Consider the following 243,793-nt stretch of genomic DNA (forward strand, 5'->3'; position numbering starts at 1 on the left):
TCCCGTGTGACCTGTAAAGCATGTAGAAGAGAAGGGCTGGGCATCGTCTCTTTAAAATAACATTGTCTAGCACATCACATACAGTTTGTTTGAAAATCTGGATTACCATGGCTACTTGCATTTCCCCTTCATCAATATTTTATACACCCAGATAGGGGAGAGGAAAAACCAAGGCATTACTGGCTAATATTTTATGCAAATTGTATATTTTTTTTGTTGTGGTTTCATGAATAGTGGGATGAATAATTCTGCTCTTAGTACATTCTGGAAATGTGAGCATCACAGATGATATTACTGTTTTCAGCACGATCCTTCAGGAAGATGGCTACATATATTTGGAAAGCTGAGATAACAAATATTTTCAAAAAATTAAATGTGACTGGGAAGTTTTTCAGGGACTTGCTGGTTTTCAAGTAAACACAAGTGTCAAGGTTCCTTCCCCACTCTGAACTCTAGGGTACAGATGTGGGGACCAGCATGAAAGACCCCCTAAGCTTATTTGTACCAGCTTAGGTTAAAAACTTCCCCAAGGTACAAACTTTGCCTTGTCCTTGAACAGTACGCTGCCACCACCAAGCGTTTTAAACAAAGAACAGGGAAAGAGCCGACTTGGAGACATCTTCCACAAAAATATCCCCCCCCCCAAGCCCTACACCCCCTTTCCTGGGGAAGGCTTGATGATAATATCTTCACCAAGTGGTACAGGTGAACACAGACCCAAACCCTTGGATCTTAAGAACAATGAAAAAGCAATTAGGTTCTTAAATAGTGAGAAGTGTAAGGTTATGTATTTAGGGATTAATAACAAGAATTTTAGTTATAAGCTGGGGAAACATCAATTAGAAGTAACAGAGGAGAAGGAACTTGGAATACTGGTTGATCATAAGATGACTATGAGCCACCAATGTGATATGGCCGTGAAAAAAGCTAATGCAGTCTTGGGATGCATCAGGAGAGGTATTTCCAATAGAGATAAGGAGATGTTAGTACCGTTATACAAGGCACTGGTGAGACCTCATTTGGAATACTGTGTGCAGTTCTGGTCTCCCAAGTTTAAGAAGGATGAATTCAAACTGCAACAGGTACAGAGAAGAGCTACTAGGATGATCCGAGGAATGGAAAACCTATCTTATGAAAGGAGACTCAAGGAGCTTGGCTTGTTTAGCTTAACTAAAAGAAGGTTGAGGGGAGATATGATTGCTCTCTGTAAATATATCCAAGGGATAAATACCGGAGAAGGAGAGGAATTATTTAAGCTCAATACCAATGTGGACACAAGAACAAATGGATATAAACTAGTCACTGGGAAGTTTAGACTTGAAATTTGACAAAGGTTTCTAACCATCAGAGGAATGAAGTTTTGGAATAGCCTTCCAAGGGAAGCCGTGGGGGAAAAGGGTCTATCTGGCTTTAAGATTAAACTCGATAAGTTTATGGAGGAGATGGTATGATGGGATAACATGATTTTTGGTAATTAATTGATCTTTCAATATTCATGGTAAATAGGACTAATGGCCTGTGATGGGATGTTAGATGGGGTGGGATCTGAGTTACCCAGGAAAGAATTTTCTGTAGTACCTGGCTGGTGAATCTTGCCCGTATGCTCAGGGTTTAGCAGATTGCCATATTTGGGGTCGGGAAGGAATTTTCCTCCAGGGCGACTGGAAGAGGCCCTAGAGGTTTTTCACCTTCCTCTGTAGCATGGGGCACTGGTCACTTGCTGGAGGATTCTCTGCTCCTTTAAGTGTTTAAATCACGATTTGAGGACTTCAATAGCTCAGACACAGGTGAGAGGTTTTTTGCAGGAGTGGGTGGGTGAGATTCTGTGGCCTGCGTTGTGCAGGAGGTCAGACTAGATGATCATAATGGTCCCTTCTGACCTTAGTATCTATGAATTTTATTTAAAGAAAAGGTAAAAGAATCACCTCTGTAAAATCAGGATGGTAAATACTTTACAGGGTAATCAGATTCAAAACATAGAGAATCCCTCTAGGCAAAACCTTAAGTTACAAAAAGACACAAAAAACGGAATATACATTCCCTCCAGCACAGCTTATTTTACAAGCCATTAAACAAAAGAAAATCTAACACATTTTCTAGCTAGATTACTTACTAACTTTACAGGAGTTGTAAGGCTTGTATTCCTGATCTGTTTCCGGCAAAAGCGTCACGCAGACAGACAAAACCCTTTGTTTCCCCCATCCCCCTCCAGATTTGAAAGTATCTTGTCCCCTCATTGGTTGTTTTGGGTCAGATGCCAGTGAGGTTACCTTAGCTTCTTAACCCTTTACAGGTGAAAGGGTTTTGCCTCTGGCCAGGAGTGATTTTATAGCACTGTATACAGAAAGGTGGTTACCTTTCCCTTTATATTTATGACAACAAGTTCAGTATCTCACTGTGGCAACAGGGTTTAATCCTAATTGCTAAGAATATAAAGGTGTCTGACTTTTGAAGGCCTTCTGGGTGAAATCCTGGCTCTTATTGAAGTCAATGGCAAAAATCTCATTGACTTCACTGGGGTTAGGATTTCACTTGCTGACTTTATGGACCTGATCTTGCATTCCTTGAACACTTAATACTTCTAATGAAGCCAGTTTGGGATTCATGAGAAATCCAGGATCTGTCCATAATGGATATGATGCACTCACTAGTAAACTCAGCATAGCTTACTTACCCTTCCTACAGCAAAGAATCACAATGATAAATTATATTCAGACATTATCTTTCATTAAAAGTTCCCAATGTACTCAGCAAACTGCACAGAGCCATGTAAATACTTAGCATATATTTACACTAGAGCTAAACAGTGTAATTTCCAGCTCAAGTAGACATAACCACACTAAATCTGATCAAGCTAGCGCAAATGTACTGAAAATAGAAGTGTAGCTACAGCCATGTGAGCAGCAGGTGGGGCTAGCCGCCCCAAGTGTGAGCCCATCTGAAACTCCAGGTACATCCTTGGATTGGCTAACCACTCCCTTTGTTAGTGTGAATGTGGCCACACTTCTATTTTTAGTGCATTAGCTTGATCAGAGCTAGCATGGGTATGTCGTCTTGAGCTGGGAATTACATCTTCCAACTCCAGTGTAGATGCACCCTTAGATACGTTTGCACATCTAGGGAGACACAATGTAATTACCTGGCCTTTAGCCAAGGCTCTATTGTTACCTACCTTACTTTTTTTCTTTCTAAACCCATTTAAAAAAAGAAAAATGCAGGGAAGGTTATGTAACACAGCCTACATAACAACCACACAGGAAACAGCAGCCTGTTAAAGAATATTGGCCAAAACCATCAGACCTTGAGGCCTAAAGTTAGGCATCTAAATGCTTATTTAAGCACTAGTTCTGTCCACAGTGTAAGTTAGAGCAGCTCAAAGGCTGTTTTAAGTTGTGTCTAGCTGCCCATAGCCCCATGCAGCCATTCTGACAACCAGGAATAGCCAGAGCAGAGACATTCTGGCCTCACTCCTATTTTTCCATCCCTTACACCAGCTCCATGTCACCTCAGGATTCCTCCTACATGGAGGGAATTCTGAGATAACTGATTGAGCTGGCTTTCTGTCTGCTTTGCACTGCTAGAGCAGGGACCAGAATCTGTGCCCAGAATCCCTTTTTTCTTTATGGCTACACTGACAATCATTGATTACACCAGTGTGAACTTTTCTGTTGTGTGAAGAAATAAAGCTTGTGGGCCATATTCTGCTCTCAATTACATGGTTTCAATTTCCATTGATTTATGCAATAGGAGCTGCATCCATGTAACTAAGAGAAGAACTTGGCACTGGTAATGTGTGTCATTGCATCCAGATGGCTCAGTGTGGCTCAGCAACAGTTTTCTGTTTTTAGGAACATTCTCTGATTATGGATAAGAAGGGAGTTTCCTGTCCTTAGCAGAAAGAAAGCTGCTTTTGCCAAAGAATAACCCTCTTCTCCTAACATGCAAACCTGCTTCTCCCCTTTAAATCATTTTTAGATTCTGTCGTTGGTACCAAAGTGTTAGCCCAATTTACCTATGTGGGCAGAGAGTTGTTTTCCTAAGGACAACATGCAAGTCACATTGTTCTCAACCTCTGTTGGTGGCCCATGTTGTGTTTCTATCATAGTTCTTAGACAAATAGTCCCTGACCATAAAGATAAAATAAAGCAGTCCCTGACCTGCAAAGAGAAACCCTCAGAACAGACTAGTTTAAGAGGAAGGATTATATTTGTTTGTTGTTTAAAGAGAAACCCTGAGAAGGTGGTAAGTGTGGCCAATATCCAGTGGTGTGATATGAGGAATAGAGTGGCAGAGCCATCTGCTTACAAGATATTTGTACAGTAGTATCTGAATGCCTTCATTAGCATTTAAGACACTGAGTTATATACACATGCATCATCATCATCCCAGGCAAAAACAGATTGCACTATGAATACTTTGAAGCATATGTGAATGTACCAAACTTTACATACATACAAGGTATTATCACCACCTGAGGACATTAGTACCTACAAATTGTGAATTTTTGTCTGCAGTCAGAAGACTGAATTATACGCTTGTTAATGGAATGTGTCATCCATTGAGCACATTTCCATTAAAGGTAAACATTTTCTTTGAGAACAGCCAGTCACAGTGCGTGTTTCACAAAAGTCAGATAGATAAAATGCCCATAAGCCTGAAAAGAACAAATCAATCTAATCTAGTTCTGCAAAGGCAGATCCTGTTTTTAGGATATTTAGCAAAGAAACAGCATAAGGCTGGGCCACTGGGAAGTGGGGGAAAGACTTTCCCACCTAATGCAATCGCCTGTTTGATATTTGTACAGGCTACGTGTTTGGGTCTCGCTGCAATTCAAGGCATTCATTATACTTTCCAAAACCAATTACTTGAAAGAACACTTCTCTCCATTTATTCCATCACAGCAATTAAGATTCTAGATTTTTAAAGCCAGTATGATCTAGTCTGACCTCCTGTCCTCACAGTCCAAAAGAATCTCACCCAGCAACATCTGGGTAAGTAATCGGAGTATGTTCAATTAGGGTATCCTTGTGATCCCCACCTGCATGGAGCTTGCCCAGAAATCCTTCAGATGCACTGTAAACCTGGGATCATCTGTATGTAAGTCCTGTGCCTCTGTTGCAGCTCTGTGTCCCTGGTGGCCTCCCCACACTTATTACTACCAGCTTGGCTTCATTGGGGCTGCAGTACCAGGGCTGCTTATTGGTTGGGTCATCACCATCCAAGGTCCTCTTACTGTGGAGGGGATGCTATAGGAAAAAACCAGGGAATCTCCATGGAGTTGGAGGGGTAAGAGTATGTATTGATCTGCCCTGCCCCTCCACTAGGTGTGGAGAGACAGTGTCACAGAGAGAACTGAGCTCCTTTTCTGCACAGGAAGGCATAAAAAGACGGTTCTTGCTCCTGTGTGATATCCCCTTAGGAATGATTGGTGTGGTGGTTGATGGGATATAGCTGGCAAGGTCATGACTTTGCATGTGTGAAATTACAGTGGAACCCAGATGTCCAAGAGTAAAATCATCAAGGAAAGGCTGATACAGCTGGTGTGAGACAGATTTTCACTGTTGTATGAAAACCCATGATGTATTTTAAGCGACACATGCTGTGTAATTTAATTATCTGGCACAATGGAAATATTAGTCCTGGCAGAGTATATTTCTAAGCCCTTTGTGCTATGAAGGGATAGTGGATTAATTTTAGGTGGGGGCCAACATAATGAGCTAACACTCCTGCTGTTCTCTGCTTTCTCCCAAATGCAATTTTCACCCTACTTCAAAACAGAAGAAGGAGCAGGGCAGCAGCACTATGCCTCGTTTGTATCTTTTCAGTCTTATATCTCACATTTGTGATTTGCCTTATCTGGTTATACGTTAAATTTGAACTATGGTGAAATCCTCAGCTGGTATGAATGGGTGCAGACCAGGATCTGGTCCTCTGTACTCAATTTGGCTTGTATAAGAGGAATACAAAAATAGTATTTAAGTATTTTGTTGGATTGGAGGGCATTTAAATCAATATTTTTGGACTATTTACGTATCAGATGACTTTCCTCATGATGTTCCATTCCATTCTTTTTCTTTAATGATGGAACTACAGACCAGTCAGCCTCACCTCAGCCCCTCGAAAAATCATGGAGCAGATCCTCAAGGAATCCATTTTGAAGCACTTGAAGAAGAAGGTGATCGGAACAGGCAACATAGATTCACCAAGGGCAAGTCATGCCTGACCAACCTGATTGCCTTCTATGATGAGATAACTGGCTCTGTGGATATGGGGAAAGTGGTGGATGTGATATTCCTTGACTTTAGCAAAGCTTTTGATATGGTCTCCCACAGTATTCACGCCCGCAAGTTAAAGAAGTCTGGACTGGATGAATGGACTATAAGGTGGACAGAAAGCTGGCTAGATCGTCGGGCTCAATGGGTAGTGGTCAATGGCTTGATGTCTAAATGGCAGCCAGTATCAAGCAGAGTGCCCTGGGGGATTGGTCCTGGGGCCAGTTTTGTTCAATATCTTCATTAATGATCTGGATGATGGGATGGATTGCACCCTCAGCAAGTTCGCGGATGACACTAAGCTGTGGGGAAGTAGGGATGGGACCAGAGTGACCTAGAAAAATTGGAGGATTGGGCCAAAAGAAATCTGAGGTTCAGCAAGGACAAGTGCAGAGTCCTGCATTTAGGACGGAAGAATCCATGCACTGCTACAGACTAGGGCCCGACTGGATAAGCAGCAGTTTTGCAGAAAAGGATGTGGGGATTACAGTGGACGAGAAGCTGGATATGAGGCAGCAGTGTGCCCTTGTTGCCAAGAAGGCTAACGGCATATTGGGTTGCATTAGTAGGAGCATTGCCAGCAGATTGGGAGAAGTGATTATTTCCCCCTATTCGGCACTGGTGAGGCTACATCTGGAGTATTGTGTCCAGTTTTGGGGCCCCCCACTACAGAAAGGATGTGGACAAATTGGAGAGAGTCCAGCAGAGGGCAATGAAAATGATTAGGGGGCTGGGGCACAAGACTTATGAGCAGAGGCTGCGGGAACTGGGCTTATTTAGTCTGCAGAAGAGAAGAATGAGGGGGGATTTGATAGCAGCCTTCAACTACCTGAGGAGGGTTCCAAAGAGGGTGGAGCTCGGCTGTTCTCAGTGGTGGCAGATGACAGAACAAGGAGCAATGGTCTCAATTTGCAGTGGGGGAGGTTTGGGTTGCATATTAGGAAAAACTATTTCACTAGGAGGATGGTGGTAGAATCTCCATCCTTAGAGATTAAGGCCTGGCTTGAGAAAGCTCTGGCTGGGATGATTTAGTTGGAGTTGGCCCTACTTTGAGCAGGGGGTTAGACTCTATGACCTCCTGAGGTTTCTTCCAACCCTAATTTTCTAAGATTCTTTGATGATAATAGTATGCTGCCTTTATTCAGTACCTTTCATTCAAGGATCTCCGAGTACTTTACAAATACTAGTTAAACTTCATAACCCCAGTGAGGTGGATACACAATTGCTTATCTTATCTCCTTTCCCAGCTTTCAGTCTTATTTCCCTCTGAGAATGAGAAACCCAGCTACCATCCAATCTGTGGCAATTAAAGGGGAAACAAACACCATATATTTTAATGGAATAATTATTTTTCCTTTTATTCTTCAATGTATTTCACTATATGTCCTCCCAAACTGGAAACTCAGCCATGGGTACTTTGTTTCAGTTGCTTGCTGCTATACGTTCCCTTGTTTTTAATTGCTTCCTTGTAAGCCTCCAGTTTGTCTGGTTCCATTCATGCCCCAGGAAGAGGTTCCAAGTTTTTAAAAGTTCATTTCAGAAAGGTTTCATAATAAGAACAAGGGAAAATAACATAATCTTGTTTTAAAACATTTCCTTCCTCTGTTTTGCTGATAGAATCTAACAATTCACTACCATCTGGCTGGCAACTGGTACAGATTTTGTTTTAAAGGTATTTGTTTCTTTGGTTAAAAGGCGTAAGAACAACATAAAAACAGCCATATTGGGTCAGACCCAAGGTCCATCTAGCCATCTTCTGACAGTGGCCAGTGCCAGGTGCCCCAGAGGGAATGAACAGAACAGGTAATCATCAAGTGATCCATCCCCTGTCACCCATTCCCAGCGTCTGGCAAACAGAGGCTAGGAATATCATCTCTGCCCATCCTGGTTAATAGGTCCATTGATGGACCTATCCTCCATGAATTTATCTAGTTCTTTTTTGAACCCTATTTGTCTTGGCCTTCAGAACATCCTGTGGCAAAGAGTTCCACAGGTTGACTCTGCGTTGTGAAGAAATACTTCTTTTTGTTTTAAACCTGCTGCCTATTAATTTCATGGTGACACCTAGTTCTTGTTCTTAGAAGGAGTAAATAACACTTCCTTATTTACTTTCTCCACATCAGTCATGATTTTATAGACTGCTATCATATCCCCCCTTAGTTGTCTCTTTTCCAAGCTGAAAAGTCCCAGTCTTATTAATCTCTCCTCATACAGAAGCTGTTCCATACCCCTCATCATTTTTGTTGCCCTTTTTTGAGCCTTTTCCGATTCCAATATATCTTTTTTGAGATGGGGTGATCACATCTGTATGTAGTACTCAAGATGTGGGCATACCATGGATTTATATAGCAGCAATATGATATTTTCTGTCTTATCTATCCCTTTCTTAATGATTCCCAACATTCTGTTACCTTTTTTGACTGCTTGCAGCTGCATATCGAGTGGATGTTTTCAGAGAACTATCCACAATGACCCCAAGATCTTTCTTGAGTGTTAACAGCTAATTTAGACTCCACTTTATAATCCCAGCTATACATATGTTTTCCAATGTGCATTACTCTGCATTTATCAACATGGAATTTCATCTGCCATTTTGTTGCCCAGTCACCCACTTTTGTGAGATCCTTTTGTAGCTCTTAAGTCTGCCTGGGCCTTAACTATCTTGAGTAGTTTTGTATCATCTGCAAATTTTACCACCTCACTGTTTACCCCTTTTTCCAGATAATTTATGAATATGTTGAATGGGACTGGTCCCAGTACAGACCCTTGGGGGACACCACTATTTACCTCTCTCCATTCTGAAAACTGACCATTTATTCCTACTGTTTGTTGCCTATCTTTTAACCAGTTACCAATCCATGAGAGGACCTTCCATCTTACCCCATGACTGCTTACTTCGCTTAAAAGCCTTTGGTGAGGGACCTTGTCAAAGGTGTTCTGAAAATCTAAGTACACTATATCCACTGGATCCCCCTTGGCCACATGCTTATTGGCCCCCTCATAGAATTCTAGTCGATTGGTGAGGCATTATTTCCCTTTACAAAAACTATGTTGACTCTTCCCCAACAAATTATGTTAATTTATGTGTCTGACAATTTTGTTCTTTATTATAGAGCACCTACTATAAAGAATGTTCCTCTGATCAGACAGGTCCAGATCACAACCCCAGATCAAAACATTCCCCCACTTTTTGAGAGGGTTAAAAATGGTCTCTGTAAATGGCCTGTACCTTTATAATGGGCCCAAGTGAAACGTTAGATCCAAGCTGCTGCAGACATGTGGGTGGTTGTAAAATCCAGATCTGACCCTTTTGCAGCTTGAACCAGACTCTAAAACTAGATAAAACCCTGAACTGGAATCTGAAATCCAACTAACTACTCCTCAGTGAACTTTATAGGGACTGATTGGACTTGAAAACCACCTCTTTGGCTCGTGGGTTGAATCCAAAACCAGAAGGGACTTATTTTCTGGATCTGGTTTTTGTGACTCAAGGTGGTGGGAAACCTCACAATAACAGATCAAGAACTTTTGATGCTGTCAGACCTGGCTGGTTAGCCTCCGTCGCAAACTCTGATCTATAGCCTAAACCCAGACCTGTTCTAAATCTGAACATGCAATCCTTGGCCTGCTTCCTAATTTGTAATTTCAGGCACGGAGATTGGCAGAACTGTAGGTTAGTATCACTGGCTCAAATTCAATCTGGCTTTAAGAAGGTTCAATTCCACTGCAGTCATGCTCACTTACAGTGAGGCTAAATTTGACTCATTGGGTCAACAGAAATTACAGTGAAAATGAAGGATCAGTCAAAATAATCTCTAATTGTTTAGATTCCCCTATAGCCCTTGACTCCAATTTTTCTAAAAGTAAATGCTATGCTTGTAAAGTTATCCATCAACTAGGGATGGTAGTCCACCATCTAGCCATCAAGCAAGCAAGCACAGCACAGCAGTGGCAGTGCAAGCCTCCACCAACTGCCCCACCAGCATAAAGCTGGAAGCACCGGTCTAGTTTCGATGCCCATTCAATCCACAACATTGCTCAGAGACCTCTGCTTATGTTCTATGATGCAGGCACTTGTTTAGTGACCACCAGCTCATTTCGTATAGTCCACAGACAGGTGGAAACAAACCTGGGTCAGATTCAAATTCATCTATTCTCAGTCCCACAAGCCATCACAGTCCTCAGGGATCGGCACTTTAAAGAAAACTCTGTCCTGTACTCAATATGTGGCCTTTCCCTGCATACTGCACTGTTTTTATATATTCTCATATCATTTCATGATTAACTACGGTGTGTATTCTTTTTTCAACCCAGTATTCTTTTAATTTTTACATGGAATTATTTCAAATGCAACATAACATAATTAGCTTCCATGTAATCTCTTCTCATTATGATCCCATACTTGACAGTGTTTGCAAAGAAGCTTACTTGAGTCTTAAGTGCGCAACTTTAAATCATGCTGACGAATGAGAGAATGACCCTGTTACAAAAGCTGTTGATGCAAAGGACACAGCCCTGTGAGTTTCCCAGGTTAAACAGGCAATTCCAGTGGCTTTGTCATACAGGTCTGTTTAGAGACAGCCTTCATATGCTGGGCACATAATTTTTTTAAGTCCTGCTCAAAACCTATGACAAGTTGATTCAGTCTCTCTCACCATCCGTCTCTCCCCAGAATCAACAATAACCCTTATTAATTTTTGCTTCTAACAGAGTTCCCAAAGAGATGGTATAGTTTCTATTAAGGTGTCAACTCTCAAGATAAACTGCATTTTGGAAGCATTCTCAAACAGCCATCACATTCCTGGTAGTATATTAAAAGAGATTATGTGTTGCCTGAGACAGTCAGCCTTGTCAGGTCAGGGCAAAACAACATTTCAAGCCGATTGGCTCATATATCTCAAGGTATGTGTGCCCTTGCACAAATTCACTTTCCCCCCCCCCGGTATTTAAGAAAATCGATGCTTCCTGTTCTTGATTGATCTGAAATGCAGTCAGATTGAACCCTGAATATATTTTCAGCTTGGGAAAGGGGGGGGGGGGAAGAGCATGGCAGTGATAATAGTAAATTACTATGATAAATAGGAATCTAGGATGACTGAAAACTCTATTATTTGGTGTCTTGGCTTTCACAAAACTCCTGATTTGCTTAATGACTTTTGTGAGGTGATAAACAATGTTTATATCCCACAGGTGGGTAGGCCAGTATCTCTCCTTTGCTAAGGTAGCTTTGTGATGCTCCAATGCTGCAAAGCTGCCTTTGTGGTCAGATGTAGGGGAATCCTCTGGTGGTGTACTGCTACTGTAATGGCTACGATTCCAGTTCCACCCTGTAGCATAGGGGGTATAGTCAGGTCTTCCATTTTCCCTGGCAAGTTATGCTGAGGTAATGGCCTGTTAGGGAACCTTAAGGCTGCTTTATCTTGCACTGGGGACTGGTCTAATATACAATGTCCCATGACAGGGGGAAGATGTGTTTTAAAGCCACATTTGTACCTCCACCCTGTGTTTTGGCTGAGCATGCCTCAGCTGAACATGACTATCAGGGCTGCAGATGTATAAATTACAATTTTATAGTGAATTCTGTTTGCATCACTTATGTTTGAACAGAAGACTTGAATAATTTCCAATACTATTCTGTGGTAATTTTTAAAAAGGTAGCTTTGGTGTACATTTTATTTAGAAATATGCAAACAGAAGAGTCAGGGAAAAGACTGTGAACATCATACTCTTGAACAAATGTATTCTGATATCCCACAAGGAGCTCTACCTGAGTGAACTGAATATGTTCCTTATCCATCAGAATCCATTACACTTCTCTATATGCCTGTCTGCTTGTCTCAGCAGCAAATGGAAAAGATACTGAAGATTAACTTTTGCACTATATTAGACATGTAATTACAGCTTTTGCATTAACAAACACTATAGCTCCGTGTACCTACAATTTTCCATTATAGTCTCCTGTTTTCATTTGTTTGTAACTTTATGGGAAATTCTTTCCTGGCATTGAAACTTGCCATTCTTGCTGTCAGCCCAGAGATGAATTTTTCTGCTAAATATGAGGAAAATAATTTCAGTCATTTTTTGAGCAGTGGATGAATGGCATAAATTAACTTTAGCTTTAAGTGTAGTTGTGTTCTGAAAAGTGACTCCATAAAAATGGCATCCTTATATTCCAGATTTATTGTCTCATAATGGCTCCCTATCAGATCTGCACAGTTTACAAAAACACACCTTTTCCAATTGCAAGCCTTGAAAACACACATGGGAATGCAAAACTCTAAGCTGGCATCTTCCCTTGTTCTGCATCATCACCAATAACCCTCTGCTTTATCTTAGTACAACTTAATTGGTTTCTTTCCTGTTCTATCACATCCCCTTCTCCTTATGGTGTAAATTACACCATCTGATTATGTCCTCTTTTTCTCTCCATGATCGCCTCCCTGCTCATTTTGCTTTGGGAACAGGATCAGGCCAGGTAATTCTAAACTGATACCCCAATTCAGGAAAACATCCTGATTCAGGACAGCACTTAAGCATCAGCACATCATAAAACACATGCGTAAGGGCTTTCCTGAATTAGGCTCTTGGCCTTTTCTACACATCCAGGTATAGCTGCCTGTTCTATATAGAGTCATGGAGAAAGCTCTAGTGTAGCATCCGTGCTTGCAGTTTCCATTTGCTGACAGGTAATGTATTTTTTAGTATCTGTGTAGCTTTTAATTTCTCAGAAAGGCAAAGGGGTACAACAGAAATTCTTTAAAAAGTGGTGTTGTGTTGTATCCATTTATTCAATTTTTCTGTGTAAACACTTTTTATCAACCCTGCGAATGTACTGAGGGCTCAATCAAAATTAAATAAGTAGAGAAAGGGACAAAGAAACAAAGAGGATATGAAACAGAGATAACAGAGGGGAGACAGAGACAGGAAGAGGTTAACGGAGAAAGGCAAGAAAATGGGAGAGGAGACAGAAAATATGAGAGAAGAGAGGGAGGCAGAGAGATGCAGAAAATTTGTCTTGACAGAAACAGCCCATTTGATCAGGCAGTGACAGGATGCACTACATACATTCAAAACCGATTAGGAAGACAGCAGCCAGCAGGAGCGGAGGCCTCAATCAACTGAGCTAAACCTAAGAAAACAAAAGAAGTCAGCTGACAATGGAACTATATGAGGCCAAATGAACAATGGGAACCAAAGAGAACAGAAAATAAGATTTAGGCAGCCAGAAAAATGAGAGGACTGCAATTCAGTACTAAAGCCTGAATGGAGTAAAGGGCAAACACTCCTACTCAGATTCCTAGTTCCATCCCTTCCCACAACACACTTTTGCTCTGCTGCAATCTGCCCCCACTAATTATTTTCAATAACAGGCACTATTTTAAAGTTGAGTACATTTAACTTTACATAATATTGACATGCATTATTGCATGACACTGGAATAGCTGCCTGGCCCATACTGTTCCTACTGCTTTAATGATTTCATATCAAATCACATTTCAAAAATATCCTTTACAATGGTTAGTGTAGTTTTTAAAATTGACAAGCCTCCAAGACTGAACGGTGAGTTTTGATTTTAAGGCTAAAGCTTATATTTATTCAGATACTTGCAGGTTCTCGGGCTGCATGACCATGCAATAATCAGTTTACACTTCAAGTGACACAGACTAAAACACCAAATCAGACACCTTAAAAGTGATCTGCAAGAAAAAAGGGAAACCCCACATGCTACACAAGAATGTGCTGAATTTCCGCACACTAACCAGGCTAAGATGAGTATGCAGCACAAAACCAAAGCAAACCAAAACCTTTTAAAATTTGTTTGAAGTCCAACAAATTCCTACTGGCTCTGCTATCATTTGAAGCCCCAGAATGCATCATTCTGTAATGTCACAGCTATGCTTTTCAGGGCCTGGAACGTGTCTTTGTCTGGGTTTGTACAGTGCCTAGCATAATGGACTTGCTCAGTGGGATAGGCTGCTACAAGCACATTACTACCATGCTCTGATACTACTGCTTGGCTTCCAGTCTGCTATTGCTACCAATTTGAAGACTTGGTCCCGATTTTCAACGCCATTAGTGGGGTGGAACCTAACTACCGCAGCGATTCCATTTATACTGTGACCCACAAAGACAGCTGATAAAGCCCAGGATACAACGCCTAAGACTTTGAAATAAGATGTACCTGGTTCAAAGAGTTCACCTGTGAAATGAGCTAGTGAAGGAGATGAGGCTCATTCAAAGTCTGATCATCCTCAAGACACAATGGAAGACCCTCCATTTAATGCCACCATAAACAGAATAGCAGGGACACACAAATTATACCCCCAAGCAGAGCCTCTAATAACTATGGAAGGGAGAAGACGACACTGTGAAGCCCCCACAATATCAATCCAGTTTACCTGGGAAGATCGTAGATACTACAGTGAAAGGCTCTATAGAAAATTTGCTGTTAGTCAAGGTTACAACAATAAGATGTCATGGTTCCGTTGGATGGTTCTGCACACATGTTGAAGGTTTCACAAATGTTTTAAAAATACTGTGTTACTGAAAAGAGTGATAGGTTTTAAAGACTCCATGGAAGGACAAAAATAAAGGGCAAATCATACTGAGAAATAGTTGCCTAGAAGATCATACAGTCCTTATATTATGAACTTTGACATTTGTCTTGCATCTGGTAGAAAGAAATAGATTTAGGGTTACCAACTTTCTGATTGCAGAAAACCGAACACCCTAACCCTGCCCCCTGCTCACTCCATCCCCCTCCCTCTGTTGCTCACTCTCCCCAACCCTTGCTCACTTGTTCATTGTCACCGGGCTGGGCAGGGGGTTGGGAGTGTAGGAATCATAGAACATCAGGGTTGGAAGGGACCTCAGGAGGTCATCTAGTCCAACCCCCTGCTCAAAAGCAGGACCCATACCCAATTAAATCATCCCAGCCAGGGCTTTGTCAAGCCTGACCTTAAAAACTTCTAAGGAAGGAGATTCCACCACCTCCCTAGGCAACCCATTCCAGGGTTTCACCACCCTCCTAGTGAAAAAGTTTTTCCTAATATCCAACCTAAACCTCCCCCACTGCAACTTGAGACCATTACTCCTTGTCCTGTCCTCTTCCACCACTGAGAATAGTCTAGAACCATCCTCTCTGGAACTACCTCTCAGGTAGTTGAAAGCAGCTATCAAATCCCCCCTCATTCTTCTCTTCCGCAGACTAAACAATCCCAGTTCCCTCAGCCTCTCCTCATAACTCATGTGTTCCAGACCCCTAATCATTTTTGTTGCCCTTCGCTGGACTCTCTCCAATTTATCCACATCCTTCTTGTAGTGTGGGGCCCAAAACTGGACACAGTACTCCAGATGAGGCCTCACCAATGTCGAATAGAGGGGGACGATCACGTCCCTCAATCTGCTCGCTATGCCCCTACTTATACATCCCAAAATGCCATTGGCCTTCTTGGCAACAAGGGCACACTGCTGGCTCATATCCAGCTTCTCGTCCACTGTCACCCCTAGGTCCTTTTCCGCAGAACTGCTGCCTAGTCATTCGGTCCCTAGTCTGTAGCTGTGCATTGGGTTCTTCCATCCTAAGTGCAGGACCCTGCACTTATCCTTATTGAACCTCATCAGATTTCTTTTGGCCCAATCCTCCAATTTGTCTAGGTCCCTCTGTATCCTATCCCTGCCCTCCAGCGTATCTACCACTCCTCCCAGTTTAGTATCATCTGCAAATTTGCTGAGAGTGCAATCCACACCATCCTCCAGATCATTTATGAAGATACTAAACAAAACCGGCCCCAGGACCGACCCCTGGGGCACTCCACTTGACACCGGCTGCCAACTAGACATGGAGCCATTGATCACTACCCGTTGAGCCCGACAATCTAGCCAACTTTCTACCCACCTTATAGTGCATTCATCCAGCCCATACTTCCTTAACTTGCTGACAAGAATACTGTGGGAGGCCGTGTCAAAAGCTTTGCTAAAGTCAAGATACAATACATCCACTGCTTTCCCTTCATCCACAGAACCAGTAATCTCACCATAGAAGGCAATTAGATTAGTCAGGCATGACCTTCCCTTGGTGAATCCATGCTGACTGTTCCTGATCACTTTCCTCTCATGTAAGTGCTTCAGGATTGATTCTTTGAGGACCTGCTCCATGATTTTTCCAGGGACTGAGGTGAGGCTGACTGGCCTGTAGTTCCCAGGATCCTCCTTCTTCCCTTTTTTAAAGATTGGCACTACATTAGCCTTTTTCCAGTCATCTGGGACTTCCCCCGTTCGCCACGGGTTTTCAAAGATAATGGCCAATGGCTCTGCAATCACAGCCGCCAGTTCCTTTAGCACTCTCAGATGCAACTCATCCGGCCCCATGGACTTGTGCACGTCCAGCTTTTCTAAATAGTCCCTAACCACCCCTTTCTCCACAGAGGGCTGGCCATCTATTCCCCATGTTGTGATGCCCAGCACAGCAGTCTGGGAGCTGACCTTGTTCGGGAAGACAGAGGCAAAAAAAGCATTGAGTACATTAGCTTTTTCCACATCCTCTGTCACTAGGTTGCCTCCCTCATTCATTAAGGGGCCCACACTTTCCTTGGCTTTCTTCTTGTTGCCAACATACCTGAAGAAACCCTTCTTGTTACTCTTAAAGAGGGGGTGAGGACTCCGGCTAGGGGGTGAAGGCTCTGGGGTGGGGCCAGGGATGAGGGGTTTGGAGTGTGGGATGGGCTCCAGGCTGGGGCAGGGCGTTGAGAGGGGGTGTGGGCTCTGGGGTGGGGATGGGGATGAGAGGTTTGGGGTCCAGGAGGGGGCTCTGGGCAGGGACGCAGACTCCTGGAGGGGGTTCTGAGCTGGAGCAGGGGGTTGGGGCACTGGAGGAGATTCGGGGTGTGCGCTCCAGGCAGCACTGATCTCAGGCAGCTCCTGGGAAGCGGCAACATGTCTCTCTGGCTCCTAGGTGCAGGCGCGACCATGGGGGCTCTGTGCACTGCTCGCAGGCGCTGCCCCTGCAGATCCCATTGGCCGTGGTCCCCAGCCAATGGGAGATTTGGAGTGGACACTCGGGGTGGTGCCTGCATTGCGGTAGGGAAAGCGTGCGGAGCCCCCCTGGCTTCCCCTCCGCCTAGGAGCCAGAAGGACATGCCAGCTGCTTCCGGGAGCTGGCAACTGTGGCTAACTGGACTTTTAGCGGCCCGGTCAGATGTGCTGAGTGGAGCCACCAGGGGCCCTTTTTGACCAGGTATTCTGGTAAAAAACCAGGTGCCTGGTAACCCTAAACTGGTTACTTTATTATAGAGAGACTTTAGCCTGATGTGTTGGTCTTTTGAGTATAGTGTGTTTTTAATTATCACAGCACAGTAATATCAGAATTCAGCCCCTTGCAGTACTGGGTCCTAAATAAAGGCATAAAAAGATGAAGTGCTGACCTTCAGAGGGCTCAGTGCCTTCACTTAGTTGGCATGCAGTGTGCCCAGAACACTGTAAGATCTCGGACTGTGTCAGCAATAAGGGCCTGTAGCTGCGCCTGACCAGTCAGTCAATCAATGTGTGCAGCTTGGCCACAGCAAAACCACCTGATTGGCTAAGGCAGTGGTTCCCAAACTTTTTACATCTAGCCGACCCCCCCATCTGCACTTCTTCCCCTCTGGGAGCCATGGTCAGGAGCTGTGGCTGGGAGCGGGGCCGCAGTCAGGGCCCGAGTTGCATCCAGGCTGGGGACCAGAGGCCGAGGCCAGGGCCACGGTTGGGGGTGGGTCTGGGGCCAGGCCTGGAGCTGTGTTTGGGGCTGGAGACCAAGGATGGGGCCACGACTGGGGTCCAAGGCTTGGGGTGGGGCCGGGGCCATGGCTGAGTGTTGAGCTGTGGCCGGGCTGGGGGCTGCGGCACAGCTGGAGGCAGAGTGGGGCTAGGTGGCCATGCCCCCCATAATGTTCCTCTGTGCCCCCCCAAGGGTCATGCCCCACAGTTTGGGGACCACTGGGCTAAGGTATTCAGATGGCTTGCTCTTAAGCCAAGCGGCTTCAGTAGATCAGTGGCTGCTCAATGAACATACCTGTGGATTCTCTGCCTCCCTGTGCTTGTCTCACTCCAAGCCCTGCATCCAGTCTTGCTTCTGCCTTGCAACTGCTCCTTGGTTCCCTGACTCCAGATAATCAGTTCTTTGACCATCAGCACTAATTCCTAGGTCTGGCTCTGTCTTGACCCTGGGCTCAGGCATTCGGACTCTGATCCTTGGCCCTGGTTCTGACTCTCTGTCTTGATCTTTGGTTCTGGCATTCAGACTCTAACTTTAGTTCTGACCTTCAGCTCCAGTCCCCAGCTCTGACTGTGCCTTGACCTTGGGCTCTCGCATTTGGACTCTGTCATTTGGACTCTGTCTAGTAGGCCTGACTCCTGCTCTGACCATGAGGACTGCCTAAGACCTGACAGACTGTAACTTTTTAAAAACTAGGATCATGGGCGAGACTCTTCGTTGATGTAAATCAGTACAGCTCCATTGACTTCAGTAAAGACACCAACTGATGAGCTGACCCTGTGTCTCTTATTTGCTTCTAAAGTACCACATATATATTTTTTGATCTGTATAAATAAGACTGATTGTTGCTCTTCTGTCTAAGCACTGCAATAAAAAAGGAGTGCTGGTGGAGACATTACCTGTGAATTGTAGGGTTATTGCTAACACAAGCATGATATCACTGTCAGCCACTCTGAAAATTCCACTTTTAAAACAATTTCACAACCACTGTTGTAACATTACAACAGAAACCAATGATCATGCAGGAAACAGAAAATGATGACATATAGTTTGAATGTGTAGTAAGTGGAGGGCAGATGGGTTAGGTGAGGGAGAGCGCGCTCTTTGGAAGACATTTATCTTAAGTAACTAGCCATTTAGGAAGGGAAAATATCCCCAGCTTGAAGAAAACTAAATGTGTTTATGTATTCGAAGAGCTTCTAAAATCTTGAACAAGACAATTAAGACTTTAAATTGGAAGGAGTAAGAAAAGGCCATTGTAAGTCTCTCCAGCTTTGTGAGGTGCTGACATGCCAGTCAATCACAATTACTTTCTAAAATATTTGAAAGGGTAAATCACTGCCATTTGTGACTTTTCCTCTGAACAGGATGAGAACAGAGGAGACATATAGACGCTACAGATTTGATTCTCCACTGTCTGCACCTTGGAGTTATTTTATCGCTGTACAAAGTCAGTGTGAAATGCTACTACTCTCACATCTGAGCACCCTGATTTGCCAGACTTTTTCTGAGAGGCTGTATCACTGAGATGGGGGATCTGCCATAGTAGAAACCTTGGGTTTTACTTCCAGCTCTGCCAGAAGCAACCCAATGCAACCTGTTATTCTTTCTGTAAAATTGGGAGGGGGCTCGTACTTACCTCCTACTTAGGATAAGCACCTGAGATCTTGCTCAATAATATGCACTGGGCAGAAAATTCTTAACACCAGTTAGTAAAAGAGGTTATCTTTATCAGCCACATTTGAAATCTATTAAAAAAAAAAAAGCTTGTTTGACTAGATCTCCCATTAAGCTATGCTGATAGACATTCAATTATATTATCATCATTTAATTCTTTACTGATTGAATCCCATATGAGGTATTCCATTATTTTGCCTGGGCTTGTTGTCAGGCTAGCCAGTCTGTAATTACTTGGGTCATACGGTTAAATAGTAGCACGACAGTAGATTTTTTTTAGTCTTCTGGAACTTCATCAGTATTCTAAGATTTATTAAAAACAACATCAATGGTCTAGAGAGCACAGCTCATGGATGCAAGTTATCTGGAGCTGCAGATTCTAAAATGTTTAACTTTAGTAGATTCTTTTTAACGTTGTCATTAGTTACTGTTGAACTAGAAAGTATTTAATCATTATAAAATAAATACATTATCCAGCATCTTTCAAAATACAAAACTTCTTATTTAACATTTGTTTTTTCTGCACAATTACTATTTCTGTTTAGTAATGTATCTATATCCTTATCAGGAAAAAAGGAATCCTAATATGTTTTAAAAAAAAATCATACCGTCCTTATCTTCCTAGCTGTATATTCTTCATACTTCTTTTCCTAATCATGTCCTATCTAGTTTCTTAACTTCTAATTTATGTTCATTGCTGTCAACCTTCCTTTTTTCAATGTGTTATATATATATAATTTATTGTTACTGTTTGCTTCCCTCTTGACTACAATTTTTTTTTTTTTTCTAAATCAAAGTAGCTGCCTTTGGTGATTGTGGAACGGAGAGATTTTAGGCATCTAATGAAATGTTTCCAAACAGCTCCAGCTACCTTTCATATTTTTCTGTTTATTTTTCCTTCCCAATTTTGTTCCTAATTATTTTCAACTCTGGTAAACTGGCCCATTTTAAAGCACCAGGCATGTATGTGTATATTATTTGTACACAACTAACAGGACTGCTCACATGTGGGAAGTTACATGTGTGCATATGTAGTTCTAGGATCAGGGGCATAGAAGTCCCTACCCTGACAAGTAAACTTAAGGTTGATGCCACTCTCCACTCTGTAAGGTTCTGCCACTACCTTGCATATCAGCTCTCATATGTTTGATGATCACTATGCAGAGCCTTCAGCAGTTCCTAAATAAGGCATTTAAGTAATTTAGGAAGGTAGTGTTATCTAGGGATAGGATGAGGAGTTAAGAATACTGGATTCTGTTTCTGGGTATGGTTGTTTGCTGGTAGTTTTGTGTGTGACCTAGGTTATGTACTTAGGCCCAGATCCTCAAAGGTATTTAGGCTTCTAAATACCTTTGAGGATCTGTGTCTTATTCTCACTGTGCCTCAGTCTCTATCTATAAAATGGAAATTATATTTACCTATTACAGTAAGTATAGGGTGTGGTGAAGAAGGATTAGTTAGTGAATGTTAACAAGCTATGAGATTAAAGACAAGAACAGAACCCAGAACTACTAATTCCCAGAGCATCTCTTTTCCAAAATGTCTCCATTTATCTGTCATTCCTCTTCTTCAAATCAAATCTCTCCTAACAACTTGTTTCTTAAAGCCAGCCTCTACATAAGCAACTCATTTCTGCAGCTCTTAGCAGCTGCCCGAACTACTGCACTCCCCCTATACACTATTAAAAAAAAATTAAAAAATCAAACTCCCAACCACCATGGCAATGCTGTTAGATCTTGTGATATTTGCTGTTTTGCTTAAGATCCTAGCTCTGAAAGAAATAATGGGAAAATCTGTTTTCTTTCATTTTTTTTAAAGTACATTTCTAATCTTCCTGGTGGTGGAGAAAAGCTCAATCATGTGCTCGTTACACTTCAAAAACAAAATAATAAAAAGCATTTCAAAGGTATTAATTCTTTTTAAATGTCACCATTTTTTTTAAAAAGATCCGATTTTGGGGGCTCAATTGATGCTTTCAGGAGACGAGGGGGTCAGGAGTCTTGTACAACTCAAATGAACACAACCAGAAGTGTCTGTAATACAAAAAGAAAAGTGATCCCCCTGCTGAACTTCCCTTTCCCCTGCCTACTTGTATTGTTACCCCACTAATTCTCCTCCCATCCCATCCCAGTCTCAGTGCTGGCCAGCTTATCTTCGCCTTGTGTCCACATGAGATTGCAAGCGTCTTGGGCCAGGGCCCCTGCCACATTTAATACCTATACAGCACCATGCATGCCTAGCCGCTGTCACAGGGAGCCATGCCCCGTGGATCCAGCGTTACCTGACTCCAGCAAGGGCCAGCCTTCCCTTTGCACAGAGGGAGAACCACCTGCTCCCGCACAGGGCAGCACCTGGGCCCCTCAGCCTCGTTGTGAGCCCAAGATGGCGGCGGCCGCGGGCTCGCCCCGTGTGGCGACACTCGGTCCCCCTCAGCCTCGTTGTGAGCCCAAGATGGCGGCGGCCGTGGGCTCGCCCTATGGGGCGGCGCTGTGGCCGCAGGCGGGGTGGGAGTGGGGTTTCCATAGCTGCAGTGAGTAGGTGTCACACACCGGGGCGCTTCCTGGTTGGAGGCCGCTGGGGCCGGGGCACTGTACGGGGAAGCGCCTGCGGGGAGGAGGCGGACGGAGGCCGAGGCAAGGTAGGGACCGGACCGGACGGGACGGGACGGGACGTCCGGCCACTGCGCTCCGACTTGGGACCGGCGGCCGCCCCGCTCCGTCCTCACGGCCGGTGGGTCATAGGGGAGGCGGACTCCTCCATTCCGAGCCGCGGGGGGTGGCGAGCCGGGCCCCTCCACTCGCGGGTAAGGGGGGGGCCGGACCTTTCTGTTCCGAGGGGTTGAGGAGGCGGACCCCTCCATTCCGAGTGCTACAGGGGTGGAGCGCCGGAGCTCTCCATTGCGGGTGGGGGGAGCCGGACCCCGCCACTCACGGAGGGGGCAGGACCCCTGTCAGCTTCAAACCAGAGAAGGGGCGCAGGCCCCTCTGCTACGCCTGTGTGTGTGTCTCCGCCCTGTTGGGGAGGGGGCCGGGCCTCAGCATGGCGGGAGGGGGCCGGTGAGGACAGTGTCAGGAGGTGGGGAGTTCCGGGGGCTGGCTGGGGAAGCATCATCGCTGTGGGGAGCCTGGGGGGCGGTGCCAGCGGGATGAGGGGGTTTGGGTGATCCAGGGGGAGTCAGATGCCATCGCCGTTGAGGAGATGGGGGAGCTCAGATAAACTGGGGGCTCTTTGGTGTCACTGCCTTTTGAGCCGAGGATGGGCTCTGCGTCAGGGCGATGGGGGGGGGTATTGGATAATTTGTGGGCTCTCTGGTGTTGTTGCTGTTGGGTGTGTGTGTGTGAGAGAGAGACGTCACTCTGCCAGATAACCAGGTCTATGATAACCTCTCTCTGTTGTAATTGCTGTTGGGGATGGGGCTCTGTGTCAAGATGGCTGGGGGCTCTTTGGTGCCATTGCTGTTGGAGAATGGCGGAGTTTGGGATAATTGAGGTCTGGATATTTGAAGTAGCAATGGGAACTTTCTGGCGCTAATAACTATGGACACTATCAAAACTCTGGGTTATTTTCTTGAAGGTGCCAGCTGGCCAAGCCTTGAGACTGAAGTGCGCACGCTTAGTATAGAACAGCCTGACTAAACAGGGTTCCCACATAGCGTGCTGCCGATATACTTCAATCGCCATGGCGTTCTCAGTCCTTGGCATCTACTGAGACTGCCAACAAAAGAGCTGGTTGTCAAAGTATATTGTGGTTTTTGTGGACATCTGTCTGCAGGGAACTGGAATGAAACCAAAGTTATTTCACTGTTGACTGGGGCTGGATTCAGATGAAGACAGAAATGGTCTGCCTCCTTCTACCATCTCACGAACCATTCAGTTGCTCGTGCACACTTAAAGAACAACTTTCTTTGTGTAGTTGCGGTTTGGAATAAGTAGTGGCACAGAAACTCAACTGCTAGGGGCTGACTGGACTTTAGCTCTAATGGTGAATTTTGATGGAATGAAAGTATATTCCTTCTCTACAACAAATAAGTAGCTTTCACGGGGGACCAGTGTTGTATAATATCTTCACAAAAGAGTAACTTTTGTATGATTACTTAATGTGTCACTAAATTTGAGTATTCTATTAGCTTCTAAAGCTGCTATTGCACAGTAGAAACTCAAATTTTGTTAGGCTTACATATACTAAATCCAGGAACCAATTAACATTGCAGAGAGCCAAAAGCAATTTGCTGAACACTTTTTTGTAGTATAAGTACTCCAGCTGTGCTCAAAGAAGAGGGTGTGTCATTGTGCTTATTTGATTTGTGCTTCTACTGTATGCTTCCTCATTTGTGGTTAATCAGTGAGTCAGTTTAGATTATTAAACAGTAGTATGCAGTGTTGTAACTGTGTTGGTCCCAGGATATAGAGCGAGAAAGTGGGTAAGGTAATATCGTTTATTGGAACAGGGCAGAAGAAGAGCTCTGTGTAAACTCGAAAGCTTGTCTCTTTCACCAACAGAAGTTGAGCCAATAAAAGATATTACCTCACCCACCTTGTCTCATTAAACCATACGACAGTTTCATTATTGTGAATTTTATGTTCTCTCTCTCACTTGGGCATAACTAAACACCAGATCAAATTAAGTTCTTAATTTGTTGTAAGTTTCGCTTTAGTGGCACTGCGCTTAGGTGACTGTGCTTGCCTGTTTTTAAACTTTAACAAATCTTTTATATAATGTTACTGATTATAACTTCTTACTTCAGATGCAAACTGAGTGCAGGGTGAAATATTTTTAGATTACTGAAATTGCCTTTAAACCAGCAGTCCCTTTGCTCTCTCATTATGTGTCTTGGAAACTAATAATTTTAGATGTTATATTTTGTTCATTTGCTGCCTGTCAGAATTTCAAATATACCCTTGTGAAAGCTCTGAATCTGTTACCTTTTGAAGGATAATAGCAGTTTAGGCTTCTGGGGAAAGTAAATTACACCAAAATAATTTCTTTGCATTTACGCTCTGTTTTGATCACTTTATCATGATTTTATGTATATAAACTCTGTGGGTATATGACACACACTTGGTAAATCTTCAGGACAAAGATCCTATGGTCTCTCTGCTTCCTGATGACTGGAAATGTACATTCTTTCTTATTTGAAACGTCTGTCCATCTAAGTTAAAATGGTACTAAAATTGAGTATGCACAGAACAGTAATTAGAGCTGAATTTCTAATTATAATTTTAAAGGAATCTCATACTCTTGTGCATTGTAAGATTCTACTTTGGCATTGCATGGATGATGTAAACTGCATAGAACAAGGCTATCATACCCTGTAATTTAGTTACAGCCCTGATTACATTCATGATGGTTTACGTAGAAATTACAGTTTACAAGAGGAAAGTTCAGAGTCAATGCTGATACAATGTTAGGTGGGATATGATGTATTTCGATTTTTTTTTTAAGTAGATGTGAATTTGGTGTTTCCTTCCCGTACCTGAGGTATCTAAATACTCCTTTCAAAGCTAAGAGGTATTGGTAGCTCAGTGACTGTGTAGGCAAACATGTCAGCATTTAAAGCTCAGTAATAACTTGCGTACCCTGGAAGAATATTAGAACCTGCTTTATTCATAGAGGCAATATTGGCCAGGCTTAACTGTTTCGGAAAAGAGTACAGGACATAAGGTATTTATTTTCTACCTGGCTAGCTACCGGAAGGCAGAAAAGACCTTGATTCAACATCTTACATGAAGATAACCTTTCTAAGGGACGCATCTTCACTACAAAAAAAACAATTAACGGTTTTCTGTCTCACTGAGGAGCATGTGTGTTACAATACTTCTTAATGTTGTTGGTATGTAAGAAAACAGTCTGTAACTTTTGCAAAAAAAATCCCCAAACACCTTTGTTAAAAAATAAAAAAGATGCTAAGTGACAATTCTATAGATACTTACTGCATCATTTTAAACATCCCCTCCTTCCCCCCCGCCCCAAATTTTACCACACAGTAATAAATATGCTCTTCTTATCAACTGTAAAATGCATATTTGGTCACAACACAGTAGCCTCCACTCTACCCCCTACCCCCATATTATTCTTTCATCAGTAATCTAAAAATACTAACAACACACAATCTTAAAAGAAAAAAAAAAAAAAAAAGAACTGCATGTACATATTGATCAGCCTCAAATGCAATCCATGTCCACACTTTAACTATAAATTTGACAATGTTACACCTTTTTTAAACTACATATGCAGCATTATTCTTGAGGAACAGAAAGTATACTTCAGCATAAAAATATTTACTGATATGTCTCATTTAACAACATATCTTCAAAGAAAATATTTAGTTAGTGAAATCATTTATCACCGCCCTTCTTACCCTCCTCCCTCCCCCCGATTAGAGTTCAGGTTACAATATAGTGAAATACGCATTTCTTCATACTTAATAAACACACACTTTGTACTTAATATGCGGGCGGTGTAAAATTTATGATCACCTTAACTACTAATTTCCTTAGTTTTTAGGGTGCTTGGATTTTGTAAATGATGTGGTGGATAACTACGTTGTTGTCACTTAGCAACACTGACTGTTTTTCAAAACTAAGGGTTTGCTTTTGTTTATAGAGCTGTGTTTTCCTGTCCACGTCAGCAATAGAAAGTATTGTAATTCAGATATCCCTACTAAAGCAGAGCGCTGTGCTAGTATGCTGTTTTTCCTGTAGCATAGGTGAGACAATATCCTCCTAAAAACACATTTGAGTGCAGGGCTCTGATTCGCCAGTTGACTCCACACATGCAGTCCAATTGCAAGATTGGGGCCCAAATCTGTATAATTCCAGCCATAAGGATACTCTAGTATAATAACTGTAATTAGTGTAGTAAGTGATTAAATGTAGTGAACATTACATTTGCTAATTTTGACATCAGTAATCGAAAGAAAACTGACAGGACTGCAGTTCTAATGATATATTTTAACTAGGCATTTTATTTTTGTTTAAGCTGTGTGTGCTTAGATGTTCAATTTAGCAGTCATTCATGGAGAGAATCAACAGGACTTGAAATGTCAAATTTTTTCTTTAGCAATTGCAGCATCTCACAACTTTGTGTTCTTTTGTTTTTAAATATGGTTACTCAGTGCTTCCATTTTCTTCTCCCTCCTAAGTCTGTCCTTCTCACATTCCCTCCAGTGCACAGGGGCTGGTTGCAATGTTCATTGGTGTTTATAAAGCCACAGCACTGTTGCATTTTTCTTTCTAGCTGTCCCTTTTGCCCATTTTAGCAATTGATCCAGGAGTGGGAGCTGGCTCAACAGTACATGACTATGCTCTTCCCTTTACTCTTTTGGCATTTGCTGCAAATCTGTAAATGTTATGCTCAGTCACACTTTTAAAGAAGTTTGATAATTGTCTCTCCTTGTGTGTATTCTCTTTAGCCTTATGAGATGAAGAGAGTTGAGACTTGAAATCTGAGTCAGCAGAAGGAATTATCTGGTTTGACTAGCACAGGTGGTCAGACTCTGCAAGTTATATTTGGTTCTGGAAAGAAGAAATAGATCATATTAGAGAATATTCCTTAGTTTACAGAAAGTCTATCCTTATGCACGTATTGAAAGAAAACTCTCTTTATAGCCTAATATATAATGGATTTTGCGTTTCTTGTTTTTGGTTTTAAGTTAATTATGAGAGAGTCATCTCAATTTTAACTGTTTTCATACATCTGTATAAAATTGCTCATAGCAGGATGGAGGTTATTTAATAAACCTTCTAAAGCGTACTTTGCTGTGCTTTTACTATTACAAATTAATGTTGCATGTTTAGCTATGGATAAAGCCAAGCATGTATTGTTTAAAAAAAAAAAAATCAACATCTGTCCTACTTAGGTGTCTTGTTTCGGTTTGGATTTTTATATTTGACAGGTATGATGGCTTACACTCACACTAGATGGAGTTGTCACTTTTCAAGACTTGGTTTCTTGGAGGAGCGGGGAAAGTATAGAAGTTAGTGCCAACAGCATATTTACTTACTAAATTATGTGTATGGTCATCTCGTTATAGAGTACTTTTTACTGCATCTTACTGCTAACTGAATGTACTTGGGAGGAAGTATGACTTTTATAATAACGCTACATCTACTAGAAAAAATGTGATCAATCTTGTATTTCATGCCTTATGAACATTTATTACCCATAAGGGAGCAGTTAATGTTTATGAATTAGTCTTTGAAGACCTACTAGAATGACTTTTACAAGAAAGTGAGAATTTTAGAAGATTAAATTTCAAGAATGTTGTTTCATATCATAAAACAATGAAATCCAAGAATTAACAAAGACACTTTTTGGTGTGAGGTTTCTTTCTTTAATTTTTTTTTTTTTTTTAGAAAGGGGATGACAAACTAAGGAAAGTAATTTATTTTGAAAGAATCATTTTTAATTGTTTGGGTATAAGTTTGTGAGAATAATACCCTTTTCTTTCTTTGTTCAGGACATGTATACCTCTGAGAAACCTTTTCTAAGAAGATACCTTGGTTCTATACCTGTCTCGGGCTATATGCAAAGAAGTTTCCAGTCATGAGTGAGTAAATTCCTTTATTTTACCATATCCTCATAATAGAGTTCAAAATAAGGATTTGTAAAACTTGTTTCACAGTTTAAAAGAAACCTATGCTTCTGTGTTAGGTTTTGAAAGTTCCTCTTTCACAAAAAATATTTAGGTAGAATTGACATCTGGAAAGGTTCCTCTTTTATTAAAAAAAAAAAATAAGCCAAGGTGATTCTTAAACCATAGAAAAATTGATTTATTGAGTAGAATTTATTTTATGAACAAGAAAAAAATATGGTTATTTATGTTTTTATAAGAGTTGCTGTGCTGACAAGATTTTGGTATAATTTAGGGAGGAAAGTTCTGAAACAAGTTGATCTTGTTCATTTGAATCAAATATGCCACAGGCTTTGAGCTAGAAAACTTCTTTGTGTTACTAAAGAACTCCAAAATATGTGGGTGTCCACTAAATTAGAATATTTGGTACAAATCCAGCATAAAATGAAGGGATTTCATTTAAGGGAACAGGGAAATATATTAACCAAGTTCCAGTGAAGAGGTGTGAAAGCAAATGTGCTTTGGCTTGTGTTTAGGAATCTGATGATGAGTCTGGCAAAAAATAGAGAAGGAAGGAAGCCAAAAGCTCCAATATCGGGTCTAAGACCATATCTGATTGTGGAGGTTTCTCTTTTGTTCCTTTTCTAGCAAATTGAGGTGGTGTTTGATCTTTTTTTTAAAAAAAAAAAATGTGAGTTGTTTGTTACGGAGTTTCACACTGGTAAGACCGAGTAAAATCCATGACAGCAACACTAACTGGAGTTACATTCCATAGAAACTACAGTGAAACATCTTAATACAGCCCTTTCACAATTACAAGTACTGTATTATGTAGTCAGAAGGCCATATCAAGTTTAGTTCAAGACTTAATCTGCTTCTAAATTGTGAGTTCACTGGTTTATGTCCTGTTTTAAATCTATTACTTCACTTCCCAGTACAAAGAACCACGATGGTATTCCTCTTTCTATCTGTGTTAGCAATAGCTAACTAATAAAACCATGTCCATGACAGTGAAGTCTTCATTAACAACATAGGCATGCACAGAACCTATGGCCTGGATCCCCTGCCTGTTGAAGACATTGGCAAAAGTCCCATTCATTTTTAACATGGCCCTTGCTTAAATAGCTTGCTTTGAGGAAAAACAGATGTTAATTTCAGCGCCATTCAAAACAAGGGAAAACCATTTTTTCTTGTCAATTAGAAAACGGCAAAACTGATAGAGTAAATATTAATCAATCTGCCCCCCCTCCAAAAAAAAAAAAAGACTGCAGCTATCTAAAAAGAACTATCAGGTTAATTTACTGAATGTAAGTGGTATTATTTAGCTGTCACTGTGGTTGGATGCTGTTTCTTTATGTAAAATCAGTAAAATGTTTTTTCCTGCACACAGCAGTTTGCATGGGATCTGGTTCTGTTTAAAACATTTATAATATTGCATAAATAACACCCTTCACTGATGATTCTTATTAAATATACCAAGCATTCTATAAACTCGAATATACCAGTTTGTCAAAGGCTGCTAGTTTAGTCTTCCTTGATCTGATACAGCATCAAGGATGTTGTCAGTGCCTGGTGAAGTGTGGATATTTGTTTTGTCTGATAAATTTAGTTTCCTCTCAGAGCATAGTTGCTATGTCAGTCTGGTTCATAAAATATTCTTGTGATTGTTGTATATAGAGTCATTGCAGGTTTTGTAACAATGAATGATTTCAGTGGAGTTTTGGTTGAGTATGGACTGGAGGATTTGGCCTGATATTGGGAAGCATAAGAAGTCCATTCTGAAAATCAGTTCAGATAAAAGTTAACACTAGCATTGCTAAGGCCAACATTGTCAACCGTGACCACAGATTTGGGGTGCTAGTCTGAGGTACTATAGACCTGATTTTTCAGAAGTGTTGAGTGGGAGCTATGAGCTCGGCACCTTTTGAATATCAGAACTCCAGCATCTCAAGTTGGACATCTGTAATCAGTGTCTGTTTCTGAAAATTGAGCAGTTTTTGTTTGTTGGCATTAATGTTACTCAGTATGTAGTCACCTGTATTCAGGGGAGCAGCATATCTCTCGGTCAGGTGCAGATGCTCCTTTCCATGATAAGTCATGGATTTCAAGGACAGAGTTGTAAAGATGCCTTTTCCTCTAAATGAGATTAGAGGAGAATGTTTATTTACAGATGTTAGCTGTAGAAAGTATTACAACTATACTGGCTGGGGGAAGCATTAGTTAAAGTTTGCTTCCTTAAAAATGTCTTGCAGTAAGAGCTGTTCCCTGTAATATTAGATTATGCTCTTCTAAATGTCTTGTAGACTCAGAGGTATTTCCCATGTCAGGGAAAAGATATTTACTTGTATCTATCTCAACGTATAAATTATGTCATTATTCACCCTTGCATTGAGAAGAGCTAGGGCCTTATCTGCAGTCAGATACCTTAAAGTAGTTTAAGTATGCAGTTCTCGTTTTTCCTAATTTTCAGACCTGGTAGTGAAGTTCCAAATGCACATTTGATGTGTAATATAAAATATTAAAATTTCAATCTCTTTAATGTGCTATGAAGTATTTTAGATTATATTGTCTGTTCTACCATCTGAACAGTGTGATTGAACATAAAAGCTAACATGTAAGGCCTTGGTACTGCAGATGTTTATCAATAACTTTTAAGCATGTGAGTAGTTTCGATTGACTTCATTGGGACTACTCCTGGTCTGAAAGTTAGGCCCCAATCCTGCAAACACTTACAGGTTTAAGCGAAGAATATCTATGGAAAGATAACTTCTGTGTATGATGGATTCTATTGCCCATGGATAATTTTTTTTAATAGATTATCTGACATGTTCAAATGTAAGTGGCTTTTATTGTAGTATTTGTTTCACTGGGTTGATATCTAGTGCTTTTTATAAATGTCTGCTGAGTTTACAGAAAGACAATTAAATCCAGCTGTCAAATCACACATATAGTAAAATTATTTGTACAGTGTGGCAACCAGATGATACATTGAAGACATGGTAAAGATGTGTATTATGTTGTAGTTAACTATTCTGGATTTATTTCATATTTAAAGATAAATTACTTATTGCAAAAATCCTGGCTGTACCTAATCTTGCTAAAATCCCACAAGCAGGAGTTTGTTCAATCTTTTTGTAAAAGTTTTTTCTTCTTAGTGACATTTAGCTGCAGGAAACTTTTACAGGCTGTCATTACAATTTTCCTATGATTACAGGCTCCCTGCTTTTAGTATTTTTTTCTTTTCTTCTTTTTTGTTTTGATTACTCCATTGAAGAAAGAGAAGGTCAACGCAGTGAATTTTATTCTTTGAGCTGCTACATTAACTTGGAATTTAGAAACAATGAAATTTAAATGTTAGTACACACTGTTGTACTAAATACTAACATTCTTGCAACAAGCTGCTAACAGCTTCAGTTTTTTTAAATCAATGGGATGTAGTGCTAAGGCTCTTTCCTCCCTCCCCCCAGATCCCTCCAAATAAATTCTGCTGTCATAGTTATTTGTATAAAATGATTCTGCTTTGACTATGCGTACATCAATTTCCCACACCCCCCAAAAATCTTACAATGCACAAGTTTGGGAAAATAACTTGCCGTTTTGCACGCATCAGTAACATTTCTTACTTTATAGATACATTGGGCTTTATATATATAGGGCAAGAACTCTGACGTCTTTTTTTATTTGGAAAGTGGATGCCACTGCGATCTAAATAATAAATATTGATGCCTTCAGATAAGAACAGACAAGGTGGGACTAGTAATGATGAGATCTGAAGCCTTTTACTTCTTCTAGGCCAGTGTACATTACAGACACTGGTAACATGTTCTGTGGATAAAGTGGACTCAGCTGTCAATCTGACACTTTTTCATGAGAAATAAACTCATACATAGATGACCCCTGCTCCCCCCCGAAAAGGGCCCAAAGAGAATGGAGCAGACAGGCATCATAGAGAAAAGCATTGCGTGTACACATTTTCTCACATGGTTGCAATTGAGAACTGAATATCCTGGACCTCTGTTTTTGTAGGGCTTCCTGGCATTTGCACATATCTTATCCTGTTAAACAAGATCTGAACTTTGGGTTATATGTTCAGTTTTTCTAAGCCAGGTTGTGTTTGGAGTGAACTTGTAGGGCTAAGTTACGGTGTTCTGTAACACAAATGCTGGCAGACACACAGTTCTCTGTGCTATCATGAAGTGTGAGGCTATGTGTTTTGTGTATTCCATATAAAGAGGTTTTTCAAGTAACTCGAAGACTGATTGATTAAAAAGGTTTTTAAAAATACTTTGTTACAGCTGCTGCCAGTGAGTTGCAATAGAACATCAAAAAAGGAAGAGAGACCAAGTGGCTCTCATCCACAAAATAAACTGCATCCCTTGGAAAACGAAAAAGTGAATTTAAATGTACTTATAATGAAGGGTAATAAAAAGCTGCCAAAGAAGATTAAGTTATTGCTTTTTATATGCGATGTATTGTTATTTATACAATCATTTTTAACAACACACAGCTTTATAAATTCTGCCTAAATGTATGTTGTATGAATGTGACTTTTTTCCAAAAGTTGTCCTAACTTCACAGGATAGTATATGTTCTTCCAGTCATTATATTTCTAAAGAATAGGAAGATGGAAAAAATGAAGTTTTTGTTTCTGGCTCTTTATCCCTGCAATTTGAAAACATTAGTCAGATATCAAAAGTTTGGTGATAGAACCATGGGGGATTCTATCCTGGGAAAGAGTGACTCTGAAAAGACTTGAGTGGTCCTGGTGGATAATCAGCTGATCCTGAACTCCCAGTACGATCCTGTGGCCAAAAGGGCTAATGCAATCCTTGGATGTATAAACAGGAGACTCTTGAGTAGAGAGGTTATTTTACTCTGGAATGCTGTGTCCAGTTCAAGAAGGTTTCAGAGTGGTCGCCGTGTTTGTCTGTATCAGCAAAAACAATGAGGAGTCCTTGTGGCACCTTAGAGACTAACACATTTATTTGGGCATAAGCTTTTATGGGCTAGAACCCACTTTGTCAGATGCATGGAGTAGAAAATACAGTAGCAGGTATAAATATACAGCACATGAAAAGATGGGAGTTGCCTTACCAAGTGGGAGGTCAGTCTAAGGAGACAATTCAATTAACAGTAGGATACCAACGGAGGAAAAATCACTTTTGTCGTGGTAATGAGTGGCCCATTTGACAAGAAGGTGTGAGTAATAGTAGGGGGAAATTTACTATGGGGGAAATCAGGTTTTGTAATGACCCAACCACTCCCAGTCTTTATTCAGGCCTAATTTGATGGTGTCCAGTTTGCAAATTAATTCCAGTTCTCCAGTTTCATGTTGGAGTTTTTTTGAAGTTTTTTTTGTTGAAGAATTGCCACTTGTAGGTCTGTTGTTGAGTGACCAGGGAGATATAAGTGTTCTCGTACTGGTTTTTGAATGTTAGAACTCCTGATGTCAGATTTGTGTCCATTTATTCTTTGGCCAAACCGGACACACTCTATGCAAATGTACATGGCAGAGGGACATTGCTGGCACGTGATGGCATATATCACATTGGTAGATATGCAGGTGAACGAGCCCCTGATGGTGTGGCTGATGTGGTTAGATCCTGTGATGGTGTCCCTCAAATAGATATGTGGACAGAGTTGGCGCCGGGGTTTGATGCAGGGTTTGGTTCCTGGGTTGGTGTTTTTATTGTGTGGTGTGTAGTTGCTGGTGAGTATTTGCTTCAGGTTGGGGGGCTGTCTGTAAGTGAGGACTGGCCTGTCTCCTAAGGTCTGGGAGAATGAGGGGTCATCCTTCAGGATAGGTTGTAGATCCTTGATGATGCACTGGAGAGGTTTTAGTTGGGGCTGTAGGTGGTGGTCTGTTACTTTCTTTGTTGAGCCTGGCTTGTAGTAGGTGACTACCACTACAAAAGTGATTTTTTTTCCTCCCTTGGTATCCTACTATTAATTGAATTGTCTTGTTAGACTGACCTCCCACTTGGTAAGGCAACTCCCATCTTTTCATGTGCTGTGTATTTATACCTGCTACTATATTTTCCACTCCATGCATCTGACGAAATGGGTTCTAGCCCATGAAAGCTTATGCCCAAATGAATTCAAGAAGGGTCTTGATAAATTGGAGAGGGTTCAGAGATTTGCCACAAAGAATGATTAAAGGATTAGAAAACATGCTATATACTGATACTTGAGGAGCTCAATCTATTATTTTAACAAAGTTGAAGGGATGACTTAATCATAGTCTATAAGAATCTACATGCAGAACAAATATTAATAATGTGCTCTTCAGTGTAATGGAGAAATGTATAACATAATCCGTTTGAAGCTAGACTAATTCAGACTGGAAATAAGGTGTAAATTTTTAACAGTTCGTGTAATTAATCACTGGAACAATTTACCAAAGGTTGTGGTGGATTCTTCATGAGTAGCTGTTTTAAATGGATTGCATGTTTTTTCTAAAAAAATGCTCTGGGAATTATTTTTGGGAAGATCTATGGCCTGTGTGGTACAGGAGGTCAGACTAGATGATCACAGTGGTCTCTTTTGATCTTGGAATCTATGAAACCATGAACTCGGAATTCGAAAGAGCTGTAGTGCGTACAAAGTCACAAATGCTTAGACTGAAAAACTCAAGATGTATTCACAGTGAAATAGTGGAATATTTTAGTGATCGCTGTTATTTCTGGGTTGTTGGGGTTTTTTAAGTAACGGGAATGAACCAAAATTCACCAGTTAAATATAAGATTAGTAAATTGCTAAGCACTATTGCATCTTAAAACTTGTGTGATTGACAACATTCAATGCAGGGTATTTACAAAGGGAAATATATACTGCATATTGTGATGGATTGTCATCCCTGGGGTGCAATCTGGGTGCCGTGGGAACTGCTGTGCCCCCTAACCAAAAACTGAGTTGGCCCTTCTCACATTGCTCTGCTGGTGATTCAGCCAGCCTTTCCAGGCCCTGTTATCACCCAGCGTGACAGCATGTGGCACCACACACCCAACTGAGCTACCTGAGTGCTTTACCTTAGCCACTCAAAGACAAAGAGCCAGTTTCCCAGCTCCCCAGCCTTGCACCCTTGCTGGAGTATAAACCCAGAAGTATATAGTCTTGCACTGCATGGGGATCTGTACAATGCAAGCTCATTAATATTTGCTTCCCCCTCAGCATGGAAAAGATATGCCACAGCCTTTATTTACAGAGCTGAGAGTTTCCCAGACACTTCAGTCAAAACACACTGGTTAAGATAAAACCTAAAACAAGCTTATTAACTACAGAAAGATTTTAAGTGATTATAAGTGATAGCAAACAGATCAAAGCAGATTACATAACAAATAAAAAGCCACAAACTAAATCTAATATGCTAGATAGATGATATTTGAATTAGCAGTTTCTCACCCTGAAACAAGCAGTTCACCAAGTTTCCATACACAGGCTAGAAATCCCTTTAGCCTTGGACCAGCACTTCCCCCAGTTCAGTCTTTGTTCCTCAGGTGTTTCCAGGAGTTCTCTTGTGTGGGGAGTGGGGCCAAGAGATGATGTCACTTCCCAACTTATATAGTTTTTCCATATGGTGGGAACCCTTTGTTCCAAACTCCTTTCCCAGTTCAGCTTGTGGGAAAAATTCAGGTTCCAAAATGGAGTTCAGTGTCAGGTGGTCTGATCACATTCCCTTGCATGCCTTGCTGAGTCATAGCAACCATTACCATAGGCTGGGTGAAACGTTCACAGGAAAGCTAAGCTCTTCCGCAGTCCATTTTCTTTGTTGATGAGCCGTTAGCATTGTCTAGCTTCTTCGTTGTTGTACCTGAAAGGCTAGTTGTGGGTGTCACCCAGAGTAAGCACATTTGAAATACAGATATATAGTCAATATTCATAATGTCAGATACAAAAATGATGCGTGCACACAAAGAGGATGATCAGATTCAGCAAATCATAACTTTTCCAATGACACCTCACATGACCCATCTTGTACAAAATGCATCATAATTATGCCAAAATCATATCACAATCATATTACTATAATGAATATGGGATGCAGTGTCACACATATCTTGGTTGAAAAGACCTGTGAACTGCCTCTTCCTGAAGCTACACAGCAGAGGAATTTAATAGTAACTTGGTGTGGCATGGCTCTCGGGCCTTAAGGAGAAAAAATAGGATAATCGTGTTAAGCCCAGTCATGGGCATAGTAGAAAGACAGCGTAAGTAGTTAAAAACTTAAATCTGTACTTCTAGTGACCTTTTTCACTTAAACACTTTTACTTTCAGGGGTTAATACTTTCCTCTCTTGCTGTTTTGTTCTTGGCATATCTTGCCTTTTGGTCTACTCTTCTCTTCCTTCGGTCTGCAGTTTTTTACTTTAATCACCTGGCTGGCTTCTCTGCACTTCAGAGATTGCAGTCAGCACTAGAGGGAACAGAGTGGTTACAGCAGTAGCACCATGCTAGAGGCAGGTATCTGGCCTAAATGGAGAATTGGTGTTTAGGTCAGAATTACTAAGTTATGGAAACTTCCTTGCCTTTGAGAAAAGGCCTTGACTGAGCTGTAATTAGGAAGTTCTGGAGAGATCAGAGATTGGACTAAGATACTGTAGCTTAATGTGTAGAGCACTTGAAAGTGGAATTTCTGTCAGCTGATATATAGAAAAATGTACGTTACTATCACTTTTACTCCCATAATCTGTTTTTGGCACATCATAAACTATAAGTTTACTTTTTAATAATACTTGTGGATAAACTTCACTGAGGTCAGTACTAGATACCTCACATAGCTGGATTATACTGCCTTTGTCTAGTGCTGTCTGGTAACTTAATTTCAGTGCTGTGCTTGAAAGTGTGAAGCACTGTCTAAGTGTTAAGTGTCCTTACTACTTTATAGCAAACTGTCAGACAGCTAGTTAGAGGCTGCATTTTGTGTCTGCAAAACAGTGATAACAATATGTCACAATGATGAATTGCTAAAGGGAAGTGGCCTCCACAGACAAGACCCTGTCCACTGATCTATACCTCTGTCAAGGTTCCTCCCCCACTCTGAACTCTAGGGTACAGATGTGGGGACCTGCATGAAAAACCTCCTAAGCTTATCTTTACCAGCTTAGGTCAAAACTTCCCCAAGGTACAAAATATTACCCCCGTTGTCCTTGGATTGGCCGCTACCACCACCAAACTAATACTGGTTACTGGGGAAGAGCTGTTTGGACGCGTCCTTCCCCCCAAAATACTTCCCAAAACCTTGCACCCCACTTCCTGGACAAGGTTTGGTAAAAAGCCTCACCAATTTGCCTAGGTGACTACAGACCCAGACCCTTGGATCTTAAGAACAATGAACAATCCTCCCAACACTTGCACCCCCCCTTTCCTGGGAAATGTTGGATAAAAAGCCTCACCAATTTGCATAGGTGACCACAGACCCAAACCCTTGGATCTGAGAACAATGAAAAAAGCATTCAGTTTTCTTACAAGAAGACTTTTAATAGAGATAGAAGTAAATAGCAGTAAAGAAATCCCCCCTGTAAAATCAGGATGGTAGATACCTTACAGGGTAATTAGATTCAAAAACATAGAGAACCCCTCTAGGCAAAACCTTAAGTTACAAAAAAGATGCACAGACAGAAATAGTTATTCTATTCAGCACAGTTCTTTTCTCAGCCATTTAAAGAAATCATAATCTAATATGTACCTAGCTAGATTACTTACTAAAAGTTCTAAGACTCCATTCCTGGTCTATCCCCGGCAAAGACAGAATATAGACAGACCCACAAACCCTTTGTTTCTCTCCCTCCTCCCAGTTTTTGAAAGTATCTTGTCTCCTCATTGGTCATTTTGGTCAGGTGCCAGCGAGGTTACCTTTAGCTTCTTAACCCTTTACAGGTGAGAGGAGCTTTCCCCTGGCCAGGAGGGATTTCAAAGGGGTTTACCCTTCCCTTTATATTTATGACAACCTCTTAAGTAAAGAGTCCCAGAGCATATTATGTGACTGTGTGAATTTTGTTCAGGTGGATGAGGTGATTCCACATGGACTATATTTCAACATATTTCCCTACATTTAAAGAAAAAAAACAGTGCAAAAATTTGAGGAAATAACTTCTCTTGTGTCGTGATTTTACCCTTGCAGATGATAAAATCCCTTTGCTGCTTGTCAAGCAAGTGGCCCAATAGAAAATGAGCATTTTGGTAATATGCAGAATCTAACTCCAGTTTTCACTCCATAGGACAATTATACTTCATGCCTCTGAGGAAGTGAGCCAAATGGAGGTTTTTTTGAACATGGTGTTTTTTTTCACCCAGCAAGTGCCTGTTTTTGTTAATCACTAGCTTTGTGGAAAGCTATTTTGTTTCCCTTATATGGGTCTTCCTTTAGACTGAAGACATTTTGTTTAGTTCAGTACATTGCCATGTTGTTGTCTTTTCTTGGGAAGAATGGACGTTAGTGCCTGACATACAGTGACGTCCTTCAGGACCCTATAGTCAGGTCTTCCTGTCCCACTTGTCAGAGGATGAAGAAGGAAGAACTGCCACTGTGAAATGGCAGCTCCTTCCTTTTGAATTTATGGGCAGCTAGGCTTCTACAGCCATAGTATCTTTAGCAATACAGCATCAAAGGTAAACTTCTGCAGCCTCTCCCTGGCACAAGGACAGCATGATTCCTCTGAAGAGGAATTGGAGAATGGCAAGTCTCAGTGAATCAAGGCATGCATTTGCTGATAGATCTTTTGTATTAAGCTGAGTCTGTACTAGAGACTTCAGCTGACGTAACTACATCGGTCAGGGGTTTGAACAGGTGCAATACCTGACCACTGTACCTCTTCCGACAGAAGTCCAACTGTAGGCATAGCTATACTGGCAAAGCTGTGCTTTTACTGGTATGGCTTGTTTTGCTCCTGGGGGATGGCTTTACTTTACCAGTACAAAGTGCAGTAATGCTTGGACAGCTGTGTCCACACTAGGAATGCTATGCCAGTATGTATTCCAGTAAAGGTATACCATCAAAGCCTTCCTATTCCTGGGAGTAGGCAATAGTAATACTCTCTTGGTGATGTGAATTATCTTCAAATCCATTCATAGGAGAACATTTCCCACTATATGTGAAGGGTTGGGAGGCTTCAGATGCGTTGAAGGGAGATTTCCAAAAGCAACTGATCCTGAGCAAATAGAAAGCTTTCTAATGTGCGTCATGATGTTCCTCTCCTTTTGTCTGTGCTGTTGATCAAGCAATATACAGCATTGCATTGGAAAGACTGAGCAACCACCATCCACCAGTGGCATAGAATTGTTGATAACACTAAACATTAAGGAACAGCTTTTTAAATGGTTGTTTCTTATTGTTCAGATGTTCTAATTCAGCATATCAATTTGCTGATTTTAAAGATATGCACTTATTTTAAACTACAATGATTGATTTGTGGTTAACCAAAAAGCTACACTACTCTGTGGCATTCCTCTGTTCTTAACATGTTTTCTTATTGGATACAACCTCTTTGATTTGTAGTACAGATGGAAGATGCTGGGGACTGATACCATATGTGGTGTAATGCAAGTAATCCCAGCAGGATTCCACGACTGGTTCTGTTTTTGTTTAAACTTAAGATCTTTTCTTCATTTAAACCATCTAACTTGCTGACTCTTAACTGTTGTTCAAAGGGTGTTTGCAGAAGTTTTGTGCATTAGGTAGCTATGTTGAGGTGCTATTATATCTAGCAGCTGGTGAAAAAGTTGTTTAATCTCTCATTGGAAAAACTATAGTTAAAATCCTTGCCTCAAAATTATACAGAAGAATGGCTAGACTGGATCTGTCCTGTCCCCCCGTCCCCACCCCGCAAGGCTGTTTGCATGCCTGTGCCTTCTCTGCTGGCCAAAATTTTTAAAGTGAGTAGGAAAGTATATACAGTAGAAGCTGTTTTATACAGTACTTCACCAACCAGAAATCTCTATAAACCGGCATTTCTGATCTTCATTGAAATTCTGGTTTATAGTCTGGTTGGCTTGGGGTTGGCAGGGGGTTGCGGCGCGGGAGGCTGTGTGGAGCGCGGGCTCTGGGAGTGAGTTTGGGTGCGGGAGGGGGTTTGGGGCATGGGAGGGGGTGTGGGGTGTCGGATCCGGGGGGCGCTCACCTTGGGTGGCTCCCCACAAGTGGCAACCTGTCACGGCTGCTCCTACACAGAGCCGTGGCGGGCAGCTCCTCACACTTCTCGTGCCCCATGCGCTCACTCCACAGCTCCCATTGGCTGGAACCCTAACTTCTCAGAATAAATTTGGAAATTTTGAATTAAAAAGTCTGTAGTTAAAATATGTTGGTGGTTCCTTTATTTTTTTAACTTCCTCCCTTGGTCTACATAATATATAAGACCAATCTGTAAGGTTAAAACCAGCAGTTCTCAAACTGTGGCTGTGGACCCTTGTACTCTGGAGAGAGCTGGCTGATTACATGATGCTGTATGTTTTCTTGGTTTTCAGTTGTTAAATTGCCTTAAAGGCAGCTACAAATACGTCAAATACTTTCCTGGTGTTACATAGAAATGTAAGTGATTTCTGTAGTTACAAAAAAAGTATTTTTCAATAATAAATGGTAGGGTAGGTAGGCCGCAATGCACTGTTTGTATATTATGGTGATTGGTAAGCTTACAAAAAACTTACGTGCAATTGTTCAGGTGTGTATGTAATCTGCACAAATGTGATTGGAGATGTCTTTTGAGATGTGAACACACACTGAAATAGCTTGAGGACTCCTGGTGTGTACATGGGGAAATAGCTGCATGATCTTGATCATTTTGTTGACCACTATAGATGTGGTCAGCTTGTCGTAGTCAGTTAAAAGTATTCTGTTGTAAAACAGATGTAAAATGATGCTAAATATTAATGTTTTTTTTGGTGAGGGAGGGAAACTTACCACCAATCTGTGAACAGAAACATCTTTTGATTATTATTTTTGCTGTATTTTTATATAGAATTAAGTACAAACAGTACTGAAATTATTCAAACTAATACTAAAACGTAACTCAGATTCTTCTAAACCAAGATCTGAGGAGGTTAGATGGCGTGGAATAAGCACAATCTACTTCCTGAATCAGTCTAAAAATTCCATGTCCTTTCTAGAAAACAAATTGAATGAACGTCTGTACGTTTCCAGCCTCCTTCTCGGCCGTGCATGCACATCCATATGTCTCACAAATACCCCAATGCCTTGTTACATGTGTGTAGAGTGCCTAGCACACGGGAGATGCGCTCTCTCTCTTACATGTTGATGTAATACACTTAGACTTCTGTAAGACATTTGACTTGGTACTCCATGATGTTTTAATTAAAAAAAAAAACTAACTATAATGAGAAAATTAACATGGCACATAATTAAGGCTACGTTTTTGTCACTGATATTTTTAGTAAAAGTCATGGACAGGTCATGGGCAATAAACAAATTCACTGAAGCCCATGACCTGTCCCTGACCTTCACTAAAAATATCCCTGACAAAAGGGGTAGGCGGGTTCAGCACCCACTCCTTCTGGGGCTCCCAGGTCCCCCACCGCTGTGCTGCATGGGAGCTCTGGAGTCCCCCTGCCCATGGGGCTGGGCTGCTGTGGGGTCGCCTTGCCCCTGGGGCAGCTGGGAGCTACAGGGTCTGCTAGCTGCCTGCTGTGGCTGGGCAGCTGTGGGGTCCCCCCACAAGGTGGGGGGCTGGGAGCTGTGTGGGCGGAGCTGGCTTGGAGCTCCAGCCCTGGGGCAGAAAATGTCACAGAGGTCAATGGAAGTCACGGATTCCATGACATAATCATAGCCTTATACATACTAAATAGATTTAAAAAGTGGCTGACTGGTACCAAAATGTAACTGTAAACAGGAATCGTCATCAAGTGGGTGTGTTTCTAGTGAGGCCCCACATGTATTGGTTCTTGGCCCAATATTATTTAACACTTTTTTCAGTGTTCTGGAAGAAAGCAAAATCATCACAGATTAAGTTTCCAGGTGACCTAAAAATTGGGGGACTGGTAAATAATGAAGACAGGTAACTAATACAGAACAATTTGGACCACTTGGTAAGATGGGTACAAGGAAACAATGTGTGTTTTTTAATACAGCCAAATTATTATTATTTGTATTACTGTAGTGCCTACAGGCCCTCGTCATAGACCAGAATCCAATTATGTTAGTTGTTGTACACAACACAAAGATGAAAATGTATATGTATAGGGACAAAGAATGTAGGCCATAGAGTCCCCCATCCTGTAAGTATCTGGAACAGTGATTCTGAAAAAGACTTGGTGGTTAATCAGCTGAACATGAGCTCCCCATATGACTCTTTGGTGAAAAGGGCTAATGTTGTTCTTGAATGTGTAAAAACAGGTATCTTGAGTAAGATCAGAGTGGTTATTTTACCTCTGTATTTGACATTGGTGCGACTGCTACTGAACGACTATGTTTAGTTCAGGTGTCAACAATTCAAGAAGGATGTTGAAAAATTGGAGAGGGTTCAGAGAAGAGCCATGAGAATGATTATAAAAGATTGGAAGACATGCCATATCGTGATAGACTCAAGGAGCTGAATCTATTATCTTAACAAAGAGAAGGTTAAGAGATGACTTGATCACACTTTACAAGTACCTGTGTGGGGAATAAATATTTGATAATGGTCTCTTCAGTCTAGCAGACAAAGCTAATCAGATCCAATGGGTGGAAGCTAGACAAATTAACATTGAAAATAAGCTGAAGCATTTTGACAGTGAGGGTAATGAACCATTGGAATAATTTACCATGGGTTGTGGCAGATTCTCCATCACTGACCATTGTTAAATCAAGATTGAATGGTTTCTTAAAGTAATGTTCTACTTCAAACAGGAATTATTTCAGGGAAGTTCTGTGGCTAGTGTTGTGCAAGAAGTCGGGCTAGATGGTAACAGTGGTCCTTTCTGGTTTTAGAATCCATGAATGTGTTCACTGTACCTAGCACTATGGGGATGACCCTTCTGGCTGGGACATCAAAATGCTTCAACATAATAAGTACCGTATATACTTGTTCATTAGTCCGTTTGTTTACAAGCTGACCCCACCCCCCCCAAGATGGATAGGTTAAAAATAGTAAAAACTGTATGACCCTTTCAGAAGCCAACCCTATATTTCAGGGGTTGGCAAACTTTGGCTCCTGGCCTGTCAAGGTAAGCTGCTGGCAGGTCGGGACGTTTTACCTGGAGTGTTCACAGGCACGGAGCCCCTCAGCTCCCAGTGGCCACAGTTCGCTGTTCTCAGCCACTTCCCGCAGCTCCCATTGGCTGGGAACAGCAGTTCACCGAGGGGCTCCATGCCTGCAGACTATGCAGGTCAAATGGGTGTAGGTAGGATGGAGGTTTGTGAGTTTGTTGTTTATAAAAAAAAAAAAAAAAAATTGCCTAAACCTGGTTGGAACATTGGGCACTGTCAGACTGAGGCTGCAGACCAGACCACTGAGAACAGCAAGTGTACTGCAATCTGCTGCCTGGAAAAACAGGTGATTGTGGAAGTTTTTGTTAGGTCAGGTCCCCATTCTCCTACATTTTGGTTTTATCATCTTTACTTTCAGAAAAGGGAGGCCCTGGCTGCTCCTGTACACCCATTTGACTGTCTTCTAAGTGAGAATTGCTGCATACAGAGGCCTTGTCTACAAGTGCTTTTCCTGCCCTTTGTCAAGCATCAGTGCAATTCCACTAGTGGTAACAAAGGCACACAGAAGTTTTTACCATGTTATTTTATAGATCGAGAAATTGTGATAGAGAGAGGTGCAGTGACTTGTAGATGCGGTGTAATCCTAGAGTTAACCATATCTAGCCAACATGTTTTAAAACGCTGCTTATCCCAGTCTACTCTGAGTGCCAAATTGTATTGTATTTTAACTTGCAAGTTAAAATATGTTAACAACATGTTTTAAAACACAGTGCTTTGTCTGAGTAAAACTAATAGTGCTGGTAAAAAATATGCACAGCAACAAGTACATGTCCTAAAAAGGAAGGTGGAACATTGTGGATTTGCAGGCTCTTAAAATCAATTTTCCAAATTTAAATGTTTTAAATGGTAAAATCTCTGTATTAGCCTCCTTTTACTATTTATTTTAAATTAATAGTTGAGTAAAGAAAGTTTCACTTGTCTGGTGGTGTTAGCTAGATTATTACGAAAAGATAAATAAAATCAAAGTCTAATCAAATATATTTAAACTGAAGGCTTTAAATGATTTAATTGGGGATTGGTCCTGCTTTGAGCAGGGGGTTGGACTAGATGACCTCCTGAGGTCCCCTCCAGCCCTGATATTCTATGATTCTATTTCCCATTGTATATCTTGGCCTTATGGGTAAAGGAAAATTCACACTTTAGTGAGCAGTATTTATTACTGCTGTCTGTTCTATGCAGCTAATGAATCCACATATTTTGCAATGGTTAAATAAGGTATCGTATCTTCTCTGTAGTGGTGGTGGGCAGCTGCATCCTATTATTTCTTGAATTAAATATCAACAAAGGCATGTTTCATTCAGTGAAGAATTTGATCTTGCTAACAAATAGAGACAGATGGAATTGTGTAGTTACCTTGGTGGTGTGTAAGAGGGTAAAATGATCTTGTTAATATTTTTCTCAGCAGAAAATTGAAGAAAGACTGTGTTTAAGGACAAAAATATATTCTTTTTCTCCATTGTCTCTTTGAATTATCTATAGTCTTGTTAGTCTTTAATATAGTTCCTTTTGGCACAATATGTAGATTTTACAGAATCACTTAAAACCACAATAGAGTATTAAAATGCAGTTGTGAATACCATTAAAGTTGTGACACAAAAGCCAGGTTGTACACGGTTGAAGAAACATCTTGCTGTACCTGTTATCATGATATATTAGTAACTTACATTTCTGCTTTGAATATCTTTTTTTGGCTAACTGTTTTATTGCAACAACCTCAACTTCATAAAATATTATTTCTATTTTAATCTTCTAATATGTAAATTTTTCCTTTGTAATCTGTCAATTGTTAATGTACATAATTTATTAAAAAGTGTATTATGGCTCTAACTGTAATATATAGTGTATGAGAAATTGTATACTTTTATTTTTTCCCTACAAATGTACACTAAGATGAGATTTGGTGCCTGGATTCCTATGAAGGTTTCCATTGATTCCATTTCTCTGTCAAGTTTTATTAGATGAAATCTGATCTACAAATGAACTGTTAGGATATAACATTTTAAAAAATAGATCAGTTAAAACGGTATTTATAGTTGTATCATATTTGGCTTTATTTTTTAAAAAAGTGTAGACTTGGTTAATGTGGATTGGTGTCTTGTGAAATATGTTTTGTGGAAGAAGTGGGGTGAAGAATCATTAAGAATCTGTATTCACTGTTTTCATAACATCCAGGTATCTAGGCTGACATGACTGTATTGAAAGGACTTAAGAATAGCTACTAGGGCTGTCGATTAATCGTAGTTAACTCATGCGATTTAACTAAAATAAAATTAATTGTGATTAAAAATTAATCACGATTAATTGCAGTTTTAATCGCAGTGTTAAACAATAGAATACCAATTGAAATGTATTAAATATTTTGAATGTTTTTCTACATTTTCAAATATATTGATTTAAATTACAACACAGAATGCAAAGTGTACAGGGCTCACTTTATTTTTATTACAAATATTTGCACTGTAAAAATGATGAAAAATACTCTTTTAATTCCCCTCATACAAATACTGTAGTGCGATCTCTTTGTCCTGAAAGTGCAACTTACAAATGTAATTTTTTTTTGTTTTGTTACATACCTGCACTCAAAAACAAAACAATGTAAAACTTCAGAGCCTACAAGTACGCTCAGTCCTACATCTTATTCAGCCAATTGCTAAGACAAGCAAGTTTGTTTACATTTACGGGAGATAATGCTGCTGGCTTCTTATTTACAATGTCACCTGAAAGTGAGAACAGCTGTTCACATGGCACTTCTGTAGCTGGGGTTGCAAGGTATTTACATGTCAGATATGCTATATGTTCATATGCCCCTTCATTCTTTGGCCACCATTCCAGAGGACATGCTTTCATACTGATGACGCTTGTTAAAAAATTAATGCATTTAATTAAATTTTGACTGAACTCCTTGGGGGAGAATAGTATGTCTCCTGCTCTGTTTTACCCTCATTCTGCCATGCATTTCATATTATAGCAGTCTCGGATGATCACCTGGCACATGTTCGTTTTAAGAACACTTTCACTGCAGGTTTGACAAAACACAAAGAAGGTACCAATGTGAGATTTCTAAAGATAGCCACAGCACTCGATCCAAGGTTTAAGACTCTGAAGTGCTTCCAAAATCTGAGAGGGACAAGGTGTGGAGTATGCTTTCAGAAGTCTTAAAAGAGCAACACTCTGATGTGGAAACTACAGAACCCAAATCACGAAAAAAAGATATTCAACCTCCTCCTTGTGGTATCTGACCCAGATGATGAAAATGAACATGCATTGGTCCGCACTGCTTTGGATCATTATTGAGCAGAACCCATCATCAGCATGGATGCATGTCCTATGGAATGGTGGTTGAAGGTGAAGGGACATATGAATCTTTAGTGCATCTGGCACATAGTTATCTTGCAACGCTGGCTACAACAGTGCCATGTGAACGCATGTTCTCACTTTCAGGTGACATTGTAAACGAGAAGCGGGCTGCATTATCTCCTGTAAATGTAAACAAACCTGTTTGAGTGATTGGCTGAACAAGAAGTAGGAATGAGTGGACTTGTAGGCTCTAAAGTTTTACAATGTTTTATTTTTGAATGCAGTTTTTTTGGTACATTTGTAAGTTCAACTTTCATAATAAAAAGACTGCATTACAGTACTTCTATTAGGTGAATTGAAAAATACTATTTCATTTGTTTTTTTACAGCACAAATATTTGTAATCAAAAATAAATATAAAGTGAGCACTGTACACTTTGTATTCTGTGTTGTAATTGAAATCAGTATATTTGAAAATGTAGAAAACATATTTAAATGGTATTGTTTAATTGTGTTAATCACAATTAACTTGTTTAATTGCTTAACAGCCCTATTAGCTACAGTACCTTTGCTATTCTTACAGAGTTTAGAGTTACAGCTAAACAGTTCTTTATCAAAGTTTCTCAACAACACAATTGTGAAAAATAAGGCAGGCTACATTTCTCAGATTTCTGGATAGCTACTGTTGCACAATTAGTGTACAGTACAAATGGACTAAGGGCATGACTTCCAGATGTAGAGTGCTTTGAGTTAAACCCACCTTTGGAGAGTGCAGTAGGGAAAGCGCGGCAGTCTGTCCACACTGACAGGAACAAACGCACTGGCGTGGCCACATTTGTGGTATTTGCAGAGGCATTGGGAGTGGTGCATTACGGGCAGCTATCCCACAGAGCACCTCTTCCCATTCTGGTGCTGTGGCTTGTGGGAAGGGGGTGGAGGGTGCAGGGCATTCCAGGTCCTGTCCCAATGCCGCATGATGTATTGGTTTGCATCCCAGCAATCCCTGTGCTTCCGTCCACATTTAGCTCCATCTTTCAATGTTTTTTGTACTGCGCGCTCTGTCTTTCCTTTTGGTCTGCGGGAATGGAACCCGAACTGCTGAGGAGTATGCTGACAGAGTCTCGCGAGCATGTCACGTTTGACAGTCGAGTTATTCCTTATGATCCAAAGTGACAGTGAGGGCTCAGATGATGATGATATCCACTCGAGTAACGCATATGACACGAGTTTGCTTGTACATTCATGGACATGCTCGCCACCGTGGAACGATGCTTTTGGGCTTCAGAAACCAGCACTGAGTGGTGGTATCACATAGTCATGCAAGTCTGGGATGATGAGCAGTGGCTGCATAACTTTCGGATGAGAAAAGCCACTTTCATGGGACTGTGTGAGGAGCTCGCCCCCACCCTGCGAAGAAAGGACACGAGACTGAGAGCTGCCCTGACGGTGGAGAAGAGGGTGGCTATTGCAATCTGGAAGCTGGCAACTCCAGACAGCTACCGATCAGTCGCTAACCAGTTTGGAGTGGGGAAGTTGACCGCTGGAATTGTGTTGATGCAAGTTTGCAGGGCCATTAATTGCATCCTGCTTAGAAGAACTGTGACTCTGGGTAACGTGCATGACATTGTGGATGGCTTTGCATAAATGGGTTTCCCTACCTGCAGAGGGGCGATATGGCACACACATTCCAATTCTGGCACCAGCCCACCTAACCTCTGAGTACGTTAATCGGAAGGGATATTTCTCTGTGGTTCTCCAGGCACTTGTGGATGACCGTGGGCATTTCACTGACATTAACGCAGGCTGCCCTGGAAAGATGAACGATGCATGCATCTTTCGGAACACTGGCCCGTTCAGGAAGCTGCAAGCTGGGACTTTTTTCCCATACCAGAAGATCACTGTAGGGGAAATTGAAATGCCCATTGTGATCCATGGAGACTCTGCTTACCCTTTAATGCTGTGGCTCATGAAACCCTACAGAGGGAGCCTTGACAGGAGCAAGGAGCGGTTCAACAACAGGCTGACCTGGTACAGAATGACTGTGGAGTGTGCTTTTGGGCATTTTAAAGGGCCGCTGGCACTCTGTATTGGAAGCTGGACCTGGTCGATGACAACATCCCCATGTTTCAGAGTAACAGCCGTGTTAGTCTGTATTCGCAAAAAGAAAAGGAGTACTTGTGGCACCTTAGAGACTAACCAATTGATTTGAGCATAAGCTTTCGTGAGCTACAGCTCACTTCATTGGATGCATACGTCGGATGCATCCCCATGGTTATATCCACGTGGTGTACCCTCCGTAACATTTGTGAAGGGAAGAGTGAAAGATTCACTCAGGCATGGAACGCAGAGGTTCAACACCTGGGGGCTGAATTTGAACAGCAGGGCTATTAGAGGGGCCCAGCGCGGAGCTGTGAGGATTAGGGATGCCTTGAGGGAGCAATTTGAGGCTGAAAGCCGCCAGTTATGTTTGGTGCCCTGCACAGGAGCGAAGTTCAGTGGTTCCAATGTTAGTAGGAATCTGTGTTTGTTACACTGACTTGCAGTGCCTGTTTCTTTTCTGGGCTAAGGTATCTTTTACTTTATGCAAGAATAAAGAATGTTTTCAAAGCCAAAAAATCCATTTATTTGAAAAAAAAATTCATGTATTGAAAAGAAACAGAAAGGGCAAAGGGGTGGGGGACGGTACAATCACAGATTTGCGTATGTCCTGTTATCATACTCAGCCTTCCTGTCTGGAGTGCTGTGTAATGAGTGCTGCACTTCAGGATGGCTATACTGCATGGTGATGGGGATTGAGTGCAGTGGGTAAGGGTCGTAGTTTTCAGGGCTGGGTGGTGAAGCTACAGGTGTTGGAGGCAGCTGGTGGCGGTAAGAACCCGGATGTTGGGGAAAGTGGGTTGGAGGTGACATGGGGGCACAAGGGAAAGAGTTTTGGGAGAAGGGCTGCAAGGGGTGTCGGGCACGGCAGTGCTCCGCCTGCATGGCTATGAGTGCCTGGATCGAGTCTGGTTGGCACTCCATTATGCTTATCAGCTGATCCATGCTTTGCTGCCAGAGCACTGCGCTTTTCTGTCGGCGCTCCTCATTCTGCTGGCGGATCCTCCTTTCACTGTCCCGCCACTTCTGCACTTTTCGATTTTCATTACTTGAATGCTGCATTACTTCATGCATCATGTCTTCCTTGCTTCTACATGGCCTCTTTCTGATTCTTTGGAGTCTTTCAGCTGGTGATAACACGGACGGCTGCGAGCTCAAGGTTGCATCTGTAAAGCCAAAATGCAACACTTAACAGAGGCAGCATTGTTCACACCAGACAGAGCAATGATTCTTCCGTATTTAAGGGCAAGCACAGTCTACGCAATAGCATAATTTGCCCGTCCTAAAGTGAGCGCACATAACCCATGGGAGTCCGAAAATGGTGGGTAAGCACAGGGTCAAGCGTGACTGATTGTTTCACGGCTGTACTGTCCTCTGGGGTGAACAAAACATTATTCCACTCGCCGAGGTGGAGTACCAGGAGCGGACCAGCCGCGGAGTCAGTGCACTCTACGTGCCTTGCCAGTAGGGACGGGTAGTGAGCTAGTGCACCTGGGGCTCCTTTAATGCGCTGTAATTCGCAAGTGTAGCCAAGTCCTAAGATTGTTGCAGGTACTTGAACTCATTTATTTACATGCTTAAATTTGATGAAACGTTTTGCATGTGACTGGTTCAGTTACCATAAAACTGTACCCAAAAACTGCACAACTCATGCATTTTGGTGGAAGGGACGATTAGTGTAAAACAGATCCCTGTCAGAAAAAATGCAGGATAGAGTACCCTACAAGATTGCTTTCAAAAGCTGTATCTGTCATTTTTTCTGATGTATATTTTAATATGTGGTTTAAACCTGGCTTCTGAAATTATGCCAAATACAGTCAGTCCTTGGCTGTGCTTGGAGCTAAACTGTGTTCGACTGCACCAGTAGCTGGCATCCATTATCAGCCGGTAGTAGTTTAGGCCCTGATCTTGAAAGATGATCCATCTGGGAGAACCCCATTGACTTCATTGCGTCTCTACAGGGACACAGGAGTTTGTCTAGCCTGGCTCGTAGAATAAGGGTTATAGCTAATGTAGAAAAGGCCTAGGAGGGAAGTGAGGGAGGAATACATGAGTAACGGCAATAATACCACTTGATAGCTATGTGCACAGTTCGATAGTTATTTCAAAGCTTAAAAAAATTATTCATCTACTGCTTAATGTAACCATCCATATTAGCTGGCTTCTTGTATGCTCTCTTCCCGTCCCCGTCATTCTTACGTTCCTGGTTGGAAGTTTGTGTACATTATGGATGACTGCTGGCCCCACTGAAGTCTGTGGCAAAATTCCCATGGACTTAGTGGGGTCAGGATTTCACCTTATGACTTCCTCCAGTTCTGAAATGCAGACATGGCCAGAGTCTTCCAGGAAAAACCAGTAGAGAAGTCTGGAATTTGTAGTGTGTATTTAAAAAAATACACAAAAAAAATCAGACTTTTCTGAAAGAGAATTTTCATGCCCCTGTACATTCTAAATTAGAAAAAGGGGGTGCACACTTTTTTTTTCTGCTTTGCAGGTCTCCTTTTAAAGTGAGAACTAGCAAAAAGAAAAAAAGTATCTATCTTCTGAAAAAAGACTTTATCCAAGAACTGAAACACTGATTCATAGCCCGTTTTTGGTCTTCTGTATTTTTGTAACCTAATAAACTTTATAAAATAAAACTTCCAACCCTTTTGCTTCTGAGCCTAATTTTTCAAAAGTGTTAAGTGATTTTTAGAATCTCAGTTTTTGAGTTTCTAACTTGAGGCACTTTTAAAGGGGGCCTGACTTGCAAAAAGTGCTGAGAACCTAGTCTCTGGAAATTGAGCCCTTTTAAAGTATTTCAATCTATGCCTTGGATTTTAAACTGGAACATTTCACAAGATGCAAGCAGTTTCCTAGCATATGGTACCACAATTGCCGCTATGATCTCTTGAGGAAAGTAGATTCTTTTCCCTTTCATCTCTCTCGTGATCCTCTTCTCCACACAGTTCACTTGCACAGTGCTGCAATAAGTGTCTGAGTCTCATTAGGTTTTGGGGATTTATGGGAGGTATTTGGCAGAATCCTAGTGTTCCATATTAATAACATTCTAGCTATAGTAGACTATTTACATTCATTAAATTTTAAGTGTAGACTTTAGTTCAGAGACTAAAGAATTAATTCAAAATATTAGTGAGAAAGGGTAGATAACCTATTTTACAGATGTTGTTAATATTAACTTAAGTCATGATGTATTGCCTATTTTAGAGGTGCTTTTAGGGCCTATGTGTTTTGAGACTTTTGAAGAATAAATCCGATAGCTGAAGTCAGAGATGACTATTCTGAAACAAAAGTCCCTCACGATACTTCACTTGTTTTTAGTATTTTATTAACTTGGCAAAATTCAGATACTGATACAGTATACTGAACAACTATTTTTGGTGAAGGGAGTTTAATCTTTCTTCCCAAATTACTATGCAGATGCCTCATCAATATCTCACTGTTTGTAAGTCACATATCTACACAGGGCCTGTTCCAAAATCATATGTTTTACTTATGCCTATAAATTAAGAAATGTTTAAAGCCCAAAATGTCAATGGGTGAAAATTTGCCTGCAAGTGGAAGAATAGTTATTTCTGGTTAGAGTTTTGTTTCAATTTCTGAGCAAAAAATTTTCTTACTGGGACTGGTTAGAATCCATGTGGAATTGGCTAGATGCTGTCATGTGTAATTTTATAAATTGTAGCCTTTAGAACCAAATGCTCATTTCAGTCATGAAGGAAGCTAGCCCTAACTGCTACTAATAAAAAGATGCAAGTGGCTAGTCTTCTATGATAAATATATAAACATAAGTCTTGGCACCAACAATTGCAGAACTAACCAAATACTGTAGTACAGACCTTAAAGATATTCTTTGTTACTGTGTCATTTTATCCCTGATCATACTTACCCGCTTCTTTAGGTGGTAATGACAAGACACAGGCTTGATCCATCTGTTACTGATTTCGGTGGCAAGGATTAGACGGCTAGATCAGTGGTTCTCAACCAGAGAACCTGGGGGTAAGCAGAGGTTTTCCAAGGGGTACATCTACTCATCTAGATGTTTGCCTAGTTTTACAACAGGTTACATAAAAAGCAGTCTAGTGAAGTCAGTACAAGCTAAAATTTCATGACAGACAATGACTTGTTTATACAGCTCTATATACTGTACACTGAACTTAAGTACAATATTTTATAATTATATGATAAAAATGAGAAAGTAAGCACTTTTTCGGTAGTAGTGTACTTTGATACTTCTGCATTTTTATGCCTGATTGTGTAAGCAAGTAGTTTTTAAGTGAGGTGAAATTTGGGGGTACGCAAGACAAATTGGACTCCTAAAAGGGGTACAGTAGTCTGGAAAGGTTGAGAGCCACTGCTCTAGTCAGTTTAGACCAGCAGGAGAGTGAGTTTGTGTGTGTATGGGGGTGGGGGGGAAGTGAGAAAACCTGGATCTATGCAGGAAATAGCCCGACTTGATTATGTAAAGAGTTGTCACTTTGGATGGGCTAGCACCAGCAGGAGAGTGAATTTGTGTGGGGGGGTGGAGGGTGAGAAAACCTGGATTTGTGCTGGAAATGGCCCACCTGCTGATCACTTTAGATAAGCTATTACCAGCAGGACAGTGGGGTGGGAGGAGGTATTGTTTCATATTCTCTGTGTGTATATAAAGTCTGCTGCAGTTTCCACGGTACACATCTGATGAAGTGAGCTGTGGCTCACGAAAGCTCATGCTCAAATAAATTGGTTAGTCTCTAAGGTGCCACAAGTACTCCTTTTCTTTTTGCGAATACAGACTAACACGGCTGTTCCTCTGAAACCTGTAGTAGGTATATTCCCCGTATTGCTGTATGTGGTGTTTAACTGTCTCCCTGTCCTTTATGGTTGGTAGCTCTTTTTATATCTTTGGCTTTGTCAGGATGCTAAGGCTGGTTAATTTTGAACATATTTGGACACCACGTTTTGAGTTCTTGTATGTGGCAACAAGGCCATATACAATTCCCATTTTAAGATCTGTATTATGTTGGTTAGGGTGACCAGATAGCAAGTGTAAAAAATCAGGACAGTGGTGGGGGGTAATAGGTACCTATGTAAGAGAGAGCCCCCAAAATCAGGATTGTCCCTTTAAAATCAGGACGTCTTGGTTACCCTAATGTTGGTGAAGAAGTCTGCATAGATATATCTGTGTGCTGAAATTTGTTTGCCACAGAAGAACATGGAATTCACATTTTTACAGAGAATCTTCAGTTTTTACAGTTTGTGGGGGAAAAAAAAACATACAGTGGAACCCCAATTATCCAGTTCAATCAGGACTGGGGCCAGATCAGATAATGAGGAGAATGGGCAGGGCTCCTGCTGTCGGCTTAAAAATTATATATGTAATTTTATAAAATACCAGTAAAATGTGTTCAACTGAAACCTATATATTTTGTGGCTATGGAAACTAAAGTTCAGCATTTCATTTTAATCGTGGAAAAAGATGGATTTTTATTCTTGGAGAATTTTGTTTTTTTTAATCTCTGAAAACTAAGATGGTTGCTCATTACTGAGCTGCCTAGTAGAGTCAGAATGCAGCTCAATTCCTAGGAAGGCTTGATTTATTTAAAATTGGAAACAGAGTGGCTATGATTAAATTACATCTAGAAAATGCGTGGAGTTTTATTGTTCCTTGTTTGCATTCCCTTAAGCATTTTTTCTTTAGTAGCATGTACATCTTCCTTTCTTTAAATGAGGGCACAACAAACTCATGCTTTTTTGGGTAGCTGTAATGCTGGCTGATGCTTGATGGCTTTTTAAAAACCTAGATAGAATGCCATGAGCATTTAAAAAACTTTCCAGACTAAATATTGGAAGGAAAGATAGGGAGAAAACATTGCTGGGATTTCCTCAAACTTAAGAAGCTGACTTTGCAAGCATTTCTGACAGATTTCTATTGAGCCATAGGTTTGAAGAATAGTTTCTTGGCTCCCTTTGTGCTGTAAATGTAATGCCTCCTGGCAGTACATTTCATAAAAAGCTGTTTTCAAAGAACAGCTAATTGTAATTATGTTAAAGGAGGCATTTTTGATCTTGAGTGATGAGAACTGACTAATCAGAATGGAGGTCATTCTTTCTGTTTGGTGAAGGATTGTTAAGAGCTGATCATAGTGATCCATAAAATCCAACATCAGTTAACTTTCTGTATATAACAACTGGTTTCAGAACATTACTACCCTGCACTTAAATCTTCAAGCCTTCTTCATTATTCCATATAAATTGCTATAGTCTACTTTAACAGGTGTATATTCCATAGTCAGCTTGACAGGTATTAGTGCTGATTTCTTACCACACCAAGTTCTATTAAATGCATTAACACTAATTTAAAATTGAGCATGTTTCTTTGAACAGAATCTGTTTGATTTTAAATATTTGTGTGTAGTGGAATTATATAAGGTGCACTTAATTTCCCTTGTGTGTCAATACTGAATCAGTCTTCCATAATGTTCAGAATTCCTGCAAGCTGTTCGTGGCCAGCTGTAGGTGAATCACTGTAGGTAATCTTTTTTTTTTTTTTAAAGATTATATGTCATGAAAAGCCACATCTGTATTGAATGCATATTTCTAAGAAAACTATCAGTGGCCGATGATTTGAAGATGAGAAAACAAACTTAAACTATTGCTCTGTAACCATTCAAGAGTAAAAAGGAGACTGACTACTGTCTCGTTAATTTTGGGGGATGGGGGGAGAGATCAGTAGGACTGACATGAAGCCCAGGGAAACCTGTCTGTTTCTTTAGAAGCTGGAGTCCTTGTGCAACACTTTTTTTTTTTTTTTTTTTTTGACAGGGAAAGTAGCAGCCAGTAAAACTGGTGTCTAATACTGCAATGTGTGAGTGAGTATTCCTAAATTATTCATTACATTGTTTATTATGAATAACAATCTGTCTTTGCTTCCGACTCATGCTGGTTTCGTCACTCTTTTTATGCTTTTGGCAAACAGGATGTTCAGATGAACTTGTTTAGATTCCCAAGGCCACTTTAATACTTAGAATTCTTTACTTTCTACAGTAGAACCTCACTAAGAGTAGGAAGGGGAAACACAATGCAGGTTATTGAATGCCGAAGGAGATCAGTGCAGGTGACCTCGTTCTCCCTGATCCTGAAGTTCTGGTGCATCTTGCTTCAACACTGGGAGCATGCAGCAACTATCTTTGGTTTCACTCCGTGGCATGGCTCGTTGCCACCTGGAGCATTGAGGCAGGGGCTTACTGAAGAACATGGGAATTGGAGAGCAGTCTTTCTAAAGGCTTCCCTCCCCCTCCCTCCCCTCTTGTGTATCTTTTTACATTCCCTTTGTAGCCCCACCAAAACTGCCAGACAACTAAGAGCTTGGTCATTCTGCATTTCTCTGCCTTATTACCAACAGGAAGAGGAAACAGCATCACTCCTACATTTAGTAAAGTTCTATAACCCTTTCCTGGGTGTTACCCCAGAGCCATGGAAGGGCTTGGGGACATTCTCTAGCTTTTTCCCCCGTTGGCACAGGGAGAATATAACTCCTATGAAACTACCTCTTGTACAACAGCAGTTGCTATTCTAAGCATGGAGTGCAGCCTCTTCTTCACCTATTCTGTGAGTTGCTTTTACAAAGGCCACCATACTCTCCTTATTCACACACTCCAAGAACTCACTTTTGTGGAAGTGAGATAGTCCTCTTTAATTAAAAAATTCTTTTAACAGAATCCTCAAGATATGCTCATGCTTAACTGGGTAACAGTGTGGTCTTATTGGAACCCTGATTCTACCTCACTCCTTCCCTACTTTTTCTTTATCCTTACTTGTTATCCCACCTCAAACTTAAGTTGTAAGTTCTTTGGAGAAAATGCTTTTATCTTTTTCTATGAAGAGTCTTGACCTTAGCTTTTGGGCAGTGTAAGAATAATTTATAGCATTCTGTTCTGTGAACAATAAACTTGGAAATCAACTTTTCACTGTGGCTTTGCTTTCCCTGTTCCCGGCCAACGGGAGCCGTGGAGTCGGCACTCGGGGTTGGGGCAACGCACAGAGACACCCTTCCCCCCCTCCCCCATCTCCTCCTAAGAGCCGCTGCTGGACATGCCGGCTGCTTTCAGGAGCAGCACGGAGACAGGGAGGGAGCCTGCCTTAACCCTGCTGCACCGCCGACCGGACTTTTAGCGGCCTAAAATCTCTGATTGGCTTCAGTAGCCTCTGGGAGATGGAGCCCGATTCCAGGAGACTCCCGGTGAAACTTGAAGGGTTGGCAACACTACTAGATAATCTCCCCCTCCCCCGCTTTCAGTCACCTGGGGTCAGTGTCCCCTCATTGTTCTGGTCTGCTGTTGCAGTCGAAAGTAACTCCCTGGCTCTCAAGCCCTTAAAGGGGCACACACCTTTTCCAACAAGCCAGACAATGCCCCCTTGTGAGGTGAGGTCAGTCTAAACAAGTGCTAATAAAAAAAAGCCTCTGTACCACACAGTCATGAATTCAATAGGTTGCTTAATTTAAATTAACTTTCTTAGTAATTAGTCTAGAGTTGTATTTTTGCTCCCCTTTGGAATTATCATTTTCATTTCCTGCCTTACTATCCTGTGTCCAACTGTACAGGCATCTCAGGGATAGAGAAATTACAACAAAATTTTAAAATCCTTTAATTAGAACTAAAATGGCTTTTCTCTACACAGTAAAGTCACTATTATAAACCCAGAAGTCTTAGGGGATGTACCAAGGTTAGAAAGGGGGATTCCTGTTCTTCTAATAGGATAAAGCACATTTTTTGAACAGGAATAAATTGCACAGTAGTGGTTTCTAAACTTCCTATTGATCTAGCACTTGATTATTTATGGTGTAAGGGGAAGAAAGTATTTCTTTGACAAGTTGTCTGACTGAAATTCTTGATTGTGCTTTGTTTAAACCAGGTATGATTCGGAATGCTGTAATTTATGGTGGGGATGGATTAATGGGCAGAATGTAGATGCGTTTAATGTGATAAATGTAGTTTCTCATGCATTGTGTGTGTGTGAGAGAGAGAGAGAGATGCACAGAAATGTGTCAGCATAGTTAAAATCACAGACGTTTTTACTCTGCAGCTAGAAAGTGGAAAGAGCTGACCTACCTCCTCCTCCAAAACTTGAGCCATGCAGTGTGTTCAGGAACAAAAGGTCTAAAGGCCAGAGCACTGGTCTTGCTGTGCCTTGGTTGTAGCCTGTGGTTTGTTTTAATGTTATGGTTTTCCTGGAATATGTAGTTGGCTTCCTGAACTGTTCTCTGTGTGTAGTCCAGGCCACATGATTCTTCATAGGATTTCAGTTTTTAAAAACATTCACGTAGAAAGAGCTGGCTATCAATCATTTTATGCACCTTTTATAAAAATGATTTTCCCTTCACCTTGTGTTAGCTTGTGGATTACTTTGACAGAAAAGATTTCTGAATGATCAGTGTACAGTTTGCAAAACGGTATTAAAAATTAATTGTGCATTTGTTGCAATTCAGCTGTTATCATTGCTTCTGTCAGGTAATTTTAATACTTTAGTTGAAACTCTGTTCTCTGTGCCTCTGGCGGTGAAAGAAAAGAATGTTTGAAATACACCTAGGATTTCTAGTGTGCAGCATAATGTGTAAGAATTATAGTGATATTGTATAATAATGTCAGAGAGGGGTGTGTGTGTGTGTGTTGTGTGTGAAGGAGGGTAGGGAAAGGAACCAAAGGGGTCTTTTTAGCAGGTGCTTGAGAATGTGCTTGATGGTTTTGGCATTGCTGGGAACTTGGAGTTTAGTAAGCTAGATTTTTAGTTTCATTAGTAGATCTGACAACAGATTTCATTTTTCTTCATTACTATATTTTCAGATTTCTTTGAACCAAGAGTTTTCTTTAAATGTTTTGCTAAAAAAAAAATGCACTGAAATATGCTTTTTTGGATGATGTGCCTGAGGGATTATGTTGCATCTGTCAACTTTTGATTTCAAGGAATTTTAGCTGTTTTTTTCCCTTCAGTTTTTTGGAGAAGTATTTTCTTTAAACTTTATTAATTGAAAAGGTTCATACAGCCTTTAATATGTAACTAATTTAAAATGCCTTATGCTAATACAATCGGCGGTCCTTGAGGGACTGATTTTGTCTCCATATGTAGAAGCCACTTTAAATCCCTCTCCTCAGACTGTATAGTTGTCATGCAGAAATTTTTTTTCTGAAAGGTAACAGAATTGCTCCTGCATCAGTTTTGTTTGAGCTCACTGAAGACAGATATGTAATGATCTGCAGTGATGAAACCTGTTGGAAATCTAGAGAAGCAGCTGGTGTCCTTGATCTTGCTAACCAGTAATGATTCAGGTGTTACAGATTGTGAAGGAGCTTGTGTTGCCAGCAAGACGTAGAACAGATGCTGTGAAGAAAGGTAGGAGCAGCATTGAAATATTAATTCTTAGCCCTTTAAGCAGTTTATCAATTAGGATTATCTCCCAGGTTGGTTCTCGTATAATTATTTGAAATGTATAGCCAACCCTTATTAAAGGTTGTATATTGTTGCACTCTGACATTCGTTTATTGTAGTTGGCTTTGAACTACATTAAACCCATTGTTATTTGCAACTGCAGCTGTTCTAAAAAGAATCCTAATCAGATTTATTGTGCTAAAAATGGAGTTTATTTCGGTATTTGTAACTACTACTTTTTCATAAGGACCATTTCCTTCTCTTTCTGTACTAGAAATATTTGCCTTGTGCACATATCTGAGACTGTGAAAAGTTCTGTGTAATCTGATCAGAATCGCTTTTTTGAATTTAAGTATTTTAAATTGGAGTAAGAATAAAAAAAGACTTAATCAATACTGATTGAAATGAGAGAGTAACCCATTTTAAACCCCTAAACAGCAACACAAATATGGAATATTTCTAACTTTAAAATCCTAAATGGCTCTTGCAAACAAATGTTGCCAAACTTTACCTGAAACATTTTGTCACTGTTTAAAATTAATTGATATTAATTGCTTTTGTTAAACTGTTCAGTGTGTCAAATATTTGCTACATTTCTTGGTTAAAGTGATAAATTTTTTTGCAGAAAGTGTTACGTTACACCTGATCAGAAACTTGTTAAAATGCTGGAGTTTTTAAATTAAATTTCCCATTTTTAGTTTAGTTTATTTCAGTTTATTTAAATATTTTTAGAAGAATGTTTGATGACAAATGTGTTGTTTGAAAGGACCCTTAACAATGAAAACTGGGTTTTAAAAAAGCCTTTTATAGAAATTCACTTCCTGAGACTACAGCAGTATTTTTCATAGTGTGTGTAATTTGCCTTAAGGCATTCACTATGTAAACATCTGTGTTTGATTTGTCTGCATGTTTTGTGTGCCTCCTTCTCAAGTAGGCTCTGAGAGGCCAGTGACCTGATTTTAAATCACTCATACCACCAGTATTAATCCAAAGTAACTCCAGAGAAGTCAGTGGAACTACATCATTGTAAAACCAATGTGAGCGCAGAATTGGGCCACCCATTACCCAAAGAGCGCAGGTATTGAATAAAACTGAACTTCCTAAAATTATTTGCGTATCTTATTTGATTTTGTGGCAATTTGGCTAATTTAATCTGATCAATGATATTATACAATAGTTTCTTGGATGGACTCTTCAGTCAGTTTGATTTATCATTTTATGAATACCCATTTATAATTAAAAAAATGATTGAGGAGCAGAGATTCTAGTCTCCCTTTTGATCTCTGTGCTTAGCTTCCATTGATGACAGTGGAATTTATATACATGCACTGATGGGGAAATAGACTGGATTGTTTGATATGAGCATAGCTAGTTGATCAGGCAATTTATGGAGTAGTGTTTGATTTACAGAAGTAGTGGACTAACTGTGTTTAATCCCCCCAGAAGTCCACCCCCCCCCCAAAAAAACAAAAAACACGTGATTATATAAATTTTCACTTTGCATTGAAATCAAGATTTGTTTTGGACTATGTCTGGAAAAAGCTGAGGGAATGCAAATTAATTTTCATAGTTTTGTTTTTCTAGCTCTTGTTAAATGGCTGTGAATTTGTTCTTCCTACATCTTGGTGGTCATATAGCCAAGGCTCACAGGCTGCTAATGACTGACTAGGTTCTAGCTGTTACTTTTTAACTTCATTATACACTTGTATAACACTATTTAAGGTTGAGTTTCTAATATTAGTTTCTAATATTCTGAAGAAATCATCAAAAATGGGAAAATGTTAGGAGCTAAATACACAGCAGTGTGAATAAATATTCAGTTTTATATCACTTGAAGCTGTAATTGAATTCAGCCTTGGACAGTTTGTGTATGTGAAGGACTACATTCTATAGAATGAGTCATTCTTGTTAGTGTATTCAGTAAATCGAAAAATAAATTTTGTAGAGGAAGAGTTGCTTGGAAGCCCAGTGTATTAGAATGTGTGGTGGATTTAGTGAGGCATGATAGATATGTGAAGCTTGTATAGATGTTTTCAAATCACTGTTAAATGGCAAAGGTCAGTCTGGTTCACGGATACTCTTCTCCCATAAATAAAAAGTGCTGGTTTTGTTATGAGCAAAATGATTTGTTACAAAAAAATCTTACTTTTTTTTTTAATTTTAAGATCACATTTCTCAAAATCTGAGACTAAATCCTGTCACGACTCTGCTAGTCCCATATCTGACACTAAGAGCAGGTCTACACTATGGGGTTAAGTCGACCTAAGTTTGCAACTCCAGCTACATGGAAAACGTAGCTGGAGTCGATGTAGCTGCGGTCAACTTAATGTGGTGTCTACACTGTGCTGAGTCGAGGGGAGAAACTCTGAGAGAGAACTGATGTTCAGAATGACAGAGTGGTCTTTGCCAGGTGAGGGCACTCCAGATGTCAGGTGAAAATATGCATCATTTAAATATTCTTTAATTCAGGCCCAGTGAGGGCAGAGGTATTATAAAATGGTATAATACATATATTAATGAATTCACATATTGTATATAGTTCTTTTAAAAAATTCATTACTTTCCCATTGAAATGTACAAGCTAATGACCTATAAATCAGTATTTTTTAAAACTAATTCCCCCCCCCCCCCCCCCAAAAAAAAAAAAGCTTATATCCAGGCTGAGACCTGGAATGGCAAATGTTAGCCAAGAGCACATTTTTACAGCTATAGCTTCAAGACTTGAAAACAGGAGTTTATAGTAAAGCCAATAACAGATCTGTGTATTATTTCCTGGAGGACTCCAGAAAGCTTGCTAAAAGAAAACTTTTATCACCCATACTTAGAATTTTATTGGTTGCACTGTGGATTTAACAGCCTAGTTGAACAATTTGCCAAAGCAGTCTATTCTAACTGCATGTCAAAAAGAGTCTTGAGCTTGTTTTCACCCTAAGATGACCCAGGGAACCAATCAAATTGGATTTAGTTTAGAAGATCTCATGATAATGTGACTGAAGAAATGGACTAACCAATATAGCTCCAAATCCAGCAAACACTTACACATATGAGTAAAAATATTTCCATACATAATTTTTTGCAGGGCTGGAACCATACCTGTGTTTTGTATTTAATATTCACTATTGCTGAATAATAGAGTTCATTGTCCATTTAGCTATTCGTCAAAACAGTATGTACAGTGGATTGTCAAAAATGTAATGCTGATAAACAAAATGACAGTTAATGACCAATAATTTTCATTTGTTTTATAAATTTTAAAAAAAATTCTAGATTTGATTTTTGCTTTAAAGGGCTGCTCTCAGTTTAAATCCAAGCCAAACTAGGTATTGTAAAAAAACAAATTTTATATAATAGAAGTGTTTTCATGACTCTCAAAAATTCCAGTGGAAAGGTTATTGAACTATTCCTTTTGCATTACTGCCATCCCCAAACCATTATGCTAATGGAAGGCCAATTAATATTCTCAGTATCTGGATGAGACAATACAAGTGAAAGGCTAGTTAATTTTCACTGTTCAAACTCAGAGAAATATTAAAGGTAATGATATTTGTAAAAACTTTAAGTTTTTAAAAAATCTTAGGGCTTTTTCTTATCTATTACAGAAATCTTTAAATTCTTTTAATTATTAAAGGGCAGATCTGAAGACATAGAAGTTAATATGCTCCCATTGATTTTAATGGACTCTGGGTCAGTGCCTTTAAGCTAAGACACCCTAGACAAAAATCTCTCAAGAATTATTGGTTTCAGAGTAACAGCCGTGTTAGTCTGTATTCGCAAAAAGAAAAGGAGTACTTGTGGCACCTTTCTTTTTTCAAGAATTATTCTAATTCAAAGCTAGACATTCCTCAACACTTAAATCACCATTCTAAAAGGTGTGTTATGCTTATTTCTGTCAATGATTCCAGCTATGTTGAATGGAGAGTGACTCTGGCCCCTGGCATTTACCTGTTCTCAAAATATATTCACTAGTGGTTTAGGCCTTCTGAAATTGATTTCTGGATTTTCTTCCCAGGGTTTTACTGAAAATCTTGCAGGACTCATTTTCTCGGTGGCTGCTGCTTCAAATGCTTTTGTACTGAAACTTTGATTGGGGCAGAACTTACTTAGAATTTACAGGATGTGATGAGCTGTGGCTTAGGCTTAGGAGCACTGGCATAGATACAGCCATTTAGGAGGTCTGTGTTGTTACAATATCTATTGTTGTATACCTATTCTATAAGAATACTGTGGAAGTATAACATTGTATAAGTATAACGTTGTTTAAGGGGACATGCTGGATACATTGTATATGAGAGGGCATGCCAAAACATGTTACAAAGTATCTGAGGGAGCACACGTAGGGACAGTTAGCTTTTTAATGGAGAAGCAATTAAGATAGAGCCAGCACGTCTAAGAAGCAGGCATCAGAATGGAAGGTGTGAAGGGCAATTAGTTAAGTTAACTGGAAGCTGTTAAAGGAGATTGTTAAGGGTGGCAGGTAATTGAAGATACGTGACTGGTCTCAGAGATCTCGAAGGGTGGTGACTAAAATCTTTTTCTTCTTTTGTCTGTAACTTCTCTGTAACTTGTTCTCCAAAAAACTGTATAAATTAAAAGACACAAGCCCCACTCGGGGGGCTCACTTCTAAATGTATTAGCAGAGCAGCTTTGCTAATAAAACAGAGTGGTCTGATAAATTGTGAGTCTGAGTCAAACTTTGACAATACCTATTGTTGATAAGCATACAGTTGTTTTCCCCAGAATTTAGTAGTTTAGTTGTCTGGGTATAATGAACAGGTGCTGTTAGATAAGAATCTTTTGTTTGGCTGGTGTGTTCATGAATGCGTCTTTCACTCCTGGAGTTAGAGGTTCAACTTATGTCAAAATAAAAAAAATCGTCTTAGCTCTTTTGTTCCTTATCACAGAACAGCCATACAAAATTGTACATTTGGCAGATATATCATCTTAGTGTTAGAATAGCAAGGATATTGGGATGAAACACTGAAATACTTTGGTAGATTAGAAATCACAGGTAATTAAAACCTTGACTCTTAGAATTACAAAGGTGCTTAACATACCAAGGTAATAGATGCCTTAATAGCTAAGAGAAAATTGCTTCTGCCTTCTGATAGATTGTAGTGGGGAACAATAGATTTGGTCACTGTCCATTTAGCAGCACTGGATCATAACTTCAGGGTAATGCTGTTTAGATGAAAATCTACTGTGTATCAGTAGGCAGAGGACTATACCAAAGGCAATGAATTCATGGTAGTGTATGGGAAAGCCCATAAATATCTTCCATTCTAAGGTTAGGGGATTTCCAAAAGCTTGCACCTAGAACAATGGGATATCGGTTGGGCAGGATAACCTGTTTTTGATTTGTCAGTAATATAGGTGATAACTTTTGAAGCTTCTGCCTGAATTTATGCACAAATAGTGTAGGGCCTGGGCTGTGCTCTTCATTGTTGGCCTTGATGATCAATGAGGCAGGAAACTGGCAGCATTTTTTGGTTTATCTTCTTTTGGAGGATATAGAATGGCTTGATTTTTGTTTTTCTCTTGTAAAATGCCATGGGCACTTGCTGTAGGAGTTCTCTTGTTACTTTGAGTGATGGTACAGCAAAGTATCATAATCATAGTCCTTCATGGGAACCAGAAAAACTGCAGAAACTAGTCTTCACAGCATTTCAATCTCTCTATTCAGCCTAGCCTCTTTGATACAAAAGCTACTGAGGGTTTTGCCTTTAACAGGGATTTCAGTGTTAAGTCTTCCCCTTCTTATAAGGAAATCCCTTCATAGTTAAAGTGGAAGAAACTCTTAAGATAGGCTTTTGAAGAAATGGGTCATTTTAAAAATATCTTGATATTACTCTTGCTTTTTTTACTGCTGCTTTTCTTGAGAAAATGTCACTTTCCTCCATTCCCTCCCACTTCTCAGAAAAAACTTTTTGTTGTTGTCTTCGATTTTTATGCTATCTTATATTTGGATGAGACCTTGAAACCTGAGGTTCAGTCTGCTCTGCACTGATACTAGTGATTTTATGACACTGTTAAGGTAGGGATTTTCTCTGTTGCCTTAAATTTTTTCCCCTCTTCCCAAGGAAACTTATGCAAGAAGTGGCTGCCTGTCTGTACTACAGATTGAATCATGTTGTAATTGGATCCTCTGATATGGTTGTACTTGTACTGTATATGTGCCCTTAGCTTAATATGTAGGTTCAAGATGTTGTGGGGAGTTTCACCCCACACTGATATCTCTCGGATAATTAAACAATATGCTTATTAGAGAACAAATGACTTATAATGAGTGTTCTAACTTATTAAGGGGACTTTTATCTAACATGTTCAGTTTTACGCCAAGTAATGTTAGTTTTTGCTACCATTCAGTATCTCTGACTTTCAATACTGCTATCTTGTACAGAATGTAAATGTGCTATTCCTACTGCATTCCTTATCCAAATAATTAATTGCCCTTTAAAAATGGATGGCTTATACATATATCTTTCCTTCTCACTTGTTAGACATCAGATGAAGTGATTAGGAAAGGTTTCAATACTGCTTAGCAATATCTAGTCATTAATGACTAGATGTGTTTGTTTTGGTTTTTTAGTATTAGGTATGGTTATATTATCAACAAAATGCTTGGATGTTATGTCAAGGGATTTATCTGTGGCTTACCAAAATTAGTTCAGATATTTTGAGTTTGATTCGGTTTTAATGAAACTTTAGAGAAGTGAGGTAATGTGAATTTGTATGCAGTAGTGCTGGTCAACTACAGTTTACTCCTGGGGGAATTCTGCGCCAAAAAATTAAGTTCTGTGCACAACATTTAAAAACTGCAAAATTCTGCTTATGCTATTTGTCAGAATAACACAATGTAATCATGCCAGTTCAATTATTTTGGTAATTTTATTTCAAAATACCTGTCAGTAGGTATGTCTTTAAGAGTACAAACAACAAAAAAGATTGAGGAAAAGCTCTTTGACAAATAAATTCCTTACTAGGCATATTAATAGAGAACTTTGAGTAATAATTCGTTTAAGCTACAATACAGAAGCATATTTCCCACACCCCTTAGAAGCAGTGCAAAGGCTTGGGGGAGTCGGGGGTAACGAAGCTGAGGGAGAGGGAAGTAATTGCTGGGAAGGAGCCTGGTAGTGAACCTGGCAGGCTGTTGGGTATGGGTGGGAGAAGTATGGAGCCATGTTTTTTTTGGCAAGGGAGGAGGGATTGTTAGGGAATTGGGGAGCCTCTCCCATGCAGATCCTGGCTGATCCCCAGCCTCTTCCATTCAGTCAGGCACATCTCCCCTGTCCCCATGTGTCCCTTCACTCCCCCATCCCCACGTGGTCCTCCACCCTCTGTTCTGTGGCCCTGCACCCTCCTCTCCTGTCCCCATGCGTCTCTTCGCCCCTACTCAGCCACCCCCCATCCTCATGTGTCCCTGCACCCACTCTCCAGCCCTGGCTCAGTGCTGTCAACCCACTACTCCTGTGCCCCCACCCCAGTCTATGCCCCCTACCAGCCCTTCTGAGCCCCAGTCTGTGACCCACCAGCAGCCCTTTGTGGCCAGCTCTGTTCCCCCCTGCATATCCTGTGCCGCCTCACCTGGCCCCAGGGTCTGTGTGCTGTGAGGAACGCAGCCATTGCCCCCTCCCTAACCATGGCTGGCTACTCCAGCCCGTGAGCAGGCTGCTCTCTGTTCTGGTGCCACAGCAGCCCTTGGTGGGCAAAAGGTGTGACTGCAGTGCCTCTTTGGCAGAATCTATTTTCTACAGGGGTGGGGGGAATCTGCAGGGACATGAATTCTGCACATGCGTGGTGGCACAGAATTCCCCCAGGAGTAACAGTTATTGTCTGAAAAAGAGGGTTGGTTTGTTTTGCGTTGTTTGCCCCTTGGGTCAGCCAACTTCATTACGTTAAAATGTACATCTAACCAATGAAAGCAAAAAAAATTCGGAGAAAAAGAAATAACTGTTTTGTGTGTGAATTTGAGGTCAATGAAAGAAAGCAAATAAACTGGCTTGAGATAGGCATAGCACATGAAGTTGCTCTCTGGGCTTCCTATCACAGCTTGGCACTCAAATGTGTAAAAAATGTAAATGAGTGTCTAAATACACACAAAGAAAAGGAGTACTTGTGGCACCTTAGAGACTAACCAATTTATTTAAGCATGAGCTTTCGTGAGCTACAGCTCACTTCATCGGATGCATCCGATGAAGTGAGCTGTAGCTCACGAAAGCTTATGCTCAGATAAAGTGGTTAGTCTCTAAGGTGCCACAAGTACTCCTTTTCTTTTTGCAAATACAGACTAACACGGCTGTTTCTCTGAAATCTAAATACACACACTAACTTGAGAACTTAATTTAAATTCTTGCTTCTGCAAACACAGTAAAATCTTAATTTTTCTCACTGTCTCTGAGATCATCTTGTTCCCTTCCTCCCTATTTAAAGAATAAAAGAGTTCTGGTATTGTAATTGCTGTGATCTTTGGTAGAGAGAGAGGCATAAGATAGGCACCAGCCAACCCTTTTGGGATGAAAAGTGTGTGTGTGTGATCATATGCTCTTACACTGGAGAATGTGATTTTGGTCCAGTCATTGGAGAAGAATTTTCATGGTACTATGTCACTGAAGCAGATTTAGCAGGAGCAAACTGAACCAAACTGGTGTTTTGTGTAGCATGGATTTCCGTTAGCCCTCTGTGACACAGAGGCCCATTTGTGGTTTACTACTCTGTGTCAGCAACTCCAGTCAGGCCTGACATATTCACTGCACCTCATACATTTTTCATGATATTTATTTAAAAGGTGACACATAATATATAGTTTAAAATCTAATATCTCCCTGGTCATTAATATTCTTGCATTACAGGGTCTGTATTAAGAGTTATGGATAAGAGTTATTTATGTCACTGAAATGTTTGTAACAACTCTGTAGGTGAAATGATGGATACTCTCTGATTCTAAGTCCTGGAGGCTGTGAGCAGGCAAAGGAGACAAAACAGGTTTTTCCCTATATAAAAGGGAAAGAAAGTATTGTGGCAGACACCCTGTCCAGGAAAGAGGGCTCTGACCTGCTGTCTCTGGTCAGCCAGTGGCTAACCTTCCTGCAGCAAAAGAGAGTGGAGGTGTGACCCTAAGAGCATCTCGGTGCCAGAGGGCAAGGGGCTCACTGGTATCAAATAATGAGTTTCAGCTGGCCTGCCCAGTTCAGTGTACCCCAACTCACTAGGGTTATAATCTGTGTCAAGGTTCCTCCCCCACTCTGAACTCTAGGGTACAGATGTGGGGACCTGCATGAAAAACCTCCTAAGCTTATCTTTACCAGCTTAGGTCAAAACTTCCCCAAGGTACAAAATATTACCCCCGTTGTCCTTGGACTGGCCGCTACCACCACCAAACTAATACTGGTTACTGGGGAAGAGCTGTTTGGACGCGTCCTTCCCCCCAAAATACTTCCCAAAACCTTGCACCCCACTTCCTGGACAAGGTTTGGTAAAAAGCCTCACCAATTTGCCTAGGTGACTACAGACCCAGACCCTTGGATCTTAGAACAATGAACAATCCTCCCAACACTTGCACCCCCCCTTTCCTGGGAAATGTTGGATAAAAAGCCTCACCAATTTGCATAGGTGACCACAGACCCAAACCCTTGGATCTGAGAACAATGAAAAAGCATTCAGTTTTTTACAAGAAGACTTTTAATAAAAAATAGAAGTAAATAGAAATAAAGAAATCCCCCCTGTAAAATCAGGATGGTAGATATCTTACAGGGTAATTAGATTCAAAAACATAGAGAACCCCTCTAGGCAAAAACCTTAAGTTACAAAAAAGATACACAGACAGAAATAGTTATTCTATTCAGCACAATTCTTTTCTCAGCCATTTAAAGAAATCATAATCTAACACATACCTAGCTAGATTACTTACTAAAAGTTCTAAGACTCCATTCCTGTTCTGTCCCTGGCAAAAGCAGCATACAGACAGACACAGACCCTTTGTTTCTCTCCCTCCTCCCAGCTTTTGAAAGTATCTTGTCTCCTCATTGGTCATTTTGGTCAGGTGCCAGCGAGGTTACCTTTAGCTTCTTAACCCTTTACAGGTGAGAGGAGCTTTCCCCTGGCCAGGAGGGGTTTCAAAGGGCTTTACCCTTCCCTTTATATTTATGACAATCTGTATCTAAAAGGTGTCCTGTAACGTCATTGGAAAGCCATTAACTCACAAATCATTAATATTCTTGCTTGATATATGTACAGGGTATATATTGGGTTATGGATATATGCGGGAATTAGGACTAAAGTGTGTTTAAGCATGTTGGGGGAGTTGGTAGACAGGTCTATCCTAGACAAAGGAATGTGTTTGCTTCTCTGAGCAGCCCCAGGATTAGGGAGAGACAGTGAAGTTTTGTTTACAAAGCTATCAAACTATAAGTGGGGGAGGAGACAGCATGATGAAAGGATGAGAATGAAGCCTGGTCTGGGTTTTACTTTCTAAAGAATATATTGCAAGGTTTGCTGGTCTGTAAAGACGTGAGGTTGAATCTCAAGTGATAAGCAATTGAATCAACTGATTGTATACAAATATTACTATATTATAAAAGTATATTGAGGGAGCTTTTTTATGAAAGCTTATGACACACTGGTGATATCATCCTGAAATAAGAAAAGGAGTACTTGTGGCACCTTGGAGACTAACCAATTTATTTGAGCATGAGCTTTCGTGAGCTACAGCTCACTTCATTGGATGATGTATGTTTTAACACTCTATGAGGAATTATGAATACTCGCTGCTATTATGCTTTATAGCCTGTGACCTAACAAAGGGAGAAACAGGCTTTCCCCGAAGGCAAAAATGGTAGGTATCTACTTGACTCCAATAAAATTCAGGAAGGTGTGACCAAAAACAATGGAAGCCCCTTTTACATTCAAATCAGCAGGGGGATGAGAAGACCAGAGGAAGGAAAGAACAGCATGAGGTCATCCTCCCTCTTGAAACAAGATAATTCAACTTTGAAAGATATAAGCAAAGACAGAATTTTTGGTATCCACTAGTAGATGGACACAAAGGAACAGAGCTCTTGCAAGCAGACAAAGTGGGTCCTTCAACCAAGGGGGAGTTGAAGTCTCTGGAAAGTGAATATAGATGGAAAAACCTGCTTAGGCAAAGATCTTTCACCTAGGAAGACCAGGGAAACCAGCTGCTTGTTCTTTGTGGAAGATTCTGACTGAGAGAGAGTGAGCTATGGCTGGAAAGAAGAAAGACTGGTGAGATAGCTACCTTGAACAAAGACTACAAGTCTTAGTCACTAAGAAATGTGTTCTGTTTTTACTTGTAACTCTGTCTTCATTCCATATACTTGAACTCACTAAATCCCATGTATATTTTGTTAATAAAATTGGTTTATTTTTACTATAAACCAGCTCAGTTCTGTTTGAAGGGAAGGGTATATTTACCACGGTAAAGTTAAGCTGTAATGTGCTTTTGTCTTTTTAAAGGAGCAACAAACCTTATTATTTCTCTGAGTGATCCCGGTGAGGGCTGGACACTTCAGGGCACATGGTTTTGGGAAAATCTGGGAAAGCAGTGTGTTGGGGGTTACCTTGCTGGTTGTAAACAAGGCTGGTGGAAGCCAGAGTGAGGTTGTGGGGTTGTATATAGGTGGCTGGGGTCAGAGCTGCTGAACCAGGGCTGTCTACTACACAGAGGCTTCGGGTGTTACCTGTTTGTTGGTATGCTGGCTATGATAGTCTCAGGTGGGGAGTTACAGCAGCAAAGCATTTGAGGTACTCAGGACTACAGGTCAGGTGATGATCACTCGTCCTGGATTGCACTCTGGATGCCATGACTGCTGCCTGTTCGTTGGCATTTTAAACAGAGAGAACTCTGAATTCCAGCCTGATGATAGATGTGTGTCGTGTGTCTTTCTATCTCTCTGTTTGTTTAAGATTGTAAGATGTTTAGATCAAGGACTCTTTGTACTATATGGTGCTGAGTGCATTCTTGGTTTTAAACAAATTATATACTTTTTTAAGATATAAGCTTTTGAATGTCTTATGTTTGTACAGCTCCTAGCATATTGTGGTATTAACAGAAATAAATACATGGAGACCGGTAGAGTCACATCTGCTTCCCTGTCTGCATGCCCTGCACATTTACCTATGGCACTAGAAGTGGTGCAGGAGTCACAATATTTCCTGCCTTTTCATATTTGATCTGTTGGAGAAACAGAAATTCGTCTACTTTTGTGGTGCTGGCACTAGTCATTAATACTGCAGTACTTTTACTACCTCAGCTGGCTGGCTAGATCCCTGCAATAGGCAAACTTTTTTTTTTAAATATATAGGCTTCTTTTATCTTTTTGTTTCTTAGAAAAGAAAATAGTTATCAAAATTGAAAATTCCTATTAAAAATCTTTCCATATCAGGTATTGAATTGACTGATTCTTTAACTAACAGATTTCAGAGTAACAGCCGTGTTAGTCTGTATTCGCAAAAAGAAAAGGAGTACTTGTGGCACCTTAGAGACTAACCAATTTATTTGAGCATGAGCTTTCGTGAGCTACAGCTCACTTCATCGGATGCATACCGTGGAAACTGCAGCAGACTTTATATACACACAGAGAATATGAAACAATACCTCCTCCCAGCCCACTGTCCTGCTGGTAATAGCTTATCTAAAGTGAGCATCAGGTTGGGCCATTTCCAGCACAAATCCAGGTTTTCTCACCCTCCACCCCCCCACACAAATTCACTCTCCTGCTGGTGATAGCCCATCCAAAGTGACAACTCTTTACACAATGTGCATGATAATCAAGTTGGGCCATTTCCTGCACAAATCCAGGTTCTCTCCCGGGTGAGAGAACCTGGATTTGTGCTGGAAATGGCCCAACCTGATGATCACTTTAGATAAGCTATTACCAGCAGGATAGTGGGCTGGGAGGAGGTATTGTTTCATATTCTCTGTGTGTATATAAAGTCTGCTGCAGTTTCCACGGTATGCATCCGATGAAGTGAGCTGTAGCTCACGAAAGCTCATGCTCAAATAAATTGGTTAGTCTCTAAGGTGCCACAAGTACTCCTTTTCTTTTAACTAACAGAGTGACGCTAAATAGTCTGCACATCCACCCATCTTTATCCACATTTTCTAAAATGCTGGGAGTGCTAGCCTCCAACCGAGAGCTTGTTTGGCCAAGACCAATATCTCTTAAATAGCCTTTCCTTCAGTCTGCCATAGCAGAGGGAACCTGGCAGTCAGTTACAAAGACCAATCAAAAACAAGGTAGTTTTTGTAAGTACCCTGATTTTTAAGGAGATTCTTGAAAGAGAAGAGGAAAAACAGTTTGTACATGAGGAATTAGTGACTTTTCTAATGCTTACGCTAAATTTTGTCAATTTTTTTTTGAGCCAGAGGCTGTGGGTTGACTCATCATGTAGTTTCTGGTCTTTAGAGATATTATATCTTGATGTGAATTTTGCAACATAGGTACATCTCTACTTTTGGTATAAAGAAATGTCTAGGAAGGGACTTGTAAATTTGACTGCATGTCATCGGATATTAACCCAGTATTTTAGAATTTGTGGCAAAGCAAATCATTTTACTAACTTAATGTAGATGTACTTTCAGGTGAACATTTCATTGATACTTATATTTGGGGAATATGATGAGGATTCTGCAGCTTTTTATGATAGCAAAAATTATTTTGGCACATACACAGGCTTTTTCTTTTGGATCCTCAGTGTTACATTTACAATAAATTATACAATAATATCTATCTTTTATTAGATAATTAAAAGGCCCTCTTTTCCCTAAAGATAAACTTGCAATGTTAATATGATGTATATGCATAAAGCAGTTAGAGCTGACCTAATTTTAAAATTATTGCTTTTATTGTAACCCTTGAGCAATTTTATACTCTCATGCTTATGAAGTTTGGAATTAATATGTTAAATATGAATATTAGCCTCTGGGTTTAGCAATTGTGACATGTACACAGAATTTTTTATTCATTAACTCCTGTGGCGGATGAGGTTTTGTGTTTGTGTTAAAAAATACAGTGTGTGAGAATAAAGAGTAAAAACAGAAAATAACTGGTGTGTGGAAAATAGTATGGTGCAGAATCAAATGCCAGTAAGTGGATTATTTGGTGAATTAGAACCTGGTAAGTCTTCAAAGTGAGACGGTCTCAGCCAGAGAGCCACAACAACAAATGATTATATTAGTCTGTTGGCTCATAATGTCTTGGCCTCTTTCCTGAGTTCACACAGCTTCCAGGATAGTTTGTCTGGCTTCTCCAAAGTGTCTTGTCTTTAGATGCTTTCATGTACCTGTACCTCTTTATGGCTTATAGGCAATCTTGCATCCAGATGCCTTGAACCGAAAAATAGCTTCCACTCCACTAGACCAGAGGCTCTCAAACTCGAGGGTGGGGAGAACATGGAATGTATTCTGGGGAGGCGAGAGAAGCTTTAGGGGAAAAAGACAACCTTACTGTGCACATTCAGAGCTGGGCAGCCAGAGAGCTGGCTGGGTACCCAGCTTTGACGGTAGAGCTGCCACCGTCAGAGCTGGGTACCCAGAGGTGGCATGCTATTGTATTGGTGTAAACTACTACAGACACAAAGAAAGGAGGCGTGTTCAAATATGTATGAGAACCACTGTCCTAGGCAGTAGTTTCCACTGTTAACCAGTTATGTCATAGCAAATCTAAATACTTCTCTCCGACTGGAAGAAGATATTTGTCTCTTCCCAGCTGGCTACAGTAGTTCCATTGTAAGAATTAGAAAACCATTATAGATCAACAAAAGTGTCTTTCAGTAAGTAGTCTCATTGGAAGCCCAAGGAATCTGTCCCTCCCAAAAATTACAAATCAATGTTAGCAGTTAAGGGACCCGGAAAAATGTTAATTCAACCCGAATCTGAAGTTCAAACAGAAAACCTAATTAATGTCAGTTAATTAAATTCTTGGTGGGAATGGGAAAATAAGTAAACAAATGTGCAAATCTCATGCTAATCAGAAGCCAGCAAAAAGCAGTCTCTAACTTCACCTGTGTTACCAGTATTCTGAGCTTATTGAGGCTTCATTATGGGGGAAAGTGCACAGACATCACTCATAGCTGTGGTGAATAGCCTTCTGTCTATAAACATAGGAACTTCATCCATACTTATCTTGCTAAAATTCCTTTGATACTGTTAGTCACCAGACCAAGCTGAATGAATAAAGATCTCAAACAGGTTATTAAGAGAGCCTACAAGGAATAGATGATGTGATGGATCCAGGGCCGGCCCACAACGTTTTGGCACCTGAGCTGGAGAGCTCAAATGACGCCCCCATGCCTCCTCGCTTGGGCCAAAACTTTGGAAGGTCTCAATTCTACCTTCTTCCTGTTCTACTCCTCTTGGTACTGCTCTGCTACCTACCCCAGTAAAGGAGAACTAACAACTTAAAATGCCCTGTTCAAAAATTTTAAGTAACACTCAACTTTCAAACCCCTGAACAGCAAATGTAACTTTTCTTGTCTGCATAGTAAACACTGACATTTGTATCTGTTTGAATAATCAAAGTGGTGCTTTCCGTGCCTTCTTGGTTGCAAAGATTTGAACTGCTTCCTGAAGGTCCACAGTCTGGGCAAGTTTATGCTTTGTTGAGATGGTTGCAAGGCCGACCAGCCTCTCCTGTGTCATTGTGGAGCACAGATGTGTTTTTATTAACTTCAGGTTGGAGAAGCTATGTTCTCCACTGGGAACTGTTACAGGAAGTGTTAGAAGTATGTGCAGAGCAACAAAAGCATTTAGAAAGAGGGTGGTCATCTTATTTGTGCACATATATTCCAGAACGGCCTTTGGAGTTGATCCTGCTGAAATGTATCTTGAAAGGGCTTTCAGTTAATCACCTAACTCACTCGCATCAATGTCACACATGTCGTCATGTGTCAACACTGTCTCTAGTGCCCTGCATTGCTGGTGTAGGTGGTCTTCAGGTATAGTGAGGAATTTTGGAATATCATACAACATCCCTAATATACTTCTGTGTTCCTTGAGCTGCACGAAACGATTAACTAACTATTGCACAATCTATCACCCGATTAAAGAATTCAACTTTGAATTATTGTTTGGGGTCTCTTATGGGATTATCCTGTGCCTCGTAATCAAAATGTCGTCTTCTGTGACTCTTGTATTCCTGAATGGGGGGGAAAATAGTTTCAGTGTGAAGTTCCTCTGCCAACTTTTGTGCACTCTTCAGAACATTTTGAAATCCCTCATCTGACCGATAAGACTGTAGGTATGACTATGCTTTGTCCAGTTGTTCCATTGCTCCAGATATATCAAGGTCAGGACCTTGGAGTCTCTTGCTTACAACATTTATTTCAAACAGTATGTCATGCCACAACACTAAGCCACACAGAAATTTGAAGTTATGTATGTTTCTGGTGATTCCATTTCCCTCTGCCACTGTTCTCCCATGAACAGTTCCTGTCATAGCATTATCCTCCATAATGGCAACTATGGCATCATCTGTCTTCCCAGTTTGGTGTTTGATAGGCTTTATCACCTCCACTTGTCTTTCCCATCATGTGGCACTCAGTGGTTTCAGTGTCAGAGAGGATGTTGCTTCAAAATTTGCCATTGATGAGCTGATGCAGAGAAAAATACATAGATGCTTTGAATTACATCAAAAAATTCAGCAACCTCACTCGAAGCTGATGCTACATCACTGACCACCAAGTTCACTGAATGAGAACTGCATGGGACAAAAAAACCTCGAGGGTTTAACTCTCGGATCCGTGTCTGCACTCCTTTGTTCTTTCCTCTTGTGTTGGCACCATTATCGTAGCCCTGATGTCTCATGTCAGCTACCGCAATTCCCATATCTTCCAGCTTTTTAAGAAGCACATTTGTCATACCAGCTCCTGTAGTATCATCAGTGTCAATAAATTCTAGAAAATGGTCTCTGACAGTCACCATTGCAGGGACATTTTCACTAGGTTCGGTGGTTTTTACAAAATGCACCATTAAAGTTGTTATTTTTTCCATATGGCTGATGTCAGGTGTGCAGTCCAGAATAACAAAGTAATATCTTGCTGACTTCAGATCTGCCACAATCTTCTGTTTGACTTTTGTTGCCAGTAACTGTATAATCTCATTTTGAATTTTTTCCAAGGTAGTGGTGTGTGTACATTTCTTAGGTGTCAGAGGAACAGCCGTGTTAGTCTGTATTCGCAAAAAGAAAAGGAGTACTTGTGGCACCTTAGAGACTAACCAATTTATTTGAGCATGAGCTTTCACGAAAGCTCATGCTCAAATAAATTGGTTAGTCTCTAAGGTGCCACAAGTACTCCTATTTCTTAGGTGGTGACTCTTCTTAGATGCTCCTGGAGTACAGTATCAAACTCGGCCATCAGCGCCACAGTTTTAAGGAAGTTTCCATTGTTTGGCACATACAACTGATCTGAAGTGCCATGCAGTGCTAGGTTTTGGGTAGCAAGCATTCTCACAACGGCAATGAGCCTTTTCAGAACATTTTGCCAGTAAAGAGAGACTGATGCAATCTTCTCTTGTAGCTGATCGTCTATGGTGGCCTTTAACCTTAGTCTCATCTCAAGCTCTTTCCATCTGTGGAATGTTCTCTGGTGATTTGCTGCCTTCTCATGGCCTGCCAGATTTTTCCAGTCCTTTGTTCCTGTAGAACCCAATGTGGCTGGAACATTAGACTGGAAGAGTTCGCAACAAAAACAGTGTGCAGCATTCTGGGTTTTTGAGTACATAAGCCGTGGCCTCTACGCTTTGTCACCATTGGGGATTTCACAACAGTAAGGTGTTGGATGGAAACTTCTATTTTCATTGTCTTTGGGGAACATGAAGTTTTTCACTTGCTGTGGCCCAGGCAGTATGAGAGAGTCCCTCAGGCTGCTGCTCAAGTGGGTCCACAGTCCTGGATCATCTAGACTTAAGGAACTAAACTCAGTAACAGCTGTTTCTTGCGTCTCCACCACACTCTTCTCTGATCTACACTTTTCTTCAGGAATGTGCCTGGTTACATCCATTTGAGATGGAGATATGGATGCTGCAGTAGGTGCCAGGTCACCTGCACTCTGACTAACTGGAAGATCAGGCATCTCCTTACCACTCTCATCCTCACTGGGGCCGGAAGGCTAACTGTGAACTTTTGTGTCTATGTATCTCAGGAGAGCTCCTTCCTACTTAGATAGAATAGCTTCCTTTGCTTTTTCTTTTTCTGAATGCTGCCCAAGAGGGGCGTTTTCTTCTTTCACTCATGACTGCTGTTCTGTGCCAGCTGTAGTGGCTCTCAACACTCAGTTGAAGGGGACAAATAAGCAGGCTGGTAGCAGAGCCTGAGTGAGGGAAGCTATCAGCGTCTTAAGGGCTTAACTGGCTCCTACTACTTCAGTTGACTGCCTGTTCTTCTCAAGTGGGTTCAGGGAAACAGCAGGAAACAGGAAGCTCCCTGAGAAACTGGTGTTAATCAGTCCAGGCTTCTGGGGGTTCTAGAGAGGTACATAAGAGGCTCCTCCTCTCTCTCCCTGCAGCTCCTGCTGCTTTGTTATTCCCTCTCACCTTTTCTCCTGCCTGCCTGTTATCTCTCTTGTGCCCTCGTTCCTCCAGCACAGCACTCCACCATCTCTGTGCATCTAGAGCAGAGAGAATACATATTTACCAGCAGAAGACACAATTTTCTATACTCTGGGTCCTAGTGGCGCCCTCCACAGTCTGGCACCTGAGGCCTCATGGTAAGGCCAGCCCTGAATGGATCAGCAAGGAAAGCTACTTCTCGGAGGTCAGAAAGTATAGGGAAAAAGTGAGCAGAGTTGGACTTCACAAAGGAAATTAAAATCAGTAGTAAAAGGATCTATAGCCATATAAATAAAAAGAAAACAAAGATGAAGCAGGCCCACTAAGCATAGAGGGGAGGTGGATATTAAACATAATCTAGGTGTGGTCCAACATCTAAATGAATACTTAGCCTCAGTTTTTAATAAGGGTGATAAGGAGCATAGGGGCAGTGGCAGGGTGGCTAATGGGAACGAGAATATGGAATAGAAATTACCACGTTTGAGGTGGAAGTGAAACTCAAGCATTTTAATGGGACTAAATTGGGGGGCCTAGATCATTTCATTCCAAGAATACTAAAGGAACTGGCACATGAAATTGCAGACCCAATAGCAAGGTTTTTTAACAAATCTGTAATCTCAGGGCTATGGTTGCCAACTTTCTAATTGCACAAAACCAAACAACCCTGTCCCGTCCCCTTCCCCGCTCGCTCCATCCCCCCTGCATCCATCGCTTGCTCTTCCCCACCCTCGCTCACTTTCACTAGGTTGGAGCAGGTGGTTGAGGGGGGTGTGTGTGTGTGTGGGGGGGGTGAGGACTCTGGCTGGGGGTGCGGACTCTAGGGTGGGGCCAGAAATGAGGGATTCAGGGTGTGGGAGAAGGCTCTGGATTGTGGGGTGGTGAGGGCTCCTGCAGGCTCTGTGATGGGGCTGGGGATGAGGATTTGTGGGGGCAAGAGGGGGTTCTGGGCTGGGGCTGAGGGGTTGGGGTGTGTGTGTGGGCTCTGGGGTGGGGCTGGGAATGAGGGGTTTGAGGTGAAGGAGGGGGCTCCTACAGTCACCTTGCAAATAAGCCTCTGGGCTGGGGTGCGGGAGGGAGTTCGGACTTCTGGCGGCGCTTACTGTGGCTCCCAGGAAGTGGCCGCCAGGTCCTTGCAGCCCCCAGGCACATGGGTCACCAAGGAAGCTTTGTGCACTGCTCCCACACCCACAGGCACTGCTCCAGCAGCTCCCATTGGTTGTGGTTCCTGGCCAGTGGGAACTGTGGAGCCAGCCCTTGGGGTGGCAGCAGTGTGTGGAGCGTCTCTGGCCGCCCATGAGTTTAGGAGCTGTAGGGACCTGGCGGCTGCTTCTGGAAGCAGCACGGAGCTAGGGCAGGCAGGGAGCCTGCCTTAGCCCTGGGCCCTGGCTGTGCTGCCAACTGGACTTTTAACAGCCCAGTTGGCAGTGCAGACCGGAGCCGCCAGGGTCCCTTTTTGTCCGGGTGTTCTTGTCGAAAACTGGACGCCTGGCAACCCTACTCGGGGTGTGTGTGTGTGTGTGTGAGAGAGAGACCCTATGATGGGAGAACTGCTAATATAGCACCTATTTTTAAGAAAGTGAGGAGGGGCAAGTGATCCAGGAAACTACAGGCCTATTATTAGTTTGACTTCAGTTTTACGCAAGGTCTTGGAATAAATTTTGAAAGAGAAAGTAAAGGACATATTGGTGAGTGGTAATTGGCATAAAATACAATGTGGTTTTACACAAGGTAGATCATGCCAGACCAACCTGATCTCCTCCTTTGAGAGGATAACTGATTTTTTTTTTTTTTTTTAGACAAAGGGAATGCAGTAGATCCAATCTACCTGGATTTCAGTAAGGCATTTGATACAGTTACACATGGGAAATGTATTAGATAAATTGGAGACAATGGGGATTAACATGAGAATTGAAAGGTTGATAAGGAACTGGTTAAAGGGGAAACTACAATGGGTCACACTGAAAAATGAACTCTCAGGCTGGAGGGAGGTTACTAGTGGAGTTCCCCAGGGATCAGTCTTGGGACCCATTTTATTTAAAAAAAATTTAATGACCCTGGTACAAAAAGTGGAAGTGTGCTAATACAATTTGTGGATGACACAAAGTTGGGAGGTACTGCCAGTACAGAGGACGACCAGAATATTGTACAAGAAGATCTGGACAACCTTGAAATCTGGAGTAATAGAAATGGAATGAAGTGCAATAGTGTAAAGTGCATGGTAACACATTTAGGGACTAACAATAAGAGATTGGGCTGGGGGTTGGGGCACAGGAGGAGGCTCGGGATAGAGGTTTGGGGTATGGGAGGGGTTTCAGGATGCCGGATCTGGGGGGTGCTCACCTTGGTTGTCTCCCTGCAGGCGCCGACCTGTCCCTGCTGCTCCTACGTGGAGGCACGGCAAGCGGCTCTGCGTTCTGCCCCCACCACGCCCTGAGCACTGGCTCCATGGCTCCTATTGGCTGGGAGCCACAGTCAATGGGAGCTGCAGTGGCGGCACCTGCCACACTTCCACCTAAGAGCAGTAGGGACAGGTCGCTGCTGGCAGGGAGCTGCCCAAGGTGAGCGGCTCCAAGATCCCGAGCCCCCTTCCGTGCCCCAGCCCCGCATTCCCTCCTACGCTCCGAACCCCTTGTGGCCGTTCCTCTGCCTAGGAGCAGCAGGGACATGTCACTGCTTCCGGGGAGCCACTTAGAGCCAGGAAGGGAACCTGCCAGCCCCACGCCAACCGGAGTATAAATCAGACTTTCTGTTTTCTATGAACACATAACTTTCTATGTTATCTGGTTGGTACAGGGCTGGATAACACAGCTTTTACTGTACTAATTTATCTAAGCTCCATTGCTTCTTTCATACCCAGTATAGACAAAGGTTCTCCACTCTATGGACTAATAGTCTGTAAAACTTCTCTAAAACAAAGCTGTATTTGCACTAAAGGTGAGGGAGATGGGAACTGAAATCCTTTCATTACCTTTTGTGTACATTCTTAGATAAAAAATGGTTAACTCAGTGCTTAATAGATATTATGCAGTAATGTCTACATCAGTGGTTCTCAAACTTTTGTACTGGTGACCCCTTTGACATAGCAAGCCTCTGAGTGCGACCCCCCCCATACATTAAAAACATGTTTTTATATATTTAACACCATTATAAATGCTGGAGGCAAAGCGGGGTTTGGGGTGGAGACTGACAGCTCACAACCCCCCATGTAATAATATCGTGACCCCCTGAGGGGTCCTGACCCACAGGTTGAGAACCCCTGGTCTACATGTATTTACTCAAATTACCTGCCTCTCAATAGCTTCTTGCCATACTTATTTCTTTTAAGCTGTAGCTGTGTCTTCCTCTCTATCTCCAGCTGCAAGGTTATTTTCTATATATTTTAGGGACCTGGTGCTCAGATATTATAGTGGTGGATGGCAGTATAAAACCCAAAGACAGGCAGTGTAAAACGAATGTAAGAAAAATATTAGATAGGTCAGTGAAATTTTCTGTGTTGATAGGAAAATTTCTCAGTTCCATGAAAATGATACTAATCTTCTTTGTAAAGTGCTTCGAGATCTGCTATGTAAGGACTGGTTTCAGAGGAACAGCCGTGTTAGTCTGTATTCGCAAAAAGAAAAGGAGTACTTGTGGCACCTTAGTCCACAAGTACTCCTTTTCTTTTTGCGAATACAGACTAACACGGCTGTTCCTCTGAAACCTGTCATTATGCAAGGCACTGCATTTAGCCGTATGGAGTGGAACTCTAAGGTGCCACAAGTACTCCTTTTCTTTTTATGTAAGGACTAGGCATTATTATTATTTTCTGGTATCCACTCTGAAATCTTATAATAGTTTTGGTAAGGCTGTCCTACAGTCACCCTGCAAATAAGCCTCTGCTTACCAGCACCTGAGCAAACACTTGTTAGTCATCAAGAGTGGAATCTGTATGGACAATCACTTGAGGTAAGAATGCTTACTTACCTAACAGTTTCAGAGTAACAGCCGTGTTAGTCTGTATTCGCAAAAAGAAAAGGAGTACTTGTGGCACATTAGAGACTAACCAATTGATTTGAGCATAAGCTTTCGTGAGCTACAGTTGCATCCGATGAAGTGAGCTGTAGCTCACGAAAGCTTATGCTCAAATAAATTGGTTAGTCTCTAAGGTGCCACAAGTACTCCTTTTCTTTTTACCTAACAGTGAATGTGGTACTTTGAGATGTGTTGTCCACACAGATTCCATGACTTGCCCTCCTTTCCTGCTGATCAGAGTCTTGCTTCTTTGGGATTCTTATTGACAAAGGAACTGTGTTTGGGTTGCAGCCACCTCACTCTTTTTGCCTTTGGCTTTGGGGAACACCAAGGTACTCTGGAGCTGGCAGGGCTCCCATGGAACACAGCTACACCTGATGCTGTTCAAAAGAATCTGATCTCATGTGCATGCACCCCTGGAGTGGAATCTGTAACTTCAAAAAGGGAACTAATAAAAAATGGGGAAGCTAGTTAAATGAAAGGATGAAAACCTGTAAAGTGCATAGAGACTATTTAAAAACACCATAATAGTCTCAAACTAAATGTGTATACCCCAAGTAAAAAACAGTGAGGACCAAAAGGGAAAAAAAAAATGCCACCATGGCTAAACAGCAGAGTAAAAGAGATGGTTAACAGCAAAAAGGCATCCTTTAAAAATTGTTTTTGGATGAAAGTCTAAGGAACTGTCCCAGATTAAGGTTTCAGTAGAGGAGGTTTTGGAACAAATTGATCAACAATACTAAGTCACCAGGACTAGATGGTATTCACTCAAGAGTTCTGAAGGAACTCAACTATGAAATTGTAGAGCTACTAACTGTGGTATGTAACCTATCACTTACATCCAGCCATCTAGTATGGAGGCTGATTTAACATCGATTTTTTTAAAAAAGGTTTCAGAGGTGTTCCTGGCAAATGCAGGCCAGTTAGTCTAACTTCAGGCAAATCGGTTGAAACTACATTAAAGAACAGAATTATCGGACAAATAGATGTACCCGATATATTGGGGAAGAGTAAACGCAGCTTTTGTAAGGGGAATTTGTGCCTCATCAATCTATTAAAATTCTTTGGGGGTGTCAGCAAGCATGTGGACAAGAGTGATCTAGTTGATGTAAGGTACTTGGACTTTCAGAAAGCCTTTGATAAGGTCTCACACCAAAAGGTCTTAAGCAAACTAAACAATCTTGGGACATGAGGGAAGGTCCTCTAATGATCAGTAAGCTGTTTAAAAAAAAAAGGGGTGGGGGGCAACAGAGGATAGGAATTAATGGTCAATTTTCAGAATGGAGAGAGGTAAATAGTGGTGTTCCCCCCGGGGTCTGTACTGGAACCAGTTCTCTTCGAAGTGTTCATAAATGATCTGAAAAATGGGGTGAATTGTGAGATGGCAAAATTTGTAGATGATACAAAATTACTTATGATAATTAAGTCCAAAGATGACTGTGAGGAGTTACAAAGGGATCTCACTGAACTGGGTGAATGGGCAGCAAAATGGCAGGTGAAATTCAATGTTAATAAGTGCAAAGTGCACACTAGAAAAAATAATCTCAACTACACATACAAAATGAGGGGGTCTAAATTAGCTGTAACAATCATGAAAGAGATCTTTGAGTCTGATAGTTCTTTAGCATTTGCTCAGAGTGAAGTGGCAGTCAACAAAGCTAACAAAGTTAGAAACCATTAGGAAAGGGATAGATAATAAAACAGAAAATATCACAATGCCATTATATAAACCCATGGTATGCCCATTCCTTGAATACTGCATGCAGTTCTGATCTCCCCATCTGGAAAAAGTACAGAAAAGGGCATATAAGGAGAGAGTAAAAAAACTAGGACTGTTCAGATTAGAAAAGAGGTGACTAGGGTTGGATATGATATAGGTACATAAAATCATGAATGATTTCGAGAATGAATAGGGAAGTGTTTTTTACCCCTTCACATAACACAAAATGGTCGTCTGATAAAATTAATAGGTAGCAGGTTTAAAACAGACATAAGGAAGTACTTCTTCACACAACACACAATCAACCTGTGAACTCATTGCCAAGGGATATTGTTAAGGCCAAAAGTATAATTGGGTTCAAAAAAAGAATTACATAAGTTCATGGAGGATAGGTCCATCAAGAGCTATTTACCAAAATAGTCAATGACTCAGCCCCATGCTTTGGGAGTCCCTAGACCAGTGGTTCTCGATCAGGGGAATGCAGAGGTCTTCCAGGAGTTACATCAACTCATCTAGATATTTGCCTAGTTTTACAACAGGCTACATAAAAAGCACTAGCCAAGTCAGTACGAACTAAAATTTTATACAATTACTTTTTTATATTGCTCTGTATATTATACACTGAAATGTAAGTACAATATTTATATTCCAATTGATTTTTTCATAATTATATGGTAAAAATAAGTAAGCAATTTTTCAGTAATATTGTGACACTTGTATTTTTATATCTGATTTTGTAAGCAAGGATTTTTTAAGTGAGGTGAAACTTATGGATACACATGACAAATCAGACTCTGAAAGGGGTACACTAGTCTGGAAAGGTTGAGAGCCGCTGTCCTAGACCTCCAACTTCCAGAAGCTAGGACTGGATGACAGGATGGATCATGCAGAATTGCCCTCTTCTGTCCATTCCCTCTGGCACAGAATACTGTTGAAATACAGGACACTGGGCTAGATGGACCATTGGTCTGACTCAGTATGGCCATTTGTGTGTTCTTATATAATGTTATGTTCAGTTGTTATGTATGCTGTCATCTGAAGAAATATAACCAGCTGAAAAGGTGGTTGTCCAAATATATAGAGCACTTAGGTGTCATTTTATAAAGAAGTGATTATAATAGAAATTTTTGTTGTTAAATATCTGCTTATATTTTTTGAGGTGTGTATGCTTAGAATGAATTGTTGTCCTGCTTCACTTGCTGTACTTGACCGTTTCCTAAATCTTCTTTAACTGGCAGTTTTAATAATTCTCTTTGCTTCCCAATGAATGGAATGATTGTGGTTAGATTCAGATTGTCCTGTGCAGTAGTTTTCCATGAATACTGAACCATTCTTTGTAGAGGTGAACACATTTTTTTTGTTCAGTGATGAGGTGGTACAACATACATCCATAGAACGTAGTATGGAATGTTTGTTGTATCCTCTAAAAGGATAGTTTTTATTGACATGGGGAAAAGTCAAGTTTCATTTTTTTCTCATTTTACTGCTATTAGGTTGAACTAGTATTAATGTCAAATGTAACTTAAAGTTTGCACTAGCTTTTAAGTTTTGTTTTTGTTAAATCTTACTGAATCCATATGTAAATGTAAACAGTTCAGGTTTGCAATACTACTTAGTTTAGAATGTATGAATGTAGCTTCTTTTAAAATGTGCAGTAGCAGTTCCCCTTAGTGAGTGGTAGAGCTACTGAAGTGCTTGCTGCCCTAGAAAAATATTTGACAGATTGTGGCAATGTTGCAAGAGAAATAAAGACTGCATGATTCAGGAAGCTCTCTTTTTAAAAGAGAGAACTGGATTAAGATTGATGGGAAATACTGTTCGATGTGATTTGTTTGGCAGAGCCTATTTGATATAAATTTTGAACATATTCATGGCTATTAATATACTGTTAGTGGCGAAATTTAGCTTTGATATTTGTCAGCTGTGTCTTGCATTTCTGATGCCTTGAAATTCTAAGTCAAGCCCTCTGCAGTAGTCTGTATAAGCTTCCTCTTCCCCTCTTTCCTTCCTTTTATGTGTTTCATGGCTTTCATCAGTTTGGTTTATTAATTTGTTGGGATGAAAACAGATTTTGAATATAAAGTAAAAAATGTTTTTCAACTTCGGACTTCAAAAGAACTTCTTTTTATGAAAAGATGTCACAAAATTGCTTTAGCAAGCAAAGGATTTCAATTCCCTCTTGTTTTCTTAATGATATCTTTTTCGCAATTAAAAAACTCAGATGAGTTTATTTCCAATGCGTACCTTTTTGTTTGAGACAAATCTGTTGAAAAGTATTCCGGTTAGGTTTGTTCTTAAGTTCTGGATTTCAGCACAGGAGCCTGCACCTGTTCAGTACATCATTTAATCTAGGATTCTGTCTGCGTGAGCCCAGATTAGTAATAGCTGTATGGAAGTTGTCTGTCTAGTTGTCTGCACTGTCTAGAATATAGCATGATGGTGAAGTTGGAAGAGACAATTACATTAAGTTACAGTCATCTTAGATCAACACTCCAAATACTTGGTGAAAGTATGGTGAAATAGGGGTAGGACACATCTGTTGAATAGGTTTCAGAGTAGCGGCCGTGTTAGTCTGTATCCATAAAAAGAAAAGGAGTACTTGTGGCACCTAGGAGACTAACAAATTTGTTAGAGCATAAGCTTTCGTGAGCTACAGCTCACTTCATTGGATGCACTGTTGAATAAATACAGCAGCTTGTGTATACGGCAACTATCTATATCTTCTTAAGATGACTAATTCCAGTAAATCAGTTTTAATAAACACAAACTAGAATGGTCTCCCTTCCAATCCATCTCTCTCTAATCCCTTTTCATGGCTTTTAGGAAATGGCTGGGTTTTCCATCTTTTTAAAGTCTCCATGACAGCAGTAAATTCTTTTTATATTATTCCTTCCCCTACAGCAACCTGCTTTACACAGTGCTTAAATTGTAAGGAAAGAGGTGCCAAGGCTTAAGCAGAGCGCCCTGCATGGAGGACGCCATTATGCATCCCCCCCGCTAACGTGACCTCACACTCATAATGCATGTAAGATGCCATAACAGAAATAGTATGAAAAGAGATGCTGGGGCTGAGCCACTGCAAGCCCCAGGAAAAATTAAGCTGTGGCTTTACAGCTCCCTCTGGTGATGCACGTTTTGGAGCTGCAGACTCATCTCTCCTCAGTGTCTGGACTCAGAGGAAGGAAGTTGCTCTAAGAAGCTTTCCCGAGGCTTTGACTTTTCACTCGATTGCTTTGCATCTGTGCAGATTGGGTATAAAACACTACTATTCTAACTTTTTGGCTGTAAATGACTTAATGGTTGCAAGGCAGTGGAGAATCAGGCCCAATATTTGATATAATTAGTTCTATGAGAAGACAGTAGGATACCAGAACAATTCAATAATACACTGGCCTAAACATCTAATTTGGTGTCTGCTTATTGTCCACTATATATATATTTCAACATATAACTAATGTGTTGAATTATTCTGGTACCTTATTGTCTTGTCACAGTTCTCTTTCTTCACCCTACATGATTTAACTTTTTAAGTTGAAAGCTTATTGTATCAAGCTGTTTCGGTACCTCAGCCGCTCAGGCTTTATTTCCATAATTTTTAACGCTGCTGCTTTTTTTTCTCATTTCCCACATATCTTCTCTGTTTCTTTCATGTGTGGCATTTTTTGGCCACTTACACAGAACTTCTAAATAATCTGTTTTCTGCTTTTCTGAGCTTAGAAAATGCTGCCATTTTACGACAAAGTAATTATATAGGTCATCTACTCCTGCAAAATTTTGTGCATCTGGGTTCATTTTGTAGTATTGGAGCTGAACTATAACACTGAGGTCTGCACAGTGAATACCTCTAAAAGGCAGTTTTGACTTGTATGGCTACATTTATGTTGTGGTAGTTCATAGCTAGCTCATCACAACAGATCTGGATAATTTTATGATAGAGGAACAGTCTTGTTTTACACATTCATCATAGCCTGATATCTATTAGAATCTGATTAGCTTAATTGCAGATCCATGTACTTTAAGTCTTTATTCTTTAATATTTTTACTTTAACAGAACAAAAACAAAATGAATAAAAATGGTTTATTTAAAAAAGAAAAGAAAGCTTTGTTTAGCTGCTTTACAAAACCAGTGGTTCAGTAAAATATCTCCTCTTGCAGACAGAATAACATGTTGGGAGTTGTTTTAATAAAGGCTGTATAACAACATTGCCCAGGAATTGAATCATATTTTTATGGAAACGTCTCAGCATTCAGTTTTGGAGAGGGACTCAGTGTTACATAAGGTATCTGATGTTTTTATTCTTATTACCAGTTATTTATAGCACACATCACCATAGTAAATGAACCTTCGACAGTGCTGTTGTCATAAAGTCAGCCGCTGGGGCTATGTAAACCTGCCATTTGTCTGCAGTTTCTAGTGGTAGCACACTCCCACACAGCTGTGTGTTTGTTTGTGAACTAAGAGCTTTTTGTCACTGACTTTTATAGTTATAGTTATGTAGAATGGCCAAATTCATGGTCCATTCTGGTAAATGTCATGGTCATAGGATTTTTAATATTTGAAATTTCATAGTTTCAGATATTTAAATCTGAAATGTCATGGTGTTGTAACTGTGTGAGGTCCCGACCCAAAAGAGTTGTGGGTGTGTGTCACAAGGCTATTGTAGGAGGGTCACAGTATTGCCACCGTCACTTCTGTGCTGCTTCTGGTGGGTGGCGCTGCCTTCAGAACTGGGTGGCTGGAGAGCAGTGTCTGCTGGCTGGGAGCCCAGCTCGGAAGGCAGTGCTACCAGAAGTAGCAGCACAGAAGTGAGGGTGGCATGGTATGATATTGCCAGTCTTACTTCTGTGCTGCTGGCGGAGGTGGGTCTGACCCAGTCCATGCAGGAGAAGAGGAAGTCCTGTCCCTCTGCAGCCCAGCTGGGATTAGCAGCTAGAGCCTAGTGCACTGTAAGAGCCCCCAGCTGGGGTGCCCCCTACCCTGGCCTTCCCCAGCACTTGGTGGTTAAAGGGACCTTGGGCTGCCTGTGTGTGTGTTGGGTGACCACAGCACACCCTTGACCATGGCACCCTGAGCGGTCGCTCTCATCACCCACTTGTAAGGCCAGCCCTGCCCATATCATGTCACCCTCACTTCTGTGCTGCTGCAGGCAGCGGCACTGCCTTCAGAGTTGGGTGCTTGGCCAGCAGCTATCGATCTCTGGCCTCCCAGTTCTGGAGGCACTGCCCAAGTAAGGGCGGCAATACTGGGACCCCACTACAATCGCCAGATTTCACGGGGGAGGCCAGATTTCACGGTCCTCAATATGTTTTTCAGGTCCATAAATTTTGGTAGGGCCCGATTTATAGTGCATATTTATTTCCTAGCTAGCACATTTTAAAATCCCTCATGGATAGGGGGCAAACTGTAGCTCTGAAATGAAATGAAATGTTGGTAGTTTTCACATGTGTTAGCAGGCCATGTACCTGGTTTTTGAAATTTTTGTTCTGCTTGTGTAAATAAAATGATAGCAAATAACTTTGACGAAAAATTAATTTATTAGATCATCACTGAATTTGTAGCCTTTCAACATCCCATAATTATTGAAATGTTTAGAGTGTTCAACCTTATCGTATCTTTTCCAGGAGCCAGGTATATTTAATATGTGTTTATGAAGTTGAGGGAAGCACTCTTACTGCTTTATAGTTACCTTCTTCAGAGACAAACCTTGTCTATATCATTGAAAAGGATTTCAGGTCAAAGGGAAGACAGCTAAGCTGGGATTTTAGTGTACTGAAGAGAATGTATTCAGTGGTAAGGTTCAAAGAGAACACTCTTTTCAAAGTGAAAAATATTGTAATCCCTCCCACCCTCCCCCCCAGCCTCCCAAATTATGTGGTTGTTTTAGTTTCTGCTAGTGAAGACTGTTGAATGAGTTCTGCTCTTCAGTCTTTTCCCCAGCAATATTGTTAATCTATCCAGCTATGCTCTTAGAACAGAGTCTTCTGCTGGGCTATCTCGGGGCCTCTCCTTCTGTCCCTCCACCCCCAGGAACATGATATAGTTCTGTGGTAACCTAGAATCCTATTTTCGACGTCTCTGACTCAAGGAATATGTCCAACACACCTCTGAACAACATACTAACCCACAAAGATGTTCCTACCAACACTACAAAAAGAAGAATTCTGAGTGGACTCCTCCTGAAGGTCGAAACAACAGACTGGACTTCTACCTTCTACATAGAGTGCTTCCACCGACGTGCATGGGCTGAAATTGTGGAAAAGCAGCCCCATAACCTCAGCCGTGCAGAACACAATGCCATCCACAGCCTCAGAAACAACCTGATGCTCACTTTAGATAAGCTATTACCAGCAGGACAGTGGGGTGGGAGGAGGTATTTTTTCATATTCTCTGTGTGTATATAAAGTCTGCTGCAGTTTCCACGGTATGCATCCGATGAAGTGAGCTGTAGCTCACGAAAGCTCATGCTCAAATAAATTGGTTAGTCTCTAAGGTGCCACAAGTACTCCTTTTCTAGAAACAACTCTGACATCATAATCGAAAAGGCTGACAAAGGAGGTGCTGTCGTCATCATGAATAGATCAGAATATGAACAAGAGGCTGCTAGGCAGCTCTGCAACACCACATTCTACAAGCCATTACCCTCTGATCCCACTGAGGGTTATCAAAAGACACTACACTATCTGCTCAAGAAACTCCCTGAAAAAGCACAAGAACAAATCCGCACAGACACGCCCCTAGAACCCTGACCTGGGGTATTCTATCTGCTAAGTAAGATCCATAAACCTGGAAATCCTGGACGCCCCATCATCTCAGGCATTGGCACCCTGACAGCAGGACTGTCTGGCTATGTAGACTCCCTCCTCAGTCCCTACGCTACCGGCACTCCCAGCTATCTTCAAGACACCACTGACTTCCTGAGGAAACTACAATCCATCGGTGATCTTCCTGAAAACACCATCCTAGCCACTATGGATGTAGAAGCCCTCTACACCAACCTTCCACACAAAGATGGACTACAAGCCGTCAGGAACAGTATCCCCGATTAATGTCACGGCAAACCTGGTGGCTGAACTTTGTGACTTTGTCCTCACCCATAACTATTTCACATTTGGGGACAATGTATACCTTCAAATCAGCAGCACTGCTATGGGTACCTGTATGGCCCCTCAGTATGCCAACATTTTTATGGCTGACTTAGAACAGTGCTACCTCAGCTCTTGTCCCCTAATGCGCAAGTAGAGTAGGGGCTACACTGATGATATCTTCATCATGTGGACCCATGGAAAAGAAGCCCTTGAGGAATTCCACCATGATTTCAACAATTTCCATCCCACCATCAACCTCAGCCTGGACCAATGCACACAAGAGATCCACTTCCTGGACACTACGGTGCTAATAAGCGATGGTCACATAAACACCACCCTATACCGCAACCTACTGACTGCTATTCCTACCTACATGCCTCCAGCTTTCATCCAGACCACACCACATGATCCACTGTCTACAGCCAAGCTCTACGATACAACCACATTTGCTCCAAATCCTCAGACAGAGACAAATACCTACAAGATCTCTATCAAGCATTATTACAACTACAATACCCAGCTGCTGAAGTGAAGAACCAGATTGACAGAGCCAGAAGAGTACCCAGAAGTCGCCTACTACAGGACAGGCCCAACAAAGAAAATAACAGAACGCCACTAGCCATCACCTTCAGCCCCACCCAACTAAAACCTCTCCAACGCATCATCAAGGATCTACAACCTATCCTGAAGGACGCCCCATCACTCTCACAGATCTTGGAAGACAGGCCAGTCCTTGCTTACAGACAACCCCCCAACCTGAAGCAAATACTCACCAGTAACCCCACACCACACAACAAAACCACTAACTCAGGAACCTATCCTTGCAACAAAGCCCGTTGCCAACTGTGTCCACATATCTATTCAGGGGACACCATCATAGGACCTAATCACATCAGCCACACTATCGGAGGCTCGCTCACCTGCACATCTACCAATGTGATATATGCCATCATGTACCAGGAATGCCCTTCTGCCATGTACATTGGCCAGACTTGACAGTCTCTATGTAAAAGAATAAGTGGACACAAATCAGACGTCAAGAACTATAACATCCAAAAACCAGTTGGAGAACACTTCAATGTCTTTGGTCACTCCATTACGGACCTAAAAGTGGCAATCCTTCAACAAAAAAAACTTCAGAAACAGACTCCAACGAGAGACTGCTGAATTGGAATTAATTTGCAAACTGGTGACTTTGACTGGTGCAAAATGGTGTCCATAGAATCATAAAATTCTATGATTCTATGGACACCATTAACTTAGGCTTGAATAAAGACTGGGAGTGGATGGGTCATTACACAAAGTAAAACTATTTCCCCATGTTTATTTCCACCACCTACTGTTCCTCACACGTTCTTGTGAACTGCTGGAAATGGCCCACCTTGATTATCACTACGGAAGCGTTTTGTTTTGTTGTCCCCCCACCCCTCCTGCTGGTAATAGCTCACCTTACCTAATCACTCTTGTTACAGTGTATATGGTAACACCCATTGTCTCATGTTCTCTGTGTATATAAAATCTCCCCACTGTATTTTCTACTGAATGCATCTGATGAAGTGAGCTGTAGCTCACGAAAGCTTATGCTCAAATACATTTGTTAGTCTCTAAGGTGCCACAAGTACTCCTTTTCTTTTTAAGGTTCAGTGTGAGCTTTGTCTTTTGACCTTTCTCTCTGTCTCCTCATGAGCATCCCTTCCAAGTGCCAGGCCTGCTCTTGTATTTCTCTCAAGGTGGAATCATGCAGTTCATCCCCACTCAGTCTGAGTCACCAGATTACAGTACCCTGTTTACTAACCCTGTCCTCAGCAGGTCCAGCTGGGTTTTGGCCCCTGCTATAGGCTTTCTTTTGGGAGCTTAGGAGCAGTGGGAAAGGGGAGTGACAGAATACTGCTAGTTCAGAATGAAGTTGTATTTATTTATCCTTCAGAATATAACAAAGAGAGAGGAAATGGGTTAAAACAACAGAAGGCCTGTATGATTATTCTATTACCTAAACCTTAGCCTTTTCTTGCATATTTAGATAAGCTCCCCTCTTTCCAGGCATCCCTCCATACTGGGGGGCTGGGTGAAATTGGCTGTACCCTTGGAACTTCTGCCACTTAGTTTGATCCTCAGTAAGTGTGTCTGCCCTAGTTTTATTTTTTTCAAAGTCCTTTTGTTTGTTGTGGGGCACCTGAATCTGGTTTATGCACCTCTCCAAGGTGGTTGCAGGTAGACTTTCAACTGTGGATTTACTGTACTATCCATTTGAGCACTGTCAATTGCCTTGTTCCAGAATACATGTGCGGATCAGAAAATTAAGCCGTGATGTTCTATAGAACCAGCCACACTACAATAAGCAAACCGAGAGAGAGAGAATATTCATAAAAATACAGATATCTCCCACATTCTTGGCAATGAATTTTGCTATCTCTTCATTTTAGTGCTGATAAAAGTTGCAAGTATTAACATTCCTGAGGGAAGAGAATTGCAGACATTATCAAGGTTGCAGTGGTAGCATTAAGATATAGTACTGTTTATAATTTTATGATAAATGATCAAGTGAAAAGATGCAATGAAATATTTTGATCCCTGTCACTGAATGTATTAACATGGACATCACTGAATAAATGACTGAGAAATTTCTTAAATTTAAACCAGATTTTATAAAATATTTTCAATACAACATAGGAATTAACCGAATAAGTATGTATTGTAGAATACAAGAATACTATTTGTAGGTATATGAGGATGAGAACTACACTTAACATGAGTGTGTTCCTTTTGTCCAGAGCTCTGATTCATTTATATAGTTTGTGCCTCTTTTTTTCTTTTCCCTTTGCTTTCTGCTGCTTTTTTTCTATGCTCCAGTGGAGACCCAAGAGTAAAGCATACCTATGTAGGATGTGAGCGTAACTTTACTGTACCAGGTGTCTCTAATAGATTGTCAAAATGCATGTTGGCGAGATGCGTCTAGAATATACATAGGGGAATTTTAAAATCAAAATAAATAATATAAATTATTAAAACCATACTAAAATTTGAAGTGATATTGAAGGTGGTGGAACAAATAAGATGATTAGAATGACATGGCATTTGATCCATTTTATCACAAATATCTGTACTACAAAAACCCTGACAGACCTATGAAGAGCTTTGAGGGCAAGCAAATGTTTCCTTGGTCTTGGACCAACAATGAGAAAGGAAGAACGTAGTGCATGAGCTGATCCTTCTAGGTCACACTTCAGGCACCTGGGCAAAGTGGAATGGGAAAGTCTGTCCTGCCAGTGCTGAATTTGGTCAGTGGATAAGCAAAAATTAATTTTCAGGGCTTGTCTAAACACCATTTTTAGTATTGATTTAACTAACTTGTGGGGATACTTTATGTGGCAGATATGACTTGTCCTGCAATATCCTTGGCAAACCTTATGGGATGAAGTTTAATATCTTTGGGGTCCACTATATTAAAAATGCGATTTTTTTGTTGTTGTGGAATTATATGTAACTTCTCTAGAAGATGTGACTAATGCAATCTCTAGGAAGAACTGCTTGGGGCAATGTGTGTGAAGTGTTTTTCCTAGGAATTTCCCTTTGAAGTTACTCCTTGAGTAGCAAATTATTGTCTGGCTGATTATCTATTCACGGTCTTTCCAAAGACCCAAACTTGATAATAGGAGTTCTTGTTATGGGCAAAAGGATGTCATGAATCTGAAACTACAGGAACACCCTTGTGTGGCATTTTGAAAGACTGCTCACCTGCCAGAGCCCAGGTTGAAGTTGAAGGGTAATCTCTGGTAAGCTTATTAGCAAGTCTGTAGGTTCTTTTATTGTTTTTAATATGTTTTCTCTGTAATATTTTTAATTTAGGAATAAAATGTGCTTGCTTAAAAAAAGCTGTATAGAAATTTATACCTGTGGGAATTGCAATGTTCACTGTCTCTGAAGAGAAGGCAAAAGGCAACCTCTCTTTTGCTGGGGATTTCACAATGTAGTCAGAGATTGTGCAGTCTGGAAACACCCTGGTTTGAAGGGAGGGAGACGTGTGTCTCCACCCAAGACAGCCAAACAGAAACTTAGAGTGGGTGCACTTGCTAAGCTATAGACGCAGGGAATATAGGTGCATTTGTCCTGATATGTGACACTTCGTACTGGTTTAAATTGTTTGTATCTGTTTGTTTAGTTTGTATTGACAGGAACTGATGAGGAATAGTTTTAAACTGGTATGAGTGTCTACCCTAAGGGTCTGCACCAATTTTGTTAAATTGGTGCAAAAACTGCATGTAGCCTAGGTCTCATTGGTTATTCTGACATGTTCCATAAACTTGGGGTGGTCTTTTTAGGCCCAAAGAGTACAAGATACCCTCTGATAACTGCACTCCAGTGCTGGCTGGGGAACTCCCAGTATGGCTTGATTTATTCTCCCCTCTTCTGCCAACAGTGGGACTGGAAATAGTGGAAACTTGCTGGCTGAGCATGACCTCCCTATCAGGTGGTAAGGTTGGAGAAAGTAAGAAGCAATAGCATAAGCTGCATTTTTACCCCTACCTGGTCTGTTAACCAGCAATATGCTCTACTTATATTTTGTTAGCGGTTAACTGGATATGCCCTAGGTTCCACACCTTAAAGCCCCAACCAGTAGATTCGTTTCCCCAACCTGCATCCATCATCGGCGAGAAACTACAGACAGGCTTAACTAGTGAAACAGATTTGATTTATTTAACAAAGATTTAAACAGTAACTGATAGGACCCCCAAATAAAACAATACACAAAAGGGTATTCAGGTACAGGTTGGCTTAACAAACGGACATGAAGTCAAAGTCCCAAACCCACAAGACAAGTGAGTTTACTACAGGTAAGGTACAGATACTACACTAAGTTCAGAGGAATGGACCCACGACAATGGACTTAATGGACCAGGTACAACAAGATCCTCAAACACAGGTAAGACAGGAACTGATGAGCAATAGGTAGCTGGAACAGGAGTTTGGATCTTCTTCGAGAGATCTACGGAAGATTACAGGAGTCTTGGCTAGGAAATACAATGTGCTGCCACCAGGAAGGACAGCCCCTTCTCTCAGGTGCAGCAGTCATTTATGTTCTCTTTTTACTAGGTGGAATATGTACCATGTGACCCTTGCTCTTTTCCCGCCTTAGAGGGAAAAAGGTGCCAATTATGTCATGAAGAAGGTCACCAAAATGGTGGACCAACAACAACTATTTAGAAACAAGATGGCAAAGTGCCTAAACAAAATGGAGTTTGTAGATTTTCTCCTACAGGTCCACTTCTCTTTTCTAGTAACCCTCTTCAGCCCTTTCTACCAGCCAACTTCTTTCCATCACCTCCCACTCATCCCCTAGCCAGCTTGTAGATGTAAAAATCATGAGGCTGATTGTGCATGACTATTAAGTGCACTTAAAATGTTGTAGGGGGGACTTTTCTCCTCCTCTTTGCCCCAGTCCTATTTTAATCTTTTAATAGAATCCATGTGAGCACCATGATTTAACATAGGTGTTTGCTTACTCAGATTTTTAAAACTAGTGTACTTAATGCTGCATAAATATGACTAATGTATAAGTGGGCAGGTATCTAGAACTGCCCGAATGTGGTTCAGCAGTTTTATTCAAATATAACTTGAAGCAATGAGTAGATTGTCACAGGGGAGCTTCCGAGCACCACTCATACTTTTCACAGATCTCTCCCGGAGGCTTTCCATTTGTACTGTCATATATAAGTATGTTTGTACTTATCTGCTCTAAGTTGGTTAACTTTCAAAAGCAGAACTGTAGCAGAAGAAAGCTGGTTAAACCTGCAGCAAGCAGTTGACAAAACTGCAGCATGTAATTTAAAACTAGTTTACTCAGTGATTTGGTGGAGAGAATACTGCTTCAAACAATGAGGCTTTTAAAGTGAGATGTAGGTTAGAGAAACAGGTCTAGGTTCTGAGCCACACCCAGAGGGGGGCTGATCACAAGGGATCTAGTTGTAGCTCCTTGATTATAGGGCTGGTTCTCTGCTGTTCTCACTTTACATTAGAGCAGCTGGGGGGCTGCCCTAAACCACACCAGATGGCTATGGCTCACAAGGAGGCTGTCCACCAGCCAATGATAACTGGAGGGCAATGTCCTTGGACTAGGACTCTTTCTGTTTTCTATTCTGGGAACTGTGGGAGGTGGGAGGGTGAAGTAGAAGCCAATTATACCAGCTATCTGCCTTCTGGTGACTTGCCCACACTGGAAATACTCAACAGAAGAGAGATGGCTGTGTCATTCAGGAGAAGCAATGCAAAGGAGGATGAGTGGTCCTTAGAATCTGGTCTGCTGTATTTGTAGGGGACTTGAGTGTAATTCAGAGTTAGTGTATCTATCTTGAAGTTAGAGATGGTGTTCCAGTGTGTGTTGTGTAGCTGTTGAGTTGGACTGTAAAGCATAATGTGGAGAAGCATGAGATAGCCAGCAAGTGATTTATAAGTAGAAAGCTAATACAGTTTTCTGTTACTGAACAATTGAAAATGTGGCATACAGGAAAAGTTTGTAATTCTGGTTAACTATTAAATACTAGTTTTTTCAGTTCTCAACTTCTTCCATTCATGACCATCAAGCTACTTGCTTTTAGTAACTCCAAAGCCAATATCCCAGAAGTCTGTTTATTAAATGCAATGCTTAGGAACGTCTTAATTTCACATTTTGAAGTACAAAATTGTTTCTGAAAATTCTAGGAATTGCACGTTCTCTCTCTGTCTCAATAGTATTGATTATTTGGAAGAACTTGTTCACTACTTGAAGGGTTCGAAACAATTCTTTTCTATTTGCATAATATTTTTAGTTTTCCTAGACAAGTCCACACAATAGGTTTGGAATTGGAATAGCACAAAATATTAAATACATAAACTGCAGGGACTGGAGTTTATGAACAAATATCATGGTTACTTGCTTGCTTACTTCTAGATAGATGACCAGTATTTCCATTTTTTGTATTGTATTGTATTTTGTGCTGAATGAGGGAAGCAATTCTCTGAGCACAGTTCAGAGCAGATATGTCAGAATATGTGGATTGCTTGAAGCAGAGCTAGTGTTTAACACTTCATTGAGATGAGTTTTTTTCATACTTAAATGATACAAGTTTATTCTTCAGGACTGAGGTAGAGACCATAAACTAATCAAAGTTCATAGTGTGTGGGGTTGTTTTCTCAGTGTAATAAGAATTAACTTTAAGATAGCTTACCAATTCTTGGATCTAGCTGTCCGTAGTAGGGCATACATTAAGTATCCACAGAGTTTTTTGGACTGTTAAATAAAAAGGGGACTGGCAATCTCCAAGGGAGAAATCCTGGTCCATTTTAAGTCCATGGGAGTTTTGCTGTTAGCAGGGCCAAAATTTCACTCCAGATCTTCTAGCCTGAATGATACTTTCATTCGTGCTCAGTTCATATAAGATAAATATTTCATATTTCTAAATCATAACTAATTAATTAATTTGAACTCAAAAAGTTGTTAAGTTAAAGGGATACCCTTAAATTGAAACCGTACAAATTTTAAGAAAACAACAACAAACCCCAAAACTTGAATTAAAATAACTTCAGGTACTAAACCAGTCTCCCTTGCCTATACTTGTAGTTTTATAGTCCTATTTTTAAAATCTTGGTGTGGAAGAATAGCACAAACAAGGGAAACTGATTGACTATTTGTTAGGGAAAAGCTGCTCACGGTGTTGTCATATGGACAAATACTGAAAACCAGAGAGATTTGTCTCTAATCTTTCAGTTTATGGTAACCATAGGTGTTTTGTTGCAACAATAATGGCAGGGAAATCAGACCAGAGATTATTTTTTTTAATTGCTGGTATACCTTTTTAATAAAACCATGTACAATTTGAAATACAAACTAAAATAAGAACATTGTCCAGGAAACTCAATTTCCCTCTTCTGGGAAAAGCATAAAGGAATATATTTCTCATGAAAATGTGTCCGGCACCAACCTAGCACCCAGCAAATACCTGCTAAGAGCTATTGATTCCTCCAGTCTGTTCGTGGAATAACAATTAAATATTATTTAGTGACTTGTCAAACCCTTATAAAGCTACTAAACACTAGTAGTACAGTTATCAAATGGTATAAAAGTTAAATGTTTGTAATTAAAAATAGTCCATCTTTTTATCTAGGTTGCTTTTTTAGTCACTGTAGTACAGGGAAATATAGCTTCAAATCTAACATCCTTTTTATGTAAAAACTTTAAATTGGAATATTCCTTCCTTTTTAAACTATTTTGAGGTCTGACTCTTCCTTCTTGTGTCTTTGGAGCCAAACTTAAAAATCCTGTTTATCTAAACAAGTATTTTCCAATATATTCAGCTACTTAGCATGTCTCTGGAGTTCAAGTATCTTATTTTTTTATTTAGAGTAGCTGGGTGGGGAGTAGCAGAAGCCAAAATCTTTGATATCCCACTAGAGAACTCCTCAAATTGGAGAAAGTTACATGGGGATTATGCAGTCTCCCAAAGTAGATGTACCCTAGGTAGCCACTTTGCCAACCTCCTTCTCTGTACGCCATAGTGACTTCAGAGGAAACTCCCTATGCACTGGAGGAAAATAGGGAATCCTGTATCCTCCTCCAGCACTTTCTGTTCCATGGGATAAACTTTTAGAAATGGATACGTATTAGACATGTGGTAGCCTGAAGAGGCCCTAGTCAGGTACGGGGACCCGACCACTTTACCGTCCTCTGTATGGCCCGGAACCAGGGAGGCGGTGCAGAGAGGAGTAAGTTCTTGCTTTAGCTGAGAACTGAAATGAATTAAACTGAGCCAAAACAAGGTCACTTGAATTTTGAATGTGCCCCCACATACGGGTTTGTTTAATGCAGTTTAACTAATCCACTTTTAATTCACACCTTTAGTTAACTACATTAATTTTCCTGAGTGTCCCCATGTAGAAAAGCCCTGAATAAGTCCTTGCCACCCATACTCTTGTAATATCAAAAGGACGGCATCAGGGTATTGGGCAGCACGTTTCTCCAATACCTTGCCCAGGTGGCTGGAGATGCTCAGACAAGATTAATTTTATATGATCCATGGCTTGCTGATCCCAAAATTGGCTAAGTAGTAGCATTCTACTCTAAATAATCTGATCCCCCTCATACCCTCCTCTGGAGACAAAATTCTCATGGAGATACTCCCTGGACCACAAGGTAGAGGGGCTATTAGAACATGTTTGGAGAAGAAGGCAATTACTGTAACTTGTGAAAAAGTAGTAAAACATTCAATGAGGGTAAATTATTGACAGTGGATTTCTGTTGTTAGCCAGTATGTAGTGCATAGGGTGCATGGGTGGGGGACTGGGAAAGCTGGGAAAATCTGTAGAACGTAATGAGCACATGATCAAACTTGTACTGCTAAGACCACCATGTACGTGGGATGAGGTCAGATACAAGTTCATTTTTAAAAAAAGAAACAACCTCACTAAAGAGTCCCAAACCAACTGTGCTCTTCTGAGGTTTTTTTGGGCAAAGTCTAAGCCAGGAATAGAAAGTTCACTAGTATCAATGAATTTTAAAACAGCTTTATCTTTTGTATAATTAATTTTGGCTAATTTTGAGAAAAAATGATTGATTAGAAGACACAAAATGATGAGTACATTATGGTGTCTTTACTTAAAGCTAAGTCTATTACTGTGAAGTGTATAACTCGTTTGTATAAAATGTTCAGAATTCTGTTTTTGTCTAAAATTGGAACCATGTGATTAGAGCTGTACATAATAATGCTGCAAATCTTAGTGCTAGTAAAACATTGACACATTATTACTGATAATATAATAAAGTAACTAAAAATGTTAGAATAAATGTAAAAGTAAATGTATTGAAAAAAGTTCCCTTTTTTTAATAAAGGGAAGATAGTTAAACCCTTAAATTTGAAAACCTTGAAAGCATATTTGCAATCTGCCACAAACTAAATGGACATTTAGAAGTTGTCTTGCTGAACTTTATAATGCCATTAAACATTGCTTAATATAAACCAGATCACTAGTAGGGATTCTAGTGTTTTAGACAGCAATACAGAATGCTGAACATTTTGGATGGAAGAGTTATGCACACTATACTTAATGTGTGAAAGTCTGAGAGAAGCTTATATTGTTAGACGTAGACAATTATATCTGCCTACATAAGCTTCTCTCACAGACATCTACACATACACCATCAATTTCCTAGTGAATCAGTGTTGCTCAGTCATAGTCACCAAGGAAGGTCACATCCAGACACACCAACTTTGTCCTCTGTGAATTGAATGGGAAAAAAATCCTTGCTACAACCTTGATGTGTTTCCTGGATAAGAAATAATGCAAAGCAGTACAGATACCAGAAATCAACACAACCACACTGCTAATGACACATAACTAGTGCCCTACCAAATTCAGGGTCCATTTTGGTTGATTTCACGGCTATGGAATTTTAAAAATCATAAATTTCACGGTTTCAGACACTTAAATCTGAAATTTTATTGTGTTGTAACTGTGGGGGTCAGAAGGCTATTATAGGGGGGTTGCAGTATTGCCACCCTTACTTCTGTGCTGCTGCTGCCACGTTCAGAGCTGGGCTCCCAACCCACAGTCGTGGAGCTACCTGCAGCCAGTGGAGATTCCCAGAGGTGAGTTTGACCCAGCCCCAGGAGCGGCCCCTGCAGGGAAAGAGCAAGTCCAAGCCCGGCTGAGACTGGCATCTAGAGACTAGTACAAGATAAAGAGCTCCCAGCCCTGCTTCTCCCCTACACTTGCCAGATTTCACAAGTGAGACCGGATTTCAGGGGGGAGATTAGATTTTGAGGTCCATGATGCATTTTTCACGGCTGTGAATTTGGTAGGGTCCTACACATAGCCAAAGGAACATAAATGATAGAGGGAAAAACAAAATATTAACAATTGTTAACACACACCATTTTCATAAGGGGAAATTTATGCCAAATTTGAAGCTGCAAGTAGTAGGAAATAAAGATGAATTCCACAAGAACATTGTCATCAAACAAAGGGAATTAAGGTTGACCTTGGTGACTGGTTGAGTAGTGCTCATTTGATAGAGAGAGCTAGGAAGGGTGAAAAAAAAAAAAGAATCCAGTCTGTTTTACCTGGATTTCACAATGTGTTTTCTTGTTCGTGTTTAGTATATGCATGTATGAAATACATACTATTTGTAAAAATGTGTGTGAAAATAGGTTTACATTTACTAATGTATGACCTGAAAAACCAAGTGACTTTTTATACTTAATAGTGTTTCCCTAAGGAAAGTAAAACACTAGCCAAAAGATGGGGTAGACAGGAGACTCAGTTACTTTACAGTCTCTTCTTTTCCTTTTTTCCTTTTCTCTTTTTCTTTTACATTTTCATGCAAGTTTCTAGTTGTTATGGTTGCAAAGAGAGCCTTGAAAACATGCCCTCAGTGTAACCTGTGCAGCAATGTCTGAGTGAGTTTGGAAAGAGCCTCAAACAGCTCTGATATGTAAACCATCCCATTCATTTCAGTGGGTGTTAAATCAGGTGCAAATGATAATAGTTTAAATGACATCACTGTTAACTATTTCATTGCTTATCAAAATATGTAAGAAAAAGGAAATACCATACCCTGAAGAACTATACAGTCTGTTTTAAGTGAAAGCTAATTGTGCCTACATTTCAAACAAAATATGACATGACTAAAGGGATTGATTGATTTTATCATCCTGGTGGTTCAGCTTTCAGAATAAATCTGTGGAGCAGTAATTTAAAGGATGTTATTCTGAGAGACTGTAGGGACGATGGTGATGGTGATAAAATTCTTGGCAATGTTTGTTAATGCCACTTGTGTGGTAACACACCTCAATGCACTTTAACATTAGTAGATTAACTGCTGTATTAGTATTTTATTAAAATATAAAATAGTATAAAGATTATGGCACAAATTATTGGAGAGAAGTAGACCCTGGTGTCAGAAATCAATAGATGCAAGCTTATGTACTTTGGTCACAGGTATGGAGATGCAGATAACCTTGACAAAGTTATTATGATGGAGGGTCATTGTAATAGGACAATCAGCGAGGAAATGGATGGATAGTATGCAGTCGATCCCTGGAAGGTCAGCTGCTGAGTGCTCTAAGTTAGAGATGGTCATGAGGGCTTCTGAAAATTCTGCTATAATGTTATTGGTATTCAGACATGAATAAATGGATTTACTTATTTATGGCAAAAATTGGGAAAAGTTGTGAAATTCATGTTTAAGGCTGACAATGACTTAAACAAATGTGGAAAGCCAAAAGCACATTACAAGTATGCGAATTACAGCCAGAATAGGAGTTTTATGAATTCTTTTTGTCAATTTAATTTTTTCATGGAAGGTTGTAAAATGAATATTAGAAAGTATATTGTGTTTTATAGAGACTGTTCTACAGTTTCATAGCTTCTGGTTATAGTATTTATGGAGACAGTGCTTCACTGTCTTCTTAAACAGTGGCAATACAGTATGCTTTGATCACCCAACAGCTGGTTGCAGGGTTGTCATTAATCTAGACAGAATAGTGGTTAATTTCTACGTCTAGGATGATTTACACATGAAGTGAGTGATACTTGATCTTATCATAAGTGCCATTCATTCATACCAGCCAGAGACAGAAAATAATTAACTGTAAACAAGGACTGATACTGACTACACCCATTGGAGGAAGGAGAGCTAAAGATGACCTAATCTGAGAACATACAAAATTAGCTAGTTGTAGCACAAGCAGAACTGGTCCATAGATACTGTCCTGCCAAGCTCAAAATGTGCCCAGCCCAAGTCTTTCATTTAACTTTTCTGCCATAGAATATTTGTCTTAAACATTTTTACTGTATTTCCAGAATCCTGTTTGTTTTTCTTGAATGGAATATTGTCAAATCGCTTGTAGGGAATTCTGGTAGTTAGAGCAGTGGTCTAGCCACCCTGATATCTCTGGGCTCTGGCAGAGATTTGCTGTGTTGACCTTCAGTAAATTAAAACCTGTCTCTCATCCACAAGTGTTTATCCATTTGCACATAGGGTGCAGCTGTAAAATGGGCATTTAATTCCCAGTGTACTGATGATCTCTCTACCCCATAATTCACATGATTAAAAAGTGTACTGAGCAAAGAGTGAATAGTAGGATGCTGTAGTGAAGTTTCAGATTACAGCTTCCAAATTGGATAAAAATATTAGTTATAGTAAAGTGCAGTGTAAAGGCTAAATATTAAGATTTTCTTAGTAATTTATATAAAACACTATAATGTGAAGTGTTACTAATTAAAACCAAACGCATCAAATTACCAAAATATATTTTGTGATGTGCTTTTTTGTTTGCTCACTTACTTGCTGGTAAAATTCAGTCATTTTCAGTGTTCTCGCAATAAGGAGTACACATTAGTAAAGCTCTACTATAAAAACTCGTACCTACTTAATAACGATGTTGAGGATTGATGTTAATGTTTATAAAGCTTCTTTGGATGCTCAGATGAGTTGTTATTTAAGTGTGGTGTGGCGATAGTTTATTTTTAAATTCTTTGTAACTGTGTGACAAACTCCTGAGTTCTAATCTTGTCTCTGACACACTCTGTGATAAATTGCTTAACACCTCTGCCTCAGTCTCCTCATTTATAAAGAGTGAATAATACCTACTTTATTGGAGTCCTTTGAAGATTGTTTGTAAAAGTGCTTTGAAGTTGATAGTTGCTGTAGTATTATTATTTATAATTTATCATGGAGCCTGGTTTCCAAAGAATCCTTATTTCATCAGTGTAATATGCAGAATCTCACAGGAAATCTTACAGAACTGTCAGTCTTCTGTTGCAATGAAATTGGGTCGTTCGTAAAGGTGAGTGTTTAGTCAAGTTCCCTACAGCCTAGTTAAATTTTTGCTTTCCTGTGTTATATATGTTACATTCTCTACCCCCATCTCTCCCCTCTTCCCCCTCACCCCCCACATGCCTATAACTACAGCCAATTCTATTGAAGAAACCTTAATAGTGTTCAGCTTATTTTTGGCACATGTTTGAATGCACTTGGAATGTGTTTTCATGTAGAAAATAGCCACACAGGGAAACTTGAACATTATTTAAAAATCTCTGATTTCTGAGTAGCAGCCATGTTAGTCTGTATCCGCAAAAAGAACAGGAGTACTTGTGGCACCTTAGAGACTAACAAATCTATTTGAGCATAAGCTTTTCGTGGGCTACAGCCCACTTCATCAGATGCATAGAATGGAACACATAGATAGATACATACATAGAACATGAAAAGGTGGAAGTTGCCATACCAACTCTAAGAAGCTAATTAATTAAGATGAGCTGCTATTAGCAGGAGAAATAAAAAAACTTTTGTAGTGATAATCAAGATGGCCCATTTCAGACAGTTGACAAGAAGGTGTGAGGATACTTAACATGGGGAAATAGATTCAATTTGTGTAATGACCCAGCCACTTCCAGTCTCTATTCAAGCCCAAGTTAATGGTATCTAGTTTGCAAATTAATTCCAGTTCAGCAGTTTCTCGTTGGAGACTGTTTTGGAAGCTTTTCTGTTGCAAAATTGCCACCTTTAAGTCTGTTACTGAGTGACCAAAGAGGTTGAAGTTTTCTACCAGTTTGTGAATGTTATGATTCAGCCACACTATCAGAGGCTCGTTCACCTGCACATCTACCAATGTGATATATGCCATCATGTGCTAGCAATGCCCCTTTGCCATGTACACTGGCCAAACCAGACAGTCTCTATGCAAAAGAGTAAATGGACACAAATCTGACATCAGGAATCATAACATTCAGAAACCGGTAGAACACTTCAACCTCTTTCGTCACTCAGTAACAGACTTAAAGGTGGCAATTTTGCAACAGAAAAGCTTCCAAAACAGTCTCCAGCGAGAAACTGCTGAACTGGAATTAATTTGCAAACTAGATACCATTAACTTGGGCTTGAATAGAGACTGGAAGTGGCTGGGTCATTACACAAATTGAATCTATTTCTCCATGTTAAGTATCCTCACACCTTCTTGTCAACTGTCTGAAATGGGCCATCTTGATTATCACTACAAAAGTTTTTTTATTTCTCCTGCTAATAATAGCTCATCTTAATTAATTAGCCTCTTAGAGTTGGTATGGCAACTTCCACCTTTTCATGTTCTATGTATGTATCTATCTATGTGTTCCATTCTATGCATCTGATAAAGTGGGCTGTAGCCCACGAAAGCTTATGCTCAAATAAATTTGTTAGTCTCTAAGGTGCCACAAGTACTCCTGGTTTTTTTTTTTTTTAAATCTCTGTATTTCCTCTTGTCTGACTACTCCTCTGGAAAAATAACTCTAGTTCTCAGGCCAAAAACTAGCCCTTTCATGTGAGTCTTTCATTTTATTGGGTATGTTTTGTGTAATTCCTCTTGTGAGTTTGATTTAAAAAAAAAACAATTAAAAACAAAATGAAAAAAAAGGTAGGAGAACACACCTGTTTACAATCACTATCCTTGAACCTTGTATAAGAATTTCAGGATCATTAAAATGTCAGTTATCTATTTTTACATAATTCAGAGGGATCTATGTTGAAACATACTAAGCTATTGTGTAATGAGCAAGTTAGTCAGTTTGTACAAATCCCTTTCACGCTCTTTCCCCCACCAAAGTTATACATTGAAAAGTAAGGGAATAGCTTGTAAGATAAGGAAAAATAAATGTAATTCATTTTAACAGGCTTGTTACAGTCATTTATCATAAGAAAAGTTGGTAAAATACTTTTAAAAAATTATATAGAAAAACTGTTACCCACAAGGAACCACACTACCTGAAGCAAATATGCGGAGTAGTGGAGAGCACACCAAATAGGTCTGCATTCAATTATAATGAACTCTTTGGTGTTGATCATGTATCCTCACCATAATTACAAGGGCATTTGGTATTGGTACATTTTATTAACATACTACGTTGAGAAGATAAACCATCTAAACTTATTACTGTTGAGTATCTGATACAGGCTAGCAGTTAATGTTAAATACATTGGAGCTAAAAATAATTTCCAGATTCAGTACCACAATGAAGGGTGTAAGGAGGAGGGTTAAAACCACTGGAAAAGTCATTTGAATCAGTGGGAGGCACCAGTGAATAGGATAAATAATAAAAATGAAACTGATTACTTCTGTAATAATGCCTTGCACTTTTAGGGCCCTACCCAAGGCCCACTGAAATCAATGGGAATCTTTTCTTTGACTTCATAGGAGTTGGATCAGACCCAAATATGTCTTGCATCTAGAGTTCGCAAAGTTCAAGTTATGCAGGGAATCACTTACAGGATCTGCAACAGTGTTTGTTGTTGTGTCCCAGTCCCCAGATGTAACCCCTGGATAATTACTAGCATTTTGTTGAAGAAAATATGCTTAAAGGCTACATATGCTTAAAGGTTAGATGGATGTCTTGATCTGTATGTATGAATATGTGAAATTTGGGATTGCTTTCCAGTTCTGAGGGTACTGTACTCACAGTTACAAGCTTTCATCACGTCACACTCCCCCTCATATCCGGCCTGGGTCAGGGAAACTAATGATCCAACCAGCGGACCAAATTTGGTGACGAATCGTGGTCACATTCTACCTGAGGCATGTTGCTCATACTCTGAGGAGGAGGAAAAAGATGGATTCTGTCACTTCTGAATATTGAGCAAGTTTGTCTAGGAAAGGATTGCCATCAACTCCTGAAAGTCTGTGGTGTTTTTTTGCTAGGTATTTCAGATTCTAAACTTAGATACCTAGACCTAAAGAGAGAGTTAGGGTTCTGTCAATAACTTAGAGAATAAGGAAACCCTGCAGTCCGTTTTTAAGGAGTGCTGACCAGGGACTTCCAGATGGGTCTCCAGCTCAGGCAGAGATTGGAAAACTGAACTATATTTCTACAAATTTACATTGTTTCCTGCTTTCAGAATTAAACTTGTTTCTAAATGAGCAAAGTTCAAAATGGGACACCTGGAACTATACCTCTCCAAAAGTTTTGAATACGGTCTCTTTAGTTTGTGGTAAACACCAAAAAGAATTTAGCCAAGAGTGTGGCTGTGAAGATGATGTGTTTCAGGAACAACGTATAGTGAAGCTGCTTGTTCAAATTCACTTGTTTATTATTAGTTGGAATGCTGGCTGTAGGCTGCAATGGATAATACTTGTGTGTAGGCTGAAAGATGCTTCTTTTGAACAAACACAATCTTTGTTTGAATGATTGTGCTTCCCCCTTTTCTAATTGCAGTGATTCCATTATAGCTATGTGGACTACAAAACGACTTGGCTATCTGAAGCAGTTGGAAAAGAGGAAAGAGAAATTTAGCATGTTTTACGCCACTTACTATTTACTTGATACAGTAATATGATCCAAAAATAAATGAATTTATGACATGAAGACTAAGACAATGTATAATTGCCAGGACCAGACAGGAAATCAAAATCTAAAGAATGGTAAAATATTTTAATTTAAGTGCTTTAATTTAAGAATCTATAATTCTTATTTAGCTTCCTTAAGAATTAGAAGAGGTTGTTTACTATCCTAGCATATCTAATTTTTGTTTTACTTTGCCGATGGATATCTAATAGTACTAAAATAAAGCACCCTGGCTTTAACAATAGAAATTTGAAGAAATGTAATTTAAATTTTAATACCATTTCTTTTCTGACAAATCTTATTATTTAAGTGGTATTTCAACTTTTTTCCAACCTAATTTTAACTTGTTTTCACAGCTCAGAAAATCTGCCTTTGAAGTAAGTGTGTGTGTTTGTGTGTGTGTGAAATAAATACAGTAAAAGGGGTTTAATATTTTCCAACACCTGTTTAGAACAGGTTTAGTGTGTGTGTGGTGTGGGGGGACAGGATATTTGCCATGATAAATTATTATTTTTATAATGGAGAGACAAGGTGGGAAAAATATTTTTTTATTGGACCAACGTCTATTGGTGAGAGAGACAAGCTTTTGAGCTACACTGAGCTCTTCTTCAGGTCTGGGAAAGGTACTGACAGTAAAGGTACTGTCACAGCTAAATACAAGATCAAACAAATTGTTTAGCATAAATAGTTAGCACATATTCTAGGGACCATTCAAGGTACAGTGGCCTGTTAGCACCTCTTTGAGTCATAGGACAAAAAGGAGGGTTGGTTAGTGTGTTACAGATTGTTTGAAATGAGTCATAAATCCAGTGTCTCTATTTAGTCCATGATTTTTAGTGTCTAGAAAAGTAATGAATTTAAGCCCTCAGGCTTGTCTTGTGAAAATGTTGTGCAGGTTTCCTTTGAGGATGACGACTGATAGGTCAGATATAGAGTGATCACTTTGTGAAAAATGTTCACCCACCGGTGATACGGTGTTTTTGTCTTATATCATTTTCCTGTGTGACTTTATTTGAGAGCATAGTGATTGTCTGTTTTCACCCACGTAGTTGCTATTGAGTCATTTAATGCACTGGAAAAGGTACAGCATGTTATGATAGGCATGTGTAGGACATATGGATCTTGAAGGGTGTGTTGGGCAGGGTGTTGATCATTGTGGCAGTGGTGATGTGTCTTGGGACTTTGTATCTGTTGTTCTGGCAGGGTCTGGTGCCATTTTGAGTTGGTGTGTCCTATTCTGTGGGGAGCTTGCTTCTGATGATGAGCTTGGCGAGGTTGGGGGATTTTTGAAGGCCAGGAAAGATTTCTTTCAGAATGGGGTCCTCATTGCATAGGAGGAGTTGTAATTATTTCACCTGATCAACATCCTCTACAGCAAACAGGGAAAGATTAAGAATGAGCTCTCAAAACTGGATACTCCCACTGAAAGCATCCGATGAAGTGAGCTGTAGCTCACGAAAGCTTATGCTCAAATAAATTTGTTAGTCTCTAAGGTGCCACAAGTACTCCTTTTCTTTTTGCGAATACAGATTAACACGGCTGCTACTCTGAAACCTGTAATTATTTCATGATACTCCATATGGGTTCCAGTGTGGGTGGTAGGTGACAACAAGAGGTATGCGGTTGGAGGGGGTTTAATTTCTGTATTGAATCAGATTTTCTCGGGGTATTTTGATTGATGTGATTTACTTCTGTGGTGCAGTGTCCTTGTTTGTTGAAGGCGGTTTTGAGTGCGTTACGGTGTACACCTTGGATTTTCTCCTTGGAGCATAGTCTGTGGTATCTGAATATCTGGCTGTAGATAACAGATTTCTTGGTGTGTTTGAGGTGGTTACTGGATCTGTGAAGGTAGGTATAGTGATCCGGGGGGTTTCTTATAGATGGTTGTCTGTAGGGTTCCATGGTTGAAGCTGATCGTGGTGTCCAGGACGTTTACTGGGAGTGTTGGAATGGGAGTGTTCCAGAGAGAGTTTAATAGATGCATGGTGGCTGTTGAAGTTGTGGTGGAAATCTGAAGGAGTTTGTCATCTGTCCAAAGGATGAAAATGTAATCGGTGAATCTCAGGTGTTTCATTGGTTTTGTTGTATTTGTTCAGAAATTTTTCTTCAAGGTGGCCCATGAGGCAGTTGGCATATTGGGGAACCATCCTAGTACCTTTGGCTGTTCCCGTGGTTTGGACAAAGTTTTTTTTTTAAATGTAAAATGATTGTGGTTGAGGATGAAATGGATGAGTTTGGCGATTGTCATGTAAATATTTGAGGCAGCCAGCTATGCCGTTATTGTGAAGGATGTTGTTGGTGTACAGGGAAGTGGCAACCACCCCTTCTCCCTGTCCCCTGACTGCCCCCTGCCACCCCATCCAACCCCTCCTCTCCTTCTTGATTGTCCCCCCTGGGACCCTTGCCCCCATGTTCCCTGCCCTCTGACCGCCTGGACCCCTATCCACACCTGCACCTCCTGACCACCACCCCAAACTCCCCTGCCCTCTATCCAACCCTCCCTGCCCCCTTACTGCGCTGCCTGGAGCACCGGTGGCTGGCGGCATGGCTGCACCAGGCAGCCGCGCTGCCTGGATGGAGCCAGCCACTCACTGTGCAGCACAGAGCACCAGGTTAGGCCACGGATCTGCAGCTGCCCTGCCTGGCAAGAGCTCGCAGCCCCACCGCCCAGAGCATTGTACCAGCGGCGCAGTGAGCTGAGGCTGCAGGGGAGAGGGCTAGCCAGCCGGGCAGGAGAGTCCCGGGGGCCGGATGTGGCCTGTGGGGCCATACTTTGCCCACCTCTGCTCTAAATGCTGCAGAGTTTGTGGAGGAAGTCAGTTGTGTCCTGGAGGAAGCTTTGTGTGGTGAGTGGTTTGAGGATGGTTTCCAGGAATCCTGATATTCTTCGGTCAGAGTGCATTGGCCAGTTATATCAGTTACTCACTGTAAAGTACTGTGATTTTAAAATAGGAAGGGAGAATGAATATTATTGTCATTAAAAGAACCCTCTGATTTGACCACACAGTTTAAAAAAAAACCCCAAACCCTCCAAACATCATTCTGAGATGAGCTTTGAATGTGGTGTTGCAGATGCAGAACAGCTGTTAATAGTGCCTGCAGTTAGTAGTTTATACCAATGCAACTGGCTGTTTGTGCTGTGGAATGTGCAAGCAAGCAAGAATTTGAGTGAAGTAATGGGAAATAACTTTGCATCTTCCATGGCTCTTTGGTTCCTTTTTACCCCTGCAGCTGCAAATGAATCATGGTGAGGAAAATGACAAGATAGTGGGGCACTCCATTTCAATATATATGAAATAATATGATCCTTTTTACTTTTATTGCACCTTTCATCTGAGCACCTTGAAGTTTACAGAACTAAATTAACTTAGTCTTTCAGCAGCTAATTATAACTAGCAGATGGAACTGAGGCACAGAGAAGTAAGTAATAGTGAATCACTGGCAGAGCTGAGATTATAACCTAGTTCACTTAATTCCCAGACCAGTGCTCTCTGATAGTCTTTTGTTTGCAGGGTGGTAGGGCAGTTTTTGGACATCTTAAAATTCAGTAACTTTCTCATAACTTTAATTGCAAAAAATTCAATGCCGTGCTTCAGCAGCCTGTGCTGCTCATGTTACTAGGTCTTCTGTGCTTATTTGGATTAGTGTTCCGATTATGGCCCTACTAAAATCACGGTCCGTTTTGGTCAATTTCATGGTCATAGGATTTTAAAAACGGTAAATTTCATGATTTCAGCTATTTAAATCTGAAATTTCAGTGTTGTAATTGTACAGGTCTGTCAAGGTTCCTCCCCCACTCTGAACTCTAGGGTACAGATGTGGGGACCTGCATGAAAAAACCCCCTAAGCTTATCTTTACCAGCTTAGGTCAAAACTTCCCCAAGGTACAAAATATTACACCCGTTATCCTTGGAATGGCCGCTACCACCACCAAACTAATACTGGTTACTGGGGAAGAGCTGTTTGGACGCGTCTTTCCCCCCAAAATACTTCCCAAAACCTTGCACCCCACTTCCTGGACAAGGTTTGGTAAAAAGCCTCACCAATTTGCCTAGGTGACTACAGACCCAGACCCTTGGATCTTAAGAACAATGAACAATCCTCCCAACACTTGCACCCCCCCTTTCCTGGGAAATGTTGGATACAAAGCCTCACCAATTTGCATAGGTGACCACAGACCCAAACCCTTGGATCTGAGAACAATGAAAAAGCATTCAGTTTTTACAAGAAGACTTTTAATAAAAAATAGAAGTAAATAGAAATAAAGAAATCCCCCCTGTAAAATCAGGATGGTAGATATCTTACAGGGTAATTAGATTCAAAAACATAGAGAACCCCTCTAGGCAAAACCTTAAGTTACAAAAAAGATGCACAGACAGAAATAGTTATTCTATTCAGCACAATTCTTTTCTCAGCCATTTAAAGAAATCATAATCTAACACATACCTAGCTAGATTACTTACTAAAAGTTCTAAGACTCCATTCCTGTTCTGTCTCTGGCAAGAGCAGCACACAGACAGACCCTTTGTTCCTCTCCCTCCTCCCAGCTTTTGAAAGTATCTTGTCTCCTCATTGGTCATTTTGGTCAGGTGCCAGCGAGGTTACCTTTAGCTTCTTAACCCTTTACAGGTGAGAGGAGCTTTCCCCTGGCCAGGAGGGATTTCAAAGGGGTTTACCCTTCCCTTTATATTTATGACAGGTCCTGATCCAAAAAGGAGTCACAAGGTTATTGTAGGAGGGGGTTGCAGTACTGCTGCCCTTACTTCTGTGCTGCTGCTGGCGGCCGCGCTGCCCTCAGAGCTGTGCAGCTGGAGAGTGGCAGGTACTGTCCAGGAGCCCAGCTCTGAAGGCAGAGTCACCGCCAGCAGCAGCACAGAAATAAGGATGGGTTGGTATGGTATTACCACCCTTACTTCTGCACTGCTGCGGGCGGGGCACTGCCTTCATAGCTGGGCGCCCGGCCAACAGCTGCCGGTCTCCAGCCGCCCGGCTCTGAAGGCAGCATAGAAGTAAGGGTGACAATACTGAGCACCCAGTAACTCCTTTTGGGGTCAGGACACCCAATTTTAGAAACACTGGTCTCCCCCCTGAAATCTATATAGTATAGGGTAAAAGCACACAAAAGACCAGATTTCATGGTGGGAGACCAGATTTCATGGTCTATGATGTGTTTTTCATGGCCGTGAATTTGGTAGGATTCTAGTTATGATACTTGTAGCAGAGAATGAAATGTGGAACATTGATTGGAGGGAGGCGAATCTGAGAAACTATAAATGACAATGGGTAGAGAAAGTGGGGTAGGTATCTTTTATCCATAGGGAAAGAGAGATACTAGTGTTACTCTCTAGGGAGAGAACATTGTGGTGTATTAAGTTTCTTGAAGGCCAGTTTATAAAATTATAAAGGATTAATAAATGATAAATAGTTGCTTTAATAAATGGTTAATCAGTTGCTATATATATATATATACTCCAACATGTCAATAGGTTACCTGTAGCCAGGGTTCAAAATCATCTATAATTTATAATCCTCTATAACACATACCACTCATATCTGTAACATGTTTATAGCATCTTTTAATCATTTATTCACTCTTTATGAACTACTTATAAAAGTACCCTTAATGTGAACAGGGATCCAGTCCTTAAATAAAAATGTATACATAGAACTGTTTTATAATCATCAAACAACCTGAGAAAATATGTTGTGCTGATATATTGTCCCATCTACACAGTTGTGTTGTGTCTCAGCTTTCAGTATTCTTCTGAGGTAGCTGTGTGTGTGTTCACTGAAGGGCTTGTGAGATTGACATGTTCTGTTTTAGTTGTGTTAAAGGTTAGACTTTGTAAATTACATTGCAGAGAGCTGAATTGTTTAAGTACCATTTCTTCTTCAGTGATCTTGTTCTTTGAATGGTTATCCTGAAAGGAAAAAACCCTTAATGGGGTGGGGGCGGGAGGGGGGACCCTTCATTATAGTACGTTCGCATGCAATCTTATTCCAGATTATTTTTTAAAAGTAGTGTGGTTTATTCTTTATTTTCATTTGACTACATTATTCTTCTCTGTTTCCTTAACTGATAAATATGGTTGCTGTATGCATTTCAGTAGCTAAGTTGCTGCTGTGTTCTACTCCAGAGATAAATGCTTTTCAGTTATATATTTATTTGTTTTACTACATCTCACTTGCTTTTGTTTAGCACCTTCTGTCCCTTCCTAGGTTCACTGGAATTTTCTTTTACTTTCCTAGAATACTTCAGGATTATCTATTTTTCCAGAGTTGTCTTCAGTTATCTGTCCTCTCTCTCCTTTTTCTCTGAAAAGCATTTCAGTGAGAACTGCTTGGTGCTCAGTTCTTTAAGAATCAGATCACTTGTGTAGGAGTCTAAATATGGATTTAGGAGTTTTAGCTAGAATTGTCAATTTTCTACTCTCACAAAACCAAACACCCTTGCCTTGCTCCTCCTCCAAGGCCCCATCCCCGCTCACTCCATCCTCCTGTCCTTCTGTCGCTTGCTATCCGCACCCTCACTCGTGCTCATTTTCACTGGGCTGGCTCAGGGGGACTAGATGTGAGTGGGGTTGAGGGCTCCGGGGGGGGGTGTGGGCTCTGGGGTGGGGCCTGGTATGAGGGGTTTGGGGTGCAGGAGGGGGCTCTGGGGTGGGGCAGGTGTTGGGGTACACGGTGTGTGTGTGTGGGCTCTGATATGGGGCTGGGATGAGGGAGTTGGGGTGCAGGAGGGGGATCAGGGCTGGGGCAGGGGATTGGGGTGCCGGGGGGGCCTTCAGGGGCGCAGGCTCTGGGAGGCGCTTATCTCAAGCAGCTTCTGGAAGCAGCGGCATGTCCTCCTCCAGCTCCTATACGGAGGCTCGGCCAGACAACTCTGCGTACTGCAGACGCCTCCCCCCCCAGCTCCCATTGGCTGTGCGGAGCCCCCTGGCTGCCCCTACACATAGAAGCCAGAGGGGGGACATGCCGGCTGCTTCCCGGGAGCCGCGGGGTGCAGAGGCTAGCAGGGAGCCTGCCAATACTGCTGCGTGGCGCTGTCACCCGGACAGTCAACGGCCTGGTCAGCAGTGTGAGGATCCCTTTTCGACTGTGTGTTCTGGTCGAAAACTGAATATCTGGTTACTCTAGTCTTTGCTTTGAATATATTTTTAAAGAAAATCTTGTCCCGTATGTATAGGAAATCTATTTTATGTCAGTTTTAGAGGTATCTGTGATGGGTTGGATCACAGAAAACCCCTTGGGAACTGCAACTGATGTGCTGGGACTACCTCTAAGCCCATTTTCCCTGGCAGCTTGGGACTTCAGAACCCTGCTTGGTTGTGCCAGACATGCTAGCCTGCTACAAACACAGACCCAGGTCTGAATCACGTCCCACACAAGCTGCAGGCTTAACTGAAAACAGCTTAAGAAGTGTTCCTGTCTTCAACTCAGATGCCCAGCTCCCAATGGGATCCAAACCCCAAATCCATTTTACCCTGTATAAAGTTTGTACAGGGTAAACTCATAAATTTTTCGCCCTCTATAACATTGATAGAGAGAAATGCACAGCTGTTCTCCCCCCCCCCCCCAGGTATTAATGCATATTCTGTGTTAATTAATAAGTAAAAAGTGATTTTATTAAATACAAAAAATAGGATTTAAGTGGATCAAAGTAATGACAGACAGAACAAAATTAATTACCAGGCAAAATAAAATAAAACACGCAAGTCTAAGCCTGATACAGTGAAGTGAGCTGTAGGTCACGAAAGCTCATGCTCAAATAAATTGGTTAGTCTCTAAGGTGCCACAAGTACTCCTTTTCTTTTTGCGAATACAGACTAACACGGCTGTTCCTCTGAAACCTGACAGTAAAAGTGATTATAGATTAAATCTCACCCTCAGAGATGTTCCAGTAAGCTTCTTTTACAGACTAGTCCCCTCCTAGTCTGGGTCCAGCAATCACTCACACTCTGGAGTTACTGTCCTTTGTTCCAGTTTCTTTCAGGTATCCTTTGTGGGTGGAGAGGTATCTCTTGAGCCAGCTGAAGACAAAATGGAGGGGTCTCCCAGTGGCTTAAATAGAATTTCTCTTGTGGGTGGAGACCCCTTCCTCTTTCCTATGCAGAAACCTAGCTACAAGATGGAGTTTTGGGAATCACATGGGCAAATCAAGTGTCCATGCATGACTCAGGACTTTACAGGTGGCAGCCATTGTTCACATGCTACCTTGAATGTCCTCAGGTAGACTTCTTATATGGATTGGAGTCTTCCAAGGTTCCATTGTCCATTAAGTGTTTCTTGATTGGGCACTTAACTTGCAAATTCCTTTATTAAGAAGCTGACCAAATGCCTTACTGAGGCAACTTAAAATCAAACAAGTACACAGCCAATATTCATAACTTCAAATACAAAAATGATACATGCATACAAATAGGATGAATATGTTCAGTAGATCATAAGCTTTGCGGAGATATGTTACATGGCATATGTAGCGCAAGACATATTCCAGTTATGTCATATATAGATTCATAAGCATATTTCCATAAAGCATTATGAGGTCCAACGTCACAGTAACTTAAATTTGAAGTTTTTGATTTGTTTTCCTCTGAGACCAATATGCTGGACTCCCTAACAGGTGGAGAAATACAAGAGTCTAAATATTTTTAAAACCTCTTCTAAAATATTGTTTTCATTTTAAAATATGGCACATGCAGCAAACCTGGTTGTCATGGAAGTTTTATTGATATTCATTTGGGATGTCTGCCATAACTCACTTGTGGCTTTGTCACTCGTGAGTAATGCTGACATCCGAAACTCATTTGCTTTCCTTTTACAGAAGATCTATTTAGGCCTCAAAATGTGTTGCCTACATCTCTTGAATAAGGCTATGTAATGTTTTGCCTTCCATCATCAGCTTGTTTCATCAGGGTGTCCAATCCTACTTCCTGTTTTCAGAAGGTATTCTAACTCTTCCTGAAACAAGAGGATAATCCTACACCCCCAAGTGGGGGAACAGGGAGCAAAATAAGTTGTCTGTGCTAAATATTGCTCAGATAGCAGAGGAGGAAGCAGTTATACTGCTGATTATACCTGTTGTGATTAGGGTTGCCAACCCTCCTGGTTTTGCTGGGAGTCTCCTGGAATCAGGCTCTATCTCCCAGAGGCTACAGGAGCCAAACCAGGAAATTTTAGGTGCTAAAAGTCCGGCAGTGCAGCGGGGCTAAGGCAGGCTCCTATGGCCCCTGGAGTGTATGGGGGAAGCAAGAGGTCTCCAGCACTGGGGGCAGCACGTGACTTGGTAGCTCCCATTGGCTGGGAACTGCAGCCAATGGGAGCTGCAGGGGTTGTGCCTCCTGCAGCGGGGCTAAGGCAGGCTTCCTGGCTGCTTCTTGGAGTGGCGCGGGGCCAGAGCAGCCAGGGAGCCTGCCTAAACCCCACTGTGCCGCCGGTGGAGCCCTCACCTCTCCTGCTCCCCAGCCCCCTGCCCCTTCCTGCACCCAAACTCCCTCCCAGAGCCTGCACACCTCACCCCCTCCTGCACTTGAACCCTCGGCCCCAGTCCAGAGTCCCCACCTCATCCTGCGCTCCATCCCAGTGCCCCAGCAAGTGAGTGAGGAGAGTGAGAGATGGAGGGAGGGAGGCGGGGCCTTGGAGAAGGGGCAGGGCCTCAGGGAAGGGTGGGTGGGTGGGGCAGGAGTGTTTGGCTTTGTATGATTAGACAGTTGGCAACCCTAATTCTGAGGCCAGTCCACACCTACCCAGTTCAGCAGGCCTTACTTTCCCTTTGATTAATTTAAAAATAGAAGATGAGGCGCAAATAAGATAGCTGCTACTTTCTAATGCTCTGTATGAAGTTAGTTGGCAGGAATCCAGTTTTTTTGGATAAGTGAACACATCTAAAAATACTAGCACTAATTGGCACCTTTGTTGCCAGCCTCAGAAGAGAGGTCAAGTATTAAATGGGCTTGGAAGTTTTGGGTTTCTTCAGGTCAGGTTGGAGGCCCATTGGTACATTAGAAACCTGCACTGGTGGTATCAGTACTGTTCCTGTTCTGTGGATAAATAGGGGACTTAATCTTTGAAGCCTGTCAGTATATATCTGTAACGCGAAGTATAAACATATCTTTTTTCAACCTTTATTACTTAAGGTTAACCTTTGGTTTTAATTTGAAAGTAGCACACAAATGTGGAAAAGTCAAATGTACAAGATGAGCTGCTTTATTTCTAAGTGTCATTCTCTGAGTGTTTTCCCTGCTAATATAAAAGGAACGTTCTCCTCTCCCCACCACTCCTCCATATTCCGTGTTTAGCTATTAAACATATGCTCATGAATGATTATAAACTGGCTGTGATTAGAGCCCTTTAAATAACCAGGAAGTTTGTTTTTCATGTGTTTTTACCTGTGGATTTTTAAAAAAATATCTTTAAAGAAACAAAATCCAATCAATACCACAATGGACCATGACAAATGTCATTATTGTTAATCATCATTCATATATTTTAAGGCGACATGGAACTGTTATGTCTGTCATGGCCTCTATAATGTAGACCATTACTGTCACTTGGGGATTCCTATGTGTAGCTCACCAACTTTGTGGTTGAACTAAAATATGTCGTAGAAAGATAAGTCACTTCTTAATCTTCTCCTTGATTCAGAAGATTAGTTAAATAGATTGAGTTCCTTTAGTCTCTCATTGTGAGGAATGTTTTCCAGTTTTCCTTAATGTTCACAAATCATTCTTATAGTTCTTCTTTTTTCCCTTACTGTCTCCAATTTTTCAATTCCCCTTTAAAAGCATGGACACAGTATTTCACTAGTGATCTCACCAGTGCTGTACACAGGGGTAATATATTGCTCCTTCTCAGTGTTACCTTGGTTAATACATCCAGGTATTGTGTGTGTTCTTTTTTGTGACATCATCATGGAGTAGGAGCTCATATTCTGGTGGCTATCTACAATGACTTTCAGAGGAACAGCCGTGTTAGTCTGTATTCGCAAAAAGAAAAGGAGTACTTGTGGCACCTTAGAGACTAACCAATTTATTTGAGCATGAGCTTTCGTGAGCCACAGCTCACTTCATCAGATGTGTACCGTGGAAACTGCAGCAGACTTTATATACACAGAGAATATGAAACAATACCTCCTCCCACCCCACTGTCCTGCTGGTAATAGCTTATCTAAAGTGATCAACAGGTGGGCCATTTCCAGCACAAATCCAGGTTTTCTCACCCTCCACCCCCCCACACAAATTCACTCTCCTGCTGGTGCTAGCCCATCCAAAGTGACAACTCTTTACATAATCAAGTCGGGCTATTTCCTGCATAGATCCAGGTTTTCTCACTGGATCTATGCAGGAAATAGCCCGACTTGATTATGTAAAGAGTTGTCACTTTGGATGGGCTAGCACCAGCAGGAGAGTGAATTTGTGTGGGGGGGTGGAGGGTGAGAAAACCTGGATTTGTGCTGGAAATGGCCCACCTGTTGATCACTTTAGATAAGCTATTACCAGCAGGACAGTGGGGTGGGAGGAGGTATTGTTTCATATTCTCTGTGTGTATATAAAGTCTGCTGCAGTTTCCACGGTACACATCTGATGAAGTGAGCTGTGGCTCACGAAAGCTCATGCTCAAATAAATTGGTTAGTCTCTAAGGTGCCACAAGTACTCCTTTTCTTTTTACAATGACTTTGTAGTCCCTTTTGAAGTCACTGTTTTCCAGAATACAGTCCCATATCCTGTGAGTATGGACTGCATTCTTTTCTTGAGTTAGGCTATGTAAAATATGTTTTGATTCTTTGCATCCAGCCATCCAAGTGACCCTGATTGTTTTGTGTCAGTGACCTGTCGTCATTGTTATTCACTCACTGCCAATCTTGGTCATATGCAACCTTGCTTAGGAATGAATTTATATTTTCGTCCAGGTCATTGATAAAAATATTGAATAGCATCATAAGAACAGATCCCAAAGGAACCTGATGAGTTGATAATGTCCCTTTACCAACTCGGATTGATAATTCCCCATTGTCAACCTCATTTGAAATCTTATCAGTTGGCCTTTGAATAAATCATTGATTTTTTTGAATAATGCAAATTTTAAATCAGAAAAGTTTAGAATGTTTTTAATCATAATTTTTTGTTGTAGATATTCCATACAGTACTACGCCTAAGTGATTTTGTAAATTTTGCTTTTCATTGTGATAAAAGGTGGTAAAATTATTATTTTTTTTTTTTTGGAATTGCGCAGATATTTCAAAAATAACTTTTCTATCAGATTTCTGTTTTTAGATTTGACTCAATGCTGAGCCATTATGTAACTTCTAACTTGGAAATATTTAAGCACTCTTTCTGTAAGGAAGACCATGCTATGTCCTTTATCTTCCAAAATATAACCGGTTGTCCCCATTGCAAGCTGCTCTCCAATTTTTGTGTGTGGATGAATTAACATATAATTAAATTAGTTTGGTATAGCTTAATAGAAGGTTGAGAATAGGCCACTTCCACCTTAATTGAATTGGCTCGTTAGCACTGACCTTCCCCGTCTCCCCCCCTTGGTAAGACAACCCGCATCTTTTCATGTGCTGTGTATTTATACCTGCTTACTGTATTTTCCACTCCATGCATCTGATGAAGTGGGTTTTAGCCCACAAAAGCTTATGCCCAAAAACATTTGTTAGTCATTAAGGTGCCACAAGGACACCTCCTTGTTTTTATTGAAAAGGACAAGCTCCCTGGCCTGAGGAATTTACACTATAAATCACCCGATAACATGAGGAAATATGACTTCAGCAGCGATGGTGAGGAAAGGAGGAGAGATATAACAAAGGGAATGGAATATAGTTTTGGAAGATGTGGGGAGGCTGTGGAAAAACATCCCACAGCAGCATGAACTTTTGGTACTTCTGCCCTCAGTAAGGGAAGGTTCATTTGAATAGGGACATAGTTCCCCAAAATGTAGAATTCATGTCTTGATCCTGTTTAGAAATACATTTCTAGAGTTTCAGGAGTGAAAGCAGGGTTCTACATCTTTACAGTTGTCTGCCAAACAAAGATTTTGTCTTCTAAGGCTGGGATGCTGTAAAAACTTAAACTTAAAGTAGCATTTTTCAGAAACATAACTACAACGTTAAGCGAGAAGTTACTGTACAGGTACTGTATGTTGCCCGAAACCTGATTGCAGATGGGACACCTGCACGTTTTATTCTATCAGCTGTGGTTTTAAAAGAACAAAAAAAGAAAACCACCACATCAAATGCAAAACTTAATGTGTTAAGAATTTTCTAACAGCAATTACCTTTAACTGGCTCCTTGGTTAACATAGTAAAGCTTTTATTTTTTTTCCTTTCATATTAAGGGATACTTAACTCTCATTCATTGCTCATTACAATCCATTTGTTACAGTTAATCTTGTATTGAGTTAAGCATCAGTAAGAAAATGTGTTCTTCTCAAGACTGTTCTGCCTTTATTTGTAATCTGGTTAGTGGAAATATCTAGGAAAGCCATTGTCCTGGAAAATAGTCATAGTAAATCGCATAAGGAAATATAAGGATGGAACAAATATTGAAAAGTATGTCAATAAAAAGTCTCTTCTTGGAATATGATGCTTTTATGTAGAATCCCTTAAAATTTACCATTTTTCATGGCATATACTTTTGGAGTGTTCCCTTTCTAGAGAAATAATACACTACAAAGATGCTCACTTCAAGGAATAAATGGTGAATGAAAATAGAGTGTTGAAATGAATGTATTTTTTAAATACCAAATGTTTTTTGACAGCTGTTTTTTTCAAAGTTTATTGCTATTTGAAAAAAAAAAAGATGAAAATCTTCCATTGGTGGAAGATTGTTTCCTTCATTAATTCTGATGCCATAACCATTTTTGAATTCGTTACTTGATCGTTGTCAAATGTTAGTTGGTAAGATATCTTAACTTTCTTTCATCTTACATGCCTCCTTTACCACTGGAAAACTAAGGGTTGAGTTTACTTTTTACTTTGTGATTGGAGCCAGATAAGCTAGTCGAGTTGTTCATGCTCTCATTTTATTTTCTACTCCCTTCTCTCAGTCAACAAGATCCTTTCTAAGGGTATGTCTACACTACAAAATTAGGTCGATCTTATAGAAGTCGATTTTTAGAAATTGATTTTATACAATCAATTGTATATGTCCATACTAAGTGCATTAAGTCGGCGGAGTGCGTCCTCACCACCGTGGCTAACGTTGACTTTCGGAGCGTTGCACTGTGGGTAGCTATCCCACAGTTCCCGCCGTCTCCCCTGCCCATTGGAATTCTGGGTTGAGCTCCCAATGTCTGATGGGGCAAAAACATTGTCGCGGGTGGTTTTGGGTACACGTTGTCAGTCGCCTCTCCCTCCGTGAAAGCAACAGCAGACAATCGTTTCGCGCCTTTTTTCCATACAGATGTCATACTGCCGTCAGCAGACGGTGCAGTAGGACTGCTAACCGTCATGATCATCCACCGCTTCTGCTGCAACTCTGCTCTCCTGCTTTCCTGGTACCATGAATCCACCTCTCAGGTCCTCTCGTCGTTCTGTATAAATACCTTATTCTCGTGGCATCCGTTGTCATCCACCGCTTCTGCTGCAACTGTGCTCTACTGCAGACGCTATACTATGGCAAGCATGGAGCCCATTCAGTTCACCGCTGCTGTTGTGAGCATTGCAAACACCTCGCACATTATCCTGCAGTATGTGCAGAACCCGCAAAAGCAGGCGAGGAGGCGACGACAGTGCGATCATGATAGTGATGAGGACATGGACACAGACTTCTCTCAAAGCACGGGCCCTGGCAATATGGACATCATGGTGGCAATAGGGACAGACTCATGGAGTGGAACGCTGACTCTGGGCCCGGGAAACAAGCACAGACTGGTGGGAGCGCATAGTGTTGCAGGTCTGGGATAATTCCCAGTAGCTGCGAAACTTTCGCATGCGTAAGGGCACTTTCATGAAACTTTGTGACTTCCTTTCCCCTGCCCTGAAACGCAAGGATACCAAGATGAGAGCAGCCCTTACAGTTGAGAAGTGAGTGGCGATAGCCCTCTGGAAGCTTGCAATGCCAGACAGCTACTGGTCAGTTGGGAATCAATTTGGAGTGGGTAAATCTACCGTGTGGGCTGCTGTGATCCAAGTAGCCAATGGAATCACTGAGCTGCTGCTATCAAGGGTAGTGGTTCTGGGAAATGTGCAGGTCATAGTGGATGGCTTTGCTGCAATGGGGTTCCCTAACTGTGGTGGGGTGATAGATGGAATGCATATCCCTATCTTGGGACCTGACCACCTTGGCAGCCAGTACGTAAACAGCAAGGAGTACTTTTCAATGGTGCTGCAAGCACTGGTGGATAACAAGGGATGCTTCAACAACACCAACGTGGGATGGCCAGGAAAGGTGCATGACACTCACATCTTCAGGAACTCTGGTCTGTTTGAATAGCTACAGAAAGGAAATTACTTCCCAGACCAGAAAATTACCATTGGGGATGTTGAAATGCCTATAGTTATCCTTGGGGACCTAGCCTACCCCTTAATGCTATGGCTCATGAAGCCATACACGGACACCCTGGACAGTAGTAAGGAGCAGTTCAACTATAGGCTGAGCAAGTGCAGAATGGTGGTAGAATGTGCATTTGGACATTTAAAAGCTTTCTGGCACAGTTTACTGACTAGGTTAGACCTCAGCGAAACCAATATTCCCATTGTTGTTGCTGCTGCTTGCTGTGTGCTCCACAATATCTGTGAGAGTAAGGGGGAGATGTTTATGGCGGGGTGGGAGGTTGAGCAAATTGCCTGGCGGTCAGTTACGCACAACTGGACACCAGGGCGATTAGAAAAGCACACCTGGGCGCCCTGTGCATCAGAGAAGCTTTGAAAACCAGTTTCATGACTGGCCAGGCTACGGTGTGACAGTTCTGTTTGTTTCTCCTTGATGAAAACCCACCCCCTTGTTTGACTCTCTACTTCCCTGCTAAATTTGACCTAAACTCGTAGGGTAGACCAGGGCTAATGCTCTGACCCCAGTGCTACAGTGAAATGTTACTTCAGTTAGCTGGAAGGCCCCATCTCCTCGCATGTGTCAGACCTATCATCCTGATGTGTCATGCTGTTCCCGCTGCACTAGCTCTTTCTTGCCCTAGCTTCAGTTCCTGATATGACCCGTCTCTTCCTTCACTGCTTCCTTGGGAATAGCCAGTGTCCTAAGAGTTCATTCGAGTGCTGCTACTTTAATAGTTCTGGTGTATTCTAATCCTGCAACTTTATGAATCTTGGGAATTACTCATACACTGTTAATTTTAAATTTTTTTTAGAAGTGGTAATAACGTGCATTGTAGCATTACTTGCGATATCTGAGTTCTTAAGGGTAAGGCACATGTGGAAGTTGTAGCCCTGAGGCCTTCAGTCTTCCAGTTCTTTTCAAGATTTAAACGTCCATCTTTCGGAAAGGTTGGAGAAAATACTTCAGCATTGGCATGCCAACCCTTTTCCACATAAGATAGCATTGTAACATCTCAAATCATGATGGATGTAATTTTAAAAAGGAGAAAATCAATGAATGATTTCACTATGGTTAGTGAAAGTTGTGAAAGAATCACAAAAACTCAGTAGTGGTATCTCAGAAGTTCCTAATGCATCTTATCACAAGAAGCTTTAGCTCTTCCGTTTCTTATAATTGTATAGAAATAAAATATGTTGTTAGATTGCAGGTTTGAGAGTTGAAGTTACATCTGTTCAGCAGTTGGAACAGTGCACAATTTTATTGATCTTGAACAATATTCAGATTGTTACTTTTCAGGTTATACCACCATATTTCATTTCACTGTATTTATTTTGGTACTCCTGGGACCTAATGTCGGTGTGATAAGATTTATTCTCTAATTATTTTTCAACAGTTCTCGATTACAGAGAGAGTAAACCTCAGTTACATTTTATTTTAATCCTGAACAGATTCAGATGCCGAACAGGATGCTGCTGTCAAACTTGCCCAAGAACGAGCTGAGATAGTTGCCAAGTATGACAAAGTAAGTGCTCCTGTTAATAGTGTAATTTTGTCATTGACTATTAGAAATTGAAATGTGGTCTTCCTCTGGCAAGTTCAAAAATGAATAGCCTTCTCTAAAATATTCTGTGTGATATTCTGCATCGTGTTCAGTACACATTAACATTAGGAGAGCTTGCTTTATTTTTTTTCTACGTGTTTTTGGTGATGGTTTGATGATCTTAAGTTTCAGATGTATGTAAGTTGCTTCAGGGCTATTTTAAGATTTTTGTCATTTTTCTTTCACTTGTATTGAGGTGCCTGTGTCTTACATCCAGTAGGGTTTTATTTATTCTGATTGATGCTTTTTAGTCAAACCAAGGTATTGATCTAGAGACACTATTTTTTTTTGAGGATACACATACTTTAACTCTTTATTGATGCATGATAATATAAATTTAATGCTAAATCAGTAATGGCAATCAAAAAGAAAAAAAACCCACATTGATTTGCTATTGTAACCTATTTTATGTAAAGAAAATAATTTCAGCCTGTGATGTTTTTGAACCATATAGCAAGTAAGACTGTCATATAATACAACTGGATTATGCATGCCTACATCTTACTCGCATAGTCTTATCACAGTATCATTGGTAGCCATACTACATGCTAGACCAGTGATACTCAGACCTCAGTGGTTCAAGAGCCAAATTAGTGATCAACATTACTCAGCAGAGCCACAGTAGTACCTGGCTATAGTAATATATGCATATTTAAATGGTATGACGGGGAAATACTTAGTTACATGCACACATATTTATATCTATAATACATCTATATCTATAAAATAGTAGTATATATTATTCTCACAGCAAAGAAGTTAATAACTTAGTGCAGGTTGATAACTTAATTGGTTAGTAACATAATAAAAGCATCCTTATTGGTTAATAGCTTAGACTGGTTAATAATTAAATCACACAGTGTTTTAATATGTGTTGCAAAGAGCTGCAGGAGACGCATTAAAGAGCCATTTGTGTCTCCCAAACCTCAGTCTAAGCCCTGGTCTACACTGGGGTGGAGGGGGGTAGTTGTCGATCTAAGTTACGCAATTTCAGCTATGTGAATAACATAGCTGAAGTCGACATACTTAGACCTACTCACTGCAGTGTCTTCACTACGGTGAGTCGACTGCTGCCACTCCCCTGTCAAATCTACCTGCGCCTCTCGCAGCGGTGGAGTACAGGAGTCGACAGGAGAGCGCTTGGGGGTTGATTTATCGTGTCTAGATTAGACATGATAAATTGACCTCCACTGGATCGATCGTTTCACACCAATTCAACGGGTAGTGTAGACATACCGTGAGTATGTACTGTGCTAGACGGTAATTTGTGGAGGTAAGGAAACATCATGCAAAATTTTATATAAAGTAAAGCTGTATCTATATAATGTGGAATATGTATGATTTTAAGGGAGCCATAGGGATTTTCTTTTCATGGACATTTGTTTTGTAGCAATAGCTTTAGTACAAAGTTGGTAGCAATCATGGCTGAAAGACTGTTTAGTTATAGTGGTGCAGCAGTGCCACTATAGTTGAGGTTGCATCACATCATCTGTTTAAAGGTTGACCTTGCTAAGTAATCTAGAATAGACAAACTTTTTCAGGTTTCTTTGAAAGTTGGTGTGCCTCTGAAGTGTGCAGGCTAGCATTAATGACTTAAACTTGGAGTCATTTGAGCCAGGGGTTCCAGATATGTAAGCTCAGAACAAAATAGAAACTTAAAAAAATGGCTAGGTGGTGTGTGTGTGTGTGTCTGTTTTTTTTCAATATATATTTTATTTTACTTTATTTTCATTGTACAGAGCTAGAGGTCAAACTGTTGATATGATGACAAGGAACCCAGCAGGTCAAAATGGTTCTAATCTGTCACATTTTACCCAAGGTAGTGCACTAAATCTTTGGGTACCCATGCTGAAAACAGTATTTAAGAAAATATAAATTTTTAATATTATGCATGCATCAATACAGAAAATCAGCTAGAAGGTTAATGTTCTTGCCATTTTATAAGCTTTAAAACTTGATTCTTGTAAGCACTCTAAAATCTGAATAGTTACTTGTATTACACTGAAATTTAGTGCCCCTCATGGGGAGCATGGGACAGGACAGCATTAGGAATTCAAATTCGCAGTCATTCAGCCAAGGAGTTCCTGAATTGCAGGCACTTTCAAAAATTGTTTCCTAGTGCTGTCTTGTACTGAGACACGTTAATGATTGGATGAATCACGATGGCTGTGAACTTACCCGTCAATTAATATAATTAAGGATAAGTTAATCACAAGCCCCCACCTAAGACAAAAGCAGTTTTTTTTTTTAAACTGAGCAGCTGGAGGTTGCTACAATTTGTGAGTCAGGAGTGGCAGTTTTATTTTGTGGGGAATGTAATTGAAGTCTTCCAGTGGGAAGGGAAATTTGGATATGTAATGCATCCTGGGAGGGGAGGGGCATTAGGGGATGAAGAAGTGGGGGGTTAGGGGAATAGGGATTTGGAGTTCCAGCAAGGGGAGGTGGCTATCAGGAGGGAGATAAATGGGGATGGTGTAGGAGGCAAGAGAGGGTGGGGGCACACTCCCTAGCTCTTCCAGTGTACCCCAACCTTCCTGCACCCTAATCTTCCTGCACCAAACACTCTGCCAGTGTACCACAACTCCTGCACCCCACAGCGTCAGTGGACTTCAAGCTTCCTGCATCTCAACCCTGCCAGTCCACATCAGACCCCTGCATTCCAGCTCCCCATTCTCTCCACAACTCTGCGAGTGCACCCCAAACCCCTGCACTTCCAGCTCTACCATGATTCTGATGGTCCATTCAATATTCTGGGAGACAGGAATTCTTATAAAATAGCCATCACAGCTGGCGCTAATGGAGACCGTTTCCAGCACCTTTATCACAGGGGTTATTGAATGTATAGGCATCAAAGACTGGCCTTACCCATGGAGGAGGCCTGGGCAAGTCAGTGCTGAGGCATACTGGCTGTCAGAATGGCACCTGTCATGAACAACAAGGATGTGTGTGCATACACTCTCATCAGCTTTGATTTATCATTAGAAATTGCCATCTTCTGTATCACTCAGGCTTGTATGTAACCTTGGGGAAATCTTCGTTGCCTCCCTCTCACTCCTCATGTGCAGACAGTATCTAACTGTGGCTGCTCTTCATTCACATATGTCTAAGACTCATCATTTTCTTTCCGCCCATACAGCTAAAATGCTGCATGATCTCCCATCTTCACGACTTCAGCCACCTCCACCACTTCCTCAGACCTCTGTGACAAACATATTACTCCCACCCATTCTACAAAATGCAGCTGCTAAAATAATCTTTCCCTGTTGATCAGTCCATATCATTCCCTCCCTTTTTAATCTCTCCACTAGCTCTCCCTTGTCCACCACATCAAGTTAAAGACACATCTTGTCCTTCAAAGCCTTTTAAAATATTGTTCCTCACTACTCATCTGTTCTTCTTTTACCACATTGCACTCCAACTCCACCAGTGACCTTAAGGGTTGTATGAAAAAGACAACCTGATGAACTCTTCTGCAGTGGAAATACTGTTTACAAGAGTTAAGTTGGTGGGATGGTTGTGGAGCTTTCTCATCCTTTGTAGGTCAGGTTGGGAGTTCTGTGGTGGTGGTCTGGGGGACAGATATAGAATATGCCTTTAACTACAGAACTCATGTCCTGTCTTTTTAAGTTTTAGATCAGCTTGCTATGTGGTGTCATAAGCCTTCATTGTTGCCTCCCTTTCTCTTTTTAGGGACGAGAGGGTGCCCAGATTGAACCTTGGGAAGATGCAGACTACCTTCTTTACAAAGTCACAGATAGATTTGGTTTTCTACAGTAAGTTGCTAGTTTGAAAAGGAAATAAGATTAAAAGTTTGTTACATCAAAAAATACTAATAAGTTGTATGCCTAATTGGTGAAAGTATTGATTGCGTAGTTGTAATAGAACTGCTGTGAGAACAGAATTACATTCAATGTATACATTTTAAATGGTCTTGCATTGTGGTTTTTCTGTGTATTCCCAGCTTTTTTCATTCTATGATTGAAATTGATCTGTTGTTGGGAATAGAAAGGTTTTGGACTATTTTATTTGGGTGTGAATGTTGTATTTAGTTACAGTGGATACTTATAATGCATCTGAATTAAGATTTGATAAGTTATTTGTATTTTTTGAATTACAATTAAAATTTGCAATGTTATTGTAGCCATGTTAGTCTAAGAATATTAGAGACTTGAAGAAAAAAGCTCCGTGTAAGTGCAAAAATTTCTCTCACCAATGGAAGTTGGTCTGATAAGATATTACTTCACCTAGTTTGTCTCTCTAAAATTAAAATTGTAATATACATATAAAATACTTGAAAAGTGAAGATCAGAAGTTTTGAAGCCCTAGAGAGGGAAGCTTCTTTTTATGTTTTTACTAATTTTTCCATCTTTTTCATTTTAAAAAGTGTAGGAAATTCCATACAAAATTCTACACTAATAAAGGAAGATCCTGACTCTGCAAAGACATATGCCTGTGGTTCAGGTTATTCACTGACTAGTCCCATTAAAGTTATTGGGACTGTTCATATTGTGTAAAGTTAAGCTTGAGCATAAGTCTTTGCAGGGATGGGGCCTAAAATTTCATAATTAAGCACTCAAAATCAGGAAATGCCAGAATCCAGATTGTGTGCACTCCTGGTGCATTCCAATATAGACTTGATCACATACTATTTATTAAAAAAATAAATTAAAATACAGGATTAAATTGTAGTATGTGATATTGTAAGTTAAGACCAGTATAACAAATGTACAAAAGGAGGCAGAGGGAAGATTGGTATTTCTTCACTTTTCTGTATACAGTAACACAGTCATGACAGTCTGTTAACATTGTCCGTTAACATTGACTTCATAGAGGACTGGATCAGGACATAAATACGCCTCAAGACCTGGAAATGTCTTTACCAAAGCTGCCTGTGTTCCATTAGTGCCTTTAGATGGATGTAAGAGTATATTATTAGAAGACCAATTTACAGATATTGAACAGCACTGAATGATTTGCTAACCTTTCTACTAGCCAGTCAGGATTCTTCAGCATTTTTAGGCCATGTCTACACTACAAACTGTGGTGGATGCAAGTTACGTTGGCATACAGCCACTGAAGATTTTATATCGCTTGGGCTTTTGCATACTTGGCTGCTTGTGTCGGTGCTGGTGTACTCACCAGGGGTGCTTGTGTCAATGCAAACTGTGGTGCATCATGGGTAAATGTCCCAGTGTGCCACATACCACCATTGGGTACAGTGCTTTTTGGGAAATTTTTTCCACGTGTTGTGGGATAGAAATGACTTGCCCAGGAATTTCTGGGAGCTAGGGGTCAAGTTCCAAGCATGCAGCTTTTTCCATCTCAGAATACCATACATATTCCATAATTTTCATGCCTTTTAAAAAAATAATCCCACAAATCCACATGGCACTTTTCTGTCTCTGCAATCTCTGACAGAAGCATGGAGCCCACAGAGCTTTGCAGTATTCTCGTGAACATTGCAAATACAGGATTCATGATTCTCCTGTGTTTGCAGACCTGCAGAATGTACTGCAATAATGAGGGATGTGAGGATTTCTTCTAGGCCAGTTTGCTGAGGGACATAGAGACAAACAATTCAAGGCTATTGGTGGTGTTCCTGGAGCAGCTGCAAACCAGTCCGTACATGGCACTTCACTGAGAAACAAGCACTGACTGGTTCTCCATGCAGTCAGTCATATTGCCCCACCAAGCCCTTTGTTCGCGGTCTGACGCAGCACTGGTTTATGGGATCTCACAGAATGTGTCCTCCCTAATCCTCTTCTTTCTCTTCCTCCTCAGTGTTCTGCATAGGTTGACCATAGCTCTACGCTGTTCAGGATGTGGTTTCACTGTGTCGCTGTAGCAGGGTATTTGTCAGCTGGAGACAAATTTGAGCATAGACACATGCACAAATAAGTTCATGTAGGTGACTTACGTCAACCTAACTTTATAGCATGGACTAGGCCTTAGCGTTTCATGGAAAATTTGTCCAACAGTGTTTAAAAAAAAAAAAAAATAGTTCAGAAATTGGGAAGTCTAGATGGTTTGCTGGCTGGTGAAGACATTATTTAAAAGACCTAATAAATATGTTCTCATAGCATTCTTCCTCACTTCCTGACCATACTGTTCTATGTTGTTACAAGCTGTTAATTAGCTGTCAAATTTTGCCTTGGGGGTGGTTTTGCTTCATTAGTGGTGGGTGAATTACTTCATTATTCCAGAGTTGGGTGAATTGATTCTTGCATATCTGGTTTATAAGGTGTTTTTGAGTCAAGTGGGATGAAAGATGGTGTACTTTATAAACTACTATTGTTACATTGCATGTATTTGGGGTAAACAAGAGAAACACACATACATGGGTGGCGCGAAAGAAAAATTATTTCTTGTTGCTTTCCTAGGGCCTAGATCAAAGATCACTGAGGTCATGGAAAAAGTTTCCCATTGACTTTAAGAAGAGCTGAATCAAACTGCTGGAAATTTACAAACAGATTCTACAGTTAGGCATCGCTTATGAACTACTCCTTTAAGTTGATTGTTAATGCTTGCTACGTGAATAACCCTCTCTTTCTTGACTAACTTCTGAAGGTCACTCAACCCCTCACTTCTACTATAATTCTTTTTTCTGTTCAGCTAGTCAGTGTTCTGGAAACTCCGATCTCATGACCCTAGTCCTGTATCTTAATCATTAATGTCAATATTGGAGAGGAAATATGATCTATTCATTGGTACATAGTACTGTACAAAATCCAGTCCCTGTGTACTCAACTCTCTGGGATGGAAATTGAAAGATTTATAATACACAAAGACTGTATAAATTAGCAAAGATCTTAGGTCTGTGTAATTTGTGAAGAGACCTAGTATCTGTCTACTTATGCATTAATCCTTGAGAATGAAAGTTCACTTGAGTGCCATCCCTGCAGCTCCATGATTCTCGAACCTAGAACTCATTCTAGATGACATTTGTTATTCTGAGATGTGCCATACTGCCCGAAGAAGAATATACTCAAAACAGGAATGTCAAACTCCCTTTGTGGGAAAGCCAATTTACACTGGGTTCACTTTTTAATTGTGGTCACGGTCTTGTATCTTTTGCAGTACTGAAGCATCAGAATTTATCCCTTTGCCAAAGAATTGTGATTCAGGTTGTAAGCTTTCATATAAGGAAAAAAATAACTCTAGCTTTATGGTTGTAAAGATAACCTTGAAAATATGTACAGTGTAGTCATAATGCAGTTTATAGAAAGCCTGTAACAATGGCCCCAAGAGATGTGAACTGCCCCATTCTTTTCAATTTGCCGTTAACTCTGAAATCTAAAGGTAACAAAAGTCTGCATTAACAATTTCACTGGTTGATAGTTTTATGAGAACAAGCTTATCTGAAGGTTTTTGTCTTCCCAACTGTTCCTTACCCAGTTTAAAGACTGACTTTTCCTGACAGCATTTATAATGTCCTTGAATTGTGAAATAAAAAAAATGTAGAATATAGAAAATTGGAAATGTGGGGAAGTGTAAAAATTCAACGAGACATCAAAATAAAAAATATAGGGAAATCTGTAGTGATTGTATATTTAATCTTCATTTTATTTAAAACTTAAAAGTTTAAACTGCTGCAGAATTTCTGTCTGATGCAGAGAAATGCGCAGAATGTAGGGAACTTATCACAAGATTAGGTCTCACGAGTAACAGACTTCAGTGGGCCTTGATTATCATCCATAGTTTGTATTTTTCATTCCTCCTCCTCATTAGAAGTCTGCATCCTGTTTGTATCATCCTTTGGTGGCTCTGTGGATGTACACCTTCGACTGAGCTGGCTGCTGATGGGCAGAAAAGTTTAAGAATAAAGACTCGGAGACTTGATCTATTTGGGTGAAAAATTTATTAGTCTTCCAGCCTTCAGTTGAGAGGGGCCAATCACCAAGACCTCCTTGGCTGCTACGACTACAACATGTGACAGACCATGGCCAAATTAAAGGTCTCGCTGCCCAAAGGGTCCAGGAAAGAGTTCTGGGTGATCCTTGAAGAGGGCATGGGGGTGGCCAGAGCAGCCTTCCCAGCAGCTTCGGGCATGGCAGACTCTGCAGCTTGCACCATGGCCTTGGCCATTTCGATACTGAGGACATCCTGGCTGCTCTTCTCGGGTCTGTCGACTGAGGGTAAGCAGTCGATGCATAAACTCGCCTTCGAGGGCCAGGCCCTGTTTGCAGAACAGATGGACAGTAAGCTGCATGGACTGAAAGACTCAAGCACTACCCTGAAAATTTTAGGGCTGTATGTCCCCAGTCCAGCCCGTAAGCGGTTCAAACTGTAGCTATCTCAGGATCAAGGGAGCCAACCCCAGCAGGAGCTGCCCCATAAGAAGAGTAGAGGCTACAAGTGCTGTCCGAGCCACCCGTCTCCACCCCCTGCCCATTTGGGCCCAACCTGCAATAAGCAGGAGGGCAAGCAAGTGATTTGAGGGTGCGCTCGAGGGCAACCTACCAGACTATACCCCGGATCCGTCTTTCCTGCTGTTTTCTGACTGCCTTTCTTTTTTCCTCCGCACATGGACCACTGTAACTTTGGACTGCTGCGTCCTCAATACTGTAGTGCAGGGTTACACCCTCCAGTTTCTTTCTACCCCGCAACCCCTTTCCCAGTCCCTCTTCAGGGACCCCTCTCACGAGAGTCGTCTTATGCAGGAAGTAGAAGGGTTGCTGCAGCTGGGTGCAGTTGAAAAGGTTCCTCGTGAGTACAGGAACAAGGAGTTCTATGCCCGGTACTTTTTAATCCCAAAAGCTAAGGGCGGTCTACGGCCCAGCCTGGACCTGCAAGATCTCAACTAATACCTAAAGAAGCTGAAGTTCCCTGGCCTCCATCATCCCCGCCCTGGATCCGGGGACTGGTATGTTGCCCTCGACTTGAAGGACGCATATTTCCACATAGCAATCTTTTAAGGTCACAGACGCTTCCTACGTTTCATGGTGGGACCCAACCACTATCAGTTCGCGGTCTTCCCATTCGGTCTTGCGACAGCACTGAGGGTGTTCACCACGTGCATGTCAGTAGTAGCTGCTTAACTCAGACATTGAGGTATCTAGATCTGCCTGTACCTTGACGACTGGCTCGTCAAAGGCCGCTCCAGGTCCCAAGTTCAGAGGAATGTTGCGGTGCTGCAGGCCATGTGCCCATCCCTGGGCTAGCTGGTAAACGGCAAAAAGTCGACGGTTCGTTCTGGTGTAGAGGATTGAGTTTGGCGGTGCTCGACTCCATCTGCACCAGAACATTTCTACTGCAGGAGAGGTTCCAAGCATTGGTGGACTTGGGTTGCATTCCCCTGACCACGACCGGGTTTGCCTGCACCTGCTGGGCCACATGGCAGCATGTACATATGTTGTCGGCCATGCCAGGCTCCAGATGTGGCTCTTACAGCAGTGGCTAGCGACAGTCTATTCCCAGTCCAGAGATCACCTGGAAAAGATCATTACCATCCCACCGACGACACTTACCTCGCTGCAATGGTGGACCCGACCCCAGGGTGGTCCTGGAATGGAGTTCCATTCGATGACCTTCGTCACTCCATCGATTGATATGGGACACCTCAGACCTAGGCTGGGGAGCGCATCTCAGCAATCTCCAGACCCAGGGCATGTGATTCCCAGAGGAGATGACATTGCACATAAACGTCAAGGAAATCAGAGCGGTACGTTTGGCCTGCAGAGTCTTTCTACCGCACCTGGCAGGCAAGGTGGTGAGAGTGGGGATGGACAATACGGCCTGGATGTTCTACATCAACAGGCAAGAGGGGAGCACACTCGTTGGCCCTTTGGCAAGAGGCACTCCGACTGTGGCATTTCTGCATCAACCACGCAATCCAGCTGGAGGCCTGTCACCTCCCCGGCGTAAGGAATACACTATCAGATTGCCTCAGCAGATTATTTTCCTCTTACCACAGGTGGTCGCTCCATCCGGAGGTAGCATGGACCCTCTTCCAGAGGTGGGGAACTCCCCAAGTGGACCTGTTCACATCTAGACAGAACAGGAAATGTCATTGCTTTGGTTCCCTACAAGGTCTGGGCAAAGACTCCCTCTCCGACTCCTTCCTCTTGTCATGGTCAAGGGGTCTGATGTATGCGTTCCTGCCAATTCCGCTCATCAACAGAGTCCTGTCAAGGGAGACAAGGCCCAAGTCATACTGGTTGCCTCAGCCCCTTCCTGACCGACTGGATCTGCTTTCGCAGGATCACAGGCCATCTCCTACACCCCAGCCTCACCCCCCTCCACCTCATGGCATGGATGCTGCATGGTTGAACTTGGAGGAACCAGCCTGGTCTAACAAGGTCCAGCACGTTCTCTTGGAAAGCAGGAAGCCTTCCAGGAGAGCCTTCCAGTACCTAGCCAAATGGATGAGGTTCTCCCACTGGACATCTGAGTATAGCGTCTCTCCAATGCACTCCTCTTTACAATTTATCTAAGATTACCTGCTCCATCTTAAGAACCAGGGGCTGGCCTCCTTCCATCAGAATGGACCTTGGTGGCTATCTCCACTTTTCATCTGCCAATCCAAGCTCAGATGGTGTTTTCACACAACATGTTGGTCTGATTCCTGAGAGGGCTTGAGAGACTCTTACCACTGGCCCGGGCTCCTGTCGTGCAGTGGGACCTTAACTTGGTTCTTTCTAGGCTCATGGGCCCACCCTTTGAGCCGATGGGCTCCTGCTCCCTCTCCCACCTGTCATGGAAGGTCGCATTCCTTGTGGCGTTAATATCCATGAGACCAGTGTCAGAGCTTAAAGCCCTGACATTGGAGCCTCCATATACGGTGTTCTACAAGGACAACAAAAATAGTACAAAAGTGAGATTTCATTTCAAGGTGAATTCCTAACCTTGATACTAACTGAAATTTAAAACCACAGTGAAATATGAATTGTGAAACTTTGGTCAGTTCCAATGATTATTACAGTGGTAATTTGTTGTTTACAGTGTCTAATACTGCCTGCATCTAATGCATACTATTCCATTTTTAATAATTACTGCCTCAGGAAAACTATTCAAATTATTCACATTAATGTTGTTTTCTGTTTTGTAATTCTTTTGATGAATTTTGGATGTACTATTGAAATTGCTGGATATTGAAAAGAAATTGGTGTGGCTCAGTTATTAAAATGTTTTTTAAAAATGAATGGTCAAAATAAATTGCTGGTAAATTAAGGCAATAGGGGCCATAAATGGGGCAGTGTTCTCAGAAAAGTACAAGGCAGTACAGTAATAAGGATTAACAGTATGATATTAATAAAGGGAAATTTTTAAGCTGAATATCCAGAAAAGCCTGCTGACAGATATACTAGGTTGCAGAATAGACTCCAGGGGAAGTGGTAAAAGAAATAGTCACAGATTGAAATGCCTTCAAGCTGTATGGAAACTGTTTCAAAACACTGTAATAGAGACTCAAACTAAACTTATACCCCAAATAAAAATAAAAAAAACTAAAGCAAAACAGAAAGAGGACCCTCCCCCTCAAACCACCGTGGCTAAACAGCAGAGTAAAAGGCAGTTAAAAGCAAAAAGGCATCCTTTAAAAATTGGAAGTCATATCCTAGTGAAGAGAATAGAAAGGAGCATAAACTCTGGCAAATCAAGTGTAAAAATATAAGTAGTCAGGCCAAAAAAGAATTTGAAGAGAAACTAGCAAAAAATATAAACTAACAGCAATTTTTTTTAAGTTTATCAGCAGCCAAACAATCTGTGGGGCCACTGTACAATCATGGTGCTAAAGGAGCACTCAGAGAAAACAAGGCTGTTGTGGAGAAGCTAAATGTATTGTATCGGTTTTCATTGCAGAGAGTGTGAGGAAGATTCTCCCACTAGACCGATTCATTTTAGGAGACAAATCTGAGGAACTGTTCCAGATTGAGGTGCCAGTAGAGGAGTTTTTGGAACAAATTGATAAATTAAACAGTAAGAAGTCATCAAGAGCAGATGGTATTCACCCTAAAGTTCTGAAGGAACTCAAATATGAAATTGAAGAGCTACTAACTGTGGAATGTAAGCTATCGCTTAAGTCGACCTTGGTACCAGATGACTGGAGGATAGCTAATGTAACTTTTTTTTTTTAAATAAAAAGGTTCCAAAAGTGACCCTGGCAATTACAGGATGGTAAGCATAACTTAAACACCAGGTAAATGGGTTGAAACTACAGTAAAGAACAGAATTATCACACATGTAAGACAAGAGCAATGTGACTTTTTTAAAGGGAAATCATGCCTCACCAGAGTATTAGAATTCTTTGAGTTTGTCAACGAGCATGTGGACAAGGGTGATCCAGTGGATATATTGTACTTGAACTTTCAGAAAGTCTTTGACAAGGTCTTTCACCAAAAGCTCTTAAGGAAACTTAAGCAGTCATGGGATCAGGGGCAAGGTCCTCTCATGGATCAGTAACTGGTTACAAGATTGAAAACAAAGAGTAGGAATAAATGGTAATTTTCACCATGGAGAAAGGTAAATAGCAGGGTCTCTCAAGGGCCCGCACTGGGACCTTTACTATGCAACATATTAATAAATAATCTGGAAAAAAGGATAAATAGTGAGGTGGCAAAAATCACAGAGGTTACAAAATCAATGTGCAGTGGCAGTCAAAAAAGCTAACAGTATGCTAGGAACCATTAGGAAAGGGATGTATTATATTTTCTGTTGTCTTATCTCAGTATATAAATCCATGGTCCCTCATACTGAATACTGCATAAGTTCTGGTTGCCCTAGCTCAGTTAGAATTGGCAAAGATACAGAGAAGAGCAACAAATTATGAAGGGCATGGACCATATGAGGAGAGTGTGATATACTGCAGCAGAATCCAGACTAGGGTGGGGCTGTCACCCCTGCCTTGCAACCTTGGATGCCTTACAATGCCTTGCTGTATAGCTCCCACCTGGGCTGCTCACAAACTTCCTTCCAGCATGCAAGCCACACCCTGAGTGTTTGTGTGAAACTTCAGCCTGCCAGTTATACTGCCGGGTGACCCCCGCCCCAACTCTGCCCCCTACCTGCCCCTATTATACTCCTTCCCCAAATCCCTGCCCCAGCCCCACCTCCTCCTCCCCTGAGTGTGCCACATTCCCGCTCCTCCCCTTCCCTCCCAGAGCTTGCTAGAGCTGTTTGGTGGCAGCAAGCGCTGGGAGGTAGGCGGAGGAGCAGGGACGCAGCATGCTCAGGGGCAGAGGTGGAGGAGGAGGTGAGGGGGGACGGGAAGCTTGGCTGCTGGTGGGTGTAGAGCACCCACTAATTTTTCCCTCTGGGTGCTCCAGCCCCGGGAGCACCCACGGAGTCGGCACCTATGATCTCCAGGACAGCACTGCAAGCTTCTGTACGTTCTGCAGATACAGCAGCACTATCTACTGCCTCTGCGATCGTAATGAGAAGGGCATCTTGGCTGCATCTCTCTGGCTTCCCCAAGGAGGACAAGGAACAGTGGAGGATCTGCCTTGGGAAGAGCCCAAACTTTTCGGGGCCAAATTGGATGAGTCTCTGTACACCCTCAAGGACTTGAGGGTGACTCTGAAGTCCCTGTGTATCTCCTAGGACAAAAAGACGACAAGGCAGATATTACAACCCTCAAAGATTCCGGTCCACACCATATACGCAGACACACAGGTAATATGAGCTATGAGGCCAGAAACGGTGGCCCCCAAGGAGATGACAGCCTTCAAATCAATCTACCATGTCTCATCAACTAGCCACCAGCAAGTGTTTTCAAACTTTCATATCGTGGACTTTGCCTTAATATAGAGAGTTTATCTTGTTGATGCTTCCTCTCCCATTTACAATGCATGGGTAAGTAATTTTAGAAAAGAATTTAAGGTGAAATCCTGGTTACTTTGAAGTCAATGGCAGAACTTCTGTTGATGTCCTTGGAGCCAGGATTTTACCTTTATTATTTTAGTTGATTTGTTAATGAATTTTAGCAGCTGGAAACAAGAACCATGTGACCAGCTTGTTGTTTGTGGAGCACTAGCAAGTACTATGAAGATCACTATTGGAGCCTGATGATTTTTACATCCTACAATGCATGTAGTGGGAGCAGTTTGAAGAATGCCTGATTTTAGAGGTCTGATGACTGATTTGTATGCCATTTGGAACTTGCTGAATTCCTTAATTGTTCATTTTTCAGGCCTTCGTGCTTGTTTTTATTAAGAGGTAAAATATTTGTTCAGAAGTGGAAACATTTTATTTTTGATGTTAGCAGAACTCCAGTGAAGAACGTCTTCTGTCTTAACTCTTTCTTACTAAGATCTTTGTTGTGTTCAAATTCACACATCATCTTCCTGTTAGCTAGCTGGAGTTCCGTTTGCAAGTTGTATTTTAAAACTACAGTAAGGCAATGTTAAGGTTGCACAGTTAAGCATTCAGAGTCAAGAAATGTCAAAATTAAAGTGGAACACACAACCCCAACTTTATCCCCTTGTGCAAATACATTTTAGTATAGTCTTTACATGAGCCCCTACTGTTGCTCACACAAAACAATGCATCATTATAGTGGACTGCCAGGTATACCTATCGTTAAGGTTTATACTACCTCTTCCGCATCCTCTGATAGGTGTGTGTAACACCTTGTACAATTTTTCCTGCTTGTATCCTTCCTTCAGTGCCTTAAGCTGGGATTTTCAAAGGAGCCTATACGTCCAATATTTGAATGTCTCGTGTGCAACTACATCTTTCTAGAGCTAGTGCATGTTCCCAAAACATAGGACAGATGTAGGAGAGGCAGCATTTGGTGGCCCTGAAGATCAGTGGCTTTTGCATAAGGTGACACCTGCACTTCCTAATCTTCAGGCTATTCAGCATCGGGGGAGAACTAAAGACTAATATGAATACAGCAGCCTCAGCAGCTTCCTAGGGTGGAAGGGGCATAGCCTGTAGATAAGCTTTTGCTGTAGGACAGCAAAAAGCACACTTCCTTGCTTATTTCTCCAATCAGGCATGTCTCTGGCAACATGCAGCCAGAGCCTTCACACTCCTCCATATGGAAATCACCGAGTCACTGAAATATGACCTTAAGAAGAACTCTGGGTCAGCTTGAAATCTTGTGTCTCACCCACACAAATTGGTCCAATAAAAGATATTCGCTCACCTACCAAATCACTGAAAGACATCCCCTTGCAAGATTAAGCAGCCTCAGTCATCTGAAGTATGCTTGGATACTTTATTTGGCACCAGTCAGAGCTAATTACTTTAGTTGCTCATCTGGTATACAATGATTAAGCAATAGGTCTCAAATTCTACACCTGTATTTCCTTTGTTTAATCAGCTACGGAGATCTATATTATCCACTGCAGAATTGTGTATATCTTTGTCTCCTCTTTCTGTAGCTCTATCATCTGTGAAGGATGTGTAGTATTTTTTTTTTTAAGAGAGCTGCCAAAGGCAACAACTACTTGGAATTCTGGGATAGATATTGGTCAAGACTTGACTCTCAAAATCTGTTGGTCAAAAATATACTGTAACAATATGAAGATTTCTCTATCAATTTACAGTTTTTAAAAAGAAAACTATCAAGACAAGTAATAATAAACTTAATCTTACCTGCTTTAAGCGTCCCTTAACTTGTTTTTTTCCTCACCCCATCTCTCACTTTGTTGCTGTCATCCATTGTCGTGTCTGAAATTGGAGTATAACGCTGCAGGGCAGAGACCACTATATTTGTTCTGCAAGCATGGGTGGCGGGTGAACTCCCCCCTTGGGGAGGCTAACCCCCTGGCCCTGCCCCTTCTGCCCAAGGCCCCGCCCCCACCTGCTGGAGCCCCAAACCCCCCTCTTGCCATGACCAGAGCCCCGAGTGCCCCATGGCCGGAGGAGTCCCAGCCCAAGCTGGCCCGAGCCCTGAGCTCCAGGTTGCTGGCTTCATGGGAGAGGGGGACTGAGGGCAGGGCCACAGCATGGGTTAGGGGAGGCTTAGCCTACCCTGGCCTTCAGTACCTGCCGCCCATGACTGCAAGTAGCACCAAGGTGTTGGAGTCAAGCATTGTTTGGGGCTGATTCTGGAAAGTGCACATTTGTACAAACTTTTTTTAAAATTAGAAGTCTATCATTTGGTATTGGAACATTGAAATTTAGGTCCTTGGACCAGATTCTCAGCTTTTGTAAACTGAGGCAGCTTTATTTAGTTCAAGTATTGATTTCAGTGGAGCTGCACCAGTTTACAACAGCTGAGCTTTTGGCTCATAGTTTTATTCTCTTTATTCTAAGAGTCTGTTAAAATACTGAACATGTTTCAGAATTGTTTGCTAATGCTGGAGATTATTGCTTTGCCTGGGGCATACATCAGGCAGCAGAGATCAGTACTTTTTCTCTCACTAAGAGACTGATGTGTACCCATTTTTTTCCCCATCAAACTGTATTCTTTATGTGTGTTGAATTTTTATTAGTTGCCTAATGCATTTTTGCAGCAGGCGGCAAAAATGAAAATAATGAAGCAAAAAAATGGATTTCAATCAAGAACTGTTAGATACTCCATTAAATGCCTCCAAATGAAGGCATTGATTTTTTTTTTAATCTAGCTATGTAATGTTAGTAGGAAACATTTGATAAGCATAATGTTGGTTTTTTTCTTCTTCTTTTCATTTCAGTTTATTTATGCATTGGCCTTGTTGGAATATTGTCTTTAGTCCCTAAAACATTAGTTCCTTTTAATACCATCGCTCCATCATTTATACATTCCCAAGATCACTTCTACATAGCTCAGAATAACACCATGGCTTCCAAAAGCAGTCATGGATCTGGGTCCTGCAAACCCTTATTCATGCAGCTGGTCTCACTGACTTGAATTTGGATGTCAAACATGTTTTGTGTGTTATAGTGAGGCATATAAAAGTAGTAGAGATTTACAGGAGAATATAAATTGAAGATGAAAACCAGGCTGCTGCAGCTTTGCATTGAGTAATATTAAAAATGGAAGTACTGTAACTTTAATTGATCTTGGAGGTAGAAATAAATAGAAAAACCCATACACCAAAGCTGTATTAACTTGGTGTACTAGGAAAGCTGTATTAACATTAAGTAAGGTTTTTGGAAAATGTGATAAAGCCATAGTTTATGGTGAGGCATAACCAATATCCTTCAATTCCTGGGCCCAGCCAGGCATTAATGAACTCAAGTGGCACCAAATTGTGCCTGTGTATTAAAAAATATCAGTGAAATGTTTGTTCTTTACAAAGATTAATTATGAATTCAAATCTTGTTACATTACTGGTATTTCTGCCTCGCATCCAGGCTTTCTGTCAGGGTTTTCCTCCTTCTCATCTGCATGTGAGGAAGGGTCAAGGCCTGTCAGTCAAGATAGTGACTTGACTCCCACTTCTCTTGGGAGATCCGAGTAATCTCCGCCTCAGGCAGACCCTCAAACAAATTTAGAGTTCAAAACTTAATTTTTAATTTATTTTTGTAAATTCTCTTTGAGGCCTTGTATATGGCAGTTTGACTGGCAGAGATTTTATTTTCTTACGAAGTTTTTTTTTTACTCCTGAGAATAGGGAATTATTATCAAAGTTGTAACACAACCTTACATAGTGTACCATGAATTCTGCCTTATAATATGTGATGCATTTCCCTAGATTGATTCTACTCTCTGAAATTATGCATTGCTAATCAGCACTGGTGAAATTGTAGGGGAAGTGCTGTTAAAAAGCAAATTCAGCTCCAATTAACCTTTTGGCCTTTATAACCTATTGTGCAGTCAAGCTTTTTTTAAAATGAGCATAGTGGAAGTTTTTTTCTTAGGTTAGTAATGGAAAGTCAAAATAAATTTCAAGATTCATTTTACTAATACAAGAAAAGATATTTTTGGTGATTTCAAAGGCATTCAGCAGTTTTTAAAAAAAATATTTTTATTGCATATTTTAGAAGGATTACAAAACATAACTAACAGTATAATATACAAATACTCTTGAAGATGTACAAGCTTCAGGTCACGAAACCATCTGTATCATTTTTTCTTAATTATTATCATTCCTGTTTTAAAATTAAGCAGCAAGTCTGACTGAATTCTGAACTCTGGAGTATGCAGAATAATGTCACTCAGGGCATTTTCAAATTGTGCAAACCTCTGGATGTGATGATGGTGTTAGGATATGGATAACTTTGTATTTTAACAACCAATTATTTTTATTTAAATATTGCATAACATAGCAATAGTGCACATGCTGTAAACTTCAGCCATGCCTCTTGTAGTACAGGACCCTGCTTTCCAAAATGGAGGATGAGCTTTGATCTGTACATCTACATTCTTATAGAATGACAGCTGCATCACACATCCTTTCCTTTTAATAAACAATTGTTTTAAGCTTCTGTGTTTGAAGATTCTGAATGCATATGGCACACATCTTTCCTTTGCAGTAGTATTGCACCCATTTCTGAAATCAGCATTTTGTTGTAGACTGAAAGGTGGTGAGAAATGGGTGCTGCAAGGTGAATTCTAGTTCTGGCTACTTTGGAAAATTCTTTAATGGTCACTATTGCCCCTCCAAAAGCACCTTCTTTGTCAAGTTTGAGTCTGTTCCTAACCGTCTTGTGGATGGTAGCTAGTATCTCTATGTCCAGTTCCTTCAGGATCAGAAGGATAGCATTCAGGACATTGTTCCACCTCTTTCTACTGTTATCTGTAGGGCCTACCAAATTCACAGTCCATTTTGGTCAATTTGACGGTCATCAGATTTTAAAAGGGGGTAAATTTCACGATTTCAGCTATTTAAATCTGAAACTTCCTGGTGTTGTAATTGTAGGGGTACTGACCCAAAAAGGAGTTGTGGGAGAGGTCGCAATGTTATTGGGAGGGGGGGTTGCGGTACGGCTACTCTTACTTCTGCGCTGCTGCTGGTGGCGGCACTGCCTTCAGAGCTGAGCAGCTGGAGAGTGACGGCTTCTGGCCAGGAGCCCAGCTCTGAAGGCAGAGCCACTGCCAGCAACAGTGCAAAAGTAGGGGTAGCATGGTATGGTATGCCGCCCAGCACTCAAGTCAGCACAGAAGTAAGGGTGGCAATACCGTGACCCCTTAAAATAACCTTGTGACCCGCCTGCAACTTCCTTTTTGGTCAGGACCCCTAATTTGAGAAATGTTGGTCCCCCCCCCCCCCCTTCCCCAACGAAACCTGTATAGTATAGGGTAAAAGCACACAAAATACCAAATTTCATGGGTGGGGAGACGAGATTCCATGGTCTGTGACATGTTTTTCATGGCCGTGAATTTGGTAGGGCCCTAGTTATCTGCCTACCTTAAGTGAGAAGGAAAATCTGTGTCTCAGGATGGATTTTCCTTATGTTTTCTTCTTATGGTATCCTCAATAACTTTGTGTACCATTTCTTCACTCATTACATAAAGTCTGAGACAGCAGATGGATACAGACAGGATAGTACAAAGCCATATTGCTGATAAGCATTGGTCATACACACCAGCAGTCTAACTGTTGTCAAGTTTTGTGTAGCGTCATGGCAACAAAGAGTTTTGAGGAGGGACTTAAAGGTGGATATGCACAGCACTGACCCATGTTACCCATTACTTATTTGGGAGGCATTCTCCATAAACATCCACAAAGCTACCTCCTTACCCGCCTCCAAATTAGTTTTGTTATACAAAAGGATATCTTGGTTTTTGTTCTGAGCTCAGCACTGGACTTAAAATAATGGTGTGTGTGTGTGGGAAAGAAACACAAACAAAATTAACATTTAGATGTACTCTATATAAGGGTAGAACAATTTAAAGATGGGGCTGAACAAATGTAAAATTAATGCATTGTTTTATTCCTATTTGTAAAAGTAATTGGTATCTTCTGGTTCATTTTAAAGGTCTGTTTTTATTTTCTGACACATTCTGTTTACAATAATTTAATGCAGTGATAAATATCAAAACTCATCCCATGTAAGATTTGATATGATAAACTCTGATTTATACTAGTAGTTTTAGTTACCTTATGTATGACAATGTCAGTTAATTCTTTAATGGAGATCAGCAGCTCTAGAATATTTTGTTATTGGCTCATTTCACATTATAGGACATCGGTTTGAAAGCTATTAGGAAAGGGTGACATGTTTGCATACACAAAACAAGAATATATCCTACTGCTAAATATCATAGTATTTTTATACTAAGTATCACTCTTTTGACGACTTTTGTGTGTCATAGATCTTTTTCTCTTTTACCTTTTTGATTCTATTAGATAACTTAGTCAATATGTCTGATGATGCAGGCATTTTTCCCTAAGGTATAATTACTAATATTTTGTCCAGCCGTGATGTAAAAGTCCTAAATATTGGAAATTCTGCTTTTTCTCTTTGGCTAGGTATACCACAGCCCAATATATAGCTCAGTCTAAGGATGTTTTTCCTCATATATTTAATTTTTTTTATCATATTTATGCTAGTTTTACCCTCATATACCACACTAAATAACTCAATTTCCCACCTTTGTTTTTCCATCCATCAAATATTTGCAGACTTACATTGCTGCTGCTTCTAATCTCTTATCAAATCTGTGCATATTTAGCTCTCTGAAATTTTACTTCATGATCATATTGGTTGCTTGTGAAATCCCTCACTTTGTCATTCTTTTTGTTAATGTGAGGATCAGAATTGAACCTTCTGCTCTAGGTCTCTGCACAGACCTCAAAATTTCAGTCCAAAAGGTTAATGTTGTTCTTCGAGTGCTTGGTCATGTCGATTCCATTGTAGGTGTGTGTGCACTCACGTGCACAGTCATCAGAGATTTTTGCCTTTGCAGTATCTATAGGGTCGGCTGTAATGCCATGCTCATGCTTTAGTATACCAGGCACCACTGACCCTACGGCCTCTCAGTTCCTTCTTACTGCCCATGACGGTTAGTCAGAGCGCCTTGTCTTCCATTGCAAGAGTGTTAGCAGTTCTTACAGTCCATTGTTCTGTCTCCTTTATTTTCGGTTGATAGATACTTGGACCATTAAGTTAAGTGTTAGACTAGTAGTTAGAGTCCCATTAGTGACCCCCACGAGAGCTGTTTAAAATATTTGGGGGAGTTCCACAGAAAGGACAAGTGCAGGATCTACAAAAACGTTCACCCTCGAACTCAAAAGGAGCGGGATATCTGCTTGAGGGCCCTCCATGAAGGCTGTGCTTCGTCCTACCTCGGAACCCTCTTGATTGGACTCCACGCCTGGCACTGTTCCCCTTCCCAGCCAGGGACTCACCTCTGACTCCTGAGAGTGGCGGGGGGGTCCCGGCCCTTAGCAGGGTCATCTGTGCTCAAAGCGGGCCCAGCAGCCAAGTAGGTTGTCCGGCACCGCAGAGGCCAAGCCATGTGATGGACCTGGCTAAGGCCCCTGCATCTACGGGCAAGCCAGTTATGGGACCACCCTCTAAAGCAGTGGAGTGTCCCCGATCCCCGGACCACATCACCGCAGCCTCGGTCCCCGGTTAGAAGAGACAGGTCCCTGATGCCAAGGTTTCCACCTACAAGGCACAGGACACCTGAGAGGCGCCCTCCAGATGGCCTGGGATGCTACGGACTCGTCGGTCAGGGTAGTCGCCTCTGTGTTGGTCACGAGGCACAGCTCCTGGTTACAATCCTCCCGACTGTCCCAGGAGATGCAGACTAGCCTTCAGGACCTCCCGTTTGAAGGAGCAGGGCTCTTTTCGGAGCTGACTGATGCACGGCTTCACGGCCTTAATACTACCATGCCACCCATCGTTCGTTGGACCTACGCACCCCTCAGCAGGCTAGAAAGTTGTTCTATGCCCCACCTCCATTGAGGTCCTGGGGCGTCTCCTGGTCTAGTTCCTACAGGAAGAAGGACAGAGACAAAGGATTTAAATGGCATTACCCTTCATCTTCTCATTCCTCTGCCCAGCCTGGTTCTTCTAGAGGCCAAGAAAGCCAGAAGCTGGCATTTTGAGGATGTGCCCCTGTCACTTCCCAGGATCCACCCCCCTGCTCTTTCCTCAATAGCCTGCGCCCCTTTTGGTCGGCCTGGTCATGGCTGACCTCAGACCATTGGGTGCTTGACATAAAATCTTCGGTCTGTACCCTGCAGTTCGTGGCCACCCCTCCCTACCACCCCCTTTCCCCATCCCTCTTCAGGGACTCTTCTCACGAGCAACTCCTTGTTCAAGAGGTCGAGAACCTCCTACGGCTGGGGGCGGTAAGGGAGGTCCCTCCAGACTTGAAGGGGAAAGGTTTCTACTCCCACTATTTCCTAATCCCAAAAGCAAAAGGGGGCCTCAGACCCATTCTGGACCTGTGCCACCTCAACAAGTCTCTCAAGAAGTTAGTTTTGCATGGTCTCTCTGGCCTCCATTATTCCCATCCTGGAGGTGGTACACCACCCTCAACTTGAGGGACGCATATTTCCATTTTCCCAGGGCACAGGTGCTTCCTCCTTTTTGTGCTGGGCCAGTGCCTTTTCCAATTCACAGCGCTGCCATTTGGTCTCTCATCAGCCGCAAGAGTTCACAAAGTGCATAGTGCCAGTGGCCGCTTACCTGAGGTGCCGAGGTATTCAAATATTTGGTCGAGGGACCATCAACTCGAAGCAGAAGAAACAGTTACTTACTGTAACTGTCGTTCTTGGAGATATGATGCAAACCCACAACCCACCCTCCATTCCCTCTGCATTGGAGCCTAGCCTTCCTGGTGTGAAGGATCTGAGTGGGATTGGGGCCTTCTATCACTCTCCTGTAGCCATCTGGCCCAACCCTGTCACAGTATGTCTTTTGGAAATAGATATGTCCTCCTTTTCTGTAGTTTAGAACTTTGATTTTCAGCGTTCCCTATTTAAGCATTCCCTATCTCAATCTGGAGGGATGGTTAGTGGTCTAAACATCAGTTTTGAAATGCCTATACTCCCTAGAACCATCAAGTTGAATCCTGAGAGAATAAATTCAGTCCTTCATATTTCTAAAACAGATAAACTATGTACCATACACAGAAGGTCTTTCAGAAACAGTCTAAAAAACCAGGATCTTGTCGACCATGCATGGACACTGAAGACCCTATAGCAACTTAGGTACAAGTAAAGATGTGATCTGGTGTTCCTGGCCAGCGTTCCCAGCCAGCGTTCCCCTACCTCCACACTGTGTGCTATTTGGCCTGGCTGTAGCCCTCTCTCCCAGACATGACTGCATTTCAGTATGCTATATATCAGTGAAGTTTATAAAGAGCTTTGGGATCCTTCAGAATGAAAGATGATATATAAATCCAATTATTACTACAATTTTATTCCTAAATTGGAGTATTCAAAATGTTCATTACATTTTTAAAGCCAATTCCTTTAGTATTGATTTGGTGCAGTGCACTCATACAGCAAACACGGTGCAACAGCTACACTGATTAAGCAGGTCCCTTTTCCCTTGGTAAAGTAACAGGGGTGGTTCCAGAACAATCAGGAATTTGCTGGAACCAATTAAGGCAGGCAGGCTAATTAGGACACCTGGAGCCAATTAAGAAGCTGCTAGAATCTATTAAGACAAGCAGGGTAATCAGGGCACCAGCCTAGCTGGTTTAAAAAGGACTTCACTTCAGTCTGTGAGGGGCACTCAAGGAGTGGGAACTGAGAGGGCATGCTGTTGGAGGACTATGGAGTACAAACGCTATCTGGCATCAGGAGGAAGGTCCTGTGGTGAGGATAGAGAAGGTGTTGGAAGGAGGCCAGGGGGAAGTAGCCCAGGGAGTTGCAGCTGTCACACAGCTGTTACAGGAAGCATGGTAGACAGCTGTGATCCATAGGGCCCTGGACTGGAACCCAGAGTAGAGGGTGGGCCTGGGTTCCTCCTGTCCCCCCACATTGGATACCAGAGGAGTTGACCTGGACTGTGGGTTCCACCAGAGGGGAAGGTCCCTGGCCTGTCCCCCGACACACTAGGTGGATCAGCAGAGACTACTGGGATTGTTCTCCTTCCTTTTCCCCATGCTGGTCAGTGATTAGGTTAGCTGAGTGAACGGCAGGTTTGAGCCACTAGCAAAAGTGGCCAAACTGTGAGCTGCCGTGAATCTCTGAGGCAAGCAAATCCACCAATAAGCACAGGGCCCACCAAGGCAGATGAGGAACTCTGTCACAATACCTTGAGCCAAATTGTGTACTGGCCTGTGCCAGTGGTGAATTTGGCCCTTTAGGGTTAAAAAAACAACTTTGAATTTGGAAGATCAAACAAACCTGATGACTGAATGGGGTGAAGTCTACTGTATTATTATGATTATTATTTATTAATAAAAATATATACAATTATATTGTTTACATTGTGCTTTAAACTGTAACAGTGGAGCTGTATATGAGTTTGCTAGAGAGAGGCAAAAAGAAAAGGAGTACTTGTAGCACCTTAGAGACTAACCAATTTATTTGAGCATGAGCTTTCGTGAGCTACAGCTCACTTCATCAGATGTATACCGTGGAAACTGCAGCAGACTTTATATATACACAGAGAATATGAAACAATACCTCCTCCCACCCCACTGTCCTGCTGGTAATAGCTTATCTAAAGTGATCATCAGGTGGGCCATTTCCAGCACAAATCCAGGTTTTCTCACCCTCCACCCCCCCCACACAAATTCACTCTCCTGCTGGTGCTGGCCCATCCAAAGTGACAACTCTTTACATAATCAAGTCGGGCTATTTCCTGCATAAATCCAGGTTTTCTCACATCCCCCCCACCCCCATACACACACAAACTCACTCTCCTGCTGGTAATAGCTCATCTAAACTGACCACTCTCCAAGTTTAAATCCAAGTTAAACCAGAACATCTGGGGGGGGGGGTAGGAAAAAACAAGAGGAAACAGGCTACCTTGCATAATGACTTAGCCACTCCCAGTCTCTATTTAAGCCTAAATTAATAGTATCCAATTTGCAAATGAATTCCAATTCAGCAGTTTCTCGCTGGAGTCTGGATTTGAAGTTTTTTTGTTTTAAGATAGCGACCTTCATGTCTGTGATTGCGTGACCAGAGAGATTGAAGTGTTCTCCGACTGGTTTATGAATGTTATAATTCTTGACATCTGATTTGTGTCCATTTATTCTTTTACGTAGAGACTGTCCAGTTTGACCAATGTACATGGCAGAGGGGCATTGCTGGCACATGATGGCATATATCACATTGGTAGATGTGCAGGTGAACGAGCCTCTGATAGTGTGGCTGATGTTATTAGGCCCTGTGATGGTGTCCCCTGAATAGATATGTGGGCACAATTGGCAACGGGCTTTGTTGCAAGGATAAGTTCCTGGGTTAGTGGTTCTGTTGTGTGGTATGTGGTTGTTGGTGAGTATTTGCTTCAGGTTGCGGGGCTGTCTGTAGGCAAGGACTGGCCTGTCTCCCAAGACTTGTGAGAGTGTTGGGTCACTGCCCTAAAGAGAGGCAGTAGGTTGTATTCAGTTATAGTCTAAGAATTCATACTCTTTCCTTTTGTTTTGAGACAGCAGCTTTTTTGACTTATTTCACTGGCACGGGAGCTTGCTAATTACTATATGCAGCTTATTGTAATAATGGCCAAACACATATATCTGTGGTTATAATGTTGTAAAGTGTTATAAAATATGCAAACAATTTTATATTAGACAACTTATGAGTAATGTGAGAGTCTCTGTATTTTGAAAGATGTATGAAACCCTGCACCAGCCCCTTACAGGCCATAATAAATTGAAATTCTTTTTTGCCTCTGTTTTCACTAACAAGGTCAGCTCCCAGACTGCTGTGCTGGGCATCACAAAATGGGGAAGAGATGGCCAGCCCTTTGTGGAGATAGAGGTGGTTAGGGACTATTTAGAAAAGCTGGACGTGCACAAGTCCATGGTGCTGGATGAGTTGCATCCGAGAGTGCTGAAGGAATTGGCGGCTGTGATTGCAGAGCCATTGGCCATTATCTTTGAAAACTCGTGGCGAATGGGGGAAGTCCCGGATGACTGGAAAAAGGCTAATGTAGTGCCAATCTTTAAAAAAGGGAAGGAGGATGATCCAGGGAACTACAGGCCAGTCAGCCTCACCTCAGTCCCTGGAAAAATCATGGAGCAGGTCCTCAAAGAATCAATCCTGAAGCACTTACATGAGAGGAAAGTGATCCGAAACAGCCAGCATGGATTCACCAAGGGAAGGTCATGCCTGACTAATCTAATTGCCTTTTATGATGAGATTACTGGTTCTGTGGATGAAGGGAAAGCAGTGGATGTATTGTTTCTTGACTTTAGCAAAACTTTTGACACGGTCTCCCACAGTATTCTTGTCAGCAAGTTAAGGAAGTATGGGCTGGATGAATGCACTATAAGGTGGGTAGAAAGCTGGCTAGATTGTCGGGCTCAACGGGTAGTGATCAATGGCTCCATGTCTAGTTGGCAGCCGGTATCAAGTGGAGTGCCCCAAGGGTCGGTCCTGGGGCCGGTTTTGTTCAATATCTTCATAAATGATCTGGAGGATGGTGTGGATTGCACTCTCAGCAAATTTGCGGATGATACTAAACTGGGAGGAGTGGTAGATACGCTGGAGGGGAGGGATAGGATACAAAAGGACCTAGACAAATTGGAGGATTGGGCCAAAAGAAATCTGATGAGGTTCAATAAGGATAAGTGCAGGGTCCTGCACTTAGGATGGAAGAATCCAATGCACCGCTACAGACTAGGGACCGAATGGCTAGGCAGCAGTTCTGCAGAAAAGGACCTAGGGGTGACAGTGGACGAGAAGCTGGATATGAGTCAGCAGTGTGCCCTTGTTGCCAAGAAGGCCAATGGCATTTTGGGATGTATAAGTAGGGGCATAGCGAGCAGATTGAGGGACGTGATCGTTCCCCTCTATTCGACATTGGTGAGGCCTCATCTGGAGTACTGTGTCCAGTTTTGGGCCCCACACTACAAGAAGGATGTGGATAAATTGGAGAGAGTCCAGCGAAGGGCAACAAAAATGATTAGGGGTCTAGAACACATGACTTATGAGGAGAGGCTGAGGGAGCTGGGATTGTTTAGCCTGCAGAAGAGAAGAATGAGGGGGGATTTGATAGCTGCTTTCAAATACCTGAAAGGGGGTTCCAAAGAGGATGGCTCTAGACTGTTCTCAATGGTAGCAGATGACAGAACGAGGAGTAATGGTCTCAAGTTGCAGTGGGGGAGGTTTAGATTGGATATTAGGAAAAACTTTTTCACTAAGAGGGTGGTGAAACACTGGAATGCGTTACCTAGGGAGGTGGTAGAATCTCCTTCCTTAGAGGTTTTTAAGGTCAGGCTTGACAAAGCCCTGGCTGGGATGATTTAACTGGGAATTGGTCCTGCTTCGAGCAGGGGGTTGGACTAGATGACCTTCTGGGGTCCCTTCCAACCCTGATATTCTATGATTCTATGAAAGATCTAATTTCATTCATCACTTCAAACCTAATAGAAATATGCATTTGCCAGCAAAACTTTTGTATTGCTCAAAAATAAATATGGTTTCTTTGGTGTGATATAGTATTTTTCATGTGCACACTCTGCAAAGATGAACTAATCCTCAATGTTTCTATGAGGCAGGGAGGTGGTAGTATTCCAATTCTGTAGATGGGAATAAGTGACTTGGCCATTGCTACAGAGCAAGTCTGTGTCAGAGCCAAGATTAGAGCTCTGGAGTTCCTGGATCCCAGTCTTATGCCTAGATCAGTACACCACGCCCTTCTCTTTATGTATGTTTGGACAAAAAATATATCCAGGTGTAATGACCTTTAATTTCTGCCCATTTAAGCTGGCTGTACAGTGCAATTTGGTGGATCCTTTTTACAGAGAATAAAAGACTTAAGCTTTTGCTGCTATTAAATCCTTATTCTAGATGTGTGTTAAATTTGTCATGGCTAAAGATTTTGTCCCTGGTTCCCTCTTTGAATATCAAGTAGCATGTCTTGAAGGTGTTTATATTAAAGCCTGATACTCTTTCCCCCCCTCTCCATATTCCCCATATCCATATTACTTTAACTATTTAAAGTTGTTTTCACAAGGTAGAAAATAGATGGAGGATAATATTTAATTTAGAAATTCACATTATTACTGGACAGTGTGCTCTGATCTAAAAATAGAAGAATACAACTTTAAGCAGCTTTGAAAGACAAAAAAGCCACAAATTGGTATGCAAAAAAGAAGGTAATAATAAAATTAGGTTCAGTTATGACCACTATTTCCTTATCTCTGATCCTAACAAGTGGCTTCTTATATTGAAGTTTATTAGCCCCATTACTTACAAAACATATTGAGAAAAGGGGAGTTCACTGATTTTTATTTAATATCCTAGGGGATGAGGGAGCTCATCAGCTGTGTGCCTTTCTCCAACCCTTTAGTGATAGACTTTTGTGTTGGTATATGTGCATGGGCAGTGTGATGTAGTGGACTTGAATGTAGGACCAGCGGCTATGAAGTCCTGAGTTCCAATCCACTGATTCACTTTGAAGCCTTAGGCAAGTCATTCAATGTCTCTACTTCAGTTTCCCATCTGTCAAATGGGAATAATATCTCAGAGAGTGGTCATGAGGATTTTTTAGTATTTGTACAGAGCTTCCATGTTCTAATGTGCTATCAAGGTGCTAGGTATATTATTGTTCAAGCCCATCATTAAAGGACTAAGTTTTAATTTGTTCATCAGTTTATCTAAACTAGCGGTCCCCAAACTTTTGAGGGTTGCATCCTCCCTCCCCCAGGCTGCGGCCTGGAGCGGGGCCGTGGCTCCGGGGAGCGGGAGGGAGGAGAGGAAAGCGGACGAGGCTAAGGGGGCCGAGGCTGGGGCCACGGCTGGGGGCAGGAGCAGGGCCGCAGCCGGGCTGCAGTGGAGACCGGCGGCCGAGGCTGGGGCCACGGCTGGGGGCAGGAGCGGGGCCGCAGCCAGGCCGCAGTGGAGACCGGCAGCCGGGCCCACGGCTAGGTGCGTCTCCCGGCCTCAGCCCCGGGCTGGGAACAGAGCAGTGGCAAAGGCTGGGGGCTGGTATGGGGCCAGGAGCAGAGCTGTGCTGAGGCTGGGGACAGGGCCAGGAGTCAGGGACATGACTGGGGTTGGGACCAGAGTGGGGCTGGGTGCAGGGAGGGGCTGGGTGGCACTCCCTCCCTGACCCCTATGGGGGTTGGCCCATGCCTGCTGCACTCCCCGCCGGACATTCCTCCCCACCTCTTCTAAGGGCGTGCCTCACAGTTGAGGGACCTCTGATCTAAACTAATCTATTGTAAAGAGAAGAGAGAGAGACACACACACACACCTCACAAGAGAAAGGAGCCTTCTTGCGTCTACTCAGCAGACCCAGCTGACTGTCTTCCTTTGTGTGGATAAGCACTGCAGTTCTGTATAAAGTTTACATATTGCAGTTCCCTTGTAAGTCAGTTGCTGTATTTCTATAGGTGGAGCCAAAATTAGAGTTAGTCGGTGTGCTAGACTGAGGTAGGACAGTGTAGAACACATGCAGTACATAGTAAACTAGTGTCCAAAACAAACCACAACTAAAAAGTTAAGCTGCCAAACCAGACTAGCTTGGTTTAATAGCTGTGTGTCTTATATGAGATGCATAGAAATATGGAGACTTTAGAACACTGTCCTGTTTGCTGCTGATTTTGATATGCCTTGGCATTGAGAAAAGGCATCTCTTGTGTGTTTGGAACTAGTTGCTTGCGTAATCCATAAGGTCATGCGGAATGCAGCTACTGTATATTCATACAACACAAATGAAGCCAGATCTCCGGGTGCAGGCAGATGGTGCCAGCAGCTGAACAAGACACTTGAGAGTTGTCACTTGGGGAAAATGAAGGTGGTGATTGAAGACCTGAAAACACTTCTTTTTGAGTGAAGTTGTATTTATTTATTACAAATTTTATTCAAGGTAGTTTAATTTTAGGTGATATTGAGTATAATTGAGGGCTACTTTAATATGGTTTAATTGATATACAGTAAAAGTTGTTTTATCCAGCACTTCACCACTAGAAAGCTCCATAAAATGTCATTCCTTATCTTCATGGGTATTCCAGTTTATAGTCCAGTTGGTGCGGGGCTGGCAGGGGGTTGGGCTGTGGGAAGGGGTGCAGAGCGTGGGCTCTGGGAGGGAGTTTGGGTGCAGGACAGGGTGCGGGGCAGCGGGTTGGGGCACAGGGCAGGGTGCTGTATCTGGGGGGCACTCACCTCTGGTAGCTCCCCACAAGTGGCAACCTGTCCCAGCTGCTCCTAGGCAGAGGTGCAGCAAGCAGCTCCCCATGCTGTCCCCGCCCCGAGCACCAGCTCCACAGCTCCCAATTGCAGCCAATGGGAGCTGCGGGGGCGGTGCCTGTGGTTGGAGGCAGTGCACTGAGCTGCCTGCTGGGCCTCCGTCTCGGAGCAGCTGGGATAGGTCGCTGCTTTCAGGGAGTCACCTGAGGTGAGCACCCCCGAGATCTAGCACCCCGCATCCTCTCCCGTGCCCCAACCTGCTGCCCTGAGCCCCCTCCCACACCCAAACTTCCTCCCTCTTAGTTGATTGGAATTTTTCACCTACTGGCACCCCCCATTCCCCCAGTATGCTGGATAAAACAGCTTTTACTGTATAAAGAAAAACTTGTATGATAGAATAATGGTGCACATAAAGTAACAAGTCAGCCGTGTGATAGTCAAGCTGCCTTTCAATAGGTTAGAAGTTGTTACCTTGCTGTTTCTTTTCAGAAAGGCATTCAGATACCTTTAAAATGTTATCAAGTTAATTGATCAAATTGTTCTACTGTAGGTATATTATTCAAAAGATTAACTGTCTGGATTTTCACGTTAGTTTCCAGTATGTGTGCTGGAAGCCATGTGACCTAAACATGGGAATTCTGTAGAGGGTGTTTCCCTGGGCAAGCTCTAATAATAAAGTAATTCTTTTTCATCAATATTCAGCTCAAATGTAGACCCCGGATTTTAAATGCCAGCATTTTTTAAAGGAAGTGAATGTGACCATACATCACTTAATCATATTGTGCTGGACTCTGTGTTCCTTCAGTTCTGTGCTGACTGCAGGAGCAATGAAGAGGTGGAAGGAGGCTTTAAACTACCTTTGCAATTTCTTTCTGGCTCTGGCAGGGGTCCCTTTAGCCCAGTGGTTCTCAAACTTTTTGTACCGGTGGCCATTTCCACACAGCAAGCCTCTGAGTGAGACCCCCTTATAAATTAAGAAAGCAGGAATTTAATTTAATGTAACAGGCACTTGTGGCTGACAGCCACTGCACCTGGCCGGGCTCATGACTCTCCCCCCAGTTTGAGAACCCCTGTTTTAGCCCTTGTGTAACTTGGAGGAGCTGGCATGTAATGGCCCCCTACCTAGACCACTAGGTTGGCAAAAGAATAGATTTGTTTTCTGATATATTGAGCTTAAACATTAGTACCTTTTCAACTTTGTCCCTTTTCTCCTTACAGTATAAGTGGTGTCTAAAATAGTGAATCATATAAAGACCCCCTTTTTTGAGTCTGTTGCTCTGCAAGCACTAAGGGTTTTGGCATGACAGCTCAGCTCTTACCCTATGTGTTCAAAGGGTAGTGTCGCTTGTGAGTCCAGAGCTCTTCTCAGGTACAATTGCACATAAGTGACCTTATTATTTTTGCTCTTGTGTTTTTTGAGGGTTTCATATACCTAGAAAGCCTGAAAGAGGCCTTGGTGGTAAATTTTCAGTTTGAGTTCATATGATTTCAAGCTGCCTTTTCGAATTAGGGTGAGAAATGAAAGAATTCTCTTTATAGGTTAGATACCTACTAAAAGCACTACATGCACTTTTCCCACCAATCTGAGTGAGTTTACTAGGTAATTGAAATATTGAAGCTTCTCCCTCTAGCTCAAAGATGGTTTGAGTCAATCTTTGTCACGAAACGGAGTAAAATACAAAAAAATAAAAACCTGTCTTCATGTCCTTTAGCTGAAAGTGGTAGACTCAAACAATTTTTACTAAATAGGACTGGCATTGATTGAAAACCATATGGAATGGACTAAGGATTGCTGGGCCCATATTTTGGAACTAGCTAATCTTTATAAGACAGAGCTATTCATTAGAAACATTTATTTGGGTGAAAAGATTTCATTAACTTATTTGAAACTGTACAGTATACATCTAGAAATCCTGTAGGACAATGACTTTAAATTCTATTTCACTGGCTTTTTTCATGGCAGAAAATAACTTTTTTTTAATGTATTCTAATAAGCATTTGACACTATTTTTGAAGCTAGGTTAACCCATGTTGATTCAGATGGCTTACTTTCTATTTATGCCATCTGTATTTTGCTTTTTAAAATTGTTGGGACTCTCTTACTGTACAAACCCTTGCAATGCTCTTCTGTGCTGTTGTGATCGCTTGCTGGAAATCTAGCAGTAATTTGCGTTAACAGTTGGTTTTCTGCATTCACCTCGGTAACTACATACTTGTAAGAACCTATGAAAAAATGAATATGTGCCAGTTAAGCAGCACTAACATCTTTTTCTTGGTTTTTAGTTCAGAGGAGCTTCCTTTTCATGATGCAGCAATAGAAAGGGTAAGTCCTATGCTCACGTCTCTTAAAACTGTAAGTAAGCGTCAACACTTGACAGTGTGTCCTTTATAATATGTATAAGTTTTTTATAACTGGGGGCTATAGTGTCATACTATGGACTTTCATATTGAAAGAAACACATTTCTCACATCTGCTAGAGGATGGCAATCTCCTCTTAAAAATCACACTTTTGGTTGAACTGCATTTCTGTTCATATATGACTTAATGCCATTAAGTCCTTCTGGAACTGTTAACACCTCTCTTGGGTTAACCACAAAAGGTCACTGCATTTTTTTGTACATTGCTGCCTTCACATACATCCCAGGCTCTGCTGGCCTGGATGAATTATGGACAAACATAAGTCCCTAATGTGGCTGCATGTTGAGCTGCTGCTTAATAAGAAGGCAATTCTGTTAATGAAATATTTCAAGTTACGCTTGGCTCTTGCCCTAGTTCAGTTCCCTTTGGTTAATTGATACCCTTTACTATTGTCTTTTCAAGTTAATGTCTCTGTGCTGCTCAGATCAGCTCCTCCTAGTGCATGGAGGTGGGGGTGAGTGTGTGTTTTGAACAAATGCAATTCTCATAGCCTTTAAAAGCTGTCTCTTTGGAAAATTGCAATATGCTGAGCTACCAAGAGAAGCTGATGGGGATCAGTATAGGGCAGTGTGTGTGTGAGAGAGTAAGAGAAAGGAGTGCTGCTTATGAGACGAGAAGAAAAATCCCCGAGTCCCTGTCTGTTTTGCATTGCTAGGTGGTTCTTGGTTCATGACAGCGTGTTTCTGCAACCTGAAACTGCATTGTTTTCCATGACAGCGTGTTTCATTGCATTTATAGCATAATGAGCATATATTGTTAACTTCATTTTAATCAGAAGGACACAGCTGTGTGTGAGGCTATGAATGTTCATGGTCTCAAATATTAGACAACTTAACAATTATTTTTCATTGTCATATATGATACTTGAAGCTCTGATTCACTTAACTAAGCATGAGATATATAGTATCCTTAAGCTATGCTATGAAAATAGTGTCTAATTCTCATATCCCATGTTTTAATAATACTGTCCCAGACAGAGTGTTTGCATAGGAACTATATTAATTGTACACTTTCCAATGTTAAGTTGCAAATGTAGTTACTTTTTATAATTACATTGTATTCTAGTTATACTTTTGGTGATATCCTGACCTCTGCTGGCCTGAGGCTGCGGTTTGCATTACTCCAGTCAGTGACGCTTAGTTCTCTGAAATGTCTGTTACCACAGTAGTTGATAGGGCAATTAGCATGTAAGTTCATTGTCGGCTAATAATAAAGAAAAGATGGAGGGTTTTTTAATTAACTTATCTGGCAGTGGGGACCTGCCCAGGCTTTTTCCTGTATCATTTCTGAACTTGTGTGATGCCCAGAAGCAAATATTGGTGGTGTTTTGACCAGTTTGTAGTTTACATAAGGAGTCTTTTACTTCTTTCCCGTTAAATTTGAAACTCTTTCCCCTTTGGTCACAACCTGTCCTTCATACATGTTCCACTGTACAGCCTAAATTGCTTTTCTTTGTGTAACATGGATGGGGTTCGTGTGACTGCTCAATAACTACTTTTGATACTTCATTGCATAGGTCATGTGAATGCTTAAATGCCAGAAACCATTGAAGTATGTTATAAACCAATTCACCTTCAAATTTATGCAATGTTTTAAAATGTAAAATTAGGAGAGGCACCATGGTCCAGTGGATGGAATACTGAACTGAAGACCTGGGTTCTATAACTGGCTCTGTCTCTGATGTCCAAATCACTTCATCTCTCTGTGTCTAACCCTAACTCTTTTCAGAGTAACAGCCGTGTTAGTCTGTATTCGCAAAAAGAAAAGGAGTACTTGTGGCACCTTAGAGACTAACCAATTTATTTGAGCATGAGCTTTCGTGAGCTACAGCTCACTTCATCGGATGCATACTGTGGAAACTGCAGAAGACGTTATATACACACAGAGACCATGAAACAATACCTCCTCCCACCCCACTGTCCTGCTGGTAATAGCTTATCTAAAGTGATCATCAGGTTGGGCCATTTCCAGCACAAATCCAGGTTCTCTCACGCTCCGGCCCCCCCCCACACACAAACTCACTCTCCTGCTGGCAATAGCCCATCCAAAGTGACCACTTTCTTCACAATGTGTATGATAATCAAGGTGGGCCATTTCCTGCACAAATCCAGGTTCTCTCACTCCCTCACCCCCCTCCAAAAACCACACACACAAACTCACTCTCCTGCTGGTAACAGCAGGAGAGTGAGTTTGTGTGTGTATGGGGGTGGGGGGGGGGGTGAGAGAACCTGGATTTGTGCTGGAAATGGCCCACCTTGATTATCATGCACATTGTAGAGAGAGTGGTCACTTTGGATGGGCTATTACCAGCAGGAGAGTGAGTTTGTGTGTGGGGGGGGGGAGGAGGGGGTGGAGGGTGAGAAAACCTGGATTTGTGCTGGAAATGGCCCAACTTGATGATCACTTTAGATAAGCTATTACCAGCAGGACAGTGGGGTGGGAGGAGGTATTGTTTCATGGTCTCTGTGTGTATATAACGTCTTCTGCAGTTTCCACAGTATGCATCCGATGAAGTGAGCTGTAGCTCACGAAAGCTCATGCTCAAATAAATTGGTTAGTCTCTAAGGTGCCACAAGTACTCCTTTTCTTTTAACCCTAACTCTGTGTCAGTTTTTCCTTGCTCTGTCTTGTTTGTTTAGACTGTAAACTCTTCCGATTTTAATAGTTCTTACTATGTGTTTGTACAGCACCTTGCATGATGAAGTCCTGACCTTGGTTGGGGTCTCTACCAAGGCACTACCCTAGGCTCTCTACTCTAGGTGCTATTGCAATATTAATAATAAATAAGAGAGTGTCATAAAATGGATATTTGCCAGTTAAGATTCATCCCTTTCCAATAGCCCATTATTTATTTTACTTGGAATAAGATTCCCTCCCAATTTCAGTTTGACTCTAGTATTCCCAGAGGCAAAAATACTTCCAAGTTTGACTATGTCTACACTAGCACTTTTGTTGGTAAAACTTTTCAGTCATGGGTATGAAAAAAACACACCCCGACCAACATAAGTTACACTGATAGAAGCACCGGTGTGGACAGCGCAGTGTTGGTGCAAGATGCTATCCTACCGACATAGCTACCCCTGCTCGTTAGAGGTGGGAGAGCAGCGACACAGGAGACCTTACAGAAGTCCAGCTGCAGCGGTGTCTAGTGTAGACGTAGCCTTTAAAACCTACTGCAGAAGACAGAACAATGGTTTTCTTCAGAGACTACTACATGGACTGTAGATTTCCTGATAAAGCAGTAGTGTCCGTCTTCTCTGCAATGTGCTTCTTGAGATGTAGCCATGTATTCCAAGCAACTCTTGTTGGATGTGAAAATGCGCATTGCTTAGGTTAAAAAAAACAACAACCCACAACTGTCCAAAACACAAACTGAGAAGGCTTTAAGAACCAGCATAGACTGACCCAGGAGACAAGAAGCCTGAATTAACCTAAAACTGAAAAGAGTTCAGCATTAGAGGCTCAGGGAGAAGATGGGATTTTATTTTTCTGACAAACTAACTGAATAACTTGCCCAGAGCAGAGACCTGGCTTGCTTTACTGGAGACTTGTATGCAATTTGCCCCCTTTCCCTCCCAGCCTAAATTACATCCAGAGAAATAATTTGGAAAACTTCTGCTACAGGGTTATTATAAGGGATCACTGTATTTTCTCAGCCTCACTGTGAAAACAAAAGAGTGCAATGATCTAGACCTAAGATATGTGGGAGTCAGCAGTTTTTCTACAGTTCCTTTTTAAGCTAAATGTTACAAGATAGAAAATAAGAATATTTTTAAAAGCTGAAGATGCCAGTGTCTATCTGCAAAATCTCATAAAGGTGCCTCAACAGCATGAAACTCCACAAGAACCTCAGGGCAATGAAATGCAATGTGAAAAGTCAGATAAGTAAGACTGGCAAAGTAGCAATATCTGACTCGACCCTGTTAGTTTAATACCTGATGGTATTAAACCACCCAAGAAAATGGATATAATGTTGTTGTTTCATTATAAGGTCATCCATGTATTTACTATGACCATATTTTTCATTTCCACTTTATTGTGGAAAACGCTCTATGGACACCTTTAACTTCCTAATACTTTCTTTTAGGTTTTCAGACCTGTAGTTATATCCATCTGCTTTATTTCTGCATAAATTCTGCTGATCAGAACTTAACTATTACCTTAGTTCTAAAGTGTAAATCCACATGGGGTCAATTTATGATATGGGGTCATTTATGAAATTACAGATCAGCATATTTAAAAATGAAATTTTTCTTGTGCATCCACATTCAGATTTTTCTAAAGCTATCTCATGAGTGTTTCCTTCCTTTTTTAATACCCAACATTATGAACTAACAATAGCTTGCCATATTATTTATAGGTGAGTCAGAGAAAATTATGCACATTGTGTTTCTACTCTATTATAATGGCCTGAAATGCTATAAAATCACGATTATGGTTTCTGACTGGCAGGAGCTTATTTCTGGTGTGTTTCTATTTAACACAGTACAATGCTATCATCAGCCTACACATGGCATTTGGCTGTTCCACACATCTTCTGGGGCAATTATCAATATAGTGTAACTTTTTTTTCTAGCAAAACCCTGTGTGACAGTACAGAAGTTTTGTGTGTGTATGTGTAAATTAAGCTTTTGTGTGCAGTTGTGTACACAGCTTTTAAAAGCATTTCTGAAATAGTTGGCCTTTATCTTATTACACAAAACAGTAGGAGTATACATGGTTTAATTACAATAAGATATCTAATACAAGTGGATTGTCCTTGCCTCTAGACTTAGGCTAGATGGATGAAGAGAACAATAACTGTTAAAAACAAGTTGTTTTCCAGTTCACTTCATGAATTTTATCATGGAATTTAATTTAAAGATGGAAAATAACTGTAAGGACACTTATCGCTGTGTGTGAAGACAAGCCCTACAGTGGCGCAGCTGCACTGCTGTAGTGCTGTGTGTGAAGAAGCTACTATGTTGATGGGAGAACTTCTCCCGTCGTCATAGTTAATCCACCTCCCCGAGAGACGGTGAGAGAAGCTGTCCCACCCCCATGGTGCTGTCTACACAGGGGTTAGGTCAGCATAACTACGTTGCTAAGGTGTTTGGATTTTTCACACCCATGAGTGATGTGATTATACCGGTATAGGTCTGTAGTTTAGGCCTGGCCTCAGCCCTATTTCTGCTAGTTCAGGCTTGGACCAACTTTTGTTGGTGAGAGACACAAGCTTTCGAGCTACACAAGCTTTCTTCCGGTCTGAGAAACTAGTTCAGGCTATGTCTACATTAGCACTTCAGTAGGTAAAACTGATGTTGCTCAGGGGCTTGAAAAAAAAAATACCCTTGAGCGACATAAGTTACACCGACAGAAGTGCCAGTGTGTAACTGCCAGCTGACATAGCTCCTGCCATTCATTGGGCATGGTTTAATTATGCCGATAGGAGAGCTCTCTCCTGTCACCCTAGACATCAGTACAGCTGTGGCACTGTATGGGCTCTAGAGTAGACATAGCCTCAGTGTGTCACTGCTATAAACAAGGTGGAACAGATTGTTTAGCAGAAGTGGCTAACATACATTTCGAGGGACCATTCAAGCTTAAGTGGCTCATTAACACCCCTCCAGTCATAGGGAAGAAAGGAATGGAGGGGGGAAAAAGCAGCTGGGGTGGGGTTTGGTAGTGGGTTACAGATTGTTGTAATAATCCATAATCCAGTGTGTCTATTCAGACCATGATTTTTAGTGTCTAGCAAAGCCTGGGAGCTTAAATTCATAACTTCACCTTGAATGGTCCCTTGGAATGTGTGTTAACTACTTATGCTAAACAATCTGTTTCACCTTGTATTTAGCAGTTACACTGAGTTAGGCTATATCTACACCACACTTTTGTTGGTAAAACTTTTGTTGGTCAGGTCGTTCCTGACTGAAAAAAGTTTTACCGACGAAAAGCGCCAGTGTGGACAGCACTTTGTTGGTGGGAGACTTTGTTGTCCTGCTGACAAAGCCAGTGCTGCTTGTTGGGGGTGGGGTTTTTTTTTGCCAGCAGAAGAGCTCTCTCCTGTTGGCAAAGAGCGGCTACACAGGACACACTACAGCAGCACAGATGTGCCGCTGCAAGGTATGTAGTGTAGATACGGGAGAGGAGTTAGATTAGATTTTTTTTAAAAATTCCTTCTCCTGCTCATTTAAATAGAATATATGGCTATGGGTACCCGCATGGCCCCACAGTATGCCAACATTTTTGTGGCTGACTTAGAACAATGCTTTCTCAGCTCTCGTCCCCTAATGCCCCTACTCGCGCTACATTGATGACATCTTCATCATCTGGACCCATGGAAAAGAAGCCCTTGAGGAATTTCACCATGATTTCAACAATTTCCATCCCACCATCAACCTCAGCCTGGACCAGTCCACACAGGAGATCCACTTCCTGGACACTACGGTGCTAATAAGCAATGGTCACATAAACACCACCCTATACTGGAAACCTGCTGACCGCTATGCCTACCTACATGCCTCCAACTTTCATCCAGACCAAACCATACGATCCATTGTCTACAGCCAAGCTCTACAATACAACCACATTTGCTCCAACCCCTCAGACAGAGACAAACACCTACAAGATCTCTATCAAGCCTTCTTACAACTATAATACCCACCTAGTGAAGTGAAGAACCAGATTGACAGAGCCAGAAGAGTACCCAGAAGTTACCTACTACAGGACAGGCCCAACAAAGAAAATAACAGAATGCCACTAGCCATCACCTTCAGCCCCCAACTAAAACCTCTCCAGCACATCAAGGATCTACAACCTATCCTGAAGAACGCCCCATCACTCTCACAGATCTTGGGAGACAGGCCAGTCCTTGCTTGCAGACAGCTCCCCAACCTAAAGCAAATACTCACCAGCAACCACACAACAAAACCACTAACCCAGGAACCTATCCTTGCAACAAAGCCCGTTGCCAACTGTGCCACATATCTATTCAGGGGACACCATCACAGGGCCTAATCACATCAGCCACAATATCAGAGGCTCGTTCACCTGCACATCTACCAATGTGATATATGCCATCATGTGCCAGCAATGCCCCTCTGCCATGTACATTGGTCAAACTGGACAGTCTCAACGTAAAAGAATAAATGGACACAAATCAGACATCAAGAATTATAACATTCAAAAACCAGTTGGAGAACACTTCAGTCTCTTTGGTCACTTGATTACAGACCTAAAAGTGGCAATTCTTCAACAAAAAAACTTCAAAACCAGACTCCAATGAGAGACTGCTGAATTGGAATTAATTTGCAAACTGGATACAATTAACTTAGGCTTGAATAAAGACTGGGAGTGGATGTGTCATTACACAAAGTAAAACTATTTCCCCATGTTTCTTCCCCCCCCCCCCCCCCCACGTTCTTGCTAACTGCTGGAAATGGCCCACCTTAATTATCACTACAAAAGGTTCACACATCCCCTCCCCCGCTCTCTTGCTGGTAATAGCTCACCTTACCTGATCACTCTGGTTACAGTGTGTATGGTAACACCCATTGTTTCATGTTCTCTGTGTATATAAATCTCCCCACTGTATTTTCCACTGCATGCATGCGATGAAGTAAGGTGTAGCTCACGATAGCTTATGCTCAAATAAACTTGTTAGTCTCTAAGGTGTTACAAATCCTCCTGTTCTTTTTGCGGATACAGACTAACACGGCTGCTACTCTGAAACCTTTGTTTTCTGTGTTGTAATTGAAATGAATATATTTGAAAATGTAGAAAAATATCCAAAAAATATTTATAAAAAATCTCAATTGGTATTCTATTATTGTGTAATAGTACAATTAAAACAGCAATTAATTGTGCTTAATTTTTTTAATCGAGTTAATTTATTTTGAGTTAATTGCTTGAGTTAATGGTGATTAATTGACAGCCCTTATATAAATAAATAAATAAAAGCACATCCAGGCTGACAGCTCGTATGCAAAGAAATGGCTTTTTCCAAGGGAGACTAATTTAGCAAAGGTGATGCCACTGGTGCCACTATAATTCTTGACGTTAAATGCTCCTGCAGAGGAAAATATCTTGGTTAAACTTGTTTCTAATACTCTTAGAAGACTCTAAAGTAGATATTTTGGAAAAAACTAGGTCTGAAATTATTAATTGTCATTTTATTTCAGCAAAAGCACCTTGAAATTGAAAGAACTACAAAATGGCTAAAAATGCTGAAAAGCTGGGAAAAATACAAGAACAGCGAAAAGGTAAGTTATTCATGTTTTTGGTCAGTTTCCTCTATTGAATGTAGCAGTATAGTGATAATTCATACCTCATTTCAGAAAAATACATTTAAAAATAAAAATGAAAAGCTGTTTTTATGATTGCATGGTGCAACAATGTAATAAATTAACGAAGAAACTGGTGTTCAAATACAGGAGTTTTGAAGGACAGCATTTTGGGGGGCCACATGGCATATTCAGAACTGCCATTGCATGTAAATTCTTGTATTGCATTATAATTGTGGAGTGGAATTGGGACATGCACGGCCAGGGAGTACACACTGTTAGCATGCATGCTGCATAATATCTGTGGTAGAAGGGGAACTGTACATCACAAGACAAGCAGGTAAATAGAGAGTAAACTACTAGTCTTCAGGAGGAATAGTCAGCACACAATTTATATTTGAAAATAGTTTAAAAGCAGAAACAAAAGCTTTTATAAAGTTAAGCAGAGAGAGGCCCAATCCAAAAGTCCAGATCAGAACATGAGAACTCTGGAAAAATTTGGATCTGAATCTTAAATTTATTATTTGACTTTGTGCCCGTTTGTATGCTGAACATTATTGTAGTGTTTAATGCTGAAATTTTTAATCAAACTGATATGCAGGTGGTGTATACTCATCAGGGAATCTGCTGGCTCTTCATTTTGAATCCTTTTAAAATTCTTTGTGTGATATTAAGCAGGTAGCTATGTAGAGAAACAGCCTCCTTTTGCAGCCACAGGTTTGGTAGATGGGCAAAGAGAGCCTCTGCTACTTGTATACTGAATGTTGTCTTGGGTTCCTGCCAGGGAGTTTGACCAGTCATAAATTGTGATATCTAACTACATGTTGAACAAACCAGACACCATGAGGATGCTTTAAAGTAGCTTTAAAGGATGCTTTAAAGATTCTCTTGGAAGTGGTTTCCTAGAGTAAGCTTTAACATACAGAACAAATAATTAAAACCTAAACCTTAAGTACAACTTATTTAGTTACATTTTCCTTGTGTTGATTTCATGTGACTAAGCAAAAAATGCAAAGTGCCCTTCATACAGGTGGATCCTCTCTGTGGTGGAAATGATCTCTCTCTTAGGAGGGTGATGCTTACATGTTGGTGCACTGGTTTTACTGAATTTGACAGGGGGTCATCCCTGAAATACTGCCAGTAGCTATTTAAAAGTGCACATTAATGCCACACAACAGGTCAGGACAAAAGGTGAAGAAAAATCTTGTTCAACTGAAATTACAGGGAAATTTTAAGTAGGTATAATTAGCCATTTGGTATTTAACTCAGGATTCAGCCAGAGGTTAACATCACTAACTGTCTTGAAAATGGCTGTGGGATTTTTAATGACCACAAGAGAGTTTTTTGACAACAAATGAAAATAGACTACATCTACATGTGTAATAGCTGTACTTCTGTGTGTAATGGCTTCCTCATGTGGAGAGACAGTTGTGTAATGCTAGGGTACTAGACTGAGAGTCAGGAAACCTGGACTTTTTTCTAGCTCTGTCTTGGGCAGTTCACTTAGGGTTAGGTGTTGTCCATGTCTTGCACAGCCAAATAGGGGAATTAGGCCCTGTAGCCTCCATGAGGCCGTGTAAGATCTACTTGGATCTTTGTTCTCTGTCTCCTGCAGCGCACAGCCCTTGCATTCTCATCCTCCTTTACTGTGAGTGAATTGGTGAGGAGGGGCTAGAAAAAGGCCAGAAGTGGGTGAGAAGCCCAGCTGTGTCCCTCCAGGCAATAGCAAGCTGAATAGGGCTGGTGTTGCTGGGGAGAAGCAACCTACACGTTTCCCTTGCTACAGCAAGTTACAACCTGCTGGAGAAAGGGGGAATGAAGGAAGGAAGGAATTGTTACTCTCTGAATCAGAGTTTCTTCCTGAAGCTGGAGCGGTGAACGTACTCTACCCTTTCTAGGGTTACATACTTCAAGGGTTTCCCGGACGTAGCCTCCTTTTTGAATTTCCTTTCTCTGTCCAGGCAGATTTTTCAAATAACAGTCAATGTCCCAGCTTTTTGCAGCGCAGACAAACTGCAGCTCAGAAAAAGCCCCGATTGGTCCCTCCCCTGCATCTCTACCTGATTGGTCCATTCTCCTGCAAGCCACAACTGCTGGATCCCACCCAGCCAGGCCCCAACTCTGGGGAGGGAGTCCCGCAGGGAGGCACTGACTGGCGGCTGTTGCTGCATCCTGGGCTTACACCAGTCGCCCTGCCACTGTGATGGAGCAACACTGTTCCCACCTCCAGTGAGTATCCCTGCTGCAGGTATCCCCAGCTGTACCCCTCTCCAGCTCCTCCCCCCTTCTGGCTGTGTCCTCTTCTTGGGAAACTAAAATATGGTAACCCTAAAGTGGGCTGAGAGTGAACTCTCGTAATATATCTCTACACAGCAGTTGGGAGGGCACTTCACAGCATGGGTGGACAGACACTTGCTACCTCTGCTTGAGCTAGTGTGCTAAACATTGCAGTGTGGCCACAGCAGCAAGGATGGCGGGTCAGGCTAGCCACCTGAGTGTGTACCCAGGGGGTTGGGTGCAGGATTGTACTCAGGTGTCTAGCCTGAGCTGCTGCTTGTGCTGGTGTGGCCACACTACTATTTTTAGAATACTAACTCAAGCAGAGCTAGCAAGTGTCTGTCTACCTGCTCTGAGAAGCACCCTCCCAGCTGCTGCATAGACATATCTAGCTCTTCATTTTTCCTAGTACCACTTCCCATCTGTAAGATGGGCATAATGATGTTTACACAGTTAAGTGCTAAGTAATGTGTGCTTGCTGTCCTATCGCCCTCTTTGGAAGGAGATGGAAGAGGTACTGGTTACCTGCGATAGACTTCTGCCCTCCCTTCCTGCAAATGTCTTTTAAAAATACCCATAAATATTTCTGTAAAGGGCAACACACAAATTGCCCATTATGGCAGGTTTTACAAAACTGTTTATTTTGATACATAGTTTAAAAGTACTAGACTGTAACTATAGCAACAGTAGCTTTAAGTGATATAGGGGCCAGTTGTGTGAGAGAGATGGTGTCTTCTGTAAGAAACACCTTTGCCGGTTCAGACTGGGAATCTTAGGCCATGGCTTCACTTGCGAGTTGGAGCACATTAAAGCAGCTTCGGGCACCCTAACTCACGACATGTCCACACTGACAAGGCACATAGAGCGCCCGGACTCCGCGGCTGGAGTGCTTCTGGTACTCCACCTCTACAGGAAGCATAATGCTTGATGCGCCCCAACTGGAGCGCCGTGGCGTCAGTGTGGACGCCCTGGTCAATTAATGCGCTCTGATCGGCCTCCAGAAGCGTCCCACAATGCCTGTTCTAGCCACTCTGGTCATCACTTTGAACTCAACTGTCCTGCCCTCAGGTGACCAACCGTTGGACCCACCCTTTAAATTATCTGGGAATTTTGAAAATCCCCTTCCTGTTTGCTCAGGAAGGCATGGGGTGCTCTCAGCGAATCTTTCCAGGTGACCATGCCTCCATGTGCCAGGTGATCACCAGTATGGAGCAGTGGTGAGGTGCTGGACCTCATCAGTGTTTCGGGGGAGGAAGCTGTCCAGTCCCAGCTGCGCTCCAACCGTAGGAATTACGATACCTTTGGGCAGATATCAAGGGACATGATGGAAAGGGGCCATAACTGGGACACACTGCAGAGCAGAGTTAAAGTGAAGGAGCTGTGGAATGCCTACCGCAAAGCCCGCAAGGCAAAGTGCCGCTCCAGTCCTCCGCTCCTGCGACCTGCTGTTTCTACAAAGAGCTGGATGCAGTACGTGGGGGCAACCCCACCTCCACTCCGAGTACCACCATGGACACTTCAGAGCCCAGTTCAACAAGGGAGGAGGAGGAGGAAGGCGGGAGCGAGGGTGCTGAGGAGGCGGGAGACGGCCCGGCATCCCTAAATGCATGCAGCCAGGAGCTGCTCTCAAGCCAGGAGGAAGGTAGCCAGTCGCAGCAGACAGTGCTTGGGGAAGGACAAACACCAGGGGAGGTGCCCGGTAAGCGGCTTTTATTTTGGGAAGGAAGTTGTTTGGTGCAGGCTCTTGGGGCGAGGAGGGTTAGGGCTGCATGCATGCCTAGATGCGGAATAGGGCGTTGATGTGCTCTCACATTGCGGTAATTGGCCTCAGTGATCTCTTCAAAGGTCTCATGCAGGAGCTGGGCAATGCGCTTGCGCAGGTTCCTTGGCAGAACTACTCTGCTCCTTGTCCCAGTCAGGCTAACATGTCCGTGCCACTGTTCCGTGAGGGACAAGGGGACCATTTCTGCATACAGGCAAACTGCATATGGGCCAGGGCAGAAGCTGCATTGTAGTAGAAGACCCTCCCTTGCTTCCCAGGTCACCCTCAGCAGCGAGATATCTTCCAGAATGAACTCTTGTGGAAAATGTGGGGACAGTGTTCAGTACAGGGGCCCCCTACAGCTGTTAGCTCTCCCCAAGGCACAGAATCCTAGAGGACAGTATGTCCGTGAAACAACCAGTCCCCCTTGCCCCTGTGCTTACTTACCATTTTGGGGGTCCTATGGGTTATGTGCACTCATTTTGGGATGGGCAATTCTGCTATTGTGTAGACTGTGCTTGTCTTTAGGTACGGGGGAATCATTGCTCTGTCTGGTGTGAACAATGCTGCCTTTGTTAAGTGTTGCATTTTGGCTTTACAGATTTTTTCAACCTTGAGATCTCAGCCATCCTGGTTATCATCGGCCAAAAGACTGCAAAGAATTAGGAAGCAGCCACGTAGAGGCAAAGAGGACCTGCTGCATGAAGTGATGCAGCTTTTTAATGAAAATCAAAAGGCGCAGGAGTGGCGGGAGAGCGAAAGGAGGGTCCGCCAGCAGAATGCGGATCGCCGGCACCAAAGCACGGAGCGGTTGCTAAGCATTGTGGAGCGCCAAGCGGACTCAATACAGGCGCTCCTAGCAATGCAGGCGGAGCACTACCACGCCCACCCACCCTGCAGCCCTTGTCCCAGAACTCCTTCCCCTGTGCCCCCATGTCGCCTCCAACCCTCTCTCCCCCATATCTGGGTTCTTATCGCCACCAGCTGCCTCCAACGCCTGTAGCTTCATCACCCAGTCCTGCAAACTACGACCCTTACCCACTGCACTCAACCCCCATCATCATGCATTTTAGCCAGCCTTTGAAATGCAGCACTCATTGCACAGCTCTCTAGACAGGAAGGCTGGGTATGATAACCGGACATACGCAAATCTGTGATTGAACCGTTCCCCACCCCACCCCACCCTCTTGCCCTTTCTGTTTCCCAAGCAGTTGTGTTTCTTTTCAATAAATGGATTTTCTTTTCAATATTTGGATTTTTTTGGCTTTGAAAACATTCTTTATTATTGCATTAAGTAAAAGATTCCGTAGCACAGGAAAGCAACAGGCACTGCAAGTCCATGTAGCAAACACAGATTCCTACTTACATTGGAACCACCGCTCTTCATTCCTGTGCAGGGCACCAAACATTACTGGTGGCTTTCAGCCTCAAATTGCTCCCTCAAGGCATCCCTAATCCTTGCAGCCCTGCTCTCTGGCTGTTCAAATTCAGCCCTCAAGTGTTGAACCTCTGAGTTCCATGCCTGAGTGAATCTTTCATCCTTCCCCTCACAAATGTTATGGAGGGTACACTACGTGGATATAACCATGGGGATGTTGTCGTTGACCAGGTCCAGCTTCCCATACAGACAGTGCCAGCGGCCCTTTAAACAGCCAAAAGCACACTCCACAGTCATTCTGCACCGACTCAATCTGTTATTGAACTTCTCCTTGCTGCTGTCAAGGCTCCCTGTGTAGGGTTTCATGAGCCACAGTATTAAAGGGTAAGCGGGGTCTCCCAAGGATCACAATGGGCATTTCAACTTCCCTTATGGTGATCTTCTGGTCTGGGAAGAAAGTCCCAGCTTGCAGCTTCCTGAACAGGCCAGTGTTCCCAAAGATGCGTGCGTCATGTACCTTTCCAGGGCAGCCTGCGTTAATGTCAATGAAATGCCTATGGTGATCCACAAGCGCCTGGAGAAGCATAGAGAAATACCCCTTCCAATTAACGTACTCGGAGGGAAGGTGGGCTGGTGCCAGAATTGGAATATGTGTCCCATCTATTGCCCATCCGCAGTTAGGGAAAGCCATCTGTGCAAAGCCATCCACAATGTCATGCATGTTACCCAGAGTCACGGTTCTTCTGAGCAGGATGCAATTAATGGCCCTGCGAACTTGCATCAATACAATTCCAACGGTTGACTTCCGCACTCCAAACTGATTAGCGACCAATCGGTAGCTGTCTGAAGTTGCCAGATTGCAATAGCCACCTGCTTCTCCACCGTCAGGGCAGCTCTCAATTTCATGTCCATGCGCCACACCTTTTCTGTTCTTTCAGTCTGCAGTTTTTACCTGCTGTTACCTAAGATTAGATAAGAGTATTTCTCACTATATTCCAGTTCTACTTTGGGCTTGTCTTCTTTGCAAACTGCCCCGCCTCATGGGTCAGCTAGCTCCAGCTTTAAGCACCACTTAACTTGAGCTAGAGATTTTTGTATGTGGACTGAAGTGGCGTTAGAGGTAACACTTGAGTTATAAAACTCGAGTTTACTGGATTGTGAAGACGCACCCTTTGGACGTTTGACAGACCTTCATGCACAGTTAGCTTCACTGTTCTGCCATATGACAGGTTTCAGAGTAGCAGCCGTCTTAGTCTGTATCCGCAAAAAGAAAAAGAGCTCAGTGTAGCTCACGAAAGCTTATGCTCAAATAAATTTGTTAGTCTCTAAGGTGCCACAAGTCCTCCTTTTCTTTTTGTTCTGCTATAGACGTTCTTCTGTCATTTGTGGGTCTTGCATACAACAGTTTTAAAAATAGGAAAATGTGATTGTAAAACCACAATTGGACTCTGTTGCAGCTGAAACCATTAACAACTCATGTGCATGTTTGTTTTAAAACTGATAATGTTTCAGGTTGATAGTGTCCCTTTAAAAATCCACAGGGCCATTTTATTTCCTGAGTTTCATTTGAGAGAGATGTATGTGTGTGCGATTCTGGTGCCTGGGGCACACAAGTAGCACTCCTGCTCAGATGAGTGGGGTGTGTGTATGTGGTGTGTTTTGGTTTTATGTGAATTATTAGTAACGTATTAATTTTATATGTATCTAAAATAATACAGAGCACATTAATAAATTACATTGAAAGAAAAAAGTTAACCTAAAGTGTTACTAGCAACAAAAATAAGTGAGGTATTTTTTTCAAGTATGAAACTCAATTTTTGAGTTTTGAATAAAGTTAATTGTTACTTTGCAGACTAAGTGCAAGAGATTGGCTGATGATTATGTTTTTGTCTGTGTCCCCATCTTCTTTTTTTATTATCAGTGTAAATGTAGCTGGATCAGGAGTAGTACTGATTGTGGATAATACATCTTGAGCAGCATTTTGTGGGCAGAAATTTGCTTTTTAAATAACACTCACTTCCTAATTCCCAATAAGACAATAGAGAAGGTACTTGTACTGAGTAAATTTGTACCTCAGGTGTGATGGGTGATGCTATTGAAGTGTCATATTGCATAAGTGGGTATGATTGAAACAATGGCCACTTGTGCATGCCATTAAGATGGACATTTACTGTTCCCAATAGAATGGGGAGTACCTCGTTAAAGGCAACTAATTGAACAAAGCACTATAAATAATGGCAGGGATAATAGAGCTTTATTCAGCAAGGGGCTTTATTTGCCAAAGGCTAGGAACTCATCGTCCACCCTGATCATCTGAACACTACTGAGCACACAGAGACTCTTAAAACAAGAATTGAGTACTTCTCCCACCCTCTCCCCATACACACAACATGGATGATCCAGAGCACAAACTGAGTAGAGTTCCAGCTTCCCAAAATATGCCATAGATGGTAAGATTAAAGTATTGTTTATTATTTACTATTTATTAGAGAGCTGTTGCTGCTTCTCGGTAAAAGCTCTAATAAAGAGGAGGGGTGTGTGGCTAGCGCTTCAGTTATTGTGAGTGGGGGACAGGCACTGAATGTGGTAGCTCCTTAACCCTGCCGTTCTTAAGGCAGCAAGGAACAGTGCTACAGTTGCTGGAGCAACTCCTGTCTTTCTCTTTCTGTCTTCTCTTTGGGTGTCCAAAAGCCAGAGAAGCAGCTTGTACCTAAAGAAAACTTACAGGCATTATCTTAGAGCGTCCCATTCCACCTCACGTCCCTGCAGTTCGGGAGAGGACTGCTCCTGAAATCAGTATATTAATAAAGCACCGTAAAGAGAATAGCACCATATTATTGCAGAGTTGTGGACTGTAATTGTAGTTGTGAATCCGTTTTGGAAAATGCAGTAATGAGATATTCCAGGAATGCAGAAAAAAGAGAGGAGGAGCAGGCCATAAGGATAGAACAACCACGAGAACAACTAGTGTAAGTAGTTGGGCAGGACTTCTGTAATGACCTTTCATAATATATTACTGAGAAGGTTTTGCCTTCAAGAAACGTCGTATCTGTGTATGAGAGTGAATTTATTTGATTATATTCCTCAAAAACTTTTTTATTCATAATTGCAAAGTACAGTTTTCTTTAATCCTCTCTTTTGTAAAGCTGCTTATCTACTGCTTCCTTAATTCTTTCCTTCTTAATTTTTCAGTTGGCGTTAATGGGAAAGCATTCGTGTGTGAGACAGAGAAAAAGAGAGAAATAATTTTAGGTGAAACTAGATCTGCCACTTCAGATTTAGGAAATATTTTAGAGGTTATGAAAGATGTAAGACAAAGTCCTGGACACTGAATTTCTTTAGTCATGTTTTATCTCACTATGTTGCCCATATTCCTAACCTGTGTTGCAGAGGTAGGAGTGAGGAAGGGAGTTCATTCAGTCCTTAACTTCTCTGCTGATGCAGCTTACAAAGGTGCTAGTTTGAATGGATTATGAACATCTGACCACTAGTAACTGGACTGAGACCAAACAGCCATCTGAAGGTTAAGATGTCAAGTCTTGGTCAGATTTGAACTGGTGACCTAAAGGTAATCAAAAGTGCCTTAATAGAAACCATCTTAAAGGTAACTCAATAGCCGCATCTCAAAATGAAGCCCATTGGTTCCAAAATAATAATTATTCAGAAACCTCTTCAAGAACAGGTTGCACTTTCAGACACTGTAATGGTCTCCTGAAGCTGCATAAACTACCCTTTTGCATGTCTGTTGCTTGTCCAAATAAAATACTACTCTCTTCCAGGAGCAGCTTCTTATGTAGAAGATGTCTATTGAATGGCAAAGTTCCTCAATTTCTATCGTTCTTGACACCAGTTCTTCTAGTTTATGCTTTTACTTCCTAATTGTATTCTACAGTAACAAGCCAAGGTACATCAAGCCATCAGTCACTACTCATATTAAAGCTTTCCCGACTTAATGTGATCACAATTTTCAGGAAAGATTAAATAAAATTCCACTTACTATCTTCCCATTCGAATATTGACAACGCTATATGTCTGCCTTTCACAGTCTGCCTTTAGCTTTAGTTGAGAAGCTATCCACAGAGAGAGGAGGTTGGGAAGGGAAGGAGAATCTGCCAAGAAAAGGTAGCTAAGTTTATTTTAGAATTCATAGAGGATGTGATAGTCAAATCTCCACTTGCTTTATGTTCAGTCTTCAAAGCCTGAATAAAGTATCACTTTCCCCTCTCCGAGATTTCAGAATAAGATAGTGCAGAGCTCTTATGCTTGCACTCTCCTGTTATTGTTACAAAACCCATGAAAGATGAAATAACTAGTGAAAGCTCCATTATAGCAATACATTCCTTTAGGACCTCAGGATTTGATTCTTATCCTTGCCATGATTGATTCTTTTTCAGCTGGTGGCCTCCCTCAGCCTTCTGGGTGCCCAAATGACGATTCTCACTCTTAACAGCTAGATTTTCTGATAGCTGCCTCATTTCCCTTCCTGAGCCAATTAGATTTGTGAGCTTGCTCTTGCAACATGGCTTGAGAAGTGTCTTGTTTTTTTATTTTTCACAGATATTTTCACAGTAGCCCACAGAGTATGTGGGAACATTTTTGGGGTGTGTGTGCAAGTCTCATTAGGTAGTATGCATTTTACAGTCAGGTAGATTGACTAATTGGCTGTTGTAACAGATCTTGTTGAGCACCCACCTTGTGGCCACTTACAAGATTGCTGTGAGGAGATCCAGATGCTCATGTTTTAAGCCTCTGGAGTCTGAATAGAGCCCAGTCTTGGCACCAGCTCAGGGTGCATAGGTCCCCAATTGAGCACCCTGTCCTGAGAATTTAGACCTTGTGGCCCACTGCATAGTCCCTGAAAGCAGTGCAGAGCTCTCAGAATTCCCCTGTAGATCAAACATACCTTTGATGGAGTTCTGGGAGAGAGTATGAGTCTTCTAGGTTACTGTTAACTTTCTCATGGGGCATGTGGTAAGGTATAGCACATAACCCATAGAACTTTGCACAGAATTCAAATACAGTAAAAAGAAAAGGAGTACTCGTGGCACCTTAGAGACTAACCAATTTATTTGAGCATAAGCTTTCGTGAGCTACAGCTCACTTCATCGGATGCATCTGATGAAGTGAGCTGTACCTCACGAAAGCTTATGCTCAAATAAATTGGTTAGTCTTTAAGGTGCCACGAGTACTCCTTTTCTTTTTGCGAATATAGACTAACACGGCTGTTACTCTGAAACCTTTCAAATACAGTATTGCTCTTTACTTATCACACAAGAAATACAGACCTATAAAGATATAATGAGCCCTACATGCATTTCCTTGCCTCAGTTTCCTCACTAATACAGACCATTCTTTGGCCTGGGGTCAGAGTCCTTTGAGGTCATCCAGTGTTTTTCTGTTGCAATGCATCGTTTGTGTGCAGAAGTATGGAGCCTTCTCCCCCACAGCTCTTCCTCTCTGACTATGGCCTGTCAGTCCCCTTCCCCTCTCCTGCTCAAACGTCCTATGTCTCTCCTTTGAGTCTTCCCCTTGTGAATCCTTTTATATTCTCCTTCTTTTAGTCTGTAGCTTTGTGCTACTTGGGAAATTTCCACTCTCCAAACTCCCAGCCCCCCTGCAGATCAATTTGGCTGAGCTGGTTTCCCACTCCAGCAGTCTCCTTAGCATAACTATTGTGTAGTCAAAACACAGTTATTAAAGTTAAGTCCTCCCCGTTGTACTCAGTCTTGTGTACCTGCTGCAGGTCCTGTCTGCAGTGGTGGAGACACATACATAGGGGCTTTCCATGATACAGCAGTTTCAGAAGAACAACTTCATAATGTCAACCAGAATTCCTAAGTTGTACAAACACATCCCCCAAATCATCACAGATACTCATCTTGCAAAATCAAAATGAGTTCGTTTTTAAACTTTTCTTTTCCGTTTTAATTCATGCCATGTGTTTTCACTTCAGAGTTGGAAAGAGCTACTTAAGGATTCAATTCTACAGCCACTTTCTCTCTCTCTTAAAGTGAGGGGGACATATTCTCAGCTAGTGTAAATTGTCATAGCTCCATTGAAATCTGAGTTCAGTTATATCAATAGTGCTATGACAATTTACCCGAGCTGAGGTTCAGCCCCAGAGAGTGCCAGATGTAGAAGCTTGCATTTAAAAAAAAAAAATGATTACATTTTTATATGTAATACTTGGATAATTTTTTCATCATGTTTAATGCTAAGGGCACTGTTCCAATTTCATAATGCTATGCTGTTATGGAGAAATATTTTCAGACAGTAACAGTTAACTGAAATATATAATAACATCTCTTACAAGAAAAACAAATATGTAAACGTAGCACTATAATTTCTTTTAAATCAGATATTGTTATAGTTTGGTTAGTGAAAATTCCTCCATTTCTGGAGGACTGTAATAGTTCTAGTGTGTGTATTTTGTTTTGTTTTTGAATCTAGAGAGAATACAAAATCTGTTTATGATCATGCAAGTCATATGATAATATACAAAAACAGCTATTTCCAACACAGGTATATAACTGTATATTTGCTATATAGGGTAATAGCAATGTACAGTTTAATGGTGATAGACTAAATATGCTAATATTCCATTTGCTTTTTCATTTGACTTTTCTTTAACAGTGTGGTAGCTGAAGACTTATCATAAAGGAGAGGTTTTCTGTTGTTTATAGCTCCTGGTTTTGCTGAATATGGTTCGGCTCTGTCTCTTCCCTCCTATTAAAAAAAAAAAAAATCTTTCACATTCCTTTCCCTTCTTATTGCCTGTGTAATTGAGCCTATGTCATGAAAGATTTTCTTCCTTCAAAGGAGATATCAATCTTGTTTCTGGCAGCTTTTGAGCTTCTTTCTGTCTCTGAAACCTGTCAGACAATGGGAGTCCTTAATCTAGCGTTCTGTTGTTTCTAGTCAGAATCTTGCAACATCTCTCAATAATGACAGGATCTGCCTCTGTTTAAATTCAGCAATAGTTCTGAGAGTGAAGTCATTGGATCTGAGTTTGTAGGGCCTGCAGGGAAGACCAAAATGAGGTGTGGCATTATTCTGCAAGTTGTCTACATGCCTCTCCAGTACTGCAAAACTTCTGATCAAATCAATTACAAATGTTTGCTCACATCAATATTTTCCTGTAGCTTTGAATAGCCCTGTTGGGTCCTAATATTTTTTCAATGGACGATGTTCTGCTTTGTGAACCTTTCACTTGCTTGTTCAAGTTATTTGTGCTGACTGTTCTTCCAACTTCGCTTTCACAGAAGTTCTGTCAGCCCTTTTATCATCAACCTTCAAGTCAGGATTTCAGAGAGCTGTCCTAGTTGCTGGTTGTTTCAGCCTGAGTGGGCACATAGCGTGGTAGAGTTGCCCACTCTGTTGAGACCCTGAAAACAAATCTCTCTCCTTCCTTAGTGTCACTCATTTTCAAAGGGTATTTTGTTTAATAATGCAGTGCTCAGGCCTTTGGCTGTTATTCCATACCATGATTCAGTTTTGTTTTTATTTCAGCAAGAAGTTTGTATCACAAAGTATAGATTATGGAGCGTCCATTAAGTGCAGATGCTCAGTATCCTGCTGACCTTTCCCCACTCCTCCTTTTCCCAACCCTATGTGTTTATTTAGAATATAGATCTGTTAGTAAATTTTTCTCCAGTGTATAGGTTGTTGATTAAGAGAATAATTGATGGAAATGGATGAAGAAACAAGCAACAACATTGTTACGAAATGTCAAAAATGCTAGTTATTAAAGTACACCTGTATTGCAATAATTATCACCTGATTAGGAGAATGGCATGATATAGGGGACTGGTAATAGGATAGGACCTTTAACTTACTGATTACTAGGTCAATTCCAGACTAGTTTGATAGCTACTGAAAGTCGTTACTATCTGATGGCTGTTGGATGGATATTTGGAAAAGAGCTGCATCATTCCAAAGTTCCAAACAAAAAGTACCACAATTGGTGTCCGAAAATGGGCCCTGAAGAATTAATCACTTTCTCACTTATGGGTAGTTATCCCTGCAGATGAAGGCTGAGACAGACTGGGCAGGGGAGGTTGCCACCTTTCTAATGGCTGGTAACCTGACCAGCCTCTTCCCCAAGGCCCCACCCCTTCTTCACGAGTTTCCCCTGAAGCCCCGCCCCCATCACTTGCTCCTCTCCCCCGGTAGGGTTGCTACCTCTGAGGTACATCTGCCCACACATCCTTTACAGACAGTTGTTTGAACTTCTCCATTTTCATACACACACAGTGGGAGATTTGCTTCATTAGAACACCCATTCTGGAGAGCAGAGGAAGGGAACTCCCCCTTTTGCATGTACAGCTGGGGTGAAAGGGAGGACTCCCCCCTACATTTATACAGATGCCCAGATTGGCAGAGAGACTACCCTTATTTCCACCAGTACCTAAGAGAGAAGAAGGTCCCACCCACTTGCACACAGAGTGAGTGTGTGGAAGGAAGAGGAAAAAGGTGCTTCCCATTTGCAGCATGCCGACCCGAGAGAGGAGGGGGGGGAGCACGTCTCCCCACCCCATTTGTTGCACACCTGCCAGTTCCCACACCCTGCCAAACTCCAGGCTGAGAAACTTTCTGAACTTTCCCCAGTTGGGAGTAGGCAGGGCAGGGAGAGCTGGGTGCTGTGATTGGCTGGATGGGCAGGGCACCGGGCTATGATTGGCTAGGCTCTGTCCCCCTCCTTATGAGGGTGGTGAACTTTCTCTCAGCGGGTTAAATTCAAATTGGCAGCAAGCAGTTTCCACAGATTTAAAAAAAAAAGGGGGGGGGGGGCATCAGGGTTTGTCAAATGGCACCCGGACACACAAGCTGAAACCTGGACTGTCCAGCTGAAAACTGGATGGGTGGCAACCCGTCTGGTGGGACTTTGTTGAGTAAAGCCTGGTCTACACTTAAGTTTTACAAGCTAGGGGTCTGATTGTTTACTGAAATAGTTAAACTGGTAAAAGCCCTAGTGTGGATGCAGTTAAGTCAGCTGATATAAAGGTGCTTTATACCAGTATAGTTAAAGCAGCAAAACTTTCTAATGTGGACAAGGCCTTACAATACAGCTGTCACCATGTCTTTTCTGTGGATAAACAAAGGATTGCAGCCTCCTAGATGGGCAATCCAATTCCTTTTACAAGCAATACATTTCACCCAAAATTTTTAAATGAAAATTCTCACCCAAGCATTTGCTGGCCTTTTTTAACGTGCATGAAACTGACAAAATAATGTAGAAATTTAAGTTATGGAATAATAGCAGCAAAATGTATATGCTAAAATCTATACACAACCCCAGTGTGTCTGATTGTGCCTTTAGACAGCAAGCTTTTTGAGGATCGCAATCTTTCTGCTTGATGTGCATATACTTTTTGCAATGGTGAAGGATTGTGTACATCTGCCTTGTATAGTAGAGATGACAATTGAGTGATAAATTTCCCTATCTCTGAGAAGCTCTAAGTTGGCCACTACTCTTCATGCTTTTTAGCTTTCCACATTGTACTTTTGAATGGGCCTCTGGTCCTTGGATTATTAAAAATGAAAGCATTTTAAAAATTTAAATAATCCCCTAGTGTCACTAGTACATTCCTAAACCTAAAGCTTAGATCTGAACTACTTGAAAATGTATCTTTAAAATGGGGATTTCTGTTGCCCAAATAGCCTAAAGTTTACCCCAGTGGCTTGTTTACTAGCCTTTCACCTCTGGAAACTTGAGTTAAAATCAGAAATGAAAATAAGACTAAGATTCTCTCTCTTTGTGGTGGGAGAGTTGTTTTTAAATTGCTGCCTAGATTACAATCATAATTCATACAGATGTTTTATGTATGCAGTAATTTGTCACTTGATCTACTGTGACTTTCAAAGCATGTTAAATTAAAAAACAATCCAATAGATCTATTATTGAATTACCTCTTGTTTCGTTTATAGTCAATGTTTTATCCGCATGAAATGACTACAAAACCAGTTACGAAATTTCAGAAGAAAGATCTATGTTTTTTAATTATGCTGATATTGTGTACTGTCTCATGCTTTCAGTTATGATATACTAGGATAATGGGTGAGAAGAAATGCAGTACACAGTAAGAGTCAGTCTAGATTTTCTGTGATATAATAACAGCAAAATCTTTCGTATACAAGTACTCCAATGGTGGGTACAACATAAGATGCTGCAAATGGAAAAGTAAATAGAAACAATTCATTCTTAATCTCCAGTCCATTTGTCCAAATATACTTTTTAAAATTTGCAATAGCCTACATATTCCTCTTTGGGTATATGGGGTGTGTGTATTTATTAAAAAAAACTCAAAATATATAAATTCAAAGATATTTTTATGTTAGTCACATATTGGTCAGGTTTATATCTTGAAGTATATTAACACTGTAACATGCTGCTTGCTCCATAGGGGAATGAGAAATGTATTGCCCTGGATATAGGAGCATCAGAACTATTTGATTTAATACTGGCCTATTGTTTGCTCTTTTAGTGATATTTCTACTGCTAACCAAACTAGCTATGTTAAGGTCAGAGGGATTTCTGCTTACCTCACAGCTATTGAGACCTGCTGTGGGTGAGGTGCATGTGCTTGCTTAACCATATTTCCAAAAGGATACTATTTTGTAGGTGGCATTCAAAGAAATACCATCATTTAAAAGCATTGTTTCCAGGAATGATTGATGCAGATATTCAACTTGTTTTGTAAGTGGGAAGAATGCTCCAGAGTATCATCCATTTCTGTTCTTTATCTCATTTCCTTCCCTCAAAGGGTTCCACACTGGGCCACAAATCCTGTGGCCAATGGAGGGTTGGATGAGTCCTCACTGATCTAACCTTTGCTTCTGGTTCATGCAGGACTTTCCCAGTGTTTGACAATTTTGGTGTTGTTTCCTGTAGCCCAAGTACAGTAGAATGTTTTAGAGGCAGGACTTCCAAAAAGAATGGAAAAACATGGTCATTGCTTTTACGTGCTGGTAGATGGGCTGTGTAATTGGAAGGAGATATACAAGGACTGAGTGGTGCCTTTCTCCCCCATTTCTCATCCTTTCTGTATGTGTCTTAGTGCAACAACATATCTATGGGGAAATTAATTTGTATCGCATAATTAAAACTAGCTTTCACAACATGTATTGGCATTGAATCGGGCAATACTGTTACATCATGACTATCTACCATACAGTATTTGTCACTGCAGCCAAAAGCATTAAATCCTTTAAGAATGCATTTTTGTATAATTTGTAACTCATAATGCACAGCTAAGCGGAAAAAATGTCTGGTTACTTATTAGTTGACTCTGATCAGATCTCTCCAAATGTGACAGTTACCAGAATATCTGACCTGAAATCTGTTAGTTTGATATGTAATATTTCCTGTACTTGTGATGGTCTTATACTTGCATGCACTTTAAATCAGGGTAAGTCTACACTGCAATCAAGAGGTTTGAGTGCCGTTTCTGTAGGCATACCCGAGCTAGCTAGAGATCAAAGCTGGCTCAAGTATCAATAGCAATGTAGCCATGGCAGCAGGGGCAGCGGGATGGCTAGGCTCCTATGTACAGCCCCGCCCACGACGCTGGGCACATACTCAAGTGGGTAGCCATGCTGCCACCCATGTTGCTCTGGCTATGTTTTGAGCTAAATCAAAGTTGTTTTGGGTATGACACATGAGCTGCGCTCACACCTCCTGATTGTTGTGTAGACATATCCTCAGTGTTACAGTCCCACAAGACATTTTCAAAAAGGATAGTGCCACATGTTTTGAGTGTTACTGATTTTTCAGAGTTGTAGTATACTACTGGATTATCTTTTTCCCCCTCTCAGAAACTTTAACTTCTTAATTCACCGTGCATAATAATAGCGAGTTATGTGTGGACTACTTTGGAACTGATTTTGTTTATGAGCTTAGTGCTTATGCACAGGGCCAGACTGACAACGCTTCAGGTCTCTACTCATGGAATAAGTATAGCACAGGCAGTAGCAATGCAAGTTTCTCCAACTAGTCGTGCCATTGTGCACGTCCTGACCTGGAAGAGCCTCTTCCAGGAATGAGAGGATAGTTCAGTGTCCATGTCTCGTCCTTGGCCTCCCTGCTAAGGCTGCCAAAAGGGATCCCAGTTACCAGTATTTATTAGACACGCTGAACCTGCCAAACTACTTCCAGTACTACTTCAGGGCTGATTGATAATATTATGACCTTCTTCTTTTGATAATAATGCTTGATGCAGGGAAGGCCCTCACTCAGCTCAAGGTTTTCTGGCTTGTTCTGCATTCAGTTTATTTTTTTCTTTTTACAGTTCCATAGGAGAATTTATAAAGGAATCCCACTGCAGCTGAGAGGCGAAGTCTGGTGTTTACTACTTGATGTCCCTAAAATGAAAGAAGAAATGAAAGACTTTTATAATGTGAGTTTGCAAAATTTCCCCCTAGAATTACCAATCACAAACTCTTAGATGCTGGGAAATATTGAGCTTTTATTTTATGCAATGTAGCAAAAGGAGTAGAAATTGTATTTAACTGTATTTTCAACTCTGTCGCCAAATAGAAACCCATGGGGGCTCAGCATTTGATCCACTTACTTTTTGGTTTTGTAATTTATGTAATTCTTCCAATTCCCTCCCCCATCAATCAAATAAATAAAGTGCAGTTCTACTCAGAAAAATAACTATAAAAGTAGCATCATTTTACTCAGCAGAATCTCCCCCTGCCCCCAAAGCCCTATCTGTTTAATTTAGTGAAAAAAGTAATGGGGGGGGGTTGTGTGTGAGTTTTTTCTCCTTGTATTGTTTTTTGTTTTTTACTCTTATTAGCCCTGCAGAACCAACACAACTTTGTGGGAGTGAACTTTTACCCGCGTGTGCACACTAACTCCAGAATGAGTCCTTATTCTGAATTAGCTTAATCCACTTTGGAAATTTATTAAGTTAATTTGAAATAAGCACATACAAACAATAAGGAATACAGTTCATCCACTTGAAATTCACCCCCTGCTTTATTCTGGATTAATTTTCATGTGCGGACAAGCCCTAAAAAAAACCCTGAAGACCTGTAAGTTTGATTTCTGCTTTGCAGAAGGAAAGGAGTACTTGTGACACCTTAGAGACTAACAAATTTATTTGAGCATAAGCTTTCGTGAGCTACAGCTCACTTCATCAGATGTATTCAGTGGAAAATACAGTGGGGAGATTTATATACATAGAGAACATGAAACAATGGGTGTTACCATACACACTGTAACCAGAGTGATCAGGTAAGGTGAGCTATTACCAGCAGGAGAGCGGGGCGGGGAGAGAAACCTTTCGTAGTGATAATCAAGGTGGGTCATTTCCAGCAGTTGACAAGAATGTCTGAGGAACAGTGGTGGGCAGAGGGGGGGAATAAATATGGGGACATAGTTTTACTTTGTGTAATGACCCGTCCACTCCCAGTCTCTATTCAAGCCTAAGTTAACTGTATCCAGTTTGCAAATTAATTCCAATTCAGCAGTCTCTCGTTGGAGTCTGTTTTTGAAGTTTTTTTGTTGAAGAATTGCAACTTTTAGGTCTGTAATCGAGTGACCAGAGAGATTGAAGTGTTCTCCGACTGATTTTTGAAAGTTATAATTCTTGACATCTTATTTGTGTCCATTTATTCTTTTACGTAGAGACTGTCCAGTCTGACCAATGTATATGGCAGAGGAGCATTGCTGGCACATGATGGCATATATCACATTGGTAGATGTGCAGGTGAACGAGCCTCTGATAGTGTGGCTGATGTGATTAGGCCCTGTGATGGTGTCCCCTGAATAGATATGTGGACACAGTTGGCAACGGGTTTTGTTACAAGGATAGGTTCCTGGGTTAGTGGTTTTGTTGTGTGGTGTGTGGTTGCTGGTGAGTATTTGCTTCAGGTTGGGGAGCTGTCTGTAAGCAAGGACTGGCCCGTCTCCCAAGATCCATGAGAGTGATGGGGCGTCCTTCAGGATAGGTTGTAGATCCTTTATGATGCTCTGGAGGGGTTTTAGATGGGGGCTGAAGGTAATCGCTCGTGGCGTTCTGTTATTTTCTTTGTTGGGCCTGTCCTGTGGTAGGTGACTTCTGGGTATTCTTCTGGCTCTGTCAATCTTCACTTCAGTAGGTTTCTTCACTTCAGCAGGTGGGTATTGTAGTTGTAAGAATGCTTGATAGAGATCTTGTAGGTATTTGTCTCTGTCTAAGGATTTGGAGCAAATGTGGTTGTATCGTAGAGCTTGGCTGTAGACACTGGATCATGTGGTGTGGTCTGGATGAAAGCTGGAGGCATGTAGGTAGGAATAGCGGTCAGTAGGTTGCGGTATAGGGTGGTGTTTATGTGACCATCGCTTATTAGCACCGTAGTGTCCAGGAAGTGGATCTCTTGTGTGCATTGGTCCAGGCTGAGGTTGATGGTGGGATGGAAATGGTTGAAATCATGGTGGAATTCCTCAAGGGCTTCTTTTCCATGGGTCCAGATGATGAAGATGTCATCAATGTAGAGCAAGTAGAGTAGGGACATTAGGGGACGAGAGCTGAGGAAGGGTTGTTTTAAGTCAGCCATAAAAATGTTGGCATACTGTGGGGCTATGCGGGTACCCATAGCAGTGCCGCTGATTTGAATGTATACATTGTCCCCAAATGTGAAATAGGTATGGGTGAGGACAAGGTCACAAAGTTCAGCCACCAGGTTTGCTGTGACATTATCGGGGATACTGTTCCTGACGGCTTGTAGTCCATCTTTGTGTGGAAGGTTGGTGTAGAGGGCTTCTACATCCATAGTGGCTAGGATGGTGTTTTCAGGAAGATCACTGATGGATTGTAGTTTCCTCAGGAAGTCAATTGTGTCTCAAAGATAGCTGGGAGTGCTGGTAGTGTAGGGCCAGAGGAGGGAGTCTACATAGCCAGACAGTCCTGCTGTCAGGGTGCCAATGCCTGAGATGATGGGGCGTCCCCAGGATTTCCAGGTTTACGGATCTTGGGTAGCAGATAGACTGCTGAATTGGAATTAATTTGCAAACTGGATACAATTAACTTAGGCTTGAATAGAGACTGGGAGTGGATGGGTCATTACACAAAGTGAAACTATTTCCTCATGTTTATCACCACCCCCGGTTCCTCAGACATTCTTGTGAACTGCTGGAAATGGCCCACCTTGATTATCACTACAAAAGGTTCCCCCCCGCCCCGCTCTCCTGCTGGTAATAGCTCACCTCAAATGATCACTCTGGTTACAGTGTGTATGGTAACACCCATTGTTTCATGTTGTCTATGTATATAAATCTCCCCACTGTGTTTTCCACTGAATGCATCTGATGAAGTGAGCTGTAGCTCACGAAAGCTTATGTTCAGATAAATTTGTTAGTCTCTAAGGTGCTACAAATACTCCTTTTCTTTTTGCAAATATAGACTAACATGGCTGCTACTCTGAAACCTGTCATTTTGCAGGAGGAGGCAGTCATGGGTGAAAGATCATACTAATAACTAGCCAGAAAGTAAGCTTGAAGCACTATATCTCATGATCCTGCCCTCATCTTGTGAAACTTTGGCAGTGGTTCCCACTGTTGTCTTGGAGCTGGAGGCAGATTTCTTTAAAAAGAAAGTATGGTGGTAAATAAAAATGTTCAGTATGTTTTAAAAATAAAGCAATAACTGGGTTGTTTGACTCCAGAGGAGTTTCATGTATTTGAATCAGAGTAACAGCTATGTTAGCCTGTATTCGCAAAAAGAAAAGGAGTACTTGTGGCACCTTAGAGACTAACCAATTTATTTGAGCATAAGCTTTTGTGAGCTACAGCTCACTTCATCGGATCCATACTGTGGAAAGTATAGAAGATCTTTTTATACACACAAAGCATGAAAAAATGGGTGTTTACCACTACAAAAGTTTTCTCTCCCCACACCCCACTGTCCTGCTGGTAATAGCTTATCTAAAGTGATCACTCTCCTTACAATGTGTATGATGATCAAGTTGGGCCATTTCTAGCACAAATCCAGGGTTTAACAAGAACGTCTGGGTGGGGGGTAGGAAAAAACAAGGGGAAATAGGTTACCTTGCATAATGACTTAGCCACTCCCAGTCTCTATTCAAGCCTAAGTTAATTGTATGCAATTGGCAAATGAATTCCAATTCAACAGTCTCTCGCTGGAGTCTGGTTATGAAGTTTTTTTGTTGTAATATCGCAACTTTCATGTCTGTAATCGCGTGACCAGAGAGATTGAAGTGTTCTCCGACTGGTTTATGAATGTTATAATTCTTGATATCTGATTTGTGTCCATTTATTCTTTTACGTAGAGACTGTCCAGTTTGACCAATGTACATGGCAGAGGGGCATTCCTGGGACATGACATATATCACATTGGTGGATGTGCAGGTGAACGAGCCTCTGATAGTGTGGCTGCTGTTATTAGGCCCTATGATGGTGTCCCCGAATAGATATGTGGGCACAGTTGGCAACGGGCTTTGTTGCAAGGATAGGTTCCTGGGTTAGTGGTTTTGTTGTGTGGTGTGTGGTTGCTGGTGAGTATTTGCTTCAGGTTGGGGGACTGTCTGTAGGTGACTGTAGCCGTCGCCTTCAGCCCCCAACTAAAACCCCTCCAACACATTATTAAGGATCTACAGCCTATCCTGAAGGATGACCCAACACTCTCACAAATCTTGGGAGACAGGCCAGTCTTTGCCTACAGACAGTCCCCCAACCTGAAGCAAATACTCACCAGCAACCACATACCACACAACATAACCACTAACCCAGGAACCTATCCTTGCAACAAAGCCCGTTGCCAACTGTGCCCACATATCTATTCGGGGACACCATCATAGGGCCTAATAACATCAGCCACACTATCAGAGGCTCGTTCACCTGCACATCCACCAATGTGATATATGTCATGTCCCAGGAATGCCCCTCTGCCATGTACATTGGTCAAACTGGACAGTCTCTACGTAAAAGAATAAATGGACACAAATCAGATATCAAGAATTATAACATTCATAAACCAGTCGGAGAACACTTCAATCTCTCCGGTCACGCGATTACAGACATGAAAGTTGCGATATTACAACAAAAAAACTTCAAAACCAGACTCCAGCGAGAGACTGTTGAATTGGAATTCATTTGCCAATTGCATACAATTAACTTAGGCTTGAATAGAGACTGGGAGTGGCTAAGTCATTATGCAAGGTAACCTGTTTCCCCTCCCCGCCCCGCCCAGGACGTTCTTGTTAAACCCTGGATTTGTGCTGGAAATGGCCCAACTTGATTATCATACACATTGTAAGGAGAGTGATCACTTTAGATAAGCTATTACCAACAGGAGAGTGGGGTGGGGGAGAGAAAACCTTTTGTAGTGGTAAACACCCATTTTTTCATGCTTTGTGTGTATAAAAAGATCTTCTATACTTTCCACAGTATGCATCCGATGAAGTGAGCTGTAGCTCACGAAAGCTTACGCTCAAATAAATTGGTTAGTCTCTAAGGTGCCACAAGTACTCCTTTTCTTTTTATATATTTGAATGTTTGGTCAGAGGGAAAACCATTAAAATCAAGCTTTGAGAATAACCAAGATGAATTAATTTAATGTTTGTAAAGCACTTTGAAGGTGTGAAGTGCTCTGCAAATGTTTATAAAACAGAACCTTGTTAGTTTGCAGTAATTATTGGGGAGAATATTGCAATTTTCTGAATTTTGAGAACTTAAGAGAACAAACACAATAAAAATAAGCAAAGCTAGATGTCATGAAATGTGCTTTATTGATTTATTTTGACAACTGTATTTTACTTTATTATAATATTTCATAATGTCTTAGCCAATGTTCTAATAGCGTAAAGCACATTTCTGTAGGGTTTTTTGTGTAAACATATTTTAAGTCTTCGGCTTTTGCGACCCATTTCAGCTATCTGTTGCTAAATCTTTGCTGAGAAATGGAGGTAGTAATTTTACATAAAATATGGATAAGTGAGGTTCTGCTGAATTCACACAAGAATCAATATGCCTTTTATAAATATAAATCTAAAAGAATTTACAAGCTAGTCACAGAAATTTGTGATGGGGGAACTATCTACATAGAAAGTATGCCTAGACATAAGAATAGCTTTTTGGTAGACTATCATATATATAGTACAGGTTCAGTTACTGTGGTGTATCAGGCATTTGGAGGACAAAGATGAAAATATTAAGGAAAATGCCAAACAAGGAGGAGACCTATTCTGTGACAAATACATATAAGATATAGGAGAAGATCCTTTTTCTAGTGTGGAAGTGAGGACATATTTGGAGTTCTTTGGTTATGATTGTCAGTCTAACCCCCAAAACGGGGTAGACGCAGAAGCATGGTCTATCCACCTCCCATCCTACAATATATCTTAAATTTAAAATTGTATTGGGAACTTGTAAAGTGATTATACAATTCAACCCAAAAAACATACGGAGAAGTGAAATACAAAACAAACAAAGAAACCCAATCTCGAACTTAGATATTGCCAAAGGGCCAGACCAGTAAGTAAAACAATGAAACCTGTAAGCATAATGCTGTCATAGCAGTCTTCACTTATCCTTTTCTGCCTTGGTAGGATTTTATCAAGACCTCTCATAATAATCATGAAAAAAGTCATCATCCAATTTGGAAAGGTGCCAGCTATGTGCAAAGTTGGGAAACTGAAAACTATACTCCGGAGGGAGTTCTGCACCAAAAAATAAAAATTCTGCAAATTTTATTTGTCAATAAATAATTGTGGAGACTCCAGCATGGCAGTGGGGAGCACAGGCCACTGGCTGCATGGAGTTGGGAGATCACTCTGCAGCCACCTCTCCACCTCCCCGGGACAGGGACTCGGTGGTGAGGCTGCACCCGACCCTGACACAGCTCAGGGGCTGGGCTTGCTTCAGAAACACCGCAGGGCCCTGCCTCTCTGCACCAGGTGTAGGCAGGCAGGCTCAGCTCAGCAGCATCCAAGTGTAGAGGGGCTTAGTGTGGGGGGGATCCAAGTGTGTGGTGAGAGGGTTCTGTGTGGGGCAGTCTGGGTATGGGCAGCTCAGTGGTGATCCGGGGCGGGGAGTGGTGTCTGGATGCACAGGGGTTCATGGGGGAAGGGGGGTGTCATAAATATAAAGGGAAGGGTAAACCCCTTTAAAATCCCTCCTGGCCAGAGGAAAATTCCTCTCACCTGTAAAGGGTTAAGAAGCTAAAGGTAACCTCGCTGGCACCTGACCAAAATGACCAATGAGGAGACAAGATACTTTCAAAAGCTGGGAGGAGGGAGAGAAACAAAGGGTCTCTGTCTGTCTTTATGCTGTTTCTGCCGGGGATAGACCAGGAATGGAGTCTTAGAACTTTTAGTAAGTAATCTAGCTAGATATGTGTTAGATTATGATTTCTTTAAATGGCTGAGAAAAGAATTGTGCTGAATAGAATAACTATTTCTGTCTGTGTATCATTTTTGTAACTTAAGTTTTTGCCTAGAGGGATTCTCTATGTTTTGAATCTAATTACCCTGTAAGGTATCTACCATCCTGATTTTACAGAGGTGATTTCTTTACTTCTGTTTACTTCTATTTCTATTAAAAGTCGTCTTGTAAGAAAACTGAATGCTTTTTCATTGTTCTCAGATCCAAGGGTCTGGGTCTGTAGTCACCTAGGCAAATTGGTGAGGCTTTTTACCAAACCTTGTCCAGGAAGTGGGGTGCAAGGTTTTGGGAAGTATTTTGGGGGGAAAGACGTTTCCAAACAGCTCTTCCCCAGTGACCAGTATTTGTTTGGTGGTGGTAGCGGCCAATCCAAGGACAAAGGGTGGAATATTTTGTACCTTGGGGAAGTTTTGACCTAAGCTGGTAAATATAAGCTTAGGAGGTTTTTCATGCAGGTCCCCACATCTGTACCCTAGCGTTCAGAGTGGGGAAGGAACCTTGACAGGGGGTTCTGGTGCAGGGGCAATGAGACTGCAGGGGGGTCCAGGTGAAGGTGGTTGGGGCTCAGCAGGGGAGTCCAGGTGCTGGGGGAGTGGGTCTTGGTGGGATGGGGTCTGGGTGCAGCGTACTTGTTGGAGTGCTCCTGGGGAGTGGGAGTTCAATAGGCCTGCCTAATGGGAGAGCCCCAGCTGCTTCTGCAGCTGAGGGGATGCCACATGCTGGGCTCCCACTTCCCCCCCCCCCCAATTCTCCTATCCCCTTTGCTGCTCCATCCCATCCCATCCCCCTTCTCCACTGCTCCCGTCCCACCCCTCTTTCCTCTCCCCTCCCTCCCACATCCGCCCCCCTTGCCCTGCCCCATCATGGGCACTCACTGTTTATACAGAAAATAGAATGGCTCCCAGCACACAGAAGGGGAGCACACCCAGCACTAGGATCCAGGAGGCAGCATTTGAACACCAACTTCCTTCAGCCGGGCAGCTCTGCGCTCACAGAAATGGTGGTGGTGGGGAGGGGGGGGTAGTGGCATGTGACCCTGCGTGCCTGCCCATGCCTTGTCTCTGTTGGGGGGCAGTGCCCCCCCAATTATGCCCATGTGTGTCCCCACCCCCAACTCCTGCGTTGCTTCTCTTTGCTTCCCCATCATTTTCTATAATAAGCATTGTAAGTTCACAGATTACAAATGTTTTTGTCCACCAATAAATTCTGTGGCCTTAAGCAGTTTTTCTTCCTATTTTAAACGTCCACAGAGTTCTGCCTAATTTCATTTCTTTATTGCCATTTTTCCTAGAAATTAAAACATCGAGCACGAGGGTCTTCACCAGATATCAGGCAAATCGATCTTGATGTAAATCGAACATATAGGGATCATATCATGTTTAGAGACAGATATGGTGTTAAGTAAGTAAATAAAAATGTATGTAATTTAGTCATTTCTTGTTTGTCTTTCAGATAGATCTTTACCTACCTAAGACTCCGTTTACTACCCAAGAAGTATGACAAAGCTTTGAATGTAAAAGTTTCAGATTTCAGAAAGTACCACATATAGCTTAAAGGAATGTAGTCTCCGAATAGTTCAAAATCAGATTGTTTAATCTCCAACCTGCTAGCTTTACCCTTTAGTGTATTAAAGCTCTGGCCACTGGAAATCTAAAGGAAAAACTCTAAATTCTTTATCCCCCAGATGCTGTAGACATTTTTACAAAACCTGAGAAAATTTGTTGGCCTCTATTTAAAGCAAATTCAGAGCACAAGAAAAGACTAAATTCTTTAATAAATTATGTATAGCTTTATAAAGTAATGTTATAAAAACAATTTTTTCTTACTTTTTTGGTAACTTTAATCTCTCCCCTCTAGCCTTTTAGCCTTCCCCTAGATTTTCTGTATTTTCCCTCTTTTGCAGTGTAGCTTTGAGAACCAAATAAAACAACTTTTTAGCTATGAACATGTAATTATTTATGTAATTAAACCTTGCCACCTTAATACTTTTACATTTTTTTGCAATATTTTATTTTATAGTTGTTGGATAAAGAATGTTAAACTATTTCACTATTTAAACATTTTTAACATAAACATACCAAATGACAGCATTGTTCTTAGGCTTCAGGATCAACACCCCCATTGAGATGAATGAGACACATCTCACTCCTCTTCAAATGTATCATTTCATTCTTTTTCAGTAGCTTCTGGAAGACCTCACTGCATTTGTTCACCTTCCAAAGGTTATATTCACAGTCATAAGTGAGATAAACTAAAATGTGTTATTTTGTTTACTACTTTGTTGTTCATATAATTGTAGAACATTGCGTAGGATACTTCACAGACAAGTAAAAAATTCCCCAATATCTGTGTCCTTGAGAATGTAGAGTCTAAATAAAATCCTTAAATTCTGTAGACGTCTAGAAATAAAAATTTTGGGCAGTGACCCTAAATCCGTGGTAGAACGTGGAATTTCCACATTGTGTATTTCCAGTGCCGCCACTTATGGCATTTGGGGAAAGTTCAGTAACCATATCCTGCACTAAAGAAATGAAGTCCAGTTTGTTTTTATTCCCCTGAAAGTAAATTGCTTTCCTTTTCAACAGTTTGTATTCTTCTGAATGTTTTTGTGTTCATCCTGTTTTAGGCCTTTAGTGGGAACGCTTAGGGTAAATAGTATTAAAATGTTATTAGTTAAAGCTTAGTTAATGTTAGACAATAATAGTGATATTGTGCCCTTTACATTTAGTTTCTGTTTGGCTACTTCCTGCCATCTGATTTGTGCACCGAGTCCCTGCGAAGTTTATTGACACCTCATAATTAGGGCCCTACCAAATTCAGGGTCCATTTTGGTCAGTTTCACAGCAGGAGGATTTTAAAGTTAGTCAACTTCATGTTTTCAGAAGTTTACATTGAAATTTCAGGGTGTTGTAACTGTGGGGGTCCCGACCCAAAAGGGGATCGTGGTTGGGGGGGAGGGGTTTGCAAGGCTGTTGTAGGAGGGTTGCTGGATTGCCACCCTTACTTCTATGCTTCCTTCAGAGTTGGATTCCAAAGGCATCAGCCGTGGAGCTTCCTGCAGCCAGAGGAGGTTCGTGGCGGTGAGTCTGATCTCCTCTGTGCTGCTGGAGTGCCCCAGGTGGGGGCTCCTAGCTTCTGGTCACAGCCACGCTGTGGAGGGACAGGACTTCCTCTTCCCCTGCACGGCCGCTCTCGTGGGGAGATGAGTCCCACTTCCAGGTACCTCCCCTAGCTTCAGGAAGCTCTGCAGGTGTACTCTCTGAAGGCAGCTCTGAAGTTAGTGTGGCTTCTTCCCCTGCATGGGCACTCTGAGAGTTTGGTCCAAGTTCAGGTTCTAAAATCTGTGGAAAAAGATAAGCAGAATTGCTCAAACATGATGAAGACCGGCTCTTAGTTTGTCCTGCTAAAAAGAATTTAAAGCAATGTAGGTTAAAATATAAATAGTTTAAAAAGCAAAGATGTCTTTGCTCAGTTAAATCCTAGACCACTTACCCCAGGAGAAGTTAGACCAAGATTTTCTAATCTAATGTATTCTTAATTTAATTTTCATGCGTCTGACATATGAAAGTGTAGTGTTTCATACATACATTGACATTAAACCTTGAGAGAAAGCTGACTGCTCTTTTTTGTTTTAAAATTCTTAAACTGAATTAATGTAGTGTGATGCAGTATTTTAAAATGCAGAACACAATCTGTTTATGAAGCCCACCTGTAGATATGAATGAAGCCTTTTACTCACCTCTTTGTTTATCTTCCAATGCAGATTGTCTTTAAAATATGCCCCCTTTTCCTTGTGAAGTGGGTCTGTGTTGGATGACTAAGAAATATGTGGTTTAATGCAAATTTTCTTGAAATGAAAATAAACATACGTTAATTACCCAATGCAATCAAAGACCAAATAAAGTGAAAGACAGAAATTGTCCTTTCAAAGAAATAAGACTCAAATTTAATATCTAGTACCATACTAATTGATCATCATTCAACAGTTAAAGGAAGGTTGAAACTGAAGTCCAACTTTCATTCTTTTGCCCATCCATCTCTCTCTCTCTCTCTCTCACACACACACGTACACGTACACGTACACGTTTATAAATAAGTGGTATCCACTCACATAATCATGCAGTGAGCATGTTCAGAGGAAACACTGTTAATTGACCTGGGGAAGTGCTCTACAAGGCTAACAGATTATTCCCTCCCATCTCCATTAATGGAAAACTTAACATTTTTTGTTGACGGTCAGCAGAAGTGTAAAAGGACATTTACATGTTTTGGTTCAGTGATGGGGAAAGGGAAGAATGCATTGGGGATGCAGGATAGCTGATTAGACCTGTGCAAAACTCAGCAGTTTCATTTCCATGGTTTTAAGTTTTGGTTGATATTGGCTCACATTCCCAGACTCTAAGTTCTGAACAAACCTTGAAGTTTGTTTGCTGAAGTTTACACACAGTTCCATCAAGTCTTGGATTTCATTATGAAACTTCTGCACAGCTCTACACTCAACATTACTTAATTCCTGAATTGGAGAGGAAGCTGAATTCACACTTTCAATTTTAATGTATTAACAAATAGTAATTAGAACGTGGTGGGGTAATACAGAAAGAAAAAGGGAGAGTAATTTTTAAATAGGGCAAAGTTTTCTCAAAGTATGTATGAGAGTCAGCAAGTTGTGTAAGACTAAGCACAGGAATAGGAGTCAGTCTCCCAAATGTTGTTCCTGGGTCCTGCCACTGATGCTTCGTGGGACCTCAGAAACAACAAGAAGTCCGGTGGCACCTTAAAGACTAACTGATTTATTTGGACATAAGATTTAGTGGGTAAAAAACCCACTTCTTCAGATGCTTCTTCCCCTGCACGGGCACTCTGAGAGTTTGGTCCAGGTCCAGGTTCTAAAATCTGTGGAAAAAGATCAGCAGAATTGCTCAAACATGATGAAGACCGGCTCTTAGTTTGTTCTGCTAAAAAGAATTTAAAGCAATGTAGGGTAAAATATAAATAGTTTAAAAAGCAAATTCAATATTTCATTGTTAAAACAAGAGCAATCAAAACTGTCAGAATATTTTTCTTATGTATATGCCTAAAGATTAACAAAAAGAAATTAGTGAAGGAAGCATGTGTGTGTGGGACCTCAGGAAAGTCATTTAGGCCTAAATTTTCAGAAATGGTCTCTAGTTCTGAGTGCCTCAATTTTTGAGTGCCCAGCTTAAGACACATTGGGCCTGTTTTGTTTCAGAACGGCTGAACCCCCGTAGCTCCTGCTAAAATGAATAAAAGCTGCTGATGTTCAGCAGTTCTAAAAATCAGGTCCAAGGAGTCTCTCATCTGCCACATAGGGTTGCCAGTTTTGGTTGGACGTATTGCTGGAGGTTTCATCACATGACAGTCTTTAATGAAAGTTTAATTTTTAGTTCCTGGTTACTCCAGGGAAATCCTGGAGGGTTGGCAACCATACTGGCATGCAAAACTAGTGGATGCTTTGAAAATGTAACTCTTACCCAGTTTATGCCTCAGTTTCCACAGCTGTAAAATTGATATCTTCCCCACTTATCTCCTAGAGGTGTTACATGTATTAGTTATTAAGTACTTTGAACATGTAAACCGTTATAAGTAGTAAGTATTGTTTGATTATAATACATCTGTTTTGATTATGAAATATATTTCTCTAAATTTTTGAAATTAGACAAATTGGAGAAACAGATATCTAGAAAGTAGATTCAATAGCTTTCTGGTTTGTTTTTGTTTTTTTTAAAAACAACGTTAAATATTTCCATTTACTTACCATCTTGTTTCTCCAGGCAACAATCCTTATTCCATGTTTTAGCTGCATATTCAATATATAATACGGTAAGTCATGTTTCATGTACATTTGAGATAAAATATGGGTCTTTTAAACAATGTTGCGAAAGTTACTGAACATACTTCTCAACATGCATAAAGATCTGAACTGTTGCCAGCTCAATCTGGCTGTTGTAGGGTTGGGAGCTTGAGTTCAAACGCTGCTGAAGCAGTGGCCAGCACGTTCGCATGCAGGCGCCATTTCCCACAGCTCCCATTGGTCAGGAACAGAGAACCGCAGCCACTGGGAGCTGCGGGGGGCGGTGCCTGCGGACGGTCAGCATCCGCAAAATGTCTCGTGGCCTGCAATCAGATTACTCTGATGGGCCGCAGGTTGCCCACTACTGCTATATGCCATTGTAGATAGTCTCATCATACCATTGCCTCCATAAATGTATCAAGTTCAGTCTCAAAGCCAGTTAGGTGTTTTGGCCCCACTACTTCCCTGGGAAGGCTGTTCCAGAACTTCACTCCTCGGATGTTTAGAAACCTTCATCTAATTTCAAACCTAAATATATTGATTGCCAGTTTATTTTGTCAACATTGGCGCTTAACTAAGAACTCCTCTCCCTCCCTCCTATTTGATCCCACTGACATTTGCAGAGAGCAATCATATCTCCTCCCCTCAGCCTTCTTTTGTTAGGCTAAACAAGCCAAGCTCTTTGAGTCTTCTCTTGTAAGGTAAGTTTTTCATTCCTATCATGAATGGCGATGCTTTCCCGAATGGGGTTTTTAGATCTCATGTTATATGCCAGAAATGTTCCAGGTTTGTAGCATCTAAGTCTGAGTTGCCTGTTAAAAACATAAGTAATGTAAATGTTGTCAGATGTCCACTTCTGTGCTTACACATTATGCCCCCATTCTGCAAACATTTTTATAATTGTGTTTAACTTAACACATGAGTAGTTCTAATTAAGTCAATGAGACCGTATGTAGAGCTGAGTCTATGCAGAAATGTTTGCAGGATTATTCTCATTATAAGTAATTATAGAGGTCATCATTCTTAAATATCACTTTGCTTCCCTTCCAGCATCATATCTATTTAAAAGAAGTTTTAGTTTTGCTCTCGCCAGATTGAAAGTTCTCTCTTTTGGTGCAAGAAGAAGCTAATATTACTGTTTTTAATTCTAGAATTATGTTTTCTGCGATTTAATAGGTGCCCTAGATTTTTGATTGTATGGTGTTTAGGGTTAAAACTCTGATAGCAGGGACTTTTTTTGTTTTCCACAGCACAATTTATATTACATGAAAGATGCTGTTTAAAATCAATGGATATTGTATAAACATTGGCAGTGTTTAAACAAGTAGAAAAAGATTAGTATTTAGGCTTGTTGTATTTTTTTCTCTTATATCACAGTTGTTTCAGACTTCTTAGCTAGTTTCCTTTTTATCTTTCGGCATTAAAGCAAATTAAACGGCTTCCTTGGCCAAAGTTCTTGCGACGAACCCATCTGTCTAAAAGACTTTCTCAATAATTATCTCTTTCTCATCAAATATACATTAGCAGCTGGTTTTGTAAAGTCAGTAATAATCCTTACTTAAGCAGTCTGATGTTTCTTATTGCTGGTTCCCACCATAGGAGTTAATATATTAGTACAGTAGCCTTGTGGGGTTTCCTGTTTTTCATTGCTACAGTTTTTGAATAAGAGGAGAGATTTCTCTGTCTCACTTGTTTATGTATCTGCAATATCTTCTTGCTATATGTTGTGCTGCTCCACATGGAGAATAGAAAACACATCTGTTCTGGGTGTAGGTTCATATAAATTATATGCAAACATTTTAAAATAAAGGATTTAGTGTACAAATATACTGTATTTTAATGAAAGGCCAAAGCCAGTTCAAGCACCAGTTGGAAGACAGTGAATTATCCCTTCTAGTAGAATATGTTTTGTCTTTGAATAGCCATGGTAATGGAGTTTAAAGGAAAATTTTAACCATGAAAATTTGAGGGGTGTGTGGGTTTGCAATATTTAGAGAGCTTATTCCAAAAATGGTGTATTTTCTCATGTTAAAAAATACACAAATAGTTCTTTTGCTTGTTTACAAAGTTAATGTTTCCTGTCCTCTACATTTCAGGAGGTTGGATACTGTCAGGGAATGAGCCAGATCACAGCTTTACTCCTCATGTACATGAATGAAGAAGATGCCTTCTGGGCCCTGGTGAAACTACTCTCAGGTCCTAAACATGCTATGCATGGTATGGAATTTCAGTTCATGCAGTACCATTTAAATTTCAACGTGTCCTAATTAGATAATAAATTGTTTGAGACAGGGGCCATATCCATTTGTGTGTGATCGGTGCCTAGCACAGCGGGGCCGTTATCTTGTGTGGGGCTATTGCATGCTCCTGCAGTACAAATGATGCTTAATAATCTCTTAATATATATGGTTAACACTTATCTGCAATTTCCTATATGATTGTTTTATAGGTTATATTCTACGAGTAGTCATCAATGAAGATTTCCCATCCTCTAATGTTATTCTGCTTGTGTCCCATTAAAAGATTTGTGTGTGTGTAATTTATTCTGGTAAAATACCCAAAAGTTCTCTTAGAGCTGTCACTTTGTTTAAGTGTACCAGTGTCTCTGCCTCAGCTCTTAGTGCCACTGATTTGTTCTGTACAGTAATGTTACAAATGCCACTTTGTCAGAGCCTTGTAAAATGCTGATAAAGCTATTATTCTATGTTAAATGCTGCACTTACAGGTATTTATTCTAAGGACTGTGTTTCTGGACTTCATTGCTGATATTCATGGAAGTTACTTCAGTTATCTTTGCCTGGCAGTGTCGAAATTTGGTTATGCAGACATTTATATAGCAATAGAATAATAATGAAAATTATATAAAAAAACCTGTTAAACGACTGTGACATCAACTGGCAAAGCTGGAAATCCTCAGTTAAAACTAATGCTGTAGGTAGGCACAATGGTCTGAGCTAAGGGTAAACTGTTGGCAAGCTTTATCTCTGCCTCACACAGAATTCTATCGTTCCACCATTTTGCTACTTAAATATAATTGTGTGTTCTCTCTAATTTATTTGTTACTTTTAAATTTTAGTATTTTCTATGTGTTCTTTACCTTCTGACAGTGGCCAGTGCCAAATGTTTCAGAGGGAATGAATGGAACAGGGCAATTATTGAGTGAGCCATCCCTTGTCATCCACTCCCAGCTTCCGACAGTTCGAGGGTTAGGGACATCTGGAGCATGGGGTTGCAGCCCTGACTGTCCTGGACCTTTCCTCATGAACGTATCTAATTCTTTTTTGAATCCAGTTATACTTTTGACCTTCACCACATCCCCTGGCAATGAGTCACACAGGTTGACTTGTGTTGTGTGAAGAAGTACTTCCTCATATTTGTGTTTACTTGCTGACTATTAATTTCATTGGGTGACCCCTGGTTTTTGTGTCCTGTGAAGGGTAATATTACACTTCCCTACTCATTGTCTCCACACCATTTTTCATTTTATAGACCTCTGTCATAGCCTCTTCTGAGCCCAGTCACCGACTTTTTAATCTCTCCTCCTACAGAAGCTGTTCCATACCCTTAATCATTTTTGTTGTCCTTCTCTGTACCTTTTCCAAACCAATGTAAACTAAACTAATCTATTCTTATTATTTTCCAAACTAGTTTATCCATCTGTAGTACATATGACCCCTGTACACCTGTAGGCTTTCCCCCACCACTACCCCCCAAGGATGCTCTTTTGGGCCAAAAGCTAGTCTTCTATAAACTATTAAATAGGATAAAGAATGTCCTCCAGATTCTAAATGTTGGTGTTTGGGCACATCACACTGTTACCAGGAGAGATTCTTGCCGTAGGATTTGTGCTCTTAACATGACGCCTCTGAGGAACTCCCATAGAATAAATGTCTAAAGCGATTAGCTTTTGCAGGGTCATTTCATACTGCTACAGTGAGCCCAAGTGCACCCAACTGGCTGATGGTGAAGGAGCTCCATGAGGGTTGCTGTGTGTTTTCATGGCCATGAGTGTATGCTCCTTTTGCTTGTCTGCACTGAGCTGGTAGCTAACAAACACTACTGCCAGAGCTGGGCATGCACATTTTTACATATATGAACAATTGTGCTATGAGCAGGCTGGAATAAATAGAATCGAATAAAAATAAGTGTGTCCCATCTCCCCCTCACAAACCATTACCATCACCTGCATAAAATGAAAATGGCTGGATTTAATTTTATGAAATTTGTTTTAAAATATTCCCGCCCAGGCCAAATTATTGCTTTACAAGTTTGAGCTTGGAGCAAATTCTTTTCTATCAGGGCTAAAAAATCTCTAAAAATGTGATTAATAGAATACTTAGCACTTTGAGATTCTCAAACGGAAGGTCTTAAGTGCTTTAGAAGTATTAACTAACCCTTACAACACCCCGGTGGGGAAGTTTGTGTTTATAGATATGCTAACATATAACCTTAACTATAGTTTGAATGAATAATACCCCCGCCCCCAAATAATCAAATGCACTTCAGTTTATATACCTAAAATCCATTTACAGCAGTGAAAGCATTACTGTAAACACTGAAGATGCTAAAGAGTAAACTTTCAAATTGATTTACGTGAAGTGTGCATGCACATTGCTGTTTGCATTTCTTCCTGTGTACATCTTTAAAAAAGCAGCCCTTAAACTATTTCAATTCTAAATTGTTGCTATGCGTGTGTTTCAATTCTAAACCGGGGGGAGCTGTCTCTTCTCACACTAGATGCCCATGATCAAGACATCACTCTCTGAAGTCATAGAGTCATAGAATATCAGGGTTGGAAGGGACCTAGTGGGCATCTAGTCCAACCCCCTGCTCAAAGCAGGACCAATCCCCCAATTTTTGCCCCAGATCCCTAAATGGCCCCCTCAACGATTGAACTCAAATCAGTGGCTGATAGTGATGGCTGAATAGTGCAATTAAAAAAGGTGCTGCCTAGAGTAGCAGGGCTAAAAAGTTCCTCCCTATAATAAACAAAGCACTTTGCTTCATCGGCCCCCCACCCGTGACCTGGGGACTCAGGCTGTTTTTCCAGTGCAACCAAGTGTCTCTCAAAATACACAACCCGACTAACCCCTGGTATAAGTCCACTGAAATCAAGGGATGAATTTGACTGTAAGGGTACATCTACACTGCAGTCTCCAAATCATAAAATGTAGGTAGCTGACCATGAAAATGATTTAGATTTTTGAAAGCTGTTTCCCTTAGGATTTCCATAACTATTTTCCAGATTCAGGCTAAAGAATTGGTGTATGAAGGGAAAGAGCGGCAGTACCTTTGAATATTATTAATGATGTGCAATTAGTTTTGAGGTACTGATTCACAGTTTATGTAAAAAGAGAACAATTTTGCTTAGCTGAATGTAGGTAACATCCGACATTCCTTTTTTCATATGACAGAGGAGTCGCTATATTAACATACGTTCCATGATTCTGAGATAGGAGATCTTAATATTTAGTCACTCTGCATATTGTCCTTAATTATTGAATTGGCAACTGGCCAGAAGGCATCTTTTGGTTTTAAAATTTGATTCTATTCTGAAAACTGGTTCCGTTAAAATAGTATTTTGGGGTCCTTGTTTATTATGCCACTAACTTCCATGTTGTTTGCAGTGTTGTAGCCATGTTGGTCTCAGGATAATAGAGAGGCAGGGTGGGTGAGGTAATATTCTTTTATTGGACTACCTTTGCTGAAAAAATACCAGGAAGAAGAGCTCTGTATAAGTTGAAAAGCTTCCTACTTTCACCAACAGAAGTTGATCCAATACAAGATATTACCTCACCCACCTTGCCTCACCAACTTCCATATCAGCTATCTCAGTTTACAAGTAGAAATGTGTTTTTTCCCCTCGTTGCCTGCCCTGCAAACTCAACTGAAGCAATGAAATTCAATCTGGGTGCTTGCATTCTCAGACATATCGCCAATAAAGTTTTTGCAGGTTACCTATGCCCTTAATTTCACTGTACAAGCCCATGGTCTTCAAATTATGCTCTCTCCTTATTAATTCTACATCTGTGTGGGGAGCCCTGCCTCATATTCTCATTCTCTTTAACCTTGCTGCTGCACAAGTTCTGGCAGCTGTGTGGTTTGTGTCTGTCCTGTGAATACACGTGGAGAGCAGACTTGCTAAGAAGGTGCCTTTCTTTGCTCACTGTTGAGGGCAAAACCACGCTTCAGATTTCTGTTTTTAACCTTTTTTGGAATCTGTCATTTAAAAAAAAAAAAAAAAAAAGCTGTTTGCCATGTGCTTTTACAGTGGTGCAGACTAAATCAGAGTTGATGCAGCTTGTATCCATCATAGCTATTATTAAATTGAAAATAGGCAATAGGAAAATGGTTGAGATTTTACCACAGTAGCTTGAACAATAAAACCTACACTTATTCTTGCATCAATGTAGTAAAATGTACTGTATAAATTATTTTGAGTGTAATTGTGTAATTGAAACCAACACATTTTTAAATCTTTAGAGATCTTGTAGATAATTTTTTGTGAAACTTATCCCTGTTACATGCTGCATGTTTACTCTTTTTTTCCTAGGCTTTTTTGTTCCTGGTTTTCCAAAACTCTTGCGGTTTCAAGAACATCATGAGAAAATATTGAAGAAGTTTTTGTCTAAACTTAAGCAACACTTCGTAAGTAAATCTGCCAGATAAAAGTAGTATTTATTGCACTAAAGCCAATCATCTTGTTTCAGTCCAGTCCAATCTGTTGATTTAGAATGGTACGAATTTGGGGGATGGATGTTGGGTTCTAACCGGCAAAAGTCCTATTGATGTTATATGAATGAAGTCATGGAGTCTTGGCTGAATTGGGACATTGATTGGGCTCTTAAAATAATCAGATTGGGAGTCACAACTTTGAGTGCTGGTTTCCTGAAAATATTTGTGTTTCCAGTAAATGCAATTCAAGATTTTACTATTTAGCAACCCCCTGGGCACTGAACGCCCTTTGTAAAGGATTTATCATGTGCAGAACTGACCACACAGTGCCTCTGGGCCAAGGAGACTTTGTAATCAGACAACTTACTCTTCTTTGAGTAGTGTCCCTATGGGTGCTCCACGTCAGGTGCTCATGTACCTCTTGAGCCCTTGATCAGAGATTTTCCGTTAGCAGTGTATGCTTGGCAAGCTCTTGCATCCAGTGTATCCTTATGCCTCATACAAGCGTATATGGGGCAGGCCCACTGACAGCAATTCTGGGCCCCAGGGCAGAACAGTTAGTGGGCCCCCTAGAATGGATGGGTGCGGCATCTCCTACCGTTGGGCTCAGGAGAACCTTTGCTTCTTTCCAGTCTCCTACTGTCTGTGTTTCTGTGGATCATTTTCTCTAATACACATTTGCCAACCACAGAGAGCCTAACTTTCAGCTCTTCCCCATGGGTCTCCATCTAGCTGCCTTTCCCATCCACCTGGGACTGGTGCAAGCTCCAGAGCTGCTTCAGAATTTGTTTGTTTCTCAGATACCACTCAGCCTCTTCCCCATTATATCCCAAAATGAGTTTCCTCTCATTGGCCTTTTGGAGGATGAGGCAGAATAAATGGCATTTTCTTTAACTGTGTCACTATCTGAAGGCTCTGTGTCTGGAATCTGCAGTGCAATGTCTCAACACTGAAAAATTCCCTCTCCCCCTCCTTCACCAGGCCAGGGGTAACCTGACGCCCTAGTAACCAGCTGAGACCTGCCTTTTTTTTTTTTTAAAGGTATTTCCAGACAACCAGTCAAAAGACTAAGAATGTATCCAAAGGTACTTCAGCATGCAAACACCATAACTCAGGTCCCAGTGGGGAACCATTACAGCTGTTGTTATTTATGGATTTGTATTACAGTAGGACCTATAAGTCCCAACTGAGATCAGAGTCCTGTTGTGCAGGGTGCTGTACATGCTCATGGAGACAGTTCCCTGCCCTACAGAGAATACAGTTTAAAGAGACAAGACAAACAAAAGGATTATCCCCATTTTACAGTTAGGAAATTGAGGCCCAGGGAGATTTTGATTTATCCAAGGTGGCATTCTGTCCCCCCGGCCCCACCCAAACTAGCCCACAAGCAGCCAGAGAATTCCCTTGCCATGGGCACTGCATTGTGCCATCATAGGCAGCCCTACACTGCCCCCACTGCACACTCCAGCCGTGGGAGGCAGAAAGTCTAGGGCAGAGAATTGAACACAGAGCTCCTATTGCTGAACCCCCAGGATCGGCCATCATCTCTGTATAAAAACTCTTCCCAGAAATAAGTATGAACTTCCAAGACATGACAATAAATACACTAAAAGGCAGTCAAGCTGTTTGACCCATTCCTAAAGCCTACAGCTAAAAGAACCCCAACACTCTACATTTGTGGCATATAATTCTGCACACGTAATCATTTGCATATGCAACAATCGGAAAAGGAGGCCAAACTGAGGTTCCTTTAAAAATATAAATGCCTAATTTAGGGAACACTTAATATAATGTTGCCTAAAGGTTAGAGCAGCACACTGGGTTTTATCTCTGGGTTCTATCTCTGTGCCACTGATTCATTGGGTTTCCTTAGGCAAGTCATTTAATCTCCCTGAGCCAAATTCATTGTGACTTTATGTTCCAGCTAATCCCCATCCCTCTGCCAATTTCCCACCCAGAACATGAAGGAAAATCCCCACTGAAAGTCTGGCTGAAACAGAGTACTAATATATGGGAGGCGGAGGGTCCCAACATTAACCAGTGACCAAAATAATGATTAAATTTACCGACTGTGCGCTCTTGGGTTTTTTAAACCCACAGCTGTGGATGTATGAAAATTCTCACGATAATCCCCCAAGGCTTGTATGTCCCTCTTTGACATGTTACTCATGCACCAGCTGAAGCTCTTTTTGGAGTGTTACATTCTTATTCATAAATTCCGAGGCCAGACGGGTGAGTCTGACCTCCTGCATAACCCAGGCCACTGAACTTCCCAAAAATAATTTCCACAACAGATTTTTTTAGATCTTGATTTTAAAATGGTCAGTGAGGGAGCATCCACCAGGATTATTATGAGTGAACATAAATAAATCCTCTGGTGAGACTCCCATCACTGTTCCCTTTACAACAGTCCCAACAGCAACATCTCCCCAACTACCAGCCCCGATCTTCAATCATCCCATCACCCCCAAACCATCTCCAAATACCAGAGATAATCCACTAATGAGATCAGCCAAAGAACAGCCCCCAGCCCCAAATCAAAATAGCCTCAAATACCCCTTCCCCCCACACACACCAGCCCCGCGCAGTCACTGAAACACCCTCCCCTCCCCCTTCCAAGACCCACTCTTCTCCTCCTGGTGGACCCCAGACAAAGCCCAGCCAGCGCCCAGCGGTGTGCTGTCAGCGCCTTTGCTGCAGATGTTGGACCAGTGGCTGCTGGATCCTGAGTCTGATCTCGAGTCTGCCCCCCGCTCTTTTCCTCTCCCCCCTCGCCCCCCCCCAAGTTGTCCCTGCCTAGCACTGTGCCCCCTACCCTGCTCTTTTCCTTTCCCAGCCTGGCTCCCTACAGCCATCCCCAGCCCGGTTCCTCTGCCCCCAGCTCTACCCTCTGAGCTTAGCTCCCACACTCTGTTCCCAGCCCGGCAACTCCTACCCCCCGGCTCACTCACATGGATGCAGAAAGTTTTGCTCCTGGTTACAAAGTTGCAGCAATGGTTGCCACAGCCAGGTCAGCTCTGCCCCCCGGCACAGCTCAGGGGCTACTGCCCGACTCACCCTCCGGCTGCCCAGGGCCCCTCCTGCCCCAGCACTGTCCGGCGTGGTGCACAGAGCCTCGTGGGCCAGCCCAGCAGAGCCACTCTGCAGCCCACGGCGGGTGCTGGGACTCGGGTGCGCACCTGTGTGATTTAAAAGGGCCCAGGGCTCCCGGTTGCTGCTGCTACTGCGGTGGTGGCTGGGCCCCCCAGGTCCTTTAAAATGGCCCAGGCCCCTGGGCAATTGCCTCCTTTGCCCTGCTCCCCTGTCGGTGGGCCTGTGTGGGTGAACTGCCCTCAGTTCCTTCTGAATCACCTCGGACTGAGATGGAGCCTTAGCGCATCTACCATGAACATGCCTCGGCTATTCACTTTAGCTATAGTTTTGGGGTTTAGTATTAGTTTTGTGTTAGTTGTCGTCATATGTAACTAACTGTAAAGGATCTAAATAGTGAAAGGATTGACTTTCTTTCATCTTCCTCCCCTTCCTCCTGGGAGCCTTACTCTCCTGGCAGAGCATGCCTGGCTTGCCAGGTTTCAAACATTGCCTGTCTTGTCGAGAGGCTATCCTGGTTAACAACAGCCACTACAGGTGTGTCCATTGCTTGGGAGAGTCCGATGTCTCCCAGAAGTGCAACTTCTGCCTGGCCCCCAAATCCAAAGCAAGGAGGGACAGGGAGATTAAATTGAGGCTGCTGGTGATGGGGAGTGCTCTTTTCAACCTGCTTCTGAGTCAGCTCAGAAGATTCCATCCACCAGCAACCCCTTAAGTCTCACCACAGGTTTCCCCTAAGAAGGAAGACAATGGAGGCCTCAGGGGAAGCTTTGAAGAAGAGGAGCTTGAACTCTCATTGTAAGGAGCTGGCTCCTAAAAGTCCTCAACCTCTCAACTCAATACCATAGACGCAAAAGACTCTTCCGTTACCTGGGGTTTTCTGAACCCAAAACTATGGTAAATAGTCTTTGTTTTCCAAGCGGCTTCAGGACATAATTCAATGGGGACACAGCTTCTCAGTGTGCTACATGATTGGTACACACAAGAGTGCTTTCACCCAAAAATCCTTGTTTTTATTGAATCCCAAGCACACATCTAAAATAACAATAGTCTAGAGCACCCCAGATATAGTTACCCAAAGACTAAGATGGTGATGAGTGGTCAGCAGCAGGTTTCTGGTGGCCCACCTTCGTCCTAGCCACTGGGAAGTTGGATGTCAGTCTCTTAGCTCGTCATAATCTCTCTCCGAACTTCTCCACACTGTACACTCTAAGTAATCTTTTTATAGATTGCTCAACACAAAGCACATAACTTACAGTAACCTCTAGTGGGCTAACAATTTCCCTAGTAACAACAAAGAACTCATAATTCTACTTATCAGCAAAACAATTTCCAGCAAAAAAACCTCATGATCACAGATCCAAGGTTAGCTATTCACATCCTCTCCCATTCTCATGAATCTGTCACTTTATCAGTCCTTATTAGCAACACTGCAGCTGTGCAGCTGTTTTGTCTGCTGGTTTGGCAAAGACCAAATTATTCCTGACTACATGGTGTTCTCACTTCAAAGGAATGGTGGCTGAATACACAAGATGGCTACAGTTATGTCAAGTCCTGTTCTCTCATAACACTTCCTCCAGTACTGGCGAGGCTGGAAAGTCCCAGAGCTCTAAAGAAGAACATAGCTCTGACAGGGCCCCATCACTGTCTATGAGGGACAAGGGGTGCGAGGATAAGCACTTCTGCAGACTGGTACCCTCTGACACAGCTCTGCCATTGGTACCTCTCTGTTTTGCACCGTTGGTACTGGGCATACCAAGGCACCAGGCACCATTGGCCCCTGTACAGTATGCTCCCAGTCAATGGTACATCTTTGGGTACCACATCAGTAGTGATCTACTCAATACAGCAGGAATTCAGGTACTCTAGTGAGTTGTCAGTGATGGAGAAACTGGAGTCTATGCTGCTCATAGGTACTGAGTGTTGCTTGGTACTGAAACCCCAATCTTTGGATTACCATCGCGCTCTCTTACCAGAGGACTGCCTACCCTTTTCTGATGTTTCTCTTCCCCTTCCCCCCCCCCACCCCTCCATTAGAGGTTATTGAGGAGGATGAAGGAGACTTCCAGTTAGTGTTTTCTATCTCAGTATGGGGTTCTCCTACGCATCTGCATAGGAACCTGCTCTTTGATGCTTGTAGAAAGAACCTTGTGCACAACAAGAAGTGTGGTGGAACTGACTGTGAATCTCACCCCCTCTCCCATATGAGCCCTCTCAATGGCCATACTGAGATCTGTGGGGTGTGTATTGGCAGCAGTTTGCCACACCCCTGACTCCAACACATAGGAAGGCTAGAGTTTTCCAATAGTCTTCATAGAATCATAGAATATCAGGGTTGGAAGGGACCTCAGGAGGTCATCTAGTCCAATCCCCTGCTCAAAGCAGGACCAATCCCCAACTAAATCATCCCAGCCAGGGCTTTCTCAAGCCTGACCTTAAAAACTTCTGAGGAAGGAGATTCCACCACCTCCCTAGGTAACGCATTCCAGTGTTTCACCACCCTCCTAGTGAAAAAGTTTTTTCTAATATCCAACCTAAGCCTCCCCCACTGCAACTTGAGATCATTACTCCTCGTTCTGTCATCTGCTACCACTGAGAACAGTCTAGATCCATCCTCTTTGGAACCCCCTTTCAGGTAGTTGAAAGCAGCTATCAAATCCCCCCTCATTCTTCTCTTCTGCAGACTAAACAATCCCAGTTCCCTCAGCCTCTCCTCATAAGTCACGTGTTCCAGTCCCCTAATCATTTTTGTTGCCCTCCGCTGGACGTTTTCCAATTTTTCCACATCCTTCTTATAGTGTGTGGCCTAAAACTGGACACAGTACTCCAGATGAAGCCTCACCAATGTCGAATAGAGGGGAACGATCACGTCCCTCGATCTGCTGGCAATGCCCCTACTTATATATCCAAAATGCCATTGGCCGCCTTGGCAACAAGGGCACACTGTTGACTCATATCCAGCTTCTCGTCCACTGTAACCCCTAGGTCCTTTTCTGCAGAACTGCTGCCAAGCCATTCGGTCCCTAGTCTGTAGCGGTGCATGGGATTCTTCCGTCCTAAGTGCAGGACTCTGCACTTGTCCTTGTTGAACCTCATCAGATTTCTTTTGGCCAAATCCTCTAATTTGTCTAGGTCTCTCTGTGTCCTATCCCTCCCCTCCAGCATATTTACCTCTCCTCCCAGTTTACTGTCATCTGTAAACTTGCTGAGGGTGCTATCCACACCATCCTCCAGATCATTAATGAAGATATTGAACAAAACCAGCGCCAGGACCGACCCTTGGGGCACTCCACTTGATACTGGCTGCCAACTAGACATGGAGCCATTGATCACTACCCGTTCAGCCCGACAACCTAGCCAGCTTTCTATCCACCTTATAGTCCATTCATCCAGCCCATACTTCTTTAACTTGCTGACAAGAATACTGTGGGAGACCGTGTCAAAAGCTTTGCTAAAGTCAAGGAACAATACGTCCACCGCTTTCCCCTCATCCACAGAGCCAGTTATCTCGTCATAGAAGGCAATTAGATTAGTCAGGCATGCTTTGCCTTTCATGAATCTATGCTGACTGTTCCTGATCACTTTCCTCTCCTCTAAGTGCTTCAGAATTGATTCCTTGAGGACCTGCTCCATGATTTTTCCAGGGACTGAGGTGAGGCTGACTGGCCTGTACTTCCCAGGATCCTCCTCCTTCCCTTTTTAAAAGATGGGCACTACATTAGTCTTTTTCCAGTCGTCCGGGACCTCCCCCGATCTCCATGAGTTTTCAAAGATAATGGCCAATGGCTCTTCAATCACATCCGCCAACTGCTTTAGCACTCTTGGATGCAGTGCATCCGGCCCCATGGACTTGTGCACGTCCAGCTTTTCTAAACAGTCCCGAACCACTTCTTTCTCCACAGAGGGCTGGTCACCTCCTCCCCATGCTGTGCTGCCCAGTGCAGTAGTCTGGGAGCTGACCTTGTTCGTGAAGACAGAGGCAAAAAAAGCATTGAGTACATTAGCTTTTTCCACATCCTCTGTCACTAGGTTGCCTCCCTCATTCAGTATGGGGCCTATACTTTCCTTGACTTTCTTCTTGTTGCTAACATACCTGAAGAAACCTTTCTTGTTACTCTTAACATCTCTTGCTAGCTGCAACTCCAGGTGTGATTTGGCCTTCCTGATTTCACTCCTGCATGCCCGAGCAATATTTTTATACTCTTCCCTGGTCATTTGTCCAATCTTCCACTTCTTGTAAGCTTCTTTTTTGTGTTTAAGATCAGCAAGGATTTCACTGTTAAGCCAAGCTGGTCACCTGCCATATTTACTGTTCTTTCTACACATCGGGATGGTTTGTCCCTGTAACCTCAATAAGGATTCTTTAAAATACAGCCAGCTTTCCTGGACTCCTTTCCCGCTCATGTTATTCTCCCAGGGGATCCTGCCCATCAGTTCCCTGAGGTTGTCAAAGATCTACTTTTCTGAAGTCCAGGGTCCGTATTCTGCTGCTCTCCTTTCTTCCCTGTGTCAGGATCCTGAACTCAGTCATCTCATGGTCACTGCCGCCCAGGTTCCCATCCATTTGTGCTTCCCCTACTAATTCTTCCTGGTTTGTGAGCAGCAGGTCAAGAAGAGCTCTGCCCCTAGTTGGTTCCTTCAGCACTTGCACCAGGAAATTGTCCCCTACCCTTTCCAAAAACTTCCTGGATTGTCTGTGCACCGCTGTATTGCTCTCCCAGCAGATGTCAGGGTGATTCAAGTCTCCCATAAGAACCAGGGCCTGCGATCTAGTAACTTCCGTTAGTTGCCGGAAGAAAGCCTCGTCCACCTCATCCCCCTGGTCCGATGGTCTATAGCAGACTCCCACGACGACATCACCCTTGTTGCTCACTCTTCTAAACTTAATCCAGAGACATTCAGGTTTTTCTGCAGTTTCATTCTGCAGTTTTTTTGCAGTCTTCTCCCCAACCAGCCCACCAACCGAAGTTGGAGGAGTAGGGGGCTAGGGTGAATAAGAAGGCCACCATTCAAACTCTTATTTGAGTGGTGGCCTTGTCTTCAGATAAGGTGATGATGCTTCCACCACCGTCCCTGGCTGACAATTTCTGGCAATTTGAGGACCTTATAAAGAGGTACCTGACACTCTTCAAATACGACTCCAAGAGGTCAAGGTCTAAAATCTTGAAGTCAGCAACATTCGGTAGGGTTGTGTTACCTGTTAATGAAGCGTTCCTGCCAAAGACAGTGCAGCAAACACCTGCTACCATTCCACCAACTTGTAAACGGGAGGATAAAAAATATTATGTTCTTCCCAAGGACTCCAAATTTTTGTTCTGCCACTCCACACCTAACTCCCTGGTGATAGATGCAATAAATGAATGGGGTAAGCAGTGCTACTCCAAGTCTACACTGTATGACAAGGACCAAAAGAGTCTAGATCTTTTTGAATGGAAATCTTACTCGTCAATGACCCTGCAATTTCAGATCACAAACTATAGGTAATCATGGCCAAATATAATTTTATAAACTGGCTTTTATTGAATACTTTCCACAGGAACATAGGGAACAATTTTAGCCCATCATCTCAGATGGTGAATTTTTAGCCAGAACCATTTGCTCAGCCTGTTGTCAAGATTTATTAAATATTTGGGAACCTTTACCCCCATGTTAGAGTTCCCGTTCTGACTTGGGACCTCAATCTGGTATTTAAATATGTCATGAGACCTGCATACCAGTCAATGGCAACCTGTTCCACTTATATATGAAAATGTCCTTTTTAGCATCTGTCACATTGGCCCCTTGGGTCAGAGAAATTGGGGCCTTGATGGCGGATCCCCCCTTTATGGTGTTCTTCGAGGACAAGGTCTCTTTACGCCCACACCCTAAATTCTTACCTACGGTACTATCAGAATTTCATCTTAAGCAGTCCATTCATCTACCAGTGTTTTTTTCCAAAACTGCAGACATCTCAACGGGAGACCTGTTTGCCTACCTCAGATGTTAGAAAGGTATTGGCTTTCTACCTACATATGACCACACACTTTTGGAAGTCACCTAGGCAGTTGTTTCCATTGCAGACAAATGCAAGTGGTTTACGGTCTCTCTTCAGAGACTGTCGAGGTGGATCTCTTGTGTATTGTTGCCTGTTATGATACAGGTGCTGCTCAACCCTCCCAAAGGGTGATAGCACACACTACCAGATGAGAAGCAACATCCACAGCATACTCAAGTACAGCCGCTACATGGGCTTCAGCACATACATTGTCTAAGCACTCTGCTTTGAGCCGTGCCGCCAGATCTTATGGGGCACTTGCTAATGCGGTACTATCTTCAGTTCTAGACTCAATTCTGAAGCTCCCTCCTCTTTGTAGGGATCCTGCTTGGGTGTCACTTGAAGTAGAGCATCCATAAGGACACCTATTGAAGAAGAGGCAGAAAAAGATGTTCCTCTTCAAAGTACTACTTGAAGTGGAGCACCCATAGGGATCCTACTCAAGAAGAAGAGGTCACCTTCTGCAGGAATTACAGTTCTTCAAGATGTGTCCCCCAATGCGTGCTCCACTACCCACCCTCCTTCCCTTCTGCTTCAGACTGTTTTCTTAGGATATTTGGCTGGAGAAGGAACTGAGGACTATATACCCTCAGCGTGCCGCACAAGGATACATAGGACCCAAGTGGGTAAAAAGGATGCGGCTATTAGAAAAATCTCTGATCAAGTGCTCGAGGGGAGCAGGCACATCTGAAGTGGAGCACCCATAGGGGAACGAATCTCGAGGAACTGCAACTACTGTAACCTCTGTGACAGGAATGAGGAGGAATGAAATTTTTTCAGAACTTGGGCATAAGAAATAGAGTGTACACTCTGTTTACCTCTCGGTTATGAAATCCTTGGGCTGGGACTGTTTGTTATTTTCATTACAATGTTGAGCACATTGAAGTCAAACAATAAGTAATGTTCATGTAACCTTTTTAGTGGGAATGCAACACACATGCATTATGGCAAGAATAACTTCCTGATGACTGTAGCTGGCTCAGATACTACTTAAATCTGTTTCTATTGAACATTAATAGTATATACACTAAAATCTAATCAACTTTTTTTTTTTACAATGTGCTGAGTCTTGTTCAGGCCATGCTATGACATATATTAGTTTGGAAATGTTCTCTTCATTACAGAAAAAGATGAATCCAAAATCACAGGGTATATCTTACGATTTTTTTAAACTACTGTGTAGTGAAAACAGAGATCCAGTAGCTCACTTGCCTCTGGAATGAAAATTATGGCTTCCGTTTTCACAGTAGAGTTCATGCAGGTTTTGGACTATAGGTCAGAGCTTCTTATTGCTTTAATTTTGGAGGATTTTGGCTTACGAGGCATAGAGCCGCCGGTTATGCTCTCGGCCCTTCGTTTTTGCTTAGGTGCTTTTAATAAATCAAAGTAAACCAACAAGTAAAATAGTATTTAATAAGAGCAATAGGATATGACTAGATGATAAAACTTCATGGTGGTCAGTCATTCTGGTGATATAATGTTATTGTCCATAGCCATTATAATATATTTAATAACCAAGAATAGTTCTTCCTCAGAACCTCTTGAGAACGATCTACAGAGTGTCAGCTGCAGTATTTCTAGTGTAGACATGCTTTATTTAGAGCGTCTTAATAGTTCCCGCCTTCTGAGGGACCTTTCAGCCACTTGCAAACAGGAACATCTGAAATCTCAATAAACATGCATTACTAGAACCTGCTAGATCTTCTTTGAATTATATATACCAGGCCATGTGCTGGAGTAAATCAGTTTAGCTGTGTTGATTTTTTTTTTATTGGAACTACAACAATTGACACCAACTGAGAACCTGACCCACTATATTTTCTTACATGTGGTCGACTTTTGATTTACCTTGTTTTACTGGGAAATTGCCAAACAAGCCCATTTGTTTTAATGACTCATCCTATAAATGAATTCTTTATTTTTTAGGATTGTTTCAGATGCTTTTAGAAGTTAATTGTCACAATTTCTCACTGGGGGTATGCCACATCTTTCTTACAGTAATAGTACCTATGAATAACTATTTTCAAATGGAAGTTATGGTTTACAGAGTCTCGACTATAACATAATATAACATTGGACATAAAATTAACCAGTCGCTACTCTAGATCTCAAAACTGCAAGACTGAACTATGCCATTGGTTTTACTGATCTAACACAGGCCTGAATCCAGAGAATAATCAGTAGTTTTATCTTTCCAAATACTCCACCTCTTTAGAAACTTCCATTATATATACCTTAAAATGAGAGAGAAAGCTGTAACACTGGTTGAACAAAGAGATTGAATTTGTTTACGTACTAGATTGTGATGATCCCTGCTGAACCTGTATGAGCAATGAAGAACAGCAAGGAATGGCAAAACATGTATGGCCTGTGAATATGCCAGATGACTATTGATTCTTGTACTGTCAGTCCCTCATTAATTCAGAACTTATGTTTCCGAAACTTGTGAAATAGCTGACTGTGACAAGCATGGAGGCTTAATTTAAAATTGTGCTATCCCATAGTCATCAGAGAAGACAAATTCAGTGTCACTTAATTTCTTGGCTGCCTCACCACTCAAACAGCAGCCTAGTCTCCAAGACTTTCACATTGTAACTAATGCTACAGTGCTAATGCAAGTGACAGGAATGGCAGTTGTTTTACAATTACAGAAAAGTATAAGCATGTCATGTCTCTTTGCTTCTTGTTACTGTTAGTTGTATTGATACTCAAGATACGGAAAGTTATTTCAGGCATAGCAAGCTTTTTCCTATTTAGAAGGAAAGTAATTATTTGCTATGCAGAAATATAAACTGTGTACATGGTGGGAAGACAGCAGATGACTAATGGAATACAAAACCTTTCATCTCTTAAACCGCTAGTTCAAACTAAGCCCCTGTTAGTAAGAAGTGAAATTCATTATCATTCTAATGATTTGAGGTCCTATGTGAAATGAATTGATTATCTTAGTCTGTTTCCTGGTGGATAGATCTCCACCTCACAAGATCACCACCTCATCTAGCACTAATAGGCACCCTTGCTAGCAGCCTTGTCAGCAGAGAAGTTAAAGATTAAATGGGCCTGCAGACTGAGCTCTGGCTCCTCCAGAACATGAAAGAAACATGCACTCTCTTCTGTACTTGTTTTGACAATAAGTGGAAGACTTAATGTTTCCAGGGGTACCTGTTAATATTCATCCTCAAACATCTACATCTCTCTTCAGAAAAAGGAGATGAAGGAAAAATATAAACGAGAGAGAAACCTGGACTGAAGCAACGTTGTTTGAAATAGAATTCTTTTGTGTGAAGAATGCCTGAACGCTATGCCCAGACAGCAGTAGCAGCTAAGTTCAATTGTACAGTGAGCAAGTCTTAGGGCAGGAGTTAGTCTAACAGCTCACCTTAAGTTTTGGGCTGAAGGTACTTTGCTATTGCTCCAGGTTAAAAAGTGGGAGGCCTTTATGTGCTCGGCAGTACATTGCAGCGTTCTTAATAGAGTATTTGTAAATTGTTGCTTTTTACAGGACTCCCAGGAGATTTCCACTAGCTTTTACACAATGAAGTGGTTTTTTCAGTGTTTCCTTGATCGTGTGAGTATCTGTATATTTTTGTATTTCTATTTTTAGTCATATGTTAGGGTAAGCTGTTTTGACATTTCTGGCTAATTCTGTCATTGCAGACTCCCTTTACATTAACTCTCAGGATATGGGATATCTACATACTTGAAGGAGAGCGAGTTCTCACTGCTATGTCTTACACAATTCTGAAACTACATAGAAGTAAGAGATCTCTTATAAACTTAAATGCTAAACAAAGATTTGACTAGTTTTTAAGTAGTCTATTGTTTTTTAAAAATAGTCATTTCCTCTATTTGGCTTTTATTGTTAAAAATAATATATTTGCAAATGTTTTTTTCTCCTGTTTTGATCTCTCCTTTGTGACTGCATAATCTTTCATCACAGCACAGCGTGACTGTGATGCCCTCAAATTAACAACCTTCTAGATCATGCTATATAGCTGATGCTGGAATTACTGTTCTGCAAGGAACTGACAAAGAATATTGTTCAATTGCATGGCAGGACTTGAAAAGCTAATTATCTGATATCTTGGGTAATTGTGCCAGGAAATCTTAAGTGACTTTCAGGAGAAGAAATGTCTTATTTGGTAGAGTAAATTACTCATTATTATACAGTTGAACAATAGTAAAAAGGGATTTAAATTGTATTTACTCAGTAAATGACACAGTCTCTAGAAAATTGTGGGAATAAGCATTGTAGTTACTTGGGTTCTGGTGATTCTTTAATGTAGTGTTTTGCTAGATCAAAAGAGGGTTAAGAGTCTCAAGTTTGGCCCTTTCCTGTTTTTTGCTTTTTCCCTACTACAATTTTCCAGAAGCCGTTTCCTTTAGCTGGCATGGGGGATGACATGATGCATCCAAGCCTAATTCTACTCTTTGGTGGACCATCTATACTTAATGCCACTCTGTGGTAGATACTGCTTCTCTTTTCCTTACCAGCTACTAAAATAATCACCTGTATAATTTTTCTTTTAACTCTGTTGCTTGGCTTGGCTTGGCTCAGTGCATTGGCTACATAAAAATCTGGTACATAGGCAGTCTTTCTGTGTTTCTGGCTGTTATATAAGGTATTAAACTCCCCTTATTGTAAGCAGCAGAAAACAATTGTGTGAAACGTAGTTTTAGAAAAAAATCATAGCTGAAACAGATTCTCTCCCCTCCACCCCCAGTTGCCTTCCTAAAGCAAACCAACATGTTAGTTTCCTAGCTGCGTGCAGTTACTCATCATAGGTTAATATGATAATAAGTTACAACAGGTTGTTCATTACTGTGCTGTTGATGCACTGAGAGAGACAACATCTAAGACATGGTACCTTCAGCCACGAGGGAAGTATGCGAAAAGCCAGTCTCCCTCATACAACCAATGAAATCTTTGCATGTAAATTAGCTGTCGAATAAGGATGGTGAGTGACTTACTTCTGATACTACTGTGGTCTAGGACTGTTGGCATGGCATAGATACATGCCTTGATGTGTCATAAGTGTAATTCCTCTGATGTCAACAAATATCTTTGAAACCCTCTGTTAAAGTGTCCCATCCTCCTCTAGTGCTGGTCCACACAGAGGATAACAACAATCTACTACTACTTTGTTACTCCATTAGCTCAAGTGGCAAAGATCTGTGGGGTGGATCTACAGGTTCAAATCCTGCACATAAGCGATATGGGTGTCAATATGATCCCACATGATTAAATTAGGGTTAATTTCAGGGTTTTTTTTTAAAACTAGAAAAATTACACACACAACTACCTTAAAAAGAACACTATTAAGATTGCAAAGTCAAATTAGGAAATTCCAGATTGAAAATTGCCCTGTGCCATATTAATTTTTGGTCCCTTTGTGTGCTTGTGCATTATGATACAGTCTTCAATTACATGATCTTGAAATTGTACTCCTATTAGCTTTTGTTTCACATATACTTTGCAGTAAGAAGAAATACAGACATGAGTTAAAGCTTTACATTTTGATGAGTAAACCCTTTAAATACTAGTAATCACCGACACCTAAAAGTAATAAGGTTGCTGTAGATTTTTTATTAGAATATATTGGGAGCAGGGGAGCCAACACCTGAACTGGAGTTCTGAAATCTAAAAGCAAACAAATCAAGGACTGTACGTATTGCGGCTTTTTTTGAGAGAGAGTTGGTCTAATGATATTGAGCGTATGATCTAGGAGCCTGAACATCATACTGCCAAGGTAAAATTTTCAAAAGCATCCATGTCCCATTTTCTGAAATGACTTAAGAGCCCAAGCCCCATTGACTTTAAATCAGACTTAGGCTCCTAAGTGCATATGTCACTTTTGAAAATGGGTCTTGGGCTCCTAAGTCACTTCGATGCTTCTGAAATTTTACCTCTAGTCATGGTTTCAATGCTGTCTTCTTTTGTGGCCTTGAATAAGTCATATAGGCCCATCAAAGAAGTCTCCAGGGCTCCATGGGAGTGCAGAGGTCCATGTGGAGGACTTTGCAGAATTACTATCTTAATCTCGCTGGGTAATTTACCCCATTTAACTATGGGGATGCTGCATCACTATCTCTCTCAGGAGCTGCTTATTAGTTTGTTCATAAAAATTTTTGAAGATGAAGAATGTTTATAATTGTTATACTACTTAAAATGTTCAAGAATCTTAAGAACAAGTAATGGTAGGAATCAGATTTCAGTCTTCCTCTTTATTTGAAAACAAAATCAGTATAATTCTTGTCCCACCCCCCTTTTTTTGGTTTGATTTTGTTTGTTTTAAGTGAAGAGTGTTCAGTCTCAAGCCTCTGAGAAACAATAGTGATCATTTGGAGGTTTTTTACCTTAATACTAGCCTTTTAACATGTTTAGTGTAGCACCTCACTGTGTAAAAATATCAAGGACTCTTGGAGTATGTCTACACAGCAACAAAAACCAAAAAACAAAAAACCCTGCGTCTGGCTCATGGTAGCTGACTCAGGTTCATTGGACTCCAGCTGTGAGGCTGTGTAGACTTGCAGGCTCAGGTGGGAGACCGAGCTCTGGGACTCTCCTACCTCACAGGCTCCCAGAGCCCAGTCTCCAGCCGGAGCCCAGAAGTCTACAAAGCAATGAAACATCCCCACAGCCTGAGCCAGCCATGGGTGTCTAGTTGCTGTGTAGACATAACCTTTGAGCGGTCTTTCCTGAAGGAAAGATTGGGGAAGCACCAACGAATGGACCACATTGGGAGGCAGAGAAGAGGCATCATGGTCAAACCTCTCATTTGTTCTCGAGTCCCAGCTTTCAGTCTTGTCTGTGCTTAAAAGTTTTGTTTTTATAGCTACACAGGCAAAACCATCCTAGTGTAGATTCATTTATACTGTCTAAAAAGTGTTTCTGCTGATACAGCTTATTCTGATTCGGTGAGCAAAATAAGCGATACCAGAAAAAAAGCATTTTTTGCCAGTATAACTGCTTCTACAGAAGGTCTTTTGCCAGTATAGCTACGTCGTAATAAAAATCATTCCCCTTACCTGACATAGCTATGCTGGTAAAACTTTTAAGAGTAGAATTGGTTTTTATATATATAAAAGAAAAAGTTGGAGTTTAGCTGTTATGACTGCAGAATAAAGCTTCAAAATGTGACCTGAATGTAACTGATGCAGCAATACATACCTGAATCTGCAGAGAGCCTGAAACAATCTCTCTTGCTCTACACTGCCACAGTCATTTCAATGAGTACTGACTCATTTGCAAATGAGGGCACCTTAAATGTCTTAAATTTTCACGGCTCTTCAAAGCGTTTTAAAAGGAGGATAAGTATATTATGAACCATTTCCCAAGGTGGGGGGGCAGGAGATGGAAGATATATAAATGAAAAAATATCTGTTGATTTTAATGTGTCATATCGGAATTTTAGGGGTGTGTGATTAGTTTTATTTTTCTGAAGGGGACCTTAGTTTTAAAGTTTCAAACACTGACCGAGAGAGAAATATATGGGTACAAAAAAAGAGAAAATGTTTAGAGGGGTAATGAGTGAGTGTGTTTTATAGCATGCTTAGTAAATGTCTAATATAAAATAACTGCCTGTGATTTTTTTTTCTGTTTAATTAGTTAGATGTGTTTCATTCCATTTGCAAAATTGTTAAAAGACTCTGTAAAGGCATTTCAACTCTGTAGTAGACTATTTCTTTGGATTTTTATTATAAAAACTTATTTGTCCACAATAATGTTCTTGTTCCAATCTAGAACATCTGCTGAAATTACAAATGGAAGAACTTGTAGAATTTCTTCAGGAGACTCTATCAAAGGATTTCTTCTTAGAAGATGACTTTGTAATAGAGCAGCTCCAAAATTCGATGTCTGAACTGAAACGAGCAAAGTTGGATTTACCAGCAGCTGGTAAGAAACTTCCACCACACATACTGATCTGTACCTTAAGAACTTTTTTGGACAAATTAAGTATATAGTTGCGCACTTGTAAAGCGTTAATTGCCTGCCATTAACATCCATGAATACATTGTTTCCTCATCACTACAAAGTGGTTTAAAAAAAAAAAAGGTTAGCACTTTATTGCATATATATGCAAAACACTTAATCTTTCTAGGTTCAGGTAACTGAGTTGAATTAACTTTATTAAGTTGAACTTTTAAAATGGGATGTTTATAAGCAAGAAGATAAAAATCAGGGGATGCTTACTTTTCAAGCCAACAGATTTCGGTCCAAGGTTCTAGATTGTTGTGTAGATTAACAACTGCACAAACTGCTATTCCCCCGAAATATAACCAGAACAAAAAAATCCTCCTTTTAGTCAGATACACCCTTTGAATGCCTTCTAGCTAGTCAGACTTCCTAGATCTTGAACTGATTCACCTCCTCCTTTCCCTCAAAAACTTTGTCTCTATGTTCTGTAGTGGAAGGAAAGGGGTGTTTGTTACTTTCAGCACTATGTATGATTTGCGTAATGGAGCACTCCTTTCTGTGTAGATATTCTTTCACCTTAAAAAAAACAAACCAAAAAACAAAAACTCCATCTTTAAAAATATCAAATTATCTTATGATGATTTACAGCTCTCTATAGCTATAAATAATACAATTTTATTATACACAAAAATATGTTAAAAGAATATTATTAAGGTTGTAAAGTCAAGCACTCAAAAAATAGGAAATGCCAGAATTAAGGTTGCTCAGACCACATTAATTTGGCCTCCTTCCGCATATGCATTGTGATACAGTCTTTAATTACATGCTCACTTGTTATTTTTTATCCTTGTTCATTGTGTGGCCCTGGACTTTATTTAGTGCACACTATTCAACTGTGCTCCAAAAACAGAATTATTAATGTCCTCATGCAGTTTCCCCCTCCCACCTATTTGTTCAGTCTATTTCTCCCATGCAGTCTGGTTGTTGTCCCCTCTGCATTTGAGTCAGGCTTCTTGCTCCACATTGCCTGGATGCCAGCAAGAGAGGTCATTGTGAGCACAGGAGAAACAGGCTCCCCACCTCAGTTCCAGGGCCAAACGCACCACAGCCCAGAGCAGCTGGCAGCTGCAATTACGGGAAACTCCGGCTTCGCACCTCTAGCCCTGGGATGGGGCACGCTTAGGTGCTCAGCAACAATGGCACAAGTGTACTCTGAAAGCTAGAGCTTTCCAAAGACAGTCACCAGAATTTTTTTTAACATTGCAAAATGTATTTTCCCTACATTTGGTCTCAGATACTGAACTGTTTTGGCTGAAATTCTCCACAAAAATTCAGCTGGAGGAAGATACCCAACATGGAAATTCTCCATGTTAAAGTTCAGTAAAGTTATAAGACCCTGCTTTGTGTTGCTTATCATGGAAAGGGTTGGACTGCTTTAATAACACGCAGTGCTACTTACCCCAGTATAGGCTAGTTCTGAGCACTAGAAGGTGGGAGCGTCTCTCTCCTGTGTTCCTCCTGCTGACACCCAGGCAGCTTGGAGAAAGAAGCTGCCTGACTCGAATGCAGAGGGGATAAGAGCCAGACTTGTAGCTTGTGACAAGGAGCTTGTGGGGTGGGGGACTTGGACTGGAGGATGATGAGGAAGGCAGCTGGGGCTAGCTGGGCAAGGAGACTAGGGCTGAGAGCTAGGGGGGAGAATGGGACTGGGTGGGCAAGGAATCTGGGACTGGGAAGTACTGGGGCAAATGGAAGGAGGTGAAGGGGAAGGAGGACAGATCTGATGAGGAACCACAGGAGAAATGGGAAGAAAGGTCTGTGACCACTAGACCACGCTCCTCTCCAGATCCGGAAATGGAACCCATGATTCCTTAGTCTCACCATTCTTCTGCTGTCACCAAAAATCTGTGAAACCCACTGGCCAAGCATCTCTTTCATCCCCTTCTAGTGCTGGTCAATTCAGAAGATGACAGCAAACTACTGCTGTGAGTTATTCCATTAACTCAAGTGGTAGTGGTCTGTATGGTGGATCTTAAGGTTCAAAACTGCTGATGACCCAGGTGATGTCAACATGGTGCCACATGATGGAGTTTTTTCAGTTTTCTTTTTTAAAAACCTAGGAATTACACACACAAAACTAAGCTAAAATAACGTTATAAAGTCAACTTATCAAAATTTAAGAAATTCCAGAATAAAGGTACCTGAGCAACATTAATTTGGCCTTTGCACTTGCATGTGCATTATGATACAGTTTTTAGTTACATGATCTTAACGCTGTTTTTTCCACGGGACCTGTTCCTCATTCAGGTGTGTGGTGTGTTATGTATTTGTGGGGGAAGTATGGGTTTTTACATTATCCTATGAGGAAGATTAATATTTAGTGTTTATTTTTTGGAAGCAGAAGAGAGTTGTGAAGTGCAGAATTTTTACTGTCAGCGGAAATATGGTGTATGAGTGTTAAGAGATGTCCCCTAACTTGGCATTTCCTTGCTGTTTAGGGTTTATTTTGGGGGGGATGGGAAACTTAATGAAGTTTTTGTTAATGAGAATTTCCAAGGGTTTTAATAGGACAATTAATAGGATAAGCAACAAGGGCAGTAAGGTTGGACATTAGGAAAACCTTCCTAGCTGTCAGGGTGCTTAAGCATTGGAATAAATTGCCCAGGGAGGTTGTGGAATCTCCATCATTGGAGATGTTTAAAAGCTGGTTAGGCAAACCTGGGATGGTCTAGATAATACTTAGTCCTGCCGTAAGTGCAGGGGTCTGAACTAGATGACCTCTCAAGGTCTCTTCCACTCCTACGATTCTATGGTTCTATATTAGAGAGTCAAGAACCCACTCTGACTTCCCCTGAGGTGTACAGGAATATGGAAGTAGCTGGAGATGTCTGAGGTGGAGATCAGGGGACAGAATGATCAGAGGGAACAGTGTGGACAAGGGAGGCTTCGAGAACAAGAACATCTTGGTATGTGTCTCGCTACCCTGGCATCCCCAGGACACTGATGAGGCAGAGGAAGCGCTTCTGGAAAAGGGATGATTGGGTACTGGTAGAGAATGGGGACTTGTTTTCCCCCACAACTCATCTCATCCTGGTGACCAGGGAGATGGGATGGGGGACTCTAGTTCTCCATCAACAAATGAGATGGGACAGTTTAGTGAGCTAACTAGGCAGTGGGTTGTAGGGTCCGTCCTTACCTAATAGTTTCAACACATCCAGTATTCCTGGGTTAGGGAGCCTGTCAAGTATGGTATTTGCTCTGCTGGACCAAGCACAGCTCTTCAGCTCAGAGGTGCCTCTGTCAATGCTCCATGGCTTTGACAGAAGTATGAGAGTCCCCTGCTTTGGAGATCACAATTCCTCCCCTTTGGGAACCCTATTAACCTCTCCTCCCCTGCCCCATCCCTCCTGGCCTGCTTGAATGAGCCTGGGTTTGTAGCATAGAGGAGATATGCACACACTGGTGTTCATTGTCTCTTACTTCAAGATGAGGGAGGGAAGCAAGAACCAGGTCGGATAGGCCTTCTCTCCCAATTTTCAGATTCCTGTTGAGAGGAGAAAGAGATTAAGTGAAGTTTCCCAATCAGATGTATGCTCCAGTGGGAGTCAAATAATCTGTGAAAGCATTTTCCATTTGATTTTCTTCTTCTGAAGGAGAGGTGTCAGACTGAGGGAGACTGCCCTATGCTGTTTCTCGTCATGATAGAAATCATGTTTCTCTTCTGTGTGTAACCCACGTTTATACAGTGTTGCTCTAACCCCCTTCTAGGGGCTAGTCCTTATACAGGGCTACAGCCTTTGTCTGCAGAAGCTGGGTTCTTTAGGTCAGGCAGTAGGGGCTCTTCCTTTTACATCCAGAGGTCCCCGGTTCAGGCCTTGCTGCTGCCCACTCATCCTGGAGTGTCACTTCAAAGCAGAAAGAAGGATTGGGTTTATACCAAGTTCTCACCAAGGGTAGTGAAATAGGACAAGTGTTCAATCCTAGGTCTCCCTTGGGAGGGGAGCAGGCATGTTCTTTAAGGAAGTGAGGTGTGCACTGGAGATGCATGTATTTGAGTGTTTGATGTATCACAGAGGAAGGGGAGGGGGGCTTGGTATTTAGGAGTAAATATCTCTGGGGAATGATAACCCATGGAGGTACAGGGCATGTATCTCTACCATAAGAAATTATGGAGTTGGAATACAAGTTATACTCCACAGTAGACAATGCAGATCTTCAGAGTAGCAGCCATGTTAGTCTGTATCCGTAAAAAGAAAAGGAGGACTTGTGGCACCTTAGAGACTAACAAATTTATTAGAGCATAAGCTTTTGTGAGCTACAGCTCACTTCATCGGATGCAGTGCAGATCTTGTTTGTTAAAAGGTGCGGCTCTTGAGCCAAGAATAGTTTGTTTTCAGAATTTCTTTTGCTCTTACTTTTGGGTAGCCAAAGTACCACTGATGTGAAAAAAATAACTATTTTTTAACATGGGGTGTGCTGCTACTTAGGTAAGATCACTGCAAACAAAGGTAACTGTGTTTTATTGCTGGATGGTGGGGGGGGGGGAGACTTTGATTTTCTTTTATTTCTGCCTTAGTAGCCTGGGAAACTCTCTGTATGTGTGGCATATTTTTGTTTGGGGTGAGTGGAAATATTACTCGCTTTTTTCACAAAATAAATATAAAATACCTTTATCCTAATCCTCGGAAATCTAGCAGATTTGTCTCCTGTTATCCTTAGCTGAGTAAGTCTGATGCCTCGTTTGTTCTTTATGTGAATTTCACAAGCCTTTGGTTTTTCTTCACTCTGATGTTCATTTTGGTTTTTTCTAATCACTGTCTTCAGGCAATAATATTTTTCTACAGGCTCTCAGCATTCTCTTGACATTTAACCTTGCTCAAACCTTGTCTGTCTGATTCAGCTACTTGCGTGCTCTTTAGCCTTTTTATTTATTTATTTATTTTTTAAACTTGTCAAATTAAATAAATAAATTTTAAATAATAAATTTTGTAAACTTGTCAAATTACTATATGCCAGGTAGCAATGCATAGAAAAGCTAGTCTGGGCATGTAAGCATCCATTAGAGTCGGGGGGGGGGGAAAAGTTTGTTTTATCTTTTTTTCCTCAACTAAAATTGGAGAGAAGTACTATTTCCCTTCTTACATTCTTGCACTGAGCAACAATAACATCTTTAATTGTTATGAACTAAAAACCATTTAAAAAGAACATAAAACTATAGCCTTCATCAGACTGTATCAGTCATCCAAAAATAGCAGAGAGCTAATTAAGCTCAGCGGAATTCTCCATCTGTCAGTCTCTGTTAGTACAGGAAAATCCAGACACCCTGTTTGGGCAGGCTGTGGTCAAATATCAAAAGAGGTATTAACTTTGCCCAGCACTTAAAGTAATGCAAGTTTCCTCCTGGAACAGCATTCCCTTGGTTTCTTCCTGTGTGGCTTTAAACTCAGAACCAAAGAGCTCCCTTTCTTCAGAAGAAGGGCAGGGGGATGAAGAGGCAGAAAAACGTCAGTATTTGGGGTTTTTTTGTTTGTTTGTTTAAATGGTTTTCCTACGTGTGTTGAGATGAAGCCATTAAATACTTAGTGTGAACATCCAGGTTCCAGGAGCACAATGAGATCACAATCAAGTTAGTTGCCATGGAGCTAGCCATAAAGCATAGGGCACCCACTGAAATGTCAAACACCAAAGCCAGGAATATTGTTCATAGAGCAGATTGCGTATCTGGCAGAATCCTCTCGTGAGTCAATCTGTGCAGGATGGCCTCTGCTAACCTGGTGGAAGCTTTAGGAATGTGGAGTGCTTCAGAAGATGCCTCATAGTTTCAAGCCCCTCCTTTCATCAAGCCACCAGAAGGACTACAAATGCTCACGTAGAGGCAAGCAACCCTTCTGAGATTTCTCCTGTGCATCCCCTCAAACAGTCTTAGCAGAAGAGAAAACATCATCTCCTGGGGCCATTGCAATGCAGTGAGGGGTACACGGCCAAGAAACAACTTCTGAAATCTGCTAAAGCACACTACCTCTAAGTCTGCATGACTCCAATCTCCATCCTCCTGATGGACCCTTTTGGAACAGGCTGTTACTCTGTGGGTACTTTGCTCTGTAGAGCAATGAGTAATGGAAGTAACTCATTGAGTTATGCCACTGAGTTTAAAAAAAAACAACAACAACTTCGCAACACAGATTCTTTACTTCCCAAGTTTCAAAAATACTTTGAAATTCTCCTAAATTATGAGAATAACTTCCCACCTATTCTCAGTTAGTCACAGAATCAGTAACAAAATCAATGTGCTTCCAAGAGGCCAGCCTCCACCTTCTCTGTAGACCTTAGGCAGTTGGGTGGAAACTGGATCCTGAATCTAAAGTTCCTGAACAAGTCAGTCAGGTCAGAATTCAAAATTTGAAGACCCTGAAGTCCACTCTTGCAGCAACCTACCATCCATATTGTGATCCACAAAGCACAAAAGTGGTCCCAAAAATCATCCTGTGACCCAAATCTCGCATTTCTTCATGTCTGTAAAGCCTTCAATGGAGCTACACCAATTTACAGTAGCTGAGAATTTCTCCTGAGGTCCTCTAGTAGGCACTGCTCCATTTTACATAGCCACTATTTCTGTCAAATTCCAAACCTAGAATCTGCCTTTGTCATTTTACACTCTGTGTGTGTAGTAACCCTTGCTTTAATGTTTGGCTGCCTCAGTTGCACCCACATTTCTGGCTTTTCTGTGTGCAGAAAAATTAGTGGGAAGTTTGAATATCATGTTTTTCACAGGTTTTGTTTTTCAGTTTCATATTTTTCTATGAATACTGCAGCCAGGTATGTAATATTTTAGTGATAATCTGCCAAAGGATGTATGCCATTAGCTGTAAATGTTAGACAGTGAAATGCATCTTATGACACTGATGAGGCAACAAAATTATGAAACTCTGCTTGATTTACTATTTCTAATGCTACGTATCTTTTATTGTTTTTTGTTTCAGAGGAATTTGGGATTTTTCACTTATATGTTTGGAGAAAACAAACGTAGCTATTTTTTTATTTTTGTACTGCACTTTATTTATTAACCAACTAAATCAAAATACATTTCTATCATGTGTTTCTTATAATTTTTCTAGTGCTTGTCTGATGTGTGTTTTCTGATGTTTAAAAGAATAGTAGGGCATGGAATGGTGTTATTTCCAGCAATTTTATATATTGGTTCTGCACTATTTAAAAATCTTTTATTGCTTGACCTCTTTAGTTTGCACATTTTTAGATCACTATAAATGAAATTATGATGCAACTGCTGGTGGGTCACAGTTTTTTTAACTGAATCTTTCAGTGCAAACAAGAATTTTTCTCAAAAGTGTAAGAATTAGTGATATAAAATGTAATGTGATTATAACTAGAAAATGACTATAAAAAAGTCACCTTGCTTTGACACAAAACTACCCTGTGAGTCTGCTAAGCATTTTTAATTAATTGCATTATTTTTATTCTAAATAAAAATGTTTATAATTATAAAGTGAGTTTTTGCTACCATTGGCACTGCAAACCTAACATAGCTACAGAAAAGCAAACTGTGTATTCTCGTCTGCCTCATGCTCCATCATCAAAATTGCCATCCAAGTTATAACTACAGAATCCCCTTTTGTTGATGATGGCATTTTGTGGAGCAAGAAGGTAGTCTGACTTTCTGATAGCAACTTGAACTTCCGGTACAATCAGTAACATTTTAAAAAGTCCATTTTGACTTGTAAATGGAGCAAATAAGATGGAGAAAGTCACTGATGCTAAATAAACACAAAATACCAAGATGTCATTTTAACTGAATAATTTTTCTGACCCTTTACCATGCTTGAAAACTGTATTAGAACAAAGTGTGTATATGCTTGCGCTGAAATTAAGGACTAGACTGTTGTTCACCGGAGAGAGCACTTAAAGCTCTCTACTCCAGTTATATGTCTGTTATTCAATACAAGAAGCTGTTAGTGCCTACTGAAGCAATTAATCTGTAAAGTCTTGTAGTTGGGATTGATTTCCACTGGGTGGTGACAGAGACTTTTTAGATCAAGAGTAAATCAGTAGAATAAAAACCCTTTTAATGTGACTCTAATTTCAGATCATTTTAGGAATAGTCGTATTGTTTTCCCCCATTTTTTGCTGCTCTCTCTGGTTTTTGGTACTGATGCTGAATGGACTCCCCTAACTTTAGACATAGGACAACCAAATCATTACATGCTTCCACAAAAAAATGGCACTGTATCAACTCTGTAGTCAGGGCCGGCTCTAGGTTTTTTGCCGCCCCAAGCAAAAAAATTTTTGGCTACCCCCCTTGTTGGCCGGAATGCCGCACCTGGAAATGTGCCACCCCTGGAAATGTGCACATAGGCGCCGACTCCATGGGTGCTCTGGGGCTGGAGCACCCCTGGGGAAAAAATTGGTGGGTGCTCTGCTCCCACTGGCAGCTCCCCGCCCTCACCCACCCAAACTCACCTACGCTCTGCTTCTCCTCCCTCCACCCCTGGGGGAGGGGGGAGGAGGGGCGGCGGCGTGAGCCCCCACCAGAGCAGGGTAAAGTCAGCACCTATGAGTGTGCTGCCCCTGGAAATGTGCCACCCCAAGAACGTGCTTGCTTGGCTGCTGCCTAGAGCCGGTCCTGTCTGTAGTTTCTCATGCAGAGTTTCTATCAGATTCCTTTTGAGGAAGGCCCAATAATTAAATCTTTTGTTTAGTTTCTTGGTATGTTAAAGGGGAGGAGGAGGGAGAAGAATACAATTTCACACCTCACTATGGATCTAATAGTGGCAGGCTAAGAAAAATCCAGTTGCCCAGAAAGCTCCAGAAAACAAAACCAGCACATTTGGGCAATAATAATGTTAATTATTACTACCAAAACAGCCACCGGCAGACAGTTTCCACTTCATGTTTTCTGTTTTTTCAGTTGCCCTATTAATATTATCTTTTGGTGCAAATGCATCTTAAAGAGAAGATTTGTTAACCTTTGTAAACTATATAAAAATACCCAGCCCAGAAACTACTGCTAACACGATAAAAATGGGCCCTGCAGTCAAACAAGTGAGTGTGCCTTGAATGTTCGTAAACTCAATCTTTGGACCAATGGTGGAAACAAATTCCAGTTAAGGCAGCAACACTGAGACCACCTTGTTGCTAATTCTTAGGTGTTCAGATCTGGGGACTCTTAGCAATTGATCTTAAAAATCGCAGTTGAAGGGGTCAAGGTAAAAGTGTGCCTGAGGCTGCAGGTGAAGCTTTAGGCGGAAGTGTGGTGGAACATGATGCAGAACTTGCAAGGGAATATTTGGCATGTTACTGTGACAAGTCATGAGATGTTTTATTTGCATACTTTTTCTCAACAGAGGGGCTTGCGCATTCTCTCTCTGTTTCTATGGTTATTTGCTTGCTCTTTCACTCTGGGTATTTATTTTTATTTTTTTTTCTCATTTTGCTTTTTTTAGAGGTGAGGATGTGAACCTGTTTTTCTTTTTCCTCTGTTCCTACCAGCACCCGACATCGTGGTCTTCCTGTTCGCTACTACCCCCCAAGTGTCTCCTGGTATTTTATCTCTGGCTTTTTCACTACATTCATGTACATGATTTGCATGCTTTCTTTGTGAGTTTGAGTCCTATGTATTTGCATTAATATGCATGGTGACGGGTGTGCAAATTATTCTTCCTGTTTTTATTTCATATGCCTCAAAGGATTTCATTTTCTTTAATTTTAGGTTAATTTAAGAGCTCTTATTGTTTTCAAGGGCAGTAATTTATTTTTGGCATCTAATGCAGTTGATAGCCCCCAAGAATGATTGTTTGTTGATTTCTAGTAGGTATTAAACACACATTTTATACCTTAAAACAAAGTGCTTTTTCTTTAGGAGGTGGCAGTGGTTTGGAATATGCCTTTATGCTGTAAGATTCTTGTTTGTGGTCCATGCCACTACCCCATCACTTTTGATGATGTCTTTAGTCCTGGTTGTGTTATGGTAAGAAGTGGTCAAACCTTAGTGAATGTTAATCTGAGCATGACTGAGCCTGGGATTCAGGTATGTGTTTTGCTGCTTTGCCTGTTAGGAAAACTTAGCATAGCTAACAGAGTTTAGTAAAGTGGCTGTATCTAAAGGGTGGAGTGCAAATGCTTATTGACTGATCCAGACAAGACTTTCGATGGTTGAGTGTGAGGCTAAGTTAATTTGTGTTGTATGGAGGCTTTATGATGAAGATGTAAAGCTGTCTTTTTTTTTTCATCCTATATCTTATCTTTTGTTTTCTATGCAGACTCTAAGCTCCAGTATCATCAAATCATAGAAAGCTAAAGCCTGGTATCACATTATTAGAGTGCCCACGGTTTTATCTTTCTAAAGAACAGTTGTAGGCTTGGAACATTTTGGCTTTTACTCTGGTCTTAGAATTCATTCTAAAGTTTAACAGCTTCACAGTAGTGTTCCATAACTAATATTACGGTGTAGGGTTGTTCTGACATCCTTTTTATAACTATAATTCAGGTTATTGCATACATCATATAAACCACACACACCAATGCTAATGCACTCTGTTACTGTGGACTATGAGAGAAAGATTACAGAAAATAATCTTCAAAGCAATGTAGAATTCAATAAAAAATGTCTGCAATAGTCTCGCTTGGGTTTTATGAAAGCTTAATGGTAATTAAGAGATCTTAAGTGTGTCAAATTAAAAAAACCAAAAACTTATTGTTCAACCAAGCACATTTCAAAGGATTCCAATCTGCTCTATGTGACTTTCTTCAAGACTGTAAGAGAAAGGAAAACAGTTGATGCTTTTAACTGTGTATATGCAAATACAGAAAGCATTGATGTAGGTACTGGAAGAACACTGGAATGCATATTTAAATATGAATGCAACTATTTATTGTTTAAAAATAGATGGAATAGTGACATTTCAAGCATGGAAGACATTATTGACAAAGGAGGACTATTTTTTCTTAAGACGACGTTTATTGCATACAAGCACATTAAATTATCTGTGTTAAAATTACACCATTATAGTTATTGGTTTCAGAGTAGCAGCCATGTTAGTCTGTATCCGCAAAAAGAAAAGGAGGACTTGTGGCACCTTAGAGACTAACAGATTTATTTGAGCATAAGCTTTTCTGAGCTACAGCTCACTTCATCGGATGCATTCAGTGGAAAATACAGTGGGGAGATCTATATACACAGACAACATAAAACAATGGGTGTTACCATACACACTGTAACAAGAGTGATCAGGTAAGGTGAGCTATTACCAGCAAGAGAGTGGGGGGCGGGGAGGAAACCTTTTGTAGTGATGATCAAGGTGGGCCATTTCCAGCAGTTAGCAAGAATGTCTGAGGAACAGCGGGGGTGGAGGATGGGGAATAAACATGGGGAAATAGTTTTACTTTGTGTAATGACACATCCACTCCCAGTCTTTATTCAAGCCTAAGTTAATTGTATCCAGTTTGCAAATTAATTCCAATTCAGCAGTCTCTCGTTGGATTCTGGTTTTGAAGTTTTTTTGTTGAAAAATTACCACACACCACACAACAGAACTACTAACCCAGGAACCTATCCTTGCAACAAAACCCTTTGCCAACTGTGTTCACATATCTATTCAGGGGACACCACCATAGGGCCTAATCACATCAGTCACGCTATCAGAGGCTCGTTCACCTGCACATCCACCAATGTGATATATGCCATCATGTGCCAGCAATGCCCCTCTGCCATGTACATTGGTCAAACTGGACAGTCTCTACGTAAAAGAATAAATGGACACAAATCAGACGTCAAGAATTATAACATTCAAAAAACAGTCGGAGAACACTTCAATCTCTTTGGTCACTTGATTACAGACCTAAAAGTTGCTTCAACAAAAAAACTGGATACAATTAATTTAGGCTTGAATAGAGACTGGGAGTGAATGGGTCATTACACAAAGTAAAACTATTTCTCCATGTTTATTTCCCCCCCCCCCCCCCCCACTGTTCCTCAGAGTTCTTGTCAACTGCTGGAAATGGCCCACCTTGATTATCATTACAAAAGGTTTTTTCCTCCCGCTCTCCTGCTGGTAATAGCTTATCTTAAGCGATCACTCTTGTTACAGTGTGTATGGGAAGACCCATTGTTTCATGTTCTCTATGTATATAAATCTCCCCACTGTATTTTCCACTGAATGCGTCTGATGAAGTGAGCTGTAGCTCACGAAAGCTTATGCTCAAATAAATTTGTTAGTCTCTAAGGTGCCACAAGTCCTCCTTTTCTTTATGCGAATACGGACTAACACGGCTGCTACTCTGAAACTTTTAGGTCTGTAATCGAGTGATCAAAGAGATTGAAGTGTTCTCCGACTGGTTTTTGAATGTTATAATTCTTGACGTCTGATTTGTGTCCATTTATTCTTTTACGTAGAGACTGTCCAGTTTGGCCAGTGTACGTGGCAGAGGGGCATTGCTGGCACATGATGGCACATTGGTAGATGTGCAGGTGAACGAGCCTCTGATAGTGTGGCTGATGTGATTAGGCCCTATGATGGTGTCCCCTGAATAGATATGTGGACACAGTTGGCAACGGGCTTTGTTGCTCTTACAACAACCCATAACTCCTTACAGATCACCTGAAAGTTGCAAACTACTTAACAGCATATAAAACCGACATCACTTCTATATAAGTGATATATATCACTATCTAATGTTACACAAACTTTTTTTTTTGAAGGACATATTGTATGTTTTTGCTTCGCAATTCAGATTTCATTCTTATCATTAAAATACAGTTTAGTATTACACAGAAGTGCTTCATTTTTCTGAAATGCTGCACTCCTTAATTTAAAAAAATTAATTGAGACAAATAAGATGGGAAAAACTAATGACATATGGCTCTCGTGTTGCGAATATTTATTAAGGGTGAAATTCATGCCTGTGCAGAAGACAAGCACAAGGTTTTAAGTTCTGCATACACCCTAGTTGGAGGGCATAAGTGGGACATAAATGATTTAAAGGTTTTGCAGAGCCTCTGTAGGGAGTGAATTCCACCCCAAAAAGAATATGGGACAGTTTTTTAACTGTGTGATGTAGTGTTCAGTATATTGTCTTGGAAAGCCATCTTTATGAAGAAATCTCTCAGCATTCTTAAAGCACCTTTCATCATAGTTTCTATGTACTCTATATGGATTGTGTAAAAAAAACAGAACCATGCAGAATAACATTCAGTTCTTTCTTACTGATCATGTCATCTGTGCGATTTGAGTGCACTTGCTGATTCAGGTTTTCTAAGACATTTGTGGATTTTCTATTAGCCCCTTCATAATTTTTCCTCTCTTTTTTTCTTTTTCTGTGTCTTGGAAATTTGTGGGAAAACCATTGTAACTTAACTTTATTTTCTTAATCTTCAACTTGAAAGTTTCACTTATCTTCTTTTGAAATATAACTGTAAGAGTGGCACGATCTGCATAGGGATGCTGGACTCTTCTGTGACCTATCAGGTTAGCAGGAGTTAGTACCCTGCATAAATGAGCTGAGTGAATTCTGCTGACTCTTTGTGGCAGGAAGCTTGTTAACTTTGCCAAGTTATGAGACCTTCTGATTAGAGTATAACCAGTGATAGACACAGGAAAACTTAAGAACAGTCAGGCTGGAAGGATTAAGTTTAGGCTGATGTTTGTTTTACATTACCAGTGCAGCAAGACCTCAGGCAGGGGGTAAGTTTGACCTTACACAGCACTGTAGACTTCATTTGGAGCAGAAGGAAAATGACCACGAGCATACAATAAGCATGAAACTGGCATTAGTTAGGCAAGTAGCAAACAGAGACTTCTCTGTTAAACTCTCATTTTGTTACTTTATCTCTCCCACCCTCATCATGTTTCTGTTTTGTTAACCTGTCACCTTCTGCCTGACACCTAGACTGTAAATTCTGTTTTTATTTGCCTATGCAGAATCTAGCATAATGTGGCCCTGATCCTTGATGGCAGTTCCTATGTGCTATCCAATGATGATCTGTTTCTGCCATCCCCCTCTAATGAGAATCAGCTGTCAAAGAGTTAACTCGTATTATTGTTTGTACAATTTCCATGATGTGATTAATACTTCTAAGCAGTATATTTTAGAGAGACAAGTATGTCTGAGTGTTTGTTCAGATGCACTATACAGATACGCAGAATGAATTGTTCGTACAAATAACTGGTGACGACAAGATGTTAACCTTTAACTTCAGAGTTTCGAGTGATAGACGAAAGTTGCATGGTCCTGTGTCTCTACTGCCTCAATGAGGATCAAAATACTAAATTATTTCTCTACCAACCATTTTACATAGCTTTTCTACATAAATTTTCAGGAAAACCAGGGCTTTTTTTTCTGTCCTTTTACTTAGTAAGCTGATATATGATAGAGTTTATTTGGCTATGCTGTCTGATTTTTAAAAGTTACAGGCAAATTTTCAAACAGATTGTGTGGGAGATGCATTTAAAAATTAAAACTTTTTTCTGTTTATAATATGAAAGAAATTGCTGTGCATAGGGAAGCTACAATTTTATGAGGTGTAGAAATAAGATTAAATATTTACCAGTATAAAATAAATATTTACCAGTATTAATTTAGAAGGGGGAAATAGCTATGACTGCTGAAAGGAGAGAGTAATTTGAGCAGAAATGTTGGTATAAATAGTCATATAGGCATTATCAGACAGGTTGTATAGTTATCATTTCTCTGTTTATAATTAAGTCTTTTACAAGGTTACAATCTGGAATATTGTGTCCCCTTAAGAGACTGACATTTAAACACTGAATGACATATGTTGTGCTCATAACCAAAAAAGAACTCTCCACTTATATGCTGCTCTTAAGTAAACGTTGTTGTCTTTCACTGCCATCTTAGTCAGAACAGAAATATCAGTGTTCCCATTTGGCATTCAGATTCTGTGGTGATGGAGACCGTAGTAGTACCTAGATATTTAAATAAATTCTCTTCTAACTACAATGACCATAAAAAGAACGGAAGTTAAAAAATGAAGGTGGTAAGCATAATCTTTTAGTTATACTGTACTTTATGAAAAGAGGCTGATTGGCTGATACAGTAGTTACACTTAAATGCTTTGTCTAATGTAACCATTAGTCCATTTTAGTGAACTTACTGTTCAGTGTTTAACAAAAATCTGTGTTTAAAAAATAAAAGCTCTTGTATAGTTTGGGTGTATAGCTACGCTGGGTACCCATTTTTCTTGTGTTTTGAAGTCTCTTGGCCTTGTGTTTCACCTTGCATGATATAGTTGTCTAGCATAACTGCACACCTGATTGCATACTTATACTAACAAAGTTAAGAAACAAGCATTTATATGCTGAATTTATTTCTGACTTCCCGGGGTCGTTAGTGTGTGTGTGTGAGAGAGAGAGAGAGAGTGTGATGTAAAGGGCTTCAAAAATTTGCCAGACAGCTGCAAGCCAGTGGTCTAAACCTAATAGGCATATTTTAATAAGGAAGAAGTAGGAGCTCAAGGATAATGGCCTTGTGAGAAACCCAGCATCTCACCTTCAAATGCTGAGAAGGAGGATGGGACTGGGTTTCTTACCAAGGTTTTGTCCCTCAACCCCTGTTAGGACTCAAGGTAGAAGGTCACTAATAAAATTGAAGTCTTCCTTCTCTATGTATCTTTTGGAAGGGAGAAACCGCTATCTCTTTCCCCTTCCTCCAGAGCCTCTTAACTGCTTCAGTGGAATGGGACTTCACTAATCTACTCCTCCCCACAAGGTTTTTCTGGGGATGAAGAGGGTCCCCTCCATGAATACTCCAGTACTCCACTGCTAATTGCTTTCCCAAGCAGCAGTCATGTAAAAATGACATGACATATCCCAGTTTCACTTCTTTCCACAATGTTCAGTATAACAGTGGTAAAACAGACCAGGATCTTGTTAATTGCACTCTAGTGCTTGGGAAAACTCTGAGCAGCAGGATAGCTGCTGCAGACTCAGGGAGGCAATTAATGCAGTATTGAGTGCATATTTAGTTCTACTAGTATCTTTGAAACTGTAAAAGATAGGAATTTAGACAAAGTGTACCTAAAATCATATTTAGGCACTTAAACAAGTGGCCTGATTTTCAAAGCTGATAAACTCCTATCAAAGCTATATAAAGTACGTTTATATGTCCATAAATATGTACATTATATATGGACCAGAACAAAAACCCTAGATCCAAATATAACTGAACTTTGGGTCTGAGATCTAAATCCAGAGTTGAATTTGGCTGGACCTTTGTCTTTTATGTATTTTGTTTTATTTTGTTTGTGTGTGTGCGTGCCTTTGTGTGTGTGTTAAACTGGCACACACAGTTCAAGAAGCCTCAGTTTACTTTATTTCTTCTTTTTTAGGTAAAGAAGATGAATTTCCAAAGAAGCCGTTGGGACAAATTCCATTGGAACCTCAGCCTGCCATGCTTAATCTTACTCATATGCTCAATGGACAGAGCAACGCTAGTAGTTCAAGAACACAGACAGCAAGGAGGACAGAAAGGAGACTCTCTCCTGAAAAAGTACAAGAAAATTCACCAAATAACCGAAGAAGAATGAATTTACTGGAAAGGAAGCCTTCTTTAAAACGACAAAAGCCTGGACCAGTAGACCAGAGTGGGCTATCTAAGAAAGACGTAGATATCAGAAAAAAGCCTCAGTCAACAGTACAAGACAATTCTAGACAATATAACAATGCAGCTGCTAACCAAAATTCTAATGCTACTTCAGATACAAGAAGGGAATTTGTACCTAAATGGAATAAACCTTCAGATATCAAAGTTATTGAAAAGACTACAAAACTTACTGTGGAGATAAAAGGTAGGTCAGTAAACCATGCTATGTCAGGTACGCCACCAAGTCCTGGTGAACCACAGCCATTGAATGTAAAGCAAAAGATGAGGGGTTTGGATGCTGATGAAGGTAAGCGAGGGTCTAACGCATCGCAGTATGACAATATTCCAGGTGTTGACCATGAGAATGAGAATCCTGTTGAGGAGATGCTAGAAAGAGCTCATCCGCAAATTCCCAGGAATGTAACATACTCTAGCAGTCCTAGAAAGCAAGGTGCAAAAATTCCTGGCCCACTAAAAATATCCAACAATTATGCCATCAGTTCCCAACCGAGAAGCCCAAGATATTCATCTCAGTCTGATGGGTCAGATCACAGACCAAGTGTTAAACAACCACCACCATCTTATAGTAACCCACCTATGTACCATGGAAACACTCCAAAGCATGCCTCCAGCCCAATTAGTGCAAGTTTTATACCTTCACAGTATAATCATGGGAATCGAACCAACACTTCTGGTAGACCGTATGGTTCTATCTTTTCAACAGATTTTTCTCCAGATATACCACATATGAACTCCTATCCTGCCAATCGCCAAAATCCTATTTCTCCACCTTCTAGTCGAATAGAAGTCTTACCTGTTGATGCCTATCCTGGCAACTCTAGATCACCTGCAGGTGTCAAATTTATAATTCCTCCAGTGGATTATTTGCCAGACAACAGAAAGAGGCCGGATGCTGTTTATATGTATAGACATGAGATACATGGGCAGCCCTGGAACCAAGATGCTAACCAAAGCCACTTGGGTAACTTACAGAAGTATCCAGCCTTTCAGCCAACACCTGTTCAGGACCATAATCTTCCAAATGTTTCTGTGGATAGTCCAATAAGATATAGGACTTCACCAACCTTGGAAGAACATGGTTCAGCACAATATCAATATTCAGGCCCACCAGCCCCTGCTCAGCACTACAGAAACCAAAATGATGGGATGTCTATGCATGAATCAGTGCTTCTGTGAGAATCAATCAATGCTAACTAAAAAGCAAGAGCTGAAAACATTAGATATATATTGCTGTGTTTATAATTGTCCAAGTCAGTATTTTATACAGAATGTGGGCAGTTCATGCAATTCTCTGATAAAGTAATAACATTATTTCAAAGCAGTTTTAAACTTTGGCTGAAAGGTAGTTGAGCTTTTAAACTTGCATTGAACCTATTGAAAGGGATCTGATGCACATAAACATAGCAATAGTAGAGTCGTCTGCAAAATGTGTCTAACACTACCATGTTTCTGAAATTTAAATAATTTGCACAGAGCTATGATATTTCTGCCTAGCAACTGTAACACATTTGCAAGCTGTATTTTGACTGACATTAGAATGCAGTAAGTGTGCTTGTGCAAATACACAACCATGTACATGGAGAAGAACTAAAGAGTCTAAAATGTAGATGCATTTACTCTTGAGCTAGGTTAGTGAAGTACTTTTATTTCAGTTTAATTATTTTCTTTGTAATTTATTTGATAAATGACCCATTCATTTTGGATGGCCTTCCCTGTCTTTGTATACAAACTGCTTCAGTAACCCAGGATCTGATTGAAGTTGAAGAGATGCTCTGGGTTGTTAATGTAATCTTACATGGGATGCTATTTCCCAGTTAATCTCCATTCCTTTGGCTGCTATCTTGCCTTTCCCTCAGCCAGAAGGAACAGACAAGCAAAACCATGGAGCCAAAAAGGGTGTCACTCTGTTCTGGCTGACAAATGGTGCTTAAAATCAGGGCAGTCTGAGCGTAGCAAGTCTTTAGGGTATGGGTGAACTTTCAGCACGGAATCTGTACCTTTGTACCCAAATCCAATGTTGCAAAGCAATGCTTTGTGTTCCCATTTAAGTCCTCTGAACTATTTGAGCACAACGTATACAATGCTAGAAGCAGAAACAGAACTGCATTCTCATGGCATGCAGCCTTCCCATGGGATCTAACTTAGCAAACCAGTCATAGTGTGAGCTACTGGATTGCCAAATAGTCCTCTTATTGGTACAAGAGTATTGCCCGTCACTTGAAACTTGGGGGCAGAATATGGAGGTTGTGTAGCTATTTTGACCCTCTGTGTATGGCGTAGGGTTGCCAACCCTCCAGGATTGCCATGGAGTCTCCAGGAGTTAAAGATGAATCTTCAATTAAAGATTGTCATGTGATGAAACCTCCAGGAATACATCCAACCATAATTGGCAAACCTAGTGCTATATGCATGCATTCAGTGCTCTTTCCCATGAGCTCGATAATGTCCGTTCAATGACATTTTGCTTTTGCCCTCCTTTTTCCAGAAAGCAATAGGTTCATGTCCAGGGTTGGGCAAGTGCTGCTGCACTGTCAGGCCATTGAGAGATTGTGCGATGTGCAACCCTGACTGTTAATAAGAAGCTTAATAGACTCTTTGTCATTAAATATTTTTTTTAAAATTAGTGTTTGCAGCCTTTTGTACTCTACATTCTCCTTGGCTTTCATCCACTGTGAAAAGAAAAAAATTGCAGATTAAGTGGCGTACTTGGGGTGCAGGCTTGTGAGCTGCTGAATGTAGGAATTACTAAGCACTCTGAACTCTCATTGAAGTTAATGAGAGCTGAGGGTGACAAGCCTCTTGCAAGACTGAGTCCTTAGAGCTTTTAACAGAAAAGATTTATAATACTTAAATACCAAAACACTGGTAGGTTCTGGGACGCTTAAAAATCAGTCTTTGTTTGGGGAGGTTTTTGTCATTTGCATTTTCTTGGGGTGCGTTAGCTAAGTACATTGAACACTAGAAAACAGAAAAAAAATTCTGTTAAAGAAGGAGCAGTAGTGCCTATTCTTGCTGCAGGTTAGCTGTCTAGGTTTTAAGGTACAAAAGTAAAATGTTTTTTTTTAAAACATGGAAGTAACGTTGAGTATATTTCACACACTTCTTTTGTGTATATAATGAGCGGTGTAATTTTTAATGAACTGGGCAGTTTTATATTTTAAAGATTGCAAACTGCAGTGAAGTAACAGTAGCTAAGCACTACACTGAAAAACTCTAAACTGAAATTGAGATGATGAATATTACTTGGGCTTACCTTAGTTCCGATTGCTTATAGCAGCTTAGCAATGTATGTATATAATGTGGTTAAGTGTAATAATCCCAAAGTTTTAACCATGGTTCTGTGATTCATAATAAATAAAGCTGTACAATTTACTTTGTGCTAGCAGCCTGGGACTGCTCCAAAATATGTATCAACACTAGTAAATACTGTAGATTTTTATATATAAAATATATACACACTATTTTCTTATGTCATCTGCAACAGTTTTTTAACTGTGTATTCTATTTTGATGTGGTTGCATTTTTAACATGTATAATAATAATAAAGTCTATGTTATGTGTCTTTTTTACCATGTTTGATTATGCTTGTAGGCAAAAGCCATAATTCTGGTCTTCCCAGGATAAACTATTATTTTTTAAAAATTAATGGTATACTCTTGTATAATGTATGCCCTATTTAATTTGTCTGTATGTGTTTTCTTTTAGACTGAGCAATATCAATATAATTCCTAAAATGCCTTGTCATTGTTTCAGAAGTTACCGAGTATTGATTGTAGTCTTCTTCATCGCGAAACGTAGCCCTCAGCAATGGCTTTAGAAACAAGGAGTCTGAACTGTCATCATAACTTTCCTGCCCTATCCCAGTGTTCTCACCCTATGTCCGTCAACAGCAGTGGACTTATTGACATGATAGGCCTATAAAATTTTACTAATCAGACTGAAAAATATAATTTTACTAAGGATTTATATAGCAGAGTGATCTGAACTATGCTAAAGGGAAACTGGCACATCATAGTTTATAGAATAAAAGTCTTATTTATGGGTAAACTTCATCTGCCTATTTAAGGTAAATGCATTGCAAGCATCAAAGGAATTATTCATGTTAGTTACCAAAAAGCTCAATATTACAGGCCACAGTAGGAGACAACTCTATCTGTAGCTTGCAGTAAGAAATTCTGCATTGGCTGGTGTATTGGATTAAATGTCCTGATTGGAGCTTTTCCTTCTCTGCTTTTTATAATTCTAAAACATGCAAACAGTAAATATAGCTCCACAAACAAATTTAGGGCCCGTTTTTTCCTTCAGTAAAACTGGTGAATTCAGTGGGAGTTGTATCCCCATAATTGAGAGCAGAACTGAGCCTTTATGGTAAAAGTAAAACACATCCCAACATCCCCCACAAAAATAAACAAATTTAAAAGTGCCAGCACTGATGCTGAGGAGCTTAGCAACTCCTGGGCCATGGCTTAGGAGAGCTGTCTGAATGTTAGTCAAAAATACACCCTTGAAGTGAACCACTCAATAATTCCAGAATTAGATTTGAACAGTAAACAACATCAAAATGTCAAAAAGGCAGAACAGCCTAGCAAAGCAGAGAGGTAAATCCCTTTGATTCCCTGAGGAACACATGTACATTTTCCAAGAAGATTTTTTTTAAAGATTCCTACCCTGAGTTTCACATTATCCTAGATATGACTTTGAAATTGGACTTGCAAATTATAGATTTTTTTTCTCCCTCGTGAGTCCCATTACACTGCTTGCATAGTATATGCCACCAAATGCCCACCTTTTCTTTTCCAGCAGCGTGCGTTCTGCTGCCAGTACTTCAGTGAGGAAAAGACCCTTTTTATAGTTCTGTAAACATGGCATGCGTATGAAGATCTGTGAATGTAGCACACTTAAAGTTTAACATTTTAACCTGCATAGTTTGTCTTAGCATTTTCCTTTTAGGGGATGTCAAGCCAACGCAAATGCTTTTCAATGCACTGTCACAACAAGGAGATAGCTAGATCAGTAACAAAAAATCAGAACCATGATGGCAGAAATTTGAACGTGGCCTTTAAAATGGTTGCCACATGTATCAGGCATGAGGAAAGAAACTGTTTTGGGGCTGCTTTGTGCCATAAGGAATTTTTTCCTGGAACAAAGAACCTGAGTTCTCCTGAGTTTCTTGGTTCCTCCACTGCCTAACGTTGACTAGTTTTGTTTGTATTTATATTGTAATGCATCAACAGAAAACCACTCATGCTTTTTACAGGTACAAAAACTAGAGAGTTTGAATCTTCTGAGAACCAACATTTCATCCTCTGGCTTTTGACACTGATTTTGAAATTGGTTTGTTCTGCTTGTGTTGTTTGGGTAGGTCAGACAAAACTAAGCTGTCTGAACTTCATTTTTCTTTTCTCCCTTCATTCTGGTAACCTCCCTTGACCCATTCTCTGGACTTTCCTGAACAACTGTGTTCCATTCTTACTCATCTACTGCTATTCATTGGTAATGCTGTCAAGATGGTTAAGACAACAGAGGTTACCATGTGTCTCTTCAGCCTTTTCCAGATAATGTCCAAAGCAAAACTGTATTCTGTGCATTGAATGCATTTACCCACAGGCCTTAATGATAAAAGTTTATTTAGGGGCACGGTAACATATTATACATGTTCTAAGCCTCTCTTGTTGTGGAAACTTTTTTTAAGGGGGTTTTAAAGGCTTTCTGAAGTGCATGTAAGTGAGAGAGAGTGTGTGAAATATTGGTGCTAATCTCTGAAGATCATGTTACACTTCAAAAATACAAAAGAGGTAGGGACAAATTCTTTCTTGGATATGTATGCACATTTCCCTTCACCACTCCACTTATTGTCTTTGTCTCATCTTTTTGCCTCCCTCTCTTGCCACTTTAGCTCTGACTGTGATGCCGGTCTGTCTGCTTTCTTTGTCCAAGAACTCTTTTAGAACAGTGGCTAAAATGATGCTGCATAGGGAGACAACACATTTGAGGTGAGATTGGAGTTATGGAAACTGCTAAGGATATTATCTGGGGGTCTCCCTCCATATTTAGCAATGCAGGTGCAATTCAGAAGGGGAATCGACTAGATAAAAGGTATGTCAGCCTTCTTAATGGATATTAAGATATTCAGTATAGTCTGAATTTGCAATGCCTTTTCTTTTGGGAAGATGTGTTCAAGATAATTATGAACAGGTGTCTTCCCCACTGTGCTCCAAATGCAGTCGATGCAACGGTTATTTTTATTCACAAAGAACTCCAAATTCAATGAGACAAAATCCAGGTCAAGCCCATGCTTGTCTATTCCTGGTGTTTCCTCTCAAGGGCTGTTCAGCCCACACCCTTGATCCTCTGTTAGCGACATCTGCCTCTGCTAGCAGTTAATGAGCCACCTGCAAAGATTGAATCAGAAAACCATACTTTAACATTTTCCATCATCATCACCACCTACTAGGTAGGGAGGGCCTTTGAGGCAAACAGCCATCCTGTTATACAAACCTTGTAACTGTGGAATCCAGCACAAGCATCAGGTGAAGTGGACACTTAGTGAAAATTATGCCTGAGTACCTGCAATAATTTGAGTTTTGATCATAGGTTGTAAAGAAGATGGCCTGAATTTTCAAAAGTGACTAGCAATTTTTGGTTGCCGTCAATTTTTGGGAGCCCAACTGGAGACACCTTCTGGGGACCTGTTTTTCATAACATGCTGAGCACCTACCCTCTGAAATCGGGCACCCTGATGTGCAGGATCATTCACTTAAAAAAAAAAAGAAATTGGGCAGTGGATCCATTTTGGAACCCATGTGAGTGTAAGGGCGTGTCTACACGCAAAACACGGCAGTGGTGCTGCTGTAGCACTTCAGTGAAGACGCTACCTAGACTGACAGGAGTTCTCCTCCCATCAGCGTAGGCACTCCACCTCCCCAAGAGGCAGTACAGAATTCTCCCATTGACCTAGCGCTGTCTACCCCAGG

General features: G+C 41.3%; 1 protein-coding gene and 1 long non-coding RNA gene across 8 annotated transcripts; one reads left to right on the forward strand and one right to left on the reverse strand.

Moving 5' to 3' along the window:
* Positions 1–20,424: 20,424 nt before the first annotated feature.
* LOC142070657 (uncharacterized) lies at positions 20,425–22,193 on the reverse strand. Its single transcript, XR_012666601.1, has 2 exons — positions 21,983–22,193; positions 20,425–21,734 (listed from the first exon to the last, which is right to left on the reverse strand). It is a non-coding gene; the product is annotated as an uncharacterized LOC142070657 (long non-coding RNA).
* USP6NL (USP6 N-terminal like) lies at positions 22,102–240,483 on the forward strand. 7 transcript variants are annotated; one of them, XM_048836606.2, is made up of 16 exons: positions 22,102–22,339; positions 28,160–28,249; positions 124,937–125,010; positions 128,779–128,861; positions 157,458–157,497; positions 165,753–165,833; positions 183,559–183,666; positions 191,950–192,059; positions 196,451–196,499; positions 198,567–198,687; positions 203,024–203,118; positions 215,772–215,837; positions 215,927–216,026; positions 220,014–220,166; positions 229,692–229,742; positions 236,545–240,483. In XM_048836606.2, exons 2-16 carry the CDS (start codon positions 28,246–28,248, stop codon positions 237,993–237,995), a joined length of 2,586 nt encoding a protein of 861 aa, XP_048692563.1. In that variant the 5' UTR covers positions 22,102–22,339; positions 28,160–28,245; the 3' UTR covers positions 237,996–240,483. The 7 variants fall into 7 exon arrangements, with proteins under 7 accessions (XP_048692563.1, XP_048692568.1, XP_048692565.1 ...); XM_048836608.2 differs by lacking the exon at positions 22,102–22,339 and adding an exon at positions 22,350–22,431; XM_048836607.2 differs by lacking the exon at positions 22,102–22,339 and adding an exon at positions 22,416–22,504.
* The last annotated feature ends 3,310 nt before the right edge of the window (positions 240,484–243,793 follow it).

The sequence above is a fragment of the Caretta caretta genome, chromosome 1 (genome assembly GCF_965140235.1).
Source record: "Caretta caretta isolate rCarCar2 chromosome 1, rCarCar1.hap1, whole genome shotgun sequence".
NCBI lineage: Eukaryota > Metazoa > Chordata > Testudines > Cheloniidae > Caretta > Caretta caretta.

Coding starts and splice junctions, on each gene's coding strand:
- USP6NL (XM_048836604.2), top strand. CDS start 59,157: ATGATTCAGGTGTTACAGATTGTGAAGGAGCTTGTGTTGCCAGCAAGA. Junction 157,498..165,752: donor ATGATGCAGCAATAGAAAGG/GTAAGTCCTATG, acceptor ATTTTATTTCAG/CAAAAGCACCTTGAAATTGA. Junction 229,743..236,544: donor TACCCCCCAAGTGTCTCCTG/GTATTTTATCTC, acceptor CTTCTTTTTTAG/GTAAAGAAGATGAATTTCCA.